The sequence below is a fragment of the Prionailurus bengalensis genome, chromosome A2, assembly GCF_016509475.1.
Source record: "Prionailurus bengalensis isolate Pbe53 chromosome A2, Fcat_Pben_1.1_paternal_pri, whole genome shotgun sequence".
NCBI lineage: Eukaryota > Metazoa > Chordata > Mammalia > Carnivora > Felidae > Prionailurus > Prionailurus bengalensis.
In genome coordinates, this window is record NC_057348.1 from 7,398,046 (window position 1) to 7,624,899 (window position 226,854).

The 226,854-nt window shown below is 50.8% G+C and overlaps 6 protein-coding genes and 2 long non-coding RNA genes across 16 annotated transcripts; 3 read left to right on the top strand and 5 right to left on the bottom strand.

Annotated features, from left to right (window-relative positions):
- Window positions 1-16,204: 16,204 nt before the first annotated feature.
- On the bottom strand, window positions 16,205-37,635 carry LOC122486836. Its single transcript, XR_006298248.1, has 4 exons — window positions 37,449-37,635; window positions 25,488-25,577; window positions 17,902-18,052; window positions 16,205-16,623 (listed from the first exon to the last, which is right to left on the bottom strand). It is a non-coding gene; the product is annotated as an uncharacterized LOC122486836 (long non-coding RNA).
- Window positions 37,636-47,504: 9,869 nt separating this feature from the next.
- On the bottom strand, window positions 47,505-58,175 carry FBXL12 (F-box and leucine rich repeat protein 12). 2 transcript variants are annotated; one of them, XM_043586462.1, is made up of 4 exons: window positions 57,660-58,175; window positions 51,494-51,609; window positions 51,304-51,376; window positions 47,505-48,927 (listed from the first exon to the last, which is right to left on the bottom strand). In XM_043586462.1, exons 1-4 carry the CDS (start codon window positions 57,720-57,722, stop codon window positions 48,106-48,108), a joined length of 1,074 nt encoding a protein of 357 aa, XP_043442397.1. In that variant the 5' UTR covers window positions 57,723-58,175; the 3' UTR covers window positions 47,505-48,105. The 2 variants fall into 2 exon arrangements, with proteins under 2 accessions (XP_043442397.1, XP_043442398.1); XM_043586463.1 differs by lacking the exons at window positions 51,304-51,376; window positions 57,660-58,175 and having other exon boundaries at window positions 51,494-52,503.
- A 41-nt stretch (window positions 58,176-58,216) lies between these two features.
- Window positions 58,217-59,933, top strand: UBL5 (ubiquitin like 5). 3 transcript variants are annotated; one of them, XM_043586466.1, is made up of 5 exons: window positions 58,217-58,326; window positions 58,603-58,669; window positions 58,844-58,927; window positions 59,087-59,124; window positions 59,819-59,933. In XM_043586466.1, exons 2-5 carry the CDS (start codon window positions 58,614-58,616, stop codon window positions 59,860-59,862), a joined length of 222 nt encoding a protein of 73 aa, XP_043442401.1. In that variant the 5' UTR covers window positions 58,217-58,326; window positions 58,603-58,613; the 3' UTR covers window positions 59,863-59,933. The 3 variants fall into 3 exon arrangements, with proteins under 3 accessions (XP_043442401.1, XP_043442402.1, XP_043442403.1); XM_043586467.1 differs by having other exon boundaries at window positions 58,261-58,338; XM_043586468.1 differs by having other exon boundaries at window positions 58,287-58,346.
- A 6,917-nt stretch (window positions 59,934-66,850) lies between these two features.
- PIN1 (peptidylprolyl cis/trans isomerase, NIMA-interacting 1) lies at window positions 66,851-79,314 on the top strand. Its single transcript, XM_043586465.1, has 4 exons — window positions 66,851-66,975; window positions 69,021-69,233; window positions 77,692-77,802; window positions 78,692-79,314. Exons 1-4 carry the CDS (start codon window positions 66,918-66,920, stop codon window positions 78,799-78,801), a joined length of 492 nt encoding a protein of 163 aa, XP_043442400.1. The 5' UTR covers window positions 66,851-66,917; the 3' UTR covers window positions 78,802-79,314.
- A 3,665-nt stretch (window positions 79,315-82,979) lies between these two features.
- Window positions 82,980-142,961, bottom strand: OLFM2 (olfactomedin 2). Of its 2 annotated transcripts, none has more exons than XM_043586461.1 (6): window positions 142,838-142,961; window positions 87,683-87,832; window positions 86,211-86,357; window positions 85,539-85,758; window positions 85,100-85,206; window positions 82,980-84,121 (listed from the first exon to the last, which is right to left on the bottom strand). In XM_043586461.1, the coding sequence occupies exons 1-6, from the start codon at window positions 142,916-142,918 to the stop codon at window positions 83,444-83,446; spliced, it is 1,383 nt and encodes a 460-aa protein (XP_043442396.1). In that variant the 5' UTR covers window positions 142,919-142,961; the 3' UTR covers window positions 82,980-83,443. The 2 variants fall into 2 exon arrangements, with proteins under 2 accessions (XP_043442396.1, XP_043442395.1); XM_043586460.1 differs by lacking the exon at window positions 142,838-142,961 and adding an exon at window positions 126,241-126,397.
- Window positions 142,962-156,836: 13,875 nt separating this feature from the next.
- On the bottom strand, window positions 156,837-192,495 carry COL5A3 (collagen type V alpha 3 chain). 3 transcript variants are annotated; one of them, XM_043586471.1, is made up of 67 exons: window positions 192,268-192,495; window positions 188,291-188,449; window positions 188,007-188,196; window positions 187,775-187,931; window positions 187,068-187,172; window positions 186,593-186,748; window positions 184,676-184,789; window positions 184,415-184,561; window positions 183,327-183,374; window positions 183,212-183,253; window positions 182,835-182,897; window positions 182,388-182,462; window positions 182,211-182,294; window positions 181,972-182,028; window positions 181,827-181,880; window positions 181,589-181,642; window positions 180,967-181,020; window positions 180,832-180,885; window positions 180,595-180,648; window positions 180,202-180,246; window positions 180,041-180,094; window positions 179,814-179,858; window positions 179,600-179,653; window positions 179,402-179,446; window positions 178,422-178,475; window positions 178,284-178,328; window positions 178,086-178,139; window positions 176,553-176,597; window positions 176,383-176,436; window positions 176,133-176,240; window positions 175,637-175,690; window positions 172,400-172,453; window positions 171,910-171,954; window positions 171,612-171,665; window positions 171,451-171,495; window positions 171,032-171,085; window positions 170,879-170,932; window positions 170,735-170,788; window positions 170,491-170,598; window positions 170,238-170,327; window positions 169,925-169,978; window positions 169,007-169,114; window positions 168,783-168,890; window positions 168,633-168,686; window positions 168,137-168,190; window positions 167,387-167,494; window positions 167,259-167,312; window positions 167,002-167,055; window positions 166,833-166,886; window positions 166,643-166,696; window positions 165,985-166,092; window positions 165,330-165,383; window positions 165,114-165,167; window positions 164,764-164,817; window positions 164,572-164,625; window positions 164,291-164,398; window positions 164,091-164,144; window positions 163,573-163,626; window positions 163,268-163,375; window positions 162,915-162,968; window positions 162,799-162,834; window positions 162,300-162,353; window positions 161,661-161,880; window positions 161,460-161,572; window positions 159,845-159,913; window positions 157,884-158,123; window positions 156,837-157,802 (listed from the first exon to the last, which is right to left on the bottom strand). In XM_043586471.1, the coding sequence occupies exons 1-67, from the start codon at window positions 192,353-192,355 to the stop codon at window positions 157,656-157,658; spliced, it is 5,253 nt and encodes a 1,750-aa protein (XP_043442406.1). In that variant the 5' UTR covers window positions 192,356-192,495; the 3' UTR covers window positions 156,837-157,655. The 3 variants fall into 3 exon arrangements, with proteins under 3 accessions (XP_043442406.1, XP_043442405.1, XP_043442407.1); XM_043586470.1 differs by having other exon boundaries at window positions 188,291-188,452; XM_043586472.1 differs by lacking the exons at window positions 176,133-176,240; window positions 176,383-176,436; window positions 176,553-176,597; ... (1 more) ...; window positions 178,284-178,328; window positions 178,422-178,475 and having other exon boundaries at window positions 188,291-188,452.
- Window positions 192,496-194,414: 1,919 nt separating this feature from the next.
- RDH8 (retinol dehydrogenase 8) lies at window positions 194,415-201,236 on the top strand. Of its 3 annotated transcripts, none has more exons than XM_043586474.1 (6): window positions 194,415-194,553; window positions 197,009-197,170; window positions 197,802-197,981; window positions 198,950-199,043; window positions 199,333-199,516; window positions 199,695-201,236. In XM_043586474.1, the coding sequence occupies exons 1-6, from the start codon at window positions 194,451-194,453 to the stop codon at window positions 199,860-199,862; spliced, it is 891 nt and encodes a 296-aa protein (XP_043442409.1). In that variant the 5' UTR covers window positions 194,415-194,450; the 3' UTR covers window positions 199,863-201,236. The 3 variants fall into 3 exon arrangements, with proteins under 3 accessions (XP_043442409.1, XP_043442408.1, XP_043442410.1); XM_043586473.1 differs by having other exon boundaries at window positions 194,420-194,553; window positions 199,647-201,236; XM_043586475.1 differs by lacking the exon at window positions 197,802-197,981 and having other exon boundaries at window positions 194,420-194,553; window positions 199,647-201,236.
- Window positions 197,810-209,446, bottom strand: LOC122486843. Its single transcript, XR_006298249.1, has 3 exons — window positions 209,158-209,446; window positions 201,905-202,460; window positions 197,810-197,918 (listed from the first exon to the last, which is right to left on the bottom strand). It is a non-coding gene; the product is annotated as an uncharacterized LOC122486843 (long non-coding RNA).
- Window positions 209,447-226,854: the final 17,408 nt, after the last annotated feature.

Below are 226,854 nucleotides of genomic sequence, written 5' to 3' on the forward strand. Positions count from 1 at the left end.
TAATTTTTAATATCTGTTTACAACAGTTATAGGGATGACGAATGTTGCTTCACATATTAAATTATTTACCCTCAGAGCTACTCTACAAAATGCTGCTACTCTCATCCTCAAGTTACCATTAAAAAACAAACTTATGCACAGAGAGCTTACACTTGATTCAGTCTTAGGCAGTCTGGTTTCACAGTCATCTTGCTTCACCGTTGGGTTATTGAACACCATTAAGACAAGTCTTTATTTAATAGATTCTTGGCTGATCTCTGGCATTTATTTCTCATGTAAAATTTGAAATCATTTAGTTATTGCTTTACATTTATATGTTAGTCTTAGGAGAACTGGTCTTTCTTTCTTTATATAAATCTTCTCATCCAGTAATTATTTTCACTTGTTCAGATCTTTTTTCAATGTACTTGATAATCTGTATATATGTATCTTGTCCATTTCTTGTTGTATTTCTAACATTTTGAAATCTCTTCTCCCTATTGAGAATGGAAGTTTTCCCCATATTTATTTCTACATGAAGCTTGTGTGTGGAGGAGGTTGTTGTGTATATGAGGTGTTGTCTTGTGATGAGTGCTCCTGAGAAAATTGATGCTAAGGTTTTTTTTTAAATTTTTTTTTCAACGTTTATTTATTTTTGGGACAGAGAGATACAGAGCATGAACGGGCGAGGGGCAGAGAGAGAGGGAGACACAGAATCGGAAACAGGCTCCAGGCTCTGAGCCATCAGCCGAGAGCCTGACGCGGGGCTCAAACTCACGGACCGCGAGATCGTGACCTGGCTGAAGTCGGACGCTTAACCGACTGCGCCACCCAGGCGCCCCTATGCTAAGTTTTAAAACAGAATATTTTGTGCTTCTATACATAAACCATAACTAAAGATAGAGATAATCTTGGTCTCTTTTTTCCCACTATTTATAGAGGTTATTTGTAGGAACCAGAATCTGGAAAGCAGTGTTGAATAAGCATGGAATATATGGGCAATCCTGCCTTGTTCTGGATTGAACTGAAAATATTTTGGCCCTGTACCTGAAGCTGCCTGGGGCCCTCTGGCCAACTTAGTAGTCTTTAAGCTTTAGCAAGCAGCCTTAGCTCACATGATTGGTTAACCTTTCTTTGTGTATCTATAGATCATGCATTCTTTCCTAGAAAGAACAGAGTACTTCTAAATGTCGCCAGACCCTCCTGCACCACGCATGGGCACCAAGGAACCAGACCCCCTGGCACAATCTCCAAGCACTGAGAAAACATCTGTAGCTGGTACCATTGAGTCTGCACATAATGACAAAATATTACGGACCACTGTACTCCCTTTACTGATTAACTGCCCTAAATTCTTTTAAAAACCCTTGGGCCAGGCAAGAACCTCGGAGTTGGCCTTTGGACAAGAGTCCACCTTCTCTCCAGGTAGCTTAGCCTCCTGAATAAAGCTCATATTCCTTTCCAATCAAAACTCATCTCTTGAGTATTGGCTTTTCAAGCGACAGGCAGCCTAACATGGGTTTCAGTAACAGGTCTTCAATTAAATGAATCATTTAATAGAATTATTAAATAAAAATCATTCTACTGGTGAAATGTGAATATGGTCTATAGTCTAATAATATTATGCCAATGTCAACGCCTTTGTTTTGATTATTGTACCATGGTTATGTAAGATGTTGTTGTTAAGGGAAGCTAGGTGTACTAATTTTGTAATTTCTCTTTGTTAGGTGAGGTCATCAAGATGTGACCACTGGTTGACCCAAGAGCTGGGCTTGGGCAGTTGGAGGCTCCTCACCCTTTCCCTTGTCCTTGCAATGCATGTTCCACTTGTTTTCCCCATTCCCAGAAGCTGCCCCAAGGATATAGCCTTGAGACAGAAATGTGGTGTTGAAACTACCAAGAAGGTATACACGTCTAATCCCGTTAAGGCCTCTATATAAACTTTTAAGATTTGACAGGCAGGTGCTGCAAACTACTTGTCTTGAGGCTGCCTAAAACAAGGCTCTTAAGTAAATTCCTTTGCCACCTAACTCTTGGTCTTGGGGTCATGAGTTCGAGCCCCACGTTGGATGTAGAGATTGCTTAAATAAATAAACTTAAAAAAACTTGCCACCTACCAGTCTGGAATGGTTTGCCTCTATCTTTGTCTTTCTCCACCTTAGGGTAAAGGGGCTGGTTTCAGATTTCACCCAGGAAGCTCCCAAGGAGGTTTTGAAGCAACACTATTGAGTCTAAAATTGTTCCAAAATAAAAAGTGGTTTTTTAAATTATATTATGATTGAGTTGGGATAGTGTTCAAACTTCAGCAGGTGCCCAAAATGCCTACTTAACATCTCCACTACCTTGTGTGATGGCCATCCTAATTTTGAGACGCCCAACACGGAATTCATGATTTCCCCCAATACTTGTTCCTGCTTTCCTTCATTTCTTTTCATTTCTTTTTGTTGTTGTTGTTGTTGCTTTACTTCACTTCAATAAGTGACAATTCCATTATTGTAGTTGTTCAAGCTGAAATCCTTGGGGCCACCTTTCAACCTTTTCTTTTTCTCATATCCCACACGTAATCTACCACAAAATCCTATCAATTCCATGTTCAGAATATTATAAAGAATACAAAAACTATAGTCATAATTAATCCACATATCACCATATATCTACACGTCACTGGACGTTAGGGCTTATCTGCTTCAACAGCTGGAGTTACCTTAACTAATATGATAGATGAGACAGATAATAGATAGATAGATACAATGATAGATGACAGATACAGAGATAGATACATAAATAGATATCCTTGTGGTACTTGTGTATGTGTTTCTAGACATAGAAACAAAGAGGGGAAGTGCTAAGTCACTGGGTATGCTGTTTTTTATTTTTAAAATACATCTAGGGGGGCGCCTGGGTGGCGCAGTCGGTTAAGTGTCCGACTTCAGCCAGGTCACGATCTCGCAGTCTGTGAGTTCGAGCCCCCCCCGTCGGGCTCTGGGCTGATGGCTCAGAGCCTGGAGCCTGTTTCCGATTCTGTGTCTCCCTCTCTCTCTGCCCCTCCCCCGTCCATGCTCTGTCTCTCTCTGTCCCAAAAATAAATAAACGTTGAAAAAAAAATTTAAAATACATCTAGGGGCACCTGGGTGGCTCAGTCAGTTAAGCATTTGACTCTTGATTTCAGCTCAAGTCATGATCTCACAGTCATGAGATTGAGCTCTGCGTTGGGCTCCAATGCTGGGCATGAAGCCTGCTAAAGATTCTTTTTTTTCTCCCTCCTGCCCCTCTCCCCTGCTGGCACTCTCTCTAAAAAAATTAATATATAAAATAAAATACATATAATTATCCTCCAAAGTGGTTGTTACCATTTATACTTGCTCCTATTTGTGTAATAAGGTGTCAGTTTTCTTACATACTTGCCTATCACTGAATTTTAAAAATATTTGCCATTCTGGGATGCCTGGCTGGCTCAGTTGGTGGAGCATGTGACTCGATCTCAGGGCTGTAAGTTCAATCCCTATGATGGGCCTAGAGCTTACTTAAAAATAAATAAAATATTTTTAAAAAATAAGAATATTTGCCATCCTGATGGGAGGAAAATAGTGTCTCAGTATTAATATACTTTTCCCTGATTATTCCTAAGAAATTATGTTCTTTCATCTAATTTCAGGTCTAATTTTATATCTCAACATGTGATACCTTCTCTTTTCTGTTATTTTTAACATATCCAACAAGGTGATAGAAAAACCATTTTGGTATTTTTAAATATCTTAAATATATTTTTAAATTTGAGAGAGAGAGTGCGAGTGGGAAAGAGGGGCAGATGCAAAGACAGGGAGAATCTTAAAAAAAAAATGTTTTTTAATGTTTATTTTTGAGAGACAGAGTGTGAGTGGGTGAGGGGCAGACAGAGAGGGAGACACAATGTGAAGCAGGCTCCAGGCTCTGAGCTGTCAGCACAGAGCCCAACAAGGGGCTCGAACTCATGAGCTGAGAGATGGTCATGACCTGAGCCAAGGTCAGATGCTTAACCAAGTGAGCCACCCAGGTGCCCCAAGAGAGGGAGAATTTCAAGCAGGCTCCACACTCAGCAAGAGGCCCCGGCTCAATCCCACCACCCTGGGATCTTGACCTGAACTGAAATCAAGAGTCAAACACTCAACCGACTGAGCAAAAGCCATTTTGTATTTTTATATATTCTACTTTACTAATGAATTATATTTACGTATTTATTTTTAAATGTTTATCTATTTTAGGAGAGTGGGCATGTGCAAGAAGGGGAGGGGTAGAGAGATAGGAGAGAGAATCCCAAGCAGGCTCCCTGCTGCCAGCATATAGCCCGATTCAGGGGTCAAACCCACGAACCATGAGATCATGACCTGAGCCGAAACTAAGAGTCTGACACTTAACGGACTGAGCCACCCAGGCACCCCTGAATTGTATTTACTTCTGAAGTTTGACATTGTTTCAGTTGACGCTTAGACCTGCGATCTTGTCTTGATCTCTTTACCCATTCTTCCAAAATAAGTTTCTCTCATTTCTGTAAAATGAGAAAATAAGTTTCTCTCATTTCTTAAGGTTCTGCTCAGATCTTTTTAAACAGTGTTAAACATCAATAATAATGTTAAAGTGGAGTTTTAAAAAATGAGTAAATGAGTAAAACTACTCATCTGATAAAAAATAATAAACCATTACATGTAAACATAAATAACATTTTTATTTTGAAAAAATAATATTTTCCAAACCAGAAAATTTAGACAGAATAATTGCACTATTTGATATTTTTGCATGTCTTTAGTGTCTGCTTAACAGATATAAACAGCTGTATTCTCATATTTGCTTCTACAATCAATCTGTTGTGATTTGTTTTGAGTATATGAAGGAATTTAGCTTCACAAAGACACACAGATGAAAAGAGAAGTGTATTTTTACAGCCTCTTGAGATAACTGTGGACAGTCTTCTTTGATACTGCACCAAAACTAACAAGTGGTCATTTTTAAATTTTTAATTTTTGTAATGTTTCTTTATTTTTGAGAGAGAGAGAGACAGAGTGCAAGCAGGGGAGGGGCAAGAGACAGAGGGAGACACAGAATCCGAAGCAGGCTCCAGGCTCTGAACTGTCAGCACAGAAGCCAACGTGGGGCTCAAACCCACAAGCCGTGAGATCATGACCTGAGCTGAAGTCAGACGCTTAACTGACTGAGCCACCAGGCGCCCCAAAGTGGTACTTCTTAAAGATTAGTTGCAATAGGAATCTAAAACCCTATCAATAAACTTGTCATGCTCTGTCACAAACAAAAACAAATGGATTGAGAATTTAAATGTGAAACTGAACTTCAAAAAATGAAGACACTGAAACTAAATACATTTATAATCAGTTGTTTGGGAAGGACTTCTTAAACAGAGCACAAAAACCTTTATCATTGGGGTGCCTGGCTGGTTCAGTCAGTCAGGCGTCTGAGTTTGGCTCAGGTCATGATCTCAAAGTTCATGGGTTCGAGCCCCGTGTCAGGCTCTGTGCTGACAGCTCAGAGCCTGGAGCTTGCTTCGGATTCTGTGTCTCCCTCTCTCTCTTGTCCCTCTCCTGCTCATGCTCTGTCTCTCAGAAATAAATAAACGTTAAAAAAAAAAAAAAAACCTTCACCATTAAGGAAAAGACTAATAAATCTGACTAAAATTCAGAATCTCTGCCATCAAGACATGATAAAGAGACATTTACAAACAAGAGTAAAAATTGGTAACAAAGATATCATAGTTCTAAACATCATGGGGAAATAACAAAGATACAAAGAAAAATCATCAAAAACATGTACAGGTAATTCCCAAGGGGAAATTCCAAACAGCCAGTATTATAAAAAATACCCATTATGAATAATAATCAGCCAAATACAAATCAGAACAATGAGATACCATTTTTTTTAACGTTTATTTATTTTTGAGACAGAGAGAGACAGAGCATGAATGGGGGAGGGTCAGAGAGAGAGGGAGACACAGAATCTGAAGCAGGCTCCAGGCTCTGAGCTGTCAGCACAGACCCCGACACAGGGCTCGAACTCACAGACCGCGAGATCATGACCTGAGCCGAAGTCAGATGCTTAACTGACTGAGCCACCTAGGCGCCCCAAGATACCATTTCTTAACTACTCTAAAATATAAAATGCAAACAAACAAAACACATAAAACATAAAAACAAATTTTAGCATACAGATTCTATAGCCAGTGAACTTGTTTATTTATTTATTTATTTATTTGAGAGAGAGAGAGAGAGAGAGAGAGAGAGAGAGGTAACAAGTGAGCAAGGGGCAGAGAAAGAGAGGTAGAGAGAAGAGAGAAGGGGGGTCACCCAAAGCAGGGCTCAAGATCACCTTATGTGGGTCCCAGACTCACAAACCTTGAGATCATGAGTTGAGCCGAAGTCAGGTGCTTAACCAACTGAGCCACCCAGGCGCCTGAGTTCACTTTTAGACTCATTTATATGTATGTGCAATGGGAGATGTGCAAGAATGTTTACAGCAGCATTATTCATAATGGATAAAAGCTGCAAGCAACCCAAAGAAGTCCATCCACTCTACACTGGATAAATAAGGTGTGGTATATTCATACAAAAAGTCCCTTACGTAGCAACTAAATAAATTAATTACAACTATATGTGACACATAAATAAATGTCAAAAATGTGTGAGCAAAAGTAGGTCACATGAAAATATATAAACATGTTATTCACTTACATAGTGTTTTTCTTTCCTTGATCTTTTTTTTAGTAACTTTATTTTGAAATAGTATCAGAACCACAAGAAGTTGAAAAATAGTACAGAGTTCCCACGTACTCTTCACCCAGCTTCCCCCAATGATAATATCTTAACATAACCACAGTACATTCTTTAAACCAGGACACTGGCATTGCTACAATACTATTAATTCAGGTACAGACCTCATCTGCATCTTACCTATTGTTATTTGTACTTTTTTCTTTTATGGGGGCGGGGAGACAATACAGTTCTGTAGGTAATATATGAGTGATCAAGTACTGTGACATTTTATTTTATTTTTAATTTTTATTTATTTTTGGGACAGAGAGAGACAGAGCATGAACGAGGGAGGGTCAGAGAGAGAGGGAGACACAGAATCTGAAGCAGGATCCAGGCTCTGAGCTGTCAGCACAGAGCCCGACGCGGGGCTCGAACTCACGGACCGTGAGATCATGACCTGAGCTGAAGTCAGACGCTTAACCGACTGAGCCACCCAGGCGCCCCTGTGACATTTTATCACATATACAGATAGCTTCAAGTAACCATGCTCACAATCAGGATACAGAAAAATTCCATCTCCACCAAGAAACCCTTTCTTTTTTTTTTTTTTTTTAATTTTTCTTTTTAAAATTTACATCCAAGTTAGTTAGCATATAGTACAACAATGATTTCAGGAGTAGATTCCTTAATGCCCCTTACCCACTTAGCCCATCCCCCTCTCACAACCCCTCCAGCAACCCTCTGTTTGTTCTCCATATTTAAGTCTCTTATGTTTTGTCCCTCTCCTTTTTTTTTTTACATTATTTTTGTTTCCCTTCCCTTGTGTTCATCTGTTCTGTGTCTTAAAGCCCTCATATGACTGAAGTCATACATTTGTCTCTCTCTGACTAATTTTGCTTGGCATAATACCCTCTAGTTCATCCACGTAGTTGCAAATGGCAAGATTTCATTCCTTTTGATTGCCAAGTAATATTCCACTGTATGTATACACCACATCTTCTTTATCCATTCATCCATCGATGGACATTTGAGCTCTTCCCATACTTTGGCTATTGTTGATAGTGCTGTTATAAACACTGGGGTGCATCTGCCCCTTCAAAAGAGCACACCTGTATCCCTTGGATAAATATCTAGTAGTGAAATTGCTGGTTTGTAGGGTAGTTCTATTTTTAATTTTTTGAGGAATCTCCAGACTGTTTTTCCAGAGTAGCTGCACCAGTTTGCATTCCCATCAGCAGTGCAAAAGAGATCTTCTTTCTCTGCATCCTTGCCAATATCTTTAATTAATTTACTGATAAATTAAACTAAAATCCATTTATTTTCGTGTATGGTATAAGAAAGTGGTCCAGGTTCATTCTTCTGCATGTCACTGTCCAGTTTTCCCAGCACCACTTGCTGAAGAGACTGTCTTTATTCCATTGGGTATTCTTTCCTGCTTTGTCAAAGATTAGTTGGCCATACGTTTGTGGGTCCATTTCTGGGTTCTTTATTCTGTCCCATTGATCTGAGTGTCTGTTTTTGTGCCAGTACCATACTGTCTTCATGATTACAGCTTTGTAATACAGCTTGCAGTCCGGGATTGTGATGGCTCCTGCTTTGGTTTTCTTTTTCAAGATTGCTTTGGCTACTTGGGGTATTTTCTGGTTCCGCACAAATTTTAGGATTGTTTTTTCTAGCTCTGTGAAGAATGCTGGTGTTATTTTGATAGGTATGGCATTGAATATGTAGATTGTTTTGGGTAGTATCAACATTTTAACAATATTTGGTCTTCCTATCCAGAAGCATGGAATATTTTTCCATGTTTTTGTGTCTTCTTCAATTTCTGTCATAAGCTTTCTATAGTTTTCAGCGTATACATTTTTCACCTCTTTGGTTAGATTTATTCCTAGGTATTTTATGGCTTTTGCTGCAATTGTAAATGGGATTGATTCCTTGATTTCTCTTTCTGTTGCTTCATCATTGGTGTATAGGAATGCAACCGATTTCTGTGCATTGATTTTATGTCCTGCGACTTTGCTGAATTCATGGATCAGTTCTAGCAGATTTTTGGTGGAATCTTTTGGGTTTTCCATCATCTGCAAAGAGTTAAAGTTTTACCTCCTCCTGGCTGATCTGGATCCCTTTTATTTCTTTGTGTTGTCTGATTACTGAGGCTAAGACTTCCAATACTATGTTGAATAACAGTGGCAAGAGTGGACATCCCTGTCTGGTTCCTGACCTTAGGGTAAAGCTCTCAGTTTTTCCCCATTGAGGAGGATATTAGCGTTGGGTCTTTCATATATGGTCTATGATCTCAAGGTATGATCCTTCTATCCCTACTTTGAGGGATTTTATCAAGAAAGAATGCTGTATTTGGTCAAATGCTTTGTCTGCATATTGAGAGGGCCACGTGGTTCTTGTCCTTACTTTTATTGATGTGATGAATCACATTGATTGTTTTGTGGATATTGAACCAGCCCTGAATCCCAGGTATAAATCCCACTTGGTTGTGAATAATTTTTTTAATGTATTGTTGGATCCAGTTGGCTAATACCTTGTTGAGGAATTTTGCGTCCATGTTCATCAGGGAAATTGGTCTATAGTTCTCCTTTTTAATGGGGTCTTTGTCTGGTTTTGGAATCAAGGTAATGCTGGCTTCATAGAAAGAGTTCGTTAATTTTCCTTCTATTTTTTGGAACAGCTTCAAGAGAATAGGTGTTAACTCTTCCTTAAATGTTTGGTAGAATTCCCCTGGAAAGCCATCTGGCCCTGGACTCTTGTTTTTTGGGAGATTTTTGATTACTAATTCGATTTCTTTACTGGTTATGGGTCTGTTCAAATTTTCTATTTCTTCCTATTTCAGGTGACTTTTTTTTCTTATTTTTCCTCTTTCAGTTTTGGTAGTTAATATGTTTCTAGGAATTTGTCCATTTCTTCCAGATTGCCCATTTTATTGGCATATAGTTGCCCATAATAATCTCTTATTATTGTTTATATTTCTGCTGTGTTTGCTGTGATCTCTCCTCTTTCATTCTTGATTTTATTTATTTGGGTCCTTTCCTTTTTCTTTTCGATCAAACTGGCTAGTGGTGTATCAATTTTGTTAATTCTTTCAAAGAACCAGCTTCTGGTTTCACTGACCTTTGTTTCCTTCTAACCCATGTTATCCTTCTCCCAACCCATGGCAATATGTTGTCACGTAAGAAATTAATAAATTCAGGGCGCGTGGGTGGCTCAGTTGGTTGAGCGGCCGACTTCGGCTCAGGTCATGATCTCACGGTCCGTGGGTTCGAGCCCCGCCTCAGGCTCTGTGCTGAAAGCTCGGAGCCTGGAGCCTGTTTCAGATTCTGTGTCTCCCTCTCTCTGACCCTCCCCCGTTCATGCTCTGTCTCTCTCAAAAATAAATAAATGTTAAAAAAAATTTTTTTTAAAGAAATTAATAAATTCAGAATCACAATAGTTATTTCATCTTGAGAAAATTCATGAAGATCCCATACATGAGACTTCTGAGGCACAGCAATCTTCTCTCTCTTGGCTTGGTTGATGGGTACAAATTTACTCTTTTTTAATGGTGTGTATATATTTTCATCAAATCTTTTCTATTTCCAATTTTTTCAAAGAAAAATACAGAATAGAAATTACAACTATTAAGGTAGCAGAAATTAATCCAACATACTAGATATGACAATAAAAAATGAGATTGGTTTACAAACCAAAAGGTATTTTCAGATTGGATTTTTTTTAAATCCAGCTACATCCTATTTACAAGAGACACATCTAAAACTTAAGTACACTGAAGTTTAAATGAGAAAAATGGAGACATACATAACAAATACCAACAAAAGGAAACTGGCATGGCTTTATTAATAATACTTAATTAACAAACTATTAATGAGACTAAATTATTAATATTAAATCAATATTAAATTCAATTAAATAAATAATTTTTTAAGATTAAAAAAATCTTTCTCCTTACTGTCTCCAATTTTTCTCCTACTTTGTCCCAAATCCATTTCAATCAGGCTTCTGTGGGCAGACCAAAGAATCAACTTTGACAAGGTCCTCAAGGATTTACATTGATATTTTGATATTTATTGTCAAACTCAGTCAGAAAAAAAGGGAGAAGAGCCAAGGAGGACTGAGTAGGGGGTCTCAGACCTCAGCACAGTCTGGCCAAGTTTGGGCCAAGCCAGTGAGGGGTTCTTGAGCCACAGACATCACTAGAAGACTAGAGACTTACCACCCACAGGAAGGGCTTACATGATTCCTCTTGCCAAGTTTACTCACTGCTAGGAGCAGTCTTAGCACAACACCAGAGGTAGGTCCTGGGATGGGTAGCAACCAGGGCCATCAGCCAACTAAGCCCCTAGGAGGCTATCTAAGGGGCAGGTTCTCACGGCCACCACACCAGGAATAACCATAGTCAGCTGGGAGTAATGAAAATTAACTAAGAGTAATAAAAAGTTCCTGGGGCACCTGGGTGACTCAGTTGGTTAAGTGCCCGACTTCTGCTCAGGTCATGATCTCAATGGTTCATGGGTTTGAGCCCCACGTCAGACTCTGAGCTGCCAGCTCAGAGTCTGGAGCCTGCTTCCGATTCTGTGTCTCCTTCTCTCTCTGCCCCTCCCCCATTCATGCTCTTTCTCTCAAAAATAAACAAACATTAACCAAAACAAATAAATAAAATAAAATAAAATAATTCCTGAGAGCTCCTCTGCCACAAAACTACAATCTCACTTTTTCTTTTTAAAGAATCTTTCTTCTTCTCACATTACATAAGTCTAGAAATAAGCAGTTCACGGCTGCTACAGCCACTCAAAGAAACCCCTGGGAAGCAAGGAGTCTTGCATTCTAGATGCACCATCTCTACCTGTAGTTTCTGCCTACCGGTTACAGAGTAACCTCCTTCCAACTCCAAGCACTGTATCTCGTTTCTAGGAAGAATGGAGGAGGAAGGACCATGAACAAAAAGTGAAAATAACAAGATGGGACTGTCGCCTTTTTAAGAGCTCTCCTAGAAGTTGCGCCAGTGACTGCCTACCTGACATGGGCCAGGGCTCTGGGACATGACTATTCCTTCAAAAAAGACTAAGAGAGAGAGGCGCCTGGGTGGCTCAGTCGGTTAAGCATCCAACTTTGGCTACGTCATGATCTCAATGGTTCCTGGGTTCGAGCCCCGCATCAGGCTCTATGCTGACAGCTCAGAGCCTGGAGCCTGCTTCAGATTCTATGTCTCCCTCTCTCTCTGCCCCTCCCCTGCTCACGCTCTGTCTGTCTCAAAAATAAACATTTAAAAATGAATAAACAAACAAACATTTAAAAAAATAAAAATAAACTAAAAAAAGAAAGACTAAAAGAGAGTGCTTGTTGGGTTTTGTTTTTGTTTGGTTGGTTTTGTTTTTACAGTGAACAATAACAAGTTGAGCAAAATCCAAGTTGTGAGAGTAAGAAGAATGGGGAGAATGGATGTAGAGGCAGCCAAAAGTGAGTGTCTGCCGCCCCAGACCAGAGAGAAAGTCCCAACAAATACCAAAGAATCCATATCCTACAGATCACGGACCCTGACCACAAAGCCATCAGATGGGAAATGAAAAGGCAACTAAGAACTGGCACTGCATCTTGGAAACATATTCCTGAGCAGCCCATGAGTCCAAGAAGTCGTCAAAACGGAAATGAGATGGTATTTACAACTGAGCCATAATAAATAAAAATATTAACTATCACAACTTGTTCAATAATCTAGAGGGCATTTAGAGGGATATGAGTATTCTTGGGTATATATATTATGAAAGAAAAAACAAATTAATGAGCTAGGGGTCCACCTTAAGAATGCAGCACAATGGCAATCTCCTGTTCACAAATGGATATGGCCTCGGTCTCTCTCAGAACGAGTTCTCTTGTGAACAGTAAGTGAAGATCCACACTTGAAGACCCTCCATATTCATTATCCTAACAGGACCTCCCTCCATTGGGCCCTCACATGTTTCATACAAGAATGAGTGCTTATGAAGGCTTTCACACCTTCTTCTGTGAAAAAAAATATGACTTTCTGTGCAGGTATACAGTTCCTGCCCTGATTCTTTTGAGTTGAGCAAAGTGACTTTTGCCAGATGGCTCCATTAAGTGTCTTTTATCCCAGAACTTCACAATTAAGATTTCTTAAAACCATTTTTATAACAAAATTATGTTCCAAATCCTCAATAAAGGGTATTTGTGGGATGGGAGAGATTCAATTATAGTTTGTGTGCTAGTAACATTATTTTGTTAATGTTAAATTTCATGACTATATTAATATTTTGATTATAGAGGAAAATGTCTGTGGGAAGGCAATTCTCCACGGGCAGCTCATGTTTGCACATCTTACTCTGTTCTGTACTATGTCTTCAAGGATGTTTATATAACATCCATAGACGGGGGCAGATTTTTTGTTGTTCAGTGTAATAAAGACAATGTCTCCTTCTGGGGCAAAGAACAAGAAGGTTTGTTTGCAGCTCCTTAGAAAAGCTTGGGGTTCCTCAGGTATAAAACAAATCCACTTCATGTCTCCCCTGTGGGTCTTGAGAGTCAAGAGGAATTGATGGCAACATGAAGCTTATACTGGCTGCTGTGCTGTAACAAAGTCCTTGATCTCTGATCCAGAAGTCTGGTGTCTTTGGCCAACATCCATGAAACTGTGGCAGGCTAATTTGTTAGCCTATAAGTAGGAATTTGAGTTCCTGACAATGTCTTTGTTCTTAGGATAAATGTTAAAGGAGTCTTATGTCTGTAAAAGCTCAACCATAAAATAAAATTATACACACGCAAACACACACACACACACACACACACACAAAGCTATAACTGTCAAAAAATGTTGACAACTGGTGAATCTAAGTGAAGGAATGGACTTGGGGAATTTTCCCAACTAATATTATGAGGCTACCACATCACTGTAACCTTGTAACAACAATAACAAAAGGATGACAGGAGAAAGAAAACCTGCAGGCAATCTCACTCAAAGATGCAGAAATCCTATCATATTAGAAAACTAGGAACAACAAAAAAAAGGAAACTAGGAACAATGATGTGTGACAGATATGTTATCCAGGAATGCAGTTAATTTCACAGTGAAAAATAAACTGAAGTAATTTACTCCACAAACATGTTAGAAATGTTACATGTATTCATTCATTCATTCATTCATTCAACAAATACTTATTGAGTGCCTCTTATGTGTCCATTGCCTACCATTGTTCTAGAGGTTTTGAAATACATCAGTGAACAAATATTACCATCTCAGGGGAAGCCGAACAAACATAAAATCCAACATCTGTTCATGAGAAAGGCCAACACCTTAGATAACAAAAGAAACTCTCTCATCCTAGTAAAGTTATCTACAAAAATGTTATAGAGAACACCACACTTAAAAGATGAAATATGAAAAAAAATGCCCTTTAAGATCAAGAAGAAGAAAAGAGTTCCTAGGACTTCTTCTAGTCAATAGGGTTCAAGCCACAGCCAGAGAGAGTCAGGCAACAAAATCATAAGAAAAGAATAAGGATTGAAAAGGAGCAAAAGAATTCTGCCTGTATTTGCAGATAAGATTATCTACAGAAAACCTCAAAAGATCTACGCATCAGTTACCAGAATGAGAGTAGAGCAAGTTTGCTACAAGCCAAACTCAACATAACAAAGACAATTATCTATGAGGACCAGCAAGATACGTACACCGCCAGCCCTTCTCCAGAAACCTTACAGCCTGATTTAGTTTGAAGTATCCAATGCCTATGAAAGAAAACAATTCAAGTTCTCATAAAAAGTCCAAAAAGACTTCTAAGGAACACAAGGGAAAGAACCAAATTAGACAGTGCAGCATTGAAACTACTGAGTAAAAGGAGGCAGACTCTGAAAGAGATGATAATGTCAAACTAAATAAAAAGCCCATCTGAATCCCAGTAAATGAGTTAAAAAGGGTCACACTCTTCAATCATTCATCCATTCCAAAAAGGATTCATCAATTGAACTCCCACATCATTTGAGAAAAGATATTATTACTGTCCCCTACAAACAATGTCAAAATTGCAAGGATAACTCAAAAGCTACGTATTATGGATATATCCTACCACAATGGAGACTGTACTAGAGTTATCAAAATGCACGTCCAATGGCATCTCCTTTTATAACAGATACAGTTTAGTGAGAGATAGTTTCATATCAGAAGACTCATCATTTTAAAATTCAAATGATTTTTAGTGAACTCACTGAGTTGTGCAACTATCAGCACAGACCAGTTTTAGAACGTTACTGTCAAAACCAACAAGATCCTTCATGTCTATTAAATGAGGTTCCCACCCCCAGCCCAAGCAAACACAATCCTGCTATCTGCCTCTATGGCTTTGCCTATTCTGGATATTCCAAATAAATGGAATCATACAATATGCAGTCCTTTGTGACTGGTTTCTTTCACTGAGCATAATGTTTTCAAAGTCCATCCATGTTGTAGCATGTACCAAAACTTCATTTCTTTGTATTGCCAAGTATTGCCCTCTTGTGGGTAGTCAGGCTAGAGCTCCTATTGAAGGCTTTCCCACCGCTGCTGCAACAGTAAAGCTTCTCCCCACTATGGACTCTTCTGTGCGCCCCCAGATGGAATTTCCTGCCAAAGGCTTTGCCACAGTCATCACACAGTCCCTCTTGGCGTGCACTCACTTATGCACGGTCAGGTCATTGCTCCTGATGAAGGCCTTTCTACAGTCATTGCATTTATACAGTTTCTTCCAATTGCGTATCCTCTTAAGAACAGCAAGGACTCAAGCTGGATCTGAAGAAATTCCCACGATGGTTGCAGTCATACAGTTTTTCTCCAGTGGGAGTTCACAAATGTGTTATAAAGGACGAATGAGGACCCAAAGCTTTCCCACACTGAAAACATTCATAGGGTTTCTTGCCAGCCTGAGATCACACATGTGTCCTAAGGGATGAAGGATAACTAAACACTCTCCCACATTCTTTACGTTCATTTCATTTCTCTCCTATGTAATTTCTCTTGGGTGAAACATGGTTAGAATTCCTTCTGATGGTTTTTCCACATAGACTACATTCATGGGGAATCTCTCCAGGTTGAGTTGGTGCCTATTGGTTAAGGGATAAGTTGTAACTAAAGGCTTTCTCACTCTCAATGCACTCATGGAGACTCCCCCCACCCCATGAAAGTCTGCACTGTAAAAAAAGCAAATTCCTACATTAGAAAGTGCTGCCATTTCCAGGGCTTATGTACGGCTTCTGCTCTGTTCAAGTTCTTTTGAATTTTAAGTAAGGTGAGTGCTCTGCCACAAGGTCCAGAATGGAAGCTTCTCATGTATATTTTTCCTGATAATTACTTAAACAAAAACTGGGGCACCTGAGTGGCTCAGTTGGTTGGGCATCTGACTTCACTCAGGTCATGATCTCATAGTTCGTGAGTTAGAGCCCCACATCGGGCTCTGTGCTGACAGCTTGGAGCCTGGAGCCTGCTTCGGATTCTGTGTCTCCCTCTCTTTCTGCCTCTCCCCCTCTCACACTCTGTCTCTCAAACATAAATAAACATTTTTTTTTAATTTTAAACAAAAACTGAATTACGTGTCAACATTCACTAAGTCGTATTAATGGATATGTTTACCTGTGGGAACTCTCCACAAATAAATACTGAAATTGGTTTAGAATGTTCTGAAAATTCATGATACTCAGAGACTCTCTGACTCAGAAACAACGTCTTCTGGGTGAAGGTCATTGGTCCCAAGTGTCTCCCCTGGTGGTTATGCTCTTCTGTGTCACAGCAACCCCAGCAGAGAACCAGCAATGCACCCTCAGGAGAGAGGCGTTCGGGAGCCTTACCCTTTTCCTGACAGAAGTTTTTCCCAAAGTTTATTCTGCTTTGCAGTGGTCTCTTTGGCTTTAAGTTGAAACTTTTGATCTGAAATTAATGGGGGAGAGGAGGACAAATATTTTTTTTAGAGAAATAAATTGTGAGGTAAAGGTGATTAAAAACAAAAACGTGGGGCACCTGGGTAGTTCAGTCGATTAAGCATCCGAATTCAGCTCAGGTCATGATATTATGGTTCATGAGTTCCAGCCCTGTATTGGGCTCTGTGCTGACAGCTCAGAGCCTGGAGTCTGCTTCAGATTATGTGTTTCCCTTTCTCTCTGTTCCTCCCCTGTTCATGCCCCCCCCCGCCTCTCTCTCTTTCACACACACACACACACACACACACACACACACTAAATAAACATTAAAAAAAAATTTAGAAACAAAAACAAAGAAGGGTGGCTGGTTGGCTCACTCGGTTAAGCATCCAACTCCTGACATTGTCTCAGGTCATGATCTCACACTTCATGAATTCAAGCCCCACACCAGGCTCTGCTCTGGCAGTACAGAATCTGCTTGGGATTCTCGCTCTCTCCTTCTCTCTCTGTCCCTATCCTGCGCTCTTTCTCTCAAAATAACTAAACTAAAAAAAAAAAAAAAAAAAAAAAAAAAAAAAAAAAAAAAAAAAAAAAAAGAACAAAATAGATTTTTAAAAAAGAACAAAATAAACCAATACATTAAAAAAAAAAAGAGGGGCCAAGATGGTGGAAGAGCATGCAAGTTTTTTTTTGCACCTCTCCTCCCTGAAATGCAGCCAGGTCAACACTAAAACCATCCTGCACACCTAGAAAACTGATTTGAGGATTAACACAACCTGAACCACAGAACTCGACAGGTACACAGAGCAGAGAGGTGAACTGGGGGGAGAGAGAAGCCACAGATGGCAGGGAGCTGTTTTTGCTTGTGGAGAGAGGACAGACATGGGAGGAGAGTATGGGAACCCACCCCCATGCCCGAAAAGAGCAGATGAGAAAAGAAAGAGTACGCAAGGGACTGAACAAAAAAGGGAGATAGGAGAAAGCAGAGGGTTTAAATTCCATTAACACTCTATAAATAGGGGGAGCAAATTGGGGCACCTGGGTGGCGCAGTCGGTTAAGCGTCCGACTTCAGCCAGGTCACGATCTCGCGGTCCGTGAGTTTGAGCCCCGCGCCGGGCTCTGGCCTGATGGCTCAGAGCCTGGAGCCTGTTTCCGATTCTGTGTCTCCCTCTCTCTCTGCCCCTCCCCCGTTCATGCTCTGTCTCTCTCTGTCCCAAAAATAAATAAACGTTGAAAAAAAAAATTTTAAATAGGGGGAGCAAAGAGTCTGAAACTCTAGCTCATTACCTGGCAGTGCTCTGGTAGGAAGGGCGAATCCCCAGGAGTGGAGTGGAGTCCAGGAGATTCTTGGGCCACATGAGGAGGGGCAGTTCCCCTGGTGGGAGGACATTTAGTAGAGGCTGTGTGGCCTCCCCACAGGCAAAGGTCCTAGCAGGCCCTGGAGAACAACCACATTTGCTGGTGTTGGAAAAAGGACATTAAGGGGGAAACCTGGTGCCAGATGTGTGTTGTAATTTACCATAATCCCCGAAATGCTGCTGCTACATGATTGTGTGAACTTTTTCTGGGGCAGACTGGCACCCAGCTGCAGTCTCTGGGCATTGGCAGCAGCATGGTCCTGTGAACGTTCCTGGGGGCAGCTGTGCACTGGCCATTCCTCAGTGAGACCCTCCCCCAGAAGGTCTGAGCAGGTCAAAGCCACAGTCCCTCAGAAGTGAGGGGCTGGGAAACACAGCCCCACATGAGATAAAACTCAGGACGGAGGTGCCACCTGGCAGCCTGATGGATTGGTCAAGGACAGTGTAAAAGCAGGAATTGGACAGAAGCCAGAGACAAAGAAAGGGTGAGTGATTGCCGGTCGGGAAAGCACAGAATTCTGATAGTGGAGACTGGGTAGCTGGGCGACGCCACTTTCACCCCCTCCTGTTCATGCGCCATTTTCACCCCTCCTGTGGTGCATGCACCACAACAATCCACCCCAGTAAGCTAAGCAGCGCCATCTAATGGAGAATGGAGCCATTACATTAAGCCCCGCCCATCTGGGCCAACCTCGCTCTTCAGGAACACCACAAGTCTCTCCTGCTTAGTTTATGGACTATAAAGGGCTTCATAGTTTGACTTCTAGGGGAAACCAATGTAATTTCAATCCTATTTGTCTGTTTGCTGGTCCATCTAGTCAATTTTTTTAATTTTTCTTTTCTTATTCTTGAATACAGAAAGAGAAAAAATGTATTCTTATTTTCCATTTTTATTAAAAATGTTTTTAATTTTTTTCTAATATATTTTTTACTTTTTTGTAAATTTTTCAAATTCATTTTGCTTCATTTCATTTTATTCTATTTCATTGTATTCATTTTTTTCAAATTTTCAAACATTTTCCTCTTTTTTCCTTTCTTTTCTTATCCTTCCCTTTTTTCTCTAATCTATCAAGCTCCTTTCAACAACCAGACCAAAACACACCTAGGATCTAGCATCCTTTGATTTTTTTTGTGTTGCTTTTAATTTTTTAATTTTAATTTGTTTTACCTTATTAATTCTTTTCCTTCCTTCAAAATGATAAAACGAAGGAATTCACCCAAAAGAAAGAACAGGAAGAAATGACAGTCAGGGAATTAACCAACACAGATACATGCAAGATGTCTGAACCAGAATTTAGAATAGTGATAATAAGAATACTAGCTGGGGTTGAAAATAGATGAGAATCCCTTTCTGAGGAGATAAAAGAAGTAAAAAGCTAGTCAGGATGAAATAAAAAATGCTATAACTGAGCTGCAATCTCAAAGGGATGCCACAGTGGCAAGGATGGATGAGGTAGAACAGTGAATCAGAGATATAGAGGACAAACTTATGGAGAACAATGAAGCAGAAAAAAAAAAAAAGGCGAGACTAAGGCAAAAGGGCACAATTTAAGAATTAGAGAAATCAGTGACTCATTAAAAAGGAACAACATCAGAATCATAAGGGTCCCAGAGATGAAGAGAGAGAAAAAGGGGTTGAAGGGTTATGTGAGCAAATCATAGCAGAAAACTTTCCTAACCTGGGGAAAGACACAGACATCAAAATCCGGGAAGCACAGAGGACTCCCATTAGATTCAATAAAAACAGACCATCAAAAAGGCATATCTAGTCAAACTCACAAAATACTCAGGCAAGGAAAGACTCATGAAAGCAGCAAGGGGAAAAAAGTCCTTAACCTACAAGGGAAGACAGATCAGGTTTGCAGCAGACCTACACACAGAAACTGGGCAGGCTAGGAAAGAGTGGCAGGATATATTTAATGTGTTGAATCAGAAAAATATGCAGGCAAGAATTGTTCATCCAGCAAGGCTGTCATTCAAAATAGCAGGAGACAAAGTTTCCCAGACAAACAAAAATTAAAGGAGTTCGTGACCACTAAACCAGCCCTGCAAGAAATTTTAAGGGGGACTCTCTGAGGGGAGAAAAGACCAAAAAAAAAAAAAGAGAGAGAGAGAGAGAGAGAGAGAGAGAGACAGACCGACCAAAGCAACAAAGACTAGAAAGGACCAGAGAACACCATCAGAAACTCCAACTCTACAGACAACATAATAGCAATAGATTCACATTTTTCAGTACTCACTCTAAATGTCAATGGACTAACTGCTCCAATCAAAAGACACAGGGTAACAGAATGGATAAGAAAACAAGATCCATCTATATGCTATTTACAAGAGACCCACTTTAGACCTAAAGACACCTTCAGATTAAAAGTAAGGGATGGAGAGCCATATATCATGCTAATGGTCGCCAAAAGAAAGCTGGAGTAGCCATACTTATATCAGACGATGTAGACTTTAAAATAAAGAGACATAACAAGAGATGAAGAAGGGTGTTATATCATAATTAAGGGGTCTATCCAACAAGAGGATCTAACAATGTAAACATTTTGGAAGCACCCAAATACATAGATCAATTAATCACAAACATAAAGAAACTCATTGATAATACCATAATAGTAGGGAACTTCAACACCCCAGTTACAGTAACAGATATCTAAACAGAAAATCAAAAAGGAAACAATGGCTTTGAATGACACACTGGACTGGATGGACTTACAGATATATTCAGAACATTTCATCCTAAAGCAGCGGAATTCACATTCTTCTCCAGGGCACATGGAACTTTCTCCAGAAGAGATCACATACTGGGACACAAACCAGCCCTCAACAAGTACAAAAAGATCGAGACATATCATGCATATTTTCAGACCACAAGGCTGTGAAACTCGAAATCAACCACAAGAAAAAATGTGGAAAGATAAATACTTGGAGACTAAAGAACATTCTACTAAAGAATGAATGGGCTAACCAGGAAATTAAAGAGGAAATTAAAAAATACATGGAGGCCAATGAAAGTGATAACACCACAGCCCAAAACCTCTGGGACGCAACAAAGGCAGTCATAAGAGGGAAGTATAAAATAGCAATCCAGGCCTTCCTAAAGAAGGAAGAAAGGTCTCAGATATACAACCTAACCTTACACCTCAAAGAACTGGAAAAACAACAGCAAATAAAACCCAAAACCAGAAGAAGATAGTTAATAATAAAGATTAGAGCTGAAATCAATGCTATCAAAACCAAAAAACAGTAGAATAGATCAATGAAACCAGAGCTGGTTCTTTGAAAGAATTAACAAAATTGATAAACCCTTAGCCAATTTGATCCAAAAGAAAAAGTAAAGGGCCCAAATAAATAAAATCAAGAATGAAAGAGGAGAGATCACAACCAACACAGCAGAAATAAAAACAATAATAAGAGAATATTATGCGCAATTATACACCAATAAAACAGGCAACCTGGAAGAAATAGAGAAATCCTAGAAACATATAAAATACCAAAACTGAAAGAGGAAGAAATAGAAAATTTAAACAGACTCATAAATAGTAAAGAAATCGAATTAGTAATCAAAAATCTCCCAAAAAACAAGAGTCCAGGGCCAGATGGCTTTCCAGGGGATTTCTACCAAACATTTAAGGAAGAGTTAACACCTATTCTCTTGAAGCTGTTCTAAAAAATAGAAATGGAAGGAAAACTTCCAAACTCTTTATATGAAGCCAGCATTACCTTGATTCCAAAACCAGACAAAGACCCAACTAAAAAGGAGAACTATAGACCAATTTCCCTGATGAACAGGATGCAAAATTCCTCAACAAGGTATTAGCCAACTGGATCCAACAATACATTAAAAAAATTATTCACCACAACCAAATGGGATTTATACCTGGGATTCAGGTTCAATATCCACAAAACAATCAATGTGATTCATCACATCAATAAAAGTAAGGACAAGAACCACATGACCCTCTCAATAGATGCAGACAAAGCATTTGACCAAATACAGCACTCTTTCTTGATAAAATCCCTCAAAGTAGGGATAGAAGGATCATACCTTGAGATCATAAACCATATATGAAAGACTCAAAGCTAATATCCTCAATGGGGAAAATCTAAGAGCTTTACCCCTAAGGTCAGGAACAAGATAGGGATGTCCACTCTTGCCACTGTTATTCAACATAGTATTGGAAGTCTTAGCCTCAGTAATCAGACAACACAAAGAAATAAAAGGCATCCAGATCAGCCAGGAGGTCAAACTTTTCACTCTTTGAAGGTGACATGATACTCCATATGGAAAGCCCAAAAGATTCCACCAAAAACCTGCTGAAACTGATCCATGAATTCAGCAAAGTCGCAGGATATAAAATCAATGCACAGAAATCGGTTGCATTTCTATACACCAACAATGAAGCAACAGAAAGAGAAATCAAGGAATCGATCCCATTTACAATTGCAGCAAAAGCCATAAAATACCTAGGAATAAATCTAACCAAAGAGGTGAAAAATGTATACACTGAAAACTATAGAAAGCTTATGACAGAAATTGAAGAAGATACACACAAAATGGAAAAATATTCCATGCTCCTGGATGGGAAGACAAAATATTGTTAAAATGCCGATATGACCCAAAGCAATCTACATATTCAATGCAATACCTATTAAAATAACACCAGCATTCTTCACAGAGCTGGAACAAACAATCCTAAACTTTGTAGGGAACCCATACCCATACCCTTTGTGTGGAACTTTGTAAAGACCCCCAAATAGCCAAAGCAATCCTGAAAAGGAAACCCAAAGCTGGAGGCATCACAATCCTGGACTTCAAGCTGTATTACAAAGCTGTAATCATGAAGACAGTATGGTACTGGCACAAAAACAGACACTCAGATCAATGGGACAGAATAAAGAACCCAGAAATGGACCCACAAACATATGGCCAACTAATCTTTGACAGAGCAGAAAACAATATCCAATGGAATAAAGGCCGTCTCTTCAGCAAATGGTGCTGGGAAAACTGGACAGCGACATGCAGAAGAATGAACCTGGACCACTTTCTTACACCATACACAAAAATAAACTCAAAATGGATGAAAGACCTAAATGGAAGACAGGAAGGCATCAAATCCGAGAGGAGAAAGCAGGCAAAAACCTCTTCAACTTTGGCCGCAGCAACTTCTTACTCGACACCTCTCCAGAGGCAAGGGAAACAAAAGCAAAAATGAACTATTGGGACTGCATCAAAATAAAAAGCTTCTGCACAGCAAAGGAAACAATCAGCAAAACTAAAAGGCAACCAACAGAATGGGAGAAGATATTTGCAAATGACATATCAGACAAAGGGTTAGCATCCTAAATCCATAAAGAACTTCTCAAACTCAACACCCAAAAAACAACTAACCCAGTGAAGAAATAGGCAAAAGACATGAAGAGACACTTCTCCAAAGAAGACATCCAGATGGCCAACCGACACATGAAAAGATGTTCAGCGTCACTCATCATCAGGGAAATACACATCAAAACCACAGTGAGATACCACCTCACACCTGTCAGAATGGCTAACATTAACAACTCGGGCAACAACAGACGTTGGCGCGGATGTGGAGAAAGAGGATCTCCTTTGCATTGCTGGTGGGAATGCAGGCTGGTGCAGCCACTCTAGAAAACAGTCTGGAGGTTCCTCAAAAAATGAAAAATAGAACTACCTTACGACCCAGCAATTGCAGTACTAGGCATTTAACCACGGGATACAGGTATGCTGTTTCGAAGGGGCACATGCACCCCAGTGTTTATAGCAGCACTATCAACAATAGCCAAAGTATGGAAAGAGCTCAAATGTCCATCGATGGATGAATGGATGAAGATGTGGTATACACACACACACACACACACACACACACACACACACACGAACACAATGGAGTATTACTTGGCAATCAAAAAGAATGAAATCTTGCCATTTGCAACTATGTGGATGGAACTAGAGGGTATTATGCTAAGCAAAATTAGTCAGAGAAAGACAAATATCATAGGACTTCACTCATGAGGACTTAAAGATACAAAACAGATGAACATAAGGGAAGGGAAGCAAGAATAACGTAAAAACAGGGAGGGGGCCAAAACATAAGAGACTCTTAAATATAGAGAACAAACAGAGGGTTGCTGGAGGGGTTGTGGGAGGAGGGTTGGGCTAAATGGGTAAGGGGCATTAAGGAATCTACTCCTGAAATCATTGTTGCACTATATGCTAACTAATTTGGATGTAAATTTAAAAATAAATAAATTATTTTTTTAAAGGGGGGGGGGTGTTCCTGGCTGGCTCAGTTGGTAGAACATGCAACTCTTGACCTCTGGGTTGTGAGTTCAAGCCCCATGCTAGGTGTATAGATTACTTAAATAAACTCTTAAGGGGTGTCTGGGTGGATCAGTCGGTCAAGCATCCGACTTCAGCTCAGGTCATGATCTCACTGCTTGTTGAGTTCGAGCCCCTCATCAGGCCTTGTGCTGACAGCTCGAAGTCTGGAGCCTGCTTCAGATTCTATCTCTGTCTCTCTTTCCTCCCCTGCTCACTCTCTGTATCCGTCTCTCTCTCAAATAAAAAATAATAAAACATTAAAAAAAAAAAAAACTCTTAAAAACAGACAAAAACAAAGAGCCAGGCCCATGTAGCTTTTTTTCATAGACTGTAGACTGACTCCAAACATGAGAAGTCAATGTGATAGGAAAGAATGCCCCAACAGTTAAAGACATACTTTTAAGGATTTCAGCAATATGAACAATTTGACAATGACAGAAACAAGGTATGGAAATGCTAAGAAATAATTTGGCAGGAAAGAGAGGGCTGCTAACAGTCTGGTAGAGGGCACTATGGGGCAAGCCAAGCTTGGGGAAAGTAGACAAATGGACAAATTGGTAGGCCTGTGTTCCAATAAAACTTTATTTACAAAAGTGGAAATGTTCTGAAGAAAGGAAGCAGAGCAGAGTTTTCTCTAGAAGCCATAGAAAGTGGAGGAGAAAAGGGAGGAGAGGAAGGGAAGCCAAAGCCTCAAGACGAAACTCATCCCAAGTGGCCTGAGATGATTTATGACTAGATAACATTAAAAAAAATTTTTTTTAATGTTTATTTTTGAGAGAGAGACAGAGAAAGAGCAGGGGAGGGGCAGGAGAGGGAGACACAGAATCTGAAGCAGACTCCAGCTCTGAGCTGTCAGCACAGAGCCCAACCCGGGGTTCAAACTCACGGACCGCGAGATCATGACCTGAGCCAAAGTCGGACGCTTAACCATCTGAGCCACCCAGGAGTCCCCAAACAAGAGAACATTTTAGATGACATTGTAATAGTGGTGTATGGTGACAGATGGTAGCTACACTTGTGAACACAGTATAACATATAAACTTGCTGTCCAATAACTGTGTTGTACGCCTGAAACTAATGTAACGCTGTGTGTCAACTATACTTCAATTTAAAAAACTCATGACATTTTAGAAATTTCCTAAATAGAGTTCCTTTTGCCTGAGGCTCACCTGAACGGGTTTCTTGGACAATTAGAACTCTCCTCTTCTTGGTCCTCAGCTCCTTATGGGTGAGCAGGTTGGGTTTATGGAAATGATACCCTGTACACAGAGAAAGACACATCAGGCGGAACGTGCAGGGTGAAAAGGCAACCTCCCCTCAGAGTGGGACCACCACTTTCAGAGGACAGGCATGTGTGGCCCCATGGGCAGTGATGATGGTACCCAGGACCCAAACAAACTACCTCACGTCGTGCCCTGGAGGGACTGGGGATCCTCAGACCCGAGCTCAGAGCCACACCAAAGCTTCTAAACATGAAAAAAATAAGGTTGGCGTAAGAGATGAATCTCCATTCTCAAGGGGAAGATGCTAGAGTACGGACTAGTGACTAGACCCCAGGGGTTAGCCACCTGCTTTTGTAAAGATAGTTTCACTGGAACATGGCTCTGCCTGTTTGTGTACATTCCGCACTACACTGGCCACTACATTGGTAGCATTGAATCATTGTGTGTAGCTGCAACAGAAACACTATGGCCCACTACGCTGAAAATATTTCCTCTCTGGCCTTTTAAGGAAAAGTGTGGCCACTCCTGCTGTACCCTGTCACTCCTCAAGAGTGGGCCACATCTCCCTCTTCACTACTCTTTTCCCAAGACGAAGAATAGTTCCTGGAATGTAACAGGTGCTGAAGAAATATTTGCAGCAGAAACCTATGAATGAAGAGATTAGGCTGACTGAGGCCAGGCTCCTATAGTTGTCCAACATCATGTCTCTACGCAAGATTTTCTGAGCAGGGTCCAGTGGTGCCCACTCCTCCTCGGGGAAGTCCACTGCTACTTCCTCAAAGGTCGCTGAATCCTGAAACATCACACACATTTGCGCTCAGCCAAGGCCCATCTCTATCAGTGTCCCAGGAAGGTGGGGTGTGAGGAGGATGGCCCCAGAAGACCAAGGAATGGGACATTCAGATGGGGCAGGGGCGATTCCTCACCTCTCGTCTCTCTCCACTCGCACATCCTCAGCAATCTCATCTGGCCTCATTGATTTATTAGCTCTTCAACAAGGGGTTGAACTTTTCTCTGTGCAACTAGTCTGTGATCTCATCCAGCCTGAGTCCCCTAGGCGAGATACCACACAGCCCTGAGCCTATGGAGGCCTGGGACAAATACTCAGTAAACAAATGAATTATGTCTCCATGAATTCCTGAGACAAAGTCAGCACATAGCCTTTTCTTGGTTTTCTGCCATAGCTCTGAAGCTCTGAAGTGACTATTGAGCTAGTATGAACGGGCGCTGAAAAACATTCACAAATACTGAGCATTCTCTGGGAAGTCCCTTAGCCACCACCATTCATTAGAGGCTAATGGTCCTGAGGAGTATGGAGACAAGTCCTGGTCAGGTTGGAAGGCTCCAGGCCACAAAAGGAGACACAGCCAAACTCAGGGAGGGAGATGTCACATTGGAATGAGGGGGATTTTTTATGTTTATTTACTTATTTTGAGAGAGAGAGAGAGAGAGAGAGAGAGAGAGAGAGAATGTGTGTGCATGAGCAGGGGAGGGGCAGGGAGAGGAAGAGAGAGAATCCCAACAGGCTCTGTGCTGTCAGCGCAGAGCCTGAAATGGGGATCAAACTCACACACCATGAATCATGAGCCAAAATCAAGACTTGGCCGCTTAACTGACTGGGCCACCCAAGCACTCCAAGGAGGATTTTGATTTAATATGATTACCTATGACCAGGTTGTCAGCAACCCTGGAGCCATCACTTCAGCCTCCACATTTCCTTCCTGGAGACAGGTGGACTTGAGCAGGCATTGCTAGAGGACAAAAGGTGGATGTGAGAAGCTGGCCATGCCCTAGACTCCAGCTAGCACCTGCCTGGAGGCTGTATCACATGACCCATGACCTCACACACAAACAAAGCAAATGCCTGCAGGCACACGGGATGGCAATCCTGTCTCTCACAACCAGGAAAGAGGCCTGGGGGCCTTGCTGTCCATGAGGAAGGCTTGCAACCTCCTGTGATGTTGAGGGTACTCAAGTTCAGAGAAGTTTACCAAGTCAATTGCCCAAGTTAATAAAAAGAATACAAGGTATAATGTAGTTCTATACCTCAAACATCTCAAACCCTAAAGGCCCCAACCCTAATGCAGGCAGACTGGGGGCTCCTGGGGCTCCACTCCCACCTTGTCCTGGCCTTTGGAAGCCCTGGAGGAAAAGGGTCTCAGGAAAATGAAAGGGGGGGGGCGGGGGGGGGCGGTGGTGATCTAGCTCCACACAGATGCTCAACAGGGAGGAAAGCCCGTGCAGGTGTGGCTGGAGCTTGTGACCTGGGTGTCTAGAGAGGAGAGTGATGGGAGAGGGTGGCAGAGGGGCCAGGAGCCTGGTCAAGATCAGGGCAAACAACCCTAGATCCAATCTGGATTTACACCTTGTGACTGGCAGGCTAGCAGGAGTTTTGTAAGAATTTTCTATTCCTATTTATATTTTTAAAGAACATACTAGCAAGGGGGACAAACTATATGAGACTTTTTAAAAATTTAATTTATTGTTATTATTATTACTATTTTTTTTTTGTAATTTACATTCAAGTTAGTTAGCATATAGCACAACGATTTCAGGAGTAGATTCCTTAATGCCCCTTACCCATTTAGCCCATCCCCCTCTCACAACCCCTCCAGCAACCCTCTGTTTGTTCTCCATATTTAAGTCTCTTATGTTTTGGCCCCCTCCCTGTTTTTACGTTATTCTTGCTTCCCTTCCCTTATGTTCATCTGTTTTGTATCTTTGAGTCCTCATGATGAAGTCCTATGATATTTGTCTTTCTCTAATTTTGCTTAGCATAATACCCTCTAGTTCCATCCACATAGTTGCAAATGGCAAGATTTCATTCTTTTTGATTGCCAAGTAATACTCCATTGTATATATGTATACCACATCTTCTTTATCCATTCATCCATCGATGAACATTTGGGCTCTTTCCATACTTTGGCTATTGTTGATAGTGCTGCTATAAACACTGGGGTGCATGTGTCCCTTCGAAACAGCATACCTGTATCCCTTAGATAAATACCTAGTAGTGCAATGGCTGGGTCATAAGGTAGTTCTATTTTTCATTTTTTGAGAAACCTCCAGACTGTTTTCTAGAGTGGCTGCACCAGCCTGCATTCCCACCAGCAATGCAAAGGAGATCCTCTTTCTCCACATCCTCGCCAACATCTGTTGTTGCCCGAGTTGTTAATGTTAGCCATTCTGACAGGTGTGAGGTGGTATCTCACTGTGGTTTTGATGTGTATTTCCCTGATGATGAGTGACGCTGAACATCTTTTCATGTGTCGGTTGGCCATCTGGATGTCTTCTTTGGAGAAGTGTCTCTTCATGTCTTTTGCCCATTTCTTCACTGGGTTAGTTGTTTTTTGGGTGTTGAGTTTGAGAAGTTCTTTATGGATTTAGGATGCTAACCCTTTGTCTGATATGTCATTTGCAAATATCTTCTCCCATTCTGTTGGTTGCCTTTTAGTTTTGCTGATTGTTTCCTTTGCTGTGCAGAAGCTTTTTATTTTGATGCAGTCCCAATAGTTCATTTTTGCTTTTGTTTCCCTTGCCTCTGGAGAGGTGTCGAGTAAGAAGTTGCTGCGGCCAAAGTTGAAGAGGTTTTTGCCTGCTTTCTCCTCTCGGATTTGATGCCTTCCTGTCTTCCATTTAGGTCTTTCATCCATTTTGAGTTTATTTTTGTGTATGGTGTAAGAAAGTGGTCCAGGTTCATTCTTCTGCATGTCGCTGTCCAGTTTTCCCAGCACCATTTGCTGAAGAGACGGCCTTTATTCCATTGGATATTGTTTTCTGCTCTGTCAAAGATTAGTTGGCCATATGTTTGTGGGTCCATTTCTGGGTTCTTTATTCTGTCCCATTGATCTGAGTGTCTGTTTTTGTGCCAGTACCATACTGTCTTCATGATTACAGCTTTGTAATACAGCTTGAAGTCCAGGATTGTGATGCCTCCAGCTTTGGGTTTCCTTTTCAGGATTGCTTTGGCTATTTGGGGGTCTTTACAAAGTTCCACACAAAGGGTATGGGTATGGGTTCCCTACAAAGTTTAGGATTGTTTGTTCCAGCTCTGTGAAGAATGCTGGTGTTATTTTAATAGGTATTGCATTGAATATGTAGATTGCTTTGGGTCATATCGGCATTTTAACAATATTTTGTCTTCCCATCCAGGAGCATGGAATATTTTTCCATTTTGTGTGTATCTTCTTCAATTTCTGTCATAAGCTTTCTATAGTTTTCAGTGTATACATTTTTCACCTCTTTGGTTAGATTTATTCCTAGGTATTTTATGGCTTTTGCTGCAATTGTAAATGGGATCGATTCCTTGATTTCTCTTTCTGTTGCTTCATTGTTGGTGTATAGAAATGCAACCGATTTCTGTGCATTGATTTTATATCCTGCGACTTTGCTGAATTCATGGATCAGTTTCAGCAGGTTTTTGGTGGAATCTTTTGGGCTTTCCATATGGAGTATCATGTCACCTTCAAAGAGTGAAAGTTTGACCTCCTCCTGGCCGATCTGGATGCCTTTTATTTCTTTGTGTTGTCTGATTGCTAAGGCTAAGACTTGCTGATACTATGTTGATAACAGTGGCAAGAGTGGACATCCCTGTCTTGTTCCTGACCTTAGGGGGAAAGCTCTCAGTTTTTCCCCATTGAGGATGATATTAGCATTGTTTTTTTATGTTTTTATTTTACTTTTGAGTGCGAGTGTGGGAGGGACAGAGAGAGAGGGAGACACAGAATCCAAAGCAGGCTCCAGGCTCTGAGCGGTCAGCACAGAGCCTGACGAGGGGCTCGAACTCACAGACTGAGATCATGACCTGAGCCGAAGTGGGACGCTTAACCAACTGAGCCACCCACGCGCCCCAAGAGACTCTTAAATACAGAGAACAAACTAAGGGTTTCTGGGGGGGATGTTGGGAGGGGGGCTGGGCTACAGCGGTGAGGGGCATTAAGGAGGACACTTGTTGGGATGAGCACTGGGTATTATATGTAAGTGATGAATTACTAAATTCTATTCCTGAAATTATTATTACATTATATGTTAACTACGTTGGATTTAAATTTTTTAAAGTGAAAAATAAAAAAAGATCATACTGGCAGCTGTTCATAGGACAGAACAGGGAAAGCAACAGTAAAAGTGGGGGTGGATGGTAAGGGGCAACAGCAGGGTCCAGGTGAGAATGGGGACTCCTTGGGAGCAGAAGAGATGATTGTACACATATTGAAGGAAATGTCAAAGGATCTGCTAGAGTTAGATTGGGATGAAAAGTGAGAAGAGGGGGAGATGTGTAGCCAGTTTTGAGAACTTAGAGAAACCACAGAAGGTTTTTATACTCACAATGTCAAGCTTCACACCCAAACCCTGTGCTCCTGGAAAACTGTGATGGGCAAGAAATTCCCCAGCCCTTTTTGTGTTCTGGGAAATGCCCGAATACAACGAAACACCCTTCCCTGCACGATTTAGATAGGGCAGGATGATGACCCCTTGTTTACCTTTGACAATGCCAGGCACAGACCGTCCAAATTCCCACCTTTGTCTCATGAATGAGTAGCTCCACTGTTTGTTCCCCACTAAACTACTTAGATAAAATGCCTCTGAATTTAATTTGAGTTCACTAAACTTCAGCCAAGCTTCTCTCCTCCTGAACTCACCCCTGAGCACAGGGACTCAGATCAACCCTCTACAGCCCCTCCCCGACAATCAGCTGATCTCCCTGATCAACTATCCTATCACCCCACCCACTCATCCCACTTCCCAGTCTTGTAAATTCTTTCCTATAAAAGAAAAGCTCTTTAGTGCCAGTGTTTAGGATGGGAGTATTCTGCCTACAGCAATGGTCTCTCCTTACAAAACCACTAAACTGGATAGGTGGTGGTGCTATCACCCTAAGAGGGAAAGATTAAGAAAAGGCAAATTCTGGGGCGCCTGGGTGGCGCAGTCGGTTAAGCGTCCGACTTCAGCCAGGTCACGATCTCGCGGTCCGGGAGTTCGAGCCCTGCGTCAGGCTCTGGGCTGATGGCTCGGAGCCTGGAGCCTGTTTCTGATTCTGTGTCTCCCTCTCTCTCTGCCCCTCCCCCGTTCATGCTCTGTCTCTCTCTGTCCCAAAAATAAATAATAAAAACGTTGAAAAAAAAAATTAAAAAAAAAGAAAAGGCAAATTCTACAGTCTCTTCAACAGATGATTTTGGGAAAGCTGGACAGTGACATGCAGGAAGAATGAAACTGGACCACTTTCTTCCACCATACACAAAAATAAATTCAAAATGGGTGAAAGACCTAAATGTGAGACTGGAAGCCATCAAACTCCTAGAGGAGAAAACCGGCAGCAACCTCTTTGACCTGGGCTGGAGCAACTTCTTACTAGATAGGTCACTGGAGGCAAGGGGAACAAAAGCAAACATGAACTATTGGGACTTCAACAAGATAAAAAGCGTCTGCACAGTGAAGGAAATGGTCAACAAAACTAAAAGCCAACCTACAAAATGGGAGAAGATATCTGCAAATGACATATCTTTTTTTCAGTTTATTAATTTTGAGAGAGAGAGAGGGGCACCTGGGTGGCTCAGTCAGTTAAGCATCGAACTTCAGCTCAGGTCATGATTCCACAGTTAATGATTCCGAGCCCTGCATCAAGTGAGCACGAGCCCTGCTTTGGGTGAGCCACACTTTTCTCTCTCTCTCTCTCTCTCTCTCTCTCTCCCTCCCTCCCTCCCTCCCTCTCTCTGCCCCTCGCTCACTTGTAGCCTCTCTCTCTCAAAAAGAGAGAGAGAGAAAGGCAGAGAGAGAGAGAGAGAGAGAGAGAGAGGCAGGGAAAACATCCCAAACAGACTCCTTGCTGTTAGCACAGAGCCCAACGGGGGTTGGGCGGGGCGCCTCAATCTCACAAATTGTGAGATCATGACCTGAGCTGAAATCAAGAGTCAGTCGCTTAACCAACTGAGCCACCCAGGTGCCCCACAAATGACATATCTGAAAAAGGATTAGTATCCAAAATCTATTAAAAAAAAACCATCAAACTCAGGCCGTCTGGGTGGCTCAGTTGGCTGAGTTGAGCAGTTGAGCATCAGACTCTTGATTTTGGCTCAGTTCATGATCCTAGGGTTGCAGGATCAAGCCCCCCCATGGGGCTTGGCAATGAGTGTGGAGCCTGCTTAAGATTCTCTCAGTTTCCCTTTGCCCCTCCCCCCCCCACATGCTTTCTCTCTCAAAATAAATAAATAAGCTTCAAAAAAATTTTTTTTAATAAAAATAGAACTACCCTATGACCCAGCAATTGCATTACTTGGTATTTACCCAAAGGATACAAAAATACTGATTCAAAGGGACACATGCACCCCAATGTTTATACCAGCATTATCAACAATAGTCAAATTATGGAAAGAGCCCAATTGTCTATCAACTGATGAATGGATAAAGAAGATGTGGTACACATGTACAATGGAATATTACTCAGTCATCAAATTGAATGAAATCTTGCTATTTGCAGTGACATGGATGGAGCTACAATGTATTATGCTAAGTGAAAGAAGTCAATCAGAGAATGACAAATACCATGCGATTTCACTCATATGTGGAATTTAAGAAACACAAGAGATGAACATAAGGGAAGGGGAAAAAAAGAGAGGGAAGCAAACCATAAGAGACTCAACTATAGAGAACAAACTGAGGGTTGGTGAGGGAGTTGGGCAAGGGATGGGCTAAATGGGTGATGGATATTAAGGAGGGCACTAGTGATGAGCACTGGGTGTTAGCTGTAAGTGATAAATTCCTTTTTTTAACATTAATTATTAAGAGACAGAGAGAGACAGAGCATGAGCATGGGAGGGGCAGAGAGAGGGGGAGACACAGAATCCGAAGCAGGCTCCAGGCTCTGAGCTGTCAGCACAGAGCCCGATGCGGGGCTCGAACTCACAAACCGCGAGATCATTGGCCTGAGCCAAAGTCAGATGCTTAACCAACTGAGCCACCCAGGCACCCCTGTAAGTGATAAATTACTAAATTCTACTCCTGAAACCAATATTACACTATATGTTAACTAACTAGAATTTAAGTAAAAAGTTGAAACAAAAAAAATGTGGCAAATTGTTCAAGGTGAAGTTTTATAGGAAAACATATATATTTTGTATAATATGTGAAAATTAATATGTATATATCATATACAATATACCTTACAGATACACAGAACATTTAACATATTTTACGTATGGCATATTTTCCCATCAAATCAGAAGGGGTGGCTCAGATGGTTAAGCAGCTGACTCGACTTCAGCTCAAGTCATGATCCCACAGTTCGTGGGTTCAAGCCCAACACTGGGCTCTGCACTGGCAGTGCACAGCCTGCTTGAGATTCTCTCTCTCCCTCTCTCTTTCTACTCCTCCCCTGCTTGTGTGTTCTTTCTCTCTCTCAAAATAAATAAATAAACTATTAAAAAGAAGGGGGAGGGGTAATATAGCAACAGAGAGCCCAGGCACTAAGGAACTAGGGAGCACAGAGAGGGAGTACGTCTATCCATCTGACCACTGTCTCCCACATCATGGCAATAGAGGAAGGGGTGGACAGCTGGAGGGCTCAGGAAAGGAAGGGAAATTTCCTCCTAGGGCAGGGCAACTCCCACACGGTATGCTCCCCCTTAGAGAGGCTTTTGGGGGAATTGAGACTTTGGGGGCAATCTTTTTGTAAGAAGTATATCAAGATCTATTGTTTAGTTTGTGGGAATGTGGGTTGGCAGGAATAATTTCAAAACTAGGTAGACCAGCAGGCCAAGGGAGGGCTTCTAGGGGATAACTTATCTGGATTCCAAGTTCAGACCACCAATCCCTTGGTACTGGGTAGAAAAACTGTCTTAGCCACAGATGACAAAGGATGACTAGAGGCCACTGATAGTTGGGAGTGTGCTGGGATATTGGAATTTATGTCTACTAAAATTTTAAATAGTCCTATGCCTTCAACTAGCAACTTGTAGGACCGTAGCCAAGAGAAACTCTGGCATCTGTGCAGATAGATAGATAGATACATGTGTGTGTGTTCAAGCTTGTTCATTAAAAACTGTTTATAATAGGTAAAAACTGGAACCAATTGAAATATACATTACATTATAGCAAGGGCCCAAATAATTATCATATATTCATACTGTGGGAAATGATTATGGTGTTTAAAACAAAAACTGATATAGATCTGAAGGTAAAGTATAAATATATTTACATAATTTATAAAATATGTATATGCAGAAAGGTATATACATGCATTAAAAATGACTGTTAGGCAGGGGCGCCTGGGTGGCTCAGTCGGTTGGGCATCCAACTTCGGCCCAGGTCATGATCTGACGGTTCGTGGGTTCGAGCTCCGCATCAGGCTCTGTGCTGACAGCTCAGAGCTCAAAGTCTGGAGCCTGCTTTGAATTCTGTATCTCCCTCTCTCTCTACCCCTTCCCTACTCACACTCTGTCTCTGTCTCTCAAAAATAAACATTGAAAAAATAATTTTTAATAAAAAAAAAGAAAATGACTGTCAGGCAAAGGACTTGAACAGATATTTCTCCAAAGAAGGCATAGAGGGGCGCCTGGGTGGCTCAGTCAGTTAAGTGTCGGACTCTTGGTTTCAGCTCAGGTCATGATCTCATGGTTTGTGAATTTGAGCCCCATGTCAGGCTCCGCACTGAGAGTGCAGAGGGGATTCTCTCTCTCCCCTCTCTCTCTGCCCCTACCCCACTTGGGCTCTCTCTCTGAAAATAAATAAACAAACATTAAAATAAAGACATACATATGGTCAATAAGCACATAACAAGATGTTCAACATCATTAATCATCAGGGAAATGCAAATCAAACCCATAAGGAAATGCTACTTCATATCTATTACGATAGCTATTACCAAAAAAATAAAAATAGGGGCACCTGGGTGGCTCAGTCAGTTAAGCGTCTAACTTCAGCTCAAGTCATGATCTCATGGTCTGTGGGTTTGAGCCTTGTGTCAGGCTCTGTGTTGACAGCTCAGAGCCTGGAGCCTGCTTCAGATTCTATGTCTCCCTCTCTCTCTGCCCCTCCCCTGCTTGCTCTCTCTCTCTCTCTCTCAAAAACAAACACACACTAAAAAAATTTTCAATAAAAAATAAATAAATAAAAATGTGTTGGTGAGGATATGGAGAAATTATAACCCTTACTCATTGATGATGGTAATGTGAAATGGTACAGCCACTGTAGAGAATAGTGTTGTGGTTCCTCAAAAAGCTTAATATCGAATTACCATATGATCCAGTAATTCCACTTCTGAGTATATATCCAAAAGGACTGAAAGCAGAAACGTGAAGAGATATTTGTAAACCAATGTTCGTAGTGGCATGATTCACAAAAGCCAAAAGGTGGACAACCCAAATGAACAGAAAAACAAAATGTATACACTTAAGGTTGAATAATGTTATAGTTATATTTATATATTATATTATATAAAATTCTAGTGTAAATAAATGTAAGGGCATAGAATATATATTGATATATTACATCTATATTAAATATAAGTTCATTTTACAATATAAATTATAAAATATATACAAAATGTAAATATACAAAAATGTAAAATATGCAAAATATGTAACTATATAATATGAAATATATAAAAATATAACAAGATATAAAATATGCAAAATATAAACATATATAAACTATGTCTATAATGAATATATAAATATAATATTATTCAACCTTACAAAGGAATAAAATCCTGATACATGCTACAACACGCGTGTATTTTAGAACATTCTCCTAAGTGAAATAATCTAGACACAAAAGAACGATATTGCACGATTCCACTTATATGAGGTACCAACAATAGTCCAGTTTAGAGAGAAAGAAAATAGAATAGAGATTACCAGGGGCTGGGAGTTAGGGTTACGGGAAGTTTTTTGTTTCTTTTTTTAATTTTTTAAAAATGTTTTCATTTATTTCTGAGACAGAGAGAGACAGAGCGTGAGTGGGGAAGGGGCAGAGAGACAGGGAGACGCAGAATCTGAAACAGGCTCCAGGCTCTGAGCTGTCAGCACAGAGCCCGTCGCGGGGCTTTAACTCACGGACTGTGAGATCATGACCTGAGCCGAAGTCAGATGCTTAACGACTGAGCCACCCAGGCGCCCCATGGGGAGTTATTTTTTTTTAATGAGAACAGTTTCATTTGGGGAAAATGAAAAAGTTTTGAAGATGCGTGGTGGTAACGGTCGCACAATAATGTGATTGTACTTCACGCCAATGAACAGTACCCTCAAAAAAGGTTAAAGGGAAATTTTTATGATATGTACATTTGACCACAATAAAAAAAAAAAAAATTACTGCAAGGCCACACTGCCATCAGTAACACTGGAGGCCTACAAAGCAGGACATTGTATTTTATGTGCACTTGGCAGGGAGAGTGTGAAGGGAACCGCTAACATTCTTACTATAGTTTCTGAATTATTTGAATGTTAACAAAAACAACATACCCATGCATCACTTGTGTAATCAAGAAAAACAGTCAAGCGGGGCGCCTGGGTGGCGCAGTCGGTTAAGCGTCCGACTTCAGCTAGGTCACGATCTCGCGGTCCGTGAGTTCGAGCCCCGCATCAGGCTCTCTGCCCGCTTCCCCCCACGTCCGCACATACGCTCTCGCTCTCTCTCTATCTCAACTAAACAAACTTAAAAAAAAAATACAAAACCTTTAAAAAAATAAAACTCGACCGCGAGGGCAGGCCCTTAGAGGAGAGGTGTAGCTGATTTGCCAAGTACAGAAGTGAATAACTTTAATTGTAAGGCTTGTTACTTAATTTTCACTTACTTCATTTCATTTTCTTCATTACACTTTTTTATTGACCCTCACGCTTAGAATCCTGAGAAAGCATTTTCCCAAATGAATTTATCAAACGTAATTCACCAAAATTAAGTTTAAGATATTCTCACCTCAGCAATTCTCACAAAAGCCACAAGTGAAATTCTCCCATATAACGAAGGCAGAAGGGGACACCCGGGAAGTAGAGTTCACCAACACCTCTCACTCCCGCCCCAACCGACACCCCCAGTTCAGAAGGTCGGAAGGACCCCGAGAAGCGACCAACGTCCGTTGATCTCCACGCTCGCGAGACCCAGCCCCTGCTGGGACGCGCGGCCGCCCACTCAGTCCCCGCCCCCCCGCCAGGGCCCCGCCCCCCCCCAGACCACGCCCCCGCCGGCCAAGCACCCCACAGAGGCCCGCCTCCGAGAGGCCCCGTTTGCCCACCCTGACCAAGACCCCGCCTTCCGCAAGCCTCGCATCCTCGCCGTAGTCAAGACCCACTCCCCAGAGGCCCTTTTCCCAGCTCCAGCTCCGACCTCGCACCTGCTGCCGCTCTTCTGTGCCGCGGGCAAATAAAGAGAAAACCCGTAAAGGGAAGTTGGCCGCTGCTCAGGTCCCAAGCACTCCACTTCCGGTCTCGGGGCTTAAAGGTGGAAGGCAGGCTCCGGCAGGACTTAGCGGCGCCGAGGCCGAGGGCACGGACTTCGGCGCGGGACCAGAACGGTACAGAGTCGGTTGGACCGCGCCTCGCGCCCACCTCGGACCAGTCAGGCAGCTCCCAATCAAAAAATGCTGTTCACTGAGTTCCTGCAGCGGGGTTCAAGGATGTACTAAGCTTGGAGGTGCTTTGTTATGAAGCAGTTGATACCTGATACATCCTTTTCACTATTCTTTAAAAATTTCTTTGCCCCTTCTCAGAAGTTTTTGGTATTACCTTTGAACTTGTCGTACATTTCTGTAGTAGTCTTGGGACCGTTGGCCTTATGTTTTAAATCTTTCCGTTTTTATATGGCAAATAGTGAAGCATTTTTAGACTTTCATTAAGTATGAACATGTTTACATCTTTTATATATTTCACTTGCTGGTTTTTGTGTGGTCACCATCGCTTTTTGTTTTTATTGAAGTTTTTATGTGTTTAAGTAATCCCAACACACAACGTGGGGTATTGAACTCAGGAGCCCAAGATCAGGAGTCGCATGCTCTTGTGTGACTGAGCCAGCCAAATGCCCCAACCATCATTTCCCTTAATAATGCTTTTCCTGGGGCTCCTGGGTGGCGCAGTCGGTTAAGCGTCCGACTTCAGCCAGGTCACGATCTCGCGGTCCGAGAGTTCGAGCCCCACGTCAGGCTCTGGGCTGATGGCTCAGAGCCTGGAGCCTGTTTCCGATTCTGTGTCTCCCTCTCTCTCTGCCCTTCCCCCGTTCATGCTCTGTCTCTCTCTGTCCCAAAAATAAATAAACGTTGAAAAAAAAATTAAAAAAAAAATAATAATGCTTTTCCTTTCATTTATTCAAGTCCTGCCTTCACAGAACTCTTTTTTCAACTGGGGAGGAAGACAGATGGTAAAACAAACATACAAGAAAACATTTCCTATGTGAGTGCCACATTGGAATGTACTATTTATAGTATGTTTACAAACTGAATCCTGTGGAGATTCATTCAATCATTTCTTTTTAAACCTCTTAAAAAGGGGCTCCTGGGTGGCTCTGTTAAGAGTCTGACTTTGGCTCAGGTCATGATCTTACCATCCATGAGCTCAAGCCCCATGTAGGGCTCTGTGCTGAGAGCTCAGAGCCTGGATCCTCCTTCAGATTTTGTCTCTCCCTCTCTCTCCGCCCTGCCCTCTCTCCCCAAAATAATAAACATTAAATTTTTTAAAATAAGAAATACCAAAAAAGAAAAGTTGACCTTAAAAATTATTTTACTAGCAAAATATAGGTTTATTCAAGAATGGCCAACAATTGCAATTTGGGACAAGCAAACAATGGCAAAAACCATAGTATAGCCCAACAAAGTAGAGGAATGTTATTTCATGGAAAAGAGTAAGTTGGGAGGGGTTGTTTTGAATCAGTCTGGCTGACAGACAAAAGCAAGAGTTGAGAGTGATGAGGAGTTTCCCATCTGCTGAGTTGCCTGGGTAGTCAATTTCTTGCATGAGACACAATGTACATCATTCCCTGTTGGGGCTTGTGACAGTTCTTCCTGTAGTTAACATGGAGTAGTAGAGTTAGACCTATCCCTTCTGGCCTCCTGACTCCATTTTAGTGAGGTTGCCCTTTATTTTCACAACAGGAAACAAATTTATAGTTTAGATTTTATTTTATTTTTTTATTTTTTAAGATTTTATTTATCATTAAAGATTTTATTTTTAAGTAATCTCTATACCCAACATGGGACTCAAACTCACAACCCCAAGATCAAGAGTTGCATGTTACACAAACTGAGCCAGCCAAGTGCCCCCTATAGTTTAAATTTTTAAGAACTTTTGGGGTGCCAGGGTGGCTCTGTTGGTTAAGCGTCCAACTTCAGCTTAGGTCACGATCTCACTGCTCATGGGTTAAAACCCCCGCACTGGGCTCTGTGCTGACAGCTCAGAGTCTGGAGCCTGCTTCCAATTCTGTGTCTTCCTGTCTCTCTGCGCCCCCCCCCCCCCGCGCTCTGTCTCTCTCTCTCAAAAAGTTAAATAACATTAAATCGAATCATATATACACTGGAGCAAGGCTTCTTTTCATACAACATGTTTTTAAGATCATCCATGCTCATGTCCTTTTAAAAGTTCTCATTAAAGGGCAAGGGGCACTAAGGAGGACATTTGTTGGCATGAGCTCTGGGTGTTATATGTAAGTGATGAATCACTCAATTCTACTTCGGAAATCATTATTGCACTACATGTTAACCAACTTGGATGTAAATTTTAAAAAATTAATTAACAGTTTTTTTCAATTAAAAAATTAAAATAAAAGTTCTCTTTTAAAAAGAAAAGAAAAGCCCTTTTCCTGTCCCACTATACTTTTGGGTTATAACATCAGCCTAGTGCTTGGGGCGAAGGGGGAGAAGGAGCAGCGGGGAGACGGAAGGAGCAGCAGATGAGAAAACTGAGGTCCAGAGTCATCGGGACCCATTACTTCCACCACACCAGAGCAACCCGGCCCCCGCCTGCCGGGAAGAGCGGTGGATCCGGAAGTCTCTCGGAAAACGCGCCGCAAGGGACTGACCGGACCTGCCCTTTGGCCCCGGATCTTTCAAGCCAGACCCACCAGGCGACACCAGAGCTGGGCGCTCCCACGTGCCCCAGAGGCGATGAAGCCTGCGGCGGCGCCCCGGCTGACAGACACTTCTGCTTCCGGTTTTGTGAGCCGAGATGGCGCGGGTCCCCCGGGCTCCCGCCCAGCCGAGTCGGAGGAGGGCAGAGCTTGAAGAAGCCAGCGGGCAGGCAAGGGTCTTAAATCCGCCCAGCCAGGAAGGAGTACGAGGATTAGTGGGCGGGGCAGGGGCGGGGACAGTGTCTGGGGGCGTGGCTTGGCCTGAGACAAGGCCTTGGGGGCGTGGCAGGGTGGGTGAAGACCAATCCTAGAAGGCGGGGCTTGAGGGTAAGCGTAGTGCGTTGTGGGCAGGGCTAAGGGGGCTTCCGGGCTCGGGGGGCGGAAACCGGATGAGAACCAGGTGTGAGGGCAGGGCTTGGGCGGGCCTCACGCTCAGTGGGCCCGTCCTCAGGATGCCCAATAAAAGCTTTTCTTGCTTCTTTTGTCATTCCTTCCAAGACTCTGTGACAGAACACCAGGTTTACAAAAGTATCTGTCCACAAAGTGGATCACACCTCCATTCATCCCGTTCCTTCCCTAGGGCCTTAAAGTTTTTAAATTTTCTTCTTCAGTGGGTTGTCTTTCAGTTAGGTTTACTCCTAGGCACTATATATATACATTTAATTTTTTGTTTCATTTCCCATTTGATTGTTTTGGGGGAGTTCTGAGAGATGGGGGACGTGCTCTGACTTAAGTCACAAATGTAAATAAGAGTATCCAGCCCATACAGTAGATGCCCGGCAAGTATACATTCCTTCCATTTTCCCTATTTATGAAGGGTGACGAGGTGTATAAATACTAGCAACGTCTCCCAATTCCTATATTGTGAGGGTGCAATTATCTAAGTGACAAATCCGGTGATGTGCTGCCATCTTCTGGTGATTGAGGGTATTACACTCTATCTCAAGTAGCTCTTGAAACCAACTATATAAAACTTTACTTCCCTATTGGAAAGGTTTGTGAAAACGAATGAAAGGAAACCTCATTTAGAATGGAGTTGGGAGACCAGCAGGGAGAGCTTTCATGCCCAGCACTAGTCAATTGTAGGTCCAACAGGAAGAGAGGGACCTTGTAAGTAAGTACTCCTTTAGTATCCCAGCAAGAGGAAGGAAGCTTTTTCCTTCCCCAGCAACAGCTCAGCCAATGAGAAGCCACTATACTTCAAACTCCCAATTTATTCCAATGCACTTTTAATTTATAAAAGCCCCTCCCCACTCCCCCTTTTTCCTCTATAAAAAGAGCTACCTTCCTTTATTGTGGGGACTTACCTATGATTTTGCCATGGTTTGCCTGGGCCTGGGGTTGCAAATTTTTGCTGTTCCTAAATAAGCCCATCTTTTGCTGATAAAATAACCGCCAGCTTTTTTTTTTTAAGGTCAACAGTTCTCACATTAAATGTTGATTTATTTATTTCTGAGAGACAGAGAGAGCAGGGGAAGGGCAGAGAGAGAGTAAGAGAGAATCCCAACCAGGATCCGTGCTGTCGGTGCGGAGCCCCTCGTGGGACTCCATCCCACCAACAGAGAGATGGTGACCTGAGCCGAAATCAAGAGTCGGTCACTTAACCAAGGGAGCCACCCAGACACCCCAACAGTTCTCACTTTGAAAAGCATTTTCCCCTCCCACTATACCTTTGGTTATATCTGCCTGGTGTTTGAGGTAAAGAGAAAGAATAGTTTGACAGATGAGAAAACTAAGGCCCAGAACCATGTATACCCCCCAGCCATCTGGTTGGAGGAATTCAGGGAATGAGTGTGAGTTTCTGGAGAATGAACAAGGGCAAAGGTCCTGAGGTAGGAGAGGTTTGGCCTCTAAAACAACAGCAGAGGGGCACCTGGGTATTTCAGTCAGTTAAGCATCCGACTCTTGATTATGGCTTAGGTCATGATCTCACAGTTTCTGAGTTCGAGTCCTGCATCAGGCTCTGTACTGACAGTGCAGACCCTGCTTGGGATTCTCTCTCTCTCTCTCTCTCTCTCTCTCTCCCTCTCCCTCAAAATAAATAAACTTTTAAAAAGTAGGCAACATCAGAAGTCCAGTGTCTAAAATGTTTGAAGTGAGTCGGGCAGGTTGGAGACTAATTGGAAGTGAAGTCAGAGAAGCAATGAAGTCAGATCATACAAGGCCATCTGAGCAACTCTAAGAATTGTGGGTGTTACCTTGAGAGCAATGGAGGAGCCCCTGAAGAATTTTGAGCTCCAGGAGCAACATGACCGGATGTCTATTTTTAAAATTCTCTTTGGGGCGCCTGGGTGGCTCAGCTGGTTGAGTGTCCGACTTCGGCTCAGGTCATGATCTCGCGGTTCGTGAGTTCGAGCCCCGCGTCGGGCTCTGTGCTGACAGCTCAGAGCCTGGAGCCTGCTTCGGATTCTGTGTCTCCCTCTCTCTCTGCCCCTCCCCCATTCATGCTCTGTCTCTCTCTCCTTCAAAAATAAATAAACATTTAAAAAACTTTAAATAAATGAAATAAAATTTTCTTCGTCTTTTGTGTGACTCTAGGGAAGAAAAGATAGAATCAGCGAGGACCATTAGAAAGTTAAGGCAATAATCCCAGTGACAGATGGAGATGGCTGGACAAAGGTGGCTGGGGAGAATGGAGGGAGTGGGATCCACTCTGGTGCTAAAATTAAGGCAGAGCCAATGGCTATCTGCTAATGGATTTGTGTAGTTTTAGAATAAAGAGTCAAAAATGACCCAAGGGATTTTTGTTTCTTTATCATTGTGAAAAATAATTCTGGACATTGGTAAAGAGACTTCATTCAAAAGCGTTATTGAAAGAGGGAGAAAAGGCAGGGTGGGGTGCCTGGGTGGCTCAGTTGGTTAAGCATCCAACTTCGGCTCAGGTCATGATCTCACAGTTCATGAGTTCATACTCCTCCCTTGCGTTCTGTCTCTCTCTCTCTCAAAATAAACATTAAAAAAAATTTTTTTTAATGTCTTTGATTTTTCTCCAAACTCCCAATAGTAGACAAAATTCTAGAAGGCTACCTCAAACTTCTCACAGTGATTTCCTCTGGGGCCTGGGATTAGAAAGAGGTACCCTTTCTGTACTGTTAAAATTCTTCACAGGCATATATTATTTGTTATATCAGAAAAAATTATTTTAACAAGATATATGTGCTTTAACACAAATATCCATCAAAGGTGAATGGGTAACAAATTATGCTATTATAGTCACATGATGGAATACTACTCAGGAACAAAGTTTTGATTCCTTCAAGAGCTTGGATAAATCCTAAAATCATCATAATGAGTAAAAGACAACATACACATGTGTCAAAACTCATCAAATTATGCACCTAAATATGTGCTGTTTATTGCTATGAATTATACCTCAGTAGAGCTACACAAAAATTTATATGTCTAGTCTTTGTTCCCTGATGGGGCACAACTGTTGGGCCAGGCTTTTAGAACTGCTACCTATCAGCTAGGCAGTTTCGCCTAATGGTTAGGACTGTAGGATAAGATTACTCAGTTCTGCTACTTCTCTAGTTGTGTGACTTTGGGCAACTTAACTTCTCTGTGCCTCAGTTTCCTCCTCTGTACCTTCCTCACTGGGCTGCTGGTAAAAGTCCATAAATGAAGGACTGAGCATAGTACCTGACACAAAATACACACTCGAGAAATGTTAGTTCTTGCGATTGCCTTTTACTTCCAATGGAGGGTGTATTCATCCTCTTTTTAATTTTCTATATTTTGTGATGCTTTGACACCTTAGGGCCTTGCAAACCTGGCTCAGGACCACCCCTCTGAGGGTTGGGTAATTCCTAGAGATAGGAAACAACTTGTTTTTGAGCGCACTTTCATATGCAAACCAGCCAATCCAACTACCTCTGTTATCTCACCCCTAACACAGCAAGCCAATATTTCCTCTGCCCTAAATCACGCCACGGCCAAGTAACAGACAACTAGGAATGGCCTCTAGAGCCTAGAGCCCACCAAAATTGTTCGAAGTAGCCAATTCTAAGCTTGTTCAGCTTGCCTACCCTGCCTCACCTATTTCTTCCTGCAAAAACCATAATAAAGGCTCCTCCTACTTCTCCTGTCTCCTACAGACCCCATCATGGTTTTTCCCCATAATGGCTCTGTGAGACATTCCCCTCCTCTTGGGAATCACAAGTACTGTACCTTTTAGGAAAGAATCTGCCACCCAAAGCCTTGCTGGTTACGGATAACGCCCCTCCTCATCCTCCAGCCTTCGAGGATGACTTACTAGAGGAATTCAAGTTCATTAAGGTCAAGTTCCTTCCTCCCAACACCACTCCAGTCCTCCAGCCCATGGATCAGCAGGTCGTTGCGAACTTTAAAAAGCTTTACACTAAAGCACTATTTCAGCGATGCTTCGAGGTGGCCCAAGGAACAAGCCTTACCCTCCAAGAGTTTTGGAAAAATCATTCCCACATCGTGAACTGCCTCAAGATCATCGACAGAGCCTGGGATGGGATCACCAAGAGAACACTCAATTCTGCTTGGAGAAAACTGTGGCCTGATTGTGCTCTTGGGCATGACGTAGAGGGGCTTGCTCATGAACAGGAGCCAGGGGTGGTCGATGAAATTGTGTCCTTGGGGAAGACCAAGGGGGGGACTGGAGGCGAATGAGGATGTCATTCAAGAGCTGGTGGAGGAACATGGCCAGGAGCTGACCACTGATGGCTGATGGATCCGCATCGCAAGCAACAGGAAGAGGTTATGGATGAGATCTCGTCTGCAGAGGAGGAGGAGGAGGAAAAGGCGGAGGAATCCCTCACCCCAAATGAGATTAGGGAGACGTGTAAAACGTGGGAAACAGTGCAAGATTTTGTAGAAAAGCACCACCCGAATAAGGCTGTAGCAGCGCGAGCGAGGAATCTGCTTAATGACAATGCGATGCCACATCTCGGCGAAATCTTCAGAAGGAGGCAAAAGCAAGTGTCATTGGCTAAGTTCCTTGTTAAAGTTGCACAGGAAAAAGATTCCATGGAGCCAAGAGCAGTGATTCCGTTAGTGATAGTGAAAGTTGGTCTCCTACACAATCACCCTCCTCTCTCTTGTCTCCCTCACACCGCCCATGAAGGTTTTCAAAGGTAAGTGCAGGTTAATTTATTTTTTTATTTATATTTTGCATTTTCTTTACTATTTTGTATTATATTACAGTATTGTAATCATTTTTATATAAATATTTTTGGGTTGTGGAATGAATCATCTGAGTTTCCATTCTTCTGGGAAAATTCGCTTTGATATACAAGTGCTTTGGATTACAAGCATGTTTCCAGAACAAACTGTGCTCGCAAACCAAGGTTTTACTGTAAGAAAGTTTTCTTCCAAAGACACTTGTCTCCGTGTCCATCGCCGTACGTGATTTTTGAAAAAAAGATTTTTTTATGTTTATTTATTTTTGAGAGAAGGAGGCAGAGCATGAGTGGGGGAGGTGCAGAGAGAGAGGGAGGCACAGAATCTGAAGCAGGCTCCTGGCTCTGAGCTGTGAGCACGGAGCCCGACGCCGGGTTTGAACCCGCGAACCGTGAGATCATGACCTGAGTTGAAGTTGGCCACTCAACTCAATGAGCCACCCGGGCGCCCCCACCATGTGTGATTAAAACAGATCTCAGGTTCATTTCATAACAGAGGGCATCCTCAAGCCCCTGGCCCCTGGTCCCGAAGGTGGTGGTCAGGCTCTGCCATAACCCTACCAGCCCTCTGAGCCAAGCCCAGAAAGGGGTCACTGAAATCGGGTGAGACAGGGAGAAAGACACCTCTTCAGTACCAATGCCCCAGCCTGGAACAATCTAGTCCCCCAGGTGCCCTGGCCTGGAGCTGCCAGATTTGATCAGCATGGGATAGGTAGACACTCACCATGGCCACACTGGAGGAGCACTCAAACTATAGTCCTCAGGTGGCCAGATGGAGAATTTCTCCTCCACCCCCTAGCGGGAAAGCATGAGAGAGACAGCCAGGTCCTCTGAGAAGTGAGCTTGGAACAAGGAACCAAGGGTATCAGTTCAACCCCATCTTCTCTTCTGGCTCTGGCCCACCACAGAGCAGGCAAGCTGGGCCAGTGGGCAGGTGGTGATCCTGTCGCGTTCATACACGCCCTCCTCCCCAGCTCGGGTCAGAAGCGACACTCATCTCCTGATCGCTATCGGCCTGCCACCTGCATCTTTCAAGTGGCTCAGACTCAACGGGCAGGAAAGGAGTTGCTGCTTTCTGACCCCCTAAAGCCTGTGCCACCTGTGGGGACCCTCCAACCTCACCCCGTCAGCTGACTTCGCTTCCTATTGCTCACCTCTTCCTCCCTCAGCCACGCAGATCTTCTTCCTGATCTTGAAAGAGGTCAAACTCATCCCTATCTCAGCCAGCGTCTTGGCCTTCTTTTTTCCCCCGCACTTCCCAGAGGGGGTTCCTCCTCACCCCTCAGGTCTCCAAACTTGAGAGGCTTGCCCCACCCACTCCACCAGGCACAGGCACCTCCATCATGTGAGCCTACTTCAAAATCGTCTCAGTCTCAGGGGGCCCGGGTGGCTCAGTCGGCGAAGCGTCCGACTTCGGCTCAGGCTGTGATCTTGCTGTCTGGGATTTCGGGCCCCGCGTCAGGCGCTGTGCTGACAGCTCAGCTCCAGGCTCCAGGAGCCTGCTTCAAATTCTGTCTCCCTCTCTCTTTCTCTGCCCCTCACCTGCTCACACACTGTCTCTCTCTCTCTCTCTCTCAAAAATGAATAAACATTAAAAAAATGTTTTTAATTGTCCCAGTCTCTAAAACCATCCCATCAATGTGTTCACCTGGAGGTCGACCCTGCCGTCTGCTCAGGTCTTGTTTTGTTCACTGCTGCGGCCCCAGGGCTTCGACCAGTGCTTGCAAAATAGTGGGCAGGCAAGAAATGTTTGTTGAATGAATAAACCAAATGCTTTTGGGAAAAAAAAAATTATTTTTCTTTAATAGCAAAATAATATATATTGTGGAAAAATTTGAAAATATAGAATACCAAAATACCGAAAGTACAACTGAGAACCTTCACTGACACTTTCAATCGTCAAAGCAGAAGTCTTCCTGGGCTTTCTCATCGCATCCCTCGTGTATCAATGGCGTGTCAGCGTGGGGGTGCACATGCATAGATAGTCTTGCCAGGCCTCCTAAAGGGGCCCTGGCCCTCAGCTCCCCCTAACTCTTAACCCCACCCTGCTGCATCCATTCTGTTCCTGAGAATGACCCATCGTCGAGGACCTTTTTGGCCCGGGGGCTGGTAAAGAATAAGGCTTCGCGACATAACCATGAGGTAGCTATGATCTTCCCCACTTCCAGATGTGGGGATAGGCCCTCCAAGAAGCTGGCTGATGTCACAGAGGCCAAACAACTGGCAAACAGGGATTCCAACTGTCCGGAGGCCCCAAGGCCTTCGTTCCACCTTGTGGCTTTGGGCTCTCTCAACCTGGTTACGGGCCCTCTGCAAGGTGCTGTCCAGAGGGTCTGGGGCTCACCCATGAAAGCCAACATGGATGGGTGATGCAGTCACATCCACCAGTCCATGGACTCTTTGGGGCAGGCCCTGACGATGACCATACAGTGGGGCAGCCCCTTACACAGGATCCTCTCGGCCTCCTGATCCTCCCACCCCAGCCCCTGCAGCTCAAGGACCCTGAGCTTGGGCATGGCGAGGCAGGAAGAGAGGATTTCAGCCGGAGAAGGCATTTCTGGGGTGATGAGAGGGCCCAGCAAGCACAGACTCTCCAGGGCTGGCATGCCCTCCAAGACGGACAGGCCGGGGGCAGAGAGGCCCCTCACGGTCAGCCGGATCTTCCGCACATCTCGGAGGTGGCGACTGACGGCCAGGAGGGTGCTGTCAGCTGAGAGGGTGCAGCCCAGCACCTCCAGCCTCTGCAGGTAGCCCAGCTCCTGGAGGCCCGCATCCAGCCCTGTCTCGGTCACTCGGTAGGTACCGCCCAGCACCAGCGACCGCAGGGCGCGGAAGCGCGTCAGGCCCTGCAGGTGCTCATCACGGAAGGCAGGGACCCGGTCCAGCACGATGCACTCGAGCAAGGGCAGCACGGTGGGGTCCTGCTCCTTGAGGAGCCAGGCCATGGAGATCTCGCAGCTGTGCAGCTCCAGGGTCCTCAGGGTGCAGGGCAGGCTGGTGATGGGCACCATGCTCAGGTCGGCCACGTGCAGGCAGAGACGCTTCAGGTTAGGGCACTTCTGGCCCAGGGCCCTCATCAAGGCGGGGGACAGCCGGGGGGCCTGGGAGCCTGAGAACAGGTAGCCGCCCACCCGCAGGGAACGGAGCCGGGATGCCATATAGCGGCGAAGGAGGTGCCACATGACTTTAGGCCGCATCTGTAAGAGCCAGAGGCGGGGGTGACAGGGTGAGAGATACGGAGAATATCCCAAGGCCCCTACCTGCCTGGAGACGGACCAGCCCAGCTGGGGCACTAGTGCTCCCCTGGGCTTCTGCCCGACCCCTGCCAGCCTCACCTCACCATGCACCTCCCCAGGAGTAACAGGCCAAGTGAACCCCATCGTTTTGACTTCTAGGTTTGAACAAAAGCACTGAGAGAAAAGGGAAGATCATAACAGATCTGTCTTCAGCAACAGAGTGGGGTCCTTGTAAGTAAGAAAGCAGAACAAGTCACCAGCATTTATCCCTTTCTTCGTGGCCACTGCCACTAGGAATGAGCAACACAAAGCCCAACTGAAAAAGGCTACAACTGTCCAGAGTAAATTAAGGTCATCTTAAAAATAATAATAATAGGGGCATCTAGGTGGCTCAGTCGGTTAAGCGTCCAACTTCAGCTCAGGTCATGATCTCACAGTTCGTGAGTTCAAGCCCCACATTGGGCTCTGTGCTGACAGCTTGAAGCCTAGAGCCTGATTCAGATTCTGTGTCTCCCTCTCTCTGCCCCTCCCCTGCTCTCAATCTCTCTCTCAAAAATAAATAAGCATAAAAAAATAATAACAAAAATCACAATCTAGTAACGGTGAAAACTGCAAAACTTAACCCCAGGAAGTTAATTACTGCAAAACAAACAAAATGTAAGTGGAAACACCTTGCATTTCATTGTATGTACATTTAACCTTTTTTAAAAAAGACGGTAGGGGTCCCTGGGTGGCTCCATTGAGTGTCCACTTCAGCTCAGGTCATGGTCTCACAGTTCATCGGTTTGAGCCCCACATCAGCCTCTGTGCTGATAGCAAGGATGGAGCCTGCTTTGGATTCTCTCTCTGCCCCTCCCCTGCTTGCGCACTCTCTCTCAAAAAATAAACATAAAACAAAACAAGAAAGAAGAGAGAAAAAAGAAACTGCATAGTGTAAAATTTGTGCATAGCATAAAACCTGAGGGGCTGTTAGAAAATCAGAATCTGGGGCCCCACCCAGCTCACTGAATCAGAATCAGCATTTTATTATTTTCTTAAATTATTTTTTAAGATGTTTATTTTTAAGTAATCTCTACACCCAACATGGGGCTTGAACTCACAATCCCAAGATCAAGAGTCACATACTCTACTGAATCAGCCAGCCAGGTGCCCCAGAATCAGCATTTGAACAAGATCTTCAGGTGATTCATATACACAGTGAAGTTTGACACTGTTTTATAACACTGTTTGTGAGAGTAAAAAGTTGGAAATAACCTAAAGGTCTGTCAACAGGAAAACAGGTAAACAAATTGTGGTATATTCACTTAACAAGTTGAAAGGAATGAGCTAGATTTACATGTGTCAAAAGCAATGTTGTGTAAATAAAGCCATCGGTGGATATATAATAAATAGCATTTAATTACCTAGACAGAACAGCATTATTTCAACTTTAGAAACACATTAACAAAATTGTATATTGCTTATGGGTAGTCACACAGGAAGTAAATAAAAACATGAAAGGAATACTACAAATCCATTTTATAATAGTGGTTACCTCTGAGAAGGGTTTCAAAAAATGCAATGAATACATCTATAAATGATGTATGCATATGCATATACATAAGTCTTTGCATGTATGTCTCACACGATCTGCAGCAAAAATGACCAAAAGTTTGGGGCGCCTGTGTGGCGCAGTCCTTTAAGCATTGGACTCTTGATTTCAGCTTAGGTCATGATCCCACGTTGGTGGGTTTGAGCCCCAGGTTGGGCTCCACGCTCAGAGTGCAGAGCCTGCTTGGAATTCTCTCTCCCTCTCTCTCCCTCTGCTCCTCCCCTGCTCGCTCTGTTCTGTCTCTCAAACTAAATAAACTTAAAAAAAAGAAAATGACTAAAGTTTAAAATGGGTTAAATCTAGGTGGTAAGTACATAGTTGTTTCAGATTATCCTCTATACATTTCTCTGTATAGTTGAAATAGTTCATAAGAAAACAAGAAAAATACAATGCAAATGGGAAAACGTGGAAAAGGTTCAGTTGCAATACTCAGTAAATAAATTCTGGAAATTAAGTTGAATCTGGAGAATGATTTCTCCAGAAAAACTCATCAATAGCTAATGTAATCAAGAGGCATTTGTCATAGGCTCGCCGTACGCCAGACACTGCTCTAAGCTCCCTGAACGATCTTGGCTATCCTCATTTTGGAAATGGGGAAACAGGCCAGGAGGTCACCGAAGGGCAGCTAAGGGACGCTGCCGGGATGCACCCTGGACTGCCAAGCTCGAACTCTAGGGTGCAAGGAGCGGTCCTTGCGGCCCAGAGACCCCACCGCGGCCCATGCCCGCCCGGTCGACCCCGTGTACCGTGTACAGAGTCAGGTCGACGTGTCGCCAGAGCCACCGGTCGTCCACCAGCCTCTTCCAGCGGTGACAAACCCTGGGGGGAGGGGACCCGCCGTTAAAAAACTAACCGCGGCCCCCCGGGGACCGGATTCGCATCTCCGGGTGCTCCCCCCGCCCGGCTCTTCCCCCCACCCGCGGGGCGGGGCCGCACCTGGAGATGCGAATTCGATCCCGGACCGGGAGGTAAGAGAAGATCTCTAACAGGACTGAGTCCGGCAGGTCCGCCAAAGTCGCCATGATCCCGCCGACACGCACTTCCGCTTGTGGCTGTAAGGGGATTCACGATCTCACCCTCCGGGGGCCAGCAGGCGGCGGGTGGCTGGGGGTGCCGGCAAGGCGGAGGCTGCCGCCTCCAGCAGCCGGCGGAGAGTTTCAGCTTTCTCTCGCGGGGACAGGGTTGGGCCCCGGCGACAGACCCGCCCACTATGTGGATGGAGCTCCGGGGACCCGCTGGGAACCAGGCCTGAGCCCGGAAGGCGTGGCCGAGGCGGTGACGCACCCGGAGGCGGGGTCAGGGGCGGGGACAAGGCTGTGGGCGGGGCTGAGGTTAGGGCAGAGCCCGGATGCTTGACGGGGCAGTGACTAGGGACCCGAGGGCAAGCCTGGGGCGGTGACGGGAGACCCAGGGATGAGCTAGGGGCTGGAACTAAACCACGGAGCGGGATTAAGGGCGGGAACAAGGCTCGAGGCGGGGCTGGGGACTGGGATCCAGCCTGGAAAAAGTGGCTCGGTTGTTGACTGGCGGCCCCGGGTGGGCGTTAAGTGCGGTGACGGGCCCCGAGCGCGGCGAGTCTTGGGAGCGCCGGGCTTACAGACCCCAAGACCAAGCCCGGAAGGCGCGCTCAAGCATTGGGGCGCCTTGACCGCGGGGTTGGGGCGGGACGACCAGCGGCTGGCCTAAAGGAGAGCGAAGCCCTAACTTGTTTTTAAACCTAGTAATGGTTTTTGATGCCTATGAACATGAATAAATTTGTAGAACTGAAACAGCTTGTTAAAGGGTGTGTTCAATTTTTCGTTCTGACTGATAGTGCTAAATTGTTCTCCACAGAGGGGGAGTTGACACTCCCACCAACTGTATATCATTCACTTCTAAAACATTCATTTTGGGAGCACCTGGATGACTCAGTAAATGGGCGTCTGACTTCGGCTCAGGTCATGATCTCGCAGTGCGTGAGTTCAAGCTCCGGGTGGGGCTCTGCGCTGACAGCTCAGGGCCTGGAACCTGCTTCAGATTGCCTCTCCCTCTCTCTCTGCCCTTCCCCCACTCTCACTGTCTCTCTCTCAAAAATAAAAACATATATATATTTTTTAATTTGTTTTTGAGAGCGTGCTTCTGTGGGGGCGGGGCAGAGAGAGAGACTCTCAAGCAGGCTCCAAGCCCAGCATGTTGCCCGGATGCCTGGCTTCATCCCACAACGTGAGTTCATGACCTGAGTGGAAATCAAGAGTCATATGTTTAACCAACTGAGCCCCCCAGGCGCCCCTAGGATTATGTTTTATTATTTTTTTTAATTTATTTATTTTGAGAGAGAGAGTGCATGCATGTAAGAAAGAGCAGGGGAGAAGCAGAGAGCAAAGGAGAGAGAGAATCCCAAGCAGGCTCTGTGCTGTCAGAAGAGAGTCCAACACGGGGCTCAATCTCACAAACCTTGAGATCATGAGCTGAGCCGAAATCAAGAGTCTGATGTTTAACCAACTGAACCACCCAAGTGCCCCCTTTAATACTTTAAGCAATCGCTACACCCAACGTGGGTCCTAAATTTACAACCTGGAGATACATTTTAAATTTTGTAATTTAAAAAAAAATTTTTTTTTTCAACGTTTATTTATTTTTGGGACAGAGAGAGACAGAGCATGAACGGGGGAGGGGCAGAGAGAGAGGGAGACACACAATCGGAAACAGGCTCCAGGCTCTGAGCCATCAACCCAGAGCCCAACGCGGGGCTCGAACTCACGGACCGCGAGATCGTGACCTGGCTGAAGTCGGACGCTTAACCGACTGCGCCACCCAGGCGCCCCTTAATTTTTTTTTTTAACATTTATTTATTTTTGGGACAGAGACAGAGCATGAACGGGGGAGGGGCAGAGAGAGAGGGAGACACAGAATCGGAAACAGGCTCCAGGCTCTGAGCCATCAACCCAGAGCCTGACGCGGGGCTCGAACTCACAGACTGCGAGATTGTGACCTGGCTGAAGTCGGACGCTTAACCGACTGCGCCACCCAGGCGCCCCTAAATTTTGTTATTTTAAGTAGGTTCCATGCCTAACATGGGGCTTGAACTCACAACTCTGAGATCAAGAGTCACATGCTCTACCGACTGAGCCAGCCAGGTGACCCATATCACTCTTTTTTTTTTTTTTAAGATTTTATTTTCAGGTAATCGCTACACCAAACGTGGGACTTGAAACCATAACCCCGAGATCAAGGGTCACATGCTCCACTGATTGAGCCAGTCAGGTACCCCATCACTCATTTTTAAACTTTTTTTTTGTAACGTTTATTCATTTTTGAGAGACAGAGAGAGACACAGTGCCAGTGGAGGAGGAGCAGAGAAAGAGGGGGACACAGAATCTGAAGCAGGTTCCAGGCTCCGAGCTGTCGGCACAGAGACCACTGTGGGGCTCGAACTCACGTACCAGACCGCGAGATTATGACCTGAGCCGAAGTCAGATGTTTAACTGACTGAGCGACCCAGGCACCCCTCACTCATTTTTAAATTAGCAATTCATAAGGGCAGTGAATTTCATTCAAACATTCCTGTATTGAGGAGTATTCAAGTTGTTCCAGATTTGTTACCACAGACAATATCGGAGCTAGGCGTTATTTTATATACGTATGTACGTGTACACATATATCCCATGTTTTTATTTTTATTGGATAAATAACCAGGAGCTGGTTTGATGGGTCAAAGGGGCATGTGAAATTTAATTTTGAGGTTTTGCTAAATTACATCCCCAAGAGCCTATAATGGCAATAAATGTTTTCAATACATACACACAGGTGCAGAAATTGGAGATGTTGAAAACTGTTTAAAAAAATTTTTTTTAATGTTTGTTTATTTTTGAGAGAAACAGAGACAGAATGCGAGTGGGTTAGAGGCAGAGAGAGGGAGACACAGAATCCTAAGCAGGCTGCAGGCTCTGAGCTGTCAGCACAGAGCCCAACACGGGGCTTGAACCCCTGAGCTAAGAGATCATGACCTGAGCTGTGAGATCATGATATGAGCCGCAGTTGGTCACTCGGTCACTCAACCAACTGAGCCACCCAGGCGCCCCATTGAAAACTGTTTTTAAAAAGGAATGCATGGGGCACTTAGGTGGTGAGTCCGTTAAGCACTGACTTTGGCTCAGGTCATATTTCGGTTCATGAGTTCGAGCCCCTTGTCAGGCTCCACTCTGATGGCACCAAGCCTGCTTGGATTCTCGATCTTTCCTCTCTTTCTCCCTTCCCCTACTCACGCTTTCTCGCTTTCAAAATAAACTTAAAAAAAAATTTTTTTTTAATGCAAAATAGGGGCTCCTGGATGGTTCAGTTGGAAGAGCATGTGACTCTCAATCTCAGGGTCTTGAGTTTGAGCCCTAAAATGGGTGTAGAGATTACTAAAAATAAACATTTTTAATGTTTATTTTGGGGAAGGGGGAGAGAGTGCACAAGCAGCGTGTGCATCCACAAGCGGGGGAGGCTCAGAGAAAGAGGGAGATAGAGAATCTTAAGTGGGTCTGTGCTGACAGCAGAGAGCCCTATGTGGGGCTCAAACTCATGAACCATGAGATCAAGACTCGAGCCAAAGTTGGACGCTTAACTGACTGAGCCACCCAGGCGCCCCTAAATATAAATAACTTTAAAAAATACATAAATAAACATTAAAAAAAATTTTTTTTTTTTTAATTTTTTTTTCAACGTTTTATTTTATTTTCGGGACAGAGAGAGACAGAGCATGAACGGGGGAGGGGCAGAGAGAGAGGGAGACACAGAATCGGAAACAGGCTCCAGGCTCCGAGCCATCGGCCCAGAGCCCGACGCGGGGCTCGAACTCACGGACCGCGAAATCGTGACCTGGCTGAAGTCGGACGCTTAACCGACTGCGCCACCCAGGCGCCCCAACATTAAAAATTTTTAAAACATGCAAAACTTATTAAGATGTAAATATTAAATGTGTGCAATTTTGCCTATCAACTGTACTTCAGTAAAGCTAAAAAATAATACATCTGTATGCTCACACTTATCCATAAATAAATACAAAGTATGGGGCACCTGGGTGGCTCAGTCCATTGAGCATCTGACTTCGGCTCAGGTCATGATCTCGTGGTCTGTGAGTTCAAGCCCCGCGTCGGGCTCTATGCTGACAGCTCGGAGCCCAGAGCCTGCTTCAGATTCTGTGTCTCCCTCTCTCTCTGACCCTCCCCTACTCATGCTCTGTCTCTCTCTCTCTCTCTCTCTCTCAAAAATAAACACACACTAAAAAAAATAATAATAAAAGTAAAACACTATGGTTTCATCTATCAGCTTAAAAAAGATGAAGACAGAAAATACCCACACTGGCCTTGCTGTAAGGAAACAGACTCTTTCAACCCTGCAGAAAGGGCAGAATTGATTCAAACTCTCAAAGGCAATTTAGCAATATCAGATTGCAGCCTGTATTGGACCCAACGATCCCATGTCTAGGATCTCAAATTGCTAAAAAAAAAAAAAAAAAAAAAAGAGGCAGGTCTTTCAATGCTATTTGGAACAATCTCCATGATATTGTTTGCTTTATTTTTTGTAATCTTTTTTTTAATGTTTTATTTATTTTTGAGACAGAGAGAGACAGAGCATGAGCAGGTGAGGGGCAGAGGGTGAGGGAGACACAGAATCTGAAGCAGGCTCCAGGCTCCGAGCTGTCAGCACAGAGCCCGACACGGGGCTCGAACTCACAAACTACGAGATCATGACCTGAGCCGAAGTCAGATGCTCAACCGACTGAGCCACCCAGGCGCCCCGATATTGTTTGCTTTAAAAAGCAAAAGGTGTTGGGGTACCTGGGCAGCTCAGTCAGTTGAGCATCTGACTCTTGACTTCGGCTCAGGTCATGATCTCGTGTTCATGAGATCGAGCACCGCATCGAGCTCCATGCTGACAGTGCAGAACCTACTTGGGGTATTCTCTCTCTGCCCCTCCCCTGCTTGCCCTTTCTCTCTCTCTCTAAGTAAATAAACGTTCATTTAATTAAAAAAAAAAGGGGGGGGGGCGCCTGGGTGGCTCAGTCGGTTAAGTGTCCGACTTTGGCTCAGGTCATGATCTCACGGTCTGTGGGTTTGAGCCCCGTGTCGGGCTCTGTGCTGACAGCTCAGAGCCTGGAGCCTGTTTCCGATTCTGTGTCTCCCTCTTTCTCTGACCCTCCCCTGTTCATGCTCTCTCTGTCTCAAAAATAAATAAATGTTAAAAAAAAAATTAAAAAAAAAATAAAATGTTTACTTTTGAAGTTTTGAAGTTTATTTTTGAAGTTTGTCCCCATGCGGGAGCCTCAAGATCATGACCTGAGCCTAAGTCAAAAGCTTAACCGACTGAGCCACCCAGGTGCCCCTTGTGTAAATTCGTAAAGGACTGTCAGAGGCCGGTCCAAGACCCATTCTTACTACAATCCCAGGCTGGGAATTGCTATCCCCTTTCCATAGACGAGGAACATAAGAATAAGTGTGGGTAACTGTATTCCTTGAGATCATACAGTGTAATATAAAGCGGTAATGTTGAGGTTTTGACTCATCTAAATCCAAAGCCTGTGTCTCCAATCTGAGTAAGTTTTCCATTCAGAGTCCCTCCCCTCTCAAGCGCACTCAGAAGGGCTCTCAGAGGAATGACAGGTCAAAGTTCTGAGCAGAAAGGCCCCCGAACCTAGTGTTTGTGGTAGGACCTCCTGGGCCAGCTCCCTACACCAGGTCAGCCCCGCACAGGGTCATAGAGCATCTGCCCTTTCCACAGGATGACCTCTCATGTCTCCCACCTAATCTCATAGCCCAGTTTGAGAAGGTGGATTGGGCAAATCAGAAGTGGTGGCTCATTTTCAGGGCGAATGCCTCCAGGGTCACCAAACTGGGAAAACCCTGTCTGCCAAGAAAGAACGGTTGACCAGTTCCATTGGCAGCTGTTTGCTCGAACTCAGAGAAGGGTACCCCCTGTCCCACCAGCTCTGGGGAATCAGACCAGTCCAGGGGCTTCTTCGAGACTGAAAGGCAAGGCTGAGATCTGGTACAAATTGCTCTCTGCAGGGCGGGAGCGTCCTTTCTTGAAGACGCAAACGTGGGTGGTTTTGCCCTTGTGCCGTTTTCGGTTTACTTGCCGGTGTTGACAGGCTGGCGTGCAACCTGGACTCCATTCTAAGTGCTGGCGTCCAGGACGACATCAGGCGGCGTTTCTGCTTACTGACTGCGGTCTGCGCCCAGGTGTCTTGGGGGGGTGGGGTGGGAGGGGGCGGTCAGGCGCGATAGCCAAACGGAGGGGTGAGCGAAGAGGCCGGACGAGGCTCAGGCTCGCCATAGCCCCAAAGCTGCAACTAAGAGGCTTCGTCGGGCTCAAAAACGGGGGGTCACTACCCCCACGGGATGTCCCCCGAGCCCCCCCGCCCGCCCCATGTTCCTACCAGAAGCCACACAAGACGGCGTCTCCCCACATCTAAGGGGCCCCAACCTACGGCTTCCAGCGGGTTGGGCGCCGGCCCCTGACCTCTGGCTTTCCTTCCACGCCCCTTCCCCGACCAGGCACGGGCCGGGACGCCGACAGGGCCCCACGCACCCACGGCAGGCGCCCCCTACCCAGCCTTGGGACCCTGCACCGCTCCTGGGAACCGCAAACCCACCCTGCGCCTGGGACCGGAAAGAAGTCGTAGGGATGTTGAGCAGGGAGCACGAACCTACGCTTCCGGTTGCTCACTTCCGCTTCCGACTCTGACCGGGGTTCCGCCTTCGAGAGAGGAGATTGTGGCGTCGGCGGATTCCAAGCGTTTCGAGGTCAGGGGCCAGGTAGAGAGGTCCGCAGTTGGGGAAAGCTGGTGGGACCCGGCCATCAAGGGTCTGCGCCCCTGCGAGAGGCGAGGCCGGGCCTTCGGGCGACCTGAAGAGGGGAGGCGCGGCTCCCTGGGGTCCGCGGTCCTGAGACTGGGAGGCCCGGGAGGACACGGATCTGGGAGGTTGAGGGGTGAACATAGAGCCCAAACCCGGGGTCTTGGGTCCTGGGAGACCCCTGAAGCCCTGACTCTGCTGCCTTCCACCCCGCGCCCTGTGTAGCTCCAGACAGGATGATCGAGGTTGTTTGCAACGACCGTCTAGGGAAGAAGGTCCGCGTTAAGTGCAAGTATCCACCGGCGGCCGAGAGGCAGTGGTTCCTGGGGCACCTCAGTCTGTGTTGTAGGGGGACTTTCCTGGGGGAGGGGGCGGATGGGGTCCTGGTAGAGTGCACTCAGCCCTGGAATGTCCTCTTCCACGTTCTACCTCCCCCTTCCATTTTCCTTAACTCCTCTGCGCCCAGCACTGATGACACCATCGGGGACCTTAAGAAGCTAATCGCAGCCCAAACTGGCACCCGTTGGAACAAGATCGTCCTGAAGAAGTGGTAAGTACAGTGGTAGAGCTGGGCGCTGGACAGGATCAGTCCAGAGGTTTGGGTTCCAGAGCCCTGCAGGCAGCCCTTTGCTTGGGCAGGGTTTCCTCGGCTTGCCTCTAGTATGAAAAGCCACCTTAGGCTTCTGTCTGAAAGGTTTCTATCCCACAGGTACACGATTTTTAAGGACCATGTGTCCCTGGGGGACTGTATCCTTTGTGTGACTTCTTGAGGAAGGGTCTGCATACCCGACTTGGTTCTCTTCGTTCCGTGCTGGAATCTATGTGCGATTGTGCGCATAAAACGTTTAACTTAGTGCGCAGCACATGGTAAGCATTTCGAAAATGGGAGCCATGTAATTATTTTCTGGGGGGAGGAGGGTGGGTGGTGAAATATTTTGACTTGGCTTAGAAGACACTTGAAGGTCAACATGTTTCTTACTGAACTCTACCTGAGTGTGGACAGGAGGCCAGGATGGAGTGAGACTCAGGCATGTCTATGGTGCAAAAGGAGCATCAACTTTTTTTCTTTCTTCTTTTTTCTTTCTTTCTTTCTTTCTTTCTGTCTTTCTTTCTGTCTGTCTTTCTTTCTGTCTTTCTTTCTTTCTTTCTTTCTGTCTTTCTTTCTTTCTGTCTTTCTGTCTTTCTTTCTGTCTTTCTGTCTTTCTTCCTGTCTTCCTTCCTTCCTCCCTCCCTCCCTCCCTCCCTCCCTCCCTCCCTCCCTCCCTCCCTTCCTTCCTTCCTTCCTTCCTTCCTTCCTTCCTTCCTTCCTTCCGTATGGTTTGGATTCTTTCCAAATCAAAATGCCTTTCTTGGGCCCTCAGGCCACTCTGACCCACGTGTGCAAGATGAGGGGGGTGGAGCTGGAACCCACAGTGAGAATTCCTTAACACCTTCACTTCAGATGAAATCCACGATGGGATGAACCTGGAGCTTTATTACCAATAGAACAGAATTCCTTCCTGCTGACCATCCTCCCCTCCTGTTCCCTCTCTCCTCCCACCCTCATCCCCACACTGGTATGGATGCTTGTTTTTAAAAACTCCTGTTAATAAAATATTAGAAGTTGCATCATTGTTGTCCTCTTTGAGCGAGGCCTTATCTAACATGGGGAGAGTTGACATCTGGTTGTCACTCTACTTTCTACGCAGCTGCTCAGTGAGAGTTCAGGATCAACTGGGTGTGACCCAACCCGCAGCTCTGGGTTTTGCCATGGGTCTGTGAAAGAGGTCGTGGGATTATTGTCATCCTAATAGATTAGCGAGTGTCTGGGTAAGGACACTGGATGTAGTAGTAAGGAATACGGGTTCCGGATTGAGACCACCTATGGTTGGAATCCTGGCTCTGCCACCAAGAGTGATCCTGAGCAGAGTAGTTAACTTCTCGAAGCCTTCATTTCCTTATCCAAACTTGAACTGAGAGTGTTTACTTCATTGTGAAATGTAGATGAGCTAAAGCAGGGTTGAGCATCCACAGGTCCTGAACTTTTGAAATCCCAGAGGACAGAGTGTGGCAGGGGCTGAACTTTGGTCATTAGTGGTGGGATTTGGGGAAGTCCGCCTCTTCGATTCGAGGTTTCCTGCTCTAAAAAGGAGCACCATGATGGCACCCACATCTCAGAGACAGTGCAGTTAAAATAGCGGGATGTCTGGCACAAAGTGTTTTCACCTGTCTCCAGCCTTCCCCCAGGTATGAGTAGACAGGACACCAAACACCCCATCTGTGTTCCCTGGGCCACAGATCCCAGGTCGATGTTGGCCCTTTCCCAGAGCTGCATTCTGGATCCTTTTTCAGGAGCTTCACCCAGAAACTTGCCCTGTCCCTTTTCCCCACTCTTATGGACCTGGGTGATTTTCTGCAGTACGTTAACATGTCCAAGTCTAGCCTACTGCTCCTCCCCTCCCCCTAAATTCCACCCAGTCTTCTGCCTCCTCCCTTCATTTCATTACCAAGCTTCTTGGGAGGTGGACCTGCCAGCCGCCTGGTTTTGCTGGCCTGTAGTTCATGGAGGATGATCTCGCCTTGGTCTCCATTAGACACTTCCCTTCTTAGGACTCCCCTCCCTCCTGACATCAGAAATAACTATTTCCTGGGGCACCTGGGTAGCTCAGTCGATTAAGCATCTGACCCTTGATTTTGGCCCCGTGTTGGGATTCTTTCTCTCCCCCCGCCCTGGCCACACGCACTCTCAAAAATAAATAAACAACAACACATTTCTGTTTCCTGATACCTTGTTCTTCCTACTCTTAGAGTTGTCTCTCCCCATATTTGTTTATTTAGAAACAAACCTGAGTTGCCTGGGTGGCTCTGTCGGTTAAGCGTCTGACTTCGGCCTAGGTCATTATCTTGCCAGTCCTGAGTTCGAGCCCAGCCTCCAGCTCCATGCTGACAGCTCAGAGCCTGGAACCTGTTTCAGATTCTGTGTCTCCCTCCCTCTCTCTGCTCCTCCCCCACTCACACACACACACACTCTCTCTCTTTCTCAAAAGTAAATAAACATTAAAAAAAAAAAAACCCAATAAGGTTTTTAAACATATCAGACTTTGACAAGGTGGTTGTTTGTTAATTTCAAATCAGCTAGAAAAGTACAGGCTGAAAATAAAACCCTTATAGCCCCATTCTCTCTCCTGAGGTCAGGTCTTTTCCAATGCATTTATAGAAACTTCCAATTTTATTTTTAAAAGATGACTGCTGAGGGGTGCCTGGGTGGCTCAGTCGGTTAAGTGTCTGACATCAGCTTCGGTCATGATCTCATGGCCTGTGGGTTTGAGCCCTGCATCGGGCTCTGTGCTGACGGCTCAGAGCCTGCAGCCTGCTTCAGATTCTGTGTCTCCCTTTCTCTCTGCCCTCTCCCACTTGTGCTCTGTCTCTGTCTCTCAAAAAATAAACATTAAGAAAAAATTTTTAAAAATTGATAGCTAAAAGATGACTGCTGATATTTGCTTGTAAAAACAATCCAAATGTTTTGTTAAAAATTAAGGTTTTTTTTTAACATCTTATTATTGAGAGAGACAGAGCATGAGCATGGGAGGGACAAAGAGAGGGGGAGACACAGAATCCGAAGCAGGCTCCAGCCTCTGGGCTGTCTGCACAGAGCCTGACGCAGGGCTCGAACTCACAAACCACAAGATCATGACCTGAGCCGAAGTCAGACACTTAACCCATTGAGCCACCCAGGCACCCCTAAGTTTCTTATTTCTCAACAGCACCCCTCCCGCCAGTAACAATTGTTAACATATTTGAGTGAATCCAGGAATCTGAAATACAACCTGTAGTTTTTATACAATTGGGATAATTATGTGTTCTGTGATATACTCTTCAGTGCTTTATTTTTTTGTTAAGTAGGCTCTACACCCAACGTGGTATTCAAACTCACGACCCCGAGATCAAGTCACATGCTCCACTGACCGAGCCAGCTAGACACCCCAGTAGCTTTGTTTTTTATGCTTTAGTTTTCACCTTTCTATATAAATTATCTCATTCTTCATTAGTTTTTTGGGTTTTTTTTTACTGATATTTGCTTGTTTTGCTTTTTTTACACAAAAAGGCAGTAGGAGGGATTTGTGATGATGGAACTCCCCTGTCTGGAACTGTGGCTGCAGGACTTTGCATTTGTCACTCAAGATGTAGGAGTGAAGATGGAATGCAGCCTGTATTATAAGTGAATCACATGACTACACCTAAAGGGGTGAGGAGAAAGGAGCTGACCCAAACAACTTCGGAAAAAGCATTTTGACTGGATACTGTAAGGCCAAAGACAAAAACAGTTATACACAAACACTGTACTCTAGTTAAACAAATTCCTCACAGCATTGTGACTGAGCAATTCTGGAACGACTTTTGTACATACATAAACACAGGGTGGAACAGAGGGGTAAAGAAATATATTGTAGATAGTGAAAGCCAGATTTCTCACTGCTGGAGAAAGAAGTTACAAACAAGGTGGGACGGAAGGAGATAGAATAATCCAGCCCTGCGAGGCTGGATTAGAGTGGGAAGCAGCAGTATGGACTCATGTTTGTAGTTTAGTGTGCAGATACCTATGTATACACATATATTTCCTTGCTTTATCCACTTGGGCCCAAATGAGTGACACCCCAGTAGCAATGGACATACCCAGCACCTAGATCTTGGTTTCTTTTTTTTTTAATTTTTTTTCAACGTTTATTTATTTTTTGGGACAGAGAGAGACAGAGCATGAACGGGGGAGGGGCAGAGAGAGAGGGAGACACAGAATCGGAAGCAGGCTCCAGGCTCTGAGCCATCAGCCCAGAGCCTGACGCGGGGCTCAAACTCCCGGACCGCGAGATCGTGACCTGGCTGAAGTCGGACGCTCAACCGACTGCGCCACCCAGGCGCCCCTAGATCTTGGTTTCTAAATACCATTCTCCAATGAAAGGAACCAAGGCTTGCAGAAGTGATTGGTTCCAGAGCTGGGGCAGAGAATATACAAGCTGAGCCTGGAACATCTTGTGGTGCCAGGAGGTAGGAAGTGCTCAAATAAAAAGGATGAGAGCATGTAGAAAGGGCACAGAAGCCAACCTGTGAAAGAGCTCCCAGTGGCCAAATTTGGAACAATGTGCACAACAAAATAATGATAGTATCGGACTATAAACAGAAGAAAACAAATATCTTTGAGCCCTGCTGGTATCAATAAATAATTGAATATATAGGGGCGCCTGGGTGGCTCAGTCGGGTAAGCATCCGACTTTGGCTCAGGTCATGATATCACGATTTGCAGATTCGAGCCCCACATCGGGCTCTGTGCTGACAGTGTAGAGCCTGGACCTTGCTTCAGACTCTGTGTCTCCCTCTCACTCTGCCCCTCCCCCACTCACATTCTGTCTCTCTCAAAACTAAATAAACATTAAAAAAAATTTTTTTAAATAATTTAATACATAAATGGGGAGAAGGGACAACTCTTATTTAAAAAAAAAAAATTAATGTTTATTTTTGACAGAGAGAGACAGAGCATGAGCAGGGGCGGGGCAGAGAGAGAGGGAGACACAGAATCTGAAGCAGGCTCCAGGCTCTGAGCTGTCAGCCCAGGGCCTGATGCAGGGCTCGAACTCACAGACCATGAGATCATGACCTGAGCCGAAGTCTGATGCTCAACTGACTGAGCCACCCAGGTGCCCTGGAACAACTCTTTATTACAAAAAGATTCCAGTTAAATGTAGAAGGAAAAAGGGAAGTAAATCACCATAGTAAGAACTACTGTAGACCAGAAATACCAATAGATGCTAAGATTGGTGGGCAAAAGTTTAAGCAGAAGTAGGATATTTGCACAGTCTCAAAGTATCTCCCAAAAAGTAATTCATTACGAAAAGGAAAATAGTTGCCTTAACCAATCAAAGTTAATAACATCACGAATGGTAGGCAGACTTTAAGATGGTCCCTAATGATCCTCTTGTCCCAGTATTCACATCTTTGTGTAACCCTTTCCTCTTGAGCATAGACCAGCCCTAGCTTCTGACAAATAGAACATGGCAAAAGTGATGGGATATCACTTCTGAGATTAAGTTGCAAAGAGACTGTGGTTTCTGTTTTGCCTGCTCTCTTGCTTTCTCACTTGCTCATTGATGAAAGCCAGCTGCCTTACGGAGAGGCCCTCAGCCAATAGCTAGTGAGGAACTCTTCTTCAGTCTGTCATCCCCTCAGTAACTAAATCCTTCAGGCAACCACATGAAGGAGCTTGGGAATAGATCCTGCTCCAGTCAAGCCTTCAGATGAGACCACAGCCTTTTCTGCTGACACCAGTTAAACTGTGCCTGGATTCCTGACCCATAGAAACTGAAATAATATTAGTGTGAATCCACTAAATTGTGGGACAATTTGTTTTGCAGCAAAAGATGCCTTAATGCAACTAGTAATACACTGCAACATCATTGATCACCTGGTATGATGCACTGAGAAGGGCACATTGTCCCTGGATATCCTTCCCAATAACACATAGCCTCAATCAGATCATGAGAAAAATATCAGACAAACCCTATTACCACAAAATATCAGAATGAGGGACATTCTGCTTTTTGAAAGTATCAAAGGTCATGAAAGACAAGAGAAGACCTACATGTTATGTACTGGAGGAAACTAAGGAGACATGACAATGTGGATCCTGGGAAAGCTGGGGAAATTCTTTTCTAGAGTTTAGTTTAATTAATGGTATTGTACTAATGTTGATTTCCAATTGTATTTACAAATGTTTGATCATTATTCTAAGGCAGGGTTTCTCAGCTTTGGCACAGTTGACATTGGGGCTGGATAATTCTTTGTTGAGGATGCTGTACCTTGTAGAATGTTAAACAACATCCTTGGCTTCTACCTACGAAATGCCAGTAGCATCTCCCTCCCTACCATTTGTGACAACCCCAAATGTCTTAAGACCTTGTCAAATGTCCCCTGGGGAACAAAATCACCCCTGGTGATCTCTGTTTCATTATTTACTTTTTTAAAGATTTTATTTTTAAGCAAACTCTATACACAATGTGGGGTTTGAATTCATGACCCCAAGAGCAAGAGTCACATGCTCCATCGACTAAGCCAGTCAGGTGCCCTACCTCTGTTCTATTATTATGTAAGATGTTAATATAAGAGATGGCTGGGTAAAGAGTATATGAAAAATCTACACTATTTTTGCAACTCTGCACTAAGTTGAAAATCATCTCTTTTTTTGAGAGAGACAGATTTTTAGGTAGACTCCATGCTCATTGTAGAGCCAGACGTGGGGTTCAATTCCATGAGCCATGAGATCATGACCTGAGCCAAAATCAAGTTGGATGCTTAACCGACTGAACCGCCCAGGCACCCCTGATATTATTTCTTATCCTCATTTGCATATGGAGAAGCTGAAGCACAGAGGTTAAGTAATTTGTTCAAGGTCATAGCAAATGGAGGGCTGGGCTTTGAACCAAAGTAATCTGGCTCCTTAATGCTCTTAACCTACTACATCCTGTCTCAGGTTCCTTGTAGACATATTTCCCTGTATTTCATATCACTGTGCCCCATTCTTTTTAATGGTCACATGGGTCTAGTTCCAGATGAACTATCATCGTACTCTTCCCTGTTGGTGTCTGTGCCTCTCATATCTGTCTCCAGCCCGTCCTCAGGCACCTCCTCAGTGTCCCACAGGAGCACACTCAACTTTAAATGGATTCAAACCGAGCTCACCATCATCCTATCGGCGGGTCCTCCTGTGTCCCTAGCTAAGTGGTAATGCCAACACCCACCAGTCACCCAGGACAGAGGCAAGAGCCAGACTGAGAGGCAAGAACCTAAGTAAAGTAGGTTCCAAAGGAAGTAGAAGATGTTTGGGTCAGTGGCATCGGACAGGGCTAGCCTTCCCCCCCCCCCCCTCAAAAAGAGAGAGAGAGAGAGAGAGAGAGGTGGGAAGATAGCTTTGGACATCTGGAGAAAGCAGGTGGGTAGAAGGAGGATGGAGGAGCCAAATTTAGGCTTCTGGGCTCTTCGCGGCTCATCACCAAGGCGACCACGTCGCTATGGCAACAACTAAGGCAGCACCAACTCTTTCAAATACCTCGTGGGCTGCCGTCACCCCCAAACCACCCAGGCACTTCCGCATGGGGGGGTTGCGGGAACAGTTTAGGAAGGCGGGATACTGACGCAGGGACCAATCGGATGGGGCCTGTGGCGAAGGACGCAAAAGATGGGGTCGGGACTTCTTTGTAGCTCGCCAAAGGGCGTTGAGAAGGACGGGCTCCTTTCCCTTCTCTACCAGTTAGGGGCCGAGTGAGGAAGGGGGCGGGACCGGGGTGAGGCCGTACGGGGGCGGGACCCAGGTAAAATGAGGGGAGGATCCGCCCAGTCTTGGTGCTACCCAATAGGAGGCCAGAACACCTCTCCGGACTGTTGGGGTGCCCAATGAGCATCGTCGCCAGGCCCCGATGCGAGGAGCTCCGAGCCAATCGGCGGCGGCGGTGGGTGGGCGCGGGCGGCATAGGCGGTGCGGCGGAGGCGGAGCGGGCGCTGCGGCAGGAGGGAAGATGGCGGACGAAGAGAAGCTGCCGCCCGGCTGGGAGAAGCGCATGAGCCGCAGCTCAGGTGCCGCGGGGGTCGGGGCTGGGGCGGGGCCGCGCGGGCCCGTGGAAGCAGGGCTCGAGCTCGCCCCTCGGGCGCAGCGCCGCCGCCCGATTCCCGTGGGGTCTTGGCTTCTCCGCGTCTTCCCAGGGTAACGGCCCGGGCCCGCCCCGTGGGGGCTGCGAACCTCTGGAGCGGGGATGCCGGAGGAAACTGAGGCAAGGGGCGGGCCCGGAGAGACCCTGCGCGCTTCCGGGGGGGTAAAGGGCCCGTGATTCCGCAGCAGTCCCCCGGGTGATGGCCCTAGCCCTGCCCATCCGGCTGACACCTTTTGGCCTAATGCACCTGACGTCCCCGGGGAACGCCTGTGCACCCCGCTGGGCCCGGGGGACACTCCTGGGGAAGGACACCCCAACCCCATGCTCAGGGCGTGGCTCCAGGGTGGTGCTCGGCCTCGGGTGCACAGCCTATTCCTGCCATCCCCACCTAATGCTGAGTCTGCGATATCCTCTCGGTGGTGTTCTGCCTCAGGATGGTCCCTGTGCTGGGAGCCCGATTTCAGGCTTATCCACAATAATAATATCAATAACAGGGCGCGTTCATCTCACCGTCCAGCATTGTGCCAGGTGTTTTAAGTGTGTTCTGTCTCTCGCTCTCTGAATGACCACAACTGTAGGAGGTGGGTAGTTACTATCCCCATTTTGCAGGTGAGGAAACCGAGGTCGGGAAACTTAAGGAACTCACCCAAGGTCATTCATTCCAGGGGGGCAGGGGCTAGATTAGAACCCAGGCAGTCTGACTGCAGAGCCCCCCCTGCCCTTGTCACCGCAAACTCCTGAGGATCAGGCCCAGCATTTCACTGCACCGCCTCCATAACCCATAAAAATTGCAGTCACAGTTATTTCTGTTAATTGAATGCCAGGCACTCTGGTGACCGCTTCACGTGTATCGTCACTATTCTCCACATTAACCCCATGAAGTTATGTCCTTATTCTTTCGCTTCACTCCCTCTTTTCAGATGAGAAAACCGAGGTTCGGGGGGATAGAGGCCGTTGCCAAGGTTTTAGAGTCGGTCAGTGGCTCAGCTCTCACCCAGCCTGCTCCAGCCCCGCTCTGTGGCTGCAACCTCGTGATGAATCTGATGCTCGGCCCAGTTCTGGGCCCCCTCTCTTGCCTTTTCTGCCTGCCCCCTCCCTCCCTGATGGTCTTCCTCAGGGGTGACAGTCAGCTCTTCCTGGTGCAGGGTGCAAGTTGTCCACGCAGCCCAGGCCAAATGTCAGCCCCCGGAATGGTGCCTGGGCTCTACTGGGTCCTACTTCAGTCTCCTTCTTTGCAGCCTTCACTCCTTCATGCTCCTCAGGCCCTGGGTAATGTCTGGCCCCCAGCCGTGCCAGTCCCTAGTTGTGCAGCACTGTGCACCGAGTACGGATTAAGAAGAGAGCTCTTGTGTGTGACACCCTGGGTGTAATTCCTGCCTCCAACCCGGTGTTCCTGGAGCAGAGTTTATACTCAGGAAGCATTACCAAAGATGGGGAAAGGGAGGCCTCGTTTTTGTCGTCTCTAAAATGGAGGTTATAGCTATCACACTCTTCAGGTGTACCGGCCACTCTCCTGAGCATGTTACAGATGCGAACCCATTCCCTTCGAACAGCCCGACAGGCGGGTACCGGTGTCTCCATTTTATGCGTCGAGAACGTGGAGGCCCGGGGAGGGGAGTTCATCCAGCGAGTGACAGAGCCCGATTTAGACAGGCAGTCTGGCTGCCGAGTACGTGCTCCGGTCCGCTCCGTGTCCCCCTGGCTTCCTCTCTTCTGTCACCCTGGGTTATTTTCCTTCTTGAAGTTACCAATAACTAGAGTTGTGATGTTGTCTTATTTGCTTGTCTGGTGCCTCTCTGCCCCCACCTAGAATGTTAGCTCCCTGAGGGGCCAGTGGCACGTGGTGTAGGACACAGTGGATTTGCTGCAGGAAGGCATCCCATCGGCCAGTCCCTTATCTTGGCCTCAGGGTGGCGTCCTGTGAGCAGGTCCCAGCTGAATTCCTCCCCCCCCCCCCCCCCCCGACTCCAGGCAGGGTGTACTACTTTAATCACATCACTAACGCCAGCCAGTGGGAGCGGCCGAGTGGCAACAGCAGCAGCGGCGGCAAAAATGGACAGGGCGAGCCCACCAGGGTCCGATGCTCACACCTGCTCGTCAAGCACAGCCAGTCACGGCGGCCCTCGTCCTGGCGGCAGGAGAAGATCACCAGGACCAAGGAGGAGGCCCTGGAGCTGATTAATGGTGAGCAGGGCTGCAAACGGGTTGTGGGGGGGTGTGGAGGGGTCTCCACTCCTTGGGGGCCAGAGCTGGCCTTGTGGAAATCACCCCAGCTAATGCAGCCGTCAGCGTTGGCTGACACAGAAGTGCTTGTACCCGACCTGAACCTCGCCCACCCATCTGTCTCTCCTTTTTCTTTCTCTCTGGCACTGGGAGGGTGAGCCAGGTTAGGAAGGGAGGGCCCAGCCTTGGGAGCTGGCAGACCCGGGTTCAGATGGTAGCCATGCCCCATAAGCTCTGTGACCTTGGGGGACTTGTGCAACCTCCTTTGAGACTCAGTTTTCACCTCTGTAAAATGGGCACCGTCACACACCTGCCTCTGAGGCCCATGGTGAGGATTCAGTGAGGTGAGAGTGTTTGGTGCACAGTGGGCCCTTGGCCAGTGGGAGTTACTGTTGCTGGTAACGTCATCGATCAGGGTTCTGGGGCACATATGTGGGTGGGTCAGGAGAGAGGTTGGAAAGGTAGCAGCCTAGAACTTGCTAGCAGACTTTGGTTAATTAATTCTGCCCTGAGAGAAGAGGCTGTTCCTGTCTCTGTTCCGTGGTTCCTCCATGGTCTAAGCAGTAGTGAGCAGACAGACTTTCTCTTAAAAGGTCAGGTAATAAATAGTTTAGGTTTTGCAGGCATACGGCTCTGCTTTGTAACTGATAGCAGCTTGAGATAATACGTAAACAAACGGCTGTGTATGTGCCAATAAAACTTTATTTACAAAAGCAGAACTTAGCTGATTAGGGGCCATAAGTTGTAAACCCTGGTGTAGAGCTGCTGGGTATGGCCGCCCCTCCCCACACAAGGCTGTTTTCACTTAAATTAACTAAAACTAATATTAGAGACTATTCCTCACACTGGCTGCACTTCAGGTGTTCAGTAGCCACATGTGGCCAGCGGCTGCCATCTTAGCGCAGATAGAAAACATTTCTATCCTTACGGCAAGTTCTTTTGGGTGGTGCCGGTCTGGATCTCGCGTGTGGTTTTATCATCCATCCAGGCTCTGCCACCGCAGACCCCAGACCCCTCCTGGGCTGCTCTTACCCCATATAACCAGTGCCTTACCCAGACCGAGACAGCCCGGGTTCCCATCTGGCTCTGCCCCAGCCCTGGCTCTGTGACTTTGAGAAAGTTACTTAACACCTCTGAACCTGTCTTTTGACTTGTAAAATGAGTATTTTGACCATGGAACCTATCTCCTAGGGTAGTTGTGAGCACTCTGACCTAATGCAGTAAAGCCTGAATAACAGTTCCTGGTGTCCAGGAAATGTTCTCTAGTTGCTGGCGGTCATTAGGGTGGTTGTTATTAGCCCAGGCCTGGCCAAGTGCACACTTGGTCAGTATTGGCTGTTTTACTATCCCATCCCAGTATTTGGCCTATAGGATATTACTTACCCAAACCCACGCACCGCCCCCCCCCCCCCCCCCCCCGCCGCCACGGTGTCTAGCACGATCCATGCATGGCCCCTGTGCATTATACCTCAGCTGGCTACCTCAGCATTATAGAGAGGAGCAGAGTTCATGCACAGAATCTGGACTGAGCTCCGTGAAGGCAGGGACTGGCTTTCTTCCCACCACATTCCCAGCGTTCAACACACAGCCTGGCCTAGAGTCCCTGCTCACAGCATTGTTTCGGGAAGCAGCGGGAAGCGAGAAGGATTCCTAGCAGAGGAAATGGCAGAACTAAAGGCCTAGGGCAAGGCTGTAGCCAGGACTCTGGGGAAAGACCCTTCAAGGGCATGTCCCAGCCAGGTTGAGGAGGGCTCTGAATGAGTTGAAGAGTTTGGGTCCTTTCTGGAGCCGGCAGGAAACACCCGGCTCCATGTGCCTGGGGGCTAGGCCTGTGACGCTTTGCTTTCTGGAGAGAGCTGTGTGGCTGGAGGGTGAAAGGCCGGGGAGGCCGGGGGTGCCTGGAGCCCAGCTGGTTGGGTCTGGCGGTGAGCAACGAGGGGGGGTCTGCCCGCCTCAGGGGAAGCAGGGGAAGTAGGTGGGGAAAGCCCAGAGAATCACGAGGGGACTTCTCGAGTCCTCCCAGCTCAAATGGTCCCTGTCCTGAGGCTTTTGGAGCCACGAGAGTGGGCAAGAGGTAATAGGCATTTGGAGGTCGAGTGACAGGAGGCGCCACCACTGGCGGAGGGGACTCGGGAAGGGGCGCAGTCCGGGGAGGGACTCCTGAAATCTGAGGAGCCCGAGGAAGAGCTGTTGGGGGCAACTGCGAGAGGGTCCAGGTTCAGCAGAGCACCCAGGCCAGAGAGGGAGACCCTTGGGACGATCCTGGCGAGAGATGGCAGGAGGCTGAGGCAGGTGGGCACGGGGAGATCTGAGCGCAGCTTGGAAGGAAGGCTGTCACACCCTGGGGACTGCCTGGGAGGGGCACGTGAGGGTGCCTCCCCGTCTCCAGGAGGGACGAGTGTGTGCCTGGTGGGCTGATACTGTGGTGGGACCGGGGGGGGGGGGGGGGGGTGCTGAGGTCAGCTTAGGCCTTGGCGAAGGGGTAACTGGGCGGTGCTCCCAGGAAGCAGCCGGGCTCTGGGGCCTAACCTTAAGTTGGCGCAGACTCCGGGGTGTTAGCAGGGGCTGGCTGCACGTACCTGCGCGGATGGCCTGGGGGCCCTGCAGCTCCAAGCAGTGTGAGCTGCTGGGCCAGGGAGCGGTGAGGGGAGCAGATTCTGGAGAGTTGAGAAGGCAGAATCAGGAGGACTGGGTAACGGATTAGTTGGGTGGGAGTAGGGTAAGGTCAGAAGCAGTGTGGCCCGTCCCGGAGTCACACGGAGATGGAGCCTGGTGCCAGCTGTGAGGCCTTGAGCAAGTGTCTTTATTCTCTGAGCCTCAGCTGCATCATCTGTAGAATGGAGACAGGATGGCCTGAGATACAGGGGCCGACAGCTGACTGGCCAGCAGAGCACTGGGCTCAGTGCCTGGCGCTTGCTGTCCCCACACGACCCCCGTCACTCGGGCACGCACGGCCGGGTGCGGAGGTCTAGGCAGGGGCTCGGGAGCCTGGTGCGCTCAGCGTGCAGATCCTCCGGTGACCCTGGCCTGCTGACTCGGCGTCTTGGAGCGGGGCTGGGACAGGCTCCCGGGGGGTCGTTAGGAGAGCACAGTGAGATGGCCCAGGCCGCGGTGCGCTTCGTAACCAGACGCTCGGGTGTGCCGTGCCAGCAAGCTTGGGGTGTCGGGGCCCGGTTTTCTCTTCGTGAAGGTGGATGTTCCCTGCGTCCTGGGCTCGGTCCGGGTGATCAGGAGATCAGGATTTGGGGTTGACTCTCACCAGTACGCATTTAGATCCGGCGCTCCCCCACTGCCCCGAGGGGACGGGCTGCCCGCAGTAAGAACCAGTGTCCGCATTTTCTGCTGAGGCACCTTTTCCCAGTGTCGGCTCCACTGCAGCTGCTGGGCTACGGCCAGGCCCTGTCAGGGATCTGAGGACCAGCTGCCTGTCATTGCCAGTGTCCTTGTGTAAGGAGGCCGGGCTGTGGAGAAGCCCTCTCCACCTGCTCCCCGTCCCTGAAGGTCCCAGGGAGGCCCCGGTGTGAGCAGCAGTCCCCTCAAACATACTCACACCCGGGGTCTGAGGGTCAGTGAGCACCTTTGACCTAGTGTCCCCACACAAGGTCAGTGACTCAGGAGCATTGCAGGGGCTGGCTGCATGTACCTGCATGGATGGCCTGGGGGCCTTGCAGCTCCGAGCAGTGTGGCCTCACGGGCCAGGGAGGGGTGACGGGAGCAGATTCTGGAGAGTTGAGAAGGCAGAATCAGGAGGACTGGGTAATGGATTAGTTAGGTGTGGGGTGGGTGCTGGCTTCAGGCTGGGTCTCTGGCCTCTCTGGGCTCCTCCTTCTGGATCTTGGGTCTTGTGGGACAGCAGACCTAATCCTGTCACCTTTTTCTCTGTCCAGGCCCCTTCCCTAGTTTGTCCCTGAACCTTTTTAGAGTCAGAGGCCACCCCATTATTCACTCACTTTCACCTAAGTGATTATGGTGTATTAGCTCGGGGTGTTCTAACAGAATACCACAGACTAGGTATTTATTTGCCATAGTTCTGGGGCTGGAAGTCTGGGACGAAGGTTCTTTTTTTTTCTTTTTTTTTTTTAATGTTTGTTTATTTTTTTTAATTAAATTTTTTTTTTTAACATTTATTCATTTTTGAGACAGAGAGAGACAGAGCATGAACGGGGGAAGGTCAGAGAGAGAGGGAGACACAGAATCCAAAACAGGCTCCAGGCTCTGAGCTGTCAGCACAGAGCCGACGCGGGGCTCAAACTCACGGACTGCAAGATCATGACCTGAGCCGAAGTCGGACGCCCAACCGACTGAGCCACCCAGGCGCCCCAATGTTTGTTTATTTTTGAGAAAGAGCGTTAGCAGAGAGAGAGGGAGACACAGAATTTGAAGCAGGCTCTGGGCTCTAAGCTGTCAGCACAGAGCCCAATGCGGGGCTTGAACCCACAAACTGTGAGATCATGACCTGAGCTGAAATCAGACACTCAACTGACTGAGCCACCCAGGCACCCCTGAGATGAAGGTTCTGACCAATCCAGTTTCTGGCAAAGACTCTTCCTGGCTTGGAGACAACTGCCTTCTCGCCGCGCGCTCATGTGGCCTTTCCTTGGCGTGTGCACGTGTGGAGAGAGAGACGGAGCTCTCTGGTGTCTCTTCTTATAAGGACACTAATCCTATGGGATCAGGGGCCTCCCCTGTGACTTCATTTAACCTTAATTACTTGCATGAAGGCCCATCTCCAAATACAGTCACATTGGGGGTTGAAGCTTCAACATATGAATTTGGGGGGACACAATTCAGTCCCTGACATATGGACTGACAAGTAGTAACTGTCAGGCTTGTTTCACCCCAGCCACTGTTCCAGCAGTAACTACCCCTTCTGGTAGCCCTTCTGGTGGGAGCTGCTATAATCAGCCCATTTTATAGGCCAGGCAAGTAAGGCTCCGAGAGGCAGTCACCCCCACAGAGGGTCACAGAGCTCAGGATGGGAAGAACTGAGGTCTGAAAGCAACAGTTGGGGTCCAGAGTTTACCCTCCTTAGCCTCAGAGACGCACTGAGCCGGCCAGCCCGTGATCTGTCAGCAGCGACAGGTGCCCTGCTGTCGTGCACACAGTTTCCGGGGCTCCTGATCTGCCCTTCCTGAAGCAGGTGGAAGTTCCCCACTCCAGACTGGGAGGTCCTTGAGAGGCTGCCCCTGGGTCTGCCTCGCTCTCAACTGGAGCCCCTTTGGATGGGTGCCGTCTTGGTGAGGGGTGTTGATGTGGGCAGGTTAGGCCAGGGCGTTGCCAGGCAGGCAGGGGAGGGTTTCCTTTTTACCCTCTCTTGAGCATTTGGATCTGAGATGCACAAAAAAAAGACACGAGGTTCCAGCATTTCTGCCTGAAGAGCTGAGGGGGATCCCTCTCCCTCCTTCCCCGTGGCCTGTTTCTGTCTCATTTATTCATGAATTTCTTCAGCATTAGCACCTGTTCTGTGCACAGAGCTGGGAACTGGGAACCCAGCAGTGAGCAAGGCCAACTCAGCCCTGCCCTCTCAGTATGAGGTGACTGACAGACCACAGACAGGACATTGGTAAACGCACGGAGGCTTCCTCATGCAGTGGGGGTCTTAAGAAAGTCTCCTCAGTGAGGCCAGAGGACAGCAGACAGGAGGAGACCATTAAGCAAAGGCCTTGAGGTGCTGGGGGCAGGGCAGGACTGGGAGGGGCGTCATGGGGGATGGGGTAATACTGAGCTGAGGGGATGCACAGGGTTCTGAGGGTTCCCTTGCATCTTGGCTTCTGGGCCAGACTCCTGAAGGCCAACTTCTAGAAAGGGGAGATTGGAAAGGAGTGTTTTGTTTTTAATTTTTTTGTTTAACATTTACTTATTGTTGAAAGACAGAGCACGAGCAGGGGAGGAGCAGAGACAGAGAGGGAGACACAGAATCTGAAGCAGGCTCCAGGCTCCGAGCTGTCAGCACAGAGCCCGACGCGGGGCTCGAACTCATGGACTGTGAGATCATGACCTGAGCTGAAGTCGGACACTTAACCGACAGAGCCACCCAGGCGCCCCTGTTTTGTTTTGTTTTGTTTTGTTTTGTTTTTAAGTCACTTAAGGCTCCTGTCCAAGCAGAATGTTTTCTGAGAGTTGGCTGGCCAGGGAAAGATTTGGGTGCTGTGAATGGTGGCAGGTAAAAGCTTGGCTTTTATTAGATTTTTAGGCTGCTTTCAGTGTATGTGTACCTTGGCCAGGCCGTCTAGTCTCAGGGATCCCTGTTGACTCACGGCCCCAGCTGCTGGAGGATGTGGCAAGGAGGGGCTCGCCCTGGGCTGGGGGGCTGGGCCTGGCCCTGCAGGTGCGGGGCCTGTGCGGACATTTATGCTTCCCGGAGGCAGGCAGGTACAGCGGGGAGCACCGCGCTCCGGATTCTCCGGCCAGCGTATTGGGGTCCACACAGAAAGGAAAGGAGGCAGAATCTTGAGGCTGCCCAGGTGAGACAAGGAACGATAAGCAGAAGTCCAGGGAATGGAGAAGGAGGCCTGTGTTCGTGATGTCCGGTTCAGCTTGGATCACGGATGGACGCAGCTGGCACAGGGGGCCCCCTAGCCACCCCAGGGATGTGTTCGACCACACCAGGGCGGTACAGGCAGAGGCCACCACAGCCTACAGGGGGTGGGGCTTGTGTGACATCGGCGAGCCTTTCTGACCAGGCAGCGTACCACACTGACGACCGGACCAGACTGAGACGTGCGGGCGAGGGAGACCAGGGATGGGCAGATCAGACAGAAATAGGGGTAGCGTTCTCACTGGGATGCACAGCCCTCACAGAAGGGAGAATTGTGACAGCAAGTGACATTTGTCAAGGTCCCCGTGCCGGGCACCATGCTGTGTGTCGCTGTGGCCTGCTGGAAAGTGGCTAATGGTTCAGAGGCAAAGGGATGGTCAGGACATGACGAGAGTGACAGGAACACGGGACAGGCAGGGTGGTGGGGACAACCGTGGAAGCAGCCAGGCAGATCAGGTTCCAGGACATCGGTTGCTGCCTTGACGTGCAGCAAGATGGAATGATACGTGTGTGGTCATGGTTGTGTATTTTGGTCGTGGTCCTCGCAAAGTCTGCACTAGCTCAGCGTCAGGCAGATGGCCCTGCCTGGGTCTCTGGGCTTCAGTGCACGAGAGAGAGATTAATCAGCAGTGTCTCTGGCGCTCAGACAGGATCAGTGGAGGGAGTGTCACGGTGGTGTTCAGAAACGCACTGGCAGGTAGGACAGGTGATCCTCACCTGCGGTGTGGGCTGGGTGGGTGTGTGAAATGTCCCCAGGGGAGTAGCTGTCAGGGAAGCCACGTGGGAGCAGCTCAAGGTGAAGGGCCATTCTGGTGGTCTGGGGCTGGATGTCCTGGGGGCCCCGCCCAGTGGGTGCACCTGCGGTGGGGTGGGGGGTGGTGGTGATGCAGGGACCAGACTAGCAGGAACACTCACTCATGTGCCAGGCCAGCTGGTTGGAGCAGGAGGGAGGCTCCTGGCTGCAGGAGCTCCTGCCTGGACTCCAGAGCGACTGGGGGCTCCTCCCCACGGTGCACACACAATCCTCCCGCGCGCTCTGCGCCCCACACGTGAGTCACCCAGGTGCGCTGTGCTGCCCCCGGCCTCCCTCTCCCCGCAGGGAGAATCGGCGCCCAGTGGGGACAGTTCGCACCCCACAGCGGGTGAATCCAATGCCTGGTACCAACACATCCTTTAGGGGCAGCTGGGGGAACTGTGTCAGCCACCTCTGGGGCCATAGTTGACGTGAACAACACGTGTCCCACCTAAGCTGCCTTGTGGTCTCTTCACAATGCCCCAGTGAGCAGCCTGGACCTTCATCCCGCTTTCTATACATTGGACAACTGAGGCCCAGGGGCTGAGGATTTATCCGGCTCCTGTGGCAGAGCTGGCCTGGTCCCCCGGCCTCCTCCCTTTCTCCTAAAAGTCTCTAGAAAGTTTCCCCATCCCTGCCCCCGGGGGATCTTGGACTGGGTGGGAGGGGGAGCCTGGGTCCCAGCATCTCTCTTCAATGTCAGCCCAGCCTTCTGCTGTCCTCCCCGATGTATGTGTGCAGGGTAGGAAGAGGTCATGCTGTGTTCATGTCCCGTTTGTGGGGGGAGGCGGTGGAAGTGACAGCGGGGGTGGAAGAATGGGGGGCGAGCCCAGCATGGCTGTCGAGGCCACTGCAGGGCCAGGGTGTGCACACATGTGGAAGGCACCGTTTCTTGGACAGTGTGACTGCACACACGTCAGGGGTGGGGAGGCATTCATGGATGTGTGTGAGGCCAGTGTTCACATGTGCATGTGTGCAAGGTAGGGCAGGGGTTGCATGCCGCCCTCCATCTGGAGCCCTCCACCTCGTCCCGGCCTGCCTTTGACGCTCCGTCTCCTTGTGTGTCCCTGTTTCGTGTATGTCTACAGGCTACATCCAGAAGATCAAGTCAGGAGAGGAAGACTTTGAATCTCTGGCCTCACAGTTCAGCGACTGCAGCTCGGCCAAGGCCAGGGGAGACCTGGGTGCCTTCAGCAGAGGTGCGCAAGGAATGGGCACTGCCGAGCTCTGGGGGGGCTTCTGTCCCATCAGTGGGGGTCCCCTAGCCAGGTAGAGGTTGGGAGGGGTGGTCCCTGCTGCAGAAGCCTTGAGGCTCCACCAGGTGGCAGCACAATCCCTCAAGCTTCAGTGGTTGCCCTGCTTGGGGATGGCTGGGCCACAGAGCCTCCTGCCTGGTGTCCTTCAGTCCTGGGGTGGGGGGGGGTCGGTCTGCGTGTCTCTGTGCAGTTGTCCCCATCAGGGACCCAGTAAGGTAGGTACTCTTCTCCTGTTGGGGGTATAAGGCTGAGTCCCCTGAGCGCCCCAGGGCCTGTCCCTAGAATGCCCCTCCCAACACCACCTTCAGGAGTGGGGACAGCAGGAGAGAAGGGAGGAGGGTGAGGGGAGGGTAGCAGCCCTGGCTTTAGGCCTGTCTGGCTCAGGCAGTGCAACAGGAGGAACAGAGGAGATCAGCCACCACCCCCTCCTGTTCCTCCTCTCCCCCTCCATACTGGGGTCTGCAGAGCATCAGGGCCGGGCCAGAGATGGGGTGAGGCAGGAGGGGGGCGGTGTCGGCAAGGGGCTGTGAGCTGAGGCAGGCAGGACAGATGATGTGGCGGGGGCTGGGATCGGGAGGGCCAGGGAGGTGAGTTCATCACTGAAATGTGTCTCTAAGTGCACAGCAGCACCTCTGCCTGCCATCCTTCATGCTGTCCTCAGGCTTCCTGGGGCTTCTTAATGGCCCTGCCGCCCCACAGTGACAGGGCCGTAAACTGCGTGATGGATGAGCAAGAGGCTCGGCGCAGGTGGGAGCCCCATCTGCCCGCCCTGCCCGGTCGTGGCCCGTGGCCATGTCTTGACCCCCACGCCCCATCCCTCATGCTTCCCCAGGTCAGATGCAGAAGCCGTTTGAAGACGCCTCCTTTGCACTGCGGACAGGGGAGATGAGCGGGCCCGTGTTCACGGATTCCGGCATCCACATCATCCTGCGCACGGAGTGAGGGGTGTGGGTGGCCCAGGCCCGGCCTGCAGGGTAGGGCGGGGCTAGACGGGTGGCTGGGCCCACGGACCCTGCTGCTCCCTGCTGGCCACCAGGTGCCCCTCCCTGCTAATGTCACAGTATTTATTGTTCCCAAAATGGCCGGGGGTGGGGGAGCTCTTCACCACTGGGGGCTCCCTCTCTGCCCCCAGTTGGGGCTGTCCCTGCCAGACTCCTCTCCCCTTTAGGAATTGACTTCAGAAGGGCGGCTGCTTGGGGAGGCTCCCAGACAGAAGGGGTGGGGGTGACCCGTCCCAAAGAGAAGGCCTAGTCAGCTGAGCTGCCCCCTGCGTCCCCCGACCCAAGTCCAGGATGGGGGCAGGAGGCCCCCGGTTGTTTCTGGTTATGCTATGTTCCTCTATTCAATTGCAAAAAGCACATGCTCCACTTGGGGCCCGGGCCGCCCAGCCGCCTTGGGGCCTCGCTGAGCATCAGTGCAGCACCCCCCTTGCCCTCCATTAAACTTGGAACCACTGCTCTGCTGTCCTGTGTCTCGTTCCCTCCCCGCTGAGGCGAGGGGGCAGCTGTCGGAGTGGCAGTCCTGTTCCGCCGTCCCTAGTGTCCAAGCTGCATTTCCTCCCTGAGAAGCTCCTCTTCATCCTTGGCTCCGGGGGCTCCTAGCGGGGAAGACACCAGTCAGCGCCAGTGGTCCTCGAACTCGGTTCAAGAATGTTCTAGAAGGCAAGAGCAGTGCACTGGCCCCACATCTGTGCATGCAGCAGACCCGGGTGGAGCTGGGGATCTGCAGGGGATCCTTGGAGAGCCAGACTGAAGCCTCCCGCCCCCACTACGCTGGGTGCCCTCCACACACATACACACACACACCCCCATACCCTCCACAGGCCGCTCCTAAATAGAACAGATTACATCCAGCACCCTGATGCCTGCTTCCCTGTTACCACAAATGCTTCTGGCAGGTTGTTCCTGGGTCCTGCCTCCTCCTCAGATGTTGTTACCTTAGCAACACGGAACCGGTGGGAAGGGAGAAGGGCCACTGCCAGGCACCTCTGAGAGCGGGCGTCCCGCCCAGCCCTCTGGAGGAGGGCGTCCCTGGACTGGACCGTGGGTAAAAGGCTGTCTTGGGAGCAGAGGGGATCCCTGTGGCACATCAGGTGGACGCACCTGCCCGGTGGCCTGCGGGTGTGGCCCCCCTGGTTTCCATCACCTCACAGCTGCCCCTGTGCCAGGGCCTAGGCTGCGGGCCCAGTTCATTCAGGGGGTTTGTGGGTTTCACGCACTCTGCCCCCTCAGTTAATGGGAACCAGTCCGGATCGGCGGGGGGGGGGGGGGTGGGGTGGGATGGCAGGCTAGCAGGGCTCGGGGACCTGAGCAAAATAAAGGCCTGCCCAGCCCTACTGACCCCAAGGGAGGCCCCCGAGACTGTGTCTCATAAACAGTCACCTGGGCCAACTCCCATCTGGCTGGTTTCTGGAGCAATCGCTCTCTGCTCACTGCCTGCCAGAGTGTCATTAGGAAGGTTTAATGGGTTTCCTCTCAGCTCTGGCAGGCTGTGGGGGGAGCCGGCGGGCTGGCTGCACCTCCAAGCAGAATCTTAACATCGCCTGAGGGGGCCACGAGGCAGGCAGCAGCCCGTCCCTCGTTTGCACCAACAATTTTGTGGGGTCCCGGAGGGCTCACCCCCCCCACCCCCACCCCACTGAGACAGCAGAGCCTCTGGGACGGGGCAGGAAAGAGGGCGGGGCGGGGGGGAGGGTGTGGAGAGGGGGTGGGTTGAGACACCGCTGGGGAGTGTGATGTGTTTTCCTGGGTGGGGTTGGCAGGGAAATGGTCTTTGTGGCATTCTCTGTCACTTTGGGCGCGCGCGCGCGTGTGTGTGTGTGTGTGTGTGTGTGGCCATGTGACTCTAGTTATCCCTAGGTGTGTGTCCTGGGTGACACTGGGAGTCCCCCCAACTGGATGTGACCACTCCCCTCCGTGGACCTCCTCCTCCCTTTGTCCAAACAAAAGAATATGGCTGTTGAGTAAACGTGCCCGGAGTCGGCTCAGTGTCAGGCTGTGGCTCCCCTCACCTGCTGCACATTCCCACCCGCTGCCTCCTGCCTGCAGGTGGGGCTGTAAATCCCAGGCCTTCTGGGAACGACGGAGGTGCATTCGTCCCTCCTGGCCCTTTAGTGGGGCATTTCCCCGCCCCAAATGCCCTGGGGACGGGGGTGGTTTCCTCTCCTGCCGCAGGCACCAGCTCCAGCTCGGGCTTCTGTGGCCACGCGGCAGGGCCGGAGTAGGTCACCTCAACTCGGGGTGACGCGGGCTCTGCCACGAGATGGGCCGCGAAGCTTCTCCAGGGTGGCCAGGCACACATCCAGAGGGGGAAAGCCAGAGTTGGCAGCAGCAGCCTAAGGCACACAGATCCTGGCCTGGTCTGGGGAGGAGGGGTACTCCTCTCCTGCCCTACCTTGGTCGGCACAAAAGCTACAAACAAGCGTCAGGAGTGCTGGGGCCTGCCTCTGTGTGTGACGCGGGGAGAGGGCGCTTAGGGCGCCGGGCGCTCTGGGCATCACTCGGAGGACAGGCGTACCGACGGGACCACCACCCACGGCCCGCCCAGTACTCTGTGCCCGGTTCCAGGTTTGTGTGTGTTTGGGACAGAGACTCAGCAGCCCTCAATCCCAACCTTACTTTGGGAGTTGGAGAGACCAATGAACTTCTGCCCGCCCCCACTGTGAGCTATCTGGGGGATTTGCCTCCAAATCAATGTATGGGGGGGGGGGGCTCAGGGGACCTAAGTGTCCCAGCCCTGTGTTTTTTTTTGTGGTTTTTTTTGTTTGTTTTTTTTTTTAAGCAGGTACAAAGCACCTCTCCGTGGGCTTATCTGGGAATCAGTTCTTTTTCAATGTCAAACTTGTCAATTTAAATGGAAATTAATTGCTTTTCTTGAAGATTTCTTTAAAAATTGGTTTTAAATGAGTGCATTAGGCAGTCCCATTTATTATTCATTGGTTTCATTCGCAGCATGGCCCTGTGTCCCGAGTTCCCGGAGATGGCAGCATGGAGCGGAGATGATTTAATCAGAGGTCATTAATTAGAGATGGGGGTGGGGGGTAGCTCCCAGAAGAGCGGTTTCGCCTCCTCCGTGGTCCCGGTGGGCTGGGATCTAGGCCTGTGGGGGCTCTTTGCGTAATATTCCTCCCTGGCTTCAGTGGGGGCCGTGTGGTGGGGCGAACGTGGGGTGGTGGTCAGCACAACCTTTGTTCCCCGATCACCCGCCCCAGAGGTGACTCTACCCTCTCCTGCAGTCTGTCTCACCTCTGCCACCAGGGATCTGGCTAAAATAAAGCCCTCATCTGTTCTTTCCCTTCTGTGCACGCCACCCCCCAACACCTCCCCCGGCGCCCCCACCCTTAGTCACATTACCAAGGCTCCTAAGGAATGGGCCTCTGCTTCTCCGACCTCTTCAACTCCCTCTCATGCCCCTTCCTGCCTCCCATACTTCCTAGCTTTTCCCATCCTTCCCTCCAGGAGCTCTAGGCCCATCGCTACCCCAGCCCCCTCCAGGTAAATGGGCTCCAGGTGTAGGGTGTGGGTGTGTCGGCTGAAGGTACCCAGTGCGCCTTCAGGCTGTTTCTATTTTTCAGTGAACTAGGAACAGGTGCAACTCATGTAAAATGATTTTGAAATCACAAAGCAAAAAAAGAAAAGGAAAAATACTATTGTGTCCCACTCTCTCATACCCAAATTCTTAAAAGCAGCCAAATTGTTAAAAAAAAAAAATCTCCCTCTCTCGCTCGCTCTCTCTCTCTCTCTCTCACACACACACACACACACACATTTAAAAAGTTGCCAGATGGCTCAGTGATGCAAAACCAGTGATGGAGAATATTCATCTGAGGCCTGTTTTCATCTTTGTGATAGAATTCTCGGTTGTTTGAATCAAATTGCTTTGAAACAAATTGTTTTTGAACAAAGCAACTTTGGATGGGGGTCTCTTCGCCCGTCTTCCCAAAGGGCTCGCCCAGCCGTGCCCCCCTTCTGCCGCACCCCGAGGCTGGGCTTGGGACAGCTTGTGGCATGGGACACAGGGGGGCCCAGCTGGGATGGGTCTCCAGGCTGGGGCTGAGCCTCCCTCCACCTGGCCTCCTCTGCCCCGTCTGGACACACAGAGCAACGAAAGCATCAAAAGCATCAAATGTCAAAGGTCCCGTTTATTCCAGCAACCCGGAAAGAACGAGTGTAAATAAAAAAAGAAACCGATCCATGCACTCAACTCTTAGTGGGGGGCAGGGAGGCGGGGCATGGAGTGTGGGAGTGGGGAAGGAGTGGGAAACAAGGAGGGAGGGGAAGAAGAGAGAGACAGAGAGGCAGACAGGGAAAGAACTGGAGAGTCAGATCAATGAAAAGAGACGGACACTAATAAAAAGGCAGAAAGAGTGAAGGATCAAAATTCGAGACCGACAAAGGAGAAAAGACACAGAATGCACTAAGAGAAACGGGGAGGCAGAGAACGAAAGCCCGGCCAAACGGGAGGAAGAGGAAAAAAAACGTACGGGACAGGGGAGAGCGAGGGCAGGACGGAGACAAAGAGTAAGGGACACGGGTGGGGTAGAAGGGCCCCGGCCCTCGTGTGGCAGCCTGAGCCACCGCGGCCCCTAGGGGTCCCCGGCGGTGCTGATGACGTGGAAGAGGGTGACGTTGTAGAGCACCTGGTGGCCGTTGTTCCAGGTGTAGAGGGCCCGCTCCCGGGGGTTGTAATCCAGCATGGAGATGTGGGAGTACTGGTTGTGGAAGGGCACGTCCGTGTACTCGTAACTGGACGTGTTGGTGAAGTAGGCGAAGTAGACCTTGGCCCCGGCCAGGTGGGAGTTGGTCACGTAGAGCACGCCACAGATCATGAAGGCCTCGCCAGCGCTGCGCTTGGGGTAGCCGGTGTCCCAGGACCGCACGACCTCGAGGGTGTGCGGGTCCAGCCGGCTGACCACGATGTTGCCTGCGTTCTGGTTGGTGGTGTAGACGGCCCAGAGCCCGCTCTCGTCCACCATGAAGTCCATGTCCGAGAAGCCGCCCCAGGAGTAGGGGAAGGTGTTGTTGTAGCCGGCCCCCGGGAGGCTCCTCTGCACCAGCACGGAGCGCGAGCGGAAGTGGTACTTGACCACCACGTTGCTCTGGTACTTGTTGTAGAACAGGGAGCCGTTGTATACCACGTGGCCCGTGCCCGCCCACGGCTGGGGCAGCAGGTGCTGGATAAAGTTCTGGCCTTTGATGAAGTCTCCCAGAGTGCGGAACTCCAGGACCCGCCGGCCCTTGTAGTAGCCATCCATGTACCAGACCTACGAGAGAGCCGCTGGTCGCTGCGGGACCACCACCAGGGACCCGAAGGCCCCAGCAACCACACGGGAACCACCCACGGTCATTAGGGATCAGCAGTCGCTGAGTGGCCATCAGTCAGCCGTGGGATGTCCGGTGACCCTTCATGACCCCTCAGAGCCCCAGTAGCGGGATCGTTCGGTCGGGACCCGCCACCGGTCTTAAGACAGACACCGAGTGGATGGTGTTTGCTACCTAAGGATCAGGGGAAGTTGCAGCCCCTGGTGACTCTCGGGGCCCAGGAATTCACCGGTCATCGGAGACGGGACGGTGAGCGGTTACCAGACAGCCCTCGGGTGATGAGGTCAGTTGCGCTCACTGCCGGTGGGCAACCCCTGTAGCCACAAGATGGCCCTCCCTGGGGCAGACTGCTGGGCTAATAAGCACTTTAAAACCCTTAATGCCAACGGCATCACGACCATTTTGAAGATAAGGAAATCGAGGCTCAGAGACCTTAAGGAACCTGCCCAAGGCTCTCTAAGAATTGGTGGCAGCGGGATGCACATCCAAGTGTGAGTCCCCATCCCAACCTCCTAACCCCTTGGTTGGACCTCCATAATCCCTGGGAGGCCAGTGATCATCGTGAGGCACTGGCTGTTCACCACCTCTCATCCGGGACACTCAGTGGCCACCTCGTGACCAGTGTCAGTCACTAGGGCAGTTAATGGATGGTTCCGGTTAATGGGTCAGAGGTGATAGGCAGTCGTGACCATGGGGACCACCAGAAGTCCAAAGGTCAACAGACTTGGCGATTTTCAGGGCTGGAAGGCCTTTGGTCCCCTGATGGTTACGAGACAGTCAAGGGGAGGGTCAAGGGCCCCGGAGATCTTACGACACTTGAGGCTACAAGAGAAGAATTGGTGTGGAATTGCTGGGCACCTGTGGGTGGTCACAGGCTGTCTCCCCAGGCTCTGACCCCTGGGGTGGGCACAGTCACTCACCCGGCTGTCCGCACTGGGGGCCATCGTGTCGGTCATCCAGGAGCCGAAGCGGGATCCCATGGCCCGAACGGTGATAGGGTTACTGACCCCAGTCAGCTTCCCACAGCCTGGGAGGCAGGAACAGGGCCGATGAGGGTGGAGAATGGGAAGAGGCAGGGCAAGGACGGTGTGGTTCGATCAAACTGGGAAGAGCTGGGACCAGGGCTGAGGGAGGAGCCAGAAATCTGGTCCCAAGATGGAGTCAGGTTGAGGGTTAGAGACTGGAAGTCAAGAGTCAGGGCCATTTCCAGTTTCTGGGTCTATTTTGGGCCTTGAGTAGGGAAGTCAAAGGTCAAAGTTCAGAAGTTGGAGGTCAAAACCGTGTCCAGCTTCTGGGCACACGGTTGGCATTAGGGTTGGGCGTGCAAGTCAGGGGTCAAAGTCAAGGGTCAAGGCATACCCAGCTTCTGGGCGCAGGCATGGAGCCTGGCCTCCAGGGCCATCACCCGCCGCTGCAAGTCCTCGTAGCCATAGGCGCCCATCTCCTCCTGGATGGCAGCAAGGCTGCTGGAGAGATTCCGTACTTCCTCCCGCAGGCGCACGATGGTCCGCGTGTCCGCCTTGTACTGCTCCAGGACTGAGCTCAGGGGCAGCAGCTCCGACATCCTGTCCTTCAGTTCCTGCCCGCCAACACAGAACCCTCACTGATCCTAGCCCCTGACCTTTGACCCAGGCCTGACCCCAACCTTTGACCCATAGCTTCACGCCTTATTTATTTTTTTTTTTTGAGAGAGAGAGAGAGCTCACACGCATGAGCAGGGGAGCGACAGAGAGGAAAAGAGAGAGAATCCCAAGAAGGCTCCGTGCCATCAGCACAGAGCCCGATGCAGGGCTCGAACTCATAAAACGAGATCATGTCCTGAGCTGAGAGTCGGACACTTAACCGACTGAGCCACCCAGGCACCCCCTCACCCCTTATCTTTGATGCACCCCTGGCTCTTGACGTTTGGTCCCTACTAGACCCTAGATCCCAGCCTACCCTTGGTCCTCCTCAGACATGACTACTCTCAGAAGTAATGGGCGCTGATCCCAATTCTTTCCTCGGCTCCTGACCTGACCCAGAAGGACCTACCTGGAAGCTCTTGGCCGAGAGGGACCCATCGGCCGCCCGGAGTCGTGCGTCCAGGCTTCTCATGAGGGTCTCCATGCTGCGCACGTACTGGAGGTCACGGTACGTCCGCAGCTCAAGGACCTCCATGGACTGGGAGACGTTCTGGACCTAGGAGCTTGGGAGGGTTAGGGAGAGCCAGACTCCTGCCCTCCCCGCCCCCCTGAGATGCCACAGACCGGGCCTGACGGAGCCAGAGGCCAAACACCCAGCCAACGGGCTCCCCTTCTCTTACCGGCAACCTCCCACTGACACGCCCAGGCGATCCGTCAGCTCCCACCTCTCTCCCCTGCCTCCCTGCCTCCCTGTCTCCCTGCTTGCACTGTGGCCCCCAGCAGGCAGTTCTTCACACGGCAGCCAGAGGGAGCTTTGCGAAAGGAACACGGGATCACCCTCCCCTGCAGGCCCTGCGGGCTGGTCCTCCCTCCTCACCTGCCTCCTCTTCATGTCCTCCCACTGCGGCCACCAGCCCCCTTTCCTCTGACAGACTCGAAGCTCCAGCCCTCTGCCTCCTTCAGGTGGGGTCCTCACAGGCAGGCCCCGCGTCTAGCTTGTCCACAGCTAAATCACCAGGGCCCGGCGCTGGCCTAAACTAGACGCTCAGCAAGTACTTTCCAGCTTCCCTTTCCCCAGCCTCTCCTAACCCAGAGTGAGGACCCCCAGCTCCCACTTCTCCCTGCCTAAGGTGAACTCAGAGATGATCCTGGCTGCTTGTCACAACACACAGACTCTCCTGAACCCCTTGTTCACATGACACTTGGAAGGTCTCAGAAACCTAACGGCCTGACGCCCACCCCGACGCCACAGAACGTTTTTAGAGCCATCGTCAACAATCAGGGGATGCCACACGGATGTCCCAAACTGGCGGGGAGGGCAGTTCCGGTGTCGCAGGCAGGGCCAGGATCCTGCAGGGTTAGTGGCCGGGAGACTCCAGTGCTGACCAGGGTCTCTTCCGTTCTCTACGAAACCCTCAGCTTCCTCGTCTATAGGGTGATGACGAGAGGTAGCTGGTCCCTTTCAACACTGACATCGGAGCTGACTAGTGAGCAGTTCAGCTGGATACTATCAAGGGACAGCAGCCAGTCCCTAAAGGGCACCAGAGCATCCTGGGGGCGGGGGAGGTTGAATGGGGACTGTTTTATATCAGCCCCAATCACAAGGGGATGGAATCTTACATAAACCTCTTGGGGTTGGAGGGTGAGACCCCTCCCCAAGGGACACACAAGACACCTTTTAGCAGGCGAGTCTGGTGACTCGGATGCTGCCTCCCCACACAACGCTCAGCTTCGCCTCCAAAGAAGAAAATATCCACCTGGAGGGCAGCCGGGTTATCCACCAGCTCTGAACGATCTGGATGGCTGGATCTGGCCCCGGCTGACCTGGACGGGGGCCGAGGGCAGGGTGGGACCCGAGCGCTTTTCACGGTCTGCTCTTACCTTCCCCATCAGCTGCCGCAGCTCCCGGCTCCGGCCATCGCGGGAGCAGGTGCTCTGCGCGGGGATCACAGCCGTGCAGATGCATTTCCCGTCGGGCGCCTGGGCCGAGGTGTAGAGCTGCCAGCCCTCCTCCGGGCTCTGGAAGAGGGTCTGCAGGGAAGTCGGGGGGTCAGAGAGCAGGAGCCCGATAGGGGATTCCCCCGGCCCATGCTGGGGGAGAAAGGGGACCCAGGGAAACGACAGATGCCCTGGAATGTGCTGGACCACGTGCTGAGCGCCTGGTGCACGTGATCTCAATCCCTCCTCAAGGAAACCCATTTGCCAGATGATGAGACAGGTATGGGGGGGGGGCGGTTCAGGAACGCGGCAAGGAGTTGTGGGATTCGAGCCCTTCCACAAGACAGGAATTCATCCTCGCACACGTGTTCGCATACACACAGCACTGCCTCCATAACCGTCAGTGGGACGCAGACCCACTTGTACTGATCCCCAAACCTGGAGCTCCCTCTGTGCTTTCCAGTCCACTGTGACACACGGACTCTGGATATACTGTTGTCATCCCCACCCTCCACCCCTGCTCCTGAGAAGCCCAGATAAGGTAATGGCGAGAGGGTGACAGAATCCTCACAAAGACTTCCAAGCCCTTGAATAGAAGGCATCACTTCAGACTCCTAAATTAAACTTCAGGTTGGGGCGCCTGGGTGGCTCAGTCGGCTAAGCGTCCGACTTCACTCAGGTCATGATCTCGCGGTCCGTGAGTTCAAGCCCCGCGTCGGGCTCTGTGCTGACTGCTCAGAGCCTGGAGCCTGCTTCGGATTCGGTGTTCCTTCTCTCTCTTGCCCCTCCCCCGCTCCTGCTCTGTCTCTCTCTCTCTCTGTGTCTCAAAAACAAAATAAAAAAACGTTCAAAAAAATTTTTTTAAAAACGGAAAAAAAAATAAAAAATAAATTTCAGGTCAACTTAGGATGCTCATATAATTCAGGGATCAGGCACGGCTGCGTTTCCTGAGCCATGCTCCTTCAGAACACTAGCAATCTTTCCAGGCGTGCTCAGTGATCAAATAAATTTGTGCGTTGCTCCGTGAAACGTGTTCCTTTGATGCAGGACTTATCAGAGCCTTTGAAATGCTAATGTGCTTCAGGGAACTACAACATTTTCTACACTTATTAGAAAATACCTAGTGAGTGCCTATTTTATGCCTGGCATAGGGTCTGGGATAGGGCTAGGAAAAGAGGGGTAAAGAAAACATATCTGGCCCGTTGTCCATGGATGGAGGAAACAGACATCAAACATGAAAATCCACGGATACTTCTGGAACCATTCACTGCAGTCAATGCTCCAAAGAAAGTGCAGGGAGTAACGGGGGTCTTCGTCAGGCTGGGATTTCAGAGGAGGTACCTCAGAGAAGGGACATTCAGAGTGAGCCAGGGGAAAATGAAAGGACAGGGGACACTTTTGACACCACAAATTCAAATCAATATCCGGACGTGTTTGAGCAACAGCGTTCGAAAAGAAGTGAGTGATCACAGGATGGAACATGGTGGCCCCCAGATCAGGCCCCCTGGAGTTTCACCAGAACATACCAGACTTAGTCACAAGCCCCAATCTTTTTGTTTTCATCAGGGAAGTACGGTCTCCTTTGTTCGACCAAACACTTGTTAAGCTCCTACTGTGTGTCAGGCTCCATTCTGGATACTGAAAACACAGCAGTAAACAAAATGCCCAAACACAAAAGCTCTTCTAGGAGCTTACATTAGACAAAGACAGAAATAGGCAAGTAAATGCCAAATATTTAAAGGGTGATGAGTGCCACACAGGGAATCTGCAACGTCAGGGTGGCTCCAACAACGTGTCATTTGAGTCAAGACCTGAAGCCGGCGAGGGATGAGCCATGCAGGTATCTCAGGAAGGAGGTTCCAGGCAGAGATAAGAACAAGTGCAAAGGCCCTGAGGCACGGCCACGCCTGGTAGCTTCGGGGCACACGGAAAAGGCTGGCGTGGCTGAAGCAGAGTGTGAAGGGTGGTGAGTAGGGGGGTGAGAGCAGGGAGGGGGCAGGACCGCATCTTCAGGACCTGTGGGTTGGCGGGGAAGACTTTGGTTTTTCCTCTGAGTGAGGTGGGAGCCACAGAGGGTTCTGAACGAGAAGGGATGTCACCTGACTCAGGTGTTCACAGACACAGGTGGTTGGGGGGGGGGCGGTTGCTGGGGACAGACGGGGGGGGGGGGCCAGGGCAGAAGACCAGGGCAAATGAGACTGCATCGGTCCCAGCGAACAAGGATGGGTGTGGTAGCCGGAGAGGTGGGAAATGAAAGACTGTGGTCCTATCCAGGATGCGTTCCTACATACCCGGAAAAAGTCCTCATAAAACCCCAGTGTTTTACAGAGAAACAAAGCCTCACAATAATTGTTCATTTGGACAGCGGTTAACTGATCGCCCCGCAGAAGCTGTTCCCACGAGCCGTAGCAGAGATAAGCCAGACCGTGAGTTACGAGCAATCTTGGAGACACCAGCTAATAGCCCACCTTTTTCTCTCCCACTCGGTGAAGTCTTTTTTTTTTTTTTTTAAGCTTATTGTAAAGTGAGCGACTGATGTAATTGTACAGATGAGCCTGACTCCCCCACTAATTTATAAGAAAAGTAAGCCATTCATAAACGCCATCTGAAATGATTGTAATTAGATATTCTTTGTGCCTTATTTATGTACACGCTTTTTGAAGTTGGGGGGGGTCCCCCTTTTTGAATGTTTATTTAGTTTTAAATTTTTTAAATGTTAATTTATTTTTTAAGGGAGAGACAGAGAGCAGGCAGGGGAGGGGCAGAGAGAGAGGGAGACACAGAATCCGAAGCAGACCCCAGGCTCCGAGCTGTCAGCACAGAGCCCGACGCGGGGCTCGAACCCACGAACCACGAGATCATGACCTGACCCAAAGTCAGATGCTTAAGCGACTGAGCCACCCAGGCGCCCCTGGGGGGAATCCCCCTTTTTAACAGTCCACGCCTCCCCCATGGAGCAGTGAAGTCACCCAGCCTTCCTTGCATGCAGGTATGATTGCGGGGGCGGGGGGGGGGGCGGGAAACCAACACTCAAGCCTCCCAGGCCTTAACTGCAGAAACACCAGAATCCCCCACTGCAAAGGCTTCCTCTGTATGTAAGTCCCAGCCTGCTCTGCCTTTGCACTGGGCACGCAGCAGAAGCCCCTCCCACCCAGCAGTCCCCAACGAGGCCACACATAGGAGCCAGTGATAGAGACCAGTAGCCCTCTGGCCTGTCCCGTAGGAGAGCTCTGAGATGCATGCCGCAGGCAGCTTTCCAGGGCTGTGTCCCAGGTGCCCACGGGGACACCCTGTTCCTTAGCTCACCCTGCACGGGAGTCCTTCACTTCCCGGCTCACTTCTCCTACTGGTTCCTCCCGGTATCACCCCCCAGGTTGATACTTAACGCTCAACTCCTCCCCACCAGCTCTGCTTCTGCAGGGAGCCTGACCTAGGACCGGAAGGGCGGTCCAAGAACACCTTGCCCCTTGGTTCCAGAAGAATGTGAAACTAGCCTTGTCTCCTTTCATGACAAGTCTAGTTCTTTACAATGAAACAAGAAAAGAAAGGAAGGAAGGAAGGAAGGAAGGAAGGACGGACGAACTTGAGACTAAGCACCCCCATCCATGTTCCCCTGGCTCTGATCCCCAAGCCATTTGGACAACACCCCCCTCCTAAGATTCTCATTCGTGCAGAGACAAAGCAGCCGGTTCAACATAATTAACATCTCCTTTCTGCAATTCCTAGTGTGTCCTTTGAAGCAAACAAGCCATTTTCTCTCAACATATGAAATATTGAATTCTAAAAGAGAAGCAAGATTTAAGTGGCAAGGAGGGAAGGCCTCCACGGCTTTCCTAAAATAATTGTCTGCGCTGGACGCACCTCGCTGAAATGTTCTCTGCAGCAATGTAATTAAATGCCTGAGGCTCGGCTGCCAAATCTCCGCACAGCAGAGACCCGGACTTTTGCCTGGCGGGTTCAAGTTCAAATATGCAGTCAAGTTCATGTCCCCGGGACCCACTGGAGTCCTGGAAGGCTCCTTGTTTGAGAGTCCGCATGCCAGCTCTCTCAGACTAGGTTTAGCTCAGAACCTCGGTCATGAACTTGTGGAGGGCACAGTCGTAGGGGTAGAGAAGGGCCTGCCCTAAGAAAAATGCTTATAACAGCAGGTGTGCGAGCCCAGGAACCGTCCAGGTACAGAAACCTCCAGTCAGGCGGCCTGTCTCACCACTGCGGGGGCAAATGTACTGGAGAAGCCAGCTGCTCTCTTGGCCGAGCTGCTGGTACTGAGTTTAATATTCCTGCTAATGGGCTCTAAGCGGGTAAGCTATGCGCTCAAGTAGCCGCTTCTCAAATCGTCTTTTCTGGCTGCGATTTTTTCAAATACTTTCACCAAGGATGCTGCGCCCCAATTAAAGCAGCAGTCCCCCGTGACAGGTCCAGGATTGACACGCAGGAAAAATTCCTCTCGCTGTCACACCCTGGCTCATCATCGCGGCCTACGGCTCTGCCACTTACATCTTGGTTCAAAAACAATTCCTGGCTCTTCCAGGGGCAGAAGGATCGCTTGCAGGATCCCGGGCCAGCCATCCGTGGAGCACTGGCTACCGGGGTTTACCCAACAGGAACAGAGCTAGCGGCTGCCTCTTAATAAGACAAGGATATTATTGCATTTGAGGCTGGGTAATTTAATCAGGAGGCAGAAGTGGCTTGGGGCATATATATTTATTTGTACCCTGCCTTGTTCCAGAGAGGGACTGCAAGTGGTTTACGAGGGTATGTAAACCACCACACGATAGCTCCAATTAGATAGGAGAGTAGGAATTAGATGTTTCTGGAGGGCCGTCTGCCAATCCAGAGCGACAGCCTCCAGATTTCTCCTTGTGTATTTAACCCAGCCAATCCGAGTCTAAGAATTTGGCCCAGGGAAACCATGTGGACAAGCACGTGACTGCTGCAACGATGCTCATTAAAGCGCTGTTTAAAATTGGACCCCTAGAATTTTCCCCCTGCAGTTCTTTGACGGCAGGGGGCTTGATTTCAAGACGTAAGGTGTATGCGCAGGAGGGAATACTATGCAGCCGTGAAAATAGGAGATCAGCGGGGATTTTTATCGTCATCTTCAGATTGATTTTATCTTCTAAGTTTCCTACAGTGAGCACATATTGGTCTTGGAAAGATTTTTCAACCTCCTCCCCCCCACCCCACCCCCCCTTTTTTTTTTTTTTTTTGCAACGGAGACGAGGAAGAAAGAGAAAAGTGGGGAGGTAGACAGAGCCAAAAATTAGGCTAAGAAAAACTCATCCCTTTAAAACCCGAACAGCCAGCATATGGTCAAGCCATAAATTTGGCTCTAGGTTCCTTAGCAGCCAGCTCAAAAAGGGAAAGCTGGTCATTTATGCGGTTCCCAGTGTCCTGAAACAAAAGCACACCAGCTGCTTAGCAGCGAGCTTAACTATTTTCGGTCCCAAGAACAGGCAAGGATCTCTCCCACGATCCTCCCAAAAAGGAGTCCCTGTGATGGCACCAGGATCTTTCCAGACAACATTCTTACACTGGGGAGGAGCGGGCGGGGGGGGGGGGGGGAAGGGGGGTGGGCAAAATAGGTGAAGGGATTAAGAGGCACAAACTTGCAGTTTTAAAATAAATAAGTCACAGGGATGAAAAGTACAGCACAGGGAATGTAGTCAATACATTGTAACAACATTGGACGGGGACAGATGGGGACTACACTTCTCGGGGTGAGCATTGCATAATGTATAGAATCATCAGATCGCTTTGTTGTGCACCTGAAACTAATATCACATTGCATATTTTTCCAGTTAAAAAACCTCACGACAGGGGCGCCCGGCTGGCTCAGTCCATGGAGCATGCAACTTTTGATCTCGGGGTTGTGAGTTTGAGCCCCGTGTTGGGTGTAGAGATTACTTAAAAAAATATACAATCTTAAAAAAAAAAACAAAAGAAAACAAAACTTATCCAGAAACAACTCATTTCCTTTGGCTGTTTCTTACTCCCACTCGGATGGTAGAGAAGAGCCCGGTGGTTGACCGCAGAGTCCGGGGGTCAGGCTGCCTGGGTCTATGTCCTGACTTGGCCACTCGCTTGTTGTCTGGCCTGGGCAAGTCATTTAACCTCTGTTAAATGCACAGCCTGTGTTTCCTCATCTGGAAAATGGACACGGTAATTGTACCTACCTCATAGGGCTCGTGGGAAGCGTCAATGAATTCATGCTTTTTGTGCGAGCAACTGGTAACAGTCATCGGCACGTAGTAAGTGCTATGTGTTTGCCCTTATTATTATTACCCTCGTGACTCTAAAGCCAATTTGCTAGCTTCCTGAAGTCAAAATGGTCTGACCTTGATGCAGGCACTGAACTGAGATGATCCGGAAGAACCCGGGAGAGTCCCGTGGAGCTGGGGCGGAGGCTGCAGGATGATGAAGAGTTGAAAGGCCGATGTTGGAGAGGAGTGAGCCCCATGGAAGATGGGCAGAGACACCTGCCCCGTCCTCGTCCCCGTGTGGCTCAGTCGGCCCCCTGTCCTGGAGCATCTCCTACGCCAGCAAGCAACAAGGTGACACGGCCGTTGTCGCTGGCCCGTCCTCTGGTCTTGCCCGAACACCCTGCTTTTCCCGCCTCCAGGCCTTCGCCCTGGCGGCACCCTCTGCCATCAACACTCTTGCCCCATCTCACAGCCGGGCTAACTCTTCCCGTTCCTGGGGCTGTCGCATAAATGTCTCTTCCAAAAGCAGTCTCGCTGTCCCTGCCCCATGTCACCCATCTCTCAAGGCATCCTGGGCTGGCTTTCCCTAACATTTCTGCTTCTTACTCTATGTCGAGCATCGTTCTAGGGACTTTGTAAGTAGGTGACCAGCAGGCACTGCCGTTCTCTGCCTTTGGTAAGGGGAAGAAACTGGGGCAGAGGGTTCAAATCTCTTCCCCAGAGCGTCACAGTCTCTTGTACCGTCCTGGGCTTCAAACGCAGGCCATCTGACTCCACGGTCTACACCTCCACGTCGCACCTTCTCAGTTCTCCTTCAGGGCCTGAGCCCGATGGCCATTAGGACCTCACGGGCGTGACCACTAGCCCAAAGCCTGCCTCTGCCCCTGCACGGGAACCGGCGTGGGGGTGGGGAATTCTGTCTGCTTTGTCATCAACTGCATCCCCCGGGCCTGCCACACTGAATGTTCGTTGCATAATCGGACAGTGGTTGGCCAGCGGGACAGAGAGCAAACTTCTTGATAGGTCCACCATCCATTCCCCCTTCTGCCACCAAACTAGCTTCCGTCTGTCCTAGGGAGGGATCAGGGATCTTGTGATGTCAGGCTGGAGAGAGACACCGGGCAGGCTCAGAAGCAGGCATGGCTTCTCCCTGACGGCCGCGATGGCAGAAGGGCCGTGATGAATAATCAGGGACATGCCTGTCTGCCACGTCTGAGCCATGACAGGGGCCACGTCCCTTTGGAGGGCTTGAGATAATAGCAGACTGCTCCTGTCAGACCCCGAGGTATTGGGCAAATGCCCCCCCCTGAGTGATAAGCGTGACAGGTGTTAAGGACATTATCAGCTCACCTATGCCAACTGGGTCTCCGCAGCCTAAGCAGCTGGGGCTTTGCCGGTGACAGCCTGTGGCTGGTGGTGACTATGAGCTCATTCATTCATTCACTCACTCTCAATGCAGTTAACCCGCCTTGTCCTGAGAGGCTATCCAAGCCGGCAGCACAGCACAACCTCTTACCCTCGGAAGACCCCAAGCCTTGGCAGGAGGCCCTCAGCACCCCTGGAGCCCCTGTCAAGCCAGGACTTATGTTCCAGGACGTCTCGGGCTCTGCCATCATAGTGTCAGTGTGGACCAATAATCAATGACACAGACTTTCTTGGGAAATACAGGAAGAGACACAGGTCTCTCCGTTCGACTGGCCTCCCCCACTCAAGTCCAAGGAAGGCTTGCATTGTGCAAGTATTTACAAACTCAGCCCCTTCCCTCCGAGTGTGGCCCAGACTGTACTGGAACCACCATGGATCCCTGCAGACAGTCCTAAAAGTAGGGCTTATGGACAGAGGTTTGCATCAAGGCTACAAGTTCTCATACAAGGGTCATGCCAGTCATCAGAGAAGCTTGTTTTGAGAAACTGTAAGTCCCTTCCACCCCGCCCCCAACACTCAAGAACACCCGAGTTGAAGAGAGCTTTCTGGGAGGGAACCAACTCCCTCCTAAGCCTGCTGAGTTTCACAGGCCTCCTTTCAGATCCTCAATGACTCCTGAGTCTTTATCACCCCAGGGCCTCTGAACTTGCTGCCCACTGCACAGTTGTTCAGGTGAGCCATGATGAGAGCTTTCCCCAGGGTAGATGTCATGGGGACAGACAAGTCAGAGCTCACAGGATTTGCTGAGGGTGGAAGGAAAACGGGGGAGCCGAACAGCAGGGTGGGTGGTGGGGGTGTCATTTACTGAGATGGAGAAGGCTGGAGAAGGGGGTCTGTGGCAGGGGGAGGGGCAGATGGGGGGGTGGCAATCAAGAGTCTGGTCTGAGATGTGCATTTGGATGCTGCCTGTAGAGAGATGGGATTTAAATCGTGGAATGGATGAAGGAGAGGAGCAGCCACTGAGGTTTCATAGTTTACTTAACTCTTGTAGAGCGTGCCCTTTGCTATGGGCTGAACGTCTCTCTGTCTCCCTAAAATTCATATGTTGAAACCTAACCCCCAGTGTGAAGGTATTTGAAGGTGAGCCCTATGGGAGGGAGATCGGTGCCCTCATAAGAGACCCCAGAGAGTTCCCTTATCCCTCCCACCATGTGAAGATGCTGTCTATGAGCCAGGAATCTGGCTCTCATCAGACACCGAATCCGCCGGCACCTTGATGGACTTCCCAGCCTCCAGAACTGGGACAAGTAACTGTTGGTTGCTTAAGCCCTGCATCTATACTACCTGTGTTATACAGCCCGGACAGACTAAGACATTCGTCTAAGCTGCTTTACAAAAATGAAGTCCTTATAGCCTCCCCTCATGCAATGAGGTAGGCACCAACACCAGATCCATTTTACAGATGGAACAACTGAGGCACAGAGAGGAAAGTCAGATGTCCAAACTCACAGGGCTGGTAAGTATCCAAGCTCGCATCTGGATGCTGGCCTCTCAGACTCTCAAATACTTGCTTAGTCACTATGCTCAGGGAAGAAAAGTCTCTCCCTCCATAGAAGCTTGGCCTCAAGACTTATACCTCTGATCCATTCTCCCCAGAGAAGCCAGAGCTGGCTTTCAACAGGTCACCTCCACATTGAACCCTGCAGAGCTCCAGGTGCCCTCCATATAAAGCTAGTCACTAGTCCTGCCCTGTCAAGCCTGGATGAATTCTCAGCCTCCCCTGAGTTTTTGTGAGTTCTTAAGCAGATCACTTGGCCTCTGTCATTTGTAAAATGGAGATTAAAAATGTCCTCTGACCCTTGAGTGCACGCACATGTGCGTGCGCGCACACACACACACACAAACACACTTAAGCGTAAGCTGCTTGATGACTGCCCCTGCTCTGTATGGTTGGGAACTACATTTCCCACACTGCCTTGCCCTCTGGCTTCCAGGAAGATGCAGCCAATGGAAGGAATTCATGGATGATCTGAGGGCGGGACAAAGGGATAAGCAGGGGTATTTTCCCCCTTGCTGCCTCCTGTGTTATAGCCATAGCTACATCTCCTCTGTGGCTTAAGCTTCCGCCAACAGTTCCACTCCCAAGCTCTGTTTGTATCACCTTTTCTACTTGACACCAAGTCCTGGGGGATAGAGGCTGTCTGCTGTTGTTAATCTCTGGGTTTCATCTCCATCCCTTGTTTAGTTTCATATCTCTTGCACCATGTTTGTAAACAATTCCCCATATTAAAATCCATAAAATCCCTCAAAGATTTGTTTCTTTAGTCAGACCCTGAAGAGAATAATAGCTGCTCAGTTAATACATGTAATACAGTTAGTACATGTTAATACAGGCAGCCATAGAGTTTTACAACACAGGCTGCTTCAGTCCAAATTCTGATCTGTTCCTTTTTGTGTGGCTTGGGGCAAGTAGCCCAATCCTTCTGTGCCTTCCTTAACCTCTCTGCTTTCTCATCTAAACATTGTGATCATAAAAGCCAGGCCTCACACAGTTGTCATCAGGACAAGGAGTTAGTACATGTCAAGAGTCAACCACAGTGCCTGGCATATAGTGTGTGCCCAGTCGGTAGGACCTTTTATATCAACCCACAGAACCAGCAATGTTCTAGAATAGTTCCATGTCCCCTGCTGACTTATTTTTATTTTTATTTTTTATTTTGGAATAATGTTAGATTGACAGCAAAGTTGTGAAGATAGGACAGACAGCTTCCATATGCCCGCCACCCACCCAATTCCCTCCAATGCTAACCTTTTATATACCCACGGTACACCTGTCACAACGAAGGAAACAACCCTGGTGTGTCACTACAACTGAACTCCAGGCTTTATTGGATTTCCCTAGTTTTTCCACTCATGTCCTTTTTCTGGCCCAGGGTCTCACGTTGTATTTAGTTATCACAGCTCCTTCATCTCCTCCATTCTGTGATAGTTTCTCGGTCTTTCCCTGTTTTTCAGGACCTTGCCAGTTTTGAAGACTAGTGGTCAAGGACTTTGCACATGCACGTGCTTTGAAGGGCAGAAACCGGGTCCTGATTTCTCCCTGTGGTTTCCTGGCACACAGCCCGATGCCTGGCACACAGTAGCTGCTTCACAGACACTTCCTAAATGAATGAATACATGAATGGCAATCATTTCTTTATTCTCCCACACCCCGTGTTCTGTAGGCATCCCTGCCAGAGGCTAGATGTAGAAAAGTTCAGAGCGAAATAAAAGCTCTTCTCTCTTCAGAAGGGTTCCTTTTTGATCCTTTCTTTGTAGACATCAAGGATCTATTTCTTTAATATTTAGGGGGTTTTGTACCAAATAGAAGCGGCTACATTTGCATCAGATGTCTCGTTTTTCAAGGCAAGTGAGAGAGATCTTTATAGCAGGATGGGTTTCTTCCTTCCCAGATCTGTCACTCGATTTCTCTGCTTCTCCCTCCCCGGCTTTTGGGTCTCTGGCAGGGGCAGGGTGGGGGGTTGGGGCGAGTCATCCACACTTTGATGTCCTCTCGGTCCCAGGCCCAGGAAGCTTAATTAGAATTTCACAGGTGGCTAGGTGGCTCAGTCAGTTAAGCGGCTGACTTCGGCTCAGATCATGATCTCACGGTTCCGTGAGTTCGAGCTTTACGTCGGGCTCTGTGCTGACAGTTCGGAGCCTGGAGCCTGCTTCAGATTCTGTGTCTTCCTTTCTCTCTGTATCCCTCCCTTTCTCACGCTCTGTCTCTCTCTCTCTCTCTCTCAAAAGTAAATGGAGAAACATTAAAAAAAAAAAAACAAAACACAAAGTTGCCGAGACTGAGCCAGCCTCAGGAGCTGGTGCAGGAGGCTGGCTGGTGATGGAGACGAATTAGAAGCTTTCTTTCCCATCCCTCTGAACGGTTCAATATTTGCCATGGGGACCCAGGGGCCTGCCTTCGGGTACACAGAGCATGCCCCTTTTCTAACATTAGCAGGGCAGAGATGGGAATTCCCTTTAACCGCCCAGGCCTGGGGGTCTGGCTGCTTTTTATTCCTCAGCCCTGGCAGGCCAAGCTGAAAGCAGGGATGGGAGAAAAATGCCCCCATCGAGGTCATTTCCCCGCCACCACAGCCCCTGCTGCTGGAAGACACTGGCTGGGGTTTAATCTCTCGCCTGAAGTTTGTCAGAAGTAAAAATGAGCCTGGGTGAGCTTTTCCGACACTTCCCTCGACTTACAGGAATTCAATTTCTGGACTGGGCATAAATTTGCAGCCATCAGCGCCCGCGGCGGGGGCTGGGGCTCGGCATATTGGCCGGGGATGGATTTCTGAAATCAATCCGTCGGCGCGTGGAAAAGGTCGTCGTGGGGGAAATTTATCTTCCGTGGCTGGCTGAGACATTTCATGCCACCGCCAGGGACGCCCCTGCACAAAATGGAGGTGTTTGCTGCGAGGCTCCCAGGTGGGGGCTGGAGGGAGGAAACCTTGAAGGCTGGAGAGCGTGGCCGGGAGGTGACAAGGGACCAACCTGCCAGCTAATAACTCACAGGGGCAGCCAGGTGCCGTGACTGCCTGAAAACCCAGTTCCACGGGCTCCGTGTATGTCCCTGCGGGCGGCAAGTTAATGCGGGGTTCAGACACTTTGTCATTTGGTTGCATCTCTGACACACATTCCGGGGTTTCAAAGAGTGAGTCGCAAAGGCATTCGATTCCTCCAGCCAAAGTGAGGCCACAGAACATAGTCGTTGAAGGCTCTGACTCTGGAGCCGGTCACTTGAGTAGAAGTTCCAGCTTTGTTGCGTGACCTTGGGCACGTGACTCAACCACCCCGAGCTTCCATTTCCCCATCTGTAATATGGGGTTAAGAATAGCAGGGGCGCCTGGGTGGCGCAGTCGGTTAAGCGTCCGACTTCAGCCAGGTCACGATCTCGCGGTCCGTGGGTTCGAGCCCCGCGTCGGGCTCTGGGCTGATGGCTCAGAGCCTGGAGCCTGTTTCCGATTCTGTGTCTCCCTCTCTCTCTGCCCCTCCCCCGTTCATGCTCTGTCTCTCTCTGTCCCAAAAATAAATAAAAAACGTTGAAAAAAGTTTAAGAATAGCAGTGATGTGGGCGCCTGGACGTCTCAGTCGGTTAAGCATCTGACTCTTGGTTTGGGCTCAGGTCATGATCTCACGGCTCGTGAGTTCAAGCCCCTCATCAGGCTCTGTGCTGGCAGTGTGGAGCCTGCTTGGGATTCTCTCCCTCTCTCTCTGCCCCGCCCCTGCCTGCTCTTTCTCTCTCTCTCTCTCTCTCTCTCTCTCAAAATAAACTTAAAAGAAAAGAATGGTAGTGATGTTATTGAGATTGTTGTTAATATATTCGAATGGCTTAACACAGGCAATGTAATACACGAGTGCAATGAAATTGATCATAGAATAAAAATAAGCGAATAGGTGCTGACAGGGAACACAAAAAGGCAGCTCAGTATCTGGGGACCAGACAGTCTGCATTTAAATCCTGGCCCCGTGTTACCTTGGGCAAATTACTTACCCTCTCTGAGCCTCAGTCTGTCTATCTCTCAAAGGGGAGGGAGGTGATGACAATGTTGGTGTTTTGAGGGGTAAGTGAGCTAAAATATTTGAGAGACAAGTGAAGGGGCGATTATAAAACAGTTTGGCGAGTGCCATGCTGGGGGCAGTACAGGGTGCTGTAGGCAGAGGCTGGTTGGCTATGGAGCCCGGTTTTGAGGGTTCAGGGACAGCCTTCCGGAAGAAGCCAAAGCTAAATAGTATGAATGGGCAGGATTCCGCAGGGTGAGTGAGGGGGTTCCAGGCAGAGGGAACAGCGTGGGCAAAGACCCGGAGGGGAGAGAGCAACTGTGCATCCCACCAGTATTTACTGAGCACCTGCTATGTGCTGGGCACGCTGTAGGCACTGGAGACACAGCGGCAAATGGGACATAGATCCCCGCCCTCGTGTCAGTTCCACTCTGGTAGGAAGATGTGTGGCACACTTGAAACTTGTTCAATGAGGTGCCGACGCTCAAGTTGGGAGGCGGGAGGTGAGCTGGGTGTTCTGCTGGTCTCTCCGGATCCTCTCGCCCCATTCCTCCTTCCTCTCTGTGCTCTGGGAGGCTAACCTCTCCAGCCCTCACCTCCCAGAATCCCCTGCCCTCCAGCATTCAATGGAGCCTGGCCAATGACGGCAGCCACAGGGGACAGGGGGGCAGAGGAGAGAGAGTCTGGGGGGAGGAACACGGTTCAGCCCATAACCATGTGTGAGTAGGGAAAGGATCTGGTCAGGAACATCACGGAGGACGGAATGGCCAGAGCAAGACCGAGAGGCAGAGAAATCCACCAGATGAGCACATCGGAAGGCTGATTTGGCCCATCGTTGTGAGTTTTCCAGGGCTTTCAAAGAAATGAATCTCAAAGACAGAAAACAGCTCTAGCCGGGAGACACGTCCCCCTCTCAGAGGGGAGGGGGCAGCGACAGCCACCGGGGTCACCGGAGCCCTTTGTTAGCGAGAATGGGCCACTTGAAGGGAAATCGATCCCAGCTAAGCGTCGAGCAGCTGCTCCCAGCCAAAGCTGCCGGAGAGAGGCCCTTTGCCCCTTCTCTTCCAGGTCTGGGACGAGAGCCAGCAGGATCCTGAAGATTGTTCTGCCAGGTGGCCAGTCCCAGAAGAGCCTTCAATCAGCATGCATTGTGGTGTCCGTCCCAGGTGGCATTCCAGCATCACCTCCAGCCTCGGTACTAACCAGAGACCGGCTCCACATGTAATGATTATTATTGTCACCAGCCTTGCCAGGCACTGCCTGTGTGCCAAGCACTCTACACGCATAATGCATGCATGAGGGACCCCCCTCGTGCCACTTCCTAGCCACGTGACCCTGAGCAAGTGACTTGAACCTCACTGTGCCTCGGTTTCCCCATCTGTAAAACAGGGCTAACAGTAGCACCCACCTCGTCGGATTGTTGTGGACGTAAATGAGTGCCCGTGTGCACAGCTTCAAACCCTACACAGTGGGGACCGTGTAGGCTCAGCTACTGAGAGTATTGTCCCCATTCATCTCACAACAGCTGTGTGGTGTCAGGCTGTTATAAACTGAAGGTTGGGGAGGAAGAGTCAAGTGGCAGAGACTGCTGTGGAACAGAGGGGGAACAGAGGCCATGCTAGATGGTTCCACGGAGGGAATACGATAGGGCAAGTGTGATACAGAGGAGCCAGGAAGGCTGAAAGAGGAAGTGGGGAAAGCGAAATGATATAAAAAAGAGTAAATGCGAGAAACTTCAGGGTTAGCAGGGGCAAAAGGAGGAGGGGTGTTACCAGAGCCCAGGAGCAGGGACCACCAAGCAGGAATTGTGGTTGCCTGAGTGGATGGCAGCCGGGAGCTGGACCCAGGGACGAGACAAAGCCACCGCCCGAAGCAAAGAAACAGGGGGAGAAATCCTCTGGCTTCTCTCTTCGTCCCACCTCCAACTGCCACCACAGCCTCCCATTGGCTGAACCCAACAGGAAGCCAGTGAGCAAGGGAACTTGGGAGATGTAGTTTTCAGGGGTCAACTGTCCCGCAATACAGAGAACAAAGGAAGGGCAAGGAGCAGATCCAAGGGACACCAGGTAAATAACAAGCCCACAGGACTGTGGCCCCATGCTGCCTCTCCCTAAAGTTGTCTTAACTACCAAGCTACAAACTTACAGAGCACTTGCCTAAGTCAACTGTCCCATTTCATGCCCCACAGTAAGTCTGAAGGAACAGTGATAATGCTGAATCCTCCTTGTCCATAGTTAAGAGCTAAGTTTAAAAGTCACCACCTCCGGGAAGCACTCCCTGATTACCTCCTTAAAGAAGCCCTTTTCGATCCTCATCTCCCTGTCTGGCACTTCTCATGGCAGACACCATGCTATATATAATTTGTTGGCTGGTATGGCTCCTTTCCACGAGGAAGCAAACATACAAGTACAAACACCTCGTATCTTGGTCACTACCATGTCCCCGGTGCCTAGAACAGCACTTGGCACAGAGTAAGTGCTCAATAAACATTTCTACAGTTTCTTTTGTTTTTTACAATGCTGCTTCTTTATGTATTAGGTGGTGGAGCTAGAACCGTAAACCCAGGTCTGTGGGGTTATACAGATGCTGGTGTTTCTACTCTGTTACTCTCCGACAGGTGACCCTACGACTCTCCCAACTCTGTGCATCTTTCAAGGCTGAGAGCAAACATCGCCACCTCCGGGAAGCTTCTCTGTCCCTGAAGACAGATCAGGGGACCCCTCCTGTGTGTGCCTCCATCGTTCCCTACCCCTTCCCTCTCACAAGGTTCTTATACTTTATACCTTCCCTTGCCCGGGTGGGTGTGTCTGTGTCCTATTAGGCGGTGCGGTCCGTAAGGGCAGGGCTGGTCTACTTTCCTGCTGTGGCCCCAATACCAGCACAAGCTGGACAGAGTAGGCAGGCCTCATCAGGAGGTGAATGAATGAATGAATGAATGGACGAATGGACGGATGAACAAATGCCTCCTGCATACTCCGAGTCTCCCATGGGACCTCTTTCTCCTCCATCCCGCTCACACCCTCTATTCCATTCTCTCGGGCTCACCTCCCTTCTCCTTCCTTCCCAGGATGGATACGAGGGCTCTGGGTTTTGAAGGCGTCACGGGGCCTAAGGCAGTTGAGTGTAGCTTGGAAGCACACAAACCTCAGAGCCTAAAAGCCTGAGTTCAAATCCTGGCTCCTCCGCTTGCTAGCTGTGAGGCCTTGGGCAAGTGACTTAACTTCTCTGCGCATCCGCTTCCACATCTGCAAAGTGGGTACAATAGCAGCGTCTTTCGAGAGGACTGTGGGGGAATTAAATGAGCTATTCCGACCTGTTTCGGGGCAGCGTCTCTTCTTCTCAGTTCCCTTCTGCAATTCCCAGGCAAGTCCGGGAAGCGGAAGGCTGAGTCTCCAGCAGTTCATGAATCCAGAAAGGATCTCGGCTGTATCAGGGGAGCCCCAGCGCCAAGTTGGCCTGATTTTCATCCCGAGAGAGCTGAGAACAGACATCCGCACTATGATTGGCATAAACGGCTGGTGCTCCTGTGACCCTGTTCGTTGGAGCCTTGGGGGTACAGGAGATGTTCTTGGGCCTCTGCCCCGATCTCCTCACTGGGCACACCCACCCTGCATGTGCTGAGTGGGAGCTCCCAGCTAGCACCTGTGACCTTTTCTGGAGACCTGCCCTTGGCTTTTGGGAGTCACCACACCCTGGAGAGGCATGGGAGGGGTTCCCTACCCCCAGGAGCAGCCAAAACGGAACTGATACCATTGCTACAGTGGTCCAATTTATATTCCAGAGGGACTTCCGCCCCCATGGATCAGGCCGAGCCTGGAAGGTACCTGAGACCCCCATCCCCTGCCCGCTCCTGCTTTCCTCACCCTCCACTCACAATTAATCATATGCTGCGAACTCCCGTCTCAGGTTCTGCTTCTCAGGAACCCAACCTAAGACGGGGGCAAACAATGAACACTCAACGTAAGAGGGCATTTGCGTGGGTGTCCCTTGCAAGCTCATATTCACACCCAGGCACTAAGTTCTGTCATTGCCACCTACACATGCAATCCGCCTGCCAATCCTGAGAGCGGCTCTCGCTTCGAAATGCATCCCGAATCCTGCCCAGTGCAGCCAATCTCCACGGGCAGCCCCCATCGCTCTGCAAGCCTCGCTCTGCTACAATTTGCACAGAAAATGTACTACCCCTTGATCCTACATTAAAATGTATCCTGTTTCTTGCGTGTCTCCCCCAAGATACCGTCAGTTCCCCAAGGGCAGGGATGTTTATCGCTGTGTTCTCCAACCAGAACAGTGCGTGGGACATAGTACGTGCCCAATAAACATTTCTGGAATTAAAGAACAAATTATTGAATGCATTCACTTAGAGACAGCTTTAATTACCTCTCTCTCTTACAGCTTTACAGTCAGAATCTACTCCCTTCTCCCCATCTCATCTCCCCAGGGCAGTCGCCTCTGCCTTGGTCCCCCTGCGGCCCCCCTCGCTCCACAGCAGCCAGAGGGTGTCTGTGAGCAGCTGAGTCAGGCCATATGCTTCCTCTGTTCAGAACCCTCCATGGCTCCCACCTCCCCTGAGTAAAAGCCCAAATCCTCACCACTGCCCACGGGGCCCGTCCCCTCCCTGCCCTGTCCCCCTACCCCTCTCTCCCCCTCCCTCCCTCTGCTCCAGTCACAGGAGTCTCCTCCCTGTTCCTGCGACACCTCAAGCCCGCTTCTTCTATCTCAAGTCTCAAGACTGGCTATTCCTTTGGAATGTCCTTCCGCCTCCTCCAAATCTTTACTCAAATGTCATTGTTTCCAGAGCCCTTCCCGGACGGCTCCCCCACCAGTCGAAACTATAAGTGTCTCAGCATTACCCACCCCCTCTCTACCTTACCAACTTCTGACACACTACCTCATCTGTGCGCTGATTTCGTGTGCATTGTTCTTCCCTCCAGAATGCCAGGCAGGGATGATTTTGATCTGTTTTTGTTCACTGCTGTGTCGCCCGCACCTACAATAGCACCTCACGCACAACAGGTACTTGGTATTTGGCTTGTGAGTTTTTTAAATTCCGCACGGCCACCCTAGGAGGCAGTGACTCTCAGTGTTCCCCTTATGCAGACGAGGAAACCAAGGCCCAGAGAGAAGCCATGGGAAGGCCCAGGAGCTGGGAGCGTGGGCGTTTCTATGGTGTGTGCGACTGTGTGTGCTGGTCTGAGCCCGAGGGGCTGTATCTGCCTGAATGTGAACACAGGAGGCTGCCCCGGACATGTTCAAGCAGATTTTGCATGTGAGTGTCTGTGTGTGGAAGGGGGGCAGTGGGCCAGACCGCAGGCAGGTGCAAACGCGCGTCTGCGTCCTTGCTGTGTGAGTATGTGTGTGTGACAGTGTCCTGGAGGATGTCCTGGAGGATGGAGATTTGTGCACCCATAGCCAGGCGGTGTGTGTGCGTGTATGGAGGGGTAGCTCTGGGAGGCTTGGCTGGGGTTGGAACTGAACTTAAAGGAAATTGGTGGGTGAGGGAAGAACCCCATCAGCCACAGGCCTGTTATTTATAGACGGATCTTGGTTCATAAATTCCGAATGTTTTTTTTTTTTTTTTTATCTCTCTCACTGCCAGGCCCCTATAAATATTCATGAGCTTCCTGCCTCGGAATATTTAAGTAGTCGAAAGGAGGAGTGGGTGGACCGTGAGGGGAAGGAGAGGGTCTCCCGTGGCATTGGGAGGACACGCGGGTGGGGAGAACGGGGGTCTCTCTGGATTTGCCTTCTCCCCTCCGGGCTCCCCTTCCAAGCTGCAGCTGGCAAGACGGGGAAGGTTCTCAGCCAATACAGAGATCTCCCAATGCCTATTATTATTCTTTCCCAGCGTCTGTGGAAAAATACCGCCCACTCCGGGGGCAGAGAAGGTGTCTGCGCTGTTTTCTCAGCTCTGGCTTGGAAACTCATTACCCTGGGACCCCCAGCTCAGGAGGGAGGGGCAGGCCCCTCAGATGTGCCAGGAGGTAAGGGAGCTCTGCAGGCAAACCACGGGGAGGGCATGTGTGGCCCCCTGCCTGGTCCCAAGGAGAGGGGCGGGTCATAAAGACTGGTCCATACGGGAGGAGATCAAGCGTGCGTGTGTGAGTGTGTAACTCTCTAGACGTGTTAGAAACTGGGGCAGTCAATACAACTGTTCACAACTTTCCCGCCTCTTCTCTCTCGGGCCCAGATAGAACTGTGCTTCCCTGGTGTGGCCCCGTGACTCCCTTTAGCCAACGCCGTGTGAGTGTTAGTGACTTCCCGGTGACAGTGTTAAGAGCCAGTGCGTGACCTGGAAGTGCGTGTTGATGAGAAGCCTCTGTCAGCTGGGGTCCCCAGATGACCACACGAGGCAGAGACGCCCCCCCCCCCCGCCCCCGTCAACTGCCTGCAGCACGAGCTCATTTGATGAGTGTGATGGACGTGGGGCACGTCTGTGTCTGTGTGGCCAAGAACGCACAGCTGTGCGTAGCCCTTTATAAGCCTGAGTGTGTGAGCACGAGCAAGTGTATGCACTTACACAAATGCGTGTATAAAGCAGGGATGAGTCAGAGTGTGCTCGACTGCACCTGGGGGGTGGGGAGAATGTGAACGTCAAAGGCGAGGCACTGAACGACACACCCTCCAGGGGGCGCTGTTCTCAGAGCCCAACACTCCCTCTAGAATCCTGCTTCACGGATGTGAAAATGTCATCGTGTGGGAGTCTGCGTCTGAGCGTGCTGCCTAGGTTGGCCGAGAGCGTGTATGTGTGCCCGAGGATCTGTGTGTGGCTGCTGTGTCACTGTCCATGTCCGTGCAAGGCATGTGGCTGTGTGTTTGAGGCACAGGCGTGGGTTTGGTGCTCTGTGTGTGTCTGTGTGTGTGTCTACCGCAGTGTGAATGTGTGAGCCCCTGTGTGTTACGTGCCTGTGTGGAATGCAGGTATTGTTCTAGTCTGCATCAGAGTGGCCACCATCAACATGGAGGCAGGGACGGCCACCCTGGGCATTCCCAAGCTGTTGGCTCTACTGAGCGTGTTTCCGGGCTCAGGCGCCTGCACTGGCTCAAACTCGGGTCCTAGGATGACCTTACACTGGAAAATAATTCACTTCCACTTATTAGTCCTGGGACACACCGTGTCATGTGCAATGGGCATTAATCACAGAGGGACCCAACAGTTTCACGGAAGTGTCCCAACAACTAGAGAGATCCCCACAGGGCAAACCTGATGTGAGTGTGTAATTCAACTCCCCCAAGATAAGCCTATTTTCCGTTTCTGTTGTCATTAGCTCTGCTCTGCTCTATCCCAGGACCTGGGTTTGGCTTTGTCTAGCTCAAGCTTCCACTGTAGCCCTGGTTCACCCAGGACTTGCATTTGTTTCTGGTTTCCTGGGACCAGGTTTATCTTTGGTCTATCCCTGGACCCAAGTTCAGCCTTTGTCTACCCAGGGTTTGGGCCTGACCCTCATCTGTCTCAGAGTCAACCATGGAGTATCTTAAGACCTCAAGGGTGTCTCCCTGTTCTGTCCCAGGACTTGAATTAATCCCCAGTCTTGGAACCCAAGTTGAGCCTGGTCTATCTCAAAACTCAGTTTCCCCCGGATCTATCTCAGTATATGGGTCCACCTTGCCTGAGCTCGACCTTCACAATTGGGTGAGAAATCTACTAGCTGAAGGTTCCTCTTCTCAGCATCTCCCCACTCACGGAGCGCTGCCCCTCCCTGGAGCTCAGGCCTCTGGGATGGATGTCCACTGCAACTGATTGTCATGCTCCAGGATCAATGAGGGTAGGGGGACTTGATTTTTCTGAAACCATTATCTAAAATTCATCAAAGTGGATTTTATGGGTATTCTTCAAGGATTATTACAAGGCTTTCTTGATGGGCTCTTATAAACAGTATTAATCTTCAAGAATGGGGGACTTTATGACAACCCATCACAAGTCTTACCTCATAAATCCTGGACTTGGACATTCCCCCAGATGAGCTCTTGCTAGGCTCAGAGGTCACACCTCAGGCCAGGAGTTCAAGAGGGGACTTTGAAGAAGGCTTTCCTCATGGTTGTGTACCGTGGGGAAGGCCGGCACACCAACACAGGGCAACCTGAGTGAAGCAGAAAGACTACACATTCTCTATTCTCCTCCAACCTTCCCTGATTTCCCAGGGAAAGTAAGAGCCATGACATGGAATCCCTCTTCTCTTGCCATCATTTGCAAACTTCTTCCCCCTCCTGGTCCTTACCTCCTGTAACAGAGGAGGAGCTGTCCTTCATCGTAAGGTTCATGCAGCTAATCTTGTTTTGGCCCTTTTCTTCTGTCTTGGGAGTCTTATACAATCAATATCCTGTCTTTGCCTTGCATATTCAACTTCTCCCTCCCAGGCAGAACTTTCTCATTAGTTTTTAAATAAACTCAAGCCTCCCTTATTAAAAAACTAAAATGCCTCACTTGATTCCTCCTTCCATCTGTCTCCCACTTCTCTCCTCTTCCCAGTTGCCTACACTAACTGCCTCTATTTCCTCCCTTTCTGAACTCCCTCCTCCACCATTCCTATCTCGTTTCTGACCCCATCATACCGCCAACACAACTCTTGCAAAGTCCACCAATGGCCTCCATGTTTCTAAATCCAATGGATGCTTTTCAGCCCGCCATCTTTCTTGACCTCTCCACAGGATTTCACTCTGTTGCCTTCTCTCTCTTTCTTGATACATTTCCTTCCCTTGGATGCCACGACACATGCTTACATGGTTCCTTCCTACCTCAACGCACCTCCTTTTTATCTTCCTCCACCTAGCCGTTGAGTGTTACTCTAGACCAGGGATTCTCAACCTCAGCACTGTTGATATTTTGGCTGGATAACAATTCTGTGCCCTGTAGGATGTTTAACAGCTTCCACCCACTAGACACCATTAGTACCTCCTCCTAGTTGTGACAATGAAACATCTCCAGACATTGCCAAATGTCTCCTGAGTGTGAAATTGCCTCCTAGTTGAGAGCCACTTCCCCTTGCCAAGCTTCCATCACCACCTGCATGCACAAATGTCCTCAGAACTCCAAACCCATTTATACCTCTGACTCTTTGACCTGCCCCACCCCCTCAGAGGTCTCAAAAGCATCTCAATCCCAACACACTCAAATGAAATGCAAGATCTCCTCTCCAGAGCTTAACTCTCATCATCCTCACAGCATCCCCCCTCCCACTGCTTCCAAGTCAGATGCCCAGGCATTATCCTCTCCCCCATTTTTATTCCCTCACCAAGTCTAGTTGACTTTAACTCCTCAATACTTTGTGTTCATGCATGGTTGTTCATCTTTATGGACTGAATGATTGTCTATCACTCAATAGTCCAACTGAGTCCAAATGGTCCACCCTCACACTTCAGAAAGTCTATCTGGTCTACCTTGATGGACCCTTTCCCTTGAAAGTCCACTCTACACACGAGAACCTCAGGGAACTCTCACAATGCACATCTGATCATAACATCCTCCCAACCCAAACCTCATCGGTATATTCCCTTTATTCTTAAGATACAGACAAAACTCCTTAACATAGTAATGAAGCCTTGTGGGTCTACTCTTTACTTACCTCTTCTTTCACCCCACACAGTCTCTCCCCTCCAAGGTCTTCTTTAGTCTGTCATACTTTCACCCCAGGGCCTTTGCATAAGCAGTTCCCGCTGCCCAGAGCACCCTTGCTCTCAGATTCAGATCCCAGCTCTTGCTTCCTCCAACCTTTCAAATTAGATCAGATCCCCTTATTAGAAGCTCCTATAACACCAGGGATCTTTTCCTCCTAGCTGCTATCACAGCCGCCATTTATATTTATTCGTGAATATTGGATCATTACCTGTCTCCCTATTTTGAAGGAAGCCCCATGTACTCTGTCTGCTTGGCTCACCATCTTCTCTCCTGTGATGTATATATTAGGTCCTCAGAAGTACTTGTTGAATAAATACATGGATAGAAAAATGGCCCCAACTGCTTTTGGGATCAAGCTTGTCTTGCCCTGGCATTTGAGGCTCTCCATCACCTTGAGGACTGAACTCTCAGTCTATGTAAAGGTCAGAGCAGACACCAAAGGGCACAAGATGCCAAATGGAGAATAATAATTCAGCAGAAGCAGGAAGTCAAAGATAAGGGATGACCAAGAGAATACAGGTCCCCCCTGGGATGGAGGGAATCTTGGAAGACACTGGCTTTCCACAGAGCACAAAATGGGGTGCAGACGATTATCTCTTCCTGGCTATTAAGGGGCAGGGTGACCCAGAGGACATCTGGTCCCTTCTTCTTTTAGAAATTCTCCTTAGGATTCATGTTTCCCTCCAGCTACCATCCCCTTCCTATGTTCCTTTTTCTCATCCCTCACATATCATCCATCAGCAATCCTGGTGGCTCTACTTAAGACATATGCCAAATCTGCCCACTGCTCACCATTCTGGATGCTTCTATTCTGGCCCTGCCACCACTGGCTTTTGCTTGGACTATTGCAGTTACCTCCTCCCTGATCTCCCCACTCCCACCCTCACTCCCTGAAACCCATTCCCTAACAAGGAAGTTAGAGGGATCTTTAAACAACATGAGTCAGATGATGGCACTCTTCCCCTCTGCCACTGTCCAACAGTTTCACGTTGCATTTAGAATAAAAACTGATAACTCTCTTTGGCCTGTGAGGCCCTGTCTGCAGGGGACCCTGCTGACCTGTACGACCCCATCCCCTCCTTCTCTCAAGCCACCCAGGCCCTGTCTTTCCAGAAAGGCGCCAAACCTGTTCCCATGTCAGGGCATTTGCACTTGTTAGCTCATGCTCCCAGGACGCTCTTCTCGCACACTTTCCATGACCGAACTCCCTCTCATCTGTCAAGTCTCTGCTCAAAGGTCACCTCCCCCAAACTCCAGTGATAATACGAATAACTTCTGGGGATCTAATGTGCAGCATGGTGAATATAGTTAACGATGATGTGTTATATACTTAAAAGTTGCTAAGAGAGTAGATCTTGAAGTGTCACCAAACACACACACACACACACACACACACACACACACACGTGCGCGAGCGTGCACAAAGGTAATTATAACCCTGCTGTGGTGATCGTTTCACAATATACACGTGTATAAAATCACATTGTTGTATACCTTAAACTTACACAATGTTATGTGCCAATTATATCTCATTAAAGATGGAAAAAAAATGTCACCTCCCCAGAGAGCCTACCGAGACGTCCTGACAAAATGAGGCTCCCTGGTTACTTCCTTTCATGTCTCCTCACCGTTTTCTTTACAGCGCTTGCCTATCCAACATGAACTTGTTTATTTGTTTGCTTACGTGTTTGTTGTGTGTCCAGTAGAAAATACACATGACAAGACTGAAACAGATCTATCCTGTTCACAGCTGCGTCTCGGCACCTACAACAGTGCCCGGGACTCCAGGCACTCACTCAGTTTGTCCAAGTGAATGAATGAATGCGTAGGTGATGGTGTCTATCATGGCCTTCCCTCCCAGTACTCTTTCCAAAAGAAGGCTCCTACCTGTAAATCCCTACTGAGAAAGACACCTCCATAACCACATGTTCCCAGGTGCCCGAGGCGTCCAGTCTCAGCCAACTGGACAAGTGGATTCCTGATACACATTGAAAGAGGCAAGTTCTCCAGTTGAGGGAGATAGAATTGGAACACGGAGGTCAAGGCAATTAAAAGGTGTGGAGCTGGGGCGCCTGGATGGCGCAGTCAGGTGAGTGTTCAACTCTCGATTTTGGCTTAGGTCATGATCTCATTCATGGTTGTGGGATCGAGCTCTAGGATGGGCTCCACACTGAGCGTGGAACTTGCTTGGGATTCTCTCTGGCCCTCTCTCTCTGGCCCTCCCCCACTAGTGCTCTCTGTTTGTCAAAAATAAACATGAAAATAATAAGTAAGTAAGTAAGTAAATAAATAAATGGTGTGGAGCCTGGAGCTGAAGGTGCCCGGGGGATCAGGGGCTACAGAAACCCAGAGCTGGAGCGAGGGGGTCCCAGAGTGGAGGGGGACAGGAGAGTGGGGACTCTCTCCTGAGTCCAAAGTAACCCTGCCTCTGCCACTATCCCTCGTCCTGTTTTAACTCTCTGCACAGTGTGGTTACAGGATAACAATTTCTTGCTTGTTTCTGGTCTCTTGTCACTAAAATGCCAGCTCCATGACAGCAAGTGTCCCGTCTTATCTACCTGGAACATAGTAGGTGCACAGTAAATATTTGCTGACTGAAGTGATAAGTGAGTGAGGCAGTGATGGCTTTCCAAGGCCCTGGAGCCCCAGGTATTGGGTTGTGTGAGATTCCCTGCATTCCCTACCTAAAGGTCCTCTTAAACGAGGCCATTTTAAGGGGCTTTCTATTCCAATCACACTCTCTGACACCCACCCATCCCAGGCAGACAGATGAAACCATGATGCTTAGAGGCAAATGAGAATAAACAGAGATGTCAGGGAAGAGCCAACCAATGAGAAAGGAAACCATGGATTTCAAGGACTGACTCTCTCAAGCTAGAGCAGGAGAGAAACAGGAGAAGCTGGAAGGCCGGAGGGACACTGCTGTGGGTGCCAGGACAGGACAGGCAGGGGGGATGACAGAAAAGGCTGGAGAACTGGATACAAAGAACCAGGATCTCTTTGCATTTTAAGGCGAATATTCGTAATGGTAATAACGATTCTATCCAATGATAATGATGGTCCCTAACATTCACTGAGCTCTTCCTTGTCCCAGGCATTCTAAGCCCTTTGTCAGCACTGGCCACCATAATTATCTCTGATGGCAGGGGAGAATCTCAGTTGAGACATCTGGTGAGTGAGGCTGGGCTCAGGGCACTCTAGTCCTGGATGGCATTGCCGGGTCACCCTGGTGCCCATGTGACTGTCTGGATTTCCCCTCCTTGTTCTTCCGAAAAGGGCCTGGGGGCAGTTCCAAGGCCAGTCCTCTTGGCTTTGAGATCTCACTTTGCCAGGAGTCCAGAGAACTGGTAGGGGGAGGAGAGAATTGGTCATTCACTTCCCTAAATAGTAGCATGTGGGTATTAGGATACGCAGGAGTTCTCTGTGTGGGCATCTGTGTGTGTCTACAGGCACCTGTGAGCATCCATGTTCTGGGCATACATGGAACATCTGGACACATCTGTGACTAGTCATAACAGAGTGCACGGCAGCGAAAATCCAGGCAAATGCTGGTGCGCGGCAGTGAACAAGTGCCAAGTGTATGTGCATCAGCAACTGTCGCCCATGGCCACGAACAGTCCCTTCACTCTGACACGTTCCTAAGTGTTCTACTCCCATATGTTCTGTGAACAAGTCATGAGCCCACAAGTCAATCTGCATAGCTGCTCTTTTTACGTGTACCCCGGGTATACTTGTGTCTATTTGCTTTTTCCTCGAGCATTCATGGCCACGTGTGGCTCTACAGACGTATATGTAAATGTATATCGCTTATACCCACAAACAGCTCTGCCACCGTGTGAAATCACCCAGGTGAACACCTCCCTATAAATACCCATGACCTTCTGTGTGACCCCATGTGCAGGTCGACCCAGAAGACACACACCTTACACATCTGTGTCTATTCAAGAATACCAGGGGTACCTGGGTGGCTCAGTCAGCTAAGCGCCTGATCGTGGGTTTCGGCTCAGGTCATGATCTCATGGTTTGTGGTGAGTTCGAGCCCCATGTCGGGCTCTGTGTTGAGAGCGCAGAGCCTGCTTGGGATTCTCTCTCTCTCTCTCTCTCTCTCTCTCTCACTCTCTCTCTCTCAAAATAAATAAATAAACTTTAAAAAAAAAAAAAAGGATTCTAGGGGCGCCTGGGTGGCTCAGTGTCCGACTTTGGCTCAGGTCATGATTTCCCAGCCTGTGGGTTCGAGCCTCGCATTGGGCTCTGTACTGACAGCTCAGAATTTGGAGCTTCTGTGTCTCCCTCTCTCTCTGTCCCTCCCCGACTCATGCTCTGTCTCTCTCTCTCTCTTTAAATTAAATAAACTTTACAAAAATTTTAAAGGATTCTCTCTCTGCTCCTCTCCCACTCTGTCTCAAAATAAATTAACTTTAAATTAAAAAAATTTTTTTAATGTTTACTTATTTTTTGAGAGAGAAAGACAAAGCAGGAGTGGGGGGAGGGGCAGAGAGAGAGGGGAGACACAGCATCCGAAGCAGGCTCCAGGTTCTGAGCTGTCAGCACAGAGCCCGACGCGGGGCTCGAACTCACAAACCACGAGATCATGACCTCAGCCAAAGTCGGACACTTAACCGACTGAGCCACCCAGGCGTCCCTGAAAAAATTTTTTTAAAAGAATACTCATGCTCTTCCTAATTCCCTATGTCCGTTTGTGTCTACCTGTATCCATCAACATTCTCTCAGTAGGAACTGACATCTGTGTATATTCTGTCAGCCGCACTCTTAGGTCTCCCTGACTAGCTCATTAGCATTGCAGTCAGTCCTGAAATATTCCTGCAGAATTTATGCTTTACTAATAAACCTGGTGTCCTGCTGAGGTCACATGCCACTTACAAGGGCTAATGGAGCCAGCCACAGCCAGCAGCTTTGGGGAATCCTGGCCTCCTGGAATAGCCAGAGAATGCACTCACTATAATGAGCAAACTCCTCTTCCTTCTCACTGCACCGAGTGTCCCAGCCAGCGCCTGTCGAGCTATGTTTATGGTCCCTACACTACCCTGGCATCACTCACACAGAAGACCGCATCTCCAGATCTGTCATTGTACTGAAGGCTGCATCACTCATCAGGGTACTACACTGAGGGCTGCATCAACAGACTTGTCATTACACTGAAGGCCGCATTACCCTGTTGGGCATCACACTGAGGGTTGCATCATCCAACCTGTCTTTATGTGAAGATGGAATCATCCTTTTAGTCCTAACACTGAGGGCCCCAATCCCAGGCTGAGCATTATACTGAGGGCTTTGTAACTAGAAAGTAAAACTTGAGAAGTGACATTTTCCTTCCTCATTGATAACTCCTCCGTGTGGGGTGAGAAGGGGCAGGCGGAGGCGAGGCTGAGAAGTCATCCGAAGGGAACTGTAGGACTACAACAATGGGGGGAACTGGGGACTCTGAAGCTATGCACTGGGGAAGGGTAGCCACAGAGGTGAAAATAGTACATCAAAAGTTGGGGAAATTGGGGCACGTGGGTGGCTCGGTCGGTTAAGCATCTGACTTCGGCTCAGGTCATGGTCTCGCGGTTCGTGGGTTTGAGCCCCGTGTCGGGCTCTGTGCTGACAGCTCAGAGCCTGCAGCCTGCTTAGAATTTCGTGTGTGTGTGTGTGTGTGTGTGTGTCTGCCCCTCCCCCTCTTTCTCTTTCTCTCTCTCTCAAAAATAAACAAACATTAAAATAATAATAATAAGAGTTGGAACTCAACCCTTCTGATCCACCAGTGCCGAAGGGGCTGGGGAGATTCAGAGTGTGTGGCTGAAGGGGTCCCTGACTAGCTCCTCCTGGAAGCTATAGATATTGTCATTGCTCCGCTGTTCCTGCCAGGGAGGCCTACAAGATGTATCTTGCCATGCCCTTAGGGACAGATGTCTAACCTGTAAGTGCAGACCTTCATAGCACAGGACATGAGCCATGTTATGGCAGGTCCTGTCATGGGCCACATCCTCTGTTGTGCTCCACACGCCCCTGTTTCACCCCGACACGCTCAGACGCGCTATGCTCGGACAGTCCCATGTGAGAGACACATTCTGACCTGCTCCAGCATGCCCCATGGGCTCAGACAAAACCAGCAGCCATCCGATTCTCCTTATACAAAGGGGCATACCTGCCACGAAAACATGCCCTGTCACGTTCGAACATACTGTGCCACACACGACATGTGGGTCTCCAACCGACAGGCACACGCCCCAGCAGGCTCCAGGGAAGCTGGCAGGTCTCCAGCCTCTGCCCCTGAGTCTACACATTCGTGGCCACCTTGCCCTTCCGGATGGATTGATGGGGCGGCGGGGAGAAGGCTGTTATAAATTAAACATTGAGACACCGCCTGAGCACCAGAAGCTGCCATCTAGTCATTGGCTGGTTCTCTCCCAGGAGGCTTCGGGACCACAGGGTGGGGGAGAGGGCAGGGGAAGTGGCTCATTTAATTAATTAGTCCTAATTGAGATATCTTTGTAAATATCCCTTTATTGAAGGACACGATCCCATCATTTCCTGGGAATTTTCCGTCTCTATTTGTCTCCAGCCCCTGAGTATTGCAGAAACGACAAGAAAAGAAAGAGCAATCCACAGGGCTGCTTGAACCCTGGTCGTGCTTCTGACAATGACAGCTGCACCAAGGGACGGGCGGGGAGGCTCGGAGAGAGACACAGAGATCCAGGCGGAGTGGCGGGCGGAGAGACAGGGAGATACGGGCAGAGAGAGATGAGAAAACTGAAACACGGGGCAGGTAGGTAGGGCAACAGGCAAAAGGGAGATTGAACAACACCCTCAGGGCCGGGTGGCAGGCTCTGAAATGCAGGAAGACGGAGAAACTTCACGACAGGGAGACCAGAAGTGGGGACAGATGGACCGTGGCTGGGCAGACAGACCTCCCTCTGCCTTTTCCTGCCGTGCCTGGTCTGCCCATCTCTTGGGCAAAGTACCCGCTGCAGCAGCAGCAGCAGCAACAATCAAGCCTGATTCCTCTTTGGCCCTTGCTACCCTCCCCTTCTCTCTCCCTCCCCCAATCACCCCTGCAATCATCTCCCTTGTTCAAAACGAGCTTCCGCAGCTGCAGCCCAGACAGCTGTTCCATCTTGGAGCCAGCGCTGGGGCCTGATGGCTGGGTCCTAGAGGGAGGCCCTCCTAGGTGGGAGCGGGGGAGTACGAATAGGAGGTGGAGGAAAGGGGTTCACCTGGAGCTTGGGCACCCACCCACAGCCCACCCTGGACTCCCATTGAAGCTTGGCTCCAATCCCCACCACCACCCCCAGGGGTCCAGACACCCCGGCCCCCCTCTGGGGCCTTCAAGGGCTCGTGCTGGTCTGGCTCATCCTGTCCCACTCACTGAATCCTGAACACACCCAACACTCGTTCTGGTTCTGTCCTGTCTCAATAACCCTCTCGGGTCTGAGAATCCTGGTCTCTTCCCCACCCCCTGTCAGAGTCCTGGATTGTGATACAGCAACTATGGTGATATAGAAATGGGATTCCAGAGAGAGAGAAACAGAGGCAGACAGAGAGATATAGACCTAGAGATGGGGATGAAAGAGATATAGAGACAGAGACGCCAAGAGGCAGAGATGGCAGAATCAGAGACCAAAGAAACACACAGAGACAAAGACGGAGACACACAGAGAGAACTTAGAGACCAACAGAAACATAGAGAGAAGACAGAGCATGACAAAGAGACAAGGGCAGACAGAGGTAATCGCCAACATCCACTCAACAAACATTTCCTGAATGGCAACCATGTGTTGTAAATACACAGTTAAGACAGAGAGAGGGGAATACAGTTAATAAGACAAAGATACAAGAAAGAGAATGCAGAAGCAGAGACTCAAAAGACAGAATTTAACAGCAATGAAGCATCAGAGGTGCCTGGGTGGCTCAGTTGGTCAAGCGTCCGACTCTTGGTTTCGGCTCAGGTCACGATCTCATGCTTCGTGAGATCAAGCCCTGTGTCAGGCTCCATGCTGACAGCTCGGGACCCTCTCTCGCGCTCTCTCTCTCTGCCTCTCCCTGGCTCTTGCTCTCTCTCTCAGAATAAAAAAATAAACTAAAAATGAGTTTAAAAAAATTAAAAAAAAAAAAAAAACAAGATCGGGAACCAGCCTGCCCCCATAGGTGGTAGCATCTTTACTCCCACACACAGACAGACCCAACCCCACATCAAACTCTCTTAAAGCGCCCGGACCTCCCCCAGATGGCTGCTTTTCTTCCTTGCCCAGCCTTGGGACTGCTCCCCACTGTTGCTTCACAAAGGCGTCAGCTGCCCAGAGTCAGAGGGGAGAATGATGCTGGGGGCACGAAAGACACCAAGAGGCAGAAACCAGAGCATCCCTCTGGAAGAAGACTATTTTAGCCACACTCAAGTGGCCCCAAGGCCTAGACCACCCTCCCTTAGTGGCTGTCCATGGTGCTGACGGCATAGGCAAAGGCTGCACCTCAAACCATTTCTTACGTTGGCGTCAGACCCAGGTAGACCGGGTCTAGGGCGGTGGTCAGGAACACCCAGTGGGCTAAGGCTTCTACCTATGTCACCACATCCTCAGACACACCACTTACCGTCCCCACCCCGACACCTTCACACGCCCTGTTCTCTTGGCCTCTCTCCCTCCACCTTACCAGCTTTGTCTCTGCCCAACTCTTACTCATCCTTGATGTCTCAGGGCAAATGTCACCTGTTCAGAGAAGCCTTCCCTGACCACCCCTTCCCAATTACATGCCTTCATGGCTCCATATCTTCCCCTTCATGACCCGTAACAAACTGTGATTACATAGCCATTTGCACCAATTCCACATTCACGATGTCTCCCTATGAAGTTTTAAGAGGGAAGCGACAGTCTCCCTTGTTCATTGCTCTATTCCCAGCCCCCTCCCCCCCCCCCCCCCCCGCACAGGACTTGGCATAGAGAGGGACTCAGTGATTGCTGGTTGGGAATGACTGTGCTCTCTGGTGGCAAGACTACCCCATATCTTTATGTGGGAAGTTGGCAAAGTGCACATTCATTGGACATCCATCCAAACAGAGAAGGATTGAGAAACAAGGACACATGAAAAGAAGCTTTAAGAAACAGATGCTTCCGATCCACTGGAAAAGACTCAGGAATCACAGAAATAGTCATCAAAGTTCAGAGGTGTCATCAGGAGGAAGAAGGGGGCAGAAAGGGGGGCTGTCCCACGGGGGCAGAAAGAACGGAGACCATTCAGGAAGTACCTACAGCCCTAAATGAGAAGATCCCAGTGATAAACAAAAGGAACAAAGTGCTTGCATGGCACTTCTATTCTGTTGGTGGCAAACAATTACCAAGATGATTTCAGATAATTATGAGTGCTGGGCAGAAAATAGAACAGGTCCAAATAGCAGTGTGGGGACATTTTAGCTGGGGTGGTCAAAGGAGGTCTCTCTGAGGAGGTGACATTTGAGCCCGGACCTGAGCAGGCTAGAGGAGGTTCCCGGAGGGTGGCACAGCAAATGCAAAGTTCCAGAGGCAGGAACACAAGAGGGATGGAGGAGTGGTCCAAGACCTGACTCAGGAAGGTGCGGTCTTGTAATACTAGCAATAATCATTACAATAACCAACCTTTATAGGCACCTTCCGTATGTCAGGTACCCTGCTGAGCACGACGTTATATGGAACATTCCACCATTATCCCCATTTTGTGGATGAAGAAACTGAGGCTTAATGAGTTCGACCAGGAGAAGCAGTTTAGATTTGGTTCCAGTGAGGTGGGCAAAAGTTCAGAGGAGGCAAATTTCACACACACAATCTAGAATGATTTTCTAATGATTACGGGTCTTTTTAGAAGTGAAACAGGCAACTTCATACACCTTTTCTGCTCTAACCCCCTCCAGATATCCCTTCCTTTGACACTCAGAAGGAAGTAAAGGCGCCTCAGGCCAAATCCCTTTGTGACATGGACCCTTCTGGCCATACTCCTCCCAACCTGGCACATTCGTCTCCAGGAACTCTGAACTCCTTGGTCTCTCCCTGCTCACCAGGACGCCCATGACCTCTAAGACTTTGTTCATGCTGTTTCTTCTCGCTCTGTCTTCACCTGGCCAATCCCTTCTCAACTGGAAGACTCGATTTGAGTATCACCACCTCCAGAATAGCTCCATTGCACACCCTGGCTGGTTTCAGTGCCCTCCTCTGCAACCCCCATAACATTCCAGAAATAGTCTTCTCACCACACAGACCATGTTGTGTCACAAGTACTGAGGAGGCTGCAAACTGATTGAAGCCAGAGATGTTATTCATCTCTACATCCCATAGTCTGGGACCCTTCCCAGCGCAAAGTAGGAGCTCAATAAATGTTCCCTCACACTCTGAAGTGTTTGAGCAGAAATTGGAAGTCCACAGTTTAGGAGCAGGTAAATATGGGAGGTGGGGGCCAAATCCACAATATGCCTACGTTTCTCCACCCCACTGGCCCCTATCCCGGTCCAGTCCCCCTCATCACTCACCTGGACCAGTACAGTGGCCTGCTCCCCAGTCTTCTGGCTCCTGCCTTCATCCCCCATAGTCTGCCCCCTTCCCAGGGGCCAGAGGGAAACTGAACACCTGAGCCAAGGCCTGTCCCTCTTCTGCTCAGAACTCTTCGTGGGATCCCATTTATTGAATATCTACTGCTGTTAGACTCTATGCAAGGCACCAGGACTACGACAGTTAACAAAAATTAAAAATTGTTTTAATGTTTATTTATTTTTAAGAGAGAGAGAGAGAGAGAGAGAGAGAGAGAGAGAGAATCTGAAGCAGCCTCCAGGATCTAAGCTGCCAGCACTGGAGGTGGAGCTCGAATTCACGAACTGTGAGATCATGACCTGAGTCAAAGTCAGATGCTTAGCCAACTGAGCCTCCCAGTCGCCTCAACAGTTAATAAAAATTTTTTAAAAATTAATTTAAAAAATCCCTGCCCTTGGGGAGCTGACATTATGGGGGGGGGGGCAGTGAGCCAGACAACAAGATAAAAAAGTCAAGTATGTGGAGTATATTAGAAACTTAAAAGCACAACAGAGGAGAGGAAAGCATGAGGAGTTACAAGTGAAATGTAAAATCCCTACAAGGCTCCCCCACTTCCCTGCCCTCCCCACCCTACACCGCCTCCATCTCCCCACCTCCCTGCCCTCATCTCCCCTTTCGCTCACTCTGCTTCAGCCACTGGTTTCCTCAGTTTCTCCAACATTTCAGGCATATGCCCACCTCAGGGCCTTTGCACTTGCTCTTCCCTCTACTTGTAACTCTCTTTCTTTAGATACGAGCCCTCTCGCAATTTCTTCAGATCTTTGCTCAACTGCCACCCGCTCAGAAAGGTCACTCCATCTACAATAATCCCCAATCACACTCCACTCCCCCTATACTGCTCTATGTTTCTTCATAGTACATGTATCACCATCTAAAATAAAGATTTATCTATATACTTATTTATTTCTCCCTGTCCCTGCTGTAGAATGCCAGTGCCCTGAGGACAAGGATATCTGTCTGTTTCATTCACTGTTATATCCCAGGCACCTAGAATAGTGCCTAGCACATTGTACATGCTCAGTAAGTATTTGTTAAATAAATGGGCGAATGAACCAATGGAGATACCCTCTAAGAATTCTTGTTACTTAGGATAAGAGGGGGGAAGGATGAGCAGGCTGGGGTACTATTTATGGCTGTTCACAAATATCTGTCTACTCCTCTCTGTTCTGGTCATGGTAGGACCACACTTCCCACCCTCTTTGAAGTTAGGCATGTCACCCGTGTTGACCAATGAAATGTGAGCAAAAGTAACATTCTAGGGTAGAGCTTTAAGACCTGATGGGGGCTTGCTGCGCCTACCTTTTTCTGTTTCAATGATCATGTCGCCACAGAGCCTCCAACATCCCAGGTCCCTGAATGACTACTATGGACAAAGTTCTCCAGCCAACCATGGATACATAGTGCCAGGGAGAAATACATCTATGTTGTATCAAACCACTGAGAACTGCAGCTGCTTGTTACCACAGTGTAACTTGACCTGTCCTGACTGATACAAAGTATCTGGGGCCTTCTCCCCACTCCCACCCCCACGGGGAAACTGTCAAGGAAAGACATGGATTCTGGGCTTTGGTTCTTTGCAGGAAGTCCTCAAAGAGCCTCTTGTGGATGGCTGCTTAGACCCTCCCCATTTCTCCCATGGGGAAAAGGGTCTTCCCCACACAGAACAACTCTTATCTCCCCTTCCTTTTTCCAGCCCTTAAAGAGCGGTGAGTGGATGGGCAAGGACATAACATAGAAGATCCAGGTAACTGTCTTCGGGTGCTGTAATGACAGCAGCCGCTGGCAAGGGGCTGACAGTTCTTAGTCTGGTTCTGGATTTACAACCCCCAGGTGAGAAGTCATTCCGCTGAAGGCTCCCATCCCACGGGGATGGTTTATGGCTGAGAGATGGCCAAAGGGAGTAGTGGTGGTGGCAGCTTCCTCCCTGCATCCTTCCAGAAATGGCCTGGAACAGCACCCTTAGAATTCTTAAAAAGAATGCTAAGCTGCCTCTCCAGAACGAATCGGGGAGGGAGAGCCCGAGATGAGAATGGCCAGAGGGTCTGGGCTCACCCCCACCTCACCACTGAGGCCCTTTATTAAGCCAAAATCAGCATCCAATCTTCTGCCTTACGACTGGGGATTTCGCTACCTGGGTTCAGTTAAGCCATGTTGGTGGTCTACACTTTTCTACAACTCCTTCTTATGGAGCATCTCAAATGTTCCCCTCAGTCCTTAGGAGGGTGGATTCTTGATCTAGACACCTGACAAATATTTATTCTGTGCCTCCTATGTGCTTGGCTACAACGACAAGCAACTCCTCCTTACTGAACACCTACTATGCACCCAGCCATTTGTGTCCATTTGAAGGTGGAATCCATGAATCCTAACGAAGATGTGATTGTTGATTCAGTCACTTGACAAATATTTATCGCCGGCCTACTATGCATCGGGCCTTAGGGTTCACTAATGATGTCGTCTGTGGGTCCCCATGGATCCTAGGGTCTAATGGGGACTCTAAGATTCTCCTTGACTAATGAGGATATTGAAGATTAGAGAGATTAAATAATTTCCCCCAAGGGCATACTGGTAGTAAAGCCCAGGGCCAGAATTCGAACCCAGATGTGTTTGACTTAGAGTCCTATCACTAACTGATTATCTACTATGTCAGCCACTGACCTGGGGCTTGTAGGCATAAACATGCTTGACATAGAGGAGGCAATCAATAGTTTTGCTGAATAAACAAAATGGATGGCAGGATGGATATATAGAGGACAGATGAAGAGATGGTTGGATGACAGATAATGGATGGATAGAGGGATGAGTGGAACACGGATAGAGAGATGGATGGATGGATGGATGGAGAGCTGGACTGGAGATCTGTCAACAGTCCTGTCAGGTAGGAATTATCATTCCCATTTTATATCTGGGATACCGCAGCTCTGAGTGGTGAAGTCACGGGCGCCCAGAGTCACGAGCAAGTCATAGAGCAAGAAGGCTGAGAGTGGATTCCAACCTTAGTCTACCGGACTCCCAGGATGCTTTCCAGAGTGCTCTCAGGTGACCGTGCCCTCCCCGGTCCTCCCCTAAGTCCCCTGGCACCTCACTCCACAGAGTGCTTGCGGCCCGAGGGATGATGAGAGGGATCGTGGAGGGAGGAAACACTCCCTTTCAGCAGGTGATTTCATGGAAGCAGTGGATTGTGGTCCCATTAGCTAGAGACGGGCCAGAATGGAGGCCAGGTCTGTTTGGATACACGTGTGCACACACACACACACACACACACACACACACACACACTTACTTACAGAAAACACACGGTTCACACGGGAATCTACCCACAGGCATACAAGGCAGGCACGAACACCGTTCATAGGTACACGCTTCCACATATGTGCACACACTTCTAAAGCCACACGTGTCTACACTTACAGGTGCACAGACACATGCAATACACAAAATCGTAACTTAGAGACATAGTCTTCCACCCTTACGCACACATTCCCCACACACCGGATGCTGCCCATGTTACACGCACACGTTCACACAGACTCACGTTCTCTGAGGGTGGAGGAGGGGAATCTGGCTTCTGATTTCAATGAGACACCATCTCTCTTCCCCCTCAGAAGGCAAGAGCAAGAAAGCTGTCACAGACTCACGTGTCCAAACTCGCATGGGCACACGCAACCCAGAGTCTGGGACACAGACTGCAGACACACACTTAGGCACATCCACACCCAGACGCACTCACTCAGGGACACACTCACACGCATTCTGGGACACACCTCCACACACACAGGAAGATCCACGTGGACCTTCAGGCTGGCAAAGCTCATAAACTTTCTCCTCAATTCGCACACAGCACTGTTCACACACCAAAACTCAGGCCTGGATAAGACGCTCCAGGACATACTCACATAATATCCCTCGATGTGAGACACACGCAGAAAGACACTTTCACACGCTGGCTTCAGTTCCGAGGATTCAGACTGAAAGCCCTCACCGGGGCCAAGCCCGGTGCCACTGCACCCTCCCCCCCCCCCCAGGAGCTGGGCACAGCCTGGGCATAGGGCACGGCACCCCCGTCTCCACTTGCCTTCAACCCTTGGGAGCAAAGACTTCTTTTCTTTTCCACAAGGGGAAAGAAGGACGTGGTGTGGAGGCCACTGGGGGCTGAACCGGGGAGCTGGCGAAGTTAAGGAAACAGTGAGCAGGAGAGGGAGCTCCAGCATCCCAGTCCCACCTACTGGGAGGGGTCCCGCAAACAGACTGAAGAGGGGAAGAGATGGGAGGGAAGGACCAAGTCTGGACGAGACTGAGGGAAGTTTGTAGTGGAGGCTGACCCCTCTCCCCAGGTCACCAGGAACACCGGGAGTGATCACGATGGAGTCCCCCTGCCACCCACCCCTCCCAAAAGCTCTGTGGCCAGGGAAGCTGGAGGATGAAGGGGATAGAGGAGGATAGAATGCGATGAGGGAAGGGGCAGTCCCGTGCTTCTGGGGGCACCGTCAGCCTTCGCTCCGGCCCCCCCAAGTCTGAGACCCGTCTGCCTCCTAGAGAGTGAGAGTTCTGGGGATAAATATTCAGCACATGGTGAAGCAGGTAACCAGAAAGGAGATGCGGGGTGGGGGGTGGGGGGGTGCGGGGGAGAGAAAAAGAAAAAAAAAAGAGATAGGTACAAAGTCAGAGACAGCGCAACAGAGATAGACACAGACAGGGAGAGACAGAGGAGGCAAACCAGAGGCAAAAGAATGGACAGAGAGAGACAGAAAAAGACAGAGAGGGAGACGGGACGACTCAGAGATGCACAGACAGGCAGAGATCCGGAAGGTGGAGACACCCGGAGAGCCCGCCGCTCCCGCATTCGGAGGCAAGGTCCCTCCCGGGCCCCCGGAACCTCCGCGCCCGCTCCGCCCCACTCAGCCGGACCGGCCTCGGTTCCGCAGCCCTCGCCGCCTCCGCCCCGGGCCGAGCGAGCCCGGTACACCGTTGGCGCTCGGACACTGCTCACTGCTAATGGGAAGCGGTCATAATAATAACAAGACCAAGCGGCGCGGAGGCGGCTGGGGGTCCCGGGGCTTCTCCGCGTCCCGCCCCCAGCCCCCCCCGGGAGGGCGCCCCCGGCCGGGCGCGCAGGGAAGCTGGGGGTGGGGGGGGCGGGGGCCCCCGGGGGCTGCGGCGGCGGCGGCGGCGGCGGCGGCGCGGGCACCACGCCCCCCCGGGAGCGCCCCCCGCGCGGCGGCCACTCACGATTTTCTCGGAGGCGCCCGCGCGGGACACGGTGCCGTTGAGCCCCACGAGCGAGGGCAGCGTCTGCGACATCCAGTTGGTGACCATGGCCATGGTGCTCAGCACGGCCCCGATCTTGAGCAGCGGCACCGACATCGCGCCCCCGCCTCATGCCCCGCGGCCGCCCGCCGCGCGTCCCTTCTCCGGCCCGCCGCCTGGCGCTCCGTCCCTCGCCGCCCAGCCGCCCCGGAGGCGCGAGCGCGAGCTGGGGGGCCGGGGCCGGGGCCGGCCGGGGGGCTCGGGGACGCGGGCTGCGGCTCCGCGCGCCTGGCGGGCTCCGCTTATAAAGCGCCGGCTCGGCCACCCCCCCCACCCCCACCCCCTCCCGCGCCTCCGCGCCGGGCACTTCCAGCCGCCGTGACGTCACACGGCTCCTGCCCGGAGCCCGGCGGGGGCGGGGGGCGCCCAGACCTCCCCCCCCCCCCACCCCCCGGCCTCCCCAGGCCGCGCCGCCGCCCCGCCGGGACCGCCCCCGCCCCCCCTTCCCGCCCCGCGGCGGGAGGGGCCCCCCCCCCGCGGCGGCGTTCCCCACCTGCCCCACCCCCACCGCCGCGGCATTCCCAGCCCCGCCCCCCAGCGGTGTTCCCGCCCCCCCCCCCCCCCCCAGCCGCCCCCCGAGGCACTCCGGGGCCACCCTGGGCGCACCGCCCCTTTCCGAGCCCTCGGCCCCCACGCACCCCTCCGGGGCTCAGCGCGCGGCCCCCACCAGCGCCCCCCCCCCCCAGAGGCTGGCAGGGGGCCGGAGTCACAAGTCCCCACCCTCCTACGGTGAGGACGCCGACCCCGGCTCGCTGGGACCCGGGAGTGCGGGCGTCGGGGGCCCCTGGGGGCGAGACTAGGGCGCGCCCGTGAACGGGGAAGGGGCTCCCCCGGTACCACTCTGGGGACCCCTCGGGGCTTTCGGGACCAGGGAAGCCCAGGGTGGCGGGTCCGGAGCCGGTAGACGCGAATGCTGGGATGGAGGTGCGGCAGTGGTGGCGGGGGTGGGGGTCACCCCGGCAGCGGGAGGATTTCCCCCCCGCACCGAGGGGCGGCATCGTAACCCGGGGCGGCCGAGAGCGAGGAGCCGGCCCCGTGCAGGCAGGTCCCCGGCGGGTCTCCGCTCGCAACTTGAACTCGGGTGGGGGCGGGGAACTGAGACTTCGCACCTGCCTCGCGGCCCCGGGGCTCGGGGGTGCGCCCCCTCCGCGGTGGGGGAGTGCAGAGCCGCCCCCACCCGCCCACGCACCAGCCTGCCGCGGGGGTGGCGAGGCGGCCGCGAGGAGCGCCCGGCGGGTTTTAATTTCCTCTGTTTTCCCTGCGCTCACGCCCCCTCCCGGCGTCCCCGCATCACCTCGCGCCGCCGCCCCGGCCGCCGCCACCGCCACCGCCGCCGTCGCCCGCAGCCCGCGGCCGCCGCCGTCTGGAGGCGGCGATGACTCAGGCCTTTCCCGGCCGTGGCCGCTCGCCGAGGGCTCGCCGAGGGACAAGCGCTGAGCAAGGGGGTAGGGGGCTTGAACTGCCCTTCTTTCTGAGCTTAACACGGAGAGGCAGGTGCTGACCCTCTGTGACCTCCAGCAAAGACCTCTCCGCCTCAGTTTCCTCACCTGCAATGTGGGTGGTGGTAAAGGGCTAGGGTGTCCTGAGAGCCAAGTGAACGATTTATTGAACATCTACTATGTGCAAGGCACTGTGAACAACAGATTAAAAATGCCCGTCTTTGTGGAGCTGCTGAACTTCACATGGGGTGAGACTGACGAGAGACAGGAGAGGGGAAAGTAAAATATATAGGCTATGGGGAGGAAGGGGCATCCAGACCAAATAGGAGAGTAAACTTTAGCCAGGAGGGTTGGGGAGTGACACTTGGGCAGAGACTTGAAGAAGGTGAGGGAGGGAGCCATTGGGATATCCGAGGGAAGAGTGCCAGACAAGAACAGCAAGTGCAAAGGCCCTGGGACAGGAACACAAGTATTCAAGGAACAGGCCAGTGTGGTTGGAGGAGAGCCAGCTGCAGGAAAGTGGGGTCCGGAGGGGGAAGACGGGCTTCTAAAGTACTTTGCAGGGTGTCTGGGACATGGTGTTTCATAAGCAGTCGCTGCCATTGTTATTATTTGCGACTGATGATAAGCTCTAAAAAATGAGATGTGTCCTTGCCTCCTTGTACTACAGCTCACATTTACAAGTGCTGAACGCTTTGCAAATGTGCTGGCTGAGCACCGGCTGCAACCTCCCTGTTTGCAGGTGAGGAAACTGGGCTCAGAGAGGAGAGGGGACCAGCTCAAGGTGACCCAGCAGGTAAATAGGGGGCCCAGAGTTTGAGCCCAGGTCTGTCTGATTTCAGACTCCAAAACCACTGGGCTCCAAGGTCTCCCAGCTTAGAGGATTTGGAACCCACTGATACCCTCTCACTCTCTCACCATGGGTACTGTGGGAAACTACCCTAGCTCCTTCCTGTCAAGCTTCTCCAGGGAGTGGTCTACACTCCCATCTGCATCTGCTGCCTCCACTCCCTCACCTCCTATCTCCTGAATGTTTCCAAACTCCTTTCACTGAAGGCAGTGGCGGCCTTCCGATTTGCCAGTCCCACAGTCCCATTTAGTCTCACAGGTTAGTCTTCACGGATCATTCCCTCTTTCTTAAAAGTAATTTCCCTTTTGATTTCGGAGACACTTTATTATTTCCTAGTTCTGCCTCCACCTCTCAGTCTCCTGCCTTCTCCCTAAATGTCTGCAACTCACCGGGTCTTGTCCTGGGTCCCCACTCCTCTCATTCTGTATACTGGGCCTGGATCATCACCCCCACTCGCAAAGTCTTGGTTCTATCTGGCATACTCCCACCTCAGGACCTTTGTACCTGCTGTGCCCTGCTTGCTGTCTACTTTACCCAGAACGTTATTACCACAGATACGCGTATAGCTGCCTCTTTACTTCATTTATATCTCTGCTTTATTATTCTGTGGGTCAGAGCCATGCCCTACCTTTCTCCAGAAAACTACATTTCCCAGGTTCCCTTGCACACTGGTTTCCTGTTAGGTTCATCCAAAGGGAGGCACTGAAAGGAGACTGGAGGGGAGGGAGGAGGGGAGAGGCCAAGGTATTTCTCCCCTCTCTTTCTGCTTGGGGTTGTGGTGTGTTCTTACAGTGGCCACACCCCCTCCATGGTCCCACAGCCACACAAGAGCTCCTTCCTCACCACAACACCCATTTATCGGGTCCCTTAAGCAGCCTTGTGCTGTGGCTTATTGCTGGATTCCCTGATCATCCCATCAGTTCGGCTTCTCAACTCTTCCATCTTGCACTTAACCAATTCCCTGTATTGAATTTCCTCTTTTGAAAACACCTAGAGTGCTTCGTTTCCCTCGCTGAGCTCTGAGTGACACGGCCACTCTGAAAAGACCGTCCCTGGCCACCTCATTGATGATATGAGTCCACACCACTCTCTGTCCCTTACTCTGCTCTGTTTTCTTGAACAGCATTGATCACCGTGGGACGTTACTTTTATTTGTTATGATCTGTCTTGTCCATAAGACTTTCAACTTCACAAGGGCACCTACGTGCCTGTATTTTTCACAACGAAACCCCAGGGCTTAGAATAGTGCTTGGCACGTGTATAGCAGGTGCTCAAAAAAATGTTGTTGACTGACTGACTAAATGAACCCGTGGCTGAGGCTCCCAAAGGTATATCTACAGCCCAGCTCTCCAACTGGAGTTCAGACCCCTCTGCCCATCAGCTTCATGGGCATTTCCATTTGTCTCTCACAGAACTAACAGCACATGACACCCACCAGCAAAAACTCAATCAGAAAGACAGGCAGTGCTGGTGATGATGTGGAGAAATGGGAACCTATTGCTAGTGGGAATATAAAATGTTACGACCACTTTGAGAAACGATTTAGCGGTTTCTTAACACATTAAACAGAAGCTTACCATAAGACCCAACAATTCCATCTGCCCGAGAGAAATAAGGGCATACATCCATGGAAAGACTTGTATGTGAATATTCATGCGAGTATTTTCCATCGTGAACGAAGCTATCCAAATGCCCATCAACTAGCGAATGGATTAAAAAATTGTGGTACGCCCATACAAGGGAATGTTACTCAGCAATAAAAAGGAACAAACTACAGATATACACTACAGCGTGGATGAGCCTCAAAAATATTTTGCTGGGGCACCTGGGTGGCTCAGCCAGCTAAGCATCCAATCTTGATTTCAGTTCAGGTCATGATCTCACGGTTGTGAGAACGAGCTCCCTCCCTCCATGAGGCACTGTGCTGAGCGTGAAGCCTGCTTGAGATTCTCTGTCTCCCTCTGTCCCTCTCTGCTCATGAGTGCAAGCACTCTCTCTCTCTCCCTCTCTCTAAAAATTAATTAAAATAAATTAAAAAGAAAATATTGCTAGGTGAAAGAAACCAGATACAAAAAGCCATGTTTTCTATGGTTCCATCTACACACACCGTCCAGAAAAGGCAAATCAACAGAGGCAGAAATTAGATTAGTGACTGTCTGGTACTGGGGGGGGGGGGGGGAATGGACTGCAAATGGGCATGAGGGATGTTTTTGGGGTGACGGAAATGTCCTAAAACTGGCTTGGGGTGACGTTTGCACAACTCCACACATTTACTAAAAAGTTGCTGAATTGCACACTGAAACAGGTAGATTTCATGGCATGTAAACTGTTAAGAGGGCATTCTTAAATTTCCCCTGCAAGCCCTCTCCCTGAGGTGCCCTACAGTTGTGCTGATGTCAGAATGAGTCCTTAAATTTTGTGCCCCAGTTTCCTTGCTTGCCTCACCCTGGTCCTGGCCCAAATAGATCCACAGTTAGAAACTATCGAGGCGCCTGAGTGGCTCAGTTGGTGAAGCGTCCGACTTCGGCTCAGGTCATGATCTCACAGTTTGTGGGTTCAAGCCCTGCACCGGACCCCATGCTGACAGCCCGGAGCCAGCTTCGGATTCTCTGTCTCTGTCTCTCTCTGCCCCTCCCCCACTCACACTCTGTCTCTTTTTCCTTCAAAAACAAATAAACATTAAAAAAATTAACAAATAGGGGCGCCTGGGTGGCGCAGTCGGTTAAGCGTCCGACTTCAGCCAGGTCACGATCTCGCGGTCCGTGAGTTCGAGCCCCGCGTCAGGCTCTGGGCTGATGGCTCAGAGCCTGGAGCCTGTTTCCGATTCTGTGTCTCCCTCTCTCTCTGCCCCTCCCCCGTTCATGCTCTGTCTCTCTCTGTCCCAAAAATAAATAAACGTTGAAAAAAAAAATTTAAAAAAAAATTAACAAATAAATATTAAAACAACCCAAAAGTATAGTCTGTGCCCCCGTTTCCCTTCCTTCTCCTTCCCTACTCCATCCAAACCAGCACCAATGCCCCCCGATCTCGATGCAGAAATATCTCCAGAAAGTATCCCTTCTTCTCCATCATCATTCTCACTCTAAGCACTGTGTTGGAGAGTGCTACAGGTTGAATAGTTATGTCCCCCGCCCCAAAGTCCTATGTTGAAACCTAACCCCCAATGTGACGGTATTTGGAGAGGAGCCTTTGGGAGCTGATTAGGTCATGAGGTGGGGCCCCCATGAATGGATTGGTGTCCTTATAGAAGAGACTCGGAGAGCTCTCTCTCCCTCCCACCGTGTAAGGACAGAATGAGAAGACATCAAATCTGCCAGCACTTTGATCTGGAACTTCCAGCCTTCAGAACTGTGAGAAATAAATGTCTGTGGTTTATAGGACTCTCAGTCCATGGTATTCCATTAGAGCAAGTTGAATGCACCAGGACCAGAAGCTACGGAAAGAAATGTTTTTCCCCTTCACCTGAAGACTCTCAGGAGGGGAAGAGTTCACAACGGTCAGAAACACTAACAGTAGTTGCTAAGGCTTGTTGAGTACTTATCGTGTACTAGGTATCATATGCAGGAATTTACATGTAATAACTCACTTAGCCCTCAGACTACCACTGAGTAGAAGTAGACAGGATTACAAGACTAGATAGGATTATAATTCCCATTTTTAAAATGAGGAAACAGAGGCATTGAGATGCTAAGATATTTCCCAAAGGCCCCCAGGATACTACACCAGACAGTCAAGCTCCAGAGTTTACATGGTGCACGGTCAACTGGGTCTGTTCACAGGGGAAAGAATAAATGCTGATCCCTACCTCACATCCTGTGCAAAAATCAATTCCGTATAGATTGTACATCTGAATGTGAAAGGTAAACACAAAATCTTTTAGAAGAAAATGTAGAAGAATATCTTCATTACTCTGAGGGTAGGCAAAGATTTCTAAAACAGGACACTAGCAAGCACTAACTTTAAAGGGGGGGCAATATTATTTGAACTACATTAGAATTAAGAAATTCTGGGGCACCTGGGTGGCGTCCAATTCTTGATTTTGGCTTGAGTCATGATCCCAGGGTCATGGGATTGCCCCACATCCAGTTGGCATTGAACGTGGAGCCTGCTTGGGATTCTCTCCCTCTGTCCCTCCCCCATTCGCACGTTCTCTCCCTCTCTCTCTCTCTCTCTCAAATAAAATAACATTAAAAATTGAGAAAGCCCATTGATCAAAACTCCATTAAGAGAATGAAAAAACAAGCCACAGAGTAGGAGAAGATATTTGCAATCCTTACATACAACAGAAAATTCAATTTTTTTAAAGATTTTTTGAATCTTTATTCATTTTTGAGTGACAAGAGCGTGAGTGGGGGAGGGGCAGAGAGGGGCAGAGAGGGGCAGAGAGGGGCAGAGAGAGAGGGAGACCAGAATCCGAGGCAGGCTCCAGGCTCTGAGCTGTCAGCACAGAGCCCGACGCGGGGCTCGAACCCATGAACCATGAGATCAGGACCTGAGCTGAAACCAAGAGTCGGATGCTTAACCCACTGAGCCACCCAGGTGCCCCATTCTTCTAAAGAGTTTTTAAAGTAATCTGTACACCCAACATGGGCTCAAACCCACAACCCCAAGATCAAGAGTCACATGCTCTATTGACTGAGCCAGCCAGGCGCCCCACTCATATCTTAATTTTAATTTATATAACATATGGATAGATAGATACAGACACGGATACAAAATCTGGACACACACACACACACACACACACACACTCCTACAACTCAGCAATTCTTCTCCTCAGTGTATACAGTTGAGACTCATTGTTTGCAGATTTCATATTGGCAAACTCATCAACTCATGACAACTTATTTGTAACCCCCACATTGATACTCCTGGGGCTTTGGTGGTCATTCATGGACATGCCCACAGGGGCAAAAACGGAGTCAGCAACACACGGGTTCCCAAATGAAGTCCAATACGACCATACTCTGCCTTCCTGTTTTACCTCTGTTTAAAAAAAAAAAAAAGTGTATATATTTATTTTTGAGAGGGAGAATGCACACAAGCAGGGAGGGGCAGAGAGAGAGAGAGAGGGAGAGAAAATCCCAAGCAGGCTCTGCACTCTCGGCGCAGAGCCTGATGCGGGGCCCGAACTCACGAACCGTGACCGGAGGCTCCCGTGACCGGAGCCTAAGTCAGACATAATGAATCAACAATATATAAGACACAAGGTGTGGGGCGCCTGGGTGGCTCAGTCAGTTGGGCGTCCGACTTCAGCTCAGGTCACGATCTCGCGGTCCATGAGTTCGAGCCCCACGTCAGGCTCTGGGCTGATGGCTCGGAGCTTGGAGCCTGTTTCCGATTCTGTGTCTCCCTCTCTCTCTGCCCCTCCCCCTTCATGCTCCGTCTCTCTCTGTCTTAAAAATAAATAAAAAACGTTACAAAAAAATTAAAAAAAAAAAGAAACAAGGTGTTTTTTAAACAGAAACATACATAAAACTAGGCGGCATCTTGTTCGGTCAACAAAAGTGTGACCACAGGCTCGGAGACACCCAGCCCTGCGACGACTCAATGCGTCAATCAGTGTTTACTAATACCCAATGGAAATGCAAATGAGCGTTCACCAAAGACAGCGTCAGAATATTTATAGCCACACCTTTCGTGTCAGCCAGAAACTTTGCCAGCCCAGATGCCCAGAAACACTACAACGAATCTATCATGGGAGAGTCACATAGTAGAATGTCATCAAGTGATGAAAACAGGCAACGAAAACAAAACAGTGATATGTGGAATCTTACAAACATAATGTTAAGCAAAAGAAGCCGGGCCCCCAAAACTACATATTTCATGCCTTCAAGTTATAAAGCTGGCCGGGGCGCCTGGGTGGCTCAGTAGGTGAAGCGACCGGCTTTGGCTCACGTCATGGTCTCATGGTTCGTGAGTTCGGGCCCCGCATCTGGACTCTGTGCTGTTAGCACGGAGCCTGCTTGGGATTCTCTGTCCCCTCTCACACTCATGTGCGCGCTCTCTCTCTCTCGTTCTCTCTCTCTCAAAAATAAAATAACATTTAAAAAAAAAAAAAGGTTATAAAGCTAGCCAACCCCGTGCAATTGTGAGAGACGTTAGCTTAGCGGTAACTCTTGGGGAACAGGTGGCAGCTAGAAGGAGCACGAAGGGACTTCTGGATACTTGAAAAGTTCTAGTTCTTTACCTGGTGCCGGTTAGCACCACGTCGCTTGAAGACAGTTTATCAAGCTGCACCTTTGTGATTTGTGTATTGCTCTGTAGATAGGATTTCCGTCAAGAAGAAAATTTACTCAGGGGCGCCTGGGTGGCTCAGTCGGTTCAGCGTCTGACTCTTGGTTTTGGCTGAGGTCACGATCTTGCGGTTTCCTGAATTCGAGCCCCACATCAGGCTCCGTGCTGGCAGCGTGGAGCCTGCTTGGGATTCTCTCTCTCTCCCGCCCTCTCCCCCTCCCCCACTCACGCTGCCTCTGTCTCTCTCAAAATAAATAAACTTAAAAAATAAAAAGAAAAGAAAACGTACTCAAATATATGAATTCAGGTATCAAGTATGAAAACATAAGTTCCATCCCTGTTTGAGGTGCAGCAGGTAAACATAATAGAACGTTCCGGCAAAAGAGCAAATTACGCAAACCAAGCAAAACTAAGCGTCCTTTGCAGTCAGCCACGTGCCCTCTGTCGAGGCCATCCTGGCCCCCACGGTACTCAGGCACCCTTGAGAAAGGCACGGATTCACGTCCACACATACATGGCTTTGCGTGCCTCAGAACACAAACGGTGTTCATCTTCCAGCCTGTGCCCGCCTTCAGCGTTGGGTCCGGTGACAAGTGTTTGGAAATGGTGTTGGAACATGTCTCCCCTTCTCCTTGGAAGACTCAGAGCCCCACACCCTTCCCGTCATCTCTGCTTTCCCGCCTGGCTCAGAATTCTCCAGGAGGTGGCTGGGAAGGAGACGTCTGTCCCTGTCAAGGACCTCAGACCCCAGACAGCGAGAGGCACAACATTCCCCAAGTGTTGGTTCCGCTCGGCCTCTGGCTGCCACCAGCGGGCTTCAGGCCCTGTCGGCTCCTGAGGTGATCCTGTCTTCATGCCTTTACTCTCCCGCTCCAGTGTCTTCCGCGTTATAGCCAGAGGCTCTGGCCCTCACACAAATCCAGCCCTGTCTCATTCCTGGCTTTAAAACCTCTTACTGAACCAAAAGAAAAACAAACAACCTGGTTTCAAAAATGGGCAAAGGAGGGGTCCTGGGTGACTCAGTCAGTGGAGCAGTTGAGCATCTGACTTCGGCTCGGGTCATGATCTCAAAGTTCCTGAGTTCGAGCCCTGTATCGGGCTCTCTGCTCTCAGCCCAGAGCCTGCTTCAGACCCTCTGTCTCCCTCTCTTTCTCTGCCCCACCCCTGCTCTCTCTCCCAAGTATAAAAAAAAGTTTTTAATAAAAAATGGGCAAATGGAAGCTATACAAACAAAAATAAACACATAAGAAAAAGCCCAACATCACTAACTCTTTAAAAAAATTTTTTTAATGTTCATTTTATATTTGAGAGGTAGAGACAGATTGTGAGCAGGGGAGGGACGGAGAGAGAGAAAGGGAGACACAGAATCCGAAGCAGGCTCCAGGCTCTGAGCTGTCAGCACAGAGCCCGACGCGGGGCTCGAACCCACGAACCGTGGGATCATGACCTGAGCCGAAGATGGACCGTCAACCGACTGAGCCACCCAGGCGCCCCACTAACTCTTCACGAAATGGAAATCAAAGCCAAAATGAGAGGTCACATCACAGCCCATCAGGATGGGCTGAAGTCAAAAAGTCAAGTGGGGACGACAACACTGGCGAGGAAGCGGACAGACCCGAACCCTCGTGCACTGTTGGTGGGTATTTAAAATGGCGCAGCCGCTGTGGGAAACTTCTCGCTCCTCAGAAAAGTAAACATGTTATTATCATATGAGCCAGCAATCCCACCTCTGGGTACACACCCGAGAGTTAGAAGCAAGGTCTCGAAGAAATATTTGCACCCGACGTCACAGCAGCACTATGCACCACAGCAATCCAAATGTCTATCGAAGCACAATCGGAAAGACCAAATGTGATAAATCCATGCAGTGGAACAGCATTCAGCCTTAGAAAAGGAGGAAGGTCTGACACGAGGAAAGAAGCCATTCACCAAAAGACAAATATCTCCTGGTTCCACTTACATGAAGTACCTAGAGTCATCAAATTCATAGAGACGGGAAGCAGAAGGGGCTTCACAGGGGCTGGGGGAGAGGGGAACGAGGAGTTGTTTAAGACGGAGAATTTCAGTCTTGCGAGATGAAAAGAGTTCTGGAGACAGATGGTGGGGACGGTCGCACAACCATGTGAACGGACCTAACGCTACTGGGGGCCCGCACATTTAAAAATGGCGGAGGGGCGCCTGGGTGGCTAAGTCGCTCAGGCATCCATCCAGCTCTTGATTTTTGGCTTGAGTCATGGATCATGGGTTCATGAAATCGAAGCCCACAGCAGGCCTCGCACTGACGGCGTGGAGCCTGCTTGGGATTCGTTCTCTCCCTCTCTCTCTGCCCCTTCCCCACTCATGCTCCCTCTCTCTCTCTCTCTCTCTCTCTCTCTCTCTCAAAATAAATAAACAGGCTAAAAAAAATTTTTTTTAAGTAACATAAAAATGGCTCAGACGGTAAATTTTATGTTCTGTGTATTTTGCCATAATTAAAAAAAAAACGAAAGACACACACACACACACACACACACACACACACACACACTTCCTTAATCCTGAAAACTACCCCCACAATGGGCTGTGTCACACCCTTCCACATGCCCAGTGGCTCGCCTGGTGTCTTTCACACGGGAATTAATATAGATTTTAGGAAGAGAAAGAATCAGGTTTATCATGTATTTTTCTTGGGAACAACCAGAACTTTTTCAGGGCCCAAAAGGCAAGGGGCTATTTGCCATTTCTTCCAATGGCTTCAATTGTCTTTGCCTTTTGGTTTCTTTCTTCTCACGCTGTGACTCCCTGTCTCCTCGTCTGCTAAGCAGGGCTTCGATGCAAGCTGGCTGGGGGTTGCTAGAACTATGTGTAAAGTAGGAGTCAACAGGCACCGAGAGCCTCCAGGGGCTCCCAGAAGCAACACAAATAAGCTTCTGCACACAGACTCCATGGAATCTGTTCTCACTCGTCTCTTTTTTCCTGGCTTCTCGTTGGTTTGCGGCTGAGCTGTGGATGGATGAAGTTGTGCGATACGCCAGCCTCCCACTCAGCACAAAGGCATATCCGCGTTCTCGGACAAGAGTTCCCGAAACACGGGAACGAGTTCTCCTGCTCCTGTCACAACTCCCTTCTCCCCAGCACAGCTAGACTCAGCTTCAGAGAAGCTAAATCTTCCACATCGCACCCCGTGAGAGCTCAAACCATCATCCAGACCTTGGTGTCCAGTGGGAGGCTCAAAATACAGAAGACCCCAAATGAACACTTTCTAAATGAACACGTGAGTGCACGAATACGTGAAAACAGCAAGTGACTGCCTACAAGGCCCTGACACTGAATTCCAGGGACACAAAGCCACGGCCCACACCTGATGCCAGGCTCGTGAGAAATCCATACACGTGCACATGGTCAGCCCATATGAAAAGAGTCACTGTGAACACATATCCACGGATGTGATTATGGCACACGCATGTCCCTATGCCCAGCTTGGTCAATGCCAAGGACGTGGTTCTGAAACAGACACACACACACCAGATGAACTCCTATAGAGACAAGGGCAGAGTGAGGCAAGTGAGAGCTGAGTCCTTCAAGTGCAGGGTCAGTTCCCACGTTTATTTACAACTTTGACATTTTTGTATCATAGATTTTTTTTTACATCAATTTTGATTTTCTTAAGATATTATTTATCTTGGTTTCTGACTTCTTGGGGGGCACCCCCTACAGTTCTGCACCTGAGACTAGTGCCTCAGTTGCACTGACACCTCAGTTGGCCAGGGCAGTTACACACACCGGGACATCTATCTGCCTGCACACCTTCACCATGGCCACGGGGACACAGAATCTCTGCACAAACCTCATTTCACCACTAGGTGGCAGCCCAGCTCTTTTATCTTGGACCCAGGCTTGACCCCACTCTTCCCTAGGAAGAAAATGTCCAATTCACTTACTTTCTGAGTGCCCTCAAGACCTCCTTTTGCTGCCTTCTACCTGGGACATTTACATTTTCTAGTATATGTGCTGCCTAAGCGAGCACCGGACATTTCCATTTGCTAAAGGAGCCCAGGAGAACAGCGTGTTAACCCCAAAGAGTGGTGCCCTATAATGGTGGAATTTGAGGCACAGATAAAGAAGATGGGTTTTCCTGATGCCTCCGATCCAAGAGCAGTGGTTGACTTGAAACGGGTACAGGATGGCCCGAGGGGATAGTTGTTCCCTCACCCCTCCTTTGGTACAAGAGTCCCACTGTTTCCGAAAGAAAGAGATCCTGTGGGAGGAGGAGGGACATTCATCCATCCAGTCACTCAAGTTTCTATTTTAACAGATATTTGTTGAGCACCTACTGTGTGCCAGGTTCTGTTGTAGGCACTGGAGATGCAACAAAGCCCACTGGCCCCTGATGAGCTGCCGCTCGAGGGGGAGACAGACAATGAGTGGAGAGGTAGTGACAGGCTGTGAAGAAAAAGAGGAGTAACAGCTCAGAGAGGGGCCACGGGAAGGTCATTTTAGATGGTTGGTCAGGGTGGGCCTCTCGGAGGAGGTGTCATTTAAACAGAAGGAGAGGGAGGGAACGGTGTCCCAGGCAGAGGAAATGGCAAGTGTGAAGGCCCTGAGGTCTGCAATACAAACTGAACTACTCCCCACCTCCTATCCTATGGGGACCCCCGGGAAGAAATGACTTCAAACCCAGACAGTGGCCAAGAATATAGCTAGATCTTAGGGAGGACTTCCCAGGTGTTAGGAAGTGGGCCTCTTTCTCACAGAGAAAGCTGTCTGGTAGTCTCCAGAGCATTCACAGGCCAGACCCGGAACACGTGAACAGACCCTGGATGGATGGATGGATGGATGGATGGATGGCTCCTCTGACAGGGGCCATTCTCCTGTTCTCACAGGCAAATCTTAACTCCTGTCTACCGTCCACAAGTTCCCACTTGGTCTGCCCCCTCCTGGCTTCCCTGGCCTCATCACCACCACCACCACCACCACCTCCCCCTGCCCCTTCCCCTCCACTCACTCCTCTCCAGACACACCAGCCTCCTTGCTGCTCCTCAAACATCCCAGGGTGTTCTCCCATCAGGGCCTTCATACTTGCTGTTCCGTCTGCCTTGAATGCTGTTCCCCTGGGTACTCAGAAGGCATCCTCTCTCACCTCCCTCAGGGGTCACCTCAAGTACCGCCTCCTTAGAGACACTATCTTGGACCACACCTGCTCAGATAGCCACCCACACCATCACTCTTTCATCCCCTTCATCCGATGCATTATTCTTCATGCCAGTTGCATTTTACATATTCGTTTCATTGTTGACACTGTATTATATATTTGTTCAGTTCTTGCCTGTCTCTCGTGTCACAAGATCAGCTCCAGGAGGGCAGGGATTTGATAACTTGGTCCATGGCTATATCCCCAGTGCTTACTCCTATCTGTTGATCGGATGGACACATGAAGGCTTTCTAGCCTGGATTCATGGAGCCCAGGGCCCATCAGGGACTGAGAAGGGGGCTATGGGGAGAAATGGTGGGGGAGGTGGAGAGGGGACAGAGCATTCATTCTTCAGGGCCCTTCCTTCTCTGGGGCGCCAGGCTGGGTGGGCAGCGAGGGGCAGAGACCAGTATATGACGCTGTAGTGCCCATGGTGGCCGCCTGGAGGCACTGCAACCAGCTGCAGGACCCCCCCACCGGCCCCAACCGATAACCTCAGTCTAGCTCCGCTCCACCCACCGTTTAGCCCCGCCCTCCTAACCCAGTCTGGTCCCGCCCCCACGCAGCCCCCTTTGGCCCCGCCTCCAAGAATCCCCATGTTAGTCCCTCCCCATTCTGGGGTCTGTAAACTTAACCCCCCGCCCCCAGCACCTTTCACTGCACTCTCCTGCGCCCCTAGCCGACCTTGGGGACAGGTCAAGAAATCTAAAGTTCCCCAGGGGCTAGCAGGGGTGCGGGAGAATCCCGAGGTGGTGGTTCCCCAGGATCCTTCTTGGAAGCCAAATTCACCTTCACTCCTGGTGTATTTTTAACCAGCATTCTCTCACCCTTATGCCTCTTTTGGTCTCTCTCCACTTCTCTCTGGCTGACATATCAATTATCTACCGTGTGCGGACTGAAGCCAGGCACTGAGCACGCTTCCGTACCCAGCCAGGATGTGGGTCCCTGGGACCCCACAACCTCTCCTAGTTGTCTGAAGATCCTATTTCGAGTCTGGCCTCCACCCCTCACAACGCCCCCTGGGGTGGGGATAAGGGTCTGAGTCCTTTCTTCTCTTGCCAGGAAAGAGAAGGTACAGCACTATTTTTCCTCGGAGCTTCTACCTAAAAAAAAAAAAAAACTCTTCTAGTTTCGACATAGCCGCTGTCTACACCCATGGAGTGAATTATTTAACAAGAAGGTAAATGTGTGGGCTCAGGAACCGGACTGCCTTGGTTCAATCCTGGCTCTGCCACTCCTAGCTATCTGAGCTCGACATAATGACTTCACTCCTCTGTGCCTCGGTTTCCCCACCTGTAAAGCGAAGGCAGTACTAACGTGCTCTAGGAGGTGCCAGGAGGGTTCAACGCCTTCGCTCCGGTTGTGTGCGCCCGGCACATAATAAACACTTAATAAACGTTAGCTGTATTATCATTGTTATTTCAGACTCTGGCTTCCCTCTGAGCTCCTACAGATCTGAGAACCTGAGGGGCTCCCACCTCCAAGATGGAGGAGGAACGAGGTTTCCCGATAGCCGAAGAAAACCGGGACCCCCTCCCCCCATTTTGCAAGGCCCCTCAAGCCTGCTGGAGAGATGGGGGTACTATGGAGAGGAAGGCTTGCTTCTTTCTGTGAAAGCATGAATGGAGTGCACAAGGCACCAGCGCGCGCGCACACGCACACACGCATGGATGCACACGTTTGCACCCACAGCCCCTGCTCTTCACTCCCCTTTAAAAAATTTAATGTTTTTTTTTAATTTTTGAGACACAAAGCACGAGCGGGGGAGGGGCAGAGAGAGAGGGAGACACAGAATCCGAAGCAGGCTCCAGGCTCCCGAGCTGTCAGCGCAGAGCCCGACGCGGGGCTCGAACTCACGGACCGCGAGATCGTGACCTGGCTGAAGCCGGACGCTCAACCGACCGAACCCCCCAGGCGCCCCTTCGCTCCCCTTTTGCAGTGATTCCCTCAAAGGCGCAGAATAGCACACGGTCACCCCAGACTCTTCCGCGGCCACACACCTGCTCACGCACATTTTGTACGACCCCCAGGCAGATGGACGGAATCGTGGGGACACACACAGACCTTCGCACACAGCTCGGTTGCCCAAATACCGCCGGGATGAACACAGTCCTCGCTCGCTCCCACACACCAGTCACACGGACACACAACTCCAGGTGACAGGCTCCCAAGCCTCCCACGGTCACATCAACCCTCCGGCCACAGCCTCCCGCTGTCACACACAGACCCCCCGTCACGTACAAACACCCTCTCCCATCACACCCCCAACTCGCGCACAGCCCAACCCACAAACTCTCAGTCACACCCAGCCGTGACACAGACACACACGTTTACCCAGCAGCCCCCCAACACCTCACACACGTTCCCGTCAGTCACTCACACGTGAGTCCCGCCCCCTTCCCCACACTGGGGGTTCAGGTGAGGAGTGGGGGGGGGGGCGGCTGCAGAATTCGGGCACCCCCTGCCGTAACGGGGGAAGTGTGGGGTAAGCACCACCCCAAGGCCCCCTGAAGTTGCCCTTGCAACCCCACTCAGCCCCAGCGAGATGGCGGGTGTGGGCTCCGGGGCAGTGAGAGGGTGAGAGCCCTGAAGCTGGGGTCACACCGCCCCCCAAGGCATCTCAGCCTGAGGCTGGATGTGAAGCCCCTCCTCCCCCCCCCCCAAGCCGGGGTGCACGTCCAGCCCCTCCCCCGCTGCGACCCCCGCCCCTCTCAGCCCCGGGGGGGCTTATGGAGCCCCCAAATCGCGTTTCTGCCGGGACCCGCTCGGACCCTCTCCCCTCCTGGAGCCCCTCGCGCCTGCACCTGCCCGCCAGGCCCCTACCTGTCCGGCGAGGCCTGAGCACAGCAGCAGCAGCAGCAGCAGCGGCGGCGGCGGCGGCGGCGGGACCGCGAGCGGCCACATGACGCGCCCCCGGCCCGGCGTGTCCCGTCCCCCCGCCCGCGCTAGCGGCGCCTGGGCGCGGGGACCGCCACCTCGCGCGACCCCGCCCGCCCGGCCGGGGCGACCCTCGCCGCCGCCTCCCCCGCCTCGCCGGCGGCCGGGATTCCGCCCCACCCCCGCCCCCCCTCGCGCGCTCCTAGTCTTTGTTGCGGGCTCCGCCCCCCGCCCCGCCCCCAGCTCGTCTGCGGGCGCGGACCCAGCGTGGGTCTGGGGGCGGGGAAGGGGGAGGAGCTGGCACTGGGGAGGAGAGCTGGGGACCAGGCCCCGCAGTCCCCTAGGCCCGATGGGGGAGGGTGACGGGGATGGGGGAGGGGGCTCCGTCACGTGTTTGGAAATTTCACCCTCCCAGGACATTTCCCACGTGGAAAATAGGGGTGGGATGGGGGTCAAGGGGCGGGGGGAGTAAGAGGAAGGCCTGGCAACCAGGAAGAGAACGTGAGAGGCCCCCTCCTTAAAGAACTCAAGAATCAACGGAGAAACTGAGGCAGAGCCTGTGAAATGGGACGTTGAGGGAAGGGGGTCACTGCCGGGACAAGGGAGGTGGGACGGAGATGGAAGGAGCAGTGAGAGACAAAAACAGGGAGACCGTTAGACCGGCGGCCGCTGGGGATGGCCAAGGGGGGGGGGGGCTGGCCCGCAAAGCGGGGTACCTTGTTTTCACTCTCCCCCTCCCACCCATTTTCCAGGCCCCTCTTCCTCAAAGTCCCCCTCCCCCGCCACACCTGAGAGTTTCTCACCCCCCTTTCCATGGCCCAAGATGGGAGACCAGATCCCCAGATCCCGAGAGGATCAAAATATTCACGCGCCTCCAACGAGAAGCCATTTGCATATGAAGGGCGTCCTGGTCCGGGCTCCAGCCTTTCTCTGCCTCTCCCCACTCTTCTCCGCAGTCACAGTGGCAGTCGGGGGGGGGGGGGGGGGGGAAGCAAGCCCGTCAGGCTACAGAGGAATCAGCGATAACAGAGGGGTGGGGAGGCCTGGCACTTCTCTGACCCTACCGTATGCCAGGCAGATATAACACGCTATGGGTGCTTTTGTCAAAGCAAGAAAAGAGGATGGTGTCCAATGGACAGGGGTTTGACCCTGGTCCTGTCACGTCTTGGCCATGTGACCTTAGGCAAAGAGCTTTCCTTCTCTCAGGAGACCTGTTTCCTCATGGAGTTGTAGGGAGACATCTGTGACCCTTAAGATAGAGCCCCAACCAGCCCTCAGTCCCCTGAGGACGTTACCACAGTGAAGCATGGAGTTGAGGAAATCGGCCATGGGGTGTGGGACACAGAACAGAATCTGAGTCAGGGAAGGCATCCCATATCCCATCCATCCCTCTACCTCCTTTCCCAAATGGGAGATTGCTGGGGTGCCTAGGTGGCTCAGTCGTTTGAGTGCCGGAATCTTGATTTAGGCTCAGGTCAGGATTTCACAGTTCACGAGTTCCAACCTTGTGTCCTGCTTCAAGCTGATAGTGTGGAGACTGCTTGGGATTCTCTCTCTCCCTCTCTCTCTGCCCCTCCCCTGCTTGCGTGCTCCTCTCTCTCTCTCTCTCTCTCTCAAAATAAATAGACTTAAAAAAAAATAACAATGGGAAATTGCCCTTTGCTGACAACTCAGGCCAAGCCCGCAGTAGGTGTAGAGAAGAAAAGGGATGTTGTTGGTTAGTGGAACCTATAAGCTTTTGACCGAGTGCGGGCTGTGGTTAACAGTGGGGGGAGGGGAGGCCCTGCACAGTCCCCTTACTACAGAGTGGTGCCCTTGTTAGAGCTGTTTCAGGACCATGAACAACATCCTCTGGGCTCATGTCATTGTCGTGGTCAAGCATGGCCTGTGCTATGCAGTTGACATTGGTCAGTATGTCCTTAGGTCCATTCCCCCTCCTTCCCCAGCTCTGCTGTTTCAGGGGTGTGGCCTCTGCAAACTACATTTCCCAGGCTCCCTTGCATCCGGCGAGGCTCAGCCAATGGGGTGGGGAGTGGGGGTGGGAAGAAGCCAGAGTATTTCTCCCCCTCTCTCTCCTTTCAGTGTTTCTGGCAGTGGCTGTTGTGTCTCCTCTGTGGTCTCAGCCCCACTGGGACTGGAGTCCCCTTGGTGGTTCAGCTCCTATCAGGTGGTGGCAGGTTCTGGACTCTGCTAACTACTTCGTCCCTTCAGTTACTTCAGCTCTTGGGAAGATGGTGGCTTGCTACTCACTCTAGAATCAATTCACTTCTCCCATTTACTCTTTAAAAAAAGCTTAACTAACGTCTCTGTGGCTAAATCCCCATGTGAAAGTTTGTTGCTGAACCACCTGGTGTGAGCTTTGTTTTTCTCACTGGACCCTGGCCAATACATTCAATGCTGTGGTCACGGCCACAGCTGTGGTCACTAGCAATCCGTCCTGATCACACTGTGGTCAATGTCCTATTGAACTGGGATCTGTGCTGCCATCAGCAGCCTGGTTCTACTGGGGTCAGCATTGTGGTCAGTTCTGTGGTCTCTACGGGTCATTCCTGGTTGTGTTGTTGTCAGCGTGATGGTCAGTTTCCTGGCTGAATGTCCTCAGGGTCACAATCACTGTCCTGGCCATGCTGTAGTCATTGTTCTGACCTTGCTTTGGACAGTGACCTGGCCGTGCCGAGGTCAAAATTATGATCAGGTCACGTCCTGATCAGGCTCGGACTCAGCGTCCTGGTTGCACTGTTGTCAACTTCAAGGTCAGCACCACGGTCAATGCTATGATGAACATGGTGTCTACCTTCCTGTGTGGTCAGGGTAGTGATCAGGACTGTGGACCATCAGTGAAGACAGATCAGCTTCTTGAGAGACCTCATGCGGCAAAACCACTGGACCAGGTGACTCAGAGTCTGGCTCGGGGCAAAGTCTGCCCTCCACGATGTATGGAGGCAGGACGAAGGAGCATTGGGTCCCTGCCAGCTCTCACCAGCTCACCATTGGCTTTTCCTAATTGGTGCCTGGGCAGCCATTGTCTTTACTGCGACCCTTCCTGAGTCTAGCCAGAGGAAGAAACATCCAGAGCTTTGTTTTCCCCCTGCACAGGGCCTGACACGGAGATGATCAAGAAGTTAATGAGTGAATGGGGCGCCTGGGTGGCGCAGTCGGTTAAGTGTCCGACTTCAGCCAGGTCACGATCTCGCGGTCCGTGAGTTCACGATCTCGCGAGATCTCGAGTGATCTCGCGTGAGTTCGAGCCCCCCTACGGCTCTGTGCCGTGGGCTCAGAGCCTGGAGCCTGTTTCCGATTCTGTGTCTCCCTCTCTCTCTGCCCCTCCCCCGTTCATGCTCTGTCTCTCTCTGTCCCAAAAATAAATAAACGTTAAAAAAAAAAAAGAAGTTAATGAGTGAAAGAATCTATGCCACGCGTGTCTACACATGCCTTTGCTCTTGCGGATCCCTCTGTATATTTATTACTCAGAGGTCCTTTGGTAGCAAGTAGCAGAAAGGCAGCTAGAACTGTCTTAACAACAACAAAAAAAGAATATCAGCTCACACGGAAAAAAAAAAAAATCCAGGGGTAGTTGGACTCAGGCATGGCTGGATCCAGGGGTCCTGGGACATCATCAAGATTCTGTCTTTCTCCATTTCTCATCTCCAAAACTGGGTTACTTGTTGTGCGTCTTTCCTTTCTTGTCAAATCCACACAGGCAACCGAGGGTCAGTCCTGCTGGGGACCCTTGGGAGAGAGTGTGGGATCTGTTCCTCGCAGTTGTCCTGCTTGAGGGCAATGGAGGTGGCCGTTTGTTCTCCAGGTCCTGCATGTCATTGGGGGAGGGCTGTCCCCAGGGGTGCCCACTCTTCGGCATTTCTGGCCTGGCCAGTATGTGGACTGAGCCCTGAGGCTGGCGGAAGTGTGCAGAGGAACGTGTCACAGCCAAGGGGATATGGGCAAGGCACTGACATCATCTGTCCCACTTTTCAGATGGAGAGATTGAGGTTCAGAGAGCTTAAGACACTGTATGAAGGCCACAGAGAGGACGTACAGCAGAGCTAAGACCACAATTTGGTTCGTGTCTGACTCCAGACATGAAGTTCTTTTTTAACTTATTTTTTAATGTTTATTTTGTTTTTGAGAGAGAGAGAAAGAGCAGGGGAGGGGCAGAGAGAGAGAGGGAGACACAGAATCCGAAGCAGGCTCCAGGCTCTGAGCTGTCAGCGCAGAGCCTGATGTAGGGCTTGAACTCAGGAACCGTGAGATCATGACCTGAGCCGAAGTCGGATGCTCAACCAACTGACCCTCCAGGCGCCTGTTGACATGAGGTTCTTTATGCTGCGTTGCAAGGGGATACCTGGGCCGGACCCTGTGGTCTTCACATGGCGTCGAGAAGGCCTGGCCCCTCCCAGGGGAGTCGAGCATTGCATCTTGGCCTTCCAAGCCCATGCATCTTCACGGGGGTCGTTCCAATGCCCTCCAGGTCCAGGGCTCCCAATCCCACACCTCCAAGTGCTCGCGCAGAATGGAGCACAGCCCTCCTTCCTTGTCCCAGGAGAGGCTCCTGAGGTCAGCCCTCATCCACGGGGGCTCCCCGCAGGCTGCCTCCATGGTTCAGCCCCGTTCTTTCCTTTTGTTGGGCATTTCTCACTGGGGAGCTTCTGCCAGCACTGGGACTCCCTCCCTTCCAGGCTTCACGCAGACACACACACGGGCAGGCACACCCACACACGCACACCCACACATGCACACTCATGCACATGCACACACATTCATAAAACACACCCACACATGCACACGCATGAACACATACCCACAAATAAGCACACACACACACACATAAGCACCCGCACATGCATGCAAACATACCCACACATAAGCACACACACATACACACGCACACCCATGCACACACATGCAAACACACCCACACATGCACACACCCCACACATACACACAAGCACACACATACAAACATACCCACACATAAGCACACACACACACATAAGCACCCATACATGCACACACACCCACACATGCACACACATGCAAACATACCCACATAAGCACACACACATATACACACACCCATGCACACACATGCAAACACACCCACACCCCATACATGCACACACACCCACACATGCACACACACATGCACACACATGCATATAAACATACCCACACATAAGCACACACACATATACACACACACCCATGCACACACATACAAACACACCCACACATGCACACACATACACACAAACACACACACATGCACACGCATGCAAACATACCCACACATAAGCACACACACACATAAGCATCCATACATGCACACACATACACACAAACACACACACATGCACACACATAAACACACACTGAACGACCTAGCTGTAGGAACAGGAACTTGTCCCCAGTTACCCAAACTGACACACGAACACATGACAGGGGCACACAGCCACCCAGGGACACTGTACTGGGATACAAGGTCCAGGCACATCACACCGAGACACAACGGTGTCACCCAGAACGAGCACACACAACCACATGCAACACACAGCCAGATACACACATCCCAAGCTCAAGGGCCCACAGAAACACACATCTGCTGTCAGAAGGGGGAAGAACATCGGAGAGGAACCAGCCACAATTACCCAAGAAGCCACAATGATCTCACAAACACACCTGACCCAACACACACACAGACCCCCAACACAAGAAATCCACAAACCCCACCATTCAGGCACACAGCTCACACACATAGTTCCCCAGTATGGACATGCAGTTCACCCACAAATCCACAACTCATCGCCCACAAATCCACAATGTAGCCACATGAAGACAGACGCACCACAACCACGCAGCCCCGTGTGGAGGTTCATAAAACGGGCACAACAGTTCATACGGGAACACGTGTGCAAACCTACCCGATGACTCACAAAGTAGGCAGGTAGTTCACACACAAGCACACACGCACGACAGAGGCAGACAGCTTGTACAAGACACGCCCACAGACCTACGCCTCAGACCCCGTCACACACACACAGGGACCCGCAGGGACCTACAACACTGCACAGACACCCTCTGACACGCAAACCCCAGGCCAGGGCAGCGTGGGAATGAGGTTGTGGGAAGAGGGAGGTGGACAGAATGACTAAGGAGGCCTCTCTAGGGGAGGAGGCGGGGGGGGGACGGAGGATGGGTGGGCCTGTGTCCAGCGCATGTGGTTCCCATTACCGGCCTGGGAATTGAGGCATGAGTTGGCGGGACAAGGAGACCCAGCATCGCTTCCCAGCCCTGCCAAGCCAGGAAGAAGCAAGGCCCTAATCTGAGGTTACAGGCCCGGAACTTGGCTCAGAATCACAGCAGCTCCTACCAAGAGGGGTCTACCCTGAGCCAGACCTGGCTGGGGCTCACTTCAACCCCTGCACCAGCCCTGGGAAGGGTTTCAGAGGAGAGGCAACTGAGGGGCTCAGAGAGGTTAAGCTTCTTGCCTGAAGTCACACAGCCAGGAAGTGGTCGAGCTGGGATTGGAATTCAGGTCTCTGCGCAGCCCTGGCTTCTCCATTCATCCATCAGTAGAGACACGCCACTGGCCCCGGGCCTCACCTGCACTGGATTTGTGGCTACAAACAAGAAAGTTCCTGCCCTAAAATAATTGAGAGTTTGGTGCACGAACAGATGGGCAGAGTTCTCTGAGCATGTTTGGAGAGCCCTGATCTGGCCTGGGGGCAGGGTGGTTCAGAGCCAAAAGCTGAGCAAGAACTGGCAGGGCTCAGTGGGCAGAGAAAAGAGCAGATGCAAAGGCCCTGAGGCAGCAAAGCACAGGAGGCTAGCTCTCCTGGTGAGGGACGGTGACAAGTGAGGCCAGAGCTGCGAGGTACAAAGACCTGGACTTTAACTCGGGGCCAACAGGGAGCCTTGGAAGCTTGGAAGACTGGTGGGTGGAAAGGGGTAGAGTGTGGTTGGGGCAGCCAGTGTGAAGATCGTACCCAGGACAGCTGAAGACGTACCTTCCCCATAACCCAGAATTTCCATTCAGGTATATTCATACACCCCAGACCCGTTTATCCTTGTGCCCAAAGACACGTGCTGGGATGTTTGAACAGGAACAAAATGGAAAGCACCTAAAAGTTTGTGAGTCCCACGGATAACCCATAACCATGCTGAGGGAAGCACTTACAAAGACACGACTAGAAATACTTGTAGAAATACTTGTGTCTAGATGGAGAAGATACAAAGCCTGTGGCTGAGCTAACAAAGCAAGTTGCCAAAGCATCTTCAACATTGTAACAGTCAGAGATAGTTTCAAAACCTGCCAAACTATGCATCACCCATGGATACAGCCCCCCCTGCGTGCAGTAAACACCGGGAAATACTCTTGAGGACAGAAATCCCCGCACTCAAGGGAAGACAGAAACGGGGCATCGCGTTTAATGGGGACAGAGCTTCAGTGTGGGAAAAGGACAAAGTTCTGGAGACGGATGGCAGTGATGTGTGCCCAACAGCGTGAACGTGCTTAATGCCACCAGACGAGACACTTAAAAATGGCTAAAGGGTAAAGGGTATATGAGGTATATTTGGTCACATTTTTTAAACACCTTAATTCTCCACACTCATTTACCCATAATCAGGGGAAAGAAAGGCAGATGATGGCAGAAATGGGTACAACAGCTTCAAATGTGCGTGCAGCGTTTTATTTTTTAGGGTGGGCGGTGGGCACGTATTTATCATAAAGTTCCCCCCATATGTATTTTTTATAACGGCAACACTTTTATAACGGCAGCACTTGCCGCATGACTTAGAGCATTGCTCTAAGTGACCTATTTTAAGTAATTTAACCCTCACACAGCCTGACGTTTAGATGCTCTCAGGCACCCCGTCGTCACAGCTGTGGAGACTGTGGGGCACAGTGAAGGTCACGCTTGCCCCAGTGAAGAAGTTGAACCGGACCAGAGGGCTTGGCTCTAGCCAAGATACCACGCTGCCTCCATACACCTTCCATGTTTCATTCATTGGCTTTGAAACACTAGAAACGTACCCAAGAAGAGGTGGTGTCTTGGAGGGGTCATGGGAAGGGATACGAGGAACTTCCTGGGGGCATTGGAAACAGTCTATATCTTCTTTAGGGCATGTAGGCCGTCGTCAAAATTCATCACACAGAACACTTAAGACCCGTGCGTCTTATCATATGGTGCATGCCTCTGTGCAAACAATTTTTTTAAGCTCATTAATTTTTTTTTTTTTTTAGTAATCTCTACATCCAACATGGGGCTCAAACTCATGGCCCCGCGATCTAGAGTCACACGCTCTTCTGACAGAGCCAGCCACGCACCCCGATGCAAACACATTTCGAGTATACGTCCAAAAGAATTGAAAGCAGGGTCTTGAAGAGATATTTGCAAACCCATGTTCACAATAGCAGCATTATTCACAGCAGCCAAGAGTTGGAAGCAACCCAAGTGTCTATTGATGGGTAAAAAGATGTGGTATGTCCATCCAAAGGAATAGTATTCAGCCTTAAAAGAGAGGGAAATTCTAACATACTACAAGGACCCTTGAGGACATTATGCTCAGTGAAATAAGCCAATCGCAAAAGACAAGTACTGTATAATTCTACCTGTATGAGGTCCTCAGAATAGCTGAAATCATAGGCACTAAAAGTAGATGGTGGGTGCCAGGGGCTGGGGGACGGGCGCGGGGAGTTGTTTAATGGGGACCGAGATACAGTTTTACAAGATTAAAAACTTCTAGAGGTCCGTCTGTCGCACAGCGATGTGAATGTACTTAACAGTAATGAAGTGTACACTTAAAAATGATTAAGATGGTAAATTTTACGTTTTTTAACACAGAAGTAATGAAATCAAGTAAGAAATATACCAAGGGTGGAGGAGAAGCATGTATAAAAGTGAGACCAGCTTGGAACGGAGAGGACAGCCTCTCAAGATCAATCTGGTCCTCTGTTTGCTCAGCTTCTGCTGTCTCCCTAGGATCTCCCCTGTCCCTTTAAGGTACCGGCCCACACTCTCCAAAGAAAACTCTGGTGTCTGGGGCACCCTGGACACAAGGGCACACATCCGCTCTTGTGGGGACAGGCCCTTGTAAGTTTGCATGGCACATGCCCGTTTGTAAATCTGTACCTTGTTGTCAGTGTCGGTGAGAAGTCACAAAGCACCCTCCCTCTCTCTGTGTGAGCCTCTGCTTCAAGGATGCCTCCTCCAGGCAGCCTTCCCTGACTACCCTGTCTCAAAGAACACCTTTTTCTTGTCCTCCTCTCTGTCTTCTTCTTCTTTTTTTTTTTAATGTTTATTTTTGAGAGAGAGAGAGAGAGAGAGAGAGCAAGCAAGGGAGGGGCAGAGAGAGAGGGAGACACAATCCAAAGCAGGTTCTAGGCTCTGAGCTGTCAACACAGAGCCTGACACGGGGCTCGAACCCACAAACCGCGAGATCGTGACCCGAGCCAAAGTCTGATGCTTCACCGCCTGAGCCACCCAGGCGCCCCTGCCTTCTTTTTCTTCATAGCACCACTTGAAGTGTCACCTGTGTATTTGCTTACTGCCTGTTGGCCCCACTCGAGTGTAAACTCCACGAGGGCAAACGGACCCTTGTTTTATTCCCTGCTGGATCACCAGACCCTACAGTAGTACCTGGCACAGAGCAGGTGCTTCAACGAATGGATGAATGTGTGGTGTGGGGGAGGGGACCTCGAAACGTGAACGATGTCAGTTTAGCTGGGCCCGTGCCTGCAGTTCGTGCTGGTGGCAGGTCTCCGTGTGTGGGCCTGTGTGTCCCTCTGCCTGCCTGGCAGACCCCGGGATATCAGACCCCAGGATGCAGCAGCTCGCATTCTGAAAACGGGGGTCTCGGGTGTGGCTGCACATCTAAGTGTGGGTTTATGAACATGACTGCGTGCTTGTGTGTGTGTGTGTGTGTGTGTGTGAGATGTGGGCTTTGGCTGTGTGTCCAGGCACAACTGGGTGTGTGCAACTGTGTGTGTGGCCTGCTATGCGTGTCAGCATGTCTGGAACCGGCCGGAGGTGTAGGGCTGGGTATAACGTGGGACTGCCTCTCTGAGTCTGCCTGGGGATCTGGGGCGGGACAAGATGAGGGTCTGATTCTGTGGGCCCTTGGTCGGTGTATGTCACTGAGCATGACTATTTCCAACGCCGTGTGCGTCTGGGTTAAATCCGCTACTCCACCCACCCCCTACAACCATGTGTGAAGCCACAGGCGGCTCTCACACTGGCCGCCCTGCCCCGCCCCCAGTTCAGAACACTTGCGCTCAGGAAGCACAAGTGCTGTGATTAATTATGGCCACTGAATATGCAAATCAGCTGGGGGTTTTCCCAGCAGCCGCCTGGGTGCTGGCCAGGATGCTGGGTAAATACACATGCGATCCAGAATTCCCTCCTTACACCTTTGTCAATTACCTTCATTTAGCAGGGCTGCGATTCTAATTCTTCAACCAGCTTTTAGCTAATCAAAGAGTATTCATTACATTATTAATTGTTCCTCCCTTCCAAAACACCTGCACCAGGGGTGGGACTGGAGTTGCAAAACCAGAAGCAGGCCGACTTGTGTTTGTAAACCCTGGGCTGTGTATTAGATGCAATTTTTTAAAACAATGGGAGAAAGTTCCCCTGAAGGAGAAGACGGCTTTTTGTTTAGCAAAATCTCTAGCTCCAGACTCCGGTCAAGTTACTCTCTCTGTTCCCCAGTTCCATTACCTAAAAAAAAAGAGGATGATAACAGAACCTTCCTCAAAGGTTGTGATGAAAATATATAAATTCATCCAGGGGAAACATTTGATGAACGCTGCCTGGCATGTAGATACTCGATCAGTGGTCATTTATTATTAACAGTGTTGGTTGAGCTAATCACGGATTGCGTGGGTGTGAAGATGTGGTCTGCAAGAAATGTCGTGAATGGTTCTTTGTAAGAAAGTGAGATTAAAAAAAAAATTTTTTTTTGAGAGAGAGAAAGAGTGCAGAGGGAGAGGGGCAGAGGGAGAGAGAGAATCTCAAGCAGGTTCCATGCCCAGCATGGAGCCAGACGTGGGGCTCGATCCCACGACCCTGGGATCACGACCTGAGTCAAAATCAAGAGTTGGATGCTTAACCGACTGAGCCACCCAGGTGCCCCAGAAGGTGAGATAAATTTGATCTAAGTGTAGACAGCCTTAGAGGAAGGGAGTGAAGAGGATAGACAAGCGAGGTGTCAGGGAGGGAAAGATGGCGGAGGGCAGCAGAATTGTGGGAAATCCAGGCTGGGGGGTGGGGAACATACCAGCTGTGACAAATTTACAGTGGGGGGACTTTTAAGAACAAAGATATTGCATATTAAATTCTAAGTTGTTGACCTTGTTGCAATGGGACCTCCCAGTGTGCACGCACGCTTCCATGCTGACCTTTAGTAAAAGTTGGATTCCTTTGCTGGGTTCGTCAGGATAATTAATAATAGCTGCTGTAATAAGCAACCCTTCAACATCTCCAGGGCCTAACGCAATCAAGTTATTGATGGACCTCTCCTCGTAGTATTCCTGCAAGCATATCTCAGGGAGGGTGGCTCCTTTCTTTCTGGTTCCATAGGAGACCCTCCTCTTACTTACAGATGTGATCTCCGAGGCCATCACGGACTGAAAGAGCTCAGGGGATCAAGCAGGAGGTTGTATGGTTACCCACATCCTACTGGCCAAGACCCAGGCACGTGCCCCAACCTAACTGCAAGGCAAGCTGGGAAATGTGTTCTCAATTAGGGATTCTCAGGAAGAGGAAAACACATAGCATTGGTGTTACCATATGCATTCTTGAGTTAAGGAGGTTTGGAAGAGGAAATAAATGGGAAGCAGGCCTGGGTGCACAGTGGGGTCGATAGAACAGTGTGGAAAAATCAGCAAAAGCAACAAATTGGGAGAAGAGGGGACCAAGGGAAACACCATCTCCTCAAGAGTCTTCATTCGTTTTTGAGGGTTTCTGGGTTCTTCTCTGTGTGTGGGGATACTTCCCCAAATTTCGCATGGCTTTTCCCCTCATCCTTCAGGTCTCTGTCCTCAAATATTACCTTTTCAGTGAGGTCTCTCCTGTGACCACCTCATCTCAAATTTACACCACTCCATCACGCTGTAGCTTGTTTGATTTTCCTGAAATCACATTACATAGCTGTATGTCTGTCTAGTCCGTCTCCCTCAGGAGTAAGATCCCCACATCTCTCTTCTACCCCAGCATTTGGAACAGTGCCTGGCACCGAGTAAATAGTCGAGACAATAAAACAAGCAACTAAGTAAATGAATGAATGAGTGAACTCATCAATCAACCTCTGAGCCCCAACATTCTTCATAGAGTTACAATCCAGTAATGTTTATTGAATGCATGAGGGAATCCAGGGCAAGCATTCAGGGGGCCTTGTGGGGCCTGGTGGCAGAGGTGATGGGGTAAGCTCTGCCTTTGAGGGAGACCATTCACCCCAACCTGAAACCTATACCCACCCAATCCCACCTGACCCAACTCAACTACACCAGCCCTCCATCACTCCAATTTGGCACTCAATTGGGCAATGTCCAGCAACCGATGAATGGATAAACAATGGAATTGTTTCAGACAATGGAAAAATTCCAGACAATGGAATATTATTCAGCAATAAACAGGAATGAAGTACTCAGAACCAAAGGGCCACATATTATATGATTCCATTTATGAAATGCCCAGAATGGGCAAATCCATAGGGACAGAAAGATTAGTGGTTGCCTACCACTGAAAGGTTTGGGGGAAATGGAAAGTGACTGCTAATGGATATGGGATTTCTTTTTGAGGTGATGAAATTGATTGTGGTGATGGTTGCACGTGTACTAAAAACCATTTAATTGTATACCTTAAATGGGTGAATTATATGGTAAATGAATTACATCTCAATAAATCTACTTTAAAAAACCTCAGCCCAACATCTAACCTCCAATTCAAGCTGCCTCAAACCCAACTCAGATCTTAACTGATGCCATCTTGACTTGCCAAACTGCCGATCCTCACTCCCCATTCATAGCAACCCCTACTTAGTTCTTCTCAGTTCATCCTACCTCCCACATCAACCCTAATTCACGTCAGTCCAACCTCCAACTCCAGACCCTTACCTCAATCCACTGATTTCCCAACCTCCAGTTCAGCAGATCCCATCATTACTCCACCGCAAACGCACTCAACTGACTCCAAAGCAGCCTCCAATGACTCATCTTCAAGCCATTTTCAACATAACTCGACCAACCTCTACCCTCTAACACCCAACTCACCCCGAGGCTCAACTTGTAACTCAATTCTCTCTCCCCCCAACTCATCTCCTGACTCGCCACCCAGATCTTTGACTTCTAGTCATTTCATCTCAAACCCAAACCACATGCCATGTCACCTCTTGATCCATTCCCTCACCCTCAGCTCAGCCAATGACTCCAGGACTAACCAAGATCAACAGAAAGATCTAGCTATTCTCTCTCTCTCTCTCTCTCTCTCTCTCTCTCTCTCTCTCTCTCACACACACACACACAAGTTTGATGTATTCCTAATAGGTTCACATTTTTTTCCAGCTTTATTGACATAGAATTGACATATGACATTGTCTAAGTCTAAGCATACAACCTGTTGATTTGATACACTTGTATGCTGATCACAACCGTAGCATTAGCTAACACTGGCATCACAACACATAATTAAAATTTCTTTTTTGTGTGCTGAAAACATTTAAGATCTCTCTTAGAGATCTGGTGATTTTTGACTCTTCTTCTAGGATTCTGAAATGGTAAACAGACCCATCATCTCCGGTGAGTACCGTTATAATTGGTTTCCCCCACCTCCCAAAACCATCTCTACCAAAAGACACTATTAAGACAGGTGGTGGCAGATAGCCTCAGGTGAGACAAGAGCCTGACCTTAAGAAAGATATAGGCAGCACTAGATGAAAGACACAGGGACACAGTTCACCGGTTTATTCTCAGACTTGAGATGCCAAATATGCCCTATGGCCCCGGAGGGGTGGGGATCATGCTAGAATCTCTCTCATCATATCCCAGCCTTCCCTAAAGGAGGAAGCAGATTAAATATACAACAGAGGGGATTTTCCCTTTTAATACAGACCCAGGTATAAATAGGGCAGCACCATTAGGATCCTGACTCACCCCCACCATCTTGGCTCCCCCACCACCTGGCATGGCAAGGTGAGTTCGGGGAGATGTGGGGGGGGGGCAGTACTCAGAGCTGGGCTGAGGCAGTGGAAGCAGCACCCAGCTCAGTCCAGGGAAGCCCCACTCTTCCCTCTGTAGCCTGACTTCAGCTCCTTCACTGTGAACCCACCTGAAAATAGGAGTGAGCGGAGGGGTCCCAGCCTGGGATCAGGAGACATCCAGTGCTTAACTATTGGAAAGGGGAGCACCACCAGGTGTTGGGGGCACTGACCGAGGAGTGGGGAGGCAGGCATGGGGGGGGCATTCATCAGCTCTGAGTTAGAAGTTCATTGCATGGGGCCTCGGGGGTGGGGAGCTGAGGGCTGGGCGGGCAGGCAGAGCCAGACTACAGTATGTCAGCTGTGGTGCAGTGAAGGGAGGCTAGACTTGAGCCAGGGGAGTGCAGCCCCCGGCCCCCTGGAACGGAGAAGGAAGACTGCTTGACCGTGATGAGCAGACCCTCCCCCGGCTCCACAGTCACAGGACACGATAAATACGGTGGCTTCAGAGCCTCAGCACCAAAAGTGCCCCGTCTGGGGCTCCCTCATTATCCCTCCCACCCCAAGACTCTCAGCTGCTAAAGCAGACAGGGCCCAGTTCAAACCCAAACTTCTGGTTCGTCTGGCCGAAGTCAGTGGCCGCCACGTCCCACAGAGGCAGAAACCCCACTTGGGAAGAGCTGAACTCCAAGAGGGTCTTCGTCTGTCCCTTGCGGAGCTGGGAAGACAGAACGGTGAGTTAGCAGGAGGGCAGCCAAAGCCTCTCCCCACTCTGGCCGGCCCCTGCCCTTCCCCTTACCCGGCAGCCATCGTAGGGGACAGCGATGGTGGCTGCTGTCGTCTGGTTGAAGGACACCTCTTCCCCGTTGGCCCCGAGGAAGCGGAGGGAGCGGCCGTAGTCGCCTGCAGCTTCGTCCAGCCAGGCGGCAGAGTTCTGGCAGGAGTAGGTGAAGCTCTGGCGGGCTGTGGCGCTCAGCAACTTCAGGAAGGTCATCTGCACCACGTTCACCGGAGACCCGTCAGCGTCCACGTAGGAGAACTGGGGGTGGGACAAAGCAGGAGGTGAGGGTGCCCCCAGTCACCCCTACTCCTCCTGCGGCACCTCCCTCCCAGGCTCTCCATCCGCTGGCAGACCCACGACCTCTGCCACGTCCCCTTCTTTGGGGGTGGCCTTACCCGCCATCCAGCCCCCCACGGTTCCCCTGTGAGCCCCCGGGCGCACGTGGCTACCGAGCACTCGAAATGCGGCCAATCAGATGGAAACTTTCAACCATGTTACTTAACTGTTTAATTAAAAATTTGTATTTATGCTTTTACTTTAATTCATAACTAATAACTGAGCCTCCATCCAGGTATCAGAGGACTTAGGTCGAGTATGCGAACCCACTTTTTCAAAGGCAGATTTTATGAAATCTAAGTATGGATCAAGAACCTCCAATGAAATTTAGTGCCCAAATTACGATGTGCTATAAACGTAAAATATGGGTCAGACTCTGCAGAACTCGTAGGGGAGAAATTTTAAATGCCTCAGTAACCTTTATATTGATATGACACTATTTTAGATGCACTGGGTCAAATAAAATATATTACTAACATAGCACGGGCCTGAGATAGCCTGCTGGGTAATACGTCCCTTCTGGCCTCCTTCTCATCTCTGTATCGTTTCCATGTGCCCCCACCGATGTTTTCTGGAATCACCTCCCAGATAAAGTACTTGCAACTGAGTCTGTGTGGAAGGGTCTGTTTTGGGGGGAACCCAAACCAAGATACCCCCACGTTATATTATAGCTTTGTTTCTTGGGTTCCTGTCTGCCCGCTTCCTTGGTTATGCTCCCGGTAGAGTATCAACTTCATGAAGTCAGGAACTGTGTTTATTATTTGCTGCTACATTCCCAGTGCTTGGCAGATACACGTATGTCATGTGAACAGTTCCCAAGCTGAACCCCAAATCCCCCCACCCATCAAACCTGTTCTTCTCATCTACATATCTCAGAATGTCACCAGACACCAGCCCACCAACCTTCTCCTCCCTCCCTTCCATTTCATCAGTGACTAGGTCCTATTGGCCTCTCTCTTAGATTTTCCAAGCCATGCCCTCCTCCCCACCCCCATAGCACCAGCTCCAGCCTGGGCCACCTCTTCACTCCTTTGGGCCAACATGCCAGTCACCGCCCCCTCCCCACCTGCCCCGGAAGCATTTTTCTAACTGAGAGCTTAGATTTGGGTCCTTCCCTCACTGAAACACATTCCATGGCTCCCTGCTGCTTACAGGTCTTTCTGGGGAGGTGGGCCTAGCCCTCACCTACCTCCCCAGCCTCCTTTCTTACCACATTCCCCCTCACACTTTCTACAGCAGGGCGAGTGGCTTTTTCTTTCAATTCCCCAGACCCTCTTTTAACTCTGGACCTTTGTGTATGCTGTTCCCTCTGCCTGGAACACTTTTCCTTGTCCTCCCTAACTTGCTAACCCAGCTCATTCTTTAGGCCTCAGTTGATCTGGGACTGCTACCAGGACGCCTCTGGGACTTGCAGCACTGCCTCTGGATTTCCACCATACCCTGGGCTTCCCCCCTTCACATCTGACGCTCCACACACCCCTCCCCTGCCCCCAGTCTGCTACCCCTACCAAGCCTGCAATCACCATGAAGGCAGAGGTGAGTCTGCCCTGTTCCTCTCATCCCTCAGAGCCCCTCCTCCAACTCCCCATGCCAGTTCCCACCAGTTTTCATACCATCCCCCACCTCGGTCTCCAGCCGCTCACCTTCTTCCCTCGACGGAATGTGCTGTACCAGTTTCCCGGCTTTTCCTTGGACCAGGAGGCCATTTTCACCTGGGGATGGGAGGGGGTAGTCAGTGTAGATGGCCTGGGTGCCGGCCATGTCTTCCTGTATTTACCTCCCAGCACTGAAAGTCGCAGACTGTATACCCCGGACCCTTGAGCTGTTGTTCTCTGGCCATGGGAGTTGGCTTGGCCGGTGCACAGGGCAGACCATGGGGTTGGGAGTCCCTGCCCTCTGAGGCAGCTCTCCACCAATGACAAGAATGCATGGATAAATGCTCAGCTCCCTCTCCCTCCCCCACGTGCCTGTTCCACACCATCTCCCAGAAGTCTCCCAGTGGAACTGAGCCTTCAGTGCCCAATGGTGACATTTTAACCCTCATCGGCTGCCTCCCCCAGTCCCCTCTCACTTCCCCCCTCCTCTCCTGGTGCGTGCCTCCTGCGATCTCCTCCCAAATAAATGACTCGTCCTCAAGTCTTTGTCTCACGGTCTGTGTCTGAGGAACCCAAACCTGGATCAGTCTTCACACCCCTCCCCAACACCTCTGGGCCGGAGGAAGCTGAGCTGGCGGGAGAGGCTCAGGTACCAGCAACTGTTTAGGGATCAAATCCTACGTGACCTCGGGGTCTGAGCTTGTCTGTATTCCCATCCACTAGTGTGTAAGGGTGCGGGGGAGGCGGAGGGTTGAGCTCCCACTAAACCAGGGCTCTGGCCGGTCAAAAATAATCATAAATAAGAGGGACACCACCATGCATTCTTGCAGGTTCTGTGCTGGCTACATACTTTACCGGCAGCAGAGGCATTAGCACAGCACCGCCCATCGTCAGTGTCTAATCAGTGTTCCTGATACATTGCATCAGCACTCAACTGTACAGCCAGTCCATACCTTCCTGAGCTCCGTTTTGCAGACGAAAAAAACCCTGTTCCCCCCAGTTTATATCCCAACCCGGGGTTCTAGAGTTGCTGCTGCCTGCCCACTGCCCTCTGCTGCTGAGCCTGATGGAGAAGCCCAGTATTCCTGGGGGCCCAGGTGGTCTCACCTCCCAGCCCACAGCCTGGAGGGCAATGAGTCCACAGGCCCCTCAGATAGCGGATCAGGAGGCAGTGCCTACAGGAGGTTAAGGGCTGGGACTCTAGAGCCAGCCTGCCTTGGGTAATCCTCGGGTAACTTCTCTGTGCCTTAGTTTCCCTCTCTGGGGGATGATGGCAGAACTGGGCCTCAGTGTTGATGCAGCTAAGTGCTCAGAACAGCCTGGCACACATAAAGCACTATTTAAAGATTTGCCACCATTATTGTTTCCTTCACTAGATTTTCTCGTAGAAGGTGAGCTCCATAAAAGCAGAGTTTTGTTTTGGTTCTCGGCTGTGGTCCCAGACCTTCAGACCTTCACAGGCCTTGGCATACAGCAGGTGCTCAACAAATGTCGGATGAAGTTAGGATAAGGTCCCAGACAAAGCCTGTGTGTGTGTTGGGCAGGGAGGGGAAGCAGGGGACAGCCTTTGGTGGAGGCGGGAGGACGGCCCGGGTGATACGGCTTCCTTCCGGTGCCCTTTTTCTCCCTGCGCCCCCTGCCCCCACCCCGCCCAGGCACTCACGGTCTCAAACTTCTTGTCGGGATAGAGGCAGGTCTCTCCTCCAGCCGTGAAGTTGCAGAAAACCCTGAGCGCGTCCCGCGCACAGCCCTGGTTGGGGTCAATCCAGTATTCCCCTGCCGCAGAGCCAGGTGGGGTCAGTGAGTCGGGGGCGGGACCCGACGGCTTCCTGCCCACGGGGCCCAGGCAGGGGCGGGACCTCACCATCCGGCAGGTGCGGGTGGTTGCGGTGCAGCTCACTGCATACGAGGCCCGGGCGCTCAGCTGTGCCGGGAGGGCGCCGCATCTGCTCCAGTTCGAAGCTCAGCGACGTGAGCGAGGCCAGCACCTCCTCCAGGCCGCCCTCCGGGCCCTCCAGGGGCACCGAGCGCCGCCGCCGCCGCCGCCGCCGCCGGCGCAGCCCGTGCAGCTCGGCCGGGGGACCCTGAGCGAGGGCGGCGACGGCAGAGGGGAGAGCAGAGATGCGGGAGGAAGAGACAGGAAGAGAGACAAGCAAAGATGAGAGAGACAAGGGAGGCAGAGACACACAGGGGTGGGGATAGATAGGAAAAAGGAGAGAGAGATCAAAAAGTATTTGAAATAGAGACAGAGGCCAGGAGAGATGGAAGGGGCGGAGGAGGGAGAGATGGTGGGGGAGACAGAGTCAAGCAAGACAAGACCCAGTCAGAGCCCCCGTGGGTGTTCCCCCAAACCCTTCAACGGAGCCGGCATCCTCCCTCAGCTTTCAAGACACCTCCCTCCCCACCTGGGTGCCCTGAGCACCTGCTGTGTGCCCCACCCAGTTCTGGGCACTTGGGGACCCAGTGGGACAGACACTCCCAACATACTCCCTGGGGAACCTACCGGAGGGCCAGGGGGGCCAGGGGGGCCAGTGTCGCCACGGGGACCAAAGGATCCCTGTAGAGAGAAGTCACTTGGGAGTGAACGCTGTCTATGGAGACCCCTGCCTGCCAACACACACACACACACACACACACACACACACACACACACACACACAGCACTGGGGGAGGGAACTGCAATTTTTTAGCTCCAACTATAAAACACTCATTCCCTTTCCATATTTTAACATCTCCGAAATCAAAATCTAACAAATCTTTGGCAAGTCATAGTTTCCTTGTCAGAACTGTTTTTTTCTTCACAGTAGTTTCTAAAATAATGGTGCATCTCACAATCGGTGGCATTTCAGATTTGATAAAAATACAACGGTAGGTGTTGAGTAAATAGTCAAATGCATGATTGAATGAGTAAATGAATGAATGCAAAGGGGTTGAGGGTGTGGTGACGTTGAAAGGGGTGGGAAGCCGGGATGTGGGAGCCTGAGGGAGCAGTGCATACTCACCGGGGAACCTTTTGAGCCCTTCTGTCCCAGAGGACCCTGTGAGGTAGAGACAGGGAGGGCTGGCGTCCCAGCTGCCCCACCACGGTGACCCCACCCCACAAACCCCTCTTACTCACCGCCACACCTGGGGGCCCAGGGGGGCCCAGAGAGCCGATGGGACCGGGGGGACCCTGGAGAAAGGACACCAAGGTCATCACTGATGGGGTTCACCCCTGTGATCCAGGCACATCCCCCAGACAAGCCTCCGGTCCCCTCAAAAAACAGGCCACAGACGCAGCCTCCAACCCGCAAATCCCTAGATGGAGACACCCCCCCCCCCACCATTTTCCCCAGACACAACTCTTATCATTCTAGACCAGGCTTCCCAAGCCCCCCACAGTCTCCAAATAAGCCCCAATTCTGCCCCCCCCACCCACCCACCCCTTCCTCTGAACACATTCTTTCCACTTGGGGTAGAACACACACTCACGGGTTCTCCCTTGGGGCCGGGGGGGCCCTGCACGCCTGGCAACCCCTGATCCCCTTTCTCACCAGCTTCCCCAGGGGGGCCGATGAGGCCAATTAATCCAATGTGGCCCTGGAGGACGAGAGAGGCACACACGGGGAAAGAAATATGGTGGGGGGATTGCTGGAGGATTTTTCTTCTAGAGCCTCGGGGTAATGAGGTTGGGAGCAGAGGAGACCCCAAATTCTCAGCCCTCTGGCCAGGGAGGGAGGTAAATGTGGAGGAGACAGAGGTAACTGGGGGAGAATAATGGAAGGAGGTATCCTTACTTTTTCCCCCTTGGGGCCGGCATCTCCCTTCAATCCTGGAAGGCCAGAGGGCCCCTGGAAGGAGAGTGAGGCTCAGTTAGGCTCAAACACAAAATCTCAAGGTTCATGTGGGTGATTGGAGGGTAGTCAAATGGGAAATTACTCATGTTTCAAATGGGAATTACCAGGGATGTGGTCATGGGGATGGTCAGGAGAGAGGGGTGATGACAAGGGATAATGAAGGGCTGGCTGGAGGAGGTCCAGTATGAATGGTCCGTGGTCAGGATCGCCGTGGGTGGTCAGTGTTGACTATCAACATAGATGGTCAGTTTGGCTTGTCATGATGGTCACTGTGGTCGGTATAAACCACCAAGATGGAGGGTCGGTATAGACCATCAGGATAAGACCACCAAGATAGATGGTTAGTACAGGTGGTCAGATGGACTGTCAGTGAGGGGTGAGCCCACGGCACCAGGTGGCCACTGGATGCCCAGTGTGGTTCTCCATGCCGAGACACCAGGGACAAAGAGGTCTCTTACCAGGGGTCCAGGAGGGCCCATCAGTCCAGGAGGTCCCAGGAGGCCTGGTTCACCCTAGGATGAAGCAGAACGTAGGGGTGCTGCACTCGGCCAGACCCCGTGTAGATGTCCCCACCACCCTCCAGGGTCAGCCACCTCAGGCTGTGATTAGAAAGCATAAGGTGGGTCACACACAGAGGGTCTGATCCCACCCTACTCACCACAGGGCCGGGGATCCCCCGAAGACCCTCAGGCCCCACACGTCCAGGGGGCCCTCGAGCCCCCACTGGGCCCGTCATCCCTGGGGGCCCGTCAGGACCTGGCTCCCCCTGAAACAGACCAGGGCAAGGGAAGGGCAGAAAGTGTCAGACAGTTCCTTCCTCCTGGCCTCCCAGCCAAGAACAATCAGGGAGGGGGAAGGAATTGGGGCACCCATTCTGATGGCCCATCTGTTGGCCGAGGATCAACACGGGGACCCTCCCTGGGCAGGGGGGGTACTCACCTTGGCCCCTTTCTCCCCTTCTTTGCCTTCTGGACCCATGCGGCCTGAAGGACCCTGAGGAGGGAAAGAGTGTAGGAGGGATGCTTTGGGGGTGAGGGGGCCTGTGGAGGTGGGCGGGGGCCTGTGGGGGCCTGTGGGGGGTGAATGGATCAAAGCTGGAGCCAGGTCAACCAGGAGGCAGGTCTCACTTACCCTCTTGCCGGGGGGCCCAGGGGGGCCAGGCTCCCCAGAAGCTCCAGGCGGACCCTATGGATATGTAACAGTACCAGGGTAGTATTAGCTCACGTCAGTTGAGCAGGGTTATGTGTCAGGATGCCTGTGATCCCAGGACGGCCTTCCCCAGACATCCCCACAGCACCAGCCGTCTCCCACCTCCTCCATTAAGCTGCTCACCATCGTGGTGAAGGCCCAGAGCGGCAAAGCAGGTACTGTATGGGGGCCCTGGGTACCTCATCAGCCTACTCCTCCGGCCCCCCCAGTCTACCCACTCACCAGCCCCAACCCCCCTCTGCCAGCATGACATGCTCTGCTCCCCCACTCACCGGTCCCCCAACATCACCAGGGTCTCCCTTCTCTCCTGGGGAGCCGTCTATACCCTGTGGGGGATGGGAGGGGTCATGGAGGCAATATGAGTTTGGGGTGAAGCTTGGGGACACATAAAGCTTATGTGCTCCCCTGACCTTGCCCAAGTCTGTGGAGGGAGTCGAGATGGGGGCAGAATTAGGAATATATTGTGGGAGTGGGGGGCTCACACACACCGAAACTCCTGGGTCTCCAGGGGGGCCTAGATCTCCTGGGAGCCCAGTGGGGCCCTGGAAGACAGAATGACAAATAATCACATTTCTGAATTACCGAGCATTTGTCTGACAGGCGAACAGCGCCCAGGCACAGTTTGGGCTACTGAGGACACATAGTGAACAAAACACAAAATCCCTGCCCTGGGAGAGAGAGCTTTCTACAGTCTAACGCGTGTAGGTGGTGACCTAGGGGCATCACATGCATCACCTCACTTCATCCATCAGGTGTCTCCCAGCCCACGACTCAACAGAACTGACCCTCAGAAAAGGGGTGAGATGCAAACTGAGGTCCCACAGACTCCGGAGCTCCTCACTGCCCTGCCAACCACCCCAAGCCCCTCTGCCATGGCCGGGGGAGGGGGGGCGGTCTCAGCCTCCACCCTGGTGCTAAATCCCACATCAGCCCCAGCTCTGTTGCCAACATTTCCAGATCGGTTCTGTGTGGGAGCAACTTCCACCCCATCCCGTGACATACAAGCGTGCCTTTGGTCATTGTCAGCCATGTTCTGGGTGGCTCGGGGGCCAGCAGGTTGGAGGAGGGAAGCCCTGCTCTAGAAGTCGGGGAGCAGGGTCAAGGCCCCTCCCCATCTCTGCCTCCTGTTCTCCGAGGACTCACCACGTTCCCTTTGACTCCATCCTCTCCAGGGGGGCCTTTCTTGCCTGGGGGTCCAGCAGCCCCAGATGGACCCGAGTCCCCCTTTTCACCAATTTCTCCCTTGGGCCCCTTTGTAGAAATAGAGGTCGGAGGTCAGAATAGCCTAGACAAGAGTCCAGGGTCAGGGGTCAAGGGTCAGCATCCCTGGACTGAAGAATCTGGGTAGTCTGGGACTTCCTGGGGCCAGGGGTCAGAGTAGCCTAGACTGTCCAAGAATCAGAGGTCACAGGATCTAGGACTTATAGGAGTCAGGGGCAAGGATGGCCCAGGTGCTCAGAGATCATGACCAAGTTTGGTCTAGCCCACATGCCACATTGGAGTGAATTAGAAAAGGGGATCCCTCTGGGAAGTTCATCCCCAACTCAGGGTGTATGGCTTGGATCCGAGCCCCCACCCCCTCTCTCAGCCCCACACCCTTGTGCAGTGTACAACCTGAAGAACTCTGTGTAGCAGCCCTATCTGAGACCTTCCAGGGCTCTGTCATCAAGACAACTGGGGCTACCCATAGGTCCTGGGTCAATGGTGACTCTGGTCTGCCCAGGGGTCAAGGTGCCCCAAGATGCCCAGGGGTCAGAGGTTCCCTGAGATGGGTGCAGGGGCACAGGACACAGTCACTCACAGGGATGCCTGGGGTTCCTGGGGGTCCTGGGTCTCCAGCCTCCCCTGGCTCACCCTGTAGGAGGCGAAGTTGAGCGTAAGGAGAGGTCTGATTATGACAGACAGGAAGGAGCTCCCCAGAACAGCCACCCCCAAGCAAGACTGGCTGTGTCTTCCCAACCCTAGGCAGACCCCTGCCCCCGTTCTCTCACCTTCTCGCCCACAGCGCCCGGCTGACCAACTCCCCCGGGCAGCCCCGGAGGGCCCTGGAGAGACAGCAAGGGGTAGAAGTGGGACTGCAGGATGCCAACAGCCCCTTCTTGCGAAATGGATGCCCCCACCTCTCAGGCATCCTGCCCACCCCCCACAGAGGGTCCTCACCTCCGATCCACTGGGGCCATGGGGACCCCTAGGGCCTGGAGCTCCATGGGGACCCTGTGAGACAGTCGGAATAGCATCCAGTGACCTCATGACCCCTCAAAGGCACCACTAACCACAAACACCATCCTTAATGCTGGTTCCCAGCATCATCTTAAAATGACAATGTGCCCTGTGACACCACCACCTCCAAATCAGTCTAACGGTCACCACCACCCTGCTATCCTCGTGCCCTCCCGCCTTCCCCAGGTTGTCCATACCATGGACCCTACATCTCCGACCTCCCCTTTCTCTCCAGGAGGGCCCGGCAGTCCCTGTGGAACAAAGAAGCAAGATTGGAGCACAGAGTGTGGGGAAAGAGGCCACGCCCCCAAACTCAGACACACACCTGCAGGCCAGGGGGGCCAATCACCCCAACGAAGCCTCTCACTCCATCATCTCCCTTCTGCCCAAAGAGGCCTGGTGGTCCCCTGCGTCCCTGAGCCCCATCTGCTCCCTGGGAGAAGGACAGAAACAGGGCACAGTGAGGGTGTGGGTCAAGGGTTGGAGACAGGGTCAAAGTCAGGTTAACGGTTGCAGTCAGGTTTGGGATTAAGTTTGGAAAGGGTCAGGGTTGGGCTTGGAGGTGGGGGTACAGGTTAAGGGTACAGAGTTTGGGAATTAAGTCAAGAGTTGAGTCAAAGTTTTCAGATGGGCAGCGAGTGGTGAGATGGGCATTGGGTGGTGGGTTGAGGTCAAGGTCATGAGCAGTGTTCAGACGAGGTGGAGGTGAAATTTAGGGTCGGGCTTGACATTGGGGCCAAAGTCAGATTCAAAGTTTGGGTCCAGGTTTGGGGTCAGCACTGGAGGGTGGGTCAAAGTTGGGCTTCAGGGTAGGACTGGGTCAAGGCTCAGATTTGAAGATAAAGTTTAAGCTGGGATTGAGGTTCAGGTCATAAGTGGGGTTGAGACTAGAACTGCGATGGCCTTCAGGGTTCAGGTTGAGGTTGGGATTGAGCCAGACTCTGGGATGAGTTCCTGTTGGGTGTCATCACAGAGGGGTAGGGGTGGGGTTGAGTTTGGGTCTGGGTCATGGTGGAGGACGCTGTCCCTTCCCATCTGGGATCCAGGCAATGGCCACAAAGCCAAGAGCACTCACCGGGGAGCCTGGGTGTCCCACGGGACCCCGTACCCCTGTTGGTCCAGGCGGGCCCTGGGGGAGGGAACACAGCCAAAAACACCTCAAATTCAAGATTGGGAGCGCGCTCAAGATGACATTCACTGCCTCCCACTGCCCCCGCCAGGAAGCAAGAGCTGCTTCCCCCACAGTCCTGTCGTCCTAGCCACCAACAAGTGGGATCAGATACAGACATCGTCCAATGCTTGGGTCACTAGGACTTTTCCCCAGAAGTCCCTCCAGGGACTGAGCTGGCTCACAGATGCAACGCTTTGGCTGAAGGTCCTAGAGGGAAGCTGGGGAGGTGATGCCCCAGGGCCATGCAGAGTCACAGACAGAGAGATGGCCACCAAGGAAAGGGAGAGGAGAGGGTAGCCATCTCAGCACCCTTCCCATTCTCCTGGGGTCCCAGCTATCCCCCTCATCCATCCCTCTGCCTTCCCCTAGGCCCACCTCCCTCACTGGCCCCCACACTCACCGCATCCCCTTTATCGCCTTTGCTCCCTTTGTTGCCAGGGGCACCCACTTCCCCCTGCAGAGGAAACAGGTGAGGGAGGACCAACATGGCCTCTCCCTACCCTGAGCCCCCCAGCCCCTCCTCCACGAGCTCTTGTGTCCGTGAACTCACCTTGTCCCCATCCTCGCCAGAAGGCCCAACAGCTCCCGGCGGTCCAGGAAGCCCCAGGGGCCCTGGGATCCCATCTTTGCCGGTGGGGCCAGGGGAGCCACGTTCGCCCTGATGGGGGAGCGGAAGAGGGGATGGTCAGGGGCCAGGGCAGAGGTGAAGGTCCGGGGATGTGGGGGGTGCTGGGTCCTGAGGATGCTTGAGGACTATAGCAGGCAGGCACTTACCGGGGACCCCTTCTCGCCTGCAGGGCCAACAGGGCCTTGGCCTCCACTTTGGCCGGGAAGCCCCATGCCTCCTGCTGGGCCCACAGGACCCCGCTCCCCAGGAGGGCCCTGGAAACAGGGGTGAGAAGTGTGGGAAAAACAGCAAAAGTTCTCATGGATAGAGGGGGTTTCAAGCCACCAGGCACTGAGGCAGGTAGTTAACCAGCGTCATATCCATCTGTTCCCTTCCGCACAGTGGCCAGAGGGACACCTGAGTCAGGGTACACATGTCCCTCTGCCCACAGCCCTCCACGGCTCCCACCTTACTCAGAGAAAATGCGAAGTCCTCCTGGTAGCCCACAAGGCTCTGCACGAGTTGCCTCATCACCTCCTGCCCTCTCCGCCTCCCACTCACCCCTCCTCACTTCTTTCCAGTCACACAGGCCTCTTCAGTATTTCCTCCAACATGCTAGCACACCCCAACCACAGGGCCTTTGCACATGCTATTCCCTCTGCCTGGAACACCCTTCCCCTGTATATCCGCATGGCTCCTCCTTCACCTCCTTCAGGTCTCAGCTCAAATGTCACCTTCTCGGGGGGCCTTCCTTGACCAACCCATTTCAACTGCTCTCTCCCTACTCCCCCTTCTCTGTGTCATTCATCACCAACTAGAACAGAAGCTCCAGGAGAAGGGAGGTTTTTATATGTTGATGTCTGGCATGCAGGTAAGTATGTGTCAGACGGATCATCTCACTGAGATTTACAGTCTGTGGGGCGGGGCTGTGTTACAGATGAGAAAACTGAGGTCACGAGGGTGACCCAGGCCTGTTTGACACCCAAAATAGTGGACTTAATCATAGCGATGCCCAGCTTCCCAGATGCCCCAAGCCCCCCCCACACACACACAGCCCCCCACCCAGCAGATGGGGTTACACTTACATTGGCTCCAACAGGGCCCAGGGGGCCTTTGTCACCCTTTAAACCAATAGGTCCCTGAGGGAGGAGATGATTCAGTCAAGAGACCCCCCCAAGGGTGTGGCCCAGGTCCTGTCTTCACTCTGGGGGCTCACAGTTCCCACCTTCCTCCTGGGCACTGAAGGTCAGGGGTGTCTCTCCTTTAGGTCCCTCCGGCTATGATTCCTTTACTGCACCCGGGATGCCATCACCATGTCCCTCCCCCCGAGCCCCCCTTTCCTTCTCTGCTTCACAGGCCAGCCAGGCACATTTAGGAGGGGTTCCAAAGAATACTCACGGGGTCGCCAGGGGCTCCTTGGGGGCCGGGGAAGCCCCTGGGTCCAGGCGGCCCTTCCTTCCCAAGGGGCCCGGGTGGCCCCAGGTCTCCCTATGGGAGTGCAGGGGGAAGGTCAGCCTCCAGAGAGGTGCAGAGGTGCTTCCCCTCTGTGAATCTGGGCCCCTCCCCCACGGAGCTGATTCTGAGCCTTGGGGTGGCATGTGGCCAATCTCTGGGGCCACTCAGCCAGATTTCTTAGGGGGTAGGGTCTCACCTTGACACCCTCTCTGCCTTCCAGGCCCGGAAGACCTTGTTCACCCGGAGGTCCAGGCGGGCCTGGGGGGCCCCTCTCGCCCAGAGGTCCCGCTTCTCCTGTCTTTCCCTGGAGAGGAAGGAAGCTTCTCTTGAATGGAGGCCGCCCGGGGTCGGGGGCGGTGGTGGGGGGGAAGGTCTGTCTGAGATGCACCTCCCCCCGAAATATCTGCAAAACTGGAAAGACCTGTGGGCTCCCTTCTGACCTGAGGACCCACGACACCAGCTGGTCCAGGTGGGCCTGTCTGACCTTGGAAGCCCTGGGGAGAAAAATTTAAAGGGGTGTCACATGGGAGAGAGAACCAGAGAGCCTCAGGGGGTGAGGGGTCAGAAGTCAAGGGGCCACTCACCAGTTCTCCTCTCTGTCCAGGGTGCCCGGGACGCCCGTCCTTCCCCTGGGGACCCTGGGGAGCAGGGTGGGAGGGAGATGAGACGGCACTAAGGAGTCTCCCCACTCCCTGGGTTCCCTCCGGGCCCCCCCCACCCAGGGTGCACGCACTTACAGGGGGACCCTTTGGCCCGGGGAATCCAGGAGGGCCCTGCAGACCTGGGAGGCCCTGAAAGGGAACCAGAAGCCACGGTCTCATCCCTCCTGCCCCCCGAGCCCCACATACCGAGCACGTGGAGTGCTTTCTGCACACCGGGCAGGGGGCCAAACACGCACCCGCAGTCATTCATTCCAATTGTCACCGCAGCCCTTTGTGGTTATTCCCATTTTATAGAGGGGGAAACTGAGGCCCAGAGAGGTGGAGTGACTCGCCCAAGGTCACGCAGCAGCTGAGTGGCAGAGCTAGGGCTTGAACTCACAGCTCCGGACTTCAGAGGCTGCGTCCCTTCCACTGCACCCTAACCACCTCCTGGGTTCGTCTCCCAACCCGAAACACACACACACACACACACACACACACACACACACACTCACCTTTTCCCCAGGGATCCCAGAGGCCCCGTCCTGGCCCACATCACCCTAGGACAGAGTGGATGGGATTCAGGCTGCAGGACAAACTCACAGGGAGGGCCGGGGGAGCCCAGGCGGGGGGGGGGCCCGCACGAGGCCACCCACCCAGCCCACCCAGCCCATACCTTGGGGCCCGGTTGCCCGGTGGGACCTGGTTGGCCCCTCTCTCCACGGGAGCCCTGAGTAGCAAAGAAGCAAAGATGAGAAGTGAGAGGGTGCGGGAATCTAGGAGAGAGACAAGCCCGACTCGCCTGGGCCGCCTCCCGTCGTGACCCCTCCTTGCCCCACCAGGGACACGGACATAACCCAGACCCCAGACGCTCTGCCCTGCCTGCTCACGATTCCCCCCCACCGACCCCCCCCTCCTCTTGCAGCCCCTCCTCGCAGCCCTGCCCCCCAAGGCCCAGCATTCACTCTTCTTACTGGTGGCCCCCGCTCTCCTTCCAGGCCCGGCTGCCCCGCTTTGCCCTGGAGAACAAATCAGGTGACGGGGAAGCAGAAGACAGTTATGGCACAAAGACGGGAAACACACACAACCGGGCACAGACCCAGAAAGGCACCTGCTGTACATTTCTTCACAAGACTTTCACACACACACACACACACACACCCCCCTACGCACATTTATGTCCACGGCCACGCACGTGCATGCAGGCTTATGTCCTTGTTTACCGCAGGCCCGCGGGTTGTAACACCCAGACCCCATCTGATCTACACCGAGAGGCACCCGTACACGCAGACTCACGCACAGTAACGCGAGGTGGGGTCACCTATCTGTGCCCCGCACCGCAGATGGGAATGTGCATGCAGACAAGTGCTTCCAGGCTTAGCTACGGGGGCCTACCCACTGCCGTGCAGAGCTGCACGTGTTCCCCCGAATAAGCCCTACCCTTCCCCTGGCCCCTGGACTCACCCGCTTCCCTTTTTCTCCTAAGGGTCCCAGCGGCCCAGGAAAGCCAGTAGATCCCTGAGTTGAGAGAAATAGAGAGAAAAGATGGGGGGTGATGGTTGTGGAGTGGGTGGTCAGCAAAGTTGACCCCTCACCCTTCAGCCACTCCATCCTTTCCAGAAGTTTCTTTGGTCCTTCCAGGCCCATCCTCCTCCCAGGCAGCCCTCTGCCCTCCTCTTTCCCCTCGCTCACCCCTTGCTCCCTCCACTTCAGCCACGCTGGCCTCCTCCATGCTACTCAGGCACACCAGTACACTCCTGCCTCAGGGCCTTTGCACTGGCTGCTTCCTTCGTCTAAAATGCTCGTCTCTCAGGTCCCCACACAGGCAGGTATCCCTATGGTCTGGATCTCATTTACATGTCAGTTCCTTAGAGAAGTCTTCTGCCACCATCCTGACCACCACGTCCTCCAAGTCACCCTCTGTCACCTTGTCCTAGTTTGTTTTCCCATAATACTTATATTGAAATGACCTTGTTCACTTGCTTATTCATCCGTTGTCTGTTTTCTCTGCTCTGACATGGTGCTCTGATCTCCTGATCTTAATCCCCTCAACCTGGTACACAGACAGGGCTTACTGGATATTGGTTAACTGACTGACCCCAGTCCATGCTGTCCTGCCCATTTGGAGGCATCCTCCCCCGTCCCCACAGAGGAACACATCACAGGTTCTGCTATCCCCTCCCACTCCTCACCATGTTTTGAATCCCAGACCCCCCACTGGATTAGCTGTGTGGCCCTGGACAAATGGCCCACCCTCTCTGAGCATCAGTTTCCTCATTTGTAGCCTGGGGACACCAATGATACCTCCCTCACAAGTTTTTGGTGAAGATTAAAAAAAAAATTTTTTTTTAATGTTTATTCATTTTTTGAGACACAGAGAGAGACAGAGCATGAGCGGGGGAGGGGCAGAAAGAGAGGGAGACACAGAATCCGAAGCAGGCTCCAGGCTCCGATCTGACAGCACAGAGCCCGATGTGGGACGCAAACTCACGGACCATGAGATCATGACCTGAGCCAAAATTGGGCGCTTAACTGACTAAGCCACCCAGGTGTCCCTGGTGAGGATTAAACAGAATAATGGATAGGAAGCATTTTACACTGTGTGTGGCACATAGTAAGTGTTTATGAAATATCAGCTGTCATCATTCATGCTGATTATCACTGACTGCTATGGACTGAATGTTTGTGTCCCCTCAAAATTCATATGCTGAAGTCCTATGTTGAAGAATGGTCATTTGGAGGGGCGCCTGGGTGGTTCAGTCGGTTAAGCATCTGACTGGCTCAGGTCATGATCTCACGGTTCGTGAGTCCGAGCCCCATCTCGGGCTCTGTGCTGACAGTGTGGAGCCTGCTTGGGATTCTCTCTCTCTCTCCCTCTGCCCCTCTACACCACCTTCTCTCTTTAAAATAAATAAAATGAGAAAAAAAAAAACTTTAAAAAGAAAAGGAGTCTAGGTCTCTCTGTCTCTCTCTCTCCCTCCCTTCTTCCCTCTCCTTGTCTCTCTTTCTCTTCCACTGCCATGCTAAACCTTTGGTCTCAGACTCCTAGCATCCAAAACTGGGAGAAATAAATTTCTGTTGTTTCAGCACACCCCCCCCCCCATCTAAAGTATTTTTGTTACAGCGCTAAGACCCTGACACTGGCTAAGGCACCTCAACTCAACCAACACACCATGCCTTCTGCCGTGTAGCACGCGATGCCCAAAACACACAGACTGGTCGTGGCTAGGAGGCTTTGCTCTAACTCCCATGCACTTCTGCTCCAGCAGATTGAGTTCTATTCTAAGTTACGGTGCCTTGAGTTTCCTCCCAAATCGGTTTATGTCAGTTGCCCTTGCTCTCAGAGTCATGTGACTCAGTGAACGTTTTTACAACAACGGATGGAATGAAGAATGGAAAAAAAAAAAAAAGACATCTATTGAACCTAAGTCAAATGGAAAAGACTCGCTATAGAGAGGGAAGTCACTGAAAAAAAAAGTCACTGTCAAATTAGGCACGCATAAGATGACTGCCAGATGGAAATGACAAACTGTGGCACTCTGGAAGGATTCTGCACTCAGCTCTCTTCCCAAGTGTCCAAGTTTCTGCTTCATTTTATATAAACCCACACTATAAATCATCAGTGATGTAATGAGGGTGTGGTTTAGGCAGAAATACATGTCTAATCAGCAGCCTCATCCATCAAAACATTGGCAAAACAAATGTACATTTTATATAAGTGCATTTTAATATGTTATAATTCAAGATATGTCAAATATGTATTTTTTAAAGTTTATTTATTTTGGGGCGCCTGGGTGGCGCAGTCGGTTAAGCGTCCGACTTCAGCCAGGTCACGATCTCGCGGTCCGTGGGTTCGAGCCCCACGTCGGGCTCTGGGCTGATGGCTCGGAGCCTGGAGCCTGTTTCCGATTCTGTGTCTCCCTCTCTCTCTGCCCCTCCCCCATTCATGCTCTGTCTCTTTCTGTCCCAAAAATAAATAAAAAACGTTGAAAAAAAATTTTTTTAAGTTTATTTATTTTGAAAGAGAGAGAGAGAGAGAGAGAGAGCAGGAGCAGGGGAGGGGAAGGAGGAAAGAGAGAGAGAGAGAGGGAAAGAAAGAATCCCAAGCAGGCTCCACACTGTCAGCACAGAGCCCGATGTGGGGCTCGATCTCACAAACTATGAGGTCATGACCTGAGCCAATATCAAGAGTCAGACGCTTCACTGACTGAGCCATTTAGGAGGCCATTTCTGTTTTGTGTGTGTGTGTTGTTTTTTTAGTTTATTTATCTTGAGAGAGAGAGAGTGTGTGCGTGAACATGAGTGGGGGAGGGGCAGAGAGGGACGAGAGAGAGGTCAGATGTGTATTTTTTGTGATTCTCCTCCTTACTGACTTTGAACCGACCTCAATCACACCAAATAAGAAGGATCCTATAGTTTGATTACCAAAATTATCAATGTTACTATAATCAAGTTGATGAGACAAATACAGGATCTCCATTTTGCAACAAGCAAGTGGGTTCAAGAGACTTGACCAAGGTCACTTAGCAGGTAAGGGGTTGGTATCTGAACCCAAGTCTGATGCGAAAGCTCACGTCTTCGCCGTCTCTCAGTGACCGGTGGGGTGGATGGCTCAGTGCCCCAGACCACAGCCTGGCCCTCCAGATGCTGATTAGTCTCTGAGTCCTGCCCTTGCCCACCCCTAACCCCTTAGCTTCTTACCTTAGGGCCTGGACGTCCTGGGTAACCTGGGAGACCTGGCAACCCCAGCTTGCCCTGCAGAAAAATTATGGGACAGAGGTCAGGAGTTGAACCCTGAGGATCAGGAAAGAAAGGGCAGGACGGCTGGGACAGGGGGGGCGGGGACAACAGCATAGAATTCAGGGAAACGTGAGTTCAAGTCTTGGCTCCTGCCTGCTACAGGCATGTCTTTGGGCAACTCATTCCATTCCATTCTGTTGCGAACCTCAGTTTCTTTGTCTGCAAAATGGGGGTAAAAATGCCCGTCGCCTGCGGTGGGGATAAAAATCAGATAATGTAGTACGTGCGATTTCTCTATCATGATGAGTGAAGGAATCAGAGACGGTAAGCGAGGTAGCAGTCTCCTGAGGCTGGAGACAAAACTGCCAAGGGCAGAAGGCAAAGGGCCAGGGAACACCTTCGCTGCAGGATGGGAAGCTGGAGGGTAGACTGGAGAGGGTGACCACGGTCCATTCACCTTCTCCCCAGCTGAGCCTGGGGGCCCCTCCTCGCCGGCCAGCCCCTCCTGCCCCTTCAGCCCTTCGGGACCATCTTCTCCCCGAGGACCGGGGGGCCCGGGGGGTCCCTGCAATAGAAAGGCGGTATCAGGCCCTGTGTCACTCCGGCCGCCTCCAGCTCCCTGTCTTAACCCGAGCACCCCCACCCCCACCAATGTCTTCCCCAAACTCCCCAGAACCACTAGATCCCTCATCTGGAAATCATCTTACCCGATCTCCTTTAAGCCCCCCATCGCCCTTGAAGCCTGGGAAGCCATCCTCTCCCTGGGGGAGAGAGAGTGTTAGAGGTCAGAGGTCAGAGGTCAGGGTTTCAGGGAAGGGACACAACCAGAAGCCCGTTATTAGGGCTCCCCTCAACCAGGAATCCCCTTCCTTCTCACCTTCTCTCCTTTCTCCCCCTGGAGGCCACGGTTGCCAGAGGTACCCTGAAAAACAAAAGAGACCTCCAGTCCCGCTCCTGCTTCAGAAGGGCCTTCCAGCTCAGTTCCCTGTCCCAAAACAGTCAGGACAGTCCCAAAAGGATATTGGACACGAGTGGAAGGGGGCAGCCTCAGAGGAGATGACCCTTCTCCAAAGCCTTGCTAGTGTGGTGTGGAAGAGGCTGCCTCTCCGCCCCTCTTCCCGCTGGCAGCCTCCCAAGGTCATCTGTGTGGGGGTGTGCAGGGAAGGCCAAATTTCCGAGGAATTGATTCCAATCTCCCAGGGACACAGTGTCCACAGTTCCTTCTGGCAGGAGAACGAGGATGAACATTCCAGGCCCCAGTCTCATTCTAAAGGCAAAGGAATGTTCCCCATTGTGCTGGCTACAATGCGACTCTGTGCCTGGCAACAAAGCCAGTCTGTGCTTAGCTACACCAAGGCTGCTCAGTTCAAGACCAGGTGCCCAAACCCCGGGCTTGGGTTGCAGTGAAAACTGCACTTGGCTACAATGCGACTGAGCTCAGAGACTATAAAGAAATTGCACTTGGATACAGCCTAACTGTGTTTTGACAATAGCATGGCTGTCTCCAGCCACAGAAAGACACATGTAACTGAGCTCAGAGACTGTAATGAAATTGCACTTGGATACAACATAACTGTGTTTTGACCATAGCATGACCGTCTCCAGCCGCAGAGACACAAGGTTTAACTGAGCTCAAAGACGACAATGAAGTTGTACTTAAATACAGTAGAAGTATTTTGACCCTCGCCTGCCTCCGGGCAAGTCCTTTGACTGCAGCGTAACCAAGCTTGGCTACCGTGATTCTCTGACCCTGGCTACAACGAAACTAGACTCAGCTACAACATGGCCTTCAACTCGCTCTCTATAATTATGGCTGGTTACGACATAACTCTGACTTTGGCCACCCATAGGACTCTGTGGCCAGCTGCAATAGAACCACCTCCTTGGCTCGGAGATAACTGAGCTTACCTCCAGTGCAAAAATGTGACAAGTTGCCTCTTGGCTACCACCAAACTCTGTTCTCAGACCACAGGTACCATACTTGGCTACAACGTGACTGGACTCATACAAATGTGAAGTCCAACGTCCCTGCCCTCGGTCAACAGTACGGCTCTTGGCTTATCCCAGCATTTCTGTGCTTGAAGATCATATGGCCCTGGGCTTGAGGTAAGACATAAACTGTCTGCTTCACTACAGAGTGCTGATCTGAACTGAGCTTAGGCCCTTCATGGGCCTAACTATTCTCAGTTACAAGGTGACAACTACATGACGGTACCTCCCTTTGGCTGTTCAGCTCCAGGTAACACACACGTTTCTACATATTGTCACTCAGATTGAAACCCCACTCCCCCCACGCCTTTCCTGCAGATCGATACCTCTCAGCACATGTGCACAGGTTTACCATGAAGCTGGTGCCCTGGGGCTCATGCCAATGAATCACCCCTACTTATGTGCCCCAAGCATCACCTACCTTCACACCCCGAGGTCCAGGATAGCCCGGGGGTCCTGCTGACCCTGGTGGACCCTGGGATGGAGATAAGGTCAGTGCCGTCCTGTCCTTCCCCCTCCATGTTACCAGTGCCCTCATTCCTCTCCTCATGAGCCCCTGACTCCTGGCCCTGCCCTACCAACCCTCATCGCCAACCCGGCCTCTCTCCAGGCCACTCACCTGGGCCCCTTTCTCTCCTGTGGGACCCTCATGGCCCGGGTGACCCTGGGGAAAGAAGTTGTCAGGGACCTGGATTTGCCATCCAAATTCCCAAGCCTCCCCCTCCCCCTCCCCCTTCTGCCAGCACCCACTTCTCACCGGAGGGCCATCAGATCCTTGAATGCCTGGAATACCTGGGTTTCCAGGGGGGCCCTGAAAGAAGGTGAACAGTAGGGAGAGACGCAGAGTCTCAGTCTGGCATCCCACCAAGAACAGCCCTACTCAGACATGCAGCGACATCAAGGTCACAGAACAAGCACACCCCACGGGCTGCGAAACCTCTCCCTAGCTCTGCCCAGTCTTACTGAGTGACCCTGGGCCAGCCCCTTTCCCTCTCTGAGCCTCAGAAATCCTTCACTCCTGGGAGAGTGGAGACAAAGGAGGTAAAAACAGGGTGAGGAACACGTTGGGCTGGGGGACTCCCCAGCTATAGCCCTTTCTTTAGAAGTGCCTCCACCTTCATCTGAGAGAGGTGGGCCCAGGCAGGCATGAGGTGACCCCCTGTGTTCTGTGAATAGTTGATAGGTCCAGAGGCGGGCACTGGGTCCAACTAAACCAATCATTTTCTTCTGAGAATTTGAGGTAAGCGACGTCTCACTTCATAGGAACTATGATCAGGTGGGTTTAGGTAAAGAAACTATAAGGCCATGCGGAGCTGGGGGCTGAAATGGTGATAAATCGTGCAGAAACGGGACTGGCGGGGGGGTGGACAAAGACACGTGCAGGAAAAAGCCTGTCTGCTTGAGGGAGAGGGAACACATGTGCCGGGGAATAAAGATGACACCACAGACCCCAGAGAAAGGCCTTCCTGGCCCATGGATCTCGCTAATATTTTTGATGACGGTGGCTTCTGTGGGTTCCCCTAAATCCTGACAATGTGCCCTCATTTCCATTTCTCCCAATCAACCCTTTCCCGTCAGTGATTTTTTTTTTTTTTTTAAACTCTCAGCTTGCTGAAGGATTGTTGCGATTCACCATTATCCAGGGCTAACCACAGGGCCCTGGTGGGAAGCTTTTCCTGCAGCAGAATTGAAGGAAGAAGACAGGAGAAGGTGGTGGTAGGTGGGGTTGTCACTCACCTTCTCCCCAGGAGTGCCAATGGGCCCCTGGGGGCCAGGGAGTCCCTGGGGACATAAAGAAAGAAAAAAAAAAAAAAAAGGAAGGTGAAGGAAGACATGAGAAATGAGCAATGAGCTGGGGAGTGGGGAGGCTGGGAGGGGTCTGTGACCATGGCCGACTACTGTCAAACCCCGGTTATTGAAATCGATAGCTCAAACCTGGGATCCAGGATTTCCCTGCTGTCCTGGAGGGCCTGGTTCTCCCGGAGGACCCTGGGGAGAAAGTGGGGGTGCTGTGACTCTGGAAGGGACCCCAGCGTGGAGGTGCCAGTGAAGTTGACAAGGGGGCCAGGGGAGTGCACAGGGATATGGACAGATGGCCACGGGGTCAGCGCATCAGAAAGCGCTAGGGGTCAGAAGGCGGGACACGTACCACATTTCCCTTGGCTCCCGGAGCACCATCAATCCCAAGTACACCCTGGGGGAGGAGAGGGTGTGAGACCCGGGCAGATACCACACAGGAGCCTGAGTCTGAGACACCGAGAGGTACAGGTGGGAAGATGAGCAGGCAGCGGAATCAGGTAACAGAAATGGGCACGCAGAGGAGACAGAGGTGAGAGGAAGACAAGCAGAGAGGTGGACAGATAGCGACAGTCTCACCGGGCGTCCCAGGGGACCAGGGGAGCCTCTAGGGCCGATCAGTCCTCGGGGGCCCTGCAAGGAGGTAGGAGCATTATTCCAGCACCCCTGCTCTGAGGACCCGGGAGTCCTGGCTCCCTCCCCTGGGCCAGGCAAAGGGGCCTGAGGGCCCTGGTACTCACCGGTTCCCCAGCCTGGCCTGTGGGCCCCGGAGGTCCCTCTGCTCCCTGTGGGAAAGCATTCATCACTCGGTGGGGGGGGGGGGGGGGGAGGAGTATAACCCTCAGAAAACCACCTTCCCTCATCTGGGCACCTCTTCCAGGGGATCCCAGAGCCAGAGTGTAAGGCAGTAACCAACAGACTGAGCACACGTGATTCAGTTCGGGCCCCTGACCCCAAACCTGAGTCCCACCTACCAACTCTGGTACTAGCTCCCAGCCCTCAGTCTACCTTTTTGAGCCCCACTGACGATCCTGGCCCTCCAGCACAGACCCTCACCTCTCACCCCGGCCCCTGAAGACTCCATTCCTCTCTGACTCTCACTCTAAACCATTCCCTCTCTTCCCCAAACTTACCTTCTCACCATCCTCTCCTGGGGGGCCAGGTTGCCCCACATGGCCAAAGTCACCCTGGATTAGGAGGGGGGGGCGTTCAGAGTGGAGATGTGAGGGTAGAGACCAGCCTCCCAGGGAAGGACATGCGGCACAGGAATGAGAGCTCGGACATGGGGATGGGGATTCTGACCCCGGGGGTGGGGAGGGCATCCTGAATACTGGGAGGCTTGACATGCAGGAGGGGCCTCACACACTCACCCTTTGGCCCTTCTCACCAGGCAGCCCTGGCAGGCCGTCAAAGCCCCGATCACCCTGCACAAAGAGACACCGCCTGAACCCCGAATCCTCGACCCAACCGTCCCTCCAAGTCCCGAACCTGACCTTATCACCTACCTTAGGTCCTGTGTCCCCTGGGAGGCCCCGGGCCCCATCTGCTCCAGAGCGGCCCTGTCAGGGAGGTGACAACATCAAGACACCCATCGCTGTCTGTTGAGCTCCTCCCTCGTGAAGAATCCTGGGGGATTCTCTGTGTATCAGTTTAACCTCCCAAACACATCTCAAACCCGTCCACTGTTCTTTATCTCCAGGCCCTTTCCCCGAGTGCACATCACCAGGATCACAAAAATTAAAATCTCCGGTCTCCATTAATTGTCCCAGTTCTTCATTCCCCGCTGCATTTAAAAATTGTCTGGAATTATCTTGCTCATCATCTCCCTCAGTATACCAGTCTTTTCTTTCGCGCATGCTGTTCCTTCTACCGGAATGCCCTTCCTCTCCTGTTTACTTGGTTATACCTCAGACCTCAGTTCAAGCATCATTCTCTCTAGAAAGTCCTCCTTGGCTCTGTGACCTGACCAGATCCCTTGGTGACAAACTCAGTGGAGCTGCCATTCTCTGTCCTCGGTGCCCTTATCCCACCAATGACACCAGCAGACCCTGTGGGCACGGAGCCAAGACTCCTGTTGGGTGTTGAGGGATAGATGAGGGATGGCCTAAAGACTTACGAGTTACTCACCATCTTTCCCTCCCGGCCAGGGGGCCCAAGAGGTCCCTGAAGGCCTCGGGGACCCTAGGAGAGAAAAGGAGGAAGAAAAAGGAGAACAAGAAGGAGAAAGGACTTATTTTTAATCATTCTCAGCAATTGCAAAGGTATCGTCAGCCCCTTTGTCATTGTCCTCAAACAGCACTTTATCCTGTGGCTCCGGGAGAAGACCCTTCCCCTCCAATCCTGGCCCCATCCCCACCAGCCTCACCTGTGGCCCCATTTCTCCCATCTCTCCTTTCTGACCGGGATATCCAGGGAGACCCTTGGAGGAAAGAGATGGGGAAATGGAATTAGAGGGAGGTTGCCCTTCTCCACTGATGTGTCCCCCTCCTCTGTACAGTCTCCTTACTCACCACAGGGCCTGGGCGCCCAGTGAGCCCCACCGGGCCAGGAGGACCTTTCATAGACAGCTGGAAAGATGGGGGAAAGAGATCCTCAGGTCTCCCACAAAACCCCAATACCCTCCAAAAGAGCATCTTCAGGAGACAAACATCCACCTGCCCCCCAACTAGCCTCCATTATCCCCATCTCTGTCACTCCCTCAATGTCCTCCCATTACCCCCCATTGGTCCCCTGATTATCTTCCACTCACCTGAGCCTGTTGCAGGACTGCCTGCGCCTGGGCTTGCTGGAAGGAGACTGGGGGTCCTTTGAGGGAGCTGCTTGCAAACTGGAACTAGGGGCAGCTAGTCATGAGGGGGCCCAAGGAGAGGCCCCTCCTGGGTCAGGACTACACCCCCAAGGATGTGCTACCCTATCCCCCTCTTACCGGCATCATGATCACAGTGCCTGGTAGACCCCGGATGCCATCGATGCCAGGGATTCCGGGGAGGCCAGCAGGACCCTGAGAGAGGGAGAGACACAGAGGGGGATGGAGGCAGAGAGATAGACAGACAGAGATGAGAGATAGAGATAGAGGGGGAGAGGGGAGAGACCGAGACACAGGGAGAAAGACAGAGATGAAGGACACTCAGGGATAGAGACAGATGGAAGGACAAAAGCAGGGGATACACCCCCAGAGACAGGACATGGGCCAGAGTGACAATTCACAGATGGAAAGAGAGATGAGCAAGTGGGGCCAGTGCCAGCTTCAGTGTGGTGTCCTCAGTCCCTGCCTCCCAGATCCATGTTCAGACATACACGTGCCCACCTTCGGCCACATGGCCCAAAACCTCACCCCCCCCCAAAAGGATACAACCCAGAGGGAGTCTCTTACCGGTAGACCAGGGTCTCCAGGGAATCCTGGGGGGCCGGGAGGGCCTGAGGGGCCGACCACCCCCTGTTGGGGACAGAGAACAGAGGTTCATAAGGAGTGCAAAGCTCGAGCCAGGCCAACTTCTGACCCACCACTGATTCTGACCCCATGCAGACCTCCTCACCCATCACTGAGCCATTCCTGGCCCCTCAGTACTATATTGACCCATACCTCCCCCCAACTTTACATCCCAACCCCTATTTTGATTCACCCTTTGAGCCTCAAATATGCAATAATCTTTTAACGATATGGCAATGTTACACCTCAACCCTCCACCCCAGGGTCTCAAATACCCCAACTAGAATAGAAAGGAAGAGGGGGGTGCAGCCATCACTCACCCGGGGTCCTGGGGCTCCTGGAGGTCCCTCAAACTGCTGTCCCTGAGGGATAAATGAGTGTGACCCCCGTTCTAGCCCAGACCTCTCCACCTCCTCCTAGCCCCAGGCCCCTCACCTGTTCAATCACTGCTGGTTCCCCTTTTGCTCCCTTCTCTCCAGCACCCTGGGGCAGGGGAATGAACAGAAAAGAGATGTGAGCCCTGACCATGGTCAAGAAGAGCATGAACTTCAGGGTGTCCTGTGGGGTCCTAATCCTGGAGCTGCCTCTCACTATCTGGTGACAGGGAACAACTTATTTGACTCCTATGGCCTCACCTGCAGAGTCAGTAGGCAAATGATAACAGTGTATGTCCCCCAGGAAGAAGAATAAATTAAAACAATGGTGGATACAAGCCCTCAGGTTAGGTTGGCTATGAGCATTCCCCTCCTCCCTTGCCCAATACCAAGGCTAGAACCTGGGACCCTTTCCAGTCTGCACTATTTTCCGAAGCAATCTTGTCCAATCCCTTGGCTAAAGGTAGCATCCCTCCGGTTGATGGTTCCCAAGTCTTTATCTCCAGCCTAGACCATGTCCCTTGAACGCCAGAATCTTCTAAACAATCACCCACTTGGCATCTCCATTTGGATGCCAAGCAGGGGTTGCCAATTTAGCACATCCAAAATGGGACCCTTGATGCTTTCCACCCGCTCTTCCCTTAGGCATCCCCATCTTGTTCAAAGGTGCCACCATGCATCGGCTAAGTCATCCCCGCATCTTTCTCCATCTCCAGTAGTAAGACAGGCCCAGATCTGTCCACTTCTTTCTGTCCCCACTGTCACCACCTTGCTCCAGGTCACCAGGCTCTTGTTGCACAGACCACTGGTTTCCCTGCTGCCCCTCTGGCTCCCCCTACAGTCCATAGGCTGTTCAGCAGCCAGAAAGAGCTTTTAAAGCTCCAAGTCCGATCAGGCTCCATGAGCTTGATCAAGAGGTTTCTCATCACGCTTGGACTAAAGGCCAAACGCATAATTCTATACACAGAGCCATCCATTCGCGAAGTTCCTGTCACATCAGCATAGTGATAATATTTAGCAACTACAGGGGGTGATGGGAAGGCATTCTAGGCAAGATTAAAAGAAGGCAAAAGAGAAAGTGTGGTCCTATGTGGTTCCAGGCAGGACCTCCTCCCCGCCCCCCCCCCCCACCCAAATACTCAGACTCACAGAAAAAATCTGGAACTGAGTCTGTGACGGCTGCTCTGCTGCCCGGAAGACAGGGACAATGGTAGGGCCACCTCCTTCTTTGTCTTCTTTGGCTAACTTAGTCTCCAGGGTCCTCAGTTCTGTTCCACTGTCAGGGTCCAGGGGCCCCTGAGAACATTGTGACAGACCCAAGTTTGTCCCTGATGTCCTCATTGTCTGCCACCACCAGTTCCCAGGACTTTCCCTTCCCTTCCCTTCCAGCCCCGTCCACTTCCCACCGACCTCTAGCATGGTGACATTGTGGCCAATAGTCACAGTGGTGGTCATGACCAAAGGCGTGGGAATCGGAGGTAAAGTTGAAGCTGGTGTCTCTGTTTGGGGGATGTCAGTGGAGGTCTGCAGCAGGGACAGAAGAAGTATCAGTCCCCCAGGGGAAGCTGGACCCTGCCCCCGCCCCCAGCAATGCCCAGTCCGAGGAAGGAAACAAAGGAGGAGTCCCCCAAAAAACCATCAGCGGGGTGTAAGGTAGGGGACTGGGACTGGTCAATGGAGGCAAATGTGTTCTGACTGGATCAGGACAGCCGCCAGCAGGGGGAGGCCTCTTGTGTGGAAGAAGAGCAAGGCTGGGTCAGGTCTGGGAGACCTAGAAGGCAGAGTGGGGCTGGCTCGATAACCACAGTCAAGGTCCAGTACTCGGGGCCAGACTCCAAGAAGCCCACCCCACATGTCTTCTCCCAAGGCAGAGCTCAGTGGTCAGCCAGCCAGGCCACAATTAGAGAGGCCTGGACAGCTGTAGAGAAATTTGGTCAAGGGCACAAAGAGGGTAGTAGAGGCCCAGGCCCTTCCTGAGGAAGGGGTTGGGGAGGGGTTCTTTTTCTGGGCCTGAAGTGATCATTTCTTTCTCTCCACTGAGTTAGTACATCAGTGAGAACAGATGGAATGTAACCAGTGACTCTCCCCCAACCAATGGCCTGCACCAAGGATGCCTACCCAGTGACTCACCAGCTAATGATCTCCCATTAATGACCTCTAATGATTCCTACAACCAGGGGCCCATTAGTGACTCCCTAATTAATGACCCCCATCAATATCCCCTGACTAATGATCCCACTAAGGGACTTAACCAATGACCCCTCCAACTAATAACTCACATCACTGGCCTTTATTCCTATAACTAGTTATTCCTGTAACTAGTGATCCATCAGCGGCCCCTGCAGTCAATGACTACAACCATTTACTCTCCCATCCAGTGATCTCCCCAACCAATGACCCCCTCCACAACAAGTACTAGCTAGTAGACCCTCAACTACTAAGCCTTACCAGTGACCCCCTAATCAATTATTCCCCTAACCAGTGATCCTCCAACAACAAGCAACCATGAGTGAGCCCATCTATTGCTACCCCACCAATGACCCAAACAGTAATTTCAGTAATCAGTGACCCATCAATGCCTTCCCAACTAATAATCCATCAGGGACTCCCAAACCAATTATCTCATCCATGACCCCTGAAAGTCATTTCTCCAACTGGTGACTATAACTGGTGACCCCACTAGTGCCTTCTAATCAGGGGTCCCCTACTGATGACCTACCTTCCTTCCCAACTAATAATCCCCATCAATGGCCCCTTCCCATTAACCCTAAACCAGTGACAACAATAACACCAACAGTGGTCTCTATCAATGACTTCCAACAATGACCCCCACTTAGGAACCTCTCAAACATCAACCTCAATCAATATCTCCCTTTAGTGACCTCCCAACCCGCAATCTCTATCAGGAAAGCCAAATAGTGCCCCCCAATTAGACTTCTCCAATGAATAACCCTCACCAGCTACCTAGACCAATCAATCCCAAACAATGACACTCTAACTAATGAACCCATTATTCACTCCAGCTAATTGCTGCCCTTAAGCAGTAGCCTCCATCAAGAACCTCCTAATATAAGGTAATCATCTGGGTTTGCCCCTTTCCTCCAGCCCCAAAAACTGGACATTGAGGAGCAGAGATGAGAAAGCTCATAAGACAGTTCCAGCCCCCCTGCCACACAGACATAGATATCAGTCAGCTGAAACAAGTCAAAGGTCAGGGATTGGAGACCAAAGGCATAGAACTTGGATGAGGTACCAGCAGTCAGTAGGAATCAGAGACCAGAGGTCAGGCAGTCAAAGAGCAGAGGTGAGTGGCTGCAGATCCCTTACCTGGTTCTCCAGGGAGCCAGGAGGTAGGCTTGGGGTCAAAGTCTCCTTGTTCTTCTTCTTCTTCCTGCCCTTCCCCTTACGACCTCGCCCTTTTTTCTTCCCTTTTCCCTTCCCCTTACGTCGAGGGGCTGGAGTTTCTGGCTCACCCTGGGGGGCCTGGGAAGAGGACCTCCATCAGGTCCAGAGCCCCTCAGTGGAGCCCCCATGGCTCAGTCATCTGGGACCATGCTGGCACATGGCTCATTGATCCCATGTTTTGAACCCAGGGCTCACTCAGTCCTGTGACCTAGGGTCAAGCACACGATCTGGATCCAAGAATCACTCAGTTATGTGACTTAGATCAAGGTCACTCATGCCTAGGATCTTCTTGAGGGCAGGAGTCACTCAGTCCCAGGTAGGGGTCAGAATTCACTCATTCCTGAGATCTGGATCCAGGGATGATTCAGCCTGACCTCAGGACAAATGCCTCACTTACCCCTGTGGCTACAGGGCCCAGGTTGTCACAGCCAGGAAGGTACCGCTCACAGGCCTGGAAGGCAGCCTGAGGATCTGGACTTATCAGCAACTCCTGAATATCTCCCTGGAGAGAGGATGGGGGCCAGGGAAAGAAAGCCACAGGCTGACTCTGACACCCTATTCCAAGCACCAAGGCTTGGTATTTCTCTACCCAGGGCCCCATAAGTATAAAGAGGGGGTGGCCCCACCACAGCCCCCACAATCCCTCTGAGAGGGAGGAAGATTCTGTCACGGTCACACCAAATCACAGCCATAAATCATACCCTACAACATCTGTCCCATCAGAGGCACATTTATTCCTTTGCCCCCAGGCACCTGACACCTAATATGTGCCAGGTGCCCTTTAAGGTATTGGGGATAAGGAGAGGAACAAGATGAATGTGGTCCCTGGCCCCCTGGAGGGGACACACATCACAACCACACACAGTCACACACCATCGTAGCAACCAGTACAGTCCCACGTCTCCACCGTATTCTACCACGAGTCAAGTATGCACTATCGCGTACTGTTGTTTTGTGGCTCTACAATCTCACGCACCACAAGATGCACAATGATGCACAATGATGCATTCCACTCCCTCTCCTCAGCTTCCTGGACCTGGGGTGAAGCTGGACAAAACGCCTTCCCGTCCCCTGCCTCAGTTTCCCCGACCACTGAACCCCTACCTCAAAAGTCTCCTCCCCGAGGTCCTGGGTTCCCAACACAGTGAGTCCAGCCGTGCTAATGAATCGAGGCCCCTGGCCCAACGTGGGGGGCTGAGGTTCACAGTCGGCCACCAGAGTCACCATCCTGCCATCCACACTGATTGCCACACGGTGCCACCTGCAAGAGGACAGTCTCAGTGGGGGGTGCTTCTCACCCCACTTCTCTCTGGACCCCAACCTTCCCTATACTCACCTGCCATCCATGAGGTTGACCTGCTGGGGGAGGGGGCTGAAGGAGTCACCTAGGAGACCCAGAGCTGGCCCCAGAGCCAGGCCCAGCTGCCGAGCACCACCCTCATCATAAATGGACAGAAGGACAGATTGGTTGGCTGGCTGGCCCCGCAGAGTGATCAGCACGGAAAAGTTCTCGGGAAAGTGCCCATCTGAAGGGGCAGAGGGAAAGGGGCAGCTTAGAGGGCCTGGCAGGGACCCATGCTCCCAGGATGACTCCCCCCAACCCCTCCTGCACTGACTCACCTGGAAAAAGCTCCCACGTAGGGATGCCAAGTGTGGTGGCCTTGCCAACCCTGAATGCCCGGTCACCCTCCGGGGCCCTCTGGGGGCAGAAGCCAGGCCCTTCAGAGACCCCAGCCTGGCCCCCTCGCACACCCAGGGCCTTCAGCACATCCACAGGCTCTGCTGTAGAGAGAAGCCAGGGTGCAGGGCAGTTAAAACAAATCTAGGACTCCATGTGAGTAGCTCAGGTTTGGGGGCTTCAGCCCCCCACGGTGTTTGTGGGTCAGAGAGAAGGAGCGGGCGCAGGACCTGACCCATCTCACCACCCCACAGCTGTTCAGCCTCATCAGCCTGTTGACTCCTGTTCCCCACCACCCCCCCGCTTGGTTTTTGGTAGGGGAAAAAAAAAAAGCTGACCTACTTCTGGGATGAATCAAGGCTTCCTGGCCTGAGCCCCAGAGCCAGACTGTCCCCCTCTCTGCTCTCCCCCGCACCAACTCCCTGGGGCTGCTTCCCAGCCTGAAGCCCCCTGCCAGGGGAAACCCGCTTGGAGAGGGGGGGCTCCTAGTGTGTGTTTCCCCCACCTCCTCCCTCTGACCTCCTCCTTTGACTGCCACTTCCTCTGAATTCCTCCTCCCTGATCATCACCCATGATCTACTCCCTTTCACCACTACCTCTCCTGACTTCTTCCTTCTGACCCCCTCCTTCCTTGATCACCATCACCCATGACCTCCTCTTTCTGCCTAACCCAGTCTCCTCCATCTGACCTGTGACCTCCCCATTTTATCATCTTCTCTGACCTCCTCCTGATGACTGCCTCTCTCTAATAACCTCCTGACCTCCTCCCTCTGACCCTATCCCTCCTGACCTCCTCCCTCTGACCCTATCCCTCTTATCCTAGCAAAGGAGGGAACTGGTCTGGCCCAACCAGATCCTAATCCAGGCCATCCTACCAGCCCCACCCCACACAGCAGGCCAGTGCTAAGTGGAACCACATGGCTTGGGCAGGGGAGGGCGGGGGCTTCCTCTGGGCCCAAAGCCCCTGCCTGCTCTCCCCTCCCCCCAGCAGACTGTCCCACTGACCCCCTGACCCAGCCTCTTGGCAGGAGTCAGATTCTGTCAAATCTGTCCATGACCTCACCCTGGGGGCGGTTCTACTGACCTCACCATTGGGAGTGAGGGTGGGGGGCCAGACTTGGGGGAGACAGGGGCTTGGATGAGGGACCCCCGTCCCAGCTCCTCCTGGGTCAGACCCTTCATTCTCCAGATTTACAGACCCTTATTCCAGCCTCCACTCACTCTTGCCTCCAACCTCCTGTTCTGTCTTTCTCCTCTCCCCCTCCCTGCCCTCTCTCTGTCCCACTTTCTGTGTTGGTCTTTCCAGGTCTTTCTCTGCATCCAACTCTGAATCAGTCTGTCTCTCTCACTCTCTTGTTTCCTAGCTCTTTCTGCGTGTCTCCTGGTACTTCATTGGTTCTCCTTCCTCTCTGTCTCTCTGTCCCTCTGTCCCTCCTCTGTCCTTCTCCCTCTCTCGATAGATAGATAGATAGATAGATAGACATATACATATACATATATATATATACATATATACCGCATATCTGGCAGGGGTTACTCTCCTCATCCCCCTCTCTCTCCATACACACACACACACACACACACACACACACACACACCCCTGTTCTGCTGCTGCCACCACCAGCCCCGTCTCTAATTGCCTGTTCTCTGGCTAGGCAGTCATTAAGAGGTATTTGGGTTACAGTCCCCTGAGACTAAGATCTGGGCTCCCAGGCTCTGTCAACCACAAGGGTCACTCCCCCATGGAATGATCATCCCAGCTGCCCCCTCTCCAGGCTGAAGCCCCAGGGAGGGCTGAGAGTCACGACCCCGTACAGTGTGGCTCTCCCAGGCTTTCCCCTCACCCAGACCCCTGTCTCGATGCAGCAGGAATGGGTGTCCCCTCAACCAGCTGCTCATTCACATTTAAAAAGTCCTTCTCAGCACCTAACCCAAATGTCTCTTGCTTCAATCTTGCATATCTTCTGTAGTGACCTTTCAGAAACTGACTGCCCTTTCTTTTCATGGCTGGCTTTGTGACAAGGGGACACACAAGAGGCATTGAGTCCTGCCTGCAGGGTCAGAGGGTGGGGGTCTGTCAGGGACCCAGCCTGACCTTCCCCCACTCTCTCTCCTGTGCTGGTCAGGGCCCCAGGAAGATGTTGGATGGGGTCTAGGATATGAAGGGAGGCAGGCAGGGCCTAACTAGGCTGGGGCATGGTTGGGATCTCCTCAGATGTTCAGGAGAGCACAGGTGTGGGTGTGGGTGCTACTGTGTACATGAGATTGTGTAAGCACGTGCATGACTCTGTATGGACCAGGGAATGGCTGAGCACGTTGTCAGCATAGGCCAAGGATTTGGCCGACAATGGAGAGCCGAGGTGCAACTATTTGATGTGTGGGTGGGTATCTCCTGGCAGTGAGTTCACGGTCCGGCTGGTCACGCAGGTGAGTCCGTGATTATAATAGGCGACACTTGAGATGGGGAACTGTGGTCACATGGGAGAGTACGGACAAGTCGGCGAGCAGTTGACTGGTTGTGAATGCTGACTGTGTTGTGTGGATACCAGTGCACACATGTGCAAGAGTTGGAACGTGTAGGAGGGTGACAAAGGCTGTGACCCTGTGGCGGGTGGCTGCTGGGGTTGCCTGGGGCGTGGGCCCCGGTGTTCCACTTTGGGGTGTCCCAGAGGGCTTATGTTTTGAATGGATGCCTATGATGGCACGAATGTATGGATGTGTCAGCATGGGAATGGGACATAAGCCAATTTAGGATAATCCACGTGAACAGGCACCTCCCTGAACTCCAGAGAAAGTGAGAAAGTGCAGGATGGGGTGTGTGTGTTTGTGTGTGTGTGTGTGTGTGTGTGTGTTGGGGGACTGAGCTCACCCTAGGAAGCGATTTCCAGGAGGCTCTAGCCCAGCCTCTCTCAGACCAGGGATGCCACTTGAGGGACCTTCCCAAACCCCTGGGCGCCCCCAACCGCGAACCCTGTGGGGCGGAGCTCGGCGTCCAGCCAAAAGCGCGCAGCTGGGCGTGCGTCAGCGCTGACTCACCCGTCCGCCGGCCCCCGGGACCCTTGGGGCCCCTGAGAAATTCCTCGGGAAAAAACACCCGCAGCTCGCTCGGCTGGGGGGAACAACTTCCACTTCCGCCCCCGCCCGCGCTCCGCCCCGCCCCGCCCCGCGCCCCGCCCCGCCTCGCCCCTCACCGCGGCCCTCGCGAGGCCCTGTCCATGGTGCTGATCGCGGCTCTGGGGAGCGCGGGGTGGGGGGAGGGGGGAGAAGTGGGGACAGAGGAGGTGGGCGCGCGCCAATTGGAGGCAGAGGAGGGAGAGGAAGAATAGGATGCAGCCATTAGGGGAGATGGAAAGGAAACTCTGAGTCCCCCTCCCTTACTCGTCCCCACTCACCTTCACCCCCAAAATCACCCACTCACGTCCTCATGGGCGACTGTTTACGCCCCAGAATCACAACCGACCCTCATCGGTCACCCAAAGACAAACAATCATACGCGTAACACTCACACGATTATTCTCTGAGGTCAGCCCCACACAGACACACCCACAACTCACGATCACCATACCCTTGGCCAGGAATCACCCATCACCCACATTCATACAATAGTCGTCAACTCCCACACCCACTTTCCCACACACGATTTCACTTCAAATGGCCGCACACACAACTCTACGTCGCATTCATTCCAACGCATCCACCAGTAAAACACGGCCACACGTTTCCCCCCTCCCGCCAGCTGTCACACCCACAAATCGCCCAGAGTCTGACACGCGAGCCCGAACACAACACCCTATCCACGCGCAACGCGCACGCCCCCCCCTGCACGCCCCCCCCCCCCATTCCTGACTCCACCCCATCTCTAGGACCTCGTTAGATCCTGCACCGGGGTCTTTTTCCTATCTCCTCCCTCCGGACTCACCGGCCTGCGTCCGGAGCAGAAGCTGCAGCGAGGCCAGGAGCAGGCAGAGGCCGGCCCGCGGCTGGCTCAGGCCTCGGCGACTCCCCATCCCGGCGGGCCCCACACGCAAGGCGGGGACCGGCCGGGGCGTCTACGGGGCGCGGCGTCTCCTCGGGCTCCGTGCGCTCACTTGCCGCGGCCGGCTCCACTCGGGATCGGCAGGAGACTGCGGGAGACCCCGCCCTGGCCTCGCCCTGCGCTCCAGAGCCCGGCCGGGCGGGGCTCGCTGGAGGGAGGGGGGGGGGGTGGCTGACAGCTGGTGGGGGAGTTGGGAAAGTTTGTGCTGAGTGCTGATTGGCCGGCCAAGGCCGGAGCCCTGGGCAAGGAGCTGGGTCCTCTATGCCCCACCCCACAGTGGAGGAGAAGGGTCACTCCCACCCAGCCTTAGAATTCGGGGTCCCAGACTCACCCCAAACTCTTTCCTCCTAACAGGCTCCCTCAAGGGAAGTCTGAGCCTCATTCAAACTTTCAGCCTCCATCCAAGCCCTGGAATTAAGGGGTATAGCTTTGTACCAAATCTATTCTGTCTCACCCAGGCCCCCAAATGGGGTTCGAGCCTGATGCTCAATTCTCACTCATTTCCTTTGCCCCAGTGCTTAGTCACACTATGAAAGGTACCAGCTTCATCCCAAGGCCTTCCCTTCAGGTGTCTAAATAGAGAATCCTGATCCCACCTCCAACCTCACCCCAGATTACAAAGTGCGGTTCCCAGATTTACCCCAAACTCTCCTTTCCCCACCTAAATTCCAGAATTGGATGTCCTGGCCTCACCCCTAAACCCTCGACATGCATTCCAAAACATAGCTCTCTACTTCCCCCCAAACTCTTTTTTTTTTAATTTTTTTTCAACGTTTTTATTTATTTTTGGGACAGAGAGAGACAGAACATGAACGGGGGAGGGGCAGAGAGAGAGGGAGACACAGAATCGGAAACAGGCTCCAGGCTCTGAGCCATCAGCCCAGAGCCTGACGCGGGGCTCGAACCCACGGACCGCGAGATCGTGACCTGGCTGAAGTCGGACGCTTAACCGACTGCGCCACCCAGGCGCCCCCCCCCCCAACTCTTAACCTTGAAACAAAGGGTCCCATCTCCATCTCTAGCCTTCCTCTCCCCTCTCCCTGACTCAGGTCCCCAAATGGATGCCCTAGCCCCAATTCCAAATCTTCACATATGCCCCTATTAAATGGGGGAGTCTTGCCCTATCTGAAAACAGGGCACTGCCGCAGGGGGAGGTGGCGGGGAGGTGGATCCCTGCCACGTCTGGGGTGAGGCAGAGCTGTCTCTCATCCTACTGGGACCCCCCACTGTGAAGTTCCCTCCCATGTCACATGGAGCTGTCTGTGCAATTGAACAAGCACAGACTTGCAGGATCTCAGGGTGCTTCTGCAAGGAGGAACCCAAGGGGCGTATCCTGGGCCCTAAACTGCCCCACCATGGGGAAGAGGGAGAAGCCGGCAGTGTCTCCCTCCCAGGCTCTGGCTCCACGGACAAAGAGTCTCTGTGTCCCTGGAGAGGAGGGGTGGGGCCCCATCTGGCCTGAGGGTGAAATGGGGGCTGTGGGGTGGGGAGAGAGAGGGAATCTCCCCAAGCTTCTCCTCCTCCCTCCTCAGGGACCTTGAGGCTAAGACTTCTGCTAAAAGATTCTCATAAAGATACTGCCCTGCCCTGCCCTGCCCTGCCCTGCCTTGCTGGGAAGTTCTTCCTAGTCTAAGCCCATCTTCGGACATATCTATGCCCATTCCCCTTTTTGAAAGGACCTTTCTGGGACCACACTCGCTGTCATTTTCTCTCATTCTCTCCCTCTAATCAGAGATTCTTTGCCCAGAATAGAGACAGGAAGGGAATACCCCTGCTAGTTCCCCCAGCCCTAAATAATTTGAAATCGTAATAAAAAGACCCTAGTTATGAGTGTAGCAGTGAGGAGAAGAAATTTTTCACAGATAAAGGAAAGAGGCTATTTTGAGGTTAAAAGTTTCCTCCCAGCTGCCTGTCCAGGGTCCGTTCGGAATTGGCATCATCTGGGACCCCTTCGCCTTGCGGGGAATGCGTTGGAGGGTGTCTAGGAGGGGGCAGAGGAGCCAAGGGATGGGTGGCAGGAGTCAGGTGCTGGCCAGCAGAGGTCACCCATCCAGGGAGGGATCAACATGGCCGACGCACCCCGGACTGTACTGATCTCAGGCTGCTCGTCGGGAATTGGCCTGGAGCTCGCAGTACAGCTGGCTCATGACCACAGGCAGCGCTACCAAGGTTAGAGGCCCAGGGTGGGGCCGGGAAGGGCAGGGGTGGGCACGGCTTCTGAGGTCCTTCAGCCGTCCTGGCACTATTTCCACTAGCCCATCCCTTCAGCTGTATTTGTGGGCTTGAGGAGGACCCAGGACACATGGAGGCCCCCTTCCCACCTCTGCTCAGGAATCACCCCTTCATCCAACCAATATTTCTTGTGCACCTACTGGGCGTCAGGCACTATTCAAGGTGCTGGAAACACAGCTCTGAACAAAATAGACAAAAATCTCTGCCCCGAGCAGTGGTGTGAGGGAGGAGAGGGAGAACAGACAATAAACAGATTTTAAAATTGTATAATATGTCTAGTGCCAATAAGTGCTAAGAAGCAAACTAAAACAAGGGTAGAGTGTGGTAGGAAGTGGGAGGTTGGTGATATTTTTTAAAGGGCTGGTGGGGAGGGCTTCCCGGAGGCTCCACTTGGCATTCCCTAGGACTCCCCTCCCCCACCCCTCCCCTGATTACCGCTCCGAAATAAGCCTCTTAAGTGACCCTGACCTTGGGGGCTTAAGGGGGTGGGGGGGCCCTAAATCTAGGGACCTGGAGTCCTGCAACTCTGGAGTAAAGTGCCCCAGTCTGCACACCCCCCCCCCCCGGGAACCTCTGACCCAGAGCACGCTGGAGCTGAAGTGGGCACAGGGCCACTACGTAAGAGGAGGTTGCAAGGCAAGGGCATTGCCCCAGTTGGCGGGGCTGATTCTCCCAGCCCTCTGCCCTCTGTCTTAGACACACACACAGCTTTGGGTGTGACAGTCTGAGGGCCAGGGTGCAAGGAAGCCATAGCACTGCACGTGTCTCTGTGCACACACAGTGAGTGTGTAAAACTGCTGAAGGATGTTTATTCAATCACTTCCCGGCCTTTTGGCGAAGATCAGGTGTGCAGGATGTTTACCGAGTGCTTACAATGTGCCAGGTTCTCATCAAAGTGTCTCGTATCACGTGTATCAGTTAATCCCCGTATCACCTCTATGAGGTGGCCATTACCATTAGCTCCATCTTAGAAATGAGGAAAATGAGGCACATTGGGCCAAAGATCCTTGCCCAAGGTCGCCCAGCTGGAAAGTGGCAGAGCCCGGATTTGAACCCAGGCAACCCAGTCCCCGTGGCCACACTCGTCACTGTATGTAGATGCATGTGGTCCCATTCATCTGTGCAACACCCATGAATCACACGGGCCCACGGATCACGTGAAAGTGCCCACCAGGGCTGTGCATGTGTGATTGTGGGTACATGCACGAGGGGTACAAACAGGTACACAGGTATTTGAGCTCAGCACGCCAACAAACCCAGGTTGTTGTAGGGGCGGGACAGACGAGGAACTTCACTTTGCTGAGCCTCAGTGTGTCAGCCACTTCACCTACTTGTCCTGGCTTCTATTGCTAAGTAGCAAATCATCCCAAAACTTATGGTGTAATAGAACAACTGTAATCATCTGTGTCTCATGCTTTACAAAGGCCATAAATTTGGAAGGGCTCGGCCAGGCAGTTCTGGCTCAGGGTCAAAGGCTACAACTGGAACAGCGCGGGGTAGTCATGGGCCTGGGCAGGCATGAACCTCAGGGCTTCTCCATGTGGTCCCTCTATCTGGCTAGCTTGGGCTTCCTCCCAGCAAGGTAGTCTCGGGATAGCTGGGCCGCGACAAGGTGGCTGAAGATGTTGAGAGTGAACGTTACAGCAAACAAGGCAGAAACTGCAGCATCTTTTCTGGCTGAATCCCAGAAGCCATCCAATGTTACCTTCACCCTATTCTATTGACTCCCGGCTAGTCACAAGATTCAAGGAGAGGGACATGAGATTTCATGACTTGAGGGGGAGCAGCAAAGTTCTCAAAGAGCGTATGCGATGAAAGATATTGTGGCCATCTTTGGAAAATTAGTCAGTGGCCTAATCATAGGGAGGATTAGAGTCCTAGGATTAGAGGTAGGGTTTATAAAAGTGTTCAGCACAGTGTTTGGCACATGGCAGGTATTCAACAAGCTGAAATTTCTGTAGATGATGGAAACTTGGCTATTTGCATGTACACACACACACACACACACACACACACTGACCCTAAGTATGTATTTCTTTCCTCAAGGCAATATGTTCTATGTTTATTTTATTGGCGTCCTTCCTGGGCTATACATTCTGTGAAGCCAGGGACTTTGCCTATCTCATTTCATGCAATAGTCTCAGCACCTAGAATAGGGCACAGTGGATACTAAGTAGGTGCTCAGTAAAGGATGGATGAATGAATGGATGAAAGTACAGGTAAGTGAATGTACACAAATATGCATTTGTGGCCGTGTAGTGAATGTAAGTAGGTAAACCTATGGGTCCCCATCCCTCTGTGACTGTTCATGCAAGATTATGGAAATACATGCAAATGAATGCAGAGGGAAAAGGAGCCCAGTGCCTGACCCAACACCGGTCTCTGTTCCCAGTGGTGGCCACCATGAGGGACCTGGGAAAGAAGGGGGCACTGGAAGCAGCTGCTGGAGAGGCTCTGGGGCAGACCCTCACCGTGGCCCAGCTGGACGTGTGCAGTGACGAGTCAGTGGCCCAGTGTCTCAGCTGCATCCAGGGAGGGGAAGTGGACGTGCTGGGTGAGACCGAACAGCCCCCGGGGGTCACTCCCCTCCCTGCCCTAACCACAGGTCCTCGTCCCAGCGAATCCTCTCCACTGTCTGAGCACCAGCTTTCCTGCTTCACCAGAAACCTGTAGCCCTGGACAGAAGGGGTAGACAAGCCGGCTAAAAGCCCAGGGTACCTGTTTATTAAGGATACAAGAATAAACTTGAGTCCTGGGTGTAGGATGGATTTTATTGAATAGAACTTCCCACATTTGGAGAAAACCATATGCAGTTGGAAAAATTACTCTGATGAGTCATTTTGGGGAAAGAGCTTCTGTTGAAGAAGCGACACAAGTTCCCTCAGAGGCTTTTGAAGGAGGGCAGGTGTGGCTGTTTTGACGCAATGTGGGGTCAGAGCTGAACGGCTCATGTATTAAGGGGAGGCTGTTCCCAGCAGCCCTTCCCCCCCCACCCAGGGTTCAGGGTCCCTATAACAAATGTTAAACTATATGTAAAAATCACCAGGGCTCCACACTCTTCCACTCGAGATACTCTGGCCTGGCCCTGAATTTGGAGCAGGGGATGGGATGATCCAGGGAGTGTCCCCACAGGAGTGGCACTAGAAAGGTTTGGGGGACCTCAATGTAACCTCACCCCCCCTTAGTGAATAATGCTGGAGTGGGCCTGGTGGGGCCCTTGGAGGGGCTCAGCCTAGCTGCCATGCAGAACGTCTTCGATACCAACTTTTTCGGGGCTGTGCGTCTCGTCAGAGCTGTGCTTCCTGGCATGAAGAAAAGGAGAAAGGGCCACATTGTGGTGGTCAGCAGTGTGATGGGGCTGCAGGGTAAGCCCTGGGGACCCATCCCTGCGAATCCCCCCAGTGTCTGACCCTCCCCAGGCCGGAAGGATGGCAAATAGGTTTTAGCTCATACTCCAAATGAGCCTGTGTGGGGAAGGATTCCAAAGCTCTGAAGGAAGAATTTCGGGAAGAGTCTATGTCCACCATACTGTAAGAGGAGGCAGTGGTCTTACAAATACGGCCACTGGCCATCCACATCCAGTATCAGACCTACTTCCCAACACCTCTACAAGTCTCGCCCATCTCCCCAAACCCGAAAGAACCGTCAGAACTCCTCTGTGACGTTTTCTTGCCAAACACCTCCGACCAAGCCCTGGCGACGTCTAGCTCTGGGGCTCTGAGGTTCTGCAGAAACGGGGAGCAGTGATTGCTCAGTGATGTCTGCTATTGGCCTGCTATGGAGACCACCTGTTTGCCATCCAGGCTCCTGGGTCTTTCCTCCTTGAGTCCCTCTAGACTCCCTTCCTCCCCAAGGAAACTCCCTGGGATCCGCCCCCCTCCTCAGCAGGCCCCTTAAAGAATCCCCCTTACTTGTTAAGAATCTGATTCTACTACTCAGCCCCATCTCTTTGGTCCCTCTTCCAGGTGCACCTCCTAACCTCAGGGGCTACATTCCCTCTTCATAAAAACAGATAAGAGCCCCAGTGAATCGGACTTGCCTTCAGGGGCCCTGGAAATCCTATGCTCAAGTGGCCCAGAGGTTTAGAGGATGGAGGGAAGAAGGGTTTTCCAGGGCTAAGGACAGGTGGAGCACAGGGCAACCCAGGACAACCTAATCCTGAGCCCATATGCTCCCATCACACATACATACACTCACCATGTTGGCCCTCGATAGCCCCTCATCCTGATCTTCAAACCCTCTTTGCTCTGTCTCCTGAAGACCCCATGTCCCTCCGGGCCCACAAGCCCATCACCCAGACCCCAAAGGGCTCAGCCTCCTCCAATCCTCTCAGGTGTCGTGTTCAATGAAGTCTATGCAGCCTCCAAGTTCGCCCTGGAGGGATTCTTTGAGAGCCTGGCTGTACAGCTGCTGCAGTTCAACATCTTGTGAGGCGGGCGTTTGGGTAGCGAAGGGGGAACGGGAGGCAGTGGTGGGGAAAGACAAGGGAAACGGAGGCAGCGAGGAGGAGTGGGGTGGGAAGGCAGTGATGGCGGGGGAATGGAATCAGGAACGAGGAAAATGGAGGAATGGGAGGAGGATGGGCGGTACCAGGGGAAGGGCAGTGGGTGGGCTGGGGAACCAGGAAGGATGGGGAGAGCGAGGAGGAGAGGGACGTCAATGGGGCCGCGAGGGGGTCGGGGTACCAGGCCCCGGTGCCCCTCCCTACATCCCCAGCATCACCCTGGTGGAACCTGGTCCAGTGGTCACTGACTTCGAGGGGAAGCTCCTGGAGCAGGTTTCCACGGCCGAGTTCCCAGACACCGACCCTGACACCTTGCACTACTTCCGAGATTTCTACCTCCCAGCCTCCAGGGAGCTCTTTCGCTCCGTAGGGCAGAGCCCACAGGATGTGGCCCAGGTGAGTGGGGGGAGGGGGAGCGCAGAGCCCCAAAGACGCGGCTCGGGGAGGGGGGAGGGGGGATGGGAGGGTGCCCCACCCTGCAAACCCCGCCTCCCTGAATCCAAGAACTCAGGGCTCCACCCCATAGGTCATCGTCAAGGTCATCAGTTCACCCAGACCCCCCCTGCGCCGACAGACCAACGCCCGCTACACCCCGCTGGCTGCACTCAAGGCTGTGGACCCCTCCGGCAGCCTTTACGTGCGCACCTCCCACCGCCTGCTCTTCCGCTGGACGCGCTTCCTCAACCTTGGCCTCCGATGTCTGGCCTGCGGCTGCCTCCGCATCCGAATATGGCCCCGGTGAGCAGAGCTTCACCCGACCCTCCCCACCCCTGCACAGCCAGGCGTCTTCAGTTCATACCGATCTCAGAGGCCTCTACGGACTCTTCATTCATTCATGCACTCAGCAATCTGCCTGACCCACTCTGTGCCTGGGCCTTGGTGGGGCCCCAGAAATCCCTCAGCCTCGAGGCACACACCCCCCGCCCTCCCCCCCCCCCCCCTCCATGGTCAGGGCTCGGGCAGAAAGAGGGAGCCTTGGACCCTGGGCTGAGGAGCCCAGAGTAGGGAGGCTGGAGCTGTGTCTGGGAACGCAAGGTAGGCTTCCTGGAGGAGGGGACATTGTTGCTGGACCTTGAAAGATGAAATAGACTGCCTCATTCAACCTCTGGACTTTATTATCTTGGGCCTGGAAATACAAGGATGATCTAAAACGCCCTCTACATAGAACCGAGTTGACTAAGGGGTCTTCAAGACTTTTCAGGTCACACAGCCCATCAGCAAAATGTTTCATGCACTCACCAGCGGCACATGTATATTTTTTTCATCAAATATATATTTGTTACCACTAGCAATCCCTATATTAAATATTTAATAAAGCTCAACTCCCTATGTCTAAATAAAAAATTTAAAAAGCAATGAGATTCACTTCACACACATTAGAACGACTGCTATAAATAAACCGCGCAAACAAACAACACTCGAGAAAACAACAAGTATTGGTGACAAGGTGAAGAAATCGGAAGCCTCGTGCACTGTCGGTGAGAATGTAAAACGGTACGGTCACTGTGGAAAATAGCGCGATAGTTCCTCAAAAAACGAGACAGAATTATCACGTGACTCAGCAGTTCCATTTCTGGGTGTGACCCCAAAGAACAGAAAGCAGGGTCTCAAGGAGATATTGGCACACCCACATTCATGGCAGCATGATTCACAACGGCCAAATGTGGAAGCAACCCCGTCAACGGGTCCATCAACAGAAGACTGGATGAACACAATGAGGTACATCCACACGATGGAATGTTATTCAGCCTTAAAAGGAAGTCAGTTCCAACACCTGCTACAATACGAATAAACCTCGAGAGCATTATACTCCGTGAAATAAGCTAGACACGAAAGGATACTGTAGGATTCCACTTGGATGAGGTCCCTAGAGGAGTCCCATTCACAGAGATAGGAAGTAGATGGTGGGCTCCAGGAGGGGGTGGGGAGTCAGTGTTTTGGGGGGACAGAGTCTCAGTTTGCAAGACATAATGCGTTCTCGAGATGGGTGGTAGGGAGGGCTGCACAACCACGAGAATGTACTTAACGCCACAGAACTGAACACTTAAAAATGGTGAACATGGTAAATTTCGTGTTATGTACATTTTATCACAATTAAAATTTTTATTTTTCATTATTTTTTATGTTTATTTATTTTTGACAGAGAGAGAGAGAGAGCGTGAGTGGGTGAGGGGCAGAGAGAGAAGGAGACAGAAGATCTGAAGCGGGGTCTGGGCTGACAGAGGAGAGCCCCACGTGGGGTCAAACTCATGAGCCATGAGAGATCACGACCTGAGCTGATGTCAGATACTTAACCGACTGAGTCACCCAGGCACACCCACAGTTAAAAATTTTTATTTTATTTTATTTTTTTTTTCAATGTTTATTTTTGGGACAGAGAGAGACAGAGCATGAACGGGGGAGGGTCAGAGAGAGAGGGAGACAGAATCTGAAGCAGTCTCCAGGCTCTGAGCTGTCAGCACAGAGCCCGACGCAGGGCTCGAACTCACGGACCATGAGATCATGACCTGAGCCAAAGTCGGATGCTTAACCGACTGAGCCACCCAGGCGCCCCTTAGGTCATGATCCTGTAGTTTATGAGTTTGAGTCCCACATCGGGCTTCACGCTCACAGTGTGGAGCATGCTTGGGACTCTCTCTCTCTCTCTCTCTCTCTCTCACTCTCTCTCTCTCTCCCTCTCTCTCTGCCCCTCCCCTGCTCTCTCGCTCTCTTAAAATAAATAAATAAACCTTAAAAATTTTTTAAGCAATAAGGGTCCTACTGGAGCCCCCAAGAGAGTATTACCAAGTTTCTTAGTCCTCATGTGGAGAATTCGGAAGCAAATGGACTGACTCCGTGTCCAATGCTGATTCTGTTTCTTGTTCACTGGGTGACCCTGGGCAGGTGACGTGCTGGTGGCATCTCCCAGAGAGCGGAGCTAATGGTAACAGCACCGAAATGACAGGAAGAGTCCCACGCGCTGGAGGTGGAGTCTTTGTGATGCTTCACGTCTGGCTACCACCGTGGAGGGCCAGGCCCCAGGCGAAGGGGTTTTCATCAATGTTTGCTCTTGCAACCTTAGTAGACAGAGGCACTCAGAAGCTGCCCAGTTCATAAATGAGGAAACCGAGGTTGTCCAGAGCAGAGGGAGGGGCAGGAATCAAGCCTGGGTCTCTCCAACTCAGTCTATGCTGACCTCCAGGGGCCTCTAGTAACATCTTCTAGGAAAAGGGAAACTGAGTCCAGGGCCCTCCACACGTGTCTTTGAGTCAGAGATAATGGAGCTGCTTACTATTTTTTTCTCAAATGCGCCCCTCTTTCCCCTCCCCGACATTGGATTTCTCAAGCGTGTTGGAAATACCTACAAAAGAATGTATGAAATTAGATCATGACGCCTGTTGCACAGCCTTGTGACTTGACCCAAACCACTGAATCTCACGCTTTAAAATGGCAGATTTCACGGTATATGAATTACATCTCAATTTAAAATTTAAACACATTTTTAAAAAGAATATAAGGGGCACACGTGTGTGAAAAGGTCTTTGGGCTGCCTCAAGAGGTTCACCCAAGGTTTACATCAGCCGGTTTCCTCCACATCTAGTTTTTGGTTGTGTGGGGCTCTGCCGATAGGAGGCATCAGCGGGGGATGAGAGGCTGGGAGGAGAAAGGCCAGAGTATTTGTCTCCCCCCACTCCCCGCCCCAGAGCTCCCTCCATGGGGGCCACTGCCTTATGACAGATGGTCCCAGCTGAGACCCCAGCTCCAGTGTCTAAGAGCCACTCCCCCCTTGCCCCTTTCAGCTAAAGATGGTGATAGGACCCCCCAGAGGCCAGCAGAATGGCACTGCACTCCATAGGGCTACCCGCCTTCTGTCTCTACTTTTGCAATTGTCCCTGTCTTCATGGAGCCCCAAATTACCCGCTTTGAGTGTACTATCTCTTTCCATCCGGGACTCTGACTGACATCATGCATGTGTGCAAAAGACCAGGGGAGCAAAACACATACACACGAGCCCACCATCAGACTCCACCATTAGAACATTATTGATATTTGATGCCTGCCTTACCCCAAGAATCTCCACTGTCCTGAATTCTATGTCCAATATTCTCTTGTTTAAAAAAAAAAACACCAAAAACTCCCTTAAATAAATAATTTTATTTATTTATTTATTTATTTTTAAAATTTTCTTTAACGTTTATTTATTTTTGAGACAGAGCATGAACGGGGGAGGGTCAGAGAGAGGGAGACACAGAATCCGAAACAGGCTCCAGGCTCTGAGCCGTCAGCACAGAGCCCGACGCGGGGCTCGAACTCACAGACCGCGAGATCATGACCTGAGCCGAAGTCGGCCGCTTAACTGACTGAGCCACCCAGGCGCCCCAAATAAATTATTTTAAAAGACAAATTTATCTTCTTGCCAACAAGGAAAAGCCATCAAAGTCACCGTGCGTGAAGCCAAACTCGATAGTTATTTACAGGTGGGGCATACAGTATTCCGAACCCCAGACTCATAGACTCCTGGTGTGAGAACATACCAGACCTTCTTCTCAGATTCCCCAGCAGCTACACAAGTGAGCATGTGACCCCGATTCCACTCAACAGATGTACAGGATTTAGAGTTGAGAACCCCCCCCCCCAAAGGAGGAGGGATCAGGAAAGGGAGGTGGCAGGAGAGACGGGGCATTGACGGAAGTGTCATGGAAAGCCAGAGTTTCAGGTTGGATTCAGGAGGAGGATTTAAGCTCCTGCCCTGCACCCCCACTTTGTCCCTGTCCATCTTCGAAGGCTGGTGATTTCATTAGCCCCCAGCATCCAACCAGGTAAATTGCTTTGCAGCTTAAATCACCCTGAGCCAGTTTCTGTTGCATATAAAGAAGAATCACCACCAATCCAGATGGCAACATAAAAGCAAAAGCAGAGTGTGTGTTTTGGGGCAGGGACTGTTACTACATTTTAGCTGGATGCTATTGCTTACAACAGAAATAGGCCGACGTTCAGAAGGTGTTGACGCACTAACCCTTGGTTCTCGATTTGTGCACTCACACCTGCTCCTCTGTCCTCTCTCCCCATCTTAGCAGAGGGAAGTCTGTTCTGATTGCTCACGCCAAAACTCTCGGAGTCATCATACCTCACGGCTAATCAGATCTTGCTCACTTGACCTGTAAAATAGATTCAAATATATCCAACCAACCGTTTTGCAACACCTTCTGGGCCCCCACCCTAGTCCAACCACCATCATTTCTCACCTGGAGCATTGCACCAGCCCCCTCCCCGCTTCTGCACTCGCTCCCCCTACAGTCCATTCTCCACGCAACAGCCCAGAGGATCTTTAAATTATTTTTTTTAATGTTTATTCACCTTTGAGAGAGAGAGAGACGGAGCATGAGCGGGGAAGGGGCAGAGAGAGGGAGACACAGAATCCGAAGCAGGTTCCAGGCTCCGAGCTGTCAGCACAGAGCCCGAGGCGGGGCTTGAACTCACGGACCGCGAGATCATGACCTGAGCTGAAGTCGGATGCTCAACCAACTGAGCCACCCAGGCGCCGCCCCCCCCCCCCCGCCAGAGGATGTTTAAAATCAGCTTTTGACTAGCTAAAATGCTCAGTGCTTTAAAAAATCAATATATATGTGCATATATATATATATTTAATTTTTTTTAAGTAGGCTCAATGCCCAACGTGGGGCTTGAACTCACAACCCTGAGATTGAGAGTCACATGCTCTACTGACTGAGTCAGCCAGGCACACCTGAAAGAATACTTTAAAAAACAATTCTCCTAGGGGCGCCTGGGTGGCTCAGTCAGTTGGGCGTCCAATTTCGGCACAGGTCATGATCTCACAGCTTATGGATTTGAGCCCTGCATCGGGCTCTCTGCTGTCAGCACAGAGCCTGCTTCAGATCCTCTTCCCCCCCACCTCTGCCCCTCCCCTGCTCATGTCCTCTCTCTCCCCCTCTCTCAAAAATAAATAAATATTTTTAAAAATTCTCCTGCCCTCCTCTTTCCCTCAACTGCCCAATTCCCGACACCCCCCACCTCGAGTTATCTATCCAGATTTTCTTTCTTTTTTTTTAAATTTTTTAATGTTTATTTATTTTTGAGAGAGAGAGAGACAGACAGACAGAGCACGAATGGGGGAGGGTGGAGAGAGAGAAGGAGACACAGAATCCGAAGCAGGCTCCAGGTTCCCAGGTGTCAGCACAGAGCCAGACATGGGGCTCTGACTCATGGACTGTGAGATCATGACCTGAGCTGAAGTCGGACACCCAACCAACTGAGCCACCCAGGTGCCCCATTTAAAAAAAAAATTTTTTTAATGTTTATTTGTTTTCGAGAGAGAGACAGAACGCGATATCCAGATTTTCTTTCTGATTATACAAGAAAAAAACTGATAAGCAAACTGTGGTATTATACACGCAAAGGAATGTTATTCCACCTTAAAAAGGAGGAAAATTCTGGCACCTGCTACACCATGGGTGAACCTTGAAGACATTAAGCGGAGGGACATAAGCCAGACACAAAAGGATAAATACATTGTACGATTCCACTTATGCAAATCCATAGACAAAAAAGTAAAACAGAGGTTAACAGAGGCTGGGGGAGGGGGAATGGGAAGTCAGCGTTTCGTGGGGACAGAGTTTCAGTTTGAGAAGGCGGAACGTTCTAGAGACGGATGGTGGGGATGGTCGCATGGCGACGTGAATGTGCTTGATAGCATTCCACTGTACGTCAAAAATGGCTAAAATGATAAGTTTTACGTTGTGCAGATTTTACCGCATTAAAAAAATAAATATACTGGAAAAACTGAATATATATATATATATATATATATGTGATCTTTTTCACAAAAAGCAGCATACTATGAGATCTTTCCTTGACTACTACATCCTGGAAGTGTTTCCCGATCAGCCCGAGCAGACATCCTCATTCCTTTGCACAGCTGCAAAATATTGCATTGTGTAGATGGACAATAATTTATGCAACTGGTCCTGTACTGATGAATCTTTGGGCTCCCTCCAATCCTCTCCTATTATGTAAACGGCTGCAACGGATGACCTTGTGTGCATACATCATTTCACACGTGTGCAAGCGTCTCTGTCTTGGGATTACTTGGCCAAAGAAACTATGCATTTGTCATTTCTACGAACATTATCAAATTCATCTCTATTGGGAAGGACTGATGTCCATATGTTAACATGGTCACTTCCTCATAGCCTCACCGCACTGTGCGTGATTAGTCTTCTAAATTTTGGCCAACCTGATGGGTAAAAATCGGTACTTCACATTTCTCTTTTTTTTTTAACCATACTGTTTTATTTTTTTATTATTATTTAAAAAAAATTTTTTTTAACGTTTATTTATTTTTGAGACAGAGAGACACAGAGCATGAACGGGGAAGGGTCAGAGAGAGGGAGACACAGAATCCGAAGCAGACCCCAGGCTCTGAGCTGTCAGCACAGAGCCCGACGCGGGGCTCGAACTCACGGACCGCGAGATCATGACCTGAGCCGAAGTCGGCCGCCCAACCGACTGAGCCACCCAGGCGCCCCTTATTATTATTTTTTAAATATGAAATCTATTGTCAAATTGGTTGCCATACAACACCCAGTGCACATTTCTCTGATATTAACTTGCATTTCCCTTATTGTGAGTAAGGCTGTCCTTTCACATGTCAAAGAACCTTTTGTATTTCATTTTTTGTGAACATCCCGATCACACGTTTTGCTCAAGGTTTTCTGACTTTTTAACGCTTTTATTTATTTTTGAGAGACAGAGAGAAAGTGCGAGTGGGGGAAAGGACAGAGAGAGAGAGAGAGAGAGAGGGAGACACAGAGTCCAAAGCAGGCTCCAGGCTCTGAGATGTCAGCACTAGCCCGACATGGGGCTCGAACTCACAAACCGCGAGATCATAACCTAAGCATGACCTGAGCCGGAGTCAGACGCTCAACCGACTGAGCCACCCAGGTGCCCCTTGCTCAAGTTTTTCTATTGGACTGCTTATCTATATTTTTTTGAGGGGGGGGGCAGAAAGAGAGGAAGAGAGAGGGAATCCCCAGCAGGTCCCGCACTGCCAGCACAGAGTCCTATGTGGGGTTTGAACTCACCAACTGTGAGATCCTGACCTGAGCCAAAACCGAGTGAGACGCTTAACTGACTGAGCCACCCAGGCGCCCCTGGATTGTTTATATTTTTATTATTAATTCTTAGAAATTCTTTACATATTATGGCGATTAGGGTGCCTGTAATATGAAGTGCACTCTTCCCCCATTTTTTCAACTTTTCTGTGACATAATGTGGCCTTATTTTTATGTCATGGAATTATTTGCCCTCCTTATGGCTTTGAACTAAGTGAAAATCACCTTTGGATTTCAGGTCAGAGGAAGAAAGGACCTGCCCAGACTAATTCTGTTAAAACAGAAAGATAATATTGCTTTTCTTTTCAAAATTCTCCAATGGTCCCCCTCTTACTTAGACTCAAAATCCACAGCTATGAGGCCTCCTACATGTTCTGACCCTTAAATATTAATCCCAAATTATCTTCTACTCTCTCCCTTTCACCCGCTTCATTCTGGAAACACTGACCTCCTTACTATTTCTTTTTTTTTTTTTTTAATTTTTTTAACATTTATTTATTTTCTTTGAGAGACAGAGAAGGAGCAGGGAAGGGGCAGAGAGAGAGAGGCAGACACAGAATCCAAAGCAGGCTCCAGGCTCTGAGCTGTCAGCACAGAACCCGATGTGGGGCTCAAACTAATGAACCTCAAGATCATGACCTGAGCTGAAGCCGGCCGCTTAACCGACTGAGCCACCCAAGTGCTCTTCCTTACTATTTCTTAAATGCTCCATGCACATTCCTACCTCAGGGCCTTTGTATTTGCTGTTCCATCCGCCTAGAATGCTTTTCCCAGATAGCCACATGGCTCCCTCCTTCGGTTCATGAAGGTGCTCAGATGTCACCTTCTCAGAGAGGCCATAAGAGTGTACCCTATCGCCCTATCCCCTGAACCTGCTTTATTTGTCAATACCTGACATACACGAAAGTTATGTTTCCTGCCTGTCTCCCCCCACTAGAATGTCACCTCCCTGGGGAGGAGACTGTCCTCTCCTCGACCACACCCCCAACCCCTACTAGAGTATGTGGCACATGATAGATACCCAAATATCTGACACCTGAAAGAATGGGTGGGTAAATTAAGGCATCAAAATGAATCCATGTCTGGGACACGTGGGTGGCTCAGTCGGGGTTAAGCATCCGACTCTTGATTTCGGTTCAGGTCATGATCTCGCTGTTGGTGAGTTCAAGGCCAGCGACAGGCTCTGTGCTGACAGTGCAGAACCTGCTTGGGATCCTCTCTCTCCGTCCCTCCCCCGCTTGCTCTCACACTCTCTTGCTCAAAATAAATAAATAAACTAAAAAATTTTTTAAATCAAACAAATTTTAAAAATGAGACTCCCTGTAGCCTATTATTTCAAGACCCTTTCCTTACGACTCCCCAAATGCGCCACGTCTCTTCCACGTCTTCACATGGGCTGTTCCCTCCCCCTGAAACAAAACCTACTTCTGTCTCCCACCCCTAACCCTTCACCAGATTCCTCTTACTGTCCTGAGACTTTCAGACTTTCGGGTCTCGGCCTAAATGCCGCTTCCTCCAGGATGCCTTCTTTGATTCCCCAGCCTGGGTGGGTTAGGAGGTTTCTCTGGGCCCTCCTAGCTGCTTATTTGGGGGCAGTTTTCCCTGATCAGGCTTTCACTTCTGTTAGGGCGCCTATCTCGGTGCTTTCAGACCCAGTAATCAACCCCAAATGCGACTGCTGAATTCTTCTTCCTCCCCCACAGCAAGGAACAAGCTTCCCCTGAAATTTGTCACTGCTAGCAGGCCTCCTTGGACCGGAAACCAGAGGCATCTGGGGCGTGTCCTTAGGGATCAGGAGGCAAAGCCAGTTCCCGAAGCCTCAGGGACCAAGAAGTGACCGAGGAGCCTGGGTTGACACACAAGGTGACCAAGCAGAACGCGTCCTGGCGGCCTCATCTGGACCGAGACGCTCCTGACACCTCCTACCTGAGCAAGAAACGCCACCTTTCTGAGCATCGGTTTCCTCATCTGTGAAATGGAAGGGCTGCTGGCGAGAGAGCCCCTGCTAAGTGCCAGGACTGAAGTGTTTCACAAATGAAGCCGTTCGCTGAAATGCTGGTATTTGTATTATTTCTTGCCTCCTGGATCCGGCCCGGCCTTTCCCGGGAAGCTGTGGGCTGGAAGCCTGGAGGAGGAGGGAGCGAAAACAGAGGCCACACATCCCTGCAACGCCGTCCCTCCCGCCCCGGCCTCCTTGCTGCAAACCCCGGGTCCCAGGGAGGGGAAGTCGGGCGGAATCCGAGCGGCAGCAGCAGCTGCTCTGGGCGCGCGGCCAACGTCCCCTCCCTCCACCACCCGCATTCCTGCGGGAGGGGGCCGAGCGCTCCTGGGCTGGCCGGAGGCTCGCTGGCGCCCTCTCGTGGCCGAAAGTTGGACTCGACCTTTAACTGCCGTAGCGGACCCGGGTGGAGCCCACCGCGGGTCGCCCGCCGACCCCCTACCCTTCTCCGGCTCCCTCTCACACAGGTTCGCTGAACTTGCTGTGTGACCTAAGGCTACTCACTTAACCTCCCTGTGCCCCAGCTTCCTAGCTGCACAGTTTCGGGCAGGACCCTTCACCTTCTGGTGCCTAGGTTTTTGCATCTGCAAAATGGGTCAGTGGGTCCTGAGATTGCCGAGAGGACTCAAAGGGACAGTCCAGGTGATGGCAGCCACAGTAAACACCCACACCCCAGGGGAAGGGGTTTCCGTCCTGTTCCCTGCTGTGTCCCCGCCCCCCACGCGCCGACAACAAAGCCAGCCATGCAAGTGGTGCTCAGATTTATTTCATTTATTTTATTAGTTGTTGAGCAAATGCTCATTCTTCATGAGACGCGAGCTCCTGTCACTCATTCACCCAGCACCCACTTTTGCCTCCATCCATTTGTTCAACTCCTCCATCAATCTGATCATCCGTCATTCACTGGATGACTAAGCTGTGTCACAGAAGCCCCCCGCCCCCCCCCCCCCCCCCCCCCCCCCCCCCCCCCGCCACACCGTTTGTTTTCAAAGTGTTTCCCCGCCTCCTCTGTTGCTCCCTGGTACCCAAGGGCGGTGCTGGGCCCTCCCTCAAGTCAAAACCGAAACTCAAGGGAGGTGCGGGCCTGAGCAGGCTTCAAAAGCCTCAGATGTGTTTACCTGACAAGGATTCCCACTCCTGGGTGACTCAGTCAGTTGAGCATCTGACTCTTGGTTTCAGCTCAGGTCATGATCTCCTGGTTCATGGGTTCGAGCCCCTGCATCAGGTTCTGTGCTGGCGGTGTGGAGCCTACTTGGGATTCTCTCTCCCTGCCTCTCTCTCTGCCCCTCCCCTGCTCCCCTGCTCATGCTCTCTCTCAAAATAAATTAAAAAAAAAAAAAAGAGTTCCCTCGGGAGACAGAGATACTGGCAGAGTAACAGGAGGCCCAGACTGGACAGAAAGGTGGGAGGGACTGAGAACAGCGCCCCTGCCATCCTTCACCTTTGGACGACCCCTTGCTCTGGACACCTAGGAGCCCCTTGGACAGAGGGAGGATGTGGACACCTGGGGTGGTCACAAAGATGTGAAGGGGAGAGCTCACAACCCAGCTGAGGGAGAGCTGAACAGAACCAGCGGAGATTCCCGGAGAGCAGGGAACAGCAGTGGAATACGCCACCCCGAATGGACACCAGTGTTCTAGAACCTTCCAAATTGGGTCTCACCTGCTCCCCTGACCCAGGCCTTTGTTTGATTCTGTTGATTCTTGGGTTCATAACAGATTGTTTGCCATGGTCTCAAGAGTATTCCCCAGAGCCTCACGGCTCACCCGCCTGCCACGAGGCAAGTTGCTTACCTTCACTGGGCCTCAGCTTCCTCATCCGTACAATGGGTGGGAATTCTCACTTCAGCATAAATGTGAGACTTCTGTCGGTGTACACAAAGCATGAGGAACAGCACCTGGCACACAGCAGGTGCTCAATAAATGCCCGAGGAATAAATGATTCGATTCCACCTTCCCCCTTTGTTTCTGACACGTCTGGTTTTCCAGCTCTCTGCAAAGGTAGAGTCTGGAAAGCAGGCGAGGGTTGAACCTAATTAACAAGAGGCTGTGAAGTTTAAGGAGGAAATGCATCATGGGCCCTTAGCAAGTCCTCAGGAAATGTCCACTCCACAGGGGCAGGGACTTTGTCTTGTGGTCACTTCTGTGTCCTCAGCATGCTAAGGGGGGACTGGGCTCATAGTAACTACCTATCCAATCTTTGTTCGATAAGTGCATATTGTCATTTTTTTGGAAGCTCTGGGCTTTCCCAGGCTCTGCAAGCTGGCAGCAATGGCTTCACTGAGAAACGAAGAACCAGACAAACTTGTCTGCAGCCCCCTCTGCTTCTCAGAGGCAGGACCACAAAGTGGCTCCAACATCTTTAAAGGGCATATTAAACAGGCAGTGAAAATTATTTCGGGATAGACAAAGCCTTCTTCCAGGGATGCCTCAAGCATGATGTGTTTGTGTCCCTGGTTCAAGATGTATAATTTGCCTTCTGGAAAAAGGAGCCCAGAGAGCTTGGCATGATTTAAGAACAATGGACAATGGTCACAATTTACCAAGTGTAATTGTGCAGAAAGATCTGAAGCCCAGCGAGAGGATTTGACCCGTGCATTTTTGAGACGGTTCCCTTATAGTGGGTCCTGGGGCCAGATGGCTCACTGCCATGGCTGCTCACGCCTGTGACCCAAGAAATGAATACATAAAGCCTGTACAGCCCCTGTTGGAGCAGCTACCCCAGCAACTCACCAATTACATAAGGGCAGAGGCAGGGACTATCTGTTTCTTCCTGCCCCTACCAGTCAATCCTAACCTAGCTCTGAGTCCAGCCTCCCAATGCACATGGCCGGGGCTCCTTGCTGGTAGAGGGGAAGGCTTCAGGATAAGATCTCATGGGTCATGGAAAGGACAACCCCTCCCCCCCCACCACCACTCAGGCCCCCAAGTGGGGAGCTGGAATACTTTTTTTTTCTTAATGTTTATTTATTTTTGAGAGAGAGAGAGAGAGAGAGAGAGAGAGAGACAAAGTGCAAGTGGGGGAGGGGCAGAGAGGGAGGGAGACACAGAATCCGAAGCAGGCTCCAGGCTCTGAGCTGTCAGCACAGAGCCCGCTGCAGGGCTCGAACCCAAGAACCTCGAGATCATGATCTGAGCTGAAGTCAGATGCTTAACCGACTGAGCCACCCAGGCACCTCTGGAATACGTCTTAGTGCAGCTGTCCCCGGCCTCCGTGGAGGGTGGCTGAGGAGGGGGGAGCAACCTCTTCTTCCCCCATTGGATTTATGGGGGTCCCCTCCCCACGTCTGTTTAGATGTTAACTCAGCCAGGCCAGGCCAAAGCAAACAGACCAGAGCTGGGATGGACAAGAGGACAGGTGTCTGTGGCCTGTCGCTGCACACATCAGCCTCCCCCTCCCCGCCCCTGCCGCCATGGACTTGTCCTGGCCCATGGGGTTGCTTCTACTCCTCTTGGGGACCCCTCTTGCCCACGCTGAGCCACTGTGAGTCTGGGAAACTGAGGGCACTCAGCTATTGCCTGCATATCTGTTGTCTGCATGATTCCCTGCATGAGACCCTGCCTCTCTGCTGCTGCCGCCCCCTCTCGGGTCTCCCCCCCAACCATGTCCCTGCGTGTGTCTACTGACAGGTACATCTTGGTGACCCCCCGAGCCCTGCGGGTCGGCAGCCCTGAGAACATCCACGTACAGGCTCACTCGGACTCCACGCAGCCCCTCACCGGGACCCTCGAGGTGAACCTCACCGTATGGGCCCCATGAAGAAGACAGTGGTGGCTAAGAGCCAGCTCATTCTCTCACCGGAAAAACCACTTTATGAAGCAGGCATCCGTGATGGTAGGTGATAGGCCAGCATGGGTGGCCACAAAGGGAGGCTCTGGATCAGAAGCAAGGATGGAGAGGGGCAGGCTCTAGAGGGACTCCACACGAGGGACACTGGGGAATAGATGCGGGGTTTAGATAGACTTACTGCGCCTCATATGTCCTGTCCAGGTAGAAATCCAAAGTCCCCTGAGTCTGGGCTCCAAGAAGGGCAGTGATGAGCGCTGGTGGTGCCTCTGTGGGAATTAATGGGAGGCGCCCTCTGCTGGTGGCTTGAGGAGCTGAACATGGACTGGATTGCATCCTTCTCTTGGCTGGAAGTCCTTTGCCAGATGTCCTTGTGCAGGGGCAACGGCAGAGCCAGAGGGCCCCCATTCGATTGTTTTTCCAAGATCTGGCCCAGGGCTTTGCTCCCAGGGATGGAGACCTCAGCAGAGCCTGGGGAGCGTGGGCATCTCTCCCCAGATATCCAAGAGCCTGGTGTACCCCCCACAAGCAGGGCAGCAGTCCATCATCATCCGGGCAAGCTGGGCACCCATCTCGGACTCTTCATTCACGGAGGAGATAGTGCTGGGGGCTCCCCACGCTGGCTACATTCGCCCAGACAGACAAGACTATCTACACCCCTGAGCACTCGGGTACAGCCCCCGGGCACTCGGCCTAGGGCAGATGCTGACTCTCATTCCCAGTCTCCCCAGCAATGCCTGAGATGTCCCACCTCTCGAGGTCTCCCTCTATCCAAAGTCCCCCTGCTGCAAAAGATCCGATGGCTACCTCCCTTTCCAGATTCTATCCAACACTCAGGGTTTTCCCTCTTCCTCCAGTTCAATACCAGGTGTTTGCTGTGAACCACAAGATGAATCCTGTGACTGGGACATTCACTCTGGACATCAAGGTGGCCTCTCCTGATGGGAAGGTGGCTCCCAGACACTGAGGTCATATCATGTGCTAAAGGCCTGGGGCATGAACCACCCACCCCCTCTCCCCACAGAACCCAGAAGGGATCACCGTGATCAGCCAGAATCTGCGGGCCAAGGAAGGTTTCTTCGCGATCTCACCTCCCAGAGATCGTCAGGTGCCCTGCTGGGAGCCCTATGGACGGAGGCTCTCCTTCTCAGTCTCCCTCTCTCCTCATTCTCTGTGTCTCAGTCTTGGGACCTGGAGCATCGAAGCCAGTTACCAAAGTGCAGCCAAGCAGCAGTTCAAGGCGGCCGTTGACGTCAGGGATGACGTAGGGTGAGTAGGATGTGATGGGCAGGGCAAGGAGGGACATGCAGGGAGCAGGATTGGAAATAGAAAGGAAGGCTCGTGGTGCACCTACTGTGCACCAGGGCCTAAGCTGTATGCTGGTGAACAGGACATGTGTTCCAGTCCTTGGGGATTGCCAGAGCCACTGAGGAGAGAGTGGACAGGGCGGGGACAGGGGAGACAGCAAAATGCTGAGGGCATCCACTGCTTGTGCTCCACCCAGTGCTCCCATCATTTGAGGTCCAGCTGATGCCAAATAAGATTTTCTTCTAACTCAACCATGAGGCTCTGGGTGTGTACATCCAGGCCCGGTGAGTCCCCTTATCCCCACCCTGACCAGAGGACCAGGAATGTCGAGAAACTGAATGGGTAGAGAAGCAGGCCACTTCTGTAGCACTTAAGGATGGTAAAGGTACTCTTTGCTACCCGTGAGATGTTCTTGGCCAACTACGTTGTTCCATCAGGTTGTCCAGACCACATCTGCCACCTGTAGGTAGTAGAGACCATCCCTTCAGGTCTCTGGGGTTGTACAGGCCACCTTCCCTACCTAATGGAGTTGCACCATTTCTCACGGTTCGCACCCTTTCTGAAGGTCCACAAGATGGCACAGGCACATTTGTCACCTTGCGGGGTTTGCAGATTGGCAATGAAACCATCCAAGTGTGCAGGGGCCACCTCTGCCCCTCCCAAAGATTTACCGTCGTCTCTGCAACCACATGAGGTTGTGTGGGTGCTTCAGAGCCAATGGGATGACCCTCCACCCCCCAGGTACATATTCAACAAGCCAGTGGATGGACATGCTCTGGCCATCTTCGGGGTGAAGCTGGATTCCCGCCAGATGCCCATCCAGAGTTCCCTGCAGAGAGTGGAGGTAACTGAGTCTTGACCTCTCCCCACCAGCTTCCCCCTCCATCAACTCTCCTCTATTCCCCCCAAGAAACCATCTCCTCTTCTCTCCCTGGTTCTGAGAGCAAATCTCAGAAGGCCTGGGCCACGTCTCCCTTCAGAAGGACGCGCTGATGTCCACATTCCAAGGCCCAGAAGAGGACTTCATTGGGGACTCAATCTTTGTCAATGTCACCGTGTTCTCCACTGGTGCCACCCTCCCCCAAGCCACTGGCTGAGGTCTGGACCCTGTCCTTACCCAACCTAGACATTCCACCCATGTGACAATGGGCTACCTCCCAGCCTCAGTTTCCTCATCAGAGAAATGCAAAAATGCTAGAAAGACTGGGAGGAGCTGAGATTGTGCTATCGTCTTTCCCTGTCCTCACAAAGATGGGCCTCCCATACCAGCAGCCCTGCCACTCCCAAGAAACTGACCCTCATCCATAGACCTCACAGTCACCCTGTCTCTCCAGGGGGTGAGATGGTCCAGGTTGAGACCTCCGGGGTGAAGATCGTCCGGAGCCCATACAACATCAAGTTCACCAGGACCCCCCCCCAGTATTTCAAGCCAGGGATGCCCTTCCGCTTTAGGGTCAGAGTCTGACTTCACTCCATCCAGGGACTCAGGGCCCCTTTTCCCTAACAGACCCCTCTCAGGAGACAAAAACCCACATTGGACTCGCCTGCTATCCACAATCTATCTGTTTGAGAACTGAATCCATCATGCTCTCAGACCAACCCCAAGGCTCTATCAAGTCTCAGCCTAGGTCCCCCCAAAGCACTGTGATGGCTCCATAGTTTCTCTGTGAGGGGTTTAGTGGCCACAGTCAGCCTAGAAGGTAATGCTCAAGGGAGTATCCCAAGGCTACATTTGCACAGCAAGCATGCTGTTTTTACATGCATTCCTTTTGGGTAAACTTAAGATGTCTGATGGACATTAGGAAAACTAAAGACACCCTTTGATGTCAATCCTACTAAAATTTTCCCCAAGCCCTCCACATCTCTCCATTCTAATTCCCTCCACCTCCACCCTACCAGCACACCAACACCCAGGGCCACCACGTATGGTTGCACACTGCAAGACTTGAGGGGGTGCCTTTCTCAAAGACTCTAATATGAATGGTGCCCCTGGTGTTGTTCAGTGCACAACCTGTACAGCTATACAAGGCAGTCCTGTCCAGATCAGATTCCCAGTACTCCACCTCTTGTGCCAGGCCACCCCCAGGTCTGTCCTTCATCTCGCCCCAGATTCCACCTCAGGTCTTTGTCTCAAATCCTGATGTGTCCCCAGCCTCTAGAGTCCTTGTCCAATGCCAAAACCATAAAGCGTACACCTCAGCCAGTGGAGTGGCCACTTTGACCATCAACACAGATGTAGATCTGGAGCAGCTCCCTATCTTGGTACCGACCTAATGGGGCAGGGATGGTGGGGCTGTGTGAGCTAGAAGGGCTGGGAATTTACTTGCCCATCACACTTCCCAGCTAGAAACCCATGAGCCTCTCCAGCCAGAAGAGCAGGCTTCAGCCAGGGTGACGGCATGGCCTTACTTGACTCAGGATGGGTCCAGGAACTTCCTGTACATTGAGGTAAAGATGTTGAGCACAGAAGTTGGCAGCAGCATCCAGTTGAGCCTTAACACGAGACATCAGAATCCTGCAACCAAGAACCAGATCACTCACGTCACCATCCTGGTGACTGTCTTGGACTAAAACCTAGGCCAAGAAATTCCTTCCTTGGAACATCCCTGGCTAGCTGGTTTGGAGGAACTGTGAACAGTGGTATGAAGGTGGGAACCATCTGGGGTGGCCTCAGACGAAGGGGCTGAAGCAAAGGGAATGTGGGTCTCCCTTGTGAGCTGGGACAGCCTCAAGAAAAAGTTGACCTTACCTTTCTCATTCTTGGCCTCCCTTGTCTCCAAGGTCCTGAGTAAGGGCCAGATTGTGTATGCCAAACATCAGTTAAAAAGTCATGGGAGTGTCTACACATCAGCCATTATTGATGTGACTTCAGAGACGCTGACCTCCTTCTGCATCCTGGCCTTCTATTTACTGCCCAGGGCAAAAGGTCAGGACCCTGAACTGGTGGCTGACTCCATATGGATCGACGTGAATGACAGATGCATGGGGACGGTGAGCCAAATTCCTTAAAGTTGTACATCACCATCATAAAGCATAGACAGAGAGTCTGTCCAAGCTGAAGGGCTCCCAGTCGGGGGGCAGGGGAGAGGAAGAGGGCATGTGCCCTTAAAAGCTCAACCTTGGGCATGTAGACTATGCAAGTTAAATGTGTGGAGTTGGGATTGGCCTGGTGAAGTTCCTGGATGTTCCATCAGAGCCATAAAGAGAATAAACTTGAAAATTGACTTGGGAAAGCCCCTTGGTAGCATATGAGCCCCTTTTCCTGACATCTCTCTTTTTCCTGGCTCAGCTGAAGGTTGGTTTGAAGAATGAAGGACCCTTCCAGCCTTTGGAGCCCAACCGCCAGGTGGAAGTGAAGGTGATAGGTGGTGCTGAGGCCACAGTGAGGCTGGTGGCCATGGACAAGGCTGTCTATGTCTTGAACAGCAAACACAAGCCCACACAGAAGAAGGTGAGAGAATGTGTGGGCTTTGGGCAAAGAGGTTGCCTGGAGGCTCTAACTGGGGCCTCAGCTTCTACATCTGCAAAATGGGATGCATTGATGGTTGCAAGTATTCAAGGAGCTAGTGCACAGCATAGAGATTGGAAGGTAATAAGAGCTCGACAAATGTGAGATGGTGTGAGAATTATTATTTGAGCTAGCAATTACAGTGCACCATTGTTCCTTCCCTGAAATTCCTGTTTCTCTCTTAACCCCCAGGTCTGGGATGTGGTGGAGGAACATGACATTGGCTGTACAGCAGGCAGTGGGAAAGACAGACTTGCTGTGTTCAACAATGCTGGGTTGGACCTGAGGATGAGCAGGGGGATAGACGCCTTGGCAAGATCAGGTTTGGGAAGGGCAGTGGTGGGGAAGGGGTGGGCAGTGCTGTCTAGTGTTGAGAACATGGGATTTGCTGTCAGGCTAAAATCTAGGACTCTCCCACTTACTGTGAGCCAGTTATATTTCCTCTTGGAAGCTTAATTTCTCCATCCATAAAATGGGGATGATAATAATAGAAATAACAAACCAACAGTAGCTTAAACAAGGTAGAAGTTTATTTCTCACTCAGTAACAGTTATGAGGTCATTCTGGGACTCAAGCTCCTTCTAGTTTGTTGCCCTGCTACATTCCAAGGTGGTACCTCATTAAGACCTCATGCCAGGCAAGAGTATGAAGGGACGTGGGAGGGGGAGATATTTTCTCATATCTCATTTGCCAGAACTCAGTCATGTAGCCCCACCTAGTTGCAAGGGAGGCTGGGAAACGTAGTCTTCATTTTGAGTGATATGCAACAGAGGGAGGTTTCGTTGCCACAGTTCGGGGGGGGGGGGGGGCGGGGAGTGGATACCAGGGACAACTAGGAGTGTCCTTTCAGCTATAAATGGTGATCTCAATAATAGTTCCTGTCTACTACAAGCTGGACACTGTGTTAAGTACTTTTATATGCATAGTCTCATGGATAGAACTATGATTATACCATTTTACATAGCTGGAGAAATTAATGCTTAGAGAGGTTAAGCGACTTGCTGAAGACTGCACAGCTTTTAAGTGGTGAATCTTGAATGTGAGGAAACTATGGGATTCAGTGAAATGATGCATAGAAAGCACTGAGAATTCAGTAAGCATCCAATAAATATCAAGGGTGTTTATAGTGATCTTGACAATGGCTCCCTCATTCTTCTCTCTGACCGCTGGACTGGCACTGCCCTCAGAGCCCCACTGCCACATGCCATCGCTGCTCCCTGAAGAGGCTGGGGACCAAGAGGAATGCAGGTCAGAGCTAAAGCTGGACATGCCCCTCCTGGCTCCCTAACCTACTGCATTCAGAAAACAAAAACCACTCTAGGTACCAGGAAACAAAAACCACTCTAGGTACTTCAAGTAGAGAGGGAAGGATTTAATGATGGGAGTTTGGTGCTCTCAAAACCATTAGATGGACTACAGAAGTGGAGGTGAAAAGCTGATTGCTGGGACTCAACATCACTTCACTGCAGTTCTTGCAATGCATGAAATCTCAGGAAACGACTGGTGATATCTCTGACGATGCTGGTGGGTAATGAAGTACAGAATTGTGCCAATAACAGAAACACACATAGACCAGAGCTCACCTATCAACTACCATTGTTGTAGGGAAGACAGTCTCCACTTCTCCCACCTTCCAAATTTTACACAAGAGCATCTCAGTGGCAGAATCTAATCCCATCCAGAATCCTAGCAGCAAGAGAGTCTGGAAAATGTAGCTTCTAGATGTCTAGAATATCCCTATGATACAAGAGGGAACATAGGCAGGGGCGCCTGAGTGGCTCCATCGGGTGAGCGTCCAACTTCAGCTCAGGTCACGATCTCACGGTTCATGGGTTCAAGCCCCGCATCGGGCTCTGTGCTGACGGCTCAGAGCCTGGAGCCTGCTTCGGATTCTGTGTGTCTCTCTCTGCCCCTCCCCTGCTCGTGCACTGTCTCTGTCTGTCAATAAGAAATAAACATTTAAAATTTTTTAAAAAGAGGGCAAAAGAAGAGATGGGTGCTGAGTGCCAGGTAGATAATAGCTAGCAAGCCTTGCCATCCCCAAGGCCAAGGTGTTGACCAGACAAAGAGTTCTGAGCGTGCAGTTCAAGGAAGATGGGAGTCAGCACCGAGTGGTGTTGGAAGCATGGATTATATGAATATTAGATTTTTCAGTCTCTTTGAGCAATGCTAATGACTTTGTGGTTCTTTTATTATTTTTTTAAGTGTTTTATTTATTTTTTGAGAGAGAGAGAGCAAGCACAAGCAGAGGAGGGGCAGAGAGAGAGGGGGACAGAGGATCTGAAGCAGGTTCTGCACCAACTGGCTGACGGCAACAAGCCCGATACGGGGCTTGAACTCACAAATCACGAGTTCATGCCCCAAGCCGAAGCCAGACGTTCAACCAACTGAACCACCCAGGCGCCTATGACTTTGTGGTTCAACATAAAGAGAAGGTAAGTGAAGCCTAATAAAAATTGAAGTAAAACCTTAACTCTAATTTGATATTTTAAAAAAATCATGCTAGGGGTGCCTCACTGGCTCTGTCGGTAGAACACGCTACTCTTGATCCCGGGGTCGTGAGTTCAAGCTCCACATTAGTTGTGGAACCTACTTTTTAAAAAAATCATGCTCACCTCCTTCGAAAAGTTTATGATATAAAGTGTTGTGTTATTCACGGCAATGATAAGTTACATTGTGTAAGTATAATCATGGCATACGGTAGACAACAAGATTTTCGAATTGCTATATTTTCATCTTTAAGCACATTTCTTCATTTTGCTAACTTAGAAGCATTCAACTTGACATCATGCTTTACAACAAGTTTTAGGCTTTCATTGTTATTTTATTTGCTTTATTTTTTAATGTTTATTTATTTTTGAGAGAGACAGAGCATGAGCGGGGAGGGGCAGAGAGAGAGGGAGACACAGAATCCGTAGCAGGCTCCGGGCTCCGAGCTGTCAGCACAGAGCCCGACGCGGGGCTCGAACCCACCAACCATGGGATCGTGACCTGAGCCGAAGTCGGACACTCAACCGACTGAGCCACCCAGGTGCCCCATCATGTTTAAAAAATACAAGATGAAAATCAGAAATTTTAACTGGTGTCTCCAATACATAAACACGGCATTACCAACCCCTGTCAAGAAGGAGGAAGAGAGGGGGCGGGGAAGAAGTTGAAGCAGAAGCAACAGAAACATGGATTTTAGTCCCAGCTCTGCCACCTGGGAGCTGTGTGACCTTGGGCCAGTGAGTTAACCTCTCTGTTGCTTAGCTCCCTCATCAGAACCCACCGCATGGGTTCAATGTGAGGCTTCGGAGGGACAATACAGGCAAAGTGCTAGAACCAGCACCTGCCAGAGTTATGGCTAAATCGAGGCAGGCTGTGCATGGCATCGAGGCGGATGGGTTCCAGCTTCCTCCGGTCCCGCTCAACCCTTCCTCTGTCCCCCTAACTCTGGCCCACAGGGAACAAGTTCAAGATGGAGCTGGCACGAAAGTGCCGTGAGGCGGGGCTCCTGGAGAGCCCGGCGGGGCTGGCATATGAGGAGAGGACCTGTCTGAGACCCGGACTTGGGAGGCCCCGGAGGAACAGCTGCTTTGGGGGACATGCGAGGAGGTCATGGCCGGAGGCAGGGGGCTGGGGCTTGCTTGAGGGGCACGAAGTGCCATGGGACAAGTCAAGGGATGATATGGGCCATGCGGGAATGGGGTGGGAGGACCCCACTGAGGAGTCTGGCGGGCCATGGGACAGACACGTGGGAGAGACACTGCCCCACATCTACCCCCCGCAGCCGATGAAGACGAGGACTTTGGTGACATCTTCATGGAGGACCAGCCTGTCCGGACCTTGTTCCCTGAGAGTTGGCTCTGGAAGAAGTTTACACTGCCAAAAAGTAAGTCAGGGTAGGACCACAGCCTCCACGCCAGCATCTGGTTCCTGGTCCTTCCGTGCATCAGTGGGTGCCAGTCAGAGCCAGCGTCCCCAGTGGTGACACTGAGCTCTCAGTATAGTCCCATGACAGGCACCTCCCTGTATGACGATACAAATCCGACGGTTCCTCCCAAAAGATGGCCTTCTAGTGACGGTGGCCTCCAATGGGGTGACCCACCAGCCCCCGGACAGTGACCCTCCCAATGCAGAGGCTCTGTCCGGGCAGCACGAACTCACTGATGTCCACCCCCGACCCCTGCCACTTTCAGAAGCCTCTCCTACAACAGCACCCTTGTGACTGTGACAGATTCCATCACCACGTGGCAGTTTGTGGCTGTCAGCCTCAAGGCTGGACAAGGTGACCCCACAAGCCCAGCGCCGAGGAGTTGGGAGAACAGTGGCCCTGCTCAGCCCTGGGACAGCTGGCCTCTGCTTAATGCCAACGTACTCCCTTGGCTGTAGGTCTCTGCGTCTCAGATCCCTCTGAGCTGACAGTTATGAAATCGCTCTTGGTGGATCTCAAGTTGCCCTCCTCCGTGGTCAGGGATGAGCAGGTCCAGATCCAAGCCGTGCGTGCTGTACAATTTCAGCAGCCGCCAGGTCAAGGTGAAGCCCGAGCCCTCCCCTGCCCACAGACCGTCTGTCAGTGTATCTTATAAAGGGGCTGGAGTGTGTCCATCATTCAAAGGGGCCAGCGAGGTGGTTGTCCTTTTGAAAAGCTTCTGAGGTATTTTTCTCATAGAAAATGCACAATCACCCCAGCAAACGGCTGCTATCATTGCTTTTCATTTCGATGGGAGGAAATTGAGGCACAAAGAGATTAAGGGGCTTTCCTGAGGCCACACAGCACATCAGTGTCAGGCTTGAGACTGGCAAAGTGGACGTGGAGGCCAGGGTTGTGGGCTATGGGGTCGAGGACCACGTGAAGAAGACACTCCTGGTCAAGGTAATGGGTGCCCCCACTCCTGTTATTAGTGCAGACAGTGGGGCTTCCCCTGGGCCCAGGCTATGATCACAGGACAGACAGACGCCTGGGTGGCTCAGTCGGTTGAGCGCCCGACTTCGGTTCAGGTCATGATCTCACAGCTTGTGGGTTCAAGCCCCACGTCGGGCTCTGTGCTGACAGCTCAGAGCCCGGAGCCTGCTCCGGATTCTGTGTCTCCCTCTGTCTCTGACCCTCCCCCGCTCACGCTCTGTCTCTCTCTCTCTGTCAAAAACAAATAAACATTAAAACAAATGTTATTTAAAAAAAATTTTTTAACGTTTATTTTTGAGACAGAGAGAGACAGAGCATGAACAGGGGAGGAGCAGAGAGGGAGGGAGACACAGAATCTGAAACAGGATCCAGGCTCTGAGCTGTCAGCACAGAGCCCGACGCAGGGCTCGAACTCACAGACCATGAGATCCTGACCTGAGCCGAAGTTGGACGCTTAACCGACCAAGCCACCCAGGCGCCCCAACAAATGTTATTTTAAAAAGCAACCAGGCCTCTTCAATGCAAGTGAGGTGCAAGGGAATGAATTTGAAAGTTCAGTCACCCAGCCCCCACTTTGGGACTTTGTTGTCAGACTTGGGCTCAAGCTTTGTCTCTGCCGTGTGACCTTGGACAACTTACTCAACTTTTCTGAGCCTTCATGTCCTCATTTGCACGATGGGAATAATCATCACTCCCAGGAAGAATCAGAGAGCTGGGAAAATTATTTATATTTCACATAAAAAATTATTTATATTTAGATTTCACAACTGGGTGGCTCAGTCAGTTAAGCGTCCGGCTTCAGCTCAGGTCATGATCTCACCATTCATGGGCTCAAGCCCCGCGTCGGAGTCTGTGCTGACAGCTCAGAGCCTGGAGCCTCCTTCAGATTCTGTGTCTCCCTCTCTATGCCCCTTCTCCACTCACGCTCTGTCTCTCAAAAATAAACTTAAAAAAAATTAGCAACTCATTGAGCTGTTAGAACAACCATATGAGGTAGGCACCTTTTATGTATGAGAAAACCGAGGCACAGAGAAGTTAAGTAATTTGCCCAAGGCCACACAGCTAGGACACAGAAGGGTTGGGATTTGAACCCAGATATTTGGGATACAGAGTCTGTGCTCTTCATAGCTAACCAATGCCTCTTCCTACTGTCATTGTGATTGTCATTATTACTATCATTGCTGTTGTTTTTAACTTGCTTCGTCATTGTGTCTCACAGACAGGAGGGCAGATACAGCAAATATCCCATAGCATCCTTCTGAACCCCCAAGGTTTGTGGGTGGGGGCATGTGGGATCCTGGGGCCACACCAGGATGGAGGGAGGGGCTGAAAGACAGGACTTTTTTTTTTTTAATTTTTTTTTCAACATTTTTTTATTTATTTTTGGGACAGAGAGAGACAGAGCATGAACAGGGGAGGGGCAGAGAGAGAGGGAGACACAGAATCGGAAACAGGCTCCAGGCTCCGAGCCATCAGCCCAGAGCCCGACGCGGGGCTCGAACTCCCAGACCGCGAGATCGTGACCTGGCTGAAGTCGGACGCTTAACCGACTGCGCCACCCAGGCGCCCCTGAAAGACAGGACTTTTTGAACAAGGTGCCCAATACAGAGGCAGAAATGTTTGTCAGTGTCCAAGGTGCTTAGGACAGAGGTGACTCCTAGGTGAGGGGGTGGGAGACCAGGGAGCTGGGCCTGCCCCGGCCTGCCCAGGCACAGGGAAAGGATGGGATGTCCGTGTGGGGTCATCAGGGAGCCATGTCGGCTTAGGTCATTCCTGAGATGACTCTGCCCACCAGACAGGTGACATCCTTGGTGAGAAAATCCTGGGCACCCTGACACCTAAAAGAACGTGGAGGCTGCTGAGGGTCCCGACTGGTTGCCCTGAGCGGACGCTGAGCTCCTTGGCACCTGTGATCATCCTGACCTGCTTTTTGGATGCCGCCGGCCAGTGGGGCAAGGTTGGAGTGGAACTCAGGGACAAGGTGATAGAGAACATCATCAGCGGTGAGACTGGGTTCCCTCCTGGGACCGCAGTGAGAGTGGGACTCTCTGGAAGGGTGGCTGGGGGCACCCCCAGGGCTGGGGGCGGTCCCCATGGGACTCTCCCAGACAAGAATATTCACACTCTGACTCAACTCCCAGATTATACCCTGTTACCAAGTCCCCCAGGTGACCCCCAACAGTGACCCCCACATTACTCCTTCATTTGGACCCCTCTTCCAGGCTATAGCCTGACAACAGACACCCTGCTTTACCCCAAAGCAGCCACCCCCAGAGTATACCCAGTCACTGTCCTAGGTTACACCCAATCAATGCCATGCCTTGGGTTGCACCCTTAGGGAACGCCAAGCAGAAAACTCCAGAATAATCCCAGGCGGTGGTCTCCCCGTTACACCTTCCCAGGTTATAGCCAAACTTCCCAGGCAACAACCAGAGATTCACATGCCTGCTTATACCCAGACAGAGACGCTCACGTTAGTTTGGGCACTGACCCCTCTTCCCAGTTACGCTCAGACGCCAACTTTCCATCCAGGTGCTCTCAACAATAACCCTCAGGTAACACGCAGACGCTGTCACCCCTAAAGTCACACCCAAACCATAAGCTCCCAAGCAACCTTCAGGTAATACTCAAGTAGCAGTGTTCACAATGCATCCGAGAGGTGCCCTTCCAAGATGACACCCAGGGGTAGACTCCCCTAAGCTAAAAAGACACGGTGACACCCCTAGTTTATAGCCAAGAAACAGCCCCCGAGGAAACCCCCAGGTAGTGGCCCCCAGGGTACCCCTTTTCCTGGGTTTCACCTTCCACAATCCCTCTGACAATTCCCAGTCACACCCTTCCCCAGAGTACCCCGATGGGGCGATTTCCCAGGCTCCTCCCAGATAACACAGCACACTGGCTCCCACGGTCGCACCTGGGCCCTGCGGCCACCTCCTGATACACCTAGACAAGTCCCCTTGTATGGTTACATCTAGACGTGATGCACCCCCAAGTCACACCCATACCTTGCCCCCCCCCAGATTATGCCTGACAACTGCCCCCCCTTCATAGCCACACCCAAATGCCAAATCTCCCCGAAAGTTCTCCGCCACCTGTTTCTCCAGGTTACACCCGGATGCTGACCCACCGGAGTGCAGACGGCACCTACCACACCAGCAAGGGAAATCCGGGAGGCACCTGGTAAGGACAAGGAGGTTGGGAGTCCTGCCGGCACCGTCCTGAATGAAGCTCGGGGACCAGCCTGCGGCTTGATGACCCCAGGAGCACCCATACCACAGGTCTTGGGGCAGGCAGCCTTCGGGCCAGAGCTATTGCTACTTGGGTATTCCCTGAAGGTTACCTGGGAGTCTACGGTGTAGGGGTCACTTTGGGGATGACAGTGCTTGAGTGTTACTTGAAGGTTATTGTTGAACAGAGAGCTGGTGTCTGAATGTCAGAGAGAAAGGTTGTTAGTGCCCGTGCTGCAGACCTGGGGAGCAGCGAAGGAAGGGTCAGGCTGGAGCAGTGGGGTCCATTGTGCAGACTCCCCCTGGTGTAGAGGCCCCTGTCCTAGAATCCCCTTGGCTGTGATTCCCAGTCATCACCTGCCCTGCCTCCCCCCGCCCCCAACACGCTCACGAGCTACGTGCTCCGGGTCTTTGTCCTGGTCTACTCCACCATGACAACCCGTGTCTCTCTGTGCCACTGACAACTGGATCATCACCCAGAGGCAGGCGGAAGATGGGCACTTCTTGGGGAAGGGCCCTGTAACCGTGGTGCCCACTGCCCCCCTGCCTGGGCTGCCCCAATAAAACCCAGGGCTCTGTGCAGGGATAGGCAAATCTCAGGTCCCCGACCTGTTTATGGGTAAAACAAGAACAAGAAAAAGCCAGGGCCCGGCACCCAGCATCACTCCCTCTGCTCTGGACCACCCTGCGCTCTGTTACAATGTCCAAGAGGCTGGGCATGTCTGGGACGCCATCTCTCTCTCACCCCCGCTTGCAGTAGGCTCCACTTCTTGGCTGTCTTCGCTCTGGGCTTGGGCCTTCGCAGCTCCCCAGCCAACACACCCATCCCTACCAGGCGTACCTCCACATCAGTCTCCAGAAGTAGCTTTCAAACAGCCTGGGATGTCTCGTCCCTGCTCAAACACCT

Excerpts from the sequence above, each read along its gene's own strand:
- RDH8 (XM_043586473.1), top strand. The coding sequence starts at position 194,451 with ATGGCCGACGCACCCCGGACTGTACTGATCTCAGGCTGCTCGTCGGGA. Across the intron at positions 194,554-197,008 it reads CCACAGGCAGCGCTACCAAG|TGGTGGCCACCATGAGGGAC; the intron begins GTTAGAGGCCCA and ends CTCTGTTCCCAG. Across the intron at positions 199,517-199,646 it reads GCCCACAGGATGTGGCCCAG|GTCATCGTCAAGGTCATCAG; the intron begins GTGAGTGGGGGG and ends TCCACCCCATAG.
- PIN1 (XM_043586465.1), top strand. The coding sequence starts at position 66,918 with ATGGCGGACGAAGAGAAGCTGCCGCCCGGCTGGGAGAAGCGCATGAGC. Across the intron at positions 66,976-69,020 it reads GCGCATGAGCCGCAGCTCAG|GCAGGGTGTACTACTTTAAT; the intron begins GTGCCGCGGGGG and ends CCCCGACTCCAG. Across the intron at positions 69,234-77,691 it reads GGCCCTGGAGCTGATTAATG|GCTACATCCAGAAGATCAAG; the intron begins GTGAGCAGGGCT and ends GTATGTCTACAG.
- OLFM2 (XM_043586460.1), bottom strand. The coding sequence starts at position 126,375 with ATGTCGGTGCCGCTGCTCAAGATCGGGGCCGTGCTGAGCACCATGGCC. Across the intron at positions 87,833-126,240 it reads CGGGCGCCTCCGAGAAAATC|ACCCTCTTCCAGAGCCCGGA; the intron begins GTGAGTGGCCGC and ends ACTTCCCTGCAG. Across the intron at positions 84,122-85,099 it reads CCCCCAGTGCGGACAGCCGG|GTCTGGTACATGGATGGCTA; the intron begins GTGAGTGACTGT and ends GCTCTCTCGTAG.
- COL5A3 (XM_043586470.1), bottom strand. The coding sequence starts at position 192,355 with ATGGGGAGTCGCCGAGGCCTGAGCCAGCCGCGGGCCGGCCTCTGCCTG. Across the intron at positions 170,599-170,734 it reads CTGGTGTCGTGGGTCCTCAG|GGAAAGACAGGAGAAGCGGG; the intron begins GTCAGAAGGGAG and ends CTTCCTCTCCAG. Across the intron at positions 168,891-169,006 it reads CAGGCGAGAAGGGGTCCCCG|GGCGAACGTGGCTCCCCTGG; the intron begins GTAAGTGCCTGC and ends CTCCCCCATCAG.
- UBL5 (XM_043586466.1), top strand. The coding sequence starts at position 58,614 with ATGATCGAGGTTGTTTGCAACGACCGTCTAGGGAAGAAGGTCCGCGTT. Across the intron at positions 58,670-58,843 it reads AAGGTCCGCGTTAAGTGCAA|CACTGATGACACCATCGGGG; the intron begins GTATCCACCGGC and ends CTCTGCGCCCAG. Across the intron at positions 59,125-59,818 it reads CCATGTGTCCCTGGGGGACT|ATGAAATCCACGATGGGATG; the intron begins GTATCCTTTGTG and ends CCTTCACTTCAG.
- FBXL12 (XM_043586462.1), bottom strand. The coding sequence starts at position 57,722 with ATGTCGTCCTGGACGCCAGCACTTAGAATGGAGTCCAGGTTGCACGCC. Across the intron at positions 51,610-57,659 it reads ACGCCAGCCTGTCAACACCG|CCACAAGCGGAAGTGCGTGT; the intron begins GCAAGTAAACCG and ends ATCCCCTTACAG. Across the intron at positions 48,928-51,303 it reads TCGACCTGACTCTGTACACG|ATGCGGCCTAAAGTCATGTG; the intron begins GTACACGGGGTC and ends TGGCTCTTACAG.